Raw genomic sequence first — 277,500 nt, 5'->3', positions numbered from 1 at the left:
TTTTCGGAATTGTTGTGAGATTATATCATTGAATTAGTGTCAAATGTTCAGTTCGCCGTATGTACATTTTTATATCTTGAGGACTTTGGCAGAATACAAACTATTTTGAGTAGTGCACAGTGTTATCAATGGAAACTGGAACGTTCAGGTCAAACAACCTTTAAATAACAATTTTTTGAGATGGTAAGATATGTGTCCAAATCCAAAATCTTGTACACATATGCTCATATAACCAACCTCTTCTAATCAAGTACAATTATGTCAATTATCCAGGGTCCATATATGCACAAGTATAGTTAGTTTTGCATTGGAAAAAAAATTCGTATTTTTTTCATAGGCTCTCATATTGTGGATGAACATCTTCGGTGAATTCCAAAATATAATTTCTAGTACACATATGCACTTGTAACCACCCTCTGCTAATCCAGTATAATCATGTCAATTATCCAGGGTCTATATATGAAAAAATATAGCAAGTTTTGTACTATATGTATACAAGAAATTTGATTTTGGAATTTCACCGAAGATGTTCACCCACTATACATAGGAGTCTATGACAAAAATGCGAATAATATTTTTTGGATTTAAAACTTGCAATATTTTTATAGTGGATGAACACTATCGGTGAAAATCAAAATTCAATTTTTTTTGTAGACATATGCACTCGTTACCAACCTCTTCTCATCATGTAAAGTTACGTTAATTTTCCGGGGTCCTTATGCATGGATATTGCAAGTTTTATATTTGGAAAAAAATATTCACATTTTGTCATAGACTCCCTTGTAAAGTTGATGAACATCTTCCATGATATTCTAAAATCAAATTTTTTGTACACACATGCACTTTGAAACATCCCATGCTAATCAAGTACATTTTTATCAATTATCAAAGGTCCATAGACTAAAATATATTGATAGTTTTATATCGGAAAATAAGTGTTCACAGTTTTCTCATACACTACCGAGTATGAGTGAATCAACATTATCGACGAAATAAAAAAATCAAATTTTTGTACACACTTGCACATTTTACCTGCCACTTCAAGCAAAGTACATTCACATGAATTATCCAACACCTATGTAGAGGTGTAGTTTGTTTTTTTTTATGGAAATATGCTAATAGTTTGCCCAATAGACTATCATGTATTGTGATTTGATTCTTTTGGACGAAGCACTATAACGGTCGCATTTTGCCTTCCCTTGAGGGGGACCTGAGAGTTATGGCAAGTCATAAGGGGGGACTTGAACCCATTGTGAGTTTGTTAGGGTATTTGAAAAAATCTGAGAATTTTTTTTTTTAATCTCCCGCGGCCCCTTCCCTCCAGAGGTGTTTGTGAAAACAGCCTTACGGTGAACGTTTAGATATGCACGATAAACGTCATCAGTTTTGAAATGTACCCGAACTGCGTTTGCAATTACTTTGTATAGTAAACAAAATAAACAAACAACATGGCTGCCATTTTCCGCCTACGATGCAATGTTACCGACACAATTTGAACGCCTTTGAGGAACAAGGATATTTCGGGTAGCTAAATAAGGGAATAATGTTTTATCAAGTAATCCCGTGGTTATTCCGATAAGTTATCGTAATTTTTAGCACAAAGTCTACCTTTCGCACGACACGGTAAACCTCCGAGCAGGTAGAGCGCGCGGCGAGATAGTGATGTTGCGTGCGCGACACCTGTTGACATGCCAACTCACGTGTAACAGACAAAATGGCCGCCTCTGCTCCGTACGATGATTTGGCGCGATCGAAACCAGGAGAGATTCAAAACAGAGGAAGTTTTTGATCGGTTACGATGGTAATAATGCATTGCTTAAAAAGTTCTCGTACGACTATTTTTAAGTCCCGGTATCTTTTCTCTTGTGTTCGTTGAGATATTTAGGATTTGATCCGCGTAGTGTTCTCTTCGTATAGTTTAGGAATTACGTCTGTTTACACAAATATTTCCATATTTATGCGCAAGGCGAAATGAAATAATAGCAATTATACCAATCCATCACAATTTCAATATTTTCCAATCATTTGTAAAATTCTGCGCATGGGTAAATGATAAATCGATTATTACCTAATATCGCCTGTTTCTCGCATCGTATCAGCATTCGTGTCATTTGTGACGAGTGTGTGACGCAGTACAAATGACAAGAATGCTATATGACACAGGAACAGGCGATATTTGGTAATAACCTCCAAGTATAGTCCCAACCATAATATGCGTAAACGCCCATAGCATCGGACTATAGTATTTCGCGGTGGTCACTTTTCAAGCGGTCAGGAAAATGCGGATGCGAGTGCCACGTTGCATACTCAATTTAAACTCAACTCAATCTTCAACAATGCATTTTCTTTGATATGGCGAACTTCCATTTAGTGTGTGTGCATTATTCATAACAATTATGATACCTAAAATCCTGTATTCGGGGTTGAAAGTGCACCATTTGATAATTTTCAAAACAAAATTACTGGCTGATATTGTTAGAATGGTTACAGTCAAAATAAACTCGATTCCGATGTATGCCTATCCAAATATCTAAATCGATCACAGACTCAGAAAATAGTGTTCTCATGACGTCCCTAGCAGTTAGTTTCCCAGCGATTCACGGTCAAGGGTCCAGTGGAAGGCCATATCTTGAATGAACGTATAATGGCGAGCCACTGGGCCATTGACTGTGCATATCGCCGGCCAACTAACGATTTGGGACGTCAGGAGAGCATTTCTTTGCAGTCTGTGAGTGGTCCAATCGGGATCGCGGTCGACGTGTTTTCCTATGAGACTCACGAGGGCTGTACTTTGTGGTGGAAGGCCACATAACGCCTGGAAAACGCAGCATCGTACGCAGGGCTATGTTTTGAGACACACCTCAGTGAGCTGCTCAACTTTACTGTTACTTGGACACTCCACTTATAACGTGTAGAAGACAGCCGAAAGAGCGTCGTTTTTTGTACTTATAGCCACAGATTCGAACAAAAATCTGATATTTACATGGATAAAAACAAGGGAACCCGACATCATTATTGCATCGACAAACTCGACCTCGCGTAACGTACAATCTATTTGGCAGCTTCAGAGCGTGGGATTTGAATGCGACCTTCTATGGGAATTGGTCAGATGTAGTGAGAGCCGACAGCAAGAATACCTCGTAATGATAGACGTCGGCGTACTCTACATCCAATTTTAAGCAGGTTGTTAAATAATGTGGTCAATCACAATTTGTTTTGACAGTCCTAGAAATGGAGGCGCCCTAATTGCCAAACGACTTTATAAGTCAATGTCGCTGTGTTCGCTTTACTTACAGAAAACACGATGCTCTTAAAATTTGAAATTTTATGTGTACTCATTTTCTGTATCAGGGTCATCTGTCATCCCACGGTTTCAAGCGACCCGAGACTATGCTAATTGAAGAGTTGAATTTCTTCTCAAAGACAAGGGGTATCGGATACGGATCCTCTCGATCGGAACTTCAGCGGCGATATCGTCAGCCTCAGAACCGTAAGATTTAAATGTTGTTTCCATTATGACTATTGTGTCTCTATTTCTTGCATAGATGGTCGATAATTTTAGACTTTTTATTTGATTTTCCTTTTAATCTGTTGTTTAATTTGGAAAGTGTAAATTACCCTATTTAAGACCAACTAACATAATCAAACTGTGTCAGATATTTAAAGGGTCACGAAATGACAATTATATTCTAGGTTGCCCTCATCTCTGGAAGTACGTGCCCAAGGAAACATTCTGTAACTTCGATGTTGACTGTTTGGGAGTTTATTGTAATGTTGAAATGGATCTTTTCTACTTTCCCGTACATGTTCCCGTCTCGTTTCGTGTCCAGCATTGTCAGTTAATCACCCGAATTGCTGGAATCGAGGAAAGCTTCGATATAATGAGTTTGATGTCAGGTAAAAATCATTTTGATCATAGGTTTATCCTTTATATACTCATTTGTGAATTCCTGAACATTTGTAGATAAATAGGATTTTATGGTATTACATCACAGTATAAACCTGTTTTATAGTGCAAGTATTAAAACTCCGACTGCTCGAGTCCTACATTTTCAATTTGAAAATAACAACTGAATCGTTCAGACTACACTAATATGTTAACCTAACCTTTCATATCCCAACAGAAGGACCTGTTGTGCATGAAGATACAGCAATAAATGGCGTTGAGATCTTCACAGACGTTACACTTGAATACAGTTTAACAGTAACAATCAATGACCACTTCGCAAAGGTATAAACACGCGCAGTGAATGTATTTTTATTTGGAGGAGGAAATATATCCTCTTAAATGCAATAACCTTGACATGTGTTTCAATAGATATGTGGTACTGTTTTGGGTGGTGGAGCTGTTGTATTTGAAGAGTATTGTCATTCGGTGTTTTCACAAATATCATCATTTTAAGCGTGATATTTTGTTTAACCGTACGCAGATGATATTAAAAGCAAGAATGTGTTCCAAGATTGCAGACATTTGCCTCGACCAGGTATCCATTTTCGACGAAATAACATTAGACATAGACAAATGTTCTGAAATACGGAAACCTGTCGAAGATCCAGAAGGTATGTATAGATCGATAATGAACTCAGACAACACTCATTTCAAAAACTGATATAAAAGGATTGCTAATGCACTTCTTATGCAAATATCGGACTGTTGAAACTAATTAATCTTATGTTTTTATAAGTGAGGAAAACTAAAACTAAAACTGTCTTCACTACACATACCTTGGCTAGGGCAATGAATTGCAGATTACCTAATCGTCGCGATATCTCCGGGTAATTTGGAATACAGTCTAAGATCATACGCATGCATCGAGAAATAGCCATATGTAGTTAAAGTTATTTAAAGATGCGACTCAGGTTCCTTAACGCATATTTTCAATCCGCATTTTCACATAGAAGAAGAGGTCATACACCCGACATGTGGTACTTTTTTATCAGCTCGTCCACCGATGAGTTCAGAAAGTTTGTTGGTTTTTCAAAAACAGTGCGCATGCGGTTGTTGTACTAAAAAACGCGTGGTTTTAGTTCTTTTACTCAAAAAAGTGTAAGTACTACAATCGACCTTTGTGATCTGTTTACAAAAATCGGGAGCTGGGTATGCTGGGCTAAAAGATTGTCTTTGATTTTTGAAATTCGCTTTTGTTTTCGCACAACGAACCTTCAAAGTGTCAACTTGCACTATAGGAAAAAATTGCGAGACTGGAGCGAGAAAGTGACGTTTTCTCGCATTTGGTGAGAATCTCATGTTATTCTCACCACGGCTGTCGGTGAGAATTTTTTAATTTTCACGGGTGAGCTGCGAGAAATGCACTCATTGGTGGATATAAAGAATGATAATAGCAGATTCTCACCGGTGAGACTGTAAATTCTCACCAAGCACGGTGAGAATGGTAATTTTCACGGTGAGAATGTATCATACTCATCATTTACTGGTGAGAATCAAGCAGACTTGTTCTTCACTGGTGAGAATTAACCAGACTCGCCGGTCATCGGTGAGAATCAACCAGACTCACCATTTACTGGTGAAAATTATCAAGTAGACTCGCCTATCATAGGTGAGAACCAACCAGACTCGCTGGTCACTGGTGAACAGTGAACAGCGTGTCTGGCTGATTCTCACTTGTGAACAGAGAGTCTGCTTGATTCTCACCAGTGAATGGTGAGTCTGGTTGATTCTCACCGAGGGACGGCGAGCCTGGTTGATTCTCACCAGTGAATGATGATACATTCTCACCATGCTTGGTGAGAACTTCCAGCCTCACGGGTGAGAATCTGTTATCATACTTTATTCTCACTAAGGAGTGTATGTCTCGCAGCTCACCGGTCAGAATTAAAAAGTTCTCACCGACTGCGGTGAGAATAACAAGAGATTCTCACTAATTGCGAGAAAGCGTCATTTTCTGGCTCCAGTCTCGCAATTTCTTCCTATAGTGTTGACGATTTTGCGTAAGTTATCGTCCTTTGTTCACGTTTGTCAAGATATCTTCACTTCCAGGCCTTTTACCGGAAACTTGAGAGACTGTCTTTCAGATATATTCATTCACTATCCACGGGTGAAAAATTAGACAAATCAGTCCAGGCGCAGGCGCCGCCGACTTATAGTAATTTGAATAATGTACACTCTGCCAAAAACGGAACTGAGAAATCGACGATTTGTGTAAACGACCCATTCGTCACACATCGTAGCAAAGAAGTCCAACTCACACTGTTTTCTGCGAATTTCATAGCACCAGTACTAAGTTAAAATATTTAGCATCAGTTTTGTGACTTTGTTACATGTTTCGAATTGCAGATTGTGTGAAAATAGAAAGAAATTGCACAGTGAAACGGTTATTGCTTGGTGCCGGCAGTGGGTGGTATTTACATAACAAACAGATCAGAGAAATTCACGGTTTAATCCATTTGTCGAAAGCTAAACTAGCATATGGACTATATACTGTAATCTTAACGGTTACAACCTGATTACCAGAGTTCACGGTCAAGGTGAAAATGTCGAAACTTGTGTAAAATAGTCTAATTTAGTCTGGTAACTTCCCAATCGAGACCTGAGTGCTGCACATATTGTCGCGTCGGGCATTCACTTGTTCTCAACTTGACTCAAGTTATCAACTTCCTGTCTCACGATCGGCAATTTATGCATGTTCTTTGTTAGACCATAGACCCTCGAGAAAAACGGGACAGGCAACTGCTGAGGTTTCTTTGTGCGATCTATCTTTGAATAAATTAACTTTGTTTGCCTACGGTCCGCAATAGTTTACCTTCCGTACTTCGGTTTAATCCAATTGTCGATGACGCACCCCGGTAATTGCGTTCGAAATTTCGCATTACACGAGAAATTCTAGACGCGATTTCAGACGTGACTACGAGTTGTTTACGTTTAGCGCTAGTTCAAAATGGCGAACGCTTCTGATGCCCGCGATCTCAGTGACTACGAAGAGTTTTCTGGCGTCTTTTCTGATATTAGTGTCATTGATTGTTCAAATAGCGATGAAGAAGTTAGTTTGGTGCATATCAGGACTCCCAAAAAAATCAAGTGGTCGAAGAAATCTACAATACTTGGAAAAATACATCGACGCTAATGAATACGGTTGCACTTGCAGAGTCTGTGCTTACAACAAACAACTAACTGAGAGCATTACGATCCAGACTAGTTACTTGACCCTTAATTGCGATCTCAGTGACTACGAAGAGTTTTCTGGCGTCTTTTCTGATATTAGTGTCAGTGATTGTTCAAATAGCGATGAAGAAGTTAGTTTGGTGCATATCAGGACTCCCAAAAAATCAAGTGGTCGACGAAATCTACAATACTTGGAAAAATACATCGACGCTAATGAATACGGTTGCACTTGCAGAGTCTGTGCTTACAACAAACAACTAACTGAGAGCATTACGATCCAGACTAGTTACTTGACCCTTAATTGACTTGCCAGACGTACAACGGTAATTGAAGTCGCTGCACAAGTATACCATAGATGTTAAGAATTTTTTCAATATATATTTTATTTTAAACTACAATTTTTTTCAGCTATTACTCAAATATCTTTGCATCAATTTGAAGACATGTTTGACATAGTAGGTCTAGACGATTCTTTGGTTACCAAGTTGATGAATGATATGGTAGACTTAGTTGCCATGCAGGTAATTCAACAAATCTCTGGTAGTATTGTATTTTTCTCTTGTACATGTACATAGTTGAATCTCTCTCTACACACACGTAAAAAACCCACACCAACACATATATATTACATTATTATATAGGCCTTACCTTTTAATTTATATATATATATATATATATATATATATATATATATATATATATATATATATATATATATATATATATATATATATATATATTTATATATACATATATATATATATATAATATATATATATATATATATATATATATATATATATATATATATAATATTACATTTTAATTTATTTCCTTTGAGGAAATTCATATTTGAAATTCATATTCCAATTCATATACTTCCAATGTAAAGTATTGATCGGAGCAATATGTATATTATCATGCACAATCTATTTTTTATGAATTGCAAACGCTTATAGCTATTTTAAATCCGTAGTCACGAAAACGTAAGAAGTGATCGAGAAAAACAGCTGAACGTCAAAAATCTTTATTAATTCAAACCAGATACAGATACAAAGAACTGAAAGATTTCGCCGATCTGTTCTTGATTGTCGAATATTTATTGAACACGATTGGAACTAATTTGGGATAATTTGATGGTGAAGTAAGGTCGTTTTAATCAGCAAAAGTAAGCTCATTTGCTTTTCTTTTTAAGTGATACACTTGTTTTTATGAGTAATTTGACAATTTGTCATATTGCAACATTTAGCTATATGGCACTTAACACTTTGGAGAAATTTGAAAAATAAAAAGATCCAATTATCCCAAATTAGTTCCCATTGTGTTATTGGTTACAATTACAATGTATAATCTATGTAATTAATTACAGTTACCATGTTGAGTTACTGTCCTGTGAATTGAACTTCAAAATAAAGTAAATGTTTGGTTGCAGAAATTAGAACTGATAAACGTTCGTCTTCTAAATGACTACGAAGATGAATTTCGGCGGTTCGATATAATGCTGAGTGGATCGTTTTCGTTTAGCCGAGATGTTCAATTCTTCGACCTAACTTACCAATTTGTTTTGGGATCAGTTCCTGTCAGTTTTGGTGAGTTTACTCTTATGCGATCGACTAAAGAAAGCTATAAATGTAAAATTTATTTACTGTAAACAACATCTTATAATGTTTTAATGTGCAAAATACTTTTTGTCCAAAAAGTAAGTCGCCTGGCAGGTCCAGATGTTTGTTTTTCAAAATTACAGTTCGCCTATTCCATATGAAACACGATTGATTTGAGGCACATCTTATAGCAACTTTTATAATAGTTAAACTATATGCCATAAGCCATCCTAACAACATAAATAATTATTGCAATCAATTTGTACTATATTCTTCTCTTTCCAGGCTTTGGAGCTGGAGGAACATTTGGGTTTGACTTGTCGGCCGAAGTTGGTCTTTTATCGATGGCTCCTATCGTAAGATAAAAATAATGTATTTCTGAGACAAGATATGTGTTGCATAATTAAGTATACGCTCCATATAGGGCAATTAGTACAAATAAATACACATAGCGTAGAAGCAATTTCCTTATACAGAGGTATCAGTAGCCCCTGCTGTACAGGAGGCCAAGCATCTGCAAATTACAACATTAAAAAAGAAGGAAAGTTCTTATATTATACGATTGTGTATGCTTACCACAATTCTATCATTGTAGCATCAACCCTTAAACATATAATTTGCTAACCTGTTTATCACACTTTGGCAAGAAAGCCGTGTATGGTTTACAATGGGTACTGAGAAGGGTTTCGACGTGATTTCCATCATTATCTGCTTCAGTAATTTCCTGCTAGTTGAATGATGTTCATCAGTTCCGCGCCTCTCCACATTAAGAGAAGGGTCACGCGGGGATATTCGCTCATCCGAATACAAATTTGCATATTCTATGACATTTCCAATCTAAGCCACGTCTGAGTATAGTATGGAATCGATATTTTATATGTTCTCGTCAACATGGTGTCGTCTAAATGTGGTCTGTGTAAAATCTACCCTTTCGTGTGTACATGTCTTCGAACAGCATGCCAAGAGTCCCCTCTTCATCATTTTACTTCCAGAAAAGCATCGCTCTAAACAAAGTATCTTACCTTTTTAGTCTATAACTTTCACTTTACCTAATTAGGCCAATTGATTGACAACTTCCAGAATACCTACAGATTGTATGGTCTCCACCTGACCTGAAGAGGGCGTCGGAAAATACTTGAAAACGAGTGCAGAGTGGCGGGTTGGGTCCCAATGTCAACAGCCATATTTACTTGTTGGAACATTTCATCGATATTTACCTAAATTTCATAAATATTTTCATAAATTTTAGAGTTAGCATCGTCAGTGCAAGTAGTTTCAACTCTCCGCTGTGGCCCCGGCAACGCTGTTCGCAGCTTCACTTTACTTTATAGTTACTTCCGCGCATGAGTAGACGCTCCTGCTGCCGCGCGATTGATTCTTTCAATGTTAATTGGTGGGTAACTGCTTAAAAACGGGAAACTGCTAGCTGTTGTGAATCGTCAGTCAGTGTCATGCTTGATGCCTGGTAAGCGATGCTATCGGCACACCTTGCCGTGCTCATCTACTCCTCTCTGTACAAGGCCTTTTAAAATTGTGCAAATTCTTTTTCGTGTATTAAGTTTTAAAATAAATCCATTTAGACACAGTTTGTTGTTTATTTTATCTATCAAACATATAACATGAGTTGTTTTTTTAACCTCCACTTCATCTTTTACAAAACACCATACATTCCTTTGCTTACATGGAATAATCGGTAGGTAAGAGGTCAAACACATGTAATGCGTCACCAATATTTATACTCCTCATACTGCAACAGCGCTGTGCAACTATTAAAAGTTATTTAAAGTTAGAATCCCATACGGCAAAAATAGCATAATAACTCACTTGTATTCCATTTACATGTAGGTGAAGGCCACACCAAGCATAAGCGTAGCCATGTGGGGTTCCGTAGGACTGTGGATACCCTTATTCGCTGTAGAAGTGAGGCTTACAGGGTATCTTATGACCACCTCATTTCCGACCCAAGCTCAACTTCACTTTCTTAAATTTCCGATGGAACTCAAGTAAGTTAGGGGCAAGATGGAAGCAAGATGCTGTGCACTCTAAGGAGGATTTTTCACATATCGAAAAACTTAAGTCGTACTTTGCAGAAAATAAGTATAGTTCAAAGAAATGAACGGAGAACAGGGCTCTGCCGATAAGGCCAATTCTTTTTACCTAGCATATTCATTGAATACACCATAAATCAGGATTAAGAAATTGGTCACAAGATGAATAGGATGATATCGGAGAGAGCCAAAGGTATTTTTAAACCTAAAATAAGCATGATCAACAGCGGTTTTGACGGCTGATGTGTTTGCTAGCCAACAAGGTACCGCCTAGAATTTACGGTATTTTAAGGAAATAATTGGTTTTCGCTCTGCATTATCTAATTAAATTTACGTTACCTAGTACAAAGAAGTTTGTTCGAAAGGAATTGCTTTCGCGCCATTAGCGTGCTACATACAGACCGGACCAGACGCAACAATAGTAAGAAACGTGTTATGGTAGTCAAGGATTACATAATTTGGATTCTAAGCCAGCTAGCGTTAGGATGTCTTTCCCAACGATCACTACATAGCTTTGATTGTCAGTACATAAACAACTGTTTCGTAATGACAGCGGTCACAATAAAAACAAGAAGTATTGACAATCTCTTCTTATAGCGTTTACTCGTTGTAATAAGTTTTTTCAAAACTTTTGATGAGGTTATGACAGTCAATGTATCTGAGTAATGATGATTACCAAATATCTGTTAATAAAAACGAAATGAATAAATAAACGCAAATATAAGCATTGCACCATAGACCCTGAAGAGATGATTGCACATTTTTACTTGTATATGTACCGGTTTAATATTACCATTTCTACATTCTTTGAGTTATGTATGAAAAGTAGGGTGCTCTTTATTTCTGAAAGAATGAGCTCAGTTACAATCTATATAACAAACCTGAATAAAATTAGATGTATAGATGGCGACATACCCACCTTTCACTTGTTCTTTGGTACTTTCGTTGAACGTTGGTCACCTGGCTCACTACATATGACTAACTGCCATAGAAAGTATCCGTTGAAATCTTCCACAGGTTATACACAGTCGCCTTTGGGAATAAAAAAAAAACATTGAGCTACAATGATATACTGCTTACACATAATGCACTCAAGGGCATCCATGAACATTTATATTTGCTAACACAAAATAACTCTCAATCAAAATCACTTTCCACTAGAGGCTACTAGAATAACAAAACGAAAAACCTCTGACTACAACGCCACATGATATAATAAAGTTAAAGTTTAATAGTAATATGTGCAGTAGAAAGCCTATTTCTTTTGAACGCAATATATTCAATCTTCTTGCAGGACTAGAATGGACCTTAACCTGATTCCCTTGAAGCTGGAACTCCATGGCGCTGTCATGATACGTATCAAGATATTAAGCTTCGAAAAAACTATCACTATCGTCAACATTCTGATATGGAGTTATACGACACCGATGATCAGTATGAATATATTTAACAAGGGTGATTTGGATCCGGACAATACTCCACCACAATTCACAGCGGTTACTAAAGACCTGGTTAGGAAAATTTAATTAATAATAAAGTAATAATAAAGGATATTTATTGTGCGCCTAATCTCGCAGAGCTCTAGGCGCATGGCTACAAAAGAACTCTCATCAGGTGTGAGATTTAAAAAGGTGTGTTTTAAGAGTAGAACGAAATGATGCTAAAGATTGAGTATGACGGAGATTTGCAGGTAAACTATTCCAAGTCGTAGGACCAGTATAGGAAAATGATCTTTCGCCGAAGCGTTTCGTGACAGCACGAGGTACTTTGAGTACACGAGTATCAAAGGAAGAACGCAACTGTCTTGAGGGACAGTACTGTTGAAGAAGGTCTGTAAGGTATTGCGGCCCAGATCCAATAAATGAATTGAAACAGATTACTGAAAGTTTGTATTGTATGCGAGATGTAATTGGTAACCAATGTAGCGAACACAAAAGAGGTTGGACGGAGTCCGATTTCTTGACCTTATACACTAGTCGTGCAGCAGCATTTTGCACTCTCTGCAACTTTGGAGTAAATATTTGGGACAACCAGCTAAAAGAGAGTTACAATAGTCCAGGCGCGAAAGTACAAGTGCGCAGATTAAAGTTTTGGTGGCTTCCACAGTGAGTAAGTGACGAATTGAACTAATATGTCGGAGGTGGATGTAGGCGACTCTACAAATATTTTGAACATGAAGCGACATATTCAAGTGACAGTCAAGTGTGACACCAAGGTTGTTCACATTTCTAACAAATTGAATATCAGAATTCCCGACACGCATAGAGGTAGGGGTTAATTTTGGAGATGATCTTTGAGATATGACCACCATTGCTTCAGTTTTGTTGTCGTTCAACTGAAGTTTATTGTGGGTCATCCAAGTTTTGACGTCACTGATACAATTTTGCACAGTATTGATTGTCACTTGAATATTGTCAATTGTGCTGACTTTATAAAGTTGACGACAAAACTATATACAGCTGTCTATTATTATCATAATTGACTCCAATGAAATCCAAATGAAAATCAGTTTGAGTCAGTTTTAATATTCAGCTATGTTTGACTGTCAGTATGTTTTCACTATGCGAAACATTTACTAGTAAAAACGATGATTTTTAACAAAATAGTCCAACACATGTGGTGCACGTCACATGTAACTTGGTCTAAGCTTCAGCAAAACTGCGGACCACGTTAAAATACATATACTTTTCCGATAGTGTCAATTCGTCCCACTACATGTCGAAAATCTTATTTTAGAATTTCGCACACATTATTTTATTCACAGCATGCGAAACCTTTGTAGATATATAGTGCATGAATTTCACGGAAAACAACGATCGGTTAGTATTAGGTGACAAGTCTCTTTTATAGATCTAATACACGAATGCAAAAAAATCCACAAAAATTATGGGTGATATGGCTTACAATGTTGAAATGTTTTCTTCGCCTTTAAGCATGATTTTTCGCTGTCATGTCTGTTGAATATGCTTTTGTCACATCAATAGAAATGGAACGTAATCAAAGGATTTGAAACATCAGATGACACCCCAGATTGTGACGTTCGCCAAATTTCTGGCAGGGATTACCTTGATCCGGCATTCTCACTTGAAGTAGCTGTCGGCGACGAATACAGCGAGGTGGAATTGTCGTTTTGCGTCGGATCTTACAAAAGTGGTTGTAACATTTTAGGAGAACAGCCGATGGGAGGATCTGCCATTGTCGTCGCTCAAGTAAGGCAGATAGCTTGTCTGTTGCCATTTAAATGCTAGTAAAATGAGGGGTAAAATAAATTGTTATGCTGACTGAAAATACAAGCAAAATTAAAATAGATTGCAAAATAGGTTTAATTGTTGAAGAACGTGCAAGCAAGAGATCTAGATAACTAAAAACAATAAAATTAACCATGGAAGTTTTAAATAATACAAATAAAACTGAGTAAAAAGGTAAGTTTTCAGATTGCACTTAAAATTATCAACAGTTCTAGCTTCCCTGATTTCAAATGGCAAAACATTGCAAAGTGCGAGCGCACAAACTGAAAACGCTCTCTATGCCAGAGGTGTAAAACGGAAACTTCATTGGATCGCAGGTCTCTACCTGATACATATAATTACCCAATTCTCTCAAATAAACAGGAGCATTTCCTTGAATAATTTTGCTGGTCAACAATAGCATTTTAAATGTAATGCGGGCCATCACCGATAGCCAATTGAGATCTTTAAGTATTGGTATGACACGACCAAACTTACGCGTACAAGCAACTGATCTCGCTGCAGCATTCTGAAGAGACTCCAGTCGAATAGGTTGGCCCTAAGGAATACCAAAGACGTTACAGTAGTCTAGCTGGCATGTCACAAATGCACGGACTAGTTTTCAGTTGTAGATCATCAAGTCATTTACGGACCTTAGATGTTCTAGAAAAGAAACCATTTCTGCACAACATATTAACATGGTCAAACATGCAACCATCCCGAAAATCTGCATATAATGGCGATGATGTCTGTGGCAGTTTCCCTATTTTATTAATTTAGTAAAAAAACAATGGCGATAATTGTCGTCTGCTACTACTGTACAAGTGCCTGCTCGTCAACCGAGCCGCAAATCCCCTAGTCACCAGCCGAAATTGAGGAATTTATCACCGAACAGTGAGAATCGAATAAACTGCAATCCATAAATAATGCTGACAAGCAACTGAAGGAACGTTTAGCATCGGCAACAGAATTAACCGACGTTGAACTTCAGCAGGATACTATATCAAGGAGGTATAGGAAAGGAGTTTGCCCACGCTTCGACAGTAACGCCGGCGAGTCTGTCGCGTTGACTCCTCGACCCGAGCCGTAGTTCAGACGACGTGCATTCACATTAATGTATGACACAAGCGATAGCTAGCTCCTATAAACGTTAAATGAAATATATCATTTCTTGTTCTTCTTTGTTTTAATGTGACAGTTTCTTTATTTTGTTCCATTCATAATTACGACGAAGTTTAAGTAAAGGCATGAGAGGCGTTCCCCGCTATTTCAAACAGTGTTTTATGTGTTGTGAACACCATCCAGGGGATCTCCATAATGCATCGCTCTTCCACACCATTTGGTTGTCACTGGTACACAAACGTTGTATAAATAATCGACAAGAACAATATGATGTAGGCCCTACAGTTTAAATGTGGGTTTATTCATTTATTGTGAATGAAGTCAAGATATGACATGACTCTGAAACAGCAAATTGGCGTCTTAGTTTGACAGATTGGTGTTCGACCGTGCAATACAGTAAAACTATGGTAATGCCAGTGTGTACAACATGGCGACTATAAATTTCGAAGCATTATTTACTCTATCACTTTACCTTCACATAAAATACTGTATTCGACAACTGTTATTTTATTCCAAACGTCAATCTAATTCTCTTTGTCAGATGTTACCAGGGGGAGTCGTCACACACTTCACTGTGAAAGCAACGGACTCTGCCAACAACGTTGCCGTAGCAACTTGTACTTTGCCAACGTATGACGTCACTTTACCCGAAGGAAGAGTCACACCCGAATTCCACACAACCAGCAGGACTGATATACTCAGAGCAAGTGCTGTGGTGTACGACGATAGTGCGCTTGACACCCAAAAGGTAAAGAATTGAGGTGAAAGAAAGAAATGACGTGGAATGATACAAAATCCCTGTGTGAATTCATGAACCATTATGATTGCAAATGCAAATTCTCAGTCGTCCAGTTTCACAAGTAAGGTCGGAGACATATGTCCCGGTCACAGTGATTGGTGTTTGTGGACCCATAAGGTCCGCTTGCAACGCATTTATTGGCTGTATTCATTCTCTCAGATCTCATTACTATGTAATGTTCAGTTCACGGCACTGTGATTGCCTGCCTCATGCTCTGACATGTTCAAGTGTTAGTCTCGTTCTGTAAAGTTCACTGCCTCAAAATGTAGTGCCCCAGGTACTTCCTGGAAATCATTGTAGCAACCAATTTCATTTTGGACGTCTGTATTGGCCTACCAAACGGCCGCAACGTAAAGACAAAGAAAGAGACACAATGTTCACTTAGATACACCAAGTCAGTCGATTTGGTAGTTTCATTTAACACCGATCGCTTGGTGTTCGTCGATTCCACCTTTTAATAGTAATATTTTGATGACATGTGTACATAAGCATTTCCCGGTGTAAATTTGGAAACAACACACGTTTCGCCCAGTGCTGAGATCTTTGTACAATGTGAAGAGACGTCCGGTTTGAACCCATTGAATAATTTTTACAATGCCGCTGATATTTGTACTAAAGGAAATCGAAATATCAGTAAATCCACCACATCGACGCCTCTCCTTCAAGAATAATAATATTTATTGCATTGCCTTCGAACATCCTAAATTTATTGGCCATTTTCGATATTTCGCCAGTTTCTTCGCCGTAGGGGCAGTGATGTTTGTTACAGTCATGCCCTTGATGTGCCTCAAGACTGTGAGAACATTCAAAAGAAGGCATATCGGCAAATTAAACAGGACTGTTTTAAGTCATTTGGCGATTATGTCGTAGAAATACTTCAAAGCACACTACGGTTTCACGAATAAGATTGAAATATTGCGATGAGGATATGAATTATTCCTCTCCAGCAATAGGTTAAAGGCTAGCAAGCAGTGTACCAACTGTGATGTACCAACCGCGTGGTTCATCACGAATAATACGTGTAATAACTGTCTTTTCTTATCTTGACCAATCAGAGCGATGTATTCACTCGCGAAAGCTGCTATGAGGTAATTCCAGGTATGCTGATCGGCACGCACGGGAATTGATAAGTGTCATATTGCAAAGAAGTGTCACTTGGTTCACAAACCCTATGTTGATGAATTGATGTGTCTGCCTTTTTGACAAATGTTTGTGTTCAAAACAATTTTAAAATTATAGGAGAGACTTAGTTAACACCAGCGACCGTTAAAATGTCACCTGAAGACTGAATCGGTACTGGCAAGCATTTGGAGCAATATAAACACACAGAGTTTGAACTATTTAATGTTTCTCGGGTGAACTCGGTCTTCTGTCTCTGTCTTTTTATGTTACTTGTGATCAAACTAAGTACAATTAGCAAGCACTTTAAATGACTGGTTACCACAACGGTATCCAGGAAGTACTTAGGGCACTCTATCGCCAGACAGCGAAGACCGCAGAACGAGGATAACACACGGACACCAATCACAGGTAACAAATCACAATGCAAGATGTGGACTGACCATTACATGTTAATGAGACCTAAGAGAATGGATCTAGCCAATTAGTGTGCTGTAAGTGAACCTTATAGAACCACAAATACCAATCCTTGTGGCCGATGTATGTGCCTGGGACATAAATCGTAAATCATTCTTCAACAGGACTGATACTCATCCTGTGTATATTTTTACCATAGGAAGGAGTAGGCTTTGGGTATGGCATATTTTCAGATCAGATTGTACCCTGGACTGACTTGAATGTTGTCAGAAATCTCACCTTTCTTGCTGATCAAAATGATCCACTGACACAATTTACAAGAGAAAGGCTAGGCCGTCTCATATTGTCCCCTTACGAGTTGGCATCCTACTCCAGAGTATCAGACTGCGCTTCCCACTGTTTAAATGTGATATCCACGACGTGTCTCAGCTTCAACTATGATTTCGGAACCAGTGGTACTTGCGAGATACTCCTGGGTATAGAAGGGACTGCTGCAGAGCTACATGAGGTACGAAACACGTCACGGCCTTCCGCATTTCCTTTACCTGTTTCAGACAATTTAACTCTAACAGGACACTTGTCATAACGCGGACAAAACCCATTGGCCATTCATCTTACATTGCATATTGATGCATGAATACATACATTAATGCATGTGTGCTTGCTTGCGCATATAGTGCTACGTACGTGCACACATACATACGTACGTACATACATACATACATACATACATACATACATACATACATACATACATACATACATACATACATACATACAACCTAATATACTCCAATGACCTCAGCAGAGTGCACCGTATTTTCAGTAACGAGCATTCGCTCGGTTGCGGCTACTCTCCAGACTGAGGGAAGCAGACATGCAGTTTTAGAAAGGGTCACACATTTTACACTACAACATAGAACGAACACGGTGGAGCAACTCAAGGCCATTTGAATTAGAGCTTACTGAACGATACAATTTTGGAAAAACCTAAGAAAAGTATATTCTTGAATAATGTTTGCAATCATCACTAGTTGACCAAAATACGATCTTCTGCTTGAAATTCAGTCGGGACGGTTTCATTATTATGAAAAGCTCGGTGTTGGACATTCATTTGAGTTCAATCATGAAGACTTGTCTCTCCGGCATGGCGATGTCTACTACATGCAACTGCAGGTGGTGAATGAGCTAGGTTAGTAAATGTAGATAACTGTATTATTTTTTGACATGTCTTGAAATCAAAATCCTTGAAAATGTTCAACGTTTAAAGATATGCACGTGTATTGGACTTTAAATAAAACAAGATCGAATAAGGTCGTAACACTATTACGATGGTAATACTTCATTGTAAGTCTCCGCATCGTTAGATCCTTGCTCTGCATAACATTGCAATTGTGTGGAAGACAAAATCAAATTTTTTATTAGAAGACTCGTTTACAAGACAGCAGTACGAATTAACAACCGTATGCTTTCAGTATTTTCCCCATAATCCCCGCCATATTACACATGTAAAGGTGTACCAAAGTTTTTAATTTTCATTTTGTTTTTAGGCTATGAAAACATCATATCGTCAGAGCCAATAATTGCAGATTTCAGTCCACCCGGTCCGGGTATCATTGAAAATGCGTCGATCGACCAGGTTTCAAACGAGCCTTGCTCAAGTTTCGTACCAGATGAGTGGACATTTAGATGTGTTACACCAACTGAACTCGCCAATTACAGGTATTTGTAACAATAGGTCGGGAACAGAAAATTATACGTGAACAGGACCTATGGAGGTATTGCAAACGAAGTGGGTGCCGCAAACGTACGATAGTTTCTTCGACTGAGCCTTGTTTCGTACTACTTGAATGTTTGAAACGTTTAAACGTGTATATCGATTATTTTACAGAGTTATCGTCGACGGACCAGGCTCAGCTACAGTATTTAATGGACACACCCCGTATGTTGATCTGCTGTATACAAGGACAAATACGTTTGTATCTGGTAATTGTTGATACCTTCGCTATATCTCTTTCATGACCTTGTTTACTGACATTATATTAAATTTTACAAAATAATGGATGGAAAGAGAAAACACGAAAACCCATAATGTCATGTTCAGTTGTGTTCTGTCATGTAATGTCATGCCAAGTCACGTTATGTTACGCAATGCGAATATAGGATTTCGTATTTTTATGAAATAGTTCGTTTTATGAAGTGATATCTTGTACAGAAACTATCCCGATTACAGAATATGTTTTCAACTTTGTGTTCAATGTCGTAAATTATTAGTAATATGGTGTCTTATTGTAGCAAACTGGGACGGTTTCCACGACAACGAAACTGGTATCTATGGTTACACTTGGACTATCGGTACAAAGCCATGTCTAGACGATATTCATCCACACAAAGACCCACATTCCCATTTATTTGACGAAAGTGAGTGGACACATATGGGACTGGCGGATTCATTTGAAGAAGAACTAGTGGGTAAGTTGTTGCTGTCCATATACAAGACGCTACGTCTAACTTTTCATGAGCATTTCTTTGTATGCCGAGGAAAACATATTTTCGGACGAGACCGAGCCCTTAGGGAAAGCAAACGTATACTCTTTCCTGGAAAGGGCAGCCAATATGTGTACTGTGACGCACTTCGCACTTTCACAATGAAAACTTGTATATTTCTACTATCGCTCGTCTCGGTCGCACACGACACAAATGCTTTCGTGCGCGTTCTAAAATACACGCATGCGTAACGGTGCTTTCAAACTTACCTGGTTGACAGTTTTTGAACTTGAAACTGTAAACCGGTAATTGGTTCTTTGCATCATGCACATGCGCCAAAATAATGCACACTCCGTTTCCGTAAATTAACGAATCGCGACAGAGTGTATGGGCGAGGTTTGTAGTAAAAAATGTAGTCTCATTTTGGCTAAGAGAAATATTAACAAAATTCAGGCTCAGTAGCCATAAACTTTACATAGAAACTGGAAGAAAATCTAAAACCCCCATCCATGAAAGAATTTGCAAAAGATGTCCATATAATCACATTGAAGACGAGATTGGTTTCTTATTTAATTTTGAATACTATAAATCAGAACGAAATACATTATACAATACTATTCAGTCAGTACACCCAAAATTCCAATCATTATCACATAACAGTCAATTAGAATTCATGAGTAATAACAAGAAACTATACATTCCCATAGCAATGTACATTAACAAGTGCTTACAACTGAGAGATCAATAACAAACAACAACAATCACAAACAGATATTCTTTCCAGTTTGTCTTCTATTTATGTACGTACTTTTATTTTTGTTGGTTTTGTTTGTTTGTTTTTTTTTGCTACTCATGGTATAGCTTCTTTGAGGGCTCTATGTATGACGATGTTTACCCTTTCCTTATGGCAAAGAGTGTCAATAAAGTTTTTATTGATTTATTTATTTACTAAACCTATATTAGTCGCATGTTTGTAGCAATACCGTAAAGCGTATCAGTTTGCTTGTTCATCATTCCTCATCCTCTCTTTTACTTAACTAACAAATTATTTTGATTTTTACTTTCAAACATGCTTGTGTTCATCTTAGATGGCAAGTATCACGTGTCAGTCAGAGCGATAAATAAGGTTGATTTCGGTGGTCCCATGGCGACAAAGGTGTGTCACTCCGTTCCGTACACAATTGATCGATCTCCTCCAATCGTGCATGACATCACCGTTCTCGGATATGATGAAGATGACTGTATGATCACAGCCTCGTACAATGTAAAGTAAGAGAAACATAATTATCTCTTAAGAAATAGGTTATATGTTCACTTGTGACTTTCCTCTCTATTGTATTTCTGTCAAGTGATAGTAATCTGTTGTACATTATACGCGAATTTCAGTGATGTCGATTACCAAGTTAAAGCTACATGGTCGCTGCAAAGTTTTACTTATTCATACATAGGATCAAAATATGCCAACGCATTTTGGGCACCTTCTCTCAGAGGCAAATCAGTGTCTTACGTCGTCACATGTATGTGTGTATGTGTTCGTCCGTAGATACATGTATACTTGTTGCAGTAGTAACTTAAACCCTTGGACAAAATATTTGCAATTTGATACTTGGCATGTTATGGAAAGGCAAAGGTCTGATGAAATAATGATGGGCATGGTCTGCATAATTATTATATTTAGATAATAATAATTACTATATTTAGACTGTTTTACTTTTTGTAGTGTAAATAAATTATTTATACCAATAGTTATCAGTTTTTTATTCGTTCGCTGACGTAAATTCTGTCAAAAGTAACAACGTATCAAATCCCTCATCCCTTAGTTTTGAATATTGTTCGAGCATTATCGAAGCAGGTGTTCGATTTGCAATAAAAGTTATATCAATCACAAACATTGGCATTTTCAAGAAGAAAATAAGTGCTGCAATGCTTTTAATTATCTGATACATAATTCCATAAATATATGTTGATGGAGGGTCATGGTACAGTTGTAATAGGCCACGTGATATATTATTATACATAACTTGCCATATTAGATTCCCCGTGCCAAAATGGCTCCTGGGTGAGTTATCCGTAGCAACATTTCAGCTAACAACACAAAAAGTTTAGTTTTATACGCCATCAGGCGTTTGTTAATGTCCGTGATTACATACCTACGCAATGGCTGTTACCTACCAATGAGCAACATGTTAAACATTAAGTGTTTCGGTTGACTTTCAGTGACGATTTATCCCACATCCGGGAAATCAGTTTTGGTCTTGGGAAGAGTCCTAGGGATGTTTACATGTTGGACTGGCAGAGCGAAGGCAACATTAATCACATCTCATATTCGTTTTGCATTCCTGACGGTGTGCCAGCCTGGGTTAAAATAAGAGCAATGAATCACGGTAAGATAAATCTGGTCATTCTTCATTCCATTAGATGTTGGAACAGGTCCATTCAAGCATGACCATCTGAGGTACATCATTGATAAAATTCTGTCATAATCATTACGTAGTCATTATTTCATCGGACCAGATAAAAATAAATATTTTTTTACAAGTTTATTTAAAATTATTTTCAATGCAGTGGAACTAACCACCGTCGGGCACGCAGTCTTCCCGATTGTTGTCGACACAAGCCCTCCCATTCAAGGAGAAGTATTTGACGGAACAATACTTGATCACGACATTGACTTCCAGTCCTCACCGGACGAGTTATGCGTCAGCTGGAAGGGTTTCTATGATGAAGAAAGCGGTATAGGTATGATTCAATATCGATAGTAATTGCTCTGTTTGTTTTTTATCCTGCTGTGAAGATTTGACGACTACAATTTGCAATAGTCGCCTTATGATATGTATTGTATTAGGGGGAAATCTGATAACCATTGTCTGAACGTGAACCCGTCTATTGCTTATTATTTCCTTGTTTATCTTGCCTTGTTTGATTTCCTGCCAGAGAAATATGTATGGTACGCTGGCGCCTCTCCGGGAAGCAACGATACTGTTCCTAACACGGAACTGAGTCACTCCGACTTCAGAGCGTGTAAAAGTGACTTGCAGCTAACCCATAACGAAAGGTATTACTCGACTATTGTTGCGTTCAATGCAGGCCACAGGAAGTTAAGTACAGGTGTCACAACAAATGGTGGTACGTTATAACATGCACATGCTTCACCTCTACTTACTATGGTTATATTTTATCCTGACGTTACACTGTAGCTTCAATAGGATCATTTAGTGCATGTCAAAGAATTACACTCCAAATCTCGCATTTCAGTATATATTTACCTTGATTCTGCCGAAGAAATAAACCAAAGAGAACGTATGTTCATGAGAATGATAACGTACTGTAGTCCGCCTCGCATCATAATGATGCACAAACAGCGCCATAATTGCAGGGTACAGCACAGTCGCTTGTGGTCACTGGGATGGCGAAAGCCGCAGTAAACACTAGAAAGAGAGAAGTTCGGGAACAAAATGGCCGCAATACACACATCGCCGAGTTCGCAAAAACGCACACTGTTCACTGCACACTATTCAATAAATTAGCATCGACGTCCTTCACTACATCTCTAAATTCTTATCTACTCTCCTTTTTACGTCAAAATTGACCTTCTGTGCTTTTTGAGGTACGATTTTCGAGGGGGACTTTCTAATTCAAGTTTCCGTACATTCATTACCTCAATCAACATACCCAATTAATGTTTAAAGTGATTGCGGACTGATAGTAGATGGCCAATCACAGCACCGCCACTTTCAACTGTACTCACGCTTTAGTTGTAGGAAATTAAAATTCTGTTAATTCCGAACTTCCTCTCTTTCTGATGTTTATAGGCGGCAGCTCTTGCCATGTATGGAAACACGACTCTAGGCTGCACTAAACGAAGAAATGTTCAAAATACCTGACTCTCTCTTTCGGACGCAAAATGGTTGATGTGTTTTGTCTGTTAGCTTTGCGGCTTTTGCTTTGTGCTGTATTTATCTTTCTACTCGTCTTTTGATCCCTGACAGTGTTAATTGACACGACATCTCCAGTAGCCGGTTGGATCAAGGATGGTTTGGAAGAACACGACATGATGTATTCACCAGTCGCGACGACCGTATCTGCTTCTTGGAATAATTTTTCTGATCCGGAGTCCCTTATAGGCGAATACGTTATAGAAATATGGCGAGAAAATCGTGAGAATGGTAATAAGCATGTTTATTTTGTCGCATGTTTAATGTGCTGATGGTGATTTAATTCTTAGATTAACCACATACCATTTTCCCTTGATCTACTGAAATGCAAATGTTTCACGGACACGAGAGCCCTTGCAGACATAGGTAACTACAATTGTACGTTTCTTTAACATTACAGTTTCACTTGTCATGAGTTGCTGATCGATACGCCATTGCATTAAATTGATGGTATTGTTACGTCTCTTCCACATGATGAATATGTAATATATACAAATGTCCCACTGTACTCAGGAAATGACTGAACGTGGAGACTTTCCAAAATTGAAGTTTGCATAAATTTTGTTATATGTAAAAGGGAAGGCTTTCGGTAATAGAGCAATGACACTTATGCCTATTATGATATCTCCAGAAAATCCATCACAGGCTGAAAATATTTACACCAGAAGATCTTTGCCTGCCGAAACCGATGCTATAAATTGGCACCATTTTCATCTCAATCATGGTGACTATGTATACACCGAGATCGAAGCAAGAAATAACGCCCTCAAAGGAACGAAATTAGCTTCTAGCGGATTCATTGTAGATATGACTGAGCCAAGTTTCAACTTTCTTGGCGACGGTAACACACTGAAGGTTGATATAAGCTATACCGTGAGTGATACAATATTTATTTGACTCTCTAATGCTAAACTGGATGCCATTTTGATAGCAAACAACTTGCGAATGGATTTTTCAATAGTGAGGGTGAAAAGTCACCTGCTCAACCGTCAAACTTGACATATAATTCTAGACTGAAGTGGATTGCCTCAGATATGAATTTTTTCTTAAATTTATTGACGTATGAAAAATAATATAATGAAATGAAATAATAATGAATGAAAAATAATATATTGTTTTCATCCAGGAAAGTTTAACTCAACTATCTGCTAACTGGGACTGTAAGGATCATGAATCCGGAGTGGAACACTACAAAGTTACAATATACCACACTTATGGAGGATCGAGAAAACAATTTTATCCAAACAATGGGTAAATACAAACACATATAGTTTGAACAGATATTTTTCTGTTTTGTATGTGAACGAATACGTTTTCTCGTTTGAAGGAAATTCAAGCAATTCTTTGTAACGTGCACGATACAAATACGATTGGATGGTTTAGGGTCACACGTACCAATAATGGTTGTCTATACCATATAAATATGGATGATTATATTAAATCGGCAATCACCCAAACTACCTCCGTCAATATATATCTCGATCTCTTACATTGTTGGGTTTTTTTTGCAGTAAATCCCACGAAATAGTCGACAGTGACACAGTTGTATGGCACTCCCCGTCCACTCTGCAACTTATCAATGGAGGCTTCTATAGTATTCGTGTATCGGCGGTCAACGGAGCAGGTCTTGGAAGTGTTCGAGATACTAGTGGTGTAACTGTTGATTCAACCCCTCCTCAGGTTTGGATCCGACATTTCGGTTTTAGCCTTTCATGGCTTGGAAACGACATAAAGTTGCGCGAGTTGAGAGAGAGAGAGGAGAGAGAGAGAGAGAGAGAGAGAGAGAGAGAGAGAGAGAGAGAGAGAGAGAGAGGAGAGAGAGAGAGAGAGAGAGAGAGAGAGAGAGAGAGAGAGAGAGAGAGAGAGAGAGAGAGAGAGAGAGAGAGAGAGAGAGAGAGAGAGAGAGAGAGTATGTATGTATGTATGTATGTATGTATGTATGTATGTATGTATGTATGTATGTATGTATGTATGTATGTATGTATGTATGTATGTATGTATGTATGTATGTATGTATGTATGTATGTGTTTAACGACATACTATGTGGACAATGAAAGCGAACAGACGGAATTAAGATATGCTAGCATATGCTATGTTATTTCTTAAAATTTCTACATGTCTATAGATGTTGCAGATAAGCATAGGGATGTTGACAGCTGACGAAGAGGAGGAGCTCATTGATGGTTACGTCATGCAAACAGACACAGAAGGCATCAGGGCATACTGGGAAGCCGTAGACTTTGAAAGTGGCATATTTGCATATTGGATTGGTATCGGAACCACTGCTGGTAAGCAAAGTGCACATTTTGCAAATTAAACAGGCTGTGATTTTAATTTCAGATGAATGAAAAATAGTTAATAGATAAATTTCGGCCATTCCATTCAATTTTATGCCTGCTTTCGTTACTGAGCCGTGTGATTTCTAATGATTAATCTTTCAGGATCAACTGATGTACGAAACTTTACAAAGTATGACACAGCTAAAGGCGGTTACATTGACGGATTGACTTTGAAGAAGTTTAGTGACTCTAAGGAAGAAAATCCTGGAACTGTATACTTTTTAGCATGTAAGGCAGAAAATGGTGCTGGTGCGGAATCAGAAGTGATGGTTTCAAGGTAAGGGCAACAAAATTGCCCTAAAAAGAGGCTGAGTCTTATATATGCATACGGAACCTCGACATGTATGTTTCTGTGTGCAAAGTAGATACTTTACGAGTTTACCTAGTTTCTAAACAAACAATTTATCAGTTTTAAAGTATAATTCAAATCAGGCTTTGCTGTTACTCTTCAATATTGTTCTTCCAGTGGTATCAAGATTGTGGCAGCTGACAAGGTCGGTTTCGTAACTGATGGCCCTGAAGTCGAGACGAATGATGAAATGGAGCAAATGGCTGTAGACATAGACTACCAAAAAGAGATTGGCACAGTCACTGCGCAGTTTACTGGTTTTGAAAGTGAACAGCATGGGATTGTTCACTATGAGTGGGCCGTTGGAACAACTCCAAGATCTGACGACGTTCAGCCTTATATCAGTGATGGTATCGTCACAAATGACACCGGATATCATGCTGGCGAGGGTAAGTTTACTTTAATTCTACGGGTTCGAATAATGTTATTCTTCGACACATACTTTCGTAGACATTGTGCAAATCTTGCGTTATGTCAAGTACAGTACAGACATTAAGTTTTATCGCGTGTCTTTCACGATTGGTAATTCAGTATTTTAATAATGATTTGTAAGACCGATTCCGTGCATCGGAAACAGATGAACATCCCTTGTTCGGCAAAAGTGTAGTTTGGTATTTATCTGACCACACGCTAGTGCATGCTATTCATTTTTATGCATCTATGAAATATAGTACGAGTTGGTTATAGTTTGAAATCTAGCTGTCGCAATAGCACCACTCGTGAAGCTTGTCAGTATCTTATTAAATTCGTAACTTGAAGATTGATATGTTCCCGGAAAGTTGACACTACTCTTAAAAAGATGATCAGAATTTAATTTCGAGAACTGGTAAAATATGTGACAGTGAGCTTTTTTAAATTTAAGTTTCTTTGTTTGGAGAGATATTAAGCTTTAAGAACGCATTACTGGGATTATCATACACCTGTGTCTGTGACCTATGGAGTTTCGTCATACAGTCATCATATACGTTTCGGGTATTAGAGGACGCGGAGGTGTCTAATAAATTTGACGAGGAGTACAATAACTGTACATGTAGGTGTTATTGGACGCTATTTGACCTTTGACATTTTAACATGTTTATATCAATACGGAGAAAACAATATAAGATGTTACAATCTTTTCAAAAACATATACATTTAAACATTGAGTACTCCACGCAGCAAATAATTGTCAGTCAAAACCCGTTGAGTGAAATTGTGCTACAATTTCCATCACAGGCACACTATGCTGTGCGGGTTAAAATTTCGTTTTGCCGCGCATTTACTAGCGGACACTATGACGAGTTCCCAGTCTGCTCATAGGGGATCGCACAAAAATCCGTCCCCAGAGATAGGGATGGGAGTAGGGGTGTCTAAGCACAAGGTTCTTATTGCTATGGTTTATTTTATTTTGATACCTTTGACTATGATATGTATTGCTAATGAAGATTTATACTGCCAACCTTTCTTTGCAGTTTTGGTGTCTTTGTCGTACGTTAGCACTTGTTTTGTAACGATTTCTTTTCCTCCTTCGCCGTGCCACACGGGCACACCAGCAAGTTATAACTGAAGGTTATACCTTGCTGGTGCGTTGTTGTTGACTTTTCCAAAGTTAATCCGGTGATAATCTGGTGAAAGCGTCCACAGATTAGTAATTTACCTTGCTTACTTTGGCGAATTAGGCACTCAAACTCATCAGATAATACAGTAAATTACTACCCTTGCTTGCTTTGGCGAATTAGGCAATCAAACTAGTCAGATATAAATAGACGCAACACATTGACAAAATATCAAAGGCCAATACGAAAAAAGAATCAAATCGTTACAAAACCAGTGCTAACATAAGACAAAGACACCAAGGCTGCAAAGAAAGGTTGGTGGTATAAATCTTCATTGGCAATACATATCATACTCAAACATATTAAAGTAAAATATACCATAGCAAGAAGAACCTTGTCCTGAGACCAAGACACCCCTACCCCCACCCCTTTTCCTTGGGACGGACTATGACGGACAATCCCCTATGGTCTGCTCCCGATCGCGCGACACTGTGTGCGACATTAAGTGCGCCCTCAAAACACTTTAGTGTTGACTTTTCTGGTAAAATTGGTCTTAAAAGATGTCTAGTAATAACATTATGTACAAGGTCTCGGAATTAATATCCCTGTACATCGTAACATGACGCTTCAGTATTGTCCGGAACGCGTAGCGTCTCGGACAATACCTAAGCCGCACGACACAAATTCCGGTATTTTGTGAATAACCTTGTATCAATAATGAAACTTAAGAATTAAGTTATTGATACCTTCAGGCATAAGTAGTTCAGGAACTGCGCAGTCTCTGCTGCCTCTCGTTCCTGGCACACGTTACTTTGCAACAATAAGAGCAATCACTGGTGCTGGAAATGTACTGGATTCATCATCAGACGGATTCACTGTTGACATTACTGCTCCAGACATCAGCATCGATATTTTGGAGGGAAGAAATGAGAGTGACACGGCAACGGATGCTACTAAGTATCAGGTAATTATAATAACCCATTTTGGGTAACATTTACTTATAATAACCCATTTTGGGTAACATTTACTATCTATAAGTCAAATTGGGCAGGTACTGTGCAGATAAAGAGGGTCTACGTTAGACATCCATTACCCTTTAATTTTTTACCTTAATTTCTCTAAAAATAGTCCATTGCCAAGTTGCTGTTATGTTACTCCATCGACTGACATGTGAGGTCGAGTGCCAAATACTAACCAAGTGGGAGCCTTACAGTAGCTTTACATTACAGAATTTCCAGTTTTCAACCTTTTGACTTATCTATCCATGCCATATGATGGCTATCACGTCACTGGCTTGACAGCGAAAGCTTTATTGTTAATTTAGTATGTATTTCGACGGTTTAACGATTAAAGTGTTATGATTGGAGGAACAATCCGTCGCACTTGCGGCCAGTCGATATTCCAATTATTCATTAAAATAGAAAATCGAGATTGGGCTAAAAATCTTTTTTTTTTTCACTTTGATGAAGCGCTTTTTGGGCCTTTTCGACGTGAACAAGTTTCTAACACTTGTAAAATTATGAGAAATTGGTAAAAACCCTTTTGAGGATGGTGCTTTGCGGCCAGTCAGTGTTTCATTCACAAACGTCATCGTAAATTCTAGTTATCTTAGAAACGTGTGACCATTTTCACATATGTTAGATAACTCTGTGCAGTGTGGTGTTCACCTTTCAAAACTGCAAATGGGACTTGGCAACTGCAACCTAATTTCCAATTAGCAATTTACCCATTTTCTATTTAATTTTTGGCGTGGTCTATGCTAAGGAGAGGCGGAGCACGTGATGAGTTATCATGACATCTAGATTGGTACATGTCCGAGCATTCCCGTGAATATTACGATTAGGTTAATCTTAATTTCATGGGTGTTTGAATTGATCGTTACATTTCTGGCAGTTCGCAACCTCATAATGATTCAGCCTATTCCTATACTTTTTCTGGAAGTATTTCTGATAGAAATGAAAAGATTGACATGAATGAATTGTTCATTTTCTCCACCCGTTAGCATGCCCATCCAACTACTCTGGTGGCAAAATTGATATATAAAGTTGATCAACGCTCCGCGGTCTATCACTCCGGTACAATTCCAGCGCTCTTTGTGTACCTTGCTACCGTGACGAGGGAACCAATAAATGTTACTTATGTCAGAATATTAATGTAAACAGTTTTATTTGGTTAAAGGAAGGTATCCTATCTTGAAATATCAAGGTCAAGATATTCAACATCGGAACTGCTAAGTTTTACACCTTGAGTTCTTGCTGCTATACTTCTGGTTTACGTTGAACCGTTGGCTGTCTATATTGAGTTACCAACACTCAGCTATAATCATCTGTTGACCGGTAATACTAGCCGACCACAAAAAAATTCAACTCTACGAAAGTTGAAATATTGTCTGGTGGTAGGTCAGTAGACATCAAATAACACCACCGCCCATTTGCATTATTGATTACAAATAAGGTTGGCCGCAAAACATGTCATTCTTAATTCAGAAATAGAATGCTAACACAGCAAATTCAAGATCGAAATTTGGTCCAATTTTAATGTAAATGGTCAAGTGAACCGATGAAGTAATGAAATTTGCCCATATTTCGACTTTCATTTTCTGATTTCAGGGTGAAAAATGGTTGGCCGAATAATGTCATGGATTATCCTCACACTTGCTTTTTACCTGTCTCTCACACTTTAGCTTGAGGCAAAATCTAATATATATAGAAAAGGGCTAAAATGCGCTTCATCTGCTGGCCTAAAATATTTGAAATTTGATAACTAACCTTTATTCTATTTTCTAATTGAATACCTAAATTAGAAAATAGATTGGCTACAAAGTGCCACGGATTACTGGGAAACTATTAACTGATGCATTTTCAACATTGATTTACTTTTGGGGAGTCAGCTTCCGGGTTAAATACTTGCGCAGTAATTCAACGGCAGAGCATACCCTCGTCCTTGTCATCACCCGGTTACTAGGACATGTTTAAGCTCTAGGGTAGCAGGAATGCAACGCGATGTGATATATCTGACCAAATTTCACCATTGAATTATCACTGTTCAACTTGCACCGTCTAATCATTAGGCCAACGCTATTGTGTGATAGTAACGTCGCCAGATTGGTCCGTCGAAAGATGCAAACATCAATGTGATAAAGGGAAAAATAAAGTAAAAAACGCAAGTGATAGTTAAGATCTAAGTGAAAATAAAAATGAGGATAAACGTAATTTTGGAAACAAAAATAAAAATGATATCAGAACATAGATAAAAATGAAAATGTGAGTAACTATTGAAATCATTTCCAACTTGATTACTTTGATATTCAAAAATTACAAAATTTTATTTTATATGGGGAATCTGGTTTCTACATTTGGTCGTAAAATCGATGGATCACATGGCAGGATGCGCCTTTCAGTGATGTAATTTTTTCAATTTTGAAGGATTTTCTGTCACTGAAGCATATGGTTGTTATTTGCAAAACCAACCCAAACATTTGGAGTGAAAACTGTAAGAGAGGCATGCAATCAATACGTTACAGCCAAAACAAGAGACTATGTACCCTCGAGGACGGTGTACATTTGGCCTCCTGACGTCAGCCAAACGGCCACCTGCCCTCGGGCACACAGTCCCTTTTAATGCTACAATATATAATCTGGTCAAATTTTTAAATATCTGTTTAGAAATCAGAGCAGACGATTGAGTCATCGTGGACCATTTTCGAGGAAGAAAGCGAAATACTCCACACGCAGTTCTGTTACGGCAGTTTCCCTGGTTCATCTGACATTTTTAATTGCACTGATACTAGCGGCATTGATCAAACACTGAGTTCCATGGTGGAGCCAAATGTACAGGGTCTACCAAATATACTGACGCTTAGGACAATCAATCAGGTATAAATCCACCTTGTGTTAGAGTGATCACATTTCAACCATTGAACTATGTGAAGTTGACCTTCCCTCGATTATTGCATACAGAAATTTATCAGAGTTTCTTTTTATTTACCTAAAGAATATGCACATAGGATGTTGTTGTGTTCGTTTGTTGATTCGCGCACAAAGAAAAGTTAAATGCTGAATATATAAGTCATATGGCGTTGTAGATATTCCCTTTCAACTTGGCCATAAACAGCCAGTACATTTGGAATAAAGCATGTATATCATTGTCCTCGTCATCAATATGAACAGGTTGGACTAACAGCAGAAGCACACTCTGACGGCATTACTGTCGACACAACGCCACCAACGGCGGGCAGCATCAGCTGTCCTCAATCGTTAAAAACCAAAGATGATCTGATATGTTCGTGGGACAACTTCAACGACAAGGAGAGTGGAATAGCACACTACAAAATTGCAGTGGGTTTTGCCGAGGGTGACGACGCTGTCTACCCTTTCACAGTAGTTGATTCATCTCTTCACGAGTACAAAGTGAACGGTAGGTTGTTGGGATGTATCTTTACTGACAATTTCGGGACCGCTTAGTTTCTTCGACCCAGGGGGACGGGGGTCGATTCTTAGCTGAGCCCCAAAACAAAAACGCTGTGACTCCAGTTCCAACTTTTCAAGAACAGGGTAACCTCCCAATTGAGCTAAAAGCAACAAAAGGTTATATATATATATATATATATATATATATATATATATATATATATATATATATATATATATATATATATATATATATATATATATATATATATATATATATATATATATATATATTTAGGTAAATTGCAAAACTATTGAGGTAAACTGAAAATGACGGCCAATTGCCTGTAGTACTGAATAAAATATCATCTCGTATCTTATCATTGTAAAGTTTAAATAATGTACTTGAATGTGCTGTGAATATATATCATAATTGTTGTGCATGAACAGATGTCTATTACTTATACCGAAGACAGAGCAGCAGCAAATTAAAAACTTAGTGAGTAATTATACTGTTACCAGCCCTTCATGTCAGGTCTTACGAGCCCATGATTTGCTCTCTGAAAGTCGGTTACTTTTTACATTTGTCACTAAAGCTTAATATTCAAGGACAGTAGGTGCCCCTTTTGTGAATTTTCATGATTTTTATTACACAATTTAACGACAGAAATGCTTGATTTCAGTTTGTTAAGGTATTACGCATATATATGTATGTACAGTGTTGCGTTATTGCCACCTCATGAATTCTGGTCTTGTCTGAAAATTCACTTTTTGCCTACACATATGCGAGCTATTAAAACAAGCTTAACGCAGTGAATTGCAACATATCTTTAATCCTTTTACCGTCATAATGGACCTCTTCAAATGAAAATGAGTGGGAAATGTTCAGACAGTATAAGACACTGTGGTGGATGTTAAAGAACAAAACAAAACAAAAAGTTGCATTGTCATAAATTACACTAACTCCCCTCCCCCTTAAAGCAGAACTGAGACAAGACCAGTTTAACTCTTGTCTTTTTATATACATTATATATTATTATATATACATTTTCGGTGACTATGCTTTATTTCACTTCTGTGAAATCGCACTTTAAAACTTGCCCTAAATCTAGCTTCCAGGGTATTGAATATGAAGTTTTCTATCTTTGTTTTTCCTGTTACCTTTTTAATGACAGTTTCAGAAAATTTATAGAAGAAACTATCACTACCACTAGTATTAACAAAGTAGAATCAAGCCCTTACCAAACCCACGGACAGGAGCAAGGAAAATACATGCGGATTGCCCTTTCGCTTGGTTCCATTTACATCTCCTGGCCTGAGACGTCCTAAAACGCTTGTCTTATAAGTTGTATCGGATCTGTAGCGTTTCTGAGAGGACATGTTCTGATATAGTGAAAGCCACAAAAACAGTCTTTGACAAAAAGTTCCTTTGGTTAAGTATCATTTTATCCATGAAAAGAACACTCTTTATGCGAACAGAGTGAAACATGTTTTCCTCTCAGGTCCATTAATGAGAGTTGAAAGTCCTGGTATTTTTTTCTTTTTAAAATATATCACTGTATCAGTGCATTATGAAATATATTGTGCAAGATCATGTTGCATTCTCACTGTAAGAACAACTAGAAAAAAGTCAAGGATCACGTATTCGTCATGCTTTGTATATAAATTGCAGAACTCAGTATGATAAGTACATTTTCCAAACCAAGGGATGCGCTAAAAACTGCATTTAAATGATGCAATTCGTCGCTTATATGGTGTATTTTACGGAATAATGGGCCCATGGCTGACACCTCTCCCCCTGGATTCAACCCCAGGCCGAAGAAACTGATCGTCCCTTAATATGACAAAATTATCGAATCGGGTCAAAGTAACAGACTACACTGATTTCTAAACAAAATTGGTTTTCGTTTATTCTTTTTCGAAAATAATTTGTCCGTCAGCCTGTCAACGTCAGTTGTTTCTTCATTTGACCTCGAATGTATGATAATAGTGTTGAGTAATTTTAAAGATCTGCAAAAGAGTGCATCTCAATGACCGTTAGTTGGTTTGTTGGCTTCAAAGGTGCACTGAGCGATTATTTTCGTCATCACCAACGTTCTTGGTACATACATTGCAGGTCCGTTTCTCAGTGCTCAACATTACGTAACACTGGTAGTAACAAACAATGCTGGTGGTGAAACAATAAGTTACTCCGAGGCAGTTTACGTGGACGACACTCCACCTATTCCAGGCAAAGTTGTACACTTGGACGGCGTAGATGAAGTGGATTACAGTGGGAGCGCGTACCTAAATAGTTATACACCTGAAAGCAACGGTATGTCAAAAAGGCAAACTCGATCAACGTTTTGTTTTATACACAAGCTTGAAGTTCGTTCTACATAAGAAGTAACAGAAGAGTTATAATACCTTCAACATTCATCATAATGATTTGTAAACATTGATATGATGGAAATTTTGAAATTTGTAATTTTCAGACCTTTCTAAGAATGATGCAGTCTGCCAGAAGTCAGTAGACCGATTATTTGTTGCATGGGAAGAGTTCCACGATCCAGAGAGTCTTATTACGGGGTAAGTGTCCCCGTTCCATAAAATGCTAACTTATGACTGACCTGCTTACCTATTGCAATCCTCTGCCTTTTACGAAAACTGCATTACTTTCAAGTTCGTATTGTAAACTCGTTGCCCATATCAGGAACTTTGGGAATTATTATTCAACTGTACAGTAAATATGCCTCGAACCTAGCATTAAGCCACGTATTCCTACGAGATGAATTAAAATACTGGCTGTATTTTTTCTTATGGTAACTATAGTTTGTCAGTGTCCATTGTGTGTCCTTACTTTTAGAACTTCGTAAAGTAATAGGTAGCAAACTCAATAACTTTAAATTAATAATTTTTAAAATCTTCAGGTCAGTGGTGTAGTATTCGTAAACGTTTCTTGAAGCAACATGCTCATAACTGCACTTTATGTTAAATTGATTCTCTTACTGTTACAGATACCAAGTGGCAGTCGGTACAAACCCGGGAACAACGGACATTTTAGACTTCGTAGAGGTCGATTTATCTTCCAGTACAGCAATACATCTGATCGACCAGATTGATTTGTACGACGTCAGACAGGCGTTTGTATCTGTTCGCGGACACAATCTGGCCGGGATGCACACCACAGCGGTATCAAACGGCATTTATATCAGTAGCGTCAGCGCTGGCCTGCCTCCACTACATGGGACTTACGTCTGGGATGGAGGAAAGGACGGTGATGTGTAAGTAATGTCAGGATTTTGTGAAGGCTTTAATTTAGTGTGATTTATAGCATGATTGTCAAACAAACAAAGGCAATGCAACTGTTCATGAAGCGATTACTTTTCTACAAAATAACTTTCCACAGTAATACATATGACACGTGGCATCGATTACAAACCCTACCTGATATATACGAACGACGGGTAAGCTGAGGTTTCCAAATGAAAAGGTGTTTGCCGATGACCTTCATTGACGAATTTTCGATCGAATAATGAACAGAAATTAACCGGTGAACCGGTGATTTATTAGGATCGTCAATGCTAAGATGACATTGGAAATATTGTAATTATCTCAGAGATGTCTAAGTAGTTCATAAGTTATAAAGTTCCTAAATTCCGAATGATCCAAAACAACACAACAGGGACACTTCTTTTTATTGTTAATTTTTTAGGAAACTTTTCTAGCTATCAATTAAGACGCTCATGCTGTACTTTGATATTGGAGAGCATGTTGTACCATTCAAATGAACTAAGGGCAAAAATAGTAATAATGACTACCGACCCTTGTCACTTACCTTCATTATGATGCAATATCTGGAAAGAATCCTTCGGAACCATAATAGTTTCTCAAACGTTATCGTGACAAGACCCTCCACAATTTGCTAACCATCAACATACGAGTACTTGGTGCGATGCAGCCCTTTGTCTTCGATCTGTCGCTTCATGAGAAATTAAGATACATGTTTTCTGGTGAACAGGTGAACATTTTCTCCAAATTCCTGTATGACATGTCTTTTTAATTAAGAGCAGCAATATTTTATCCGTCTGTTGATTTTGAACAAAAGATGTATTTGAACTTTAAATCATGGGAGACAGTCAATCCGAGTGAGTCATAGGCCGAACAGTCGGCTGGGGTTTCATATCATTCATTTATAACTGAAGGATTTATATAAAAATTCATTCATTCCTTAATGTAAACTAATAATATATATATATTCTTAGTAAGCTGCATAAATTAGTCTATCAGGGACACATTATTTGGTTGAAAGGGCGATACATAACCGAATCTTTCCGATACTTGATCTCCTATTAAATCTACAGAGACTTCCAAGATAGCAACGAAGTGTTGGAAGGGCAGTGGAGTTTCCAAGGGGACCCCTGTCCAAAAATCAACTACGAATGGTCGGTATTGAGATTCGACGGTACACGCATGCAGAATTTCATTACAACAATGGATGGTAGGAGAATCGCTCAGTAAAACTTTATATATATATATATGTATCCATTAGTATATGCATCTATGTAGACTAGACAATCGAAAAGTGTGAAAGTTCGTAGAATTCGCGTGACATATTTCATAATAAGGTTTGGACAGTTTCACTCAAGAAAAGTTTTACGTAATTTTTTAAATTTAAATACGTATTAGTGTGTATTTCATGGTAACACATGATTCACAAGTAATCGTATACTGTTAATTTTAATTAATTGCGCTCTGACCCGACTACGACACATTGTGTCAACGTGCTACAGAATTTGGAATGAACGATGGCCTTGACATGAAAAATGGAGAGTCGTATTACTCAGTTGTGAAGGCTACCAACCTCCTTGGTTACACGGAAGTTATTCGATCGGACGGAATTACTATTCAACTGGAAACTCCGTTGCCTAGAGACGTAAGGGATGGTGACGTGTACGGCGTCGACTTGAACTTCCAAGACTCGATTACGTCACTGTCGGCCAATTGGGACCCTTTTGGTGACCACTGCGGTACGAAGTATGCACGGAAAGAGGGTAATGACCAACCACACAAATAATGTTTCTCTCTCTTTAAACAGCTAAGTCAATGAAACTATTATGAGTTTTAAATCTGCCACCGACAATTATAAGCTAATAGTTTCTCAGATATGATGCTACTTCTTTTAATTTGAACGATCAATACTCAAACGCAGATACCACCTCCGACAATCCGATAGCTGTGCTGTGTTATATCATGAACTTGATGAAATGGATAAACGTAGGACAATATTTCTTCGGTTGAGTAAGGCACAGTAAGCTCTAAATGCCACACAATCGTTAACATGTTATCCATATATGTTCTTATGGCAGAAACCTCACCAAACAAGATAATTGACCACTATGAATTGGCGGTGGGTACAGACAATCGATATCCTGACACAAGAGAAGACATCCAGCCATTCTTAGACATAGGATGTAACGTCTCGTACACCTTCGACAATCTGCAGCTTATTCCTCGAACACAGACCTACTACGCTACCTTGAGGGCGTATAGTGTGTCTTCGTCGATGACCGAGGTGACCTCCAACGGTATCAAGGTTGGCTACGGTGGTGAGGTAGTGTCGGAAGGGGAAATTACGCTACAGAGGTAAATTCAAAGCAATCATTTCCTTTAGGATCTATGAAACTATCACTCTTATAATCGTATACTTTGATTTACAATCATTATTTCAATTTTTTCTCCCCTTACTAGCCCACAGTACATACTTTGTTATGTAGTTCCTGCTTTGTTTTAGGACAGCAATTAATATACCTTTGGTACGTTTTCATGATAGATACACATCCTCTGCGGACACAGTATCTCTGTCGTGGGCAGGTTTTGAATTTGGAATGCCAGTGATGTTCTATACATATGGAATTACTAGTATCAAACATTTTCCTCTGAACATGTCTTGCTTTGATCTGGTAGGTATCAAATTTTTCCATGAGATGAGTTTTCCGTAAAATTATTTGTCTCGATTCTGCACAAACTAAAGTACGGGTTGTAAACACAAGTTATCGCTTAAATACATACATCTATGAGTAACAGAAATATGTCATCTCTAATGTCTGTTAATTAAAATTATATAATAGGGCTTAACCGATTAACAAAGAGAAGTAATATTAATGTTTCTTATTATAAATAACAGTTCTTTTTGTGCCATCCATAGCAAAATTTCCACAATACTGAAGAGGGAGGAACAGAAGGAGAGAATGGAGACCTATTTGACATCCTCTCTTTGACCAATGTGGGAAAGGACACTATGGTTGAAGCAACGGGGCTTCCATTGAACGACGGGGAGACATATCATGCAGTAGTTGTGGCGACAGACGAATCCGGATTTTGTTCCCTGGCATCAGCTTACTTGACGGTTGACTTAACGCCACCAATTCCTGGTCAAGTAAAAGTTGGACCTTTTACCGATGAGGTACAAGTTAATTTGTATTGCAAATGTTGATAGTATACGTACGTACTTACGAATGTATGTATGTTATGTTATGTTTCATACGTTATTGTTCATGTTATGCATACTAAGCATGCATGCGTTGATGTAGTTTTATAACTTTGTGGTTTTATAACTGGAGGGACTGATGCATGTCTGTCTGTCAATCCGTCTGTCTGTTTGTTTTTCTGTCTGTTTGTCTGTGAATGGACTGATGAAATGACGGTATGTCAGTATGTATGTCAGTATGTATGTCAGTATGTATGTCAGTATGTATGTCTGTATGTCAGTATGTATGTATGTATGTATGTATGTCAGTATGTCAGTATGTATGTATGTATGTATGTATGTATGTATGTATGTATGTATGTATGTATGTATGTATGTATGTATGTATGTATGTATGTATGTATCTATGTATGTAAATGTGTATACACATGTGCGTGTATCGACAGCTTAATAAAATTATTTTATTCGCTATTTGTGGTGATATCGCTTAAACGAATCACATTTTGTTTCTCATAGGCTGTGACATATATAACGCTAAGGGAAATGCTACCTGTTGCATGGACTAACTTCTACGATGATGAAAGTGGCTTAGAATTATATTCACTGTCTCTCTATGACGGATTAGCCTGTGACGGAAAAAGTGAACCAATTCGTTTGGTAGACTTCATCAATGTCCCTTCTAACGATAGTAGCTACACATTTGTCGATCTTGACTTGAAGGCAAGTGATTAAATAAACGTTATCTAGACACTCCAACTTACGATGCCTGATTTTTGTAATAGTCGAATTTCGGAGAGTAAAACCCTGTGTATGCTATTAAACATAAAATCATATATTGCATATATATATATATATATATATATATATATATATATATATATATATATTATATATATATACACACACATACATACATACATACATACATACATACATACATACATACATACATACATACATACATACATACATACATACATACATACATACATACATACATACATTGTATTTATTATTAGTTCCTATAATTAGTGCTTTTCCTCAGAGTTGGCCACCTGTTTTATTTCATTTTTTAGAAAAATCGGCCATATTATGTCCACATTAAGGTGACGAACAGAGCTGGCTTGTCGACGACTGTGGTGTCGCAACCCGTATTCGTAGACCTGGCAGACCCTCGTGCTGGAGTCGTAAAAGATACAAACGACTTCAGCATGGACAAAGACTACCAAAGTTCAAAAAGGTCTCTCGATGGTAGGAAACAGCTGTTTGCCATACTTTATATAAAATTTATATGCCTTAATGTTTTTCCACAATATCAGATATGTAGATAATATTGCATAAAAATAATGTAAAACAATGCCGACTTCGTGAAAATTCAGACTTTCTAAATCTGAAACCTGAAATTACAATGAAATCATTAAACGTGAACCCACCTTATGGCCATGTTTTTATGTTTCTAGGTTTCTTTCTACATTTACCTACATCAACGGGCGTTGCCTGTCCAGGCAGGGTTGTTAGTGATGATTTGTCTGCTAAAGGTGGATGGCATGCTGTCCACGGCCAAGGTATATGGGGAACGATGTACGAAAATTCAATAGCATTCGCACCGAGCAAGGTATATCTCATTTGCGAATTCTTTACATTCGATTACGCCGAACATTCTCGAATACAATATAATTCGCCCTTACGATTTTGATAGCGGTAAATTATGTCGGTCTGGAGGCAAAAATTCACTGAACGCCAGTTTTTGTTTTATGAATTTCCTCGGCGGTAAGAAAGCTGGTTCGAAAAGGCCAGGTGAAGTTGATGATAGGTGTTACATGTTTGCATAACACTATACTAATGAACCTTTCACAGCAAATTTTGTGCATATAGCAAAATCTAACTGTCAACCCAACCAACAGCCCCACACTTAGTTCACCATTCCGTAGACAGAGAGAATACCACTGGATTAGACAGTTAGGTACCGCAATGCCTTACGGTTGTAATGACAACATCAAAGATATAGGCAATCTCTCAAGTCCTGGTTGTTCAGAAGTGAATGTGATGGGCCTATTTGAGTCTTCTGTCCGTAGGAGACGTAGTCATGGACATAGGCGTTACCATCGGCCTAAATTGGATACATCTACCTCCAACTGCCATGACACATTTCGTGAACTGCTTCTTTTATTACAGAAGCCTTTAGGTCTCCATCACATTCGTACTTCATTATTTGCTCTTTCCATCAATGACTTGAGAAGGTTGCATGCCTATGCATTGGGATTGTCTTTGACAGATCCGAACAAATAACCGTACAGACTGGTCAGTATTATTGCTGATATTGCACTATACAGACTATACAAGCCTGTTCGTGCTGAACCTATGACTGATGATAATCGTCATTTCATACATCTTCCATTTAATAACAAAGGAATTGATGCCATTAATATCAGCAATATACTTCACAACAAAAAGGTTACATCAACTATACCTGTATACTTTAAGAACCAGTCTGTACCTATTCTGTCATATCAATACACCAAGACAATCTCCAATAAAATATTCAATTACAATAAGGCATTGCGGCACATAAAAAATTGATGAATTCCTTCAAACACCAGCATCCTGTGACTGCTCTACATCTCCCTTCAAATACACTCCAGTTGGCCATGCCATCACTGGTGATCTGAACTTGGTTGAACATCATCACCTTCGTAAGATATTATCTTGTGGACCCAAGTTCAGAGAACCTCGAAGGATCAACTGGAACCATAATTTTAAGATCGTTATGGACTCTGTTGAAGAATATGCCAGGGAATGGGCTAAAAGGGAGGATGTAGAGTTGGACACACTGTCAGAATTGGTCAAATCTGTGAGGAAAATAGTTCGTGGCGGTATTGGTCGACTAAGATCACATGTTTGCAGAAGACCTTATTCTGTATTTAAAGATCCTGATGCTGTTAAGTGTTTGAATGATATCCATGACAAATATGTTGTTGTTCCTGCTGGTAAAGCTGCCAATAACATTGTGTTTGTCTGTAAGAAGTATTATTTTGAATGTCTTATAGACGAACTTAGTGTAACTAAGACCTCCACCAACTCCACTTACAGACAATCAATGTTCAGCAAATCTGAAATTTTGGCAAACCATAAGTCATTCATGGATAATTTTAATGTTACAATAAAGAATGACCATAATAAGTTGCCTAGCTTATACTGGATACCAAAGCTCCACAAAACACCTTACAAAGCTAGGATCGCAGGATCTTCAAAATGTTCAACAACAGAATTATCAAAGATACTGACTTCTGTTCTTTGTACTGTTAAACGGGACTTCAAGCATACTGTGATGTTGTCTTTTCTCCGAGTGGTATTAATCAAATGTGGATATTAAAAAATTCGAAGGAACTCTTGGAAAATTTGAAATCAAGATCTGTTTCAAAAATAACATCTATTAAAACTTTCGATTTTTCCACATTGTATACCACAATACCACATAATAAATTGAAAGAACGCTTGAAAAACATCATCAACCAAGCATTTTTTTACAAAAACGGTTCACGCCGTTACAAATATGTAGTATTAGGGTATAATTCTACATATTTTGTTAAAAATACTACTAACGCTAAAGTGTTTTATACCGAGAAAGACATTATCAGTATGCTTGATTTCCTCATCGACAACATATTTGTAGAATTTGGAGGACACATTTTCCAATAGTGTATAGGAATTCCTATGGGCACTAACTGTGCTCCCTTGCTTGCAGACTTGTTTCTGCTCTCATATGAGGCAGAATTTATCCAGAACTTAATTAAACAGAAAAAGGTCTCTGTAGCTCGAACTTTCAATCTAACATATACAGTACGTGTCAAAAAAGGAAACGTATGTACGGTACGGTACGGTACGGTACGGTACTGATACTGTACAGTACGGTTTGGGTACGGTACGGTACGGATTTGATACGGTACAGTTCGGATTTGATACGGTACAGTTCGGATTTGGTACGGTACGGTACGGTACGGCACGTTACGGTCGGTACGGTACCGTTCAGTACGTGTGGTTTGATTGTGACATGTAAACTACTTTTACTCCTATATACGTACGGAACTGTGCGGAATTGTAAATTTACCAACATAACAAGAACCAAACGTACACTCTAAAGTATAGCTGTACATCGTATACTGCATACGTCTTCGTCTTTATTCAACATTGACAACTTATCAAACATACTTAATACCGACACTATTCAGACGTACATGTAGATGAACAATTATACATATTCAAATATATACACTACCATTATTTACAAAACAAGTAAAATGTTTATTTCCCAAATGCAATTAAATTAGAATAAAAATACATTTCATATCATTAATTGCGTTGATTACTAAAATGTTTATTTCATAAATGCGATATATTAAAATTAAATTAAAATACACTTCATGAATTAAGCAATTTATTTTTAAAATGTGAATAAATTCAAATCAAATACGTTTCATTTCACTAATTAAGTAATGGCTAGTAAACGGTTTATTTATAAATTGAAAATTCAAAATCAAAAATGCATATCATTTCATTAAGTAAGTGATAGCAAGCAATTTTTATATAGAAAGCAACTGAATTAAAATAAAAAATTAATACATTTCGTTTCATTACAACAAACGGTGGCGATCTTTCTGGCGTAACTGCTTGCAGCGCTGACCAAGTGCTTCTTTACATTTCTTCTCCCACACCTCTTCAAATTCTTCTGAACTAAGGTATCATAGTAATCGTTATTGCGTCGAACAGCATCTGAAACAGAAAAAAATGAAATTTACACCGGTGTTATTGAAATGTGACGCAAAAACAGTTGATTGCGTGATTGCCGCGATCGTTTTTGTGGGGTGAAACGTATATTTCTCATCTATATTTTGTCATTATTTTATCACGGATACAAACGGACGTAAACTCACCTTTGATTGTCTTCAAGCCACTCGGACTCAACGCTTGGTAAGGCCCCTTTCCAGTTACTGTACTTCTTTTCAGGATGTCGGCTCCAAACACACATTCTTCAGCTAAACGTATGGTGAGTTGTCTTGGCCCGATGGTCTTCCCAAGGCAATCCCACTTGACATCACGGAGGATTTCTTCAATGGGTTTCAGTCCTGTGTAACAAAAATCAGATTAAAGTACACACATTTCAATTATTTTTGTACTTTTCCTTTTGAACAATTACCGATCACAAGTGCCCTTCGAAAATTTGAAATTGGTTTGGTAGAAAACACTTTTTAGGCCTAATGAGAAAAGGAGCGGTGAGCGAAAATTTCCTTTTTTTTTCTAAAAGACAAATAAAAATTTTAGAATTTTCTTCCTGGCATAACATACGATTTTTTAATATTTGCTAACTTAATGTTTGCTTACCTGTTGTGTTTTCTGTACTTGACAAAGATTCAAAGGTGGGCGGAACTTCTGCAACCGATGAAGCGTCAGATGTCCTCGTCGACACACTAACCATGACGTCTGGTGGTGGTGCTGGTGGTGCTGTCATCATCTCTGGCCTAACATTCAACAAGGCTAAAATCTTGTCGACTTTAGCTTCTATGCGATCTAATTGAATTTGCTGACGCTGGAAACACTCGCGGAGTCGGGGCGTGGGACTGGAATCATCAGGTGGTACCTAGATAACAACATACAAAATTTAAAAATGTTTAATATAAAGGCTAAGCTATACGAATACGGACGCGCACGCACGCGGTTCGAAAAGTTACATGTATACACCGACATGCGAAAACACACAAAAAATACTAATTACCATGTTCGATGTAACTGTGGCCGATCCTTCTATAGTTGTTCTCATCGCCTCGTAGAGTGTGGATATCGTATTCGGACTGATGAGTGGGCTGATGTCTTCACTTGCTGGTGATGCTGAATACGTTGGTAGTGTGGTTGGAGTTGCAGGAGTACTGCCGACGACTGGTAAAGCGCTGGAGAGTGGAGTAGCGGTGACACTTTGTGGTGGCTGTGTAGAAATACTTGTTATTGGTGAATCTGTCTCCTCCGATGACGAACCAAGTATTAAAATCTGAAAAATATAACCAACATTTGATGACTTGTTAAGAACGTGTGTCTGAAAACAATTACCATCACCGCAAAGGAACCAGTAAACAGTGAAAAATTATCAAACGCAGACTTCACCATATATTTTTCTTACCTTTCCTCTACGTGGATTATCGTCTTTTTTACTCGTCTCTTTCGGTAGTCTCTTCCTTTTCTTCTGTTGCGATGTGGCCAGCGATGCCAAACTAACATTCTCTTCGTCACTCCAGTCACTAGAACTCATGATGATAGATGTAGTCTTGTTGATAACGTGTAATCGTTACGACTTTCAAGAACAGAGTGACTCTCATCGCTTTGGCTGTCCCTATATACATTTTCGTGATCTTAATTATTCAAGAATTTCAATGCGATAAAATGGCTCTTTTTCACTTCACTACTTTAAAACACCGGCCGACAAAATGTTGTACGAATCTGCAAAAGATTATATTCCTTTAAACATGCGACATTGTCCATAAACTTTCTTTAAACATGCGCCGTACTATTCACCCGCGACGTACTTCATTATTCAAAAAACAATACCAAATATGCCGCCTTTCTATTGTTTGCAGCTGAGGGGGCGCCGCCTTTCTATTGTTTACAATAATAATGAAAATCTCGTTTGCGTTGTGATTTTGATGTGTCAGTGAAAGTTTGAGTCGCAGGTTCGCTTTGGAGAAATGTGCCATAGCTATCATAGCACTCACAGTTGTCACATGCAAGATGGTTTTCTCCGACTATGTCAAACTTCGTATCCTCTACTGGCATCGAGAAAAACTAGGACCTAGTGCAATTCAGCGAATGCTGAAAATTGAAGGTATCCAAGTTAGTCGTTCTGCTGTATGGAAATTTCTCAAGCGATTCAAGGAGACAAGTTCAATTGCTCGACAACCTGGTTCAGGGCGACCTAGCAAGATTACATCCGAGGTGTTAGCAGTTGTAGAGTCGCAGATGAGGAAGGATGACGAGACAACGGCTTATCAGTTATGGGCGATGTTGAAGGAAAAGGGATTTTTTATATCGAGGCGAACCATTATACGAGCGAGGGACAAGTTGGGGTGGACATTCAGGTTCGTTGTTTTTACACTGAATTTTTTCATCAACGTTTTTTATATCTATTTGTTTTCTTCGTGCTTCTATTCACTATATTGAGTAAAAAAATAATATTCACTTATTCTTTTTTCTTGTCTTTTTTGTAACAGAGGTGCTGCATACTGTCAGATGATCAGAGATGTCAACAAAGTAAAAAGACTTCAGTGGGCGAAGGAGAACGAATCACTGGATTTTTACGATGTCATTTGGACCGATGAGTCTTCTGTGTGGCTTCAGACGCATCGAAGCAAGTGTTACCACAAGGAAGGTGAACAGCCGAAACCGAAGCCGCGAGCAAAGCATCCGTGTAAAGTTCACGTGTGGGCAGGTATATCATGGCGAGGGGCGACCCAGATTTGTATTTTTGATGGGATTATGGACGCCATACTGTACGTCGATATTCTCAATGACGCTCTGCTGCCTTTCATACAGAAGTCATTTTCATTAGGTCATCGCTTCATGCAGGACAACGACCCAAAACACACATCAAAGCGTGCTCGTAACTATTTTACCAGAAATGGCATCAACTGGTGGCCGACACCACAGAATCACCAGACGCTAACCCCATCGAGAATCTATGGCATGAACTGAAAGAACACATTCGGCGCAAAGTAAAACCACGTGTGAAGCAAGAGTTAATCGATGGGATCAGAGACTTCTGGAATACTGTTGACGTCACAAAATGTCGAAAGTACATCCGACATCTTCGCAAGGTCATCCCCAAAATGATTGAGGTAGAAGGCAGGGCAACGGGGTACTAGAAATTATTTGTGACTTTGTTGCACATAGTAACGTTCATCAGATGACAGTGGCCTCACATACAGATAATAGTAGTATATAGCATTATAATTACGATTTTCAGATAATGTTTGAGTATATTTTTCTTTCGTTTCATTTGACCGTCTTTAAATCCATTTTTGTAGATATTCACTAAACATATTCTATTATTGTATTTTTTAATGCAATTCCCTTTACAAATACTGTACCGCAGTACAGTAACTGGGCCTTTTGTAATAAATGTTGCATGAAGAAAAAATCTCCGTGGTTTTAATTATTCAAAGATCTGATTCGTTGAATAAGTCTTTTGTTTTCGACGCTTTAATATGCCGGCCGATAAAATGTTCTCTGAATCTATTATTATTTTTCTTTTAAACATGATACATTGTTCATAACCTCTATCTGCAGTGAGCACCGCTTTCGTCAAAAAACAATACCAAATGTGCCGCCTTTCTATTGTTTGGAATAGGTGTAAATAAAATCACTTGCAAACTTTGATCAATTTGGCTTGCCGTTGTTACCATGTCATTGGACTAAGCGTTTTATATGGTGAATAATACCACAGTTACCAGGATAGTTATTTTATGATTTGTAAGTTTTAGTTTGTTTTAATATCACGGGTAACGTCATTAAAAAACGGATATCAGAGAAAAACTCAATGCAGTTTATTTCATTATATCTGTGTGTGGATGTGTGTGTCTGTGTGTGTGTGTGCGCGCGCGATATATATACATGTATCGTTTGTTAAATTACCGTATTTGGCTTCTGATTAAAATGTGATACAACAAAGGTTTTCTATCTCTTATTGGTCTGTGAATAAAGTTTCGTTTATTTTATCAACATAGAAAATCTTAACGACTAAGTCCAAGCTGTCCAAACTTTATACCGAGCATACCAATGCATGGTTAAGCATGTACTCTTGCCGTGAACAGTTCGGGACCAGTTCTGTACACGTTCACCAGTTCTGTACAGTTCTATAGCGTACACTTGCCGTATCGTAGAGTACATGTACCGTGCCGTAGTACGGTAGCTGGATGGTGTGGTAAATTTGTGTCGAATCATAATATGTCCGGGATTTTAGTTATTCAAACTGCATGCATTCTCGCATACTTCTGGGAAAAACAAACGGGAACGTTTCAATTTATCGCAAAGTTGTCTACAGTGCGGCTAATAAAAATGTCTTTTTTCCTTTAAACATTGGTTATTGTTCATAACCTCTATCTACAGTGTACACCGCCTTCGTCCAAAACAATACCAAATGTGCCGCCTTTCTATTGTTTTGGAGAGGTGTTAATAAATTCACTTCTTAAGCTTGACTTTGTTCAATTTGACTTTTCACTTCATTATGACCCTGGAGTAATATGGTGATTAATACTACGATTAACAGATCTCAAATCATTGCGCGCCGTTCGCGGGAAAATCACATCCTTCAGACAAACATGACAAATCATTCAGGCCTGGGTACGCTGCTAACTACATTAAATTACATCGTTTTCCACGGACATTCACAACAATCGAATGTCGGATTACTGTAGAATTTGTCAAACTTGTCGACTTTACTGGAAACTTACGTTAATTACAACTGTTGAAAAAACAGCGTAAAGTTTCATTGCATGTGGCGAGCGTGAAATGTAGTCAACAAATGCAATAACTTGTAAAACTTGTATATCGTCCGAAAAGGGATTGAATATAGGAACTTTGGAGTAATTTCAAACATGTAAACTGTATTACACAAACGACACATATCTTTCAGGTCGTCTTCTGGTCAAGGGTCGGATAGGGTGTGAATGTTGGCCCATGGGGCTATGTCAAATATCACCAGAATTTCGACAACCGTACCGTATCGTACCGTACCGTGTTGTACCGTGCAATACGTTAACATGAACGTGCATGTACTGTACCAGATCAGTACCCAAACCGTACCGAACCGTACCCGTACCGTACAGTACAGTACCTGTACCGTACCGTACCGTACTGTATCAGTATCCGTACCGTACATACGTTTCCTTTTTTTGGCACGTACTGTAGATACATAGACGATGTTATTTCTATGAATAACTCTGAATTCAGTAAATATCTCGCTATGATTTATCCTCCAGAATTGGAGATTAAAGAAACTACAGAAACGGACTTTTCTGCTTCATATCTGGACATTTTACTTGAATTTGACTCTAATGGTCACCTTTCTACTAGGCTATATGACAAGAGAGATGATTTCAACTTTAGTATCACCAATTTTCCACACCTCATAAGTAATATTCCACTCTCACCAGCTTATGGGGTATACATTTCCAAGCTTATTCGATATGCTAGAGCATGCAGTTCATATGGTGATTTTGTAGAGAGACATGGCCATCTCTCTTACAAACTATTAAATCAAGGTTACACCAGAGCAAGACTTGTCTCTACATTCAAACGCTTTTTGGCAGGTATCGCAAGCTGGTAGATAAATACAATATCTCTCTTCGACAAATGATCACTGATGGTATCGGTGACATTGGGCCTTAGTTAGTGACCACTACCTATCTGACTTATAGATTGATATATGGCGGGTGCCACATGTGGGGCAGGATGCGCTTACTATTTTCGAAACACCTGACATCACTTCTTGGTCTTCTGGCCATCAGAGGTCCATGTATCTTTCTTTCAGAATTATGACTTTGTTTGTGTACCGTCTATTTACTGTCTGTTCTGTGCTGTTTTGTGTCTATGTTTACAACTATTGTCTTGCGAATTCTGACCTACTGTCATTGGATTATGGATTGGTATGATTACATATCTATGATTATCTTCATAGATATGTAATTTAGTATTTTAAATGTACGATCAACCCTTCCGTTTTCATTGATGTGTTTATGTCTCTCTCAATTTGTATCTATCTTAGATATCGAATGAAAATTCAAAAGATGAAATATTCATTAGCATGACCCGTGATGTCACCACAGAAAGAATGATCTCAGGTGCATATTATCAAAACGACACAGGTGTCTCCTTGGGAGGAAAATATTCGGTAAATTAAAAGTTTTACCTTATATAAATGAATTCGGCACTTCGCCCTAACATGAAGCCAATAATTAAATTCTCAACTTTGCATACTACTAGTATTAAACTTCAAATCAAAAACACATATCCCTACCTGGCTCATGCCCTTATTTTTACTAACGCACGATCGAGCAATACGACTTTCTTTATGGGTCATCAAAATACACACAGCCTGGTCTCAGTCGCACAAATATCCGCGACTTTTTTGAGTATAATTTATACAATGGGTTAAACACATTGGTGGTATGATTGAAGGAAAGGTACCCATCCTTGTAGACTTGAGGAGCCACTTTGAGAACGTCGTCCGATCGTACGGGTCCGTTACTTCGTACTCTGATTTCGGTGGGCATCGAGCTGCCCGAACAAGACTAGACCTTTGCAATCGAATATGCATTAAGAAATAAAAACAGATTGCATTGTGGACACCCATAAAGACTTTGGTGATGAAGTACATATTTCTATGTAAGTTAAAAACAAATTGCATATGATATAGAGTCACACGTGCGGAAACTTAATGCTTATCCCAATTCTAAATGACAAGATTCCTTCGGCAGGGAATTTAACATTGTATCCATTCTCATATCAAGGCACCTTTGAACTCACCTGTCTTACATTCGACAGATGGACATCAAAGCTGCGTCGGGGAATTTATCGAGTATCACCAGCATAGTGTTCTGGGATGGACCAGATGGTGTGGCTGGCGACTTTGAAGTTCCTTTCCTTGCGGAGGACTGGTTGGACGAAGAGCGCGAGTACGATGATTGTGGAATGTGTTGCAATAAAATGATAGAATTACCGGATGAAGGTAATAAAATTGCAAGTCATAATCTCTCTCTCTCTCTCTCTCTCTCTCTCTCTCTCTCTCTCTCTCTCTCTCTCTCCTCTCTCTCTCTCTCTCTCTCTCTCTCAGTTTGTTTTTATATAAAATTCACGATTATGTGACGATGCAAACGAAACCTAAATCACGAGGACTTTGTGAGGCGACATGTACAATAGAATGTTACTTAAATAATAACACAAGAGAGCGAGGGCAATATCACGATTTATTGCCTGCCCAAGGGATGGTGGTCATGATCGAAATACTGATGATGCCCGAGCCGTAGGCGTGTTATGCATGGAGCTATCGCCACAGGAGACTTTCTTTATTGTGCTGGTTTTCGTTTGAATTCTAATTGTCCACTATGTGACATGGAAGATTCCATTATGCATGCCCTTTTCGAATGTACAAAATACAGCTGTTATTGGAGCTTGTCTCAAGAATAACTTCTCTTCTAAGTTCTACCGATGAATTCGCTCCTATTTCCTGGTATTCCATCAATCCACCAATGAAAAACAATATCATTGTCAGTAAACGTGCCATCTCCCTTTTCATTTATGTGACGACCATTGCGAAGTTAGCCGTTCATCTTGCGAGAAGAAATAAAATGCATAATATCGATCCAGTTGATCCCCTGGAAATTTTTAAGACCCGCATACGAGTACGCTTACTTCTTGACTTTGAATATTGCAAACTGATTCAAACTACAGACTTGTTCATTTCGACATGGACCTTTAATGATGCAATTTGCAGAGTAAACAATGGTCAACTTTTTCTGAATTTCTGAGTTTCATCACTTGTTTTTTTTACCTTTTCTATTTTCCACTATTAGTTTACCGATTTGCATAATTCTTTCATGATTGTAAGTTTGTTGGTTTTCTCCTTTGTGATTTAATTGAGTACAATTGTTTGGAGTTGTACTTTTGCTATTCATATTGAGTTCCCTTGTACATGTTTTTAGTATTTAATGTGATCAGGGACCTAAGTATGAATAAATGTTCGTGTCGAAAACTACTACTACTACTACTACTACTACTACTACTACTACTACTACTACTACTACTACGTTTTCCGTTATTGTTCATCGCCGTTTTCTCTAAATTTTCCCAATTATTTATCATTTTTTTCTAAATCTTTTGAAAAAGGTCACCTATTTACAACAAACCCTGTCTCCCAATAAACAATTCATAGGACAGTGCACTTTGTGTGCCACCTTGTCGACTATAACTTAAACTCTAAGTACTTGAGGGGACTCAGTTTGAGGGTAAAAAATAGCCTAAGGTGTAATTCTCTGAGATTGTCCTTCGAGAAAGTGTAATTCTTCAGTATCAAATAATGGAATGGGTGACATTGAACCTTTCATAACGTTATAATGCAACCGGTTCAAGCATTGGCACTGCATGTGTAAAAGCTACTCTCGTATAACATCCTATCGTACACACAATGTAGTTTTATGTTGCTTATTGGACCCGCTTTGATGTAATATTACTCATCATTGATATGAGTATGTGCTTTTCAATTAGACAAACAATTTTGCCTATAGTCAAGGAATTTCTATGTTTGATTACCTTGCTCAGTATTACGCTGACCTCGGACGTGTTTACTTCAAATGTGCAGATGCACATGGAAGTTCTTTATCAGCTTCTTTAGATGATATTCTCATTATAAAATAGTGTGCATTGGAGTTACATTGACACATTGACCACTAGGTCACCAATTAGAACTGACCGTTATCACTTCACGTATTATGTATGTCACTTACACAAGTATAAAGCTTTGGTGTTCCAAAACAATTCAACCCTCCATTCCTGCAAAATGAAAATCATTAAACATAAGGGGATCTGTAAAACTATGATGACTTATAATTTCAGATATCAAGTGCCTATGTAACTGCACAGAATACTTTGAGAATCTTGAGCCGACTACATATACAGCAATGCCTAACACTACAACTAGCATGTCAACAACGGCAGTACACATCACATCTGTACCCTGGGATATAGTCGAGGACGACGATCAAGATGACACATTTGAAGGCGATCCTGAACTTAAATCTATTGTTTACCAGTCCATGGGATTCCAGATTTATCCAGGCAAAATGAGATTATAGGATTAACAGTCATCATATTATTACTTAACAGTTTGCTTAAATGGTTGTCTCAAGTATGGTCGTTTGAGTAGTCATGCATCGAAGACATCAGATGAGCTAAATGTTATAATAAAACGTCCTTGCGAGCCTCTCATTCAAGGACAACATGACGTTTATAGGCTTTTTTCATTGTGACTAAGTCGGAACGATAGATGCACACTTATGATACTTGATCGGTTATGCTTAATGCAATCCACTCAATAAAAATTGTGGGTACCCTTTTGTCGAAAGCTTTTCCGTATTTTACCTCATACATTTTGGATTTTCTTTTGATTTATAAATAACTTTAGACTGAATTTTTAAACGTCTTTGTGATTTAAACATTTGCCAACGTGTTTCCAATTTTCCATTGACTCAATAAGTTAGTTACGATATATTTGTTCACAGGTGTTGAGAAGAACGGCGAAGCAAGACATTTAGTAGCACTGTGGTTTCGTTATTACAACAACTCGGAACCAGAAAAGTATGACATCGCTGAGTTAGACTTTGATCCTTCAGTAGCGTGGCATTCATACGAATTGGAAGTTACAACTCACAAGGTAGAGACATTAACCTTATGTACTTGTCGTACCGCGTACTTTAAAATTTGACTTTAACGTTTTATCTACATATATATTTTTGTAACTTAAAGGTATGGCAATCGATCCCAGGGCCTAGGGGTGGCACATGTAAAACAGTGTGTATCTTTGCGTCAGAGGCGGAATAAACTATTGAGTGTATCTATTTACCCAGGAAATCTTAATCCTGACAGCTATAGGTGTACGCAACATAGAGCAAAGAGCCAGTCGACATTAGGGACACACAAAAAAAAAACACGAGGAGCAAACAGATAGAGGTTTTGAACACAATCAATGTACTGGGTACTTCACCAATGTCTGTAACTCCGCGCTTTGAACATAGGTCGTAACAAGGAACAGTGGAAAGCAAGAGGGACGTGTAGACCTATAACAGCCACTCATGTAGTTTGTGCACAGTGAAGATTTTGCAGATCAACAACTTTGACGGAAAATGGACCAACATTTCCTACCGTAATTTCCACCTCCGATTCAGCACAAAATTTTCGTATGGACTATTGATGCCGGATTACAGTCATTATGTGGTGGCAAATCCTAGTCGTATTGATGACTATACTGCGTAAACAGTCACTAAATAAACTTTGCACGCATTTACGAGCGATGAATATTTTTACCGTTTTTAATCTAAAGCCGTCCGTATACGCGTATGACGGCGGCAAAAACAACACAAGGAATCTGGCGTACATTATTACTGAATTACTTTGTCCAAAAAAATTGAGTTAAAACACCCAAATGCCGACCGATGATCACACAGAACTTTGCAGGTTTCTGGACTAAACGACCCCAAACCGACCGGATCTCAGTCGACTGTGCCGGGCCCGACAGTTACTCTATCAGCGTAAACTCAACCTTTTACTCTAGACAACTTTACCCCAAAAACTGGTAATATACTAATACCTTTAAAAATTCAACTGTGTATCGTATGGAAAAGATTTTACCGGGGCCACGGGGCAAATCATAAAACCAACAAACCCCAACAGAAACAGTGGAATGATCATTAGTGTGCAAGGTCGCTGTATTATATGTCAGGGTGAAAATTTCTAGCTTTGAAATTTCTAGACGGTACAAAAGACGGGGCAGAATAAGAATAGATTACGACCAATGTGTACCTGCCGATGCCGCGGCTGACTCTATAACTTTCAGGTGCATACATCGGTACATAACGTAATGTTGATAGCAAGGTAGTTCTGCGTCCAGTGATAAACACGATTCCCAATATACCACGGCTGTTGATTTGAGCTGCTGCCTTCGATCGAAAATTTTCAACACAAAGACATAATAGCAATAATTTTGCGAGATTATAAGAGCCCGCTGCCTTCTCGCCTATAATAGCTGCGATCAAGATTATTATGATAGAAGCAATTGACTGCCGAACACCTTGATCTTCTTGTACACGATACGTAAAAATGGGTTATTCCTGTTGAGAAATACGACAGCAAATATCGCAATGTGAATATCTTACTATCTTCCCCGCAATGATTTTTGCACCCGAGTCTATTTTATGACGGCCACTGGACAATTTCTGACAATTTTTACTAACAAAGAATCAGTTCACACTCATCGTGGGGACGTTCACACAATTTTCATCACAGGAAAGATTACCGTAATCCCCGTAGGAAATGTATAATGGATTGTTTATCTTGAAAAAACCCGAGCTGCAGCCGCTAAATACAAAATGCTTTTTCTTCTAACAACTTCCCGACAACTTTAGAAGCACACTCCGGTGACCACATGACGGTTGTAACCGTACATGTGCTGCCGCCAATGAAGAATCAAAAGACTTCAAATCAAAAATCAAAATATATAGAAAAAATATCGATATCCAAGCAGTGAAAAAAAAGAGTAATTTTGATAGGGTCAATTTATTGTATATTATAAAAAATGCCCAGGCCACTCGGAACAGCGTAAGATTATGATCTCAGTTGTTCGAATACTACACTCACACTGTAGGTAAAAATGGGAACTCAGATCGTTATATACTGCTTCCGCTAAGCAAACCCGCTTAGGCTAAAGACGGTAAAATTACCATACATGTAATTATTGTTGCTAGTTTCTGTAAATTTTGCCGACTATTCGTTAGTAGTTGTCAAATGTCTTGAGTTTGTCCGAAAACTATTTCAGGGAATGACGTAAGTTTCAAGACACGTGAGTACGAACGCAATATCGATATCGGGATAGTAAAGTCAGTTACAGACAATAGAGGAAGAACAGAAAAGTCTATTAATCAGCGAATTAAATGAATCCTAGGTTACTATGAAAGTAAAAAGGTTATAATGTTGTGCCCTGGTCCGGAAAGAAAGGTTGATAAAGATTTCAAATAAACGTCAGATAATATTAGAGCAATTCAAGCTCAGAAATACGTATAGAGAAGAAGGACATCACGGCGATCTTCAGGCCTTTCATCATGTTTCAGTCTGAACGGTCATTTGATGCTATAATCTATAGCAGGTGTCTCCTTTTTTGGACAACTCCGACAGAGATGAATCAGTCGCGATTTAGTTTCATTGCCCCGACCCGACCGCCGGGAAATAATGCAGCTCATGGGCACCTGTATAATCGTCGACAACGGTTTTGGACGTCACGAGAGATTTTTTTTCGCAGTCTGTGAGCGGTTGAGTGATTTCGGTAGGCCGGCCATGGAGCTACTACTTTGGTAGCTCCATGTGTAGGGCATAGATCGGAATGGAGTTGATTTCGGCTGAAAGAAGTTAGAAAAGTAGTTTTTCGTGGTCGATCCAAAATGAGTCCGCATGTCGCCGGTTTTGTCCATGTAACCATTGGTCAAGTATTTTGCTCAGTATATAGCAAGGATCGTTTATTCATTGTTGACATCGTAATCGATCCGATGTACACAACAAATGTTTGATCGTTTGCACCTTTGCGCGTCCCCTCGTGATTGGCAGCTGTTTGAACGCTTTCATCTATTGTCCTTGGACGCTTAGAACGCAGCATCGAAGCAGTTTTGGCATCAAAAAGCGACTTAAAATGGAAAAAATTAGAGAATTTCGCCGACAAGGTGATTCCACAAGTATTCACAAAACGTAATATGTTGGAACAGTGCTTTAATTTACACCATGGTTCTTGAAAGATCCAGATTTTCGGGAGCATTCGTTGTTGCTGCTGCCGTACGCCACTCATGTTGGATTATGAATGCCCAGGGAGATAGGGGGTATTTATAGGCTCCCCCTGCCTTTAAGCAATAAAAAAATTGCAATTTTTTTAGGTAAAAACAAGTAGAGGGACTAATCTGATCGTTTGATTCTTTTACCCATACAGGTATTATAAGCGCACGTACACCATATAAAATTTACCATTATTTTCTAAGCTTAACAGTTGAAGAAACGCTGCTCTACATTTGTCGGGGCCGGATTTGAGATTAGTAATCAGCGGCCCACTGTAAAAACGCATACAAAAACCTTGATACCAGACTAAACTCTCCAGATTTTACACATCGAACAGCGAGGCGATGGGAGATGACGGCCCTATAAAGTCGGACTTGTTGTTCCTAATTATCATCTTCACCTGTAAAAAATCTATCAATGACACTGTTGATAAAATGCTCTATTCACAGAGGGAGATGACACTTGAGCTGTTCATCGACAGCAAATCACTGTTGTACATGGTTGGACTTGCACGCTTCTCAGTGGATCCGAAATTTATTCTATCTGTCTGGAATGCTGAAGGCAAAGTCTCTCCCTTCGACGATGTATTCAATCTTCCAGAGTCTACAGCCAACTTTAAGAACATAAGGTACGTCACAGTAAAATTGGATTGGAGTACTTAAGCTTGACAGTTGACTGAATATGAACGCGTTTCGGAGTGTTTTAAATGGCGTTGGTCGTCTTTTGTGCAAGTCCAACGTTTCGTACGTTAGTCATCAGCTTTCTGTCATGAATCTGTTTGTCAACATTTGTTTACCTTAGTAAAGTCATCCAGATCTGTTTACTGGTATACTCAGGTATAGAGGTCGGCCGGACAATCCAGCACTTGCAACACCATTTGGAAAGTTTGTGGCTTGTTCAATCACATAACGTTAAGCACTTGATGTTGTTGGTCAAATCATGATTAGAGTGACCTTGTCAGAATTAAACAGTAAGATGGATTCGCATTGAGGTTGGATTTAAGCATAGTCCGTTGGATAAATTTTACCTACTGTGAAATGTGCACTGTAAAATATACTTAAAACTGTTTCCTTGGACTTAAATCTTGCAATTCTTACCTAACAATAAGTATATTAGATGTTTCCTTGGACTTAAATCTTGCAATTCTTACCTAACAATAAGTATATTAGATGTTCGGACATGGAGATCAAAAATTAAACAAAAAACTGTTTTGCAAACATTGTTAATACAATTTTAAACCTTGCTGCCCTGAAAAATTATCAATGTTACTGCAAACCGAACAGACTATAAATGTCATGCAATATCCGAAAAAAAAAAACCGTTTGTCAAATTTATGACGATGATAAAAATTGCATATGGGCAAATTAACTATCCCAAGATGCGATGACCAATAAAAACTTTGATGATTTCAAGATTAACATATTTTCAAGTGTGTTTTAAAACACAGATTTCCACCGTCAGCAAATGATCTGTGTAGATTCGGCGATCCATTCCGTAGTGGTGACTACCCGATCGTTGCGTACTTTGCCGGTGTTGGCTCCGAAAAACTTTTAGATGATGTCGTTACCTTTTATGAGGTAAGTTAGTTAACTTAAGCCGCTTAGTCATACTGAACTAGATTACATTTTATAATATTTGAGCAATATTGACAATGTCTAAAGTTGTCGCACATTGTTTGTTGCCACGTGAGTCACTCCTATGCGTTCTATTTCGGAGACTTACCCGCACATAAACACAAATAAGTGCAAAATAATTATAACTGTTACTTATGTGTAATGAATATAGCAATCCCTGAGGATTGCTATATTCATGAAACTAAGGTAACACTTAAGAAAACTTCATACTTGAAGTATTTGTGCTATTATTTGCGACTCTGTGCGTTTAGCATCGAGCACTGTAATCTGGCACAAGGAAATCTGGAATATATATATATATATATATATATATATATATATATATATATATATATATATATATATATATATATATATATATATATATATATATATATATATATATATATATATATATATGTATGTATGTATGTGTGTGTACGTCTGTACGTCTGTACGTCTGTACGTCTGTGTCTGTGTTGGAGTATAAAGAAATCATAGTGCTCGATGCTAAAGCAGAACGTTATAAATGATAACACAATTTACTTCAATGACAAAGTAATAATATCTGTTACTTAAGCTTTATGCATCCTGCAATCTTCAGACAGAAGTGAAAGGATTCTTAGCTCTTCACTCTCATTTATATGTTTTGGACGTATCCTCCTATTTGTGGGTGGTATTAAGTATATTATATATATATATATATATATATATATATATATATATATTATATATATATATATATATATATATATATATATATATATATATATTATATATAAAGTGCCATACTAATCCAGACCAATATATATATATATATATATATATATATATTGGTCTGGATTAGTATAGCACTTTTTGTTTTTCTTGCTGTTCTTCACAAATGTAGGTATACCGACCATGTATACCGTGCAGTAGCCAGTGTCTCGACGAGGCGTGTGATAGCGAGTGCTCGCAAAAAGACACGACTGGATACCATGTCAAAATGAATGACCTTTCTTTGAATACAACAAGAGTTCTCGAAGAAAATGGGGAAAGAGAATCTGTGCCTGCGGTGTATTACTTCACTGTGAAGGCAGTCACAGGTGAATTCATACACTTGTTGTATTTGATGCAGTCTGTTTTTACACTTTAAACCAAAACGTACCACGCAATGTGCAGCATATTACTCTACGAGGATTAAGAATGAATTTTTGACTTGCTGTTATTCATTTTCTTATAAGCATTTTCCATAATTCAGTGTTCAAAGAAGATACAGATTTCAAATCCCGTTAAACATTGATGCTAATGACGACATACATATTGATCAATCACAGTAACAAGTGGGAAGGAGGATGCAGTGATGTAATTTCTGATAGTAAAACTCAAGGATCGCACAAAGTTACCGTGCTAAATATCATGTCGAGATTACGTATGGCAAAATTGCAGTTGCAAAAATAAACTTAGCATATTCATTACCAGTCGCCTATGTTTACAATGTAACGTTAATTTCCTCAAAAAGAATGTTTGTGCACATTTAGTACGCATACTTTTTGTTTGAATGTATGGTGGGAAAACGATATTGCGTTCTAGTCATTGAAACAGAGTGAGCTATTGCATGTATTCAATATTGCTAATAACATATATTTAATCGAATAACAATTCAAAGTCCTACCACCACATTTGCAACATCTTCCTTTCAAGGTTCTGGAAGATATTCGCTGGCCTCTTCCGATGGTATATATATTGATGACACTTCTCCCGTGTTTGAATATTTGTACCACGTTGATATGCTATGGTCCGAAGACGAGCCAACCAATTATCAAGGCTCCAATTCCACTGTTGCAGTACGATGGGATGTTTATGATATTGGGAGTCAGGTAGACGAGATTTAAGATATCGCCATATGTATATATATATATATATATATAGAGAGAGAGAGAGAGAGAGAGAGAGAGAGAGAGAGAGAGAGAGAGAGAGAGAGAGAGAGAGAGAGAGAGAGAGAGAGAGAGAGAGAGAGAGAGAGAGAGAGAGAGAGAGAGAGAGAGAGACAGACAGAGAGAGAGAGAGAGAGAGAGAGAGAGAGAGAGAGAGAGAGAGACAGACAGACAGAGAGAGAGAGAGAGAGAGAGAGAGACCCATGGCGTCTTATGGTCTCAACTATATGTCAGTCGTGGAGAGAAAATAAAGACTCATCCTATACATCACGACTTGGTCGACTAACACATTGTTAGAAGTGGCAGACTTAGGCTACCAGTAGATCGCACTGAGCACTACGCAATTCCACAAGCTGTTAGTCTTTTCAACGCAATTTTCAATCGTGGAAATTGACAGCCATGTTCTTTTTGTCGTTGTCTTCACGTTTTTGCCTTGTGCTTTCTGCGGTTTTAACTTTTTAGAATCTTAGTTTGTATCGTTTGTCAAGCAGGCATTCAAATTGCCCTCTTAGGGATTTAATACATTTTTATCGTATCTTATCTTATTCTTTCCGTAGGTGCTAGAATGTAAATGGGCTATAGGAACTAAGCCAAATGCCTCAGATATCCAGGAGTTTGTGTCGGTTGGACTCGAGAACTTCGTTTCGAACGATAACCTTTTAGGTCTGCTGGAAGATGGGAAAACCTATTACGTGACTGTGTTGGCTATCAATAATGCTGGATTAGTTACTGTAAAGTCGACTCAGGGTACGTGATGGAGTAAATACAATAACACGATTGGAAATATTTTGGGTTGTTTATAGGATTTTGAAAAGTTTGTCAAAAATTATTGAAAAATAAGGCACCAGACCATAATTTGTTGCTACAGACTAAGGTAATTTTTTAATTTTGTTCAATCTACTTGGCAACAAAGTTAAGTTAACTGCTTTTTACTAAATCTAGTCAAATTTGCTTTTTTGCAAATGTAAATACAGTGAAATAAACAAAAAATTTGCAAACTGTACTTATCATATAATTCTGCAGAATGTTTTGAATCTTACAAATTTTGATCTTTACCTGTTTTTGATATATCACGGTTGTCAAATTGCGATTTTTCGAACAGTTATAACAACTACTTTGTTTGACTGCTGATAGTACATTGTAAACTCTCCTATTTTGCTAAACTGTCATTTTCATTGTGTGGTAGATGTTCAGAAACTAAGGTATTTCATACTTTTGAAGTTAGTACCTCAATAAGGCAAAGTAAAATAGTTAAAATTGTATTTTTTTATTCTATCTACTTAAAAAATACAAGGAGTTCAAGTAGCTGGTGAATATTTGTATTAAAAAGATATTTTGAAATTGAAAAGTTGAAAATGTCTAAAAATTGTACATGACAACACTACCTTACATTTTCAAGGCCACCTTGAACATGACCCTCTATTTTTCAAGGCCACCTTGGACATGACCCTCTATTTTTCAGGGCCACCTTGGACATGACCCTCTATTTTTCAAGGCCACCTTGAACATGACCCTCTATTTTTCAAGGTCACCTTGGACATGACCCTCTATTTTTCAGGGCTACCTTGGACATGACCCTCTATTTTTCAGGGCCACCTTGGACATGACTCTCTATTTGTTCAAGGCCACCTTGGACATGACCCTCTATTTTCTCAAATTACCAAAACTTGGGGATGGACAAAACAATAATGACAATTTCAAAGAAAACAATAGGATCTGTCATTTTGAAATGGTAGAAATCTATTTATTGTGCAAATTTATCGAAAGTGTCGGGTACCCTATAGCTGAAACTTACAATGTTACAGATTACCCTTAAAAACATGTGAATTGCAAAAACAAAAGAGTAGATGAGCTTAAATTTACTGAATAAACCAATATTACTACAATATCCTATTATCCCAAAAATATTTCCAATCGTGTTAAATATTATGCTGTAAGGTCTTCAACTTTTGAATAAAGGAACATTCCCCAGCGTTTTTGCTCCCTGGAGGCATAGGCTGACCTCCAATGCCGTTCAGTCGTTATACCGTGAATCACCTTACATTGTTAACCCATAACGACATCACTCAAATTCTCAGATTGCAGAAGAACGTTTTGCATCGTGTGAAAGATCAATGGTTGAACTCAATCGTCATAATTCGGAACATCAAAACAACAATAAGACCAATCCCGTGTAAAAATAGGGAAATGGTGGTTTAATGAGTGTGACATTTTTTCACAGGAGTTACGGTGATACTATCACCACCCGATGTCGCAGAGAGCAATGCCACCTCCCTATGTGGAGAAAGCGAAGTGCCATCGTCTGGCATATGTGGCAATCAATCTAGTACTGGCATGACATGGACAGCTCTTCAAGACAGCTCAGTCGAGGGCTATTGTAAGTAGTAATATTGCATTCATTAATGTCCACGAAGACATATTTCGAGCTTGCTCAGAATTACTGAACCATGTCCTCACATCGATATTATCTGATATTCTCAAATTTACCCATCTAGATTATTCAATCGGGAGTTCAGAAGATAAGGAAGATATTTTTCCAAAGACGCAAATCGCTTTTAACGAATCAGGTAGTGTGGTTATTAAAGACGGGGCCATCTATATCGGAGAGATATCTGTCGCAAATATTTCAGATGTGAGAGAGAGAGCTGAAAAAATTGAGGGCACTGAAAGTGAAGAAAATAGAGTTTACCAAGACAGATTTTATATGGAACCAGGAAGGTAAGTTTCCCCAAAACTAAGCGAATATTATGCCTCATTAAGTATTACCACTAAGACAGTCGGTAGGAACGGTAATGCTTACAACTTTATTGATTTTGTCATATTGCGGCCAGTTTAGATTCAAAACTGTGAACGTATCATTGTGTACGTTGACTAATTTTTGGGAAAATGTTATTTTGTAGGACTTTGGTATCAAGAATAACAGTGTGCAGCAAGGGCCACCTCTGTAAGAATACAAAGTCATCAAAAACGACCATAATAAGTAAGAGTTTACATGAGTGCATTTCTACAAGATAACTAAATAATTGCATTAGAATATCATTTCTTTTATCGGAAACGGAAATCAGTGACGATTAGGTCATTGAACTTTGCAGAAATTGAATACGTTTACCATGATTTGCGAACATTGATGTCATGTTGACCGATGCCTCATTAATTTATGGTACCATTATAAGATTGCATGAACCAAAAGATGGCGTTGTTAAAAATCATTTTATGCAGCTATCTATATATTATACAAACTTACCGAATTTCCAAATGCATTCAGATGTCATCTCGAGCTCCTTGAACACTTAATTTCTCGAACATTAATTATTGCAATTGATGAGTCCAGGGCGCTCTGAAATTTGCTAACTTGCAATATGGAGTTTGATAGGTTGTGTTGTTGGTGGTAGTGGTCATTAACAGCGGTAGTGTGTTGTTAATTGCTATTAATAGTCAGTCATTTCCAAAAATTGTGTTTCTCTGCACACATGTGTAAATTGTTGTTGAAAATTACCATGTCGATTTTTCTTAAAGGAGCGCAAGACTACCAGTTGAAAGCAGAAAGCGGTTTACAGATCGACAAGATTGGAGTAACAAATCATTATCCAGACGATGACTTTGTCAAGTCTAAAGGCTTAGGTGAAGATTTTGCTCAGCTTTTCCATTTCTAGAAATATTGCTTATTTAGTTTATCTATGTAATGTACACGTTAAGCGAGTTATGTCTGCTTTACTTTTATAGTGTTTTTCAATATATGTATGTATTTTTACCACTTTAACATATCAGACCCACTCGCTACCGCTACCGAGCAGCCATAATATGAAATGCATGTTTAGAAGTTAAGTGTTAGTTTTAACAAGCAAAGCTTCTCGTTAGATGCTAACAATCAACAAATTATAAATAGACGTTCTTAATTGGACTCACTGTTCCGTCAGTATCACAAACATAATAACATGTCAATCGTCTATGCCCACGTCAATGGGAATGTAATTCTCCAGCGCCAGCCCGGAACAACCAAATAATATCTAGGATGTAGCGAACGAGGCGAGAAAGCGAAAGCGCCGAAGTTATGCTTAGTCTTGCATTCGACATGATTGCTCTTATGTTTCATTGCGCATGATTTTAATAAGTGCACTTCCTTCCCATGGCTACCTGAGAAAAAACGTCGCACAATCACAAAAAATAATATATATATATCGTATTTCTCAGGCAAAACAGGAGAGATCATGAGTGTTGGCTTACTCACCCATGATGACGTTACGGAGGAATACGTATCCGACGCTTCAACGAATTTTAAACCGTTTATCGTTGACCCCGAAACAACGATGGATGAGACAGACAGGTATCTGCGCGCAAGGTATGCTAAATATCTCCAGGTTATGAAAAAAAGTCTGACATGTAGAATTCCCTTTTCACTATTTATCTACTTTAAGTTTTTCTTATGACTTAATATAGGACCGATATTATAAATTTAGAGATTATTATTCTGTCAGGATCATATTTTCCAAAGCAAATTTGTATCCATTTGAAAAAAAAGCAAAATATTGTTTGTGTAACGAATTAGCGTAACTACGAATGTAACACAGTCATTGATACCCAATCATACAGAATCAGCGATATCATTGGTCCAACATTTTACGTCACGACAATCGGTAGAACGCTGTTAAGGAAGCCTTTCAAGCTGTCTGTAGGATATAATTCGTCTTCATTGGGCAGTGTAATCGATAAAGGGGATATGGCAATTATATACTGGGATAGCGGTAAGTTATAATCGTGGTATTTGCTTTTTAAAGCACACAGTGAAACGCCATCATCAACAGAAATACCGGAAACTCACATAGACGGCTGTAGTTAATAATCTTTGGGTATCATATTTATCCTAATTTAAAGACACTATTAGAATGTCACGCTTTTCGGTTCTTTTTCCTCAAACTCATTGACTAGATTCTAGAAATGGTTCGTAAAAAAGTTCCATTCTCCTGTCTAGCATTTACATCTGTCTGACAGTGCGTACTTTTATTTCTTTGTTTTCTTTCATAGAGACGCGACAATGGAAAGATGCAAGCCACACATGCACAGAGAGTTTCGGAAAATATCAAAATGACCTGGAAAACGGTAGTCTTACGATACAGGTAATAACGTAATGTTAATTTTGGTTCGAAATAACTGCTTGTCTTCCTCATTTTGATATTATTGCAAATTGAAATTATCACAGTATTTCATGAATATTAGCAACCCGCAATAACATTTATCACATGTTTTGTTCAGGTGTGTTCGACAACAAGCAAAAATAGCACGTATATTGAGCGAAAGCGGAGGGCAGTCAACCAGGAATTCTTTTCTGGACCCAACGAATTTACACTTGCGGTCATAGGACTATTCAGCAATTCCCCGCCTATGTTTACCTCAGCCTCTGCTCTATGGATGTGGGAAGATGGAGGCACTCTAAGATATCAACTTACGGCCTTCGATGACGACGATGACGTCATATCATTTCATCTCGATCCATCATCACCGCATTCTGCTGAGATTGTGAAAGTTTCCGATGATGGTGAGTTCACGTACAGGCCATGTTTAGATTGTTATGGTGTCGACAACGTAACAGTTATCGCACGGGAAACCAGGAATGACGACTTTGAAGAACTGTGGACTGTTTCAACCATTCAAATTTATATAAGGGAAGTTAATGACAATCCTGCGATCTTATTTGCGGTCAAGCACAAAAGCGTTTTAAATAAGGAATACTACATGGTAATAACAAAAGAACAGCGTCATGCAAACGATGACTTCTACCTTGGACTTGAAGCTATTGTTGGAGCATTTGATCCAGACACATCTGACGTGCTTGCATTAACCTTTGACCCTCCAAAACACGGTGAATTTAAAATCGGATTGCAGCACATTCAAGTTACTTTCATAGACGACGACTGCAGTGGTCCAATGAATATAACTGACGAACACCTTTCAGCTCGAACTCCCGACGTACCAATAGTCATGTTTCCCTGCGGACTCGCGATTCCTCATCAGCGAGACAGACTGGCTTGGGTTTTTAGCGCCTTAGAGTACACACCTTTCGTTGACTTTACCGGGAAAGACTCGTTCAAAATCAACGCGGTCGATCAAGACGGTGCATATTCTCCGGTGGCTGTGATTGACGTGTTTGTCCTTGTTAACCCATGTATGAATGATGGAATATGCACCGGACCAGAGCACGATCCAGATTGCTCCAGCACAGAGAGATCAAGTGGATTTGACGGGTATTCGTGCATCTGCCTTCAAGGTTTTACTGGAGCAGTGTGTGAATCTAGAATCAGCTTGTGTTTTTCAAATCCATGCCCTTACAACTACACGTGTGTCGATCTGGTAAGACCCCGTATTCTTGTTTTTTTTTAATTTCACTCCAGTAGTTATCGATTTTCAAATTTAAAGTACACTGTCAGATGTAAGTACGAACATCATCCCTATGCGATGTTTGCAACGTTGGCCCTTTGCCTAACATTAGCATTTTGAATTTAAAGAGTAAAGATATTTTGCTTGGACTAATAGCACTTAAAGCAAGTAACACCAGAACATTTGCGTAAATCACCAAGAAACGTTACTCTATTTTTTGCAGGGAGATGCTTATTCCTGTCATTGTGAAAACGATAACTGGCCTTGTAGCGGGGATAAACCAACTTCGCACACTGCTGTGATTGGCGCAGTCGTCGGTACCATCATTCCGATCACAATAGCAATCATAGGCGGTTACCTTATTTACAGGAAAAAGAAAAAGATTACCTTTGTGGCGTAAGCAATTGCCACTCTCCCTTTTTCCTGTATAAATATATTTCCTCAATTATAAGATTATATTATTAAGCTAGTGTGTGTTCACGCAAATTTCTTATTATGTATTTGCATCTCTAATACCGCAGACCTGAACCAATTGCAACAACGTTAACATGCGGGACGGAAATGACGAACATCAGTGCTGCTGAAGATGAAAACCAAAATATCCATGAAGATGAAAGAGAAAATGAAACCAAGGATACAAACTTGTCTGATGCTCAATGGGAAAATGTTAACTTTGAGGAAGAAGAGGAGAAAATGCCTAAGATGACCGCCCTGGAAGCAAAGAATGTAACTGATGAGACAGAAGTTTATGGAAAATTTGAGGACTCGGAAACGTCTTTGACAGGAACAAATATGTAAAAAGCGTCAGGAATTACTGGCATAGACGACATCAGTATGGTAAGCGATTTTTCTAATATTAAGAGCTTGTCTTCGTATTTATGGTAGCTCATGTTTTCAACCTGAGTTCTCGATTATTGTTAATATGTCACATTTGATTTATATAAGTTCCTCCTCACAAATTGATATTTAGGGACATTTATTGATTTCTTAGTCGTCACATTAACACATAAAACAAGAAGCCGAAAGATAATTAACACACATATCAACCCTTCTTTGCACACGAACAAAAGTACTAAAGGTTTAAAAGATATCGATACTCCTGTTCTGGCAAGTTCTTGCTCGTCGATATGAAAGTGTAAAATGTCCGATGAATGCCACATTGCATACACAATTATAATACTCAAAATTGTCCTTTCATTTCTTTCAGTGAGATGCTTGAACTGTTGCCAACGATGATATTCGCAAAAAAAATAATTAGAGAATAACTAGAGAAAAAGGATTTCAGCGGCGCCAAGAAGATATCGTAACAGAAGTATAACTTTCGCTTTGCCGTTTCGCACTATATAATCAGACACTCTATACTTCAGATCAAAAAACTTCCTATTATACTGATATCCTAGCCGTAATATTGTTTCATAGCATATATCTCGCGTCATAACAGTCCCTACGTCATATTTAGATAGGTAGGTAGAATTCTTATAACAATTTATGTTAATTGATAGATGTATCACAGTTACTAGTAAAAAGTAAAAATGCCGCAAGGGATCGTTTCATCACTATCAGGGGTTATTGGAGGCCCATGGAAACGTGATTCATCATGATTTAAGAGTCATGAAATTGCCTTTATGATTTCATATGACGGAGTTTTTTGCACCAATATATACAACTCAGAATTTACGAAACATATTTTCAAAACAGAGACCTTGGATACACTCTGTTCTTGTGTGAAAAAAAACTAAAGCCCAATAAGTTCAAAAAACCTAACTATTTCTTCGACTCCACTAATCATTTCGTTTTACCGTCTATCTACACAACAGTTACTCCATGATTATATTGCATGTACAAATCTAGTCATTCAGTGTATTGTTCGATAATGTAACGCACGTAAATGATCATTTTACCTCTTTCTTATAGAATATCAGGAATTACAGTTTCTTTATCTTCTCGGAATTCGAACTTCAACGCGACCTTAAGGCTATTGAAATTACATTGGCAAGAGCAAATTATTAGTTCTAGTAAATTTTGACTGTAGATTTGATGATTCTAACATAATTTGGTGTCTACTGTCAATAACCTTTGCAATAATCTAGGCAATACTTTCGACCGCTTAACACCTGATCAACGCATTTAACCAAATGAAGTTCACATACAAAATAACTACATATTTTGTAAGTATTGAATTTATAGACGAATAAAAGACATTTTGCAGCCAGTGTTATTTTTATGCGTTTTTTGTTTAAATGTATTTGTCAGTAGTTATCCATTATCATCATCACCATTATCATCATCATCTGTTCATATGTTCATTCTATTTCAAACACAACACATCCATATGGATTTTCGTGCATTGAATAAATTGAATACAGGACAGTCAAAATTGAAAACAACAAACTTGGACTGAAATATGAAAACAAATCAGAGAATGAATAAACTATGTGAAATGGGAAATACACGAATTTCCCTTCTAACTCAACGAATATACCTGGAGGACATAGCTGCCTCCCAATTTACTAAAAGAAGAGGGCAAATATCCCAAAATAACATAGTTTTGCGACACAGGCGACGTTCATTTTCACATTCTTTGTTCGCTTACTAGTTCTCGATATTTTCTCGGAAAGTAACCAAGAGAATAAATGTACCTCTTATCAAAAGGTGTATCCTGCTAATAAACGCTGCCTGCACTTTTCAGCTAACAGCTCCTTCCATACATGTATAGTGATTTCAAGAAGTCAAGCATGTGCTTCAACATACGACGTTTACCAAAATTCAGATATTTTACTAACGGCAAACAGTGCATCTCATTTCGTAACAAATGTATACAGGTTGGAACCGTAAACTGCATCAGGTATGACCATGGGAACAACAAACGATGTTACACCACGCAAGATAAAGCATAGATCGATTTGTACCTAAACATATTGTTACAGTATTGAAATGTACATGGATTTCTAGTATATAATGCTCATGTTCTATTCATTTTGTTATGGTGAATCCATGGAGAATCACATGGCTAAGTCAAAGTATTTACTCAGACGAGACTTAATGATACATTTGATTGTTACATTTCTTTGCACTATTTCAATTTGTATGCTGGTGCTGAAATGACATGCATTTTGGCGCTATTGTAATTTTGCTATATTGATAAATGATCTATTTTGTTTACATGTACATTTAAGTGTAAATTTACCAATGGTACCAAGGTATGCATACTCTCTTCCCCCCGTCTCTCTCTCTCTCTCTCTCTCTCTCTCTCTCTCTCTCTCTCCTCTCTCTCTCTCTCTCTCTCTCTCTCTCTCTCTCTCTCTTATATATTTGTTTGCGAACCCAAAGTCAGACAGCAAACACGACTACAGCTTTGTATACTATCAGTCGGATTGACACAAACCTGGGCACGGGCAAGCGGACTGAAGATGAAGAAATCTAAGCATTTAAACATTTCCTCGGAGCTATTATAATCACATATCGAATGCAACGAATGAGAAAAGAAAGAGTGTATTTAATCCTGTGCATTCCTTACGTTTGCGCCTTTACCATTGCATTGATTGTCAAATCGATAAATTAAATAATAATTAGCGACATTACTAACAGAACTGTCTTGGCAGCTATAGCCTTCACTCGTGGATGGTTTCTGGATGCTAACTCACCTCATCCATGATAATGTTTTCCATCGAAAGTTAGGGATGAAATCATCTGTCGTACCAGATTACATTCACTCAAAATTGTTTGTGTCGTTCATCCTAAAAAAATTAAAACGTCGTTTTGTCGCAACTCACTCGAACCACGGTATTTTTGGCTTGTTGAGACATCCCCGTCTCAGTAAGCCGGACTGCACATGGGGGTTCTCATCTGACCACTTAACACAGTCTTGGAAAATCACATTCAAAATACTCCGAGGAAAGATAAAGTGATGCGTTCAAGAAAGATGTATCCCGGAAGCAACTGATCAATGATGTAAAATTATGTTTCAAAGACAAAGTTACTAAAAATAGCTTCAAGGATAAGTAGAAGTGGCACTTGATGTGCTGAAGCAGCGATTTTAACAAGTGTCTGTCAAAGAACACACCGAGCATTAAGACAAACTTGTCAGCCTGGCTTATCATCAAACTGTTTAACCCGTCTCCGTTCCTGGCACAGTCATAATCTTCTGCAGCTAAAAACAAATATGATAAAAGGACAACTCTGTCAAACGTTTTAACAATACGCACAACTACGTGCAATGCGCTGTCATGCCAGTTCTTTTTCCCATAGACCCTAGCGACTGTTCTTCCTTGTTAAAGGCCGGGGTCAAAATTAAACTAGTATCAGACTATCAGAGTATTATGGAGTTGTCGCAGCCTTTTGTTTTCTATTAAAATTGTAATCTATTGAGTAATTGATACATTTCCTGGCTAGACAATCGGACGCCTGACACAATCTTTTAAATTTACAAATCTAAGAGGATGAAATAATACAAAATTATTTTCCTGTGACTGCGGCTTCTTCATTAATATCCTCGCAAAACAAGACTTTGTTCCCTTTGGTACCGGTTTTGTCTTCTAATATATTACAAAAGTAAGCATTTTTCCAGCTCAACTTATTGCCCTCCCGAATTGCCACACCTTGTACTTATAATAGCCTTCTCGACAGTATTAGAACAACAGCCTTTCTCTTCCGTCTCCAGTATACTAATTGTCTTCTTTTCCTTGTTGGTCGTATAATTCGATTTCACTGTTTTGCTCTTGAGGTTTATGATAACGGATCTTCTGAAAGCAATATGTCGTTAGAAATTGGTTAGAAAGTGATACACTAATACAAAAGGACATCCTTGTACACAACAGTGCTAAACGAAAATCCAATGTCAAAATATTATAAACCTGCATGAACAGACATGACAACGATATTAATATGTGTGTATGTAAAACAGATAATTACTAATGGTCGAGACATGTACGGAGATGACAATAAAACTCACAAAATCCCAGTTTATAGTGGTAATATATGCAATTTAAAAGAAATACACTGACCTTAGTCAACAAAATATACGAAGTCATGTTACAGAACGAACTTTCAGTTATTCTAAAATGAAATCCAATTCTACTGTAAGTTATGTCGACAGTGTTCGTAGAGTCGAAATATTCTCTGCCTGTCCTACTGCTGTTATGAGAGTCTGACATTCATTGCAATCCAGGTTTATGATGGAACATAAGTGGGTGATACCATCTCCGATAGCATTTATCTATCGACTTGACTAAGTTGTTTTTTGACACCTATTCTCATGTAAGTTAAGAGGTGGGGTGTAAGATTTTAGAACTTGGAAAGTCGGGGATGGCTACATATGAATCATATTTTACTATATCGTGGCATGGGAAAAAACTTAAGGTCACCATCCATCCCCTGTAATTACTTAATGTACCCTCAATGCTGGTTTAATTACACTTTTTCAAAAATATGTACACGCACAGAGAAACTGACGTCAACGATCAATCAGTGCGATAATCGGAGATGAAGATAATCAGTGCAATTTGCAAGGGCACCACTGTCTCGTCTGATACTACTATCGTGTTCTGTTTTTGAAGTTAAGTTACATGAGGTAAAGAGTAGAACTCAAAATCGTGTGTAAAGACGTGAATACTAATTGAAAGTGCAAACAGAAATTCTTTACCTTCAACCGACCATAAAATTTCACACAACATAATACTATGATCCACAGCATGTTAGTGATGACAAAGACCATCAAAGACCAAAGAAGGCATTCTTCATCTAGGAATAAAACAAAGATGCATTATGTAAGGCCCGACGTATAACGACGCAAGACTCCCTTTTGGGTAAAATCCAAGTGAAATACTAAATGAGAAACTGTCGTTCAACCAGAAATGTTTATGAATAATCCAAGAAGATGGAATTGAATAAAAAGTGTTTCTTATCATCTGTCTTTATATAAAATATTATGAAATATACGAGTATTTAATGACGTAAATTATTTGCAAATTATACTAGCTATTCTCTCGCCTATGTTTTGCTATCTGGAATTATAGATGTTTTTGTTATCCTGAAGTTCGGTATGTATACTTGACAAGAAGTTTTATGATCATAAAAATCATCCGTACAAAGTTGGTCTTTCGTTGAGACGAACATTGGTCAAACATACGATAATCTTTGTTCACTAAATAGGTTCGATCGCGCTGAATATTATTATGTCATGTTTCTATAATTGTACTATGTTGGTATTAAACAATAACCCCCGCCGCAGGAGGGTATACACGAGATTTTGGTACAATGCGCGACATATAGCACGAGCCGATAGGCGAGTGCTATATGGAGCGAATTGTACCAAAATCGAGTGTATACCCGACTGCGAAGGGGGTTATTGCTATTATATTATATCAACTTGCGTGTATTTGTTGTCTTACTTGTGTATTTTCATCATTCTAAGCGCCAAATGTAGAAAACGGACGTCTGAGAGATCGAACGTCAGAAATTCTGCGCCCGAGACCGAGCATTTTTATAAGTTGGGATTCCGTACAGGCACACAGTATTCTACGATAAATACGCATTACGTCCATATCGACATTGCATTTTATTCGCATGCAACACGAAATACTTGTCAAAATACCTGCTGCACTCACACAGAAAATGGGTCACGAGTTCAAATCAAAAGAAAAAAGTAACTATTTTTTTCGTAAATTTACATAAGAACAATAGTCCTGGCTTTTTGGCATACTAAAAATAGATTTGTCTCATTCTGTACCGCATACCGTCGCGACATTCAGTGGTGACACTGTGAAGTTACAGGATCTATATTTGATGGATAATTTGAACGTTAATTGTACCAGAAAACAAGCAGTTTGAAAATAATCCAGACTTGCGATGACTGCAACTGTGATGAACAGTTGTGCAGATTCTGAGTGTGTTGCCCGATGCAGGGAGAGCTGGACGCTGACACTGCTCGTTGCATTTGATGTCAAATATCGTCGCAGTCGCCAGGAGTCACCCCATTGTTATTTTGAACTTCTTGGTCTACATCGTGAGGACATCCCGATCTGTTATAGCCCAAACTTTGGTTAATAATATCTGACATACCGTTACTGTGAGGAAGTGTCAATTTATTTGTGTATGAACGAATACTATCTTCATTTTAAAGAGCGGTACTAGGATATATCGCGTCTCGACTCCCGCAAAGTGCATGGTGCGCTGTCGCCCTAATATTTGTGTGCATCATACCCCAAACGTGCTGCTTCAGAGATGTCTTTCATCATCGATCCCAACTTATTTACACCAAGAGGTGAGTTACAGACCAGCACTTTATCTGTGTATCAAAATTCGGTCTTCAGTCTTTGAAACAAAGTGGACTGTTTGAAACAGTTTCGGTCTTTTCGAGGGTCTATGGTTTAGATAGGTACGTTCAAATGCACCGACCGGGCATTTCCGAAAATGCTAGTTTAGGGGCCCGTTTTAGCACTGCTATCAGTGCTAAAACAGTATTTTAGCATCGGTGGAACGAGCTCTCGTCCAATCAGAATGGCGCATGGTAGCATGATATACTATAATTTCTTTTCTAACATTTCAGAGTCATCCAAGCGATTAACGTTCTTTGACCTTATAAATCCCACGCATTTCCATTCGATAGGGACTATGACAAAATAGGCACCAGAAATATCAGCACTGGATCTACAATATGGCGGAACTAGTTCAAACAGTTAAACATCCACCTGGTGTGAAATTATTTACATAGAGAAAACCAGCGTGTTATTTCCCTCAATTTCGTATATGTCGTAACCACTCGTCATATTGAACTGTTGAATATCGTTTTAATTTATTTCTAGCGTGAGTCAACAACATATGTAGCTTGCCACGCGCGGCGAAATCAATATTTATACTTTTGTTTCTTTTGTAATGTCGGTAGACATCGAAGTATGGTATGTGTCATCCTTGTGATCTATAGCCACGATAGAGGAGAATTTTTAGTAAATATATGGTGTAAAGAGACTCTCAACCACGTACAGCCACGGTTAGACACGCGCTTTCTGAGATATATTCTGATGTATAAGCGCCTGGGCAGAGACCTAGCCATGGTTTTGTATTCGATAACATTATAACTCATTAGTTTAAGAGTTGCCTTCATATTTTAGTTAATTTATGATAAACTGAAGAATGCGGGCACCCATCAACTAAGTTCGTTGACATCTTTTATTTAATTTCACAGATCAGACAAGTTGATCAACATAAATTCGAAATACCTTTTTCGGATCGTATCGGAAAGTTTTCATATAAAGGAGGTTGGGGAATATATAAGTGAACTGGGGTCTGCAGTGTGGAAGAACTTAGGATTGACGTAAAGCATTTGGATGCCGCAGTAGTTAACCTCAAATTTTGCGCGATGCGGCGATGCAAAAACAACTTGATACAGTGCTTTTCAGAATTGAAACCCTTTAATCAGCATTGTAAACACTCGTTAGAACTTGTTCAAAGGCTAACAAGACTATGCAGTAAACTTCGATAATGGGTAGATTAAATAAAGATGTATCACTTACGTCCTGTATTTATGCAGAGTGTGGAATTTGTTGAATATATCTCTGTGTGGTCATAAGACGCTGAAACAAATATATGCATTTTAAACATAATGAATAGTTTTAGTGTTTTTCTTTGTTTTATATGGGAAATTAATTTCGTGACAAAGTCGCCAGAGAAACATGTTCAGTTACTTAATTACGCTTTGTAAAAACACTAATTGCACCGAGTCCGAGCACGAGACAGAAATTCAGCGCCGGAAACCCTGGTGTCTACACTAAAGCATATGGAGATTGCCCGGTACATAAATTTTACAATCACGAATCAATTTAACAACGCTCTGAAAAGGGAAAGTTCTATTGAAAATACAAACTGTTTAATTTTCTGAGTCAAGACTACCCTCTAAGAATATCTTTTGTCACGATTATGTTTACTCATGGAATATGATGTCTTCAAAGTTTACTCACCCGAATAATCGATCGTCTCTCTGGTGTTTAAACAAGCTGAAATTGATCAGGTAAAATTTAAAAATTCGTTCTTTTCTGTCATAGACATTTGTTTCTCAGTATTCTCAATATAATCTGCCTATCTGATACATGTGTTTGAGTTTTAGTAACTACTGAACATCATTGTGACAAGTAAAAGTACCTCATGGATAGAACAACGCCTGTCGCAAGCAGAGAAGGGGCCAACAATTCTCGCATAGAACGTCGCGAACGCATATTTTGCGTGTTTATCACTACATCTTTCACATTTATAAACATGTATAACAAGAGCACCTGAAACTCAAAAATTAAAGTGGCAGGTTTTTTATCACTTTATTTGCGAAAAAATTGATTAACCTAAAACATATTTTACATGTGAACAAAATATTGAACCTCATAAAGAGTGACTGTCATCAAGCACTGTGGCAAGAAACAGGTTTTGAGGACCGCCCTTCAAGATCACCTTTTTTATAATACTGCATATTTATCACATTATTAATAACCGCTGTTTAAATTTCAATACGGAAATGTGCCATCATATCACTTTTGCAATTACCTCTTCAGCTTTAACTTTTTATATAACGTTGATTTTCAGGGGTCGACTCACCTTCTGTCGGACACTCAATACTGCGATTGCAAGGAGGGCATACTGTGATATCTAAACACAAGGAATGGTATTTTGTTAGAGAACTGTGAAAATGTCAGATAAACCACCTTGATTACTTTCTTTAGTTGCTGGGATATTTGAGGATGCATGCCCTCTATTGAGATTAAAGCAAAGCGATCGATTTCGATATAGTTTCTTGTATACTACTTCAGATGGTCAGCTGATCTTTATGTGCATTTTGTACATAATTAATTTTATCATTTTGGTTATTTTGCGTTCATCAACATGAGAAACATAGTGTAAAACCCTTTTTAATAGTGATTGTTGTCCGATGTTTCTTTTCTGTCGCCTTCGTAAAAATTGCTCAGAAAAAATTTCCTTAGGTTTCTTGAACTCTGCCCATTGTTAATGTCTTCCTATTTGATAAGCAGACAAGCAATGATTTCGGTAAACTTACCTGAGATGTTAACGCTAATTGTTCTGTTTTTGCCTTCACTACAGTCCGTAGATACCCAACACATATATTCCATTGTACAATTAGGCTTCAGGTCTATGTATTCAATGGTTAGAATACTCGAGTTGTCAGTACGCTCTATACCATAACCGCCTTTCCCCCGCTGAATTATGTAGAAAACCAAAGTACTTTAAACGAAACGTTTTAAGCAATATTTTGTAAACAGTATGTAATTACATGTAATTCCCTTCCGGCAATTATCACTGACTTTAACACGACTTTTAGCGTCTGACAGTAAATATGAAACAAAATATTCATGAGCCAAATTTCGCTGCCTAAATCTTGATATATACATGAAGCGTTTGCAAAAGTTCGATATCCTACCAATTAGATAAGATTATGTGTAAAGTTGTCCATTAAGAAATCTTGCATTTTTCTGAGAGTAAAAACTAATTGAAAACTTCGAATATGTCAAAGACTGACTATACCTCTGGTATCGGTACACCATTTTCGAACCACAGTACTTTCATTTTCTTTTTGTTCGCAGAGCACATGACTTTCGTCTTGTCAAAGCTGAATGTCGGTGTTTTCAATACCTTGCCATCTACTTCTATATTTTCTGTAAAGTGACACATAATAGCATTAAACGTGATACTGTGGCAAGCGTAAATGAACACTAATGTAAAATTTTAAGGTAGATTTTACTCTTCGACCGAAGACATATTCACAAGGTTTATCATGCAGCTCAGGTGATATTATTTTGAAAAGCACAAATATAATCATTATACACAACATGGCGGAGCTCAAGGGTTGCTTAGAGTGACATTTAAGTTTAAAATATTATTAATAACTTTCATGATCGATTACAATACTCTGGTTTGCTGACTTCTTCATAAGTTTATATTATGTACATGTACACTGCGCAAGCGCGCTAATCCTTAAAGCAAGTCGCGACGGCTGCTTCAAGCATTGTCGTATTTTATCAACGGAGATGTTTTATGTATTTTACATGTTTATGTTGTCGCTCTGGTTTTTCTCTTCCAAACCCGATAGAAGAAATACAACGATGACTCATGGGCTATTATTGGCGCACAACATTATTGCAATATTTATCGAATAACTATTTGTCTTTTACTTGAAGTCAATGTAGATTTTGACGCATACGTATCACAAAACAAATTGCGATCACGTGATCTGTTGCCTAAGGCCAGTGATTAGATATTCTAATGTGTATTACGCCTAATTGTGTTGTCTTTTTTGCTTCAAGTAAGATCTAATTAGTTCAAATGTAGTTTACTATGTCTAGTTTCTGTTGTAAGTAACATCGTTTTCTGTATGTAACACATACCGTTTATGGATAAACTGACGAGTATATTGTGGTTTCTGTTAATGTCAGTTACAGAAAGTGTGTATTGCCCTCTCCTCCCGCAGTCGACATTCCAGAAATTTATTGATAGGTACTTGTGAGCATAAAATGGGGATATCAAGAAGTCAGTGAACTGCGTGCATCCCTTGGCGGAACCGCTTTCAATTTCAAGATCAAAGTAGTGTATACCAAATACACTGGGACCGTCAAAGCCAATATCCTTAATGTTCTCTTCGGTAAAGTACTTCACTATGGAGAAATTCACTTTTTCTCTCACTCGAACATTAGCATGCACCAGCTTTCGATCTACGGAGAAAATAGACAAAAAATCACGGGTCGTTTCGAGTCATTGTAAGAAACGTGTTTGCGGTACAATAACTTTATATGGAAAGTTTTGTATTTGAGCGATATTTTATTGCACGGTTAAGACGCTATGGCTAATCAAATTTATTGCACTTGTTAACCGCGCTCTATACCTTAAAATTGTTGGGAAATCCGACAAGTAGGTAATTTTCTTTAAAGGGAAAGTTAACATGAAAGTCAGAGCCATCAGTTTCTTACCTAGCATTGTTATAGTGATACTCCCGTATTCACTATTATGCCCTGATAACCACCAGTCAATTTTGCCAGGATTGGACATTATGTTCCAAAGTTTCAATGTCCATCTGTAACTTATGGTATTGTTTTTAATCACCTTGAAGGAATACCCAGAAGAATTGCTTGTCATCTCAGGATTGTAAGACGGGACACAGGCTATCTGCTGTCGAGAACCTATTTGCAAGACATGCGCAAAGCGCTAAAGTTTGACCCTTCATGAAATGTTCATGTTCAAAAACTATTCTACTATCAGAACAGTACACAGTACGAATTCTACATCATGAAATCATAAAATATGTCTCACTAGCGATTATACACATTTTATGTTACTTATGCATATACTGACAGGACCAACATGCGCAAACTTTGGTCATACATGTTCTACAAGTTTCGTTATAAAATATACATTTGATCGATTTGAAATATAGTCATTTGTATAAGCCAAACAAGTAATTATATAAATTTCCGAATGAAATCTTTGCTGCAATTAACATAGAATGTTTTAGTTATAAAATGTGAGCAGTCAATTAAATAAATGAAAATTACAAAAAAAAAAGTATATCGATAGCTCATACTCGCAGCCTACAACTGACAAATAACACCCGACAAGCGTAACCAACCGACCAAACAACCCTTCAACCAAATAAAAATGTATTTTGTCAATGCAATATGACATCAAATCAGTTCAACTAATCGTTATCATTCAAGGCAAGTAAAGAACCTGGCCACGCCCCTGTTCATTTACCATTCTTCATGCTTTCAGTAAAACATATCTGATCTTCAACTTCACTGCCAATGCCAGTGTCGATCATTAAAGTAGAACCCTCCTCAACACACACATCGAACCCTGGCGGCACGTAAATCTGGTTAATATCAATAGCTCTTACGCCTGAAATCAAAGAATTAACGTGACGAGAGTATAAAATACTACTTCATTTTTATTAACTACTTTGGAGTTTTATATGACTATGAGGCGATTTGTAAGATTATAGTTAATTAAATGGTATATGGAATTTGAATCACGCGGGAGAGATTGACCTCCCCGACAACCACTGGCTTTTAATATCTATAGCCAAAGGCATAGCCCTTAATATTAAGCATGAACGATTATGGGGAAATATAACATCTTATCATGTTTTCCTAGAAATGCAAGGCCAACAGTAGGATATTGCTGCTGAAAAATTGTAATATCTAGTATTAAATCAGCATTCCTTAAGCGTGCAGAGTATAAAGTGGCGTAATCTCGTCGCTGGCTTGCTCTCACACAAACAAATAAATGTAAGCCTATTTACTCACTACACTTGGCAATATTTTACCTACCTTCCCGTAAACACTCATTCGACTTGCTTGTCACCCGAATGACGCTTATAAATATAAATATGGACAGACCGCACTTAAACTTAATATTCGCCATTATCTGCAAAAACGAACAGGGGTTGACTATGACATGAGTAATAACAATATGACCTATATCTCCTTCGAGCATATCACAAGTGTGATTTCCTTGATGAATTACTATTACTCATTCGAGGCAGAAAAACGACTTTAAACAAAGGGTTGAATGCAACATTTCTGGCGAAGGAACCACGAATTGTAGCTCTTAAGAGACTACTGTGAGAATTGTAGTACCATTACCATGGTTTACCCGAGCTGATCTAAACATAGTACTAGCTTACTTTGATTTGTATCTAAGACTGGACCGTACCCTATTCAAAACATATAAATTTTCATGATTACTGAAGGTTGAACATGGGAGTATTTCTTAAATTTCAAAATTTGCTTTCGTTTAAAGGACTGAAAATCAATCGATCGATTTAGAAAGGTTTGTTGCTGTTAAGGTCCGATATTTTCTACAATAATTACTACATAACATTCGATAATTAATAATAAGATAATTTGTATCTGTGATACGGTAACCAAAAATTGCAAAGTTACCCCTGATACTTGTTATTGGTCTAATAAGAGAATGGTTGAAATTTCCTTCAGTAAAATTTGAGCAAAAGTTATAGTTTTTCAGTTACGAAGCGTACGCAACCTAAAATATCGGCTTGGACGGTGGAAGGCAAACAACACTGTTGTAGATCACTTAGAGGGGCAGGCTGTTTTCAGCTTTATGTAAAAGTAAATTGACCAACTTGATAAAATTTGGGTGGAAAACAAAGGACTGACATCTTACGAATACTGAATGTCTCAACAGGAACTAATGCAAGAACTAGGGATTAAGGACCACCCTTTTAGTTTCACCGACGATTGCACGATTCAAAAACATATGTCCATTACGTGCATGTGAATGACTCGTAAAATGCAAACTATTGCCAAATGTGAATGCAAATAAGAATGCATGACGTTCAAATACCCCCTCTCAAATGCAATACTGAAGTCATGTAGAAATATATGATGTAATGCATTTTTATCAGATGTCCCTGCTATCCATTATGGATGGTCAAGCACTATAAGGCTCGGTGAAATCAATCGACTTTGAGTTTGTCTCGAGAATTCGTTTTGAAAACAGAGACATATAGCAGAGATAAGTGCTAAGCTTATTCTTATTAGTCGCATGCACCAAGGCGATTCACTTGAATGAATGACAGTATATTACGATCACAACTTTGATCTCTGTTTCTATAATTTTGCATGGCACGGCAAACTTCGTTAGACAACAGGTTATAAGGTTGCTCACATGATGTATTTTCCGGTCAACAATAAAATAATGGTTCTGCGTGACTTGTTGACTGCCAAAGGTTATGTTTATCGTAGACACAGAGTAATTTCTGGCTAAGTCCCAGATTCGACGTTCTGTTAAAGTACTTTGGCCGCTGTTAGTTATATTTAATTAATAACTTTACTATCCTTTACACATATAGATAATATGTCTTGAAATAAAATTGTGAAATTCCTACTAATGTTGGCTATGCTTTTTAAACATGATACAATTTCCATAATCATCGCCATACGCAATGCGACAACAGCATGTCACTGTCGGTACTGAAGTCTCTCCGACTTTGCGTTGCTTTAATTTTTGACCGAAAAATGGGATGCTTAAGCGATTCCTCCCAAAAACTCATATAAAATTGTTCTGCGCTGTAGGCAAAGTTTTCATTTAATGAAAACCAGATGGTATCTCATTAAAACAAAACTTGGGGCCAAGGCGTATTCAGAGATACAATCTGGCACCCTGAGTGCCACAACGAACATGTACTCTGTGCTGATTATTTTCATTACTTTTCAGTGTCATTAGTTGATCATGAACCAAGATTGCATTTTGTTACTAACGATGCGCATACTTCATATATTCATAAGCTGCGTCTGGAGGGATTCCACAGCTTTATGGAGAGGTAGTTAACTGAGCTGTGATGCCGGAAGAGCGACAAGAATTACAGCTGCTGCTTTGTTCGCCCCAGCTGCCGACTTTGACACAATGCTTTATTGTATTTTTCAAATGCCGGAATCGCTAACTGTCAGTCCTCAATATATTTTCTCTCAGACATGTCGGCATGTCGAGGCATGTCGAGGGCTGTATATTTCTTACTCATTTGCTTGAAAACGTCCGAATTGGTATAATTTCAACTCTATGTACCGTAGTTCGATCAAAGGTTGGATCGGACAGTTGAAATACACTGGCAGGATTTTCAGATGCAAAACCAGAGTTGAAGTATTGTTTCGGTTTCGAAACAGACCTTCATTTTAAGTCATCTGTAAAGTTCGTTTCTGAAGAAGCAATTTGCATTGTATTAGAAGCTTAAACCGAATAAACTTTAGGCGCAAGACTTCAAATAGAAAAACGCAGACTAATTTACTCTTACAGTACACTATAATTTGACTTTTACATGACTGTTTCCAAAACATGGTACTACACTGCAGTATGCACTAATGAATTTCATCGTTTTTAAATTTAATATTCTATTCATAACTTAATTTTTATTGAAACTCCGAACATGTTTTTCTCCCTGAAAAGTAATTTATCGCTTTGACAAACGCAACTCTTATATATAGCTGCGTTAAAATTCACAACGAAGGTATTGTCCGACTGGCGTTTGGGTGGTTAATAATTGACATTGTATAGGACAGGTCGCCATGTCAGAACTGTTAACTACATGTATCGGCAGAATATATTCTCAATGATTGAGTTCACGACAACTTACCCTCGTGAAAGTTGCAGACTAGTAAATAACATTTAAATGGTAATAATACAATTCCTGAGTCGAAGACAGTCGAAATCTGAACAGACGACAACATTACCGTGACAGCTAACTTACCTCTCATAGTAAGATACGTGCACTGCAGAAATCACGGGACACCCTGATGCACGACAGCTCCCTCCCTTCGGCTAAAGATTCGCCGCTGAGTTTAGCGTGATTCCGAATGGAAATGTATTATCAATGTGGATCATGTTCAGTTCCATGATTAAGGTACTATGTAAACAATGTCATTGAAAATATGTGTATTGTTTGGCTGTCAACTAGACGCAGGTGAATGACTTGGAGGGTGATGTGTAGCGGATCGTACTCTACGTAGAGAACTTTGGAACTTGTGTGGGTGGTTCTATTCATTCAAATAATGGAAAGGTCATCAAGACCAAAAATACAATGACAAGTTATTGCTATTATCTCGACATTAAGCTTACACCCCGTTATCTTTACTTAGCAAGAAATGTCACGTACTTTGTCATTCTTTTTTCCTGAACAGGCGTAAATGTGAAATCGCTTATCCTACAACATCTTTGAAACCTGCCCTCAAACACTCTGTAGCTGTATATTCTGAACAAACACTCACTTCACAATGAAGAAATAGGGGTATGACTGGGTGCAAAGTTCTTACTAGCCTGCCCTTAGTTGTCACTGTATGATAAAGTTTTCATGTTTCGTCAACAGCTGTAGTCGTGGCTTATAGCAACCAAGGCACTCGCTATCGGAACCGTTGTTGGCAGTGGATAAAGGGCTATGACGCCATGAATAATTAAAAGACGCGCTAGACGTGAGCAAAATTGGCTGTCGATGTCTTATATTGTCATTAGCATGAACTAATGTCTTCGTCTGGTTTGAGCAGTGTCACACATTCGTGGCGACGGTCTACTGAGTAGTAAAGTTTGGCGTGTCGTTAGTTGCTAGACCGTCCCAAAACGATGGTAAAACATGCTCTTATGTGCAGTGTTTGGTCTATGAAGGGCGTTGTTAACTCAATGGATAAAGAACTGAAATATGTTGAACAAGTTGAACAATCACTGAAAACAGATTCGGGATCACTTGGTCAACACCGAGGAAATTAAGTAAGTTTACATTTAATTGTGTCCATGATATGAGACCATTGTGAATGTGGTTTGTCAAATAGCACAGTGTCATTGTGTATGTTTCTGTTAATGACAGGTGATGGGGTGCAACAGTGTGGCAGTAAAAAAGAAAGTTTTTGTCCATACAAAACGATATGTTAACTTCAAGAATTTATTTGTCCTATGGGAACTGACACAAAAATATAATGACCGCCGTGTTCTTCTTACTGCGTTCTCTACGGTCATGCTTAAAATTTCCTGCATTAACCATAACGAACACTTTTTCTGTCATTTTAGAGAAGATTCATTGCTCTTTCTTTTTTAAATTAGTTTTGAACGAATAAGGTGGTAGTTTCTCCTTTGTTTATGTTTAAGATTGGAATGACTCAAGCTAAAACGAGCAATGCATTGGTGAGAAATACATTTACTTTCACACTGTAACAATATAAGCTAAAAGTGGAGCTAATATTGGACTCATGAACTCTGACCTGATCATTTGCATTTTGAGTTGTATTTGCACATGCGTACATGTCGGGCTGCTATGGCCGACCACATGCTGAGTGGTGGAGTTTATTAAACGTCTTGTTCAAAGTTAGAACTGACTTTGTCATGTTATATGTGACCAAGAACATAGATAAAACACGTAACACACACCATTCAATGTTTGATTTTGAAGTAATTGTCGACGCATAGTTATATTGAAACTAGTTTATAACACGGCTTAAGCTGAAGTTTAATAATAGAGTGCGTTTATTGCCGTACAAGTTCAAAAATATGCTATATAATTGCCTAGAAATGGATTAGTTTCCTGTCTATTATGGCGCTTCACAAAATCGAGAATGGTCAAAAATACTTTGCTCTTGATTTTGTTTTAATCCATTGGATTTTGATGGAAATACCAAAATCGAGTACCAGTTATTGTGTGAAGATCACATAGTGCATCGATTGCCCCAAAGACGGTGTAGCGCAGTGTTGAAAGTTATAACCTACCCAGGGAGTCTGACCAATTGCCACACTAATCTCTACTACAGGCGATGCTTTGATTGTTACGTGTTTTCAAAAATATACATATTTTCCGTCCTTTGTTCTCTGTGTAGACATTGATAGTACATATTACGCTCAACACTTTTACTAAAAAGGCGATCAAAAGAATTGCAGTTTCAATGAAAATATCATTCGTTTTAACGTATTTTTGGTTTTGCCTGTGTACATAACGTTGGTGTGCATTTCCGTTCTCATTTAAAATTAAAGGAAATTTATGCGGCGTGAGATTTCTACGAGTAATACGGTACATGTGCTGTCTATAGTTGAGAAATGTATGGGTTAGGAAAAATCAACATGCAACTTGAGTAAATTGCTCTTTAGTTGGGCAAATATATTCATACATTGACAAGGCAAGCATGGATAAATTACTTAATGTTCAATTATATTTTTAAAACATTCATAAAGCTGAGTATTGTATAACAGGGCAGATTGTGCCATTCTGCTGGTGTCAGCCTGATGAGCTTTCAATTCATTGAAGCTTGGGTTTCCGATCCAAGATCTGCTGGTCTTTCACATTCCTCAACGTCGCCAGCTAGTGCCCCTTCAGCTTCCTGAAAGGTAACAAATGACATATATTATTTGAAGAGTGTTCACGGTGATACCGACGAGAGAGAAGTGACCACTGTGTTGGAATAACTTGTAAAACTTGTAATAACGGCTTTAAAGGGGCAGAAGAGTAACTTTGGGTCTGTCCCCTCTGACTGCAATTGAATTTGCTGCTAATTAGAAATTTGAACAGTTCGATTTTAAAAGGGCACTTTACACACTCGCAGCTCTCTCACAAGTATCCATTTCGTTGCTGCTAATTATTATATGCTATCAGATGAAGACAGCGTTATGATTCAGTCTTCTTTATTTCTGCAGAAAAGGCTCTTTAAACATAGCTGCATTTCACTGTCAAGTATGGTGACTGTCAACTTGTTTCTGTCATTCTTCTACTTTCGCAACGGTCGACAAGATTTTTTTTTATTTTAGTATTGCAATAGCCAATATTGAAGGTCCATTATAGGCGCATACTAATCGCATGTTTTGTAGAAATGACCCTGAAGACACAACAGTAAACACAATTAATATATCGGAGCGAAGGCTCTGTTTATACATCAAAATCTTTCAAGAGTAATGGGAGCTACTTGCAGTTTTTCTCATGGGCTTATACTATCATAACCATAAGGACGAGTGTTTGTCATCAGCTAAACTTGAGGTTCATAAAGTATAAGTAACGCAAATAAATCGTTATTTAACACAATAATTCCCGGGAAGTTAAATCGGGTTATGCAGTGAAAAACATACAGTGTAACATAAAGACAAAAATACGGCAGGAAAATCAAAATGTAAAAAGGACAAAAGAAAGAGGTGTTAGGAGAATGTTGTAGTTGCTGTCTTATCTGTACTCTATTTTTCAGACATCGTGCAACTTGCGATTTTTGTACTGTCATTTAAATTAGTGCATGCAATACTTTTAAAGATAACCATTTTAATTGTCCATTTTGAACTTATTAAACAACTGTTGTTAATCATTCGCAAAAAGAGGGCATTTCATCGCCAAATCTTCTTCATTTTCCAGATCTGTAGTTTCGCACATTACTCAACTTCTGTCTTCCAAGGGAATATTTCAGTGTCTACCTGATACAATTCACAGTTTCAGTACACCTACTCGAAAGCGACTCATTGTACTGTGCAAATCAGCATCTTGTAAGGTTTTAAAATGTAAAATGTTTAAAATCTCCTATAAGTTCTAGGTTTATTTCGACTCTTTGGATAAAGTCTTGCGTCATTGTGTAATTCATCGTACCAGTGCTTTGCAACTGAATTCCCTATTTTCATTGTGAATTATATTCACTCATTGCAATGGTAAATTAAGTTTGATATCACATAACACTTTTTCACAAGACAACTTTACAGGCGATTCAATGGCACAAAGTGTGCTTCTTCTAAAATATGTTTACGAAATCTGAACGTATTTTAATGTAAAAGAGGGATTCCATACCATGCTGTAATTGACTATGCCAGTAACTTCTGAGTCTTGAGTCAGGCTTGTTTCTGTCTCGACAGTAGTCTCAGCTGTAGTATCATTCTCGTCAACTTGTGTCTCCTCAACAAGATTTATCGTATCCAAGACGATCATCCCAGCCATCTCCTCCTCTTCTTCCTCAAAGTCAACATTCGCATCTTGAACATTTAACAAGGTAACGCTCTTAGGGTCAGTTTCATACCGATCTTCACTGACATTCTGATTTGCATCTTGAGTGGGAGACGGAAATCTGTCAGTCATATTCGTTATATCCGTTTCGCCAAGAACTACTTCGCCTGTTGTCGCGCTTGGTTCAAGTCTACAGTTACAAAATTAATAAATAAAATGAAAACATATATGAGAAACATTATTACTGAGTATATAAGACATAATTATCGTAGTTATAAACAGGAAAACGTGCAGAAAAGACACAGTGTGCCGAGTACTTACGTAACCATCATCATCCCTTTCTTCTTTTGCTGATGTCTGCGACATCCAATGACTGTAACTACGATGACGATGGTAAGAACACACAGTACCGTAATCAAAGCAATGTACCAAGTTGATGTTGCCCCACCGCCACATGGCCAGTCGACATTTTCACAATGACAAGAATGGGCGTCTCCCTGCAAAAGACAGTGAAAAGTGCTATGTTGTTCGGTGTTATTTACGCTACTTTCTGAAGAATCAATCTGTAACAGAATGGTTTTTATATGAATTATAGCTTTGTTGAAACCTTCATTGTCTTGAAAATTTTGCGTTGTTCGCTTTTTTTACGGTTTAACGTAATTATATTATCTTTACGTTCCTTTTTGAGTCGAAAAATAACAATTTGATTAACAAGTGATTAAATACTTTGGCAAAACAGCAAAAAGAGTATAACTTTATGTATCTTACCATATCGACGCACGTAAAATTGTACGGACAAGGATTTGGCAAACACATGCTGACTCGAGATTCACACACTGCTCCGGTAAAACCTTGAGGGCAGATGCACGAATACCCGTCAAATCCACTCGATCTCTCTGTGCTGGAGCAATCTGGGTCATGCTCTGGTCCGGTGCATATTCCACCATTCACACATGGGTTGACAAGGACAAAAACGTCAATCACAGCAACCTGAGAATATGCACCGTCTTGATCGATCGCGTTGATTTTGAACGAGTCTTTCCCGGTGAAGTCAACGAAAGGTGTGTACATTAAGGCGCTGAAAACCCAAGCCAGTCTGTCTCGCTGATGAGGAATTAAGAGTCCGCAAGGAAACACGACTATTGGTACGTCGGGAGTTTTGGCTGAGAGGTGTTCGTCGGTTATATTCATTGGACCACTGCAGTTACCGTCAATGAAGGTAACTTGGGTGTGCTGCGATCCGATTTTAAGTTCACCGTGTTTTGGAGGTTCAAATGTTAATGTAAGCACGTCAGATGTGTCGGGATCAAATGCTCCAACAACAGCTTCAAGTCCAAGGTAGAAGTCATCGTTAGCATGACGCTGTTCTACTGTCGTTGTTGTTGGCGCGTTGAGCTCGCTGTTGAGAACACTTTTGTGATTGACAGCAAATAACATTTCAGGATTGTCATTAACTCCCCTTATATGTATCTGAATTGTGGAAACCGTCGACAGTTCTTTAAAGCCATCATCCCTGTTTTCTCTAGCGACAACTGTGATATTGTCGACGCCGTAACAATCTAGACATGGCCTGTACGTGAACTCACCATCATCGGAAACTTTCACAATCTCAGCAGAATGCCGTGATGATGGATCGAGATGAAATGTTATGACGTCATCGTCGTCATCGAAGGCCGTGAGTTGATATCTTAGAGTGCCTCCATCTTCCCACATCCACAGACTAGAGGCTGAAGTAAACACAGGTGGAGAATTGCTGAACGGTCCTATGGCTGCCAATGTAAATTCAGTGGGACCAGAAAAGAATCCTTGGTTGACGTCTTTCCGTCGTCGCCCCGTGTATGACTGATCATGACTTGGGTTTTTCGTTGAACACACCTGGTCAAACACGGAATTAGTAATGCAAAAGTGTATAATTAGTATCTAGATTTCATCTTGTCATATGATAAGTATAAAACAATTTTATCTTAGCTAAAATTATGAGACGAGTCATTTACCTGCACCGTCAAAAGACTGTTTTCTTTGTCGTGTTTATATTCTCCGAAACTTTCCGAGCAAGTATGGCTTACATCTTTCCATTGATGCATCTCTATACAAGGAAAAAAGACAGATAAGTGTCGAAAATATTACTGAGACTTTAATAGATAAGTTGTATAAAATATTATAAGTAAACGTATATAAAATGAACAGCGGATCCAAATGTATTTAAATTTGGATACAATTGCCATGTGAACATTTTTTCATGTTTCCCCAATTCCTCAAGTTGGTACGTGATGCTGATTCGGGCACCTTTATGTCGTTTTGATAAGACGGTTACGGCAAATGCTACAATATCAAACCTACCACTATCCCAGTACAATATCGCTGGCTCCCTATCGCTGATAATGTTGTCAAATGAAGACGAATCATATCCAACAGATAGCTCAAAGGGTTCTGTCAATGGCTTACCACCAATTGCCGAGACGTAAAAGGTTGGGCCAATGATATCGCCAATTCTGTGTGATAAAACGTGATGGTCGTGACACATTGATACTTGTGATAAAAAAATTCGTAACATAAGTAATGCCATATTGACTTTCAATCTAGTATGCTCCTCGAAAGTGAAATACTTTAACTTTGGTTCAAACTTACTTCAACCAATCTCTTTCAAAGTCAAGAATAACAATCGGGGATCACCATGCAAATTTTGGTACTAGAAAAACAAATTACCCAAGATTTACTGATATTTGAAATTCACAATGGCCGCCATCCCTGTATTAACTCTATGGAGCAAACAATAAAATTTTCGATTTTCAATAAATTTAGACGGTGAAGTTTTCTTTCTCAAAGAGCTTTAAAATGGACACCACTAAGTGGTAGTCTAAGATCAGAAGGTAATTTTAAACGTTTGAGAGTCTGAATGTGTGTCATTCTAATGTGCATTCTAATGTGCGCATTCTAATGTGCCTCGCTGACAGATATTTGGACGCTCAAACATTGGCAAATCTGTTCTGATCTACCACTTGACGGGGCTCATTTTGAAGCCTCTGTTGTAAGAAAGATTTTCTTTGTCTTAGATTTTTGAAAATCGAAAATTGTATTTTCTCCATAGAGTTAACACAGGGGTGGTGACCATTTGAATTTGAAATATCAGTAAATTATTCGGTAATATGCACGGTGACCCCCCCCCCCCCCCGATTTTTATCGTTGATTTTGGAAGAGAATGGTTGAAGGATTACGATACTTTAAGCAAAATTTTACATCTGTAACTTTCGAGGTGCATACTCTGTTAAGGGGACAAACATTTATTTCTGCACTATGATTATATAGTCAGTTATCCAGAAATTGCCTATGCATGAAAGACAGTGGGATATTTACGACGGTGAAGTGTTATAGTGGTGTTTAGCGTGCCAACTACTATGTACACATTATCTAATGAATAAAATACCATACCTTCTACGCAGATACCTGTCCGTCTCATCCATCGTTGTTTCTGGGTCAACGATGAACGGTTTAAAATTTGTTGACGCATCAGAGACATACTCATCTTTGACATCATCATGATTCAGCAAGCCGACAATCACGTTCCCTCCCGTTTCCCCTGATGATTTAAATATTCGTTATGCTATTGTTATTAGTCTTCTGTTGTCTAGCTTCCTTATGTTGAAAGTGCACACGTTAGACGCTGTGGTATTAAGCAGTGTATATATTAGTTTCACCTCATAGGCAGAAAGCAAGACTGTAGCTTCAATGTTTTTTGTTAAGCTATTGTCAGTCACATGGTTGGCATCATTTTGAAGCTGATATATGCAAAGAATTTGTAATTTCAATAACTGTTGACCAGTAAACAACCGGGAACTACTGTTAACTGGGTAACATTGAAAGTGTAGTCTACGGATTCACATATTGTAGAACGCGTATGGAGGATGGCAATGTCAACTGCGGTGCAGACGAGTGATAGCAGGGGAACTCGAGAATGATTCTCTTAGCCAGAAAATTGGAGGTATTGTGCTAAAATGTACCAGCTTATTTTTATTTTCCTTCATTACTAATAGCCACAAAAAAACAGTGTTTTCCTCAGCCTGTTTTGGGGCGACTCTCAAACTTCCAGGCATTAATATGCTGGTATTTTATTGTTTTGCGTTGCGCTTCAATTAGCTGTTACTAGAAATAGAAATACACAGCATTTACCGTTGTCATGAGAGTCTTTAGACCTGACAGAATTAATGTGTTGATGTCGGGTTTTAACACCGTTCTTGTCGATTTGTAAACCATCTTCTGCTTTCAACAGGTCATCTTGAGTTCCTTAAAGAAAAGTCAAAATAAAAACCAATGATGAAACCATCAGAGTGGTAAATTTTCATAAACTTGTCATAGCGGTAAATTTATATCCCACATGTACATGTATACTGTTCTGCTAAAAGGTAGGACTCCCATATGTATCCGGCTTAAAATGTCATATGGCATAAGACTACTAATTAATTTCCAATAGGTGTTGAGCTCAATTTTCCTATTTTAAAACATTCAGCAGCACTAATCCTCTTGATAGGAATTAGGTCAATTTCAGCTTGACTAATGGTGAATTTTTCGTGTGGGCAAGTCAACAGAAATTTTAGCGATGAAAAGAGCGCCCTCAGAGTTGTTTTGCCAAATCAGGCTCATTGTTATAATTTCAACGCATGGGTCTTATAACTCCTTACATGATCCCACAGAATGCTACAGTCATCATTCATAACAGTCTGCATTTTGATTCAAGGAGAACAATATTTTTACAAAAATATTTCAAAGTAAATTTCAAACACAACAACCATCAAAACTCAAAGGTCCGCACTAGTTTTTCCCCGAACTATTTTGTCTAGTGCATTTTACATACGTTCGGGTTGTAATTACACATGCGCTAAACATGGCAGTGAAGCTGGCAAATAATCCCGAGTATGTTGAATGGCAGATTGAACATTTTAAATTGTTATTATTCACGTTCAGAGAATAATCTGAAGCTAAAGATCAGTTTCATATTTGAAAAATGTACTCAAGAACAGTCTTACTCTTTATTGTCATCTTCGAGGATTGCATATCTTCACAGAGGTGACCTTTCGTGCACACTGTTATTCTTGATACCAAAGTCCTGCAGAGTAAATAATACGTCAGGGATCATGAAAACGACGACGATTTGAAAACAACATTATCTTTATCAACTCTCAGTAAGCATCAAAGCGTTTACTTTGTTCTAAACGGAAATTTTACCTTCCAGGTTCCATATGGAATCTGTCTCCATAAACTGTATCGTCTTCAAGGTCTGTGCCCTTTCTTTTTTCTTCAGTTTCTCTGACATCCGAAATGTTTGTGATAGGTTCGTCTCCGACGTAAACGGCTCCGTCTTTCACAGTAACTGTACCCGACTCGTTAAAGCCGACCTGAGTCTTCGGAAAGATATCCTCCATGCCCTCTGAACTCCCGATTGAGTAATCTGGAGACAGAATTTTGTAACAGAATTTGCAACTTTCAGTTATGTCAGCGAATGAAGAGATTTGGCTGAGTATAATATCATTTACGATATTTTTTGTCTACCATACTAAGCCGCTGTGTTATACTTACAGTAGGCATCGACAGCGACATCGTCAACAGCTGTCCACGTCAATCCAGTACTTGACTGATCACCACACAGACCAGAAGGTGGGGCGTTGCTATCTCCACACACAGAGGTAGTATTGCTTTCTGTGACATCGGGTGGTGACAGTACCATGATAACTCCTGAGATCAGGCAAAATACCCATTAAACAAGGTACAACGTACATAAACAAATTGAAATTCATAACATGAGTCATCCATTATACATCAGTCACCAGTTTTACAGATAAACAGAGCGTCTATTCATATCTTTATATACAGTGCAACAATAACATGTAAGAATTCCCATTATGACTAACTAGAAGGATCGAACAAACGGAGAAATACCAATGGAGGGTTATGAAATTATTCGATTACGTACCTGATGTAGATTGGACGTGACTAGCCCAGCACTATTAATAGCCCACACCGTCACATAGTACGTTTTCTCATCTTCCAATAGCCCTAGAAGTTCATCGTTCCACACGAAGTTATCAAGGCCAACCGATACGAACTCCTGGATATCTGTAGCATTCGGCCAGGTTCCTATGGCCCATTTGCATTCTTCTACCTGAAAGAAATATGCAGATTACATATGTAGAAGTGGGGGTTTCATTACAAAATATCGGCACAATAGATTCAAATAAAGCCATAGCCAATAGATAATGCAAATTCTTAAAAATACAGAACGTAATTTATATCTATAGGGGATACGCCACAATCCGCACCTTGAAGTACTTACTTCATCGTTAATTTATGTTGTCACTCTTTAGTAACCTTAGCCAAAACCGATATTAGACTACGTGCAAAGTCATGTAAATAATAATTTATCATTAAGAACCAAAAAATGAACTGCATTATTGATGCATTTACAATATATCTCACCTGTAAAATATGGTGAAAACGTGGACTAAAACCCTATTCATTGTTTTTAGTCTTAAAAACACTCGTGGCGTTTCCACAATGCCTCCTACCTGACTACCAATATCGTACACATCCCATCGTACAGCAATAGTTGAGTTACAGCCTTGATAAGTCACTGGTTCGTCTTCCGACCATGACAGATCAACGTGGTACAGATAGTCAAACACGGGAGGAGTGTCATCGATGTATATACCATCGGACGAGGCCAATGCATATCTTCCGGAACCTAACAGTGCAAAATATGATGGTTGATTGTAAGCATTGTAATGAATTAATATGGTATTGAAGAGAAACCATCAAAACTTTATTTGCTTGAGCTACAGAATAAAACATCCTTGTTTTCCATGGCATGTTGACAATAATGTACATGTATGTACCCATAGCCCTTCGCGTAGCTCAGGTAGTAGAGAACAACAACGGTGAACATTTACTATAGGCAATTAGTTCGAAGATATGAACACCAAGCTTCAAATTCTTGTGGCACTCATGTTCTTTATAGACAGCAGGTTACTTGATGTGTTTGCCTATATGCAATAAGCCATGATTATGTAAAACTCACTCACCCTTCAATGATTTGATCGTCGTTTCGTGGAGTTGATATTTCGAACATAGCGTGATGTTTGTTTATAAGACATTGACTGATTGTGCTGGTCCAACATATGGCAAAGACGCACTAATGTTTATACAATCATTATCATCAAATTTTGCCTCCATTGGAATTCAGTATTATCTGTTTAAATCAAATTATGGACAGGGGTCCCGATCAATTGATACCAAACCCAGTTCAAAATTCTTATCTCTCTGAAAAAAAGTATAATAAGCGGTGAACTGTTGGCATTTTTAGGTTTTGCACAAAACTTTATCTTCTAATATTTTGCTTAGATTTTCACCTGCGACAGCTTTCACCGTAAAGTGATACACTGCAGGTACATATTCTGTTTCCCCATCTTCTTCGATAGCTCTTGTTGTATTCAAAGCAAGGTCAGTCATTTTGACTTGGTAACCTGTCGTGTCTCTTAGTGAGCACTCGTTGTCACACGCCTCGTCGAGACACTGGCTACTGCACGGTATGCATGGCCGGTATACCTACATTTGTGAAGAACAGCAAGAGAAATTACTTTCCTTCGAAAACGGCTGTACTACCTCAGACGATGAAGCTATAAGTGTACATGGAATAAGCGTGGTTTTCGGAATATCAACAAGAAGGGATTAGTCTTGATAAGTGATCACTAGCAGGGAAGTGCCCCTGTTTCTTAAGTACGAATCGAGACACATGTGCCAGCCACAGCTACTTGTGTTATGGTCCTATATGGTCTGCCTACAGCCAACATCCTTCCTAGACCTTTTCTGCTAGGCCTCATTTGTATGCAATGTTCTCTTCGCGGCACTGTGATTGACTGCCTTATGTCTCTGTGTTAGCATCGCTCTGTAATGTTATTGCCTGGTAGTGTCCCATGTACGTCCTGGAAACTGTTGTAATAAGTATGATGTCTGCACTTCGGTCGACCACAGCGTGAAAAACGACAAACTAAATTTCCACTGAAAATGTCTACCGCCCGGAGGTTTCCAATTTGTAAGTCTATTTTTATACTGGATGCTAGATGTTCAGCAATTTTACCTTCGGGAATATTTTGATGTGGTCGGCAGCGTAAAAAAAACATAATTTTATTTCCCTGTGAAACTTTTGAAACAACACACAGTGACGGCACCTTGTACAACGTGAAGAGACGTCTGGTTTGAATTGCATGACACTTGCAGTTTCGTATCTTGGCCATTCAGCAAGCTGGATTTGCACGCGTTGAAGAAGAACTGTTATATGTTCACGAACCCTATTGATAAAAATTCGATATGCCCTATATTGTTCAGAATGTCCTTTCATGACCATTATTATGATAGTAGAGAGTTAGTTCACACAACCGACCGTCAACCTGAAAATATCACCCTATGACTGAATTGTGACTAGCACGCATTCTGACCTTAATAAAGACGCAGAGTTTGAACTTGTGAGTCTACATGTATCTCAGGCTAACTTGGACTCATATCTGTCTTTGTTTTTGTGCGTTGCGATCGAACTGGGAACCAGGTGCAAACACTTTAAATGCCTGGTTACCATATCGGAACTTATAGGAACTACACGGAAAACTATTAAAAGGCAGTGGGTATTATAGGAAGGTTAACAAAGGGACACAAAGTAACCAATTACAGTGCCGTGAACTAAAGATCACATACTGTCAGATCGTCCTGTTTCACAAGTGAGGTTCGAGACATTATATATTTGTCACAGTGGTCTGGGTTATTGGTCTTATGATAAGGTCCGCTTACTGTACAGCCCACCCATTGGGGGGCCTTTTCTCTTTGGTCTCATTACTATGTAATATTGAGTTAAAAACGATGTGATTGGCTGCCTCAAGGCCCTATTAGCCTCGTGCAGCACCATTTAACCCTGCACGCATGGTCTTCAACGATTCAACGTTTTACTGGCAATAATTTGATCTGGTTGGTAGCACACAAATAAAGCATTTACATGTGTAAATTTGGAAACGTTTGGCCCAAGGACGACGTTGTGTGCATTGCAGAAAGAAGTCTGGTAGTAAATGATTCCATTGTAAATTTTTTCTGAACAATATTGAACATATTGACTGTTCGCCAATAGAGTTTGTGGGCCATGTATCACTTGAGCAATGCCAAGAGCATACACCGTATCATTGTATACAAGCCTTCACTTGCAAGCCCAGCGCTCTGATTGGTTCGGATACAAAAAAGAACCGTTGTATTATTCATGACATAATACACCAAGGTTGGAAACATAGTTGGTACGCTGCAATCTAGCCCTGGACCAAATGCCGGAGTATTGGTTGGCCGGAGAGCCTTTTACATTCGTCCACCGTTGGGAGAGCAACAATCAGTGTTAATTAGGCAAAGAGTATACAATTTATATAATGCATATTTTTATTGCAATATTTCAATCCATTTTTGTGAAAACGTACTGCATACAGAACAGTTTCTACGACACCATCGCTGTCTCAAAAGAGTATGCCTGTTTAATTTACCCTGTTTTCCTTGTTTGAATTATTCCACCTCATCGACACTCTCCGTCCAAAGTACCGATATTTACAGCATTGCTACTGAACGTCCATTTTTTATGGTTAACAGGTGACGATATTCGTAAGGGGCGGTATTCAAAAGCTCGCTAGTTTCTTTGCTATACGGCAGTGATAATGGTTAGAATCATACGCTTCAATTGTCTGAACAGTACAAGTGTAAGCATTTTTAGTGTCATGCTAGTGGTTTTTGTCAGACTTCTTTCTTCGAGGTTATCGTTCGCCCAGTTAAAGCGATGAAATTCGTTTCTTCGCTTCGATAAAGTGTGTATGTGCGATGTATGATAGTGAGCATGCGTGCGTGAGTGCTTCACGAACTCTACAACGTGTTGAGCGGTCTCAGTCAGAAAAATGTAACAACTTAGCCGGCTATTGAACCACTCTTTTTTGGGAGTGGAGATTTAGCCGAGTGGTTCTGTCTCTGGTCTCTCAGCTAGGAGACTGATGCCGTATGTTGTGGGTTCGAATCCGATTGAAAACTATCCGTATATTCCATATTGCACAAGACGTACTTCACCACTGGCCCAAACGTTTCCAAATTTACACAAGAATAGGTTTATGTTGCGCTACCGACCATATCGAAAGATTACCATTAAAAGCTTGCCTGTAGTGTAAAATACAACCACCAAATTAAATGACTTCATGTGTTTCAGTGAACATTGGGTTTCTTTGACTTTCAAGTCGAGGTCGAACAAGCTAGATGCAAACATCCTAAATGACTGGTTAATATAATGGTTTAGGTACGTTAGACACTGACTACGTAACGAGGCAGTAACGATTACAAAACGAAGTTAACACAGGAACATGAGGCAGCCGATGACAGTGCCGTGAACTGAACATAACATGGTAATGAAACCTAAGAGAAAGGGTCCTGCTAATGAGTAGGACGTCAGCGGATCTTATGGGACCACTAACATAAATCACTGTGGCAGGTACATAGATCTCGGACCAAATGAGACATAAGAGAAAGGGTCCAGCGAACGAGTGCGCTGTGAGTGGACCTTCGCTAGATCCACAAACGCCAGTCACTTTTGCCGCTACATGTGTTGGTGTCTGGGACATGAATCGTAGCCAGGTCATTTTGAAACAGGACTAGTGTGACTCAGTCACACGGCAGGCACAGATCAACATGAATAAAGTTTAAGTAAAGTAACTTCAAATGGTTAGTGTTGCCAATCATGAAATAACTGAGCAGCGAACAATTAACAAAATTTACCTCATAAAAAGGAACAACATCATCTAAAAGTTCTTCAGAGCCAACTCCAGCAAAGTACGCAACGATCGGGTTTTCACCACTACGAAACGGGTCACCGAATCTACACAGTGCATCGGCTGACGGTGGGAATCTGTTGAAAGACACGCATGATTATTTGTCAGTCTTGAAATTTAACTGAAAGTGGATATATCGAAAGGGCATGGCTATTCACCACATCCAATTATATGCAAAGTCATTGTCAAGAATACTGCTCTGTTAAGGTGTATGGTGGACGTCAAGAAAAAATGTATCGAAACTTGATGTAATTTCTTGTAATACTACAACATCAAATTAAGAACAAGATCACAAAGACATTCGTCCAGGTTGAAATAAGATCCCTTACGATTACAGGTGATGGGTTGTCAAGGTGACATTCTCACCTAAAAGTAAAGTGATGAATTCACATCGCTAGGCTCAAAACTTTCCTTCACGTGGACCCGTAAATACAAATCTCTACATAGTAAGCGCATGTGTTCATTACTGGCTTGTATTGTACAGAAAGAAAGGGTTTTAGCTAGTGTTGAGCAAGTCAGACTTAATTTGTTATCACTGACAGTCAACTTCAGGTAACTACTCACACGTTTAGGTGTCTCAGCTAATAATCACGGTCATGTGCATTCAAATACAATAGGGCCAAGAGTGTACCTTATATTCTTAAAGCTGGCTTTAGATTCTGGAAGATTGAATACATCGTCGAAGGGAGAAACTTTGCCTTCAGCGTTCCATACAGACAGAATAAATTTCGGATCCGTGGAGAAGAGTCCAAGTCCAACCATATATAACAGCGATCTGCCGTCAATAAACAGTTCGAGTGTCATCTCATTCTGCGAAGAGATCGTGTCATCAACTGTTATCAGTGCTTAGTTTACGGCTTAAGATGCCGATTTGCAGCGACACGTTTGAATTTCAAAGGTTAGCCCCTTCATATCGCAGGCATATCCAAAGTTTTATGACCCTGACGTACGCATTAAAACTGTGCAATTATTGTCTATCGCAATTAAGGGTATAAAGCAGTCTGCATGAAATTGCTCATATAAGGCAATCGGTCCTCAAAGGGACAGGATCATCAACTTAATCAACTGTTGTTTTCGGCCGAGACTGTAATTGACTTTAAAAGGGGAAATATATATATATATATATATATATATATATATATATATATATATTATATATATATATATATATATATATATATATATATATATATATATATATATATATATATATATATATATATATATATATATATATTCAAACTATATTCAAACTATGGATTGAAGACCGCCGCTTTGGTGCAAAGTATATTGAAATTTTGAGTGTTAATTAACTTGACGAACTATAGTCAACGTTTCCCAATGCGTCCGCTCTAGAAAGCTTAGGATTTTCCATGTCCTGCATCTGCGCATATAAATGACAAAAATCGAGCACTGCGGCAATCAATATACACCTATAATTGCCTGTAAATTTCTGTTGTGTGAAAATTGATTATTGAAGTTACAAGATTGTATGAACAAACAGTTAATTCAGGTTGAGCACACGATAAAAAACTGAACAACATATTCTGTAATGTACATTACCTGGTTTGTTGTAACTTCCAGTACATACGAATGCCATGCTTCGGAAGGATCAAAGTCCAACTCAGCGATGTCGTACTTCTCCGGTTCAGAATTGTTATAATAACGGAACCACAGTGCTACAAATTGTTTTACTTCGCCGTTCTTCTCTGCGCCTGTGAAAAATTACGTTGTTTGTCACTTCTCGAGAAAATCGGTAATTTAAGGTACACTTTGACATATGTTTACATCTCGGTAAAACGTTGCCAATGACTATGATCCAGGTACAAGGAAATTTGAGGCGAACATCCAAGGAAAATCATATTTTGTAGCTATGCATGACGGCAAACCTAGTACTATTTAGACAAACCGGTTTATGCAAAAGAAAACAACTGTTGTCCTTTTAATCTTCTTCTCACCACTCAAGTGCAGTTTTAGGATATCTTTTGGTATTATTACTTCAATTTCGGCATCGGAGGTACAATAGACGAAAGCAACGAGCACACGCCCTCAACGTTCCCATTATCGCTAAACAGTAAACATATTGAATGCTGAGTGGATTTATTAGAATGTCTAGAATTATTTACACACTCAAAGATGTTAAAAATAACACGTGATGCCTTTATAAGAGTGACATTAACATTTTTCACATTGCTAGTGCGCTGCATAGAACAAAATCACTTATTAACAGTTAGTACGCATTCTGTTGATTTGTCCTAAGAGTAGACCATTCAGCAGCATAATTCCATTCAATTGACATTAAATTTTCCGTAAATGAGAGATTAGTAAAACAAACCTTCTGTAAATCATATTCCAGTGTTGATAATCGACAATCAATGAGCAGATTTTCAGCCATGTTATGCCTATATAAGCCTATGATTACATTTTACAAGAAACACTCGCCTTGGTAAATCTGCAACCCCATGGACTGGTAGACAACAGATTTCAGTTCAGGATCCCCTCCGAAGGTGTCATCTGGATCTTCGTCGTCGACTATCTCCCAGGGTACAGTTGTGGTGTGTACTTCCGTTGTTGACATGCTGGTTGTAGTGTTAGGCAGTGGTGTGGTAGGCTCAAAATATATTGTGCAGTTACACTGGCAATTATCTGTAATCCAAAAATTTCCTTTCTTAAAAAAATATGTACTTTTATCAATTTGTATTATATTTTTCATAACTCTTCAAAGTTGTAATGGTGACACGTTACTGTATAGACGTTTATGAAACTATTGAAGAGTTATGAAAAATATAATACAAATTGATGCGAAAAGCGCCACCTGTATGCATTTTGCGGCGAAGTGTAAATGAAGTTAGTTTGCTCACAGTATTAGTTAATGAAGGGATTATTGACGATGAATTTTCTGGCCAGCATTATGGCAATGCGGACCTTGATATGCTCACCCTCAAGTCCTCAACATGATACGGACTATAGCTGACCCTTACCTCCATTGGTTGACCCATGGAGCTAGGAAAGGACGTCTCTTGCTTGGAGGAGGTACTGTCACGCGTTGATAAATCGATACCGGTTTTGGCCGTGCAATGCAAGAATACATTTGCACCTGATTATATGTAACTAGACGCGTATAAATCATCAGTGGTTTATACAGCGGTACAACGTATCGGTGTAATCATGGAGCCAGATCCGTTTCTAGCTCCATGGTGTAAGACTATGACTTCATTTTTGGCTGACTGCACCAGCGATGGTCCGCATCAAACAGTACTATAGTACAGAAGAAATTTTACACCGCAAATTTCCATGGACTTTTTCCCATTTTTTTGAAATCACATTATACCTGAACTTATCGTGAAGGCTCACTTCTCAGCCGTAAAACATTGGTTAAAGTTAGGTTTTCATACCAGTGACGTGTGCATGTGCGCAATTTTACTGTTGCTAAAGAGTGTCGATCGATCTTCTGTGAATGCTAAAACACTTCTCCGAGCCATAGACCCTCGAGGGTCTAGGTCCGAGCCACGGTCCCTCCACAAACCGTGTCCGAGCATAGCATCAATAACTTTCAATGTAGTAAAGTAACATCCCCGGAAGATTTCATTTTCTGACATTTTGATCCTACATACCCTCTGCTTGTTGACAAGCAATGAAGCTAACAAGCGTCCTACTGTTCACCATATCGTTGCCCCGAAAAAGACTACGAGGCAGATTATTTCAATTTTTTCAAATTCCCATGGGAGAGAGTGGATGTAATCAGATAATTTTCTGGAACTACCAGGCTATGATCACCTGATCCAATCATTACCCGTTTTCCGAACGATCTCCTGATATTAATTTAGTATGTCATGATCAAAGTTTCACTTTATTACAATGCTGAACTTCTTTCGAGAAACTTGGAAATAAAGATCGATTATTTTTACCATGTGTACACGCCAACAAGATGATATTGTTTAGCAGGAGCGGAGATTAAACCCTGTGGGTCATGAATGCTTTCTGATCTGAATAAAACGTTTGAAATTCGTGTGGTTTACTAGGTTTAATAGAAATAACGGGCGATGCGCTGACCATTAACGTTATTTGTGGGCAAGGGTGAGAGGAAAGCCAAAAATTAACGAGCGAGGCTTGCCGAGCCCGTTTATTTGGCTTACCTCGAGCCCGCGCCCATAAATAAACGTTAATGGTCAGAGCGGAGTCTGTTGTTTCCATTATATTATCAGCGAACCCAAGAAAACCGTCAAAATTTGCGAAAATTTTTGGAGCGAACGACAACTGGGCCTCAGAAACTGAACAATACGCGACGCACTGTCACGCGCGCTGTAAATATTCGTAAATCCGGAGATATTTTCAGAAAAAGTATCTCAACTAGGCCCACAAGTGCTCCATTTTATTTTGTGATTGATTATGATTTACGTTTTAGCTGTAAAGTTAGGATACTTTGAGTTGTTAATCTTATTATTCATATTCACGGGCATTTAAACAAACCATAACTGTGTATTTGTGGTCAGTCACGTGGTTCAGCTCGACCAATCAAAATGCGACGGGCAGGGCATGGTAATATAATAACTTATATTCAAATGATCATTAAAATTATTTTACAAACTATGAACGAGAGAGAGATATAGGGAGGGGCAGGCAGAGAGACACAGACAGAGACATAGAGATACAGAGATACAGACAGACAGACATATATATACTTAATGACTTGATACCTTCTTCTGCAGATTCTCTTGTTTGGTTGCAACATAGTTCGCAATCATCGAACTCGCGCTCTTCGTCCCACCAGTGCTCAGCAAGGAACGGAACTTCAAAGTCGCCGGCCACACCATCTGGTCCATCCCAGAACACTATGCTGGTGATACTTGATAAATTCCCCGGCGCCGCTTTGATGTCCAGCTGTCGGGGTTGAGGATAAACGAGTTTGAATCCTATTTCACATTTCATTCTAGAATTATCACACCTTTACTTTAAATGCAAATGCGTCACGTTTTCACAGCGTTATCTATTAACTTTCAGTATCGTCAGTGTTCTTAAAACTTGCCAGGGAAACAAACCCTGGTATAAAATGTTGGTGTTTAGATCTGCTCATATACCCGCCGCCTTATGCTTATAATTTGAAATAAGCTTTAACAATACAGCCATGTTGACGATTTGATGCAAAGTCATTTGTATTCAAAATACCGAGTGTGTGAAAAAGATGCAATTCATTAATGCTTTCTATTGGTTTGCCATTGCAAAATCTTGTCAACTAAAATATAGATTTGAGCATTTAATTTACGATATTAAGATATGCCAATCTTCATATATAAAATATAATTAATTTTACCGAATATCTTCCTCCCGAAGATACATCAGTATTGTTTTGGTAATATGCCCCTGAGAACATTCTATCTCTGGTGATGTCACGCGTCATGGTTATTGTTATCCCATCGTTAGCATTGTCAGTTGATACCTTGTAACAATAGAGACAGAAGTACAAGAAAAACTAAGTGTCATTTTAACACACATTTAACACAAGTTGATATAGTAGACATTTGAGAACTTGCAAAGATATTTGCTTCGATTATGACGTCTTGCTTTTGTTGATTCTAGGACAGTGCTGTTTTTCAGTACCTGGTTCGGTGTGAACAACACTGCATCCTCATACTTTGTTCCCCATACCCCTTGGCTGTTGACAGCAAACCAACCATCGTTACCAGAGAAGTCATCACTGACGATTCGACTCGGACATGCAGATCCTTCCGATGTTGGTAAATGAAGAAAGAAACCTAGAAATGATAGTACGATACGAATTTACATTTTCTGTTTTCTTTTTTATTGAAAAAACGTTGTTTGAAAACAAATATGCATTTCACTAAAGATTGTGTATATTTTTCAATGTCACATTTATACTTGTGCAACGAGTACGAACAATTTACAAAAGTGCATATAACAATTAGAAGTAGTATTATAAAACTGTTTATTACCATCGAGAGACGTTTTTGAACTTTGATAGTCTTTGTCTGTGCGGAAGTCGTCCGAATCTTTTACGACACCAGCAGTTGGGTCTGTCAGATCTACAAATACAGGTTGAGACACCACTGTGGTCGACAGGCCAGCTTTGTTAGTCACCCGTAGGTGAACGTAGTATGGCCGATTGGTCTGCGAAAGGAAACAAAACAGTTTAGCTAAAATAAGACGACAATATATATGACTCAGATGCTGTATAGGATCCACATGCATTACAACATGCCTGTGTTAACGACAGGGACACAATGGCCATTCAAAAACATAGCATCACAATGATGTATACAGTCTAGACCTTATCACGAAAGTCTAACTGTGACCATCTTCTTCGACAAAACTGGAAAGATTAGCACTTGCAAATTGCCGCGAATTACAACTTTATGGGAATACTTGCCTCCAAGTCAAGATCAACAAAGGTGTAGCTTGTATCATTGGCAGGGACATCGATGAAGTCTATCAAACGTACTGGATCAGTTTTGCCATCACAGGATAACCCGTCATAAAGAGATAATGAATATGCTTCCAAGCCACTTTCATCATCGTAGAATTCAGCCCACGAGACGGGTAGCATATCTCCACGAGTTATATACGTCACACCCTTTAGAAAATACAGTGAAAGCATGAATAACCAACAACAGAATAAGAAGCAGTGTTTTTCTCTTAACGCCTTTAGTATGCATACTATATTTCAGTTCATCCATATATAGAAAGATAGATAGATAGATGGGTAGAAAGATAGATAGAATAGATAGATAGGTAGGTAGTTAGGTAGGTACGTACGTACATACATACATACATACATACATACATACATACATACATACATACATACATACATACATACGTACGCGTACGTACATACAAACAGACAGGCGGCTTGGCAGATCAACGGACGGACAGCGTGTCAGAAAATCGCAAAGCGTTTGTATATTATATAATTTAAAAATGATGACCGTGCTTTACCTCGTTTTTAAAGGGTCCAACTTTGATATAACCTGGAACAGGCGGGGTCAAATCGACAGTGAAGTCAGCTACGGTTAGAGAACAAAAACCGGATTCGTCTGTCGCCATAACGACTGCATGATACGTCTCCTTGTCAACCAATGAAAGCCCTGTAGCTTCTACCATAGTGTCTTTTCCTACTTTGGTCCAAGGGTGAATGTCAAATATGTCTTCATTTTCTCCGTGTGTTCTTGTCTCCCCAGTCTCGTGAAAATCTTGCTGTGACATAGAAGCGATGGTATTTTTGAACATAAGTCGAATCACTCGAAATCAGCAATACCGATAAAACGACTCATTTCATACACCTGCCACGTTAAGTAATTGCAGGAACAGATTTAATATTTCTGTCAGTCTTTTCATACTGCCTACGAATAAAAAACTTGTTCCTATGTTATTCCACAGATTTTTCAATTGGTTTGTGAAGATTTGAAGCTAACAATTATATATGGACAATTTTGTCTTATCGACTTTCACTATGAGATCGATAAAACCTACCAGTTCAAAACAAGAGATGTTGAAAAGAGACTCTTTGATACCAGTAATTCCCAATGTGTAGAACATCACTGGCATTCCAAATTCGAAACTTGTCCACGACAGAGATACTTTGTCCGCTGTTGATATGTATCTAAAATTAAAAATACATATGAGAGATTGTTGCATGGAAACAATTTCTGAAAATTCTTTAGTCTTAGCCTTAAAATACAGAGGGGTTACTTTGATGATCAAGAAATACTCCTAAAATATTATAGGGTTACCACGAAACCGTTTTGAGATATACCTGTGCAACGTAATTTCCCCTTCCGACACTACCTCACCACCGTAGCCAACCTTGATACCGTTGGAGGTCACCTCGGTCATCGACGAAGACACACTATACGCCCTCACGGTGGCGTAGTAAGTTTGTGTTCGAGGGACAAGCTGTAGATTGTCGAAGGTGTGCGAGACGTTGCATCCTATGTCTACGAATGGCTGGATGTCTTCTCTTGTGTCAGGATATCGATTGTCTGTACCCATCGCCAATTCATAGTGATCAATTATCTGACTTGATGAGGTTTCTGGAATGAGAAGGTAAAATGATTTGAACAAAAGATGAGCTACATACAAACAATTAAACAAACGGTCAACTGTTGCTCTCGTTTCTTTTAACCACACAGTGAGAGCCAGCATCACATTGTTCATAAGCAAAAACTCTATATAATCATCAGTTGTTCTTAGCAGCCGCGAAGACCCGGGAGAGGGTATGCCCCTTCAGGCCGAAGGCAGAAGGCAAAAACTTCATAGAGTGGCGTAAATCTTGTCACGTAGTCACGACATACCCAGCACGCGTAAACGTACCTAGTGTTGGTTGCAACTGTGCCACCAAATAGCACTGAAACTTAAATGCTGAAGTAAAATTGGCCCTGAGATCGCACCTTTCGCCTTGAGTAGTGATGCCTATCATTATCAAAACAAATACTAAAGTTGCGCAAAACATGAAATTTTACTGCAAGAGCAACTGCGCAACCAGCGCGGAAATAAGCCTTAGCACTACTTTGAAAGTAGTGCTTGTTTTTTTTTTTCTTGAAGCATAGGCCTACATCTACAGGGCAAATGTATCTCATCCTATAAAATTACAAAATATTTACCATCTTCATATGCATCGCTCCTACCACACTGGTCACCAAAATGGTCCCAATTGGCCGATAATGACGTAATCGAGTCTTGGAAGTTCAAGTCAATGCCGTACACATCACCATCCCTTACGTCTTTGGGCGACGGAGGTTCAAGTTGTATAGTTACTCCATCGGATCTTATAACCGACTTGTGTCCCAGTAGGTTGGTAGCCTTCACAACCGAGTAATATGTCTCTCCGTTTTTCATGTCGAGACCATCGTTCATACCAAAGTCTGTAACAGGTAGACATAATGTTCCGTTGTTTCGAGTGAAAAGACAATTCAATCAAGTTTCTTGTGGTCTTTAAAGTCCACTTACAATGCACTCGTTTTCTTGACCTTCTCTCCCAGGTCTCATTACTATGTAACGTTCATTTTATGGCAATGTGATTGGCTACTTGATGTGTCTGTGTTAGCCTCGTTCTGTAATTGCCTCATAGTGTCCAATGTACTTCCCAAAACCGTTGGGGCAGCCGCATTTGGTTCGACCGAAAGGTAAAAATAAAGACAATCATGCTCAATTTCCACTGAGAAATATCTCAATCCTTTCAATTTGGTAATTTTTTGTATTTTATACTTGACGCTTGCAGCGATTCTGGTTTTAGATATATTTTGACGTGGTCGGTATTGTAAAATAAACATGCCATTTTAGTGTAAATTTGGAAACAATACACAGCGATGACACCTTGTAAAACATGAAAATACGATGTCTTGTTTGAATTGCATGACACTTAGAGTGATCAGACAATACCAGGTCAAGTAAATTACACATGTATACTGTTTCAGTCAGTTGGAGATGACGTCATAGAAATAATTTAAGAATGCTTTGGTTTCACGAAATGTCGATTGACATGCATATTGAAATGAGAAATAAATTCAATGTTAATCATGGAAACTTGTAACCTCTTCGCTTATATATACCATCAATGTTGCCATCCAATCCATGAACGAACGATTTCAAAGTAAAAACAGCTCTAGCGCCCCTGGCGCTGTAGCGATGGAAGAAAGGCTTGTTGGCAGCGTGCCAACAGTTTTATATGAGTGCAATTTAGTAAGAACCGTGGTACGTAGATCACGAATATAAAACACATCCTTCTCGTATCAGGACCACTAAGAACGCAACATTCGCGAGCGTAAACTTGTACGATAATATTCAAAATATGATGCTGTTGGTGGAGAAATTGAACGTTTTTGAAAATAAAAAAACGATCTGTCGCATTGCATGAGACGTGTTACATAATATGGTTCACAAACTCTATTGATGAACAGTCGATATGTCCGATATTGAAAGTTTGTGTTCAGAACAAGTTTACCGTAGAAGAGACTTAATTCACCCAAGGGATAATAAAAATATCATTGAAAGATCAAATCGTTACTGGCAGCCATGCAGAGCCACATAAAGGTGCACGATTTGAACGGGTGAATGTTTCTCAGGCGAACTCGGCTTTCTGTGATCGAACCAGGGGCCCAGGTGCAGACATCCTGGATGATTGGTACATGCAGGAAGTATATGGAACACTCTTTTACGAAGCTCTATACGACAAGGTTAACATAAGAGCACAAGTCAACCAATCACGGTGCTGTAACGTGACTTTGCATACTAATGAGATCTAAGAAGACCGGATCGTGCCAATGAGTGCGCTGCAAGTGAACATCATAGAATTGTAAACACATGTCAGTGTGACCTGGACATAAATCGTCGGTGAGTTTGAAACAGGACAACCGAGACACAAAATGTGGAATGTTCGAATTCTTTGCCTCCCTGAACACGGGTAACGATTTTCATATTTACCAATCTATTACATTATAAACAGTAGGCCATATCGACGCTAACGGATCATGAGATCATATAATTGGCTGATATGTTGAACGTCATGTACTGTTAAAGTAGTACGACTGCATGTTGTCGTTCAAAGATAAGCAACAAAAGTGATTGACCTACCATCCGTGGTTGTTGTGAAATTCTGCATTTGCAAACCATCAAATCTGAATATCGACCATTCGTAGTGTATTTTCGGACAGGGGTCTCCATGGAAACTCCACTGTACCTCTAACACCTCGTTGCTGTCCTGAAAGTCTCTGTGAATTTAATACCAAACAAGATACTGTGTAATTTACTGGATTTCTCTCAGCCCCTCTTTTATCTAGGTGGTTGAATATACCCAAGTGAAATATACGACTGATAAAAATGCGACGCTGATATATTACAATGATCGCACAGCTAAGATAGATCGGGAGCCCCTGAGAGTCTGGAGGGAATTGGCTGAAATATGGCGTGAGAACCGGTCTTCGTAGCTACATTTGTGTTCTGCAGAAGCGACGAAAGAAATTAAGACTCATCTTAAACAACTGCCGTTTCAACACAATCCTTGAACTGAAATGAATGCGTTTAAACTGGCTAACATTAATTGGATTCTTTTCAGTGGCCTTGTAGGCTTGTAACATTGTTAAACTAGATAGCAGAGTGATGGTTATAACGTGATTGTGTGTCCGCGATAAGTACCTATACTTCTGTACTGCGAACATTTTCTCATGAAAATGACTAAAGCATGTAAAGTCTATTGCCTTGCTTATTTGCTTTGTTAGACTCAGATGTCTTTGTAACTTTTGAATGAAATGAACTTGCCTAGTATTAGTATACTTACACATCAGTGTCCTGTCTTCCATCCCAGATATAAGTTCCTTCGAGTAGGGGCAGGCCAGCGCCGACTCTACTGATATAAACACCATTTGAAACCGCCGTGGAGTGCATCCCAGCCAGATTGTATCCTCGAACAGATACGAAAGCCCGTCTGACGTCATACAAATCAACTCCGTCGATAAAAGCACAAAGCCCTAAAGACACATCCACGTCTGCAAAATCTAGTATGTCAGTTGTGCCCGGATTTTTACCGACTGCCACTTGGTACCTACATCAATACAGAATTAAACAATATAAAGCGCTATGAGGCTGGAACATTCGTTCAAAATTTTTTTCTTTCCCAACGGTAAACGTCTAATCATTCATCAACAGTGACGTGAAACAAACTTTCCCTTCAAATGAATCAAGTCACTCGATTCATCGCTCCTCAAGGTCTCCTATGTTAAAAACCTTATCGGTATCAAGAAATTATCAATATCAATAAGAAATAACGCCGAGGAAATTGTTTATATGAATGTCTTACGGAAACGGTCGGCTACATTGTCTAAACCTTGGCATTGCTTTACATTATCTCTTCATCTAATTCCGAATTACTACTCTATTGTAATTTCTGCGATCAACTTTTAAAAATTATTAGAACAATATTATAGCCAGACTACTTAAAGAGTAATACTGTTTCCTTGAGTAAAGCACCCTTGTGCTGAGGGACTCACCTCTCGACAAGACTCTCCGGATCTTTAAAGCCTTCCCAGGCAACAAATAATCGGTCCACTGATTTTTGACAGATTGCATCGTTCGTAGCACTACCTAGAGATTTCACGTGTAGGATAATTTACTGTGATACATATTGTAAACACACTGAGTGGTTATAAAGAAACATGTAGATACGACTGTTTGTATAGTGAGGTAAAACGTAGAGTTTGGCTCTCGAGAGGGTACTTTATCAAGGGAGTATGATGTGTCGGATTAAGAAGCCTGAATTTCCTCTAAGTTTGTGGCCAGAGTATACACTCGTGTGCCGCGTTTGAATACAAATGAATGTCATGCTTTGTCAGATATGGTAGCTATGTTATTGGTGATATCCATTTAAAATGAGTGAAATAAATGATGAAGAGTTATGTAACTGAGAGTTGTGTATCTACAGCATTGGGAGATTTATGCAAGGTCGACTCTTGTTGCTACTTAAGTCTCATCTTCAAGTTCATTTCTGTACCTACCCTTACCTTCGACAGCGTTGCATTTCACAAATACGCTTCCACTTTCATTATAATCGACTTCATCGACGCCGTCTAGATGTACAACGTTGCCTGGAATAGGCGGGGTGTCGTCCACGTAAACTGGGTTAGAGAAACTCATTATTTCACCACCAGCTTTGTTTGTAACTATCAATGTGAAGTAGTGCTGCACACCAAGGAACGGACCTACGGTGGATTATGAGGAAAGCCTTGATAAGTTCAGCTCAGGAGCATAATGGACAAAATCTTCCAAAATTTAAAAAACTACTAGCTTTAACTTTGACCAGTCCTTTTGTTCCGTTATATACAATTTTTGTCCTACTACAAAAAACGTCTAAAAATTCAAAGTATTCAATTTGTGAACACAGCCTTGTATGTATGTTCGATTTACTGTTAAAATCTGACTTTCAGTATTGACTAAATTTATATGTCAACAATTGTATTTTAAATTGTACACAAGACGTTGTTTTGGAATCGCTATCAGTAACACTTTAGTATTTCAATATACTTTAGACAGAAGAATAAGAAAACGTACCATTAAGGAACAAAAATAATGAAGTTAATTTATCTAAAGTTACATCAATCTTTCCTTTTTCATCATTCTCTTTCATGGTGCAAGCATTTACATCAGAAGCCTCGACAAACCTTGGTCAGGTAAGGCGATACATGTGAATTGGCAAAAATCCGCACTGCATATTCTCAAAATATACTCCGCCATACTGAGCCGTAACTTCTTTACTTTGACTACAGTAACTTTAGTTTGCAATCGAAAAACAAAATAAGGTTTACAATACGACCTACCATTCATTTTGTACTCGTGAAGAGATGAATCAACCACTGTGAAAGGGTAGACAGCGTCTTCACCCTCAGCAAAACCAACTGCAACTTGGTAGTTCGCTATTCCACTCTCCTTGTCGTTGAAGTTGTCCCACGAACAAATCAGATTATCTGTGGTTCTTATCGATCGTGGACAGCTGATGTTGCCCGCCGTTGGTGGCGTTGTATCGACAGTAATGCCATCAGAGTGTGCTTCTGCTGTCAGTCCAACCTATATGAGTAATGTCAATGACGGGGATAGATGAACAGATGTTGAAAACTTAGTAGCTGTATATGAAGACATGTCGATGGAATGTCACCATTTGTATTTAAGTAATTATTTATTATATATACAGCATGCAAATTTGACAAATACAACAAATCGATAAGGTTTGTCATGAAATAGAGTCTTAAAAACTACAAAAGCGAGGGAAGGTGGCCATCATGACAGTATGTTTTACACTTCAAATGTTCAAATGCCATCAAACTAAGACAAAGTAGATTTATACCTGATTGGTTGTCCGAAGTGTCAGTATATTAGGAAGACCCTGTACATTTGGCTCCACCATGGAACTCGATGTTTCATCAATACCGGTAGTATCAGTGCAATTGAAAATGTCAGACGAACCAGGGAAACTGCCGTAACAGAACTCCGTGTGGAGTATTTCGCTTTCTTCTTCAGAAATGGTCCACGATGACTCAATCGTCTCTGATTTCTGCATATAAACCATACATTTTTGATGAGTCAACTAGAATATTTTGCAGTAGACTACACATGTCGAAGAAATAAATATTCGAAGAGAAATAAAAATAGAAGCACCAAGACCAGTGACACAAACAATGCAGCGCAAATAGAGAAGTATTCCATAAATGTAAAGTTGAAAACACATTTTAACATACTTTCTTTAGTTCTGTCGAATACAGATAACGAATTCTGACTTTTTACTATTTTATAATCATTTCTACTAACTTCACCGTTCGTCTCTGAACTTGCGCAACTTTATTTGTCGCTATATATACTTATACAATTTACGGTCCCCTAAACAAACCTGCTGAGTTGTAAATTATGTTATGCAGGCCATTAAATGTACAAAAATAACAGGGGAGAGCTTAGTATCAGCCCTCTGTCGTGTTTCTGTGAGAGATATTTGAGATTTCTTTTAATTTGAGAACAACCTGATATTTTGCAGAGTCCATGGTGATTTCACTCTCATTACGTCCTTCCAAAATGTCTATGCTGATCTGTGGAGCAGTGACGTCAACCGTGAATCCGTCTGATGATGAATCCAGTACATTCCCAGCACCAGTGATCGCTCTTATTGTGGCGAAGTAACGTCGGCCCGAAGCAAGTGAAAGCAGAGACTGCGCTGCTCCTGAGCTACTTATACCTGGAGACGAAATAACGTCACCCTTCAGTGTTATTAATGAAGTTTGCCATGAAATGCAGTCAACATGTTGATCTTTTCTCAAATTTTCGAAGTTTCACATTGAAAATTTGTTGTGCCGATAATCACACTTTTCACTTAAAGACTGATAGTGTTGCAATTATGCTAATATGCTATGATATAATGCTATTCAGGTTTTTAACAATAATGTCAATCTAAAAGGATATTAAAAAATATGATTCAGTTTTAAGAATGATAATTTATGGGCTATGTGTCTTGAGGAGCATTTCCTAGAACACATCGTCTCCAATTGTTAGGCAAGACTTTTAACAACATTAACAGTTCACTACATATTTAATTTTAGCCGTTTAAAGATCGCCAAGTACGAATTGCAAAATGATGTGCGAGAGAAATGCAGCGTCTGGCTAAAGTATTTTAATCATAGCAAGATTATTGCTGGTAATAATACGATTTACAAAAAAAGAGAGAAATGGACCTGTCGCAGTTCCTACAAACACTTTTTGCAATGAGCCTCATATTTGAATAAGGTAGATAAAGTAATCGTCGGTAAACTTACCTTCGCCAATATGGTATCCCTCGTCATCTGTGACGATACCATCACTGATATACGGCTGAACGTCGTCAGATCTTGGAGTTGTTCCAACGGCCCACTCATAGTGAACAATGCCATGCTGTTCACTTTCAAAACCAGTAAACTGCGCAGTGACTGTGCCAATCTCTTTCTGGTAGTCAATGTCTACAGCCATTTGCTCCATTTCATCATTCGTCTCGACTTCAGGGCCATCAGTTACGAAACCAACCTTGTCAGCAGATACAACCTTAATGGCACTGGAATCAAATTCGAAAAATTGGCAATTATGTGGAAGGTGACAAACAATGTCGCGAGAATGATACGTTCTAGCATTTACTATTCAGAGCAATTACAGTGCATTTAGATTAGTGCCACAACTCAGTGTGTAGGACAGACAGGGTGACTTGAAGAAACGATTACTTTACACGTTTTGTGGTACCCATGCCAATAGTTTCCACTGTACATGCAAAATGTTTGTCTCATACACGCAGTTATCGTACTATTTTGAAATATGTTGTAGAAACAGATCTTCACTACACAAAAAATTACAAGTTAGTTTCATATGGGTAAAGAACTGAGAGTCTTCTGGTGAGAAAACCTCTGTGTCAAAAACTCTAACATTCTGCACTAACCTTGACACCATCGCTTCGGATGTCGTTCCAGCACCGTTTTCAGCTTTACACGTCACATAGTATACCGTTCCTGGATTTTCTTCGTCGCTAAATTTCTTCAGAGTCAATCCGTCGATGTACCCACCGTTACTCGGCTCAAACATTGTGAAGTTTTGTACATCAGTAGCTCCTATGAGATTGTCAGACGCATAAACATATTTGACGCTACCCGGCGTAATTGTTTTATGAGATGGCCTCAACATTGAATATTTATTTGTAAGATTATCATAATGATACCGTAAGACCTTCCTTGTACTTGATCATCATTGACATTTTAAGATATTTAAAACTTAGTCAAAATTATAATAGTAAGTTAGCATAAAAGAGATTAATACTAAATTTGTCTATGTAAATGGATATAAAACATGTTTTTACTGACCACTGCTCGTCCCGACTGCAATCCAATAAGCAAATATGCCACTTTCAAAGTCTACGGCTTCCCAGTATGCCCTGATGCCTTCTGTGTCTGTTTGCATGACGTAGCCATCAATCAGCTCCTCCTCTTTGTCAGCTGTCATCGCTCCTATGCTTATTAGCAACATCTATGGATGTAGTAAACATAAAGTGATCAGAATTCAATGTAAAAAGTAAAAAACGCTTTTGTCGTCCGGGAAAGCAGTGTCTAGCGCAATGTCTGAATAGGTTTAAAACAAATAATAAGCTGTTTGAGTTGAATGTCCGGTGCGCTAGCATTTTCAATACGCCTATTCGCCTTCACGGTGACGTGCATTTAACTAACTAACTAACTAACTAACTAACTAACTAACTAACTCTCTCTCTCTCTCTCTCTCTCTCTCTCTCTCTCTCTCTCTCTCTCTCTCTCTCTCTCTCTCTCTCTCTCTCTCTCTCTCTCGTTGAATGCTCACTCTGCACGCGCACAACTTTTAGGTGAGAAATTACAAAGGGCAGAACTGATGTCCGAACCTGAGGAGGGGTTGAATCAACAGTTACACCACTAGTATCTCGAACACTTCCAAGACCTGCTCCATTGACCGCCGATACTCGAATGCTATAGAAGCCTCCATTGATAAGGTTCAGTGTGGACGGGGAGTGCCATACAAATGTGTCACCGTCGACTATTTCATGTGATTTTCTTGGAAGGACAAAAAACCAGACGAGAAGGGAGATAGATTAAAAAGTCCATTCATAAAGACGGGGACAATTTTTGTGGTACTTTTTTAATTTGACAGTCAAACATAATGTGGCAAGTAATCATAGTTGACATTTGTTAATCACATTCTGCGCGTTTTACTGTACCAAATACCTTGCTTTATCGTTGGCTTTACAGTTTAGGTGCTTTATTTTTTAATGGTCACGAATACATTTTTTCAAATTTCTTTGACATTTACAGATCAGATGAAATATATGACTTTGTGTTCATATTTACCCATCGTTTGGATAAACTTGTCTCCTCGAGCCTCCATAGGTTTGGTAAACTGTGACTTTATAGTGATCCACACCGGATTCAAAATCACGACAATCCCAGTTAGCAGCTAGTTGAGATAATGTTCCCTAGATGAATGAAATGAATTGTATCATTTGTATCAGAGGTACTTTACAGAAGACATACAATCTTTCCATCACGATAATATCTGACAATTAAATTAACACGACTCTATTTTATCTCCAAGATCCTCGCACAGAATTATATCCTTAAGTATTTCGAATTAGGTTGAACACTTCCTTTGTATTATATTTATCGAGCGAGCCAAATGCAGTGTTTTGCTCTAACATAGTTACATGACGCATGAAATTATAGTGATAGATTACTTACGCTGTAGCGTCTGTCTACACCTATCGTGTCCCCGTCGCCTAGGAAGATGAAAAGAGGCTCAGTCAAATCGATGGTGAATCCCCTAGAAGCTACCTTGGTTCCTGCGAGGGCGTTGTTTATTGCTTCGATCTCGGTGTACACATAATCACCATGATTGAGGTGAAAATGGTGCCAATTTATAGCACTGGATTCGGCAGGCAAAGATCCCCTGGTGTAAATATTTTCTGGTTGTGATGGATTTCCTGGGAAAGGAATACCGGTACACGAATTTACTTTTTTATGTGATGCCTCATTATAGTTGTTATCATTGTAGTTAATCGGAAAGGCATGCATAATGCCAGATGTGTCTGAATATTACAGATCAGGACTAAAAGTTCCTCATTTACTTCATTACCATTATACCGAAAATCCAAATCAAGAATTATAGAGTTCACCAATCAGCTACATTGAGAAAACGGCGAACTATTTAATTATAATAAAATACTGAATTTCCAAAATGAACATACTCGTTAAAGAGAATCGTTACAACAAAGCGTGAAAATAAAAATGATAATATATAAAAACGATAATTATTAGCAATGGAAAATATTCATTGGTCATAATGAGGCCAATATTCATGTAATGTATTCGGCGAATTAAGATAGATGTTTTGGACAGAGAGTGTGTTTACGTATAGAGACAAAAGAATGTGAAGTACACATGAGAATTTTTCGGTTTCTTTTAATATAGCTCACAGGTGTACAATGTGGGCAACGGAAGTTTATAGAGAAGAAAATACAGATTACAAGTTCGCGATGGAGGCAATATCTGTTCAATCAGAGCAATATACATTTTGTTTTCTATACATAGAACAATATACATTTTGTTTTCTATACATATAATTATTATGTACCTTTTCCATGCTTTTCCCTCCATATTCTTGCCAAATACTCCTTTATAAAAGATTCCAGATCAGAAAAATCGTCCCAAGAAGCAGACACAGTCGTTGCGACGGGTGAATACATCATATCGTGCTCTCGTTGTAAACCATCCTTGATCCAACCCTCTACTGGAGGAGTCATGTCAATTAACACTGTAAGCAGAACACATCATATCAGTAGTAAGGATTGAAATGGAAGATGATTGTGCATAGTGATGAGCAAATGTTATACGGCAAAACAACTAAAACCTTTCGTTTTCATTGAATAATCGTCTACCACATTTATGTTCTGTTTTCAAGTTTGTTGTACACTTGTGGGCTCTTATCGTGCGCGATGCAATGGTGCGCTACTTATGACGCGACGATGTAACACTGAGTTCATTTTGATTTCGATGATAATGCCTTAACCCTACAAAAAATGTGGAATAAATGCTTATACTCAAAGTTGCTCATATGACTATGACCAGCCTGAACGCCATGCGTAGTCGGTGAGCTTATAAGTACAAAAGTAATTTAAACTTATTTTCGTCAATACTTGATGAAAGTGATAATTTACCAAGCAGAAGTTTTAATTTTGGGTGTTTGGATATGTAACATATAACATACCGCCGTTTGTTGTGACAGCTGTACTCAACTTCTTATGGCCTGCATTGAACGCGACGATCGTTGAGTAGTAACTTTCGTTGTGTTTCAGCTCTACGCCACTTTTGCACGCTCTGAAGTCGGAGTGTCTTAGTTCAGTGTCATAAACCGTATCGTTACTTCCCGGGAAGCTTCCGGCGTACCATACATACTTCTCTGTTCATAAATTAAACATAGTTTAGAAGTAAGGAGACAATGTGTACAGCTGAATCATATGCCGTGGTATTGCTGATCTCTCCTAATGAAGAACACACTTCAGAACGATTATTTGCGAAATATTGCATCTTTAAAGTAAACACTTTAAGACAGGTTTCCTATCAGCAGGAGAGATAAACGGAAATAAGTAAGTCTGGCGATGATGAGCTATACCTATGCCACTTTCTTCATCGTAGAATCCTCTCCAGCTGACGCATAACTCGTCCGATGAAGACTGGTAGTCAATATCGTGACCAAGTACTGTTCCATCAAATACTTCTCCTGGAATCGGAGGGCTTGTGTCGACGATGATCGGGGAAACTGCGTGACCGACTGTGGTTAGTTCAACTAAACCGAAGAAGATTAAATATAAAACAAAGCAGGTTAGGGACTGTCATCCTTTAACTTAGGACATAATTGTATTTCCTTACATTTGGCATGAGCAAAATGTTAGTGCGCTCCTCTTTGAAGTTGTTTGAAATTCCTGTGGTAATGTGCCGAAATTCATTGAGAAGATTTCTAGAGACATGACTTTAAATTTAAATACTCTAAGTCAATCCATCAGTATGGATTATCACGCATTGAATAAATACAAAATATACATGCTCATAACAGAATAACAACGGTAAGCAAAGCAGTTGTAAAATTATAACAGTATCACAAAATACAACAGACAAAATAAACATGCTGGAAGTTCAGAGAATAAAATAAATGCAAAAGTAAAGTAATCTATTTAATGCATTGGCGGAAATTAATCAGCGGTATTTGTGCGTGAGCGACCCCGTGTTTTCGGAATATGATATTTTCTTCTAGTACTATACTGAATCAATGTGTTCTTAAGTTTAATAGTCAGCTACGGTTTTGCTTACTGCACTGGTGAAAAACCTGTTAAGTTTTGATCTTGCCTTTCCTTGATAGCTGGTCATTTAAGAGAATGTTTGAGATGTTACATGGTATAACTTTTACAGGTTACATTGAACGTGTAATGCACAATGTATGATGTTCTGAAGTTCTTACGACCCCTTTTCGCGATACATCGCCTTACACAGGCTAGTGTAGTCAGCCAAAAAGCACTGTCACATACACATGACATTGCCATTGAGTCACTGCAACTGTACGTTTCATAAGGTCAAATGTTAGAGAAAGGTTTTGTAATATGAAAAACCTAATCTATGCAAATACTAGTAGGAACATTCACGAATGAAATTTACACATATACCCGCTGCAGGTCATGCAGGTACATTTCGTTTGTCATCAAGTCAGGGCACGCTTTTAAAGTTTCCGCTAATATTTTCCCCAACATTGACACAAAATGGTGGACAAGTAGTTCAAGCAAAAAGCAAAATACGATAATTCGTGATATAAAAAGGGGTGACAAATCTTACCATGATTCATAGCTCTTATTTTAACCCAGGCCGGCACACCGTCAGGAATGCAAAACGGGTATGAGATGTGAGTAATGTTGTTTTCCATCTTCCAATCCAACAAAAACACGTCTCTTGGACTTTTTCCAAGACCAAAACTGATTTCCCGGATGAGTGATAAATCGTCGCTGAAATTCAAACGGAATACTATTTACTCTGGTACACAGGCATTTCATATCCCACTTGACGATGAAATTTCAGTTTTTCGACACTAAAGAATGGTTAAGAAAACCAAACTTTTTAGTGAAAACATTTATAAAATGTCATGACTAAGATCCGGAAATGTGGTTATGGTCATGTACGTATACAGAACATCCCCTGGTCCTTGTGCCAAATTTGAGTGGACTTTGTTGTGACACATGATGGGGAAAATGCCAAAAGAGAGTTGTGTGGGAGTGTTCTTGGGCTCAGCACGTGTGTAAAGTATAACAATGTGAGCGGAGGACATATTGTAATTCTAGGTACCGTAAATACTACTCTGCTACCTATGTGACTTATCAAATTGTCAGGCGCTCAACCGCATTTTCAATATGGCAGATTTCCACAGGTAAAATACGTAAAATTACAGTAGAAGTAAATAAAAGTTTCAAGTTTTAAATTAAAGTAATTCCAAAAACGCCTAAAAGATGAAAATATAAAAGAGAGTTGACATCGTTTCATGAACAAACAGACTGTTTTCCCGTGACAGTGATTGCATTTTTGTTAGTACATTAGTTTTTCAAACTCTTGCTGTAGTGAGAAGTCGACGTGTGTATTGTATTTAATTACCAAAAAAGTAACAGTTTTCCCCTTCCCTAGCACAACACAAATGCTATTTAAGGCAGCGAGAATTGATCTATCACAGTACTAAACTAATCGACATGTATATGCACCTAAAAGAAAGTTATCCTGAATGCAATTCATCGGCATATTTCAGGGTAATAGCTCTTGTCATAAACATTCTGACACAATATATTTGCAGGTGACATATTGAATCGAATCATAAACCAAATATATATGATTATATACTTTATATCATATCGTCCTTGAGCCACATAAAATGATATCGTTTTAGGTGAAAAGTGGTGACGAGCGGACGGAAAGACTTGTGCAAGTCCGTTGGGCGTCGTCTTATCGGGACTAATGAATATTGCACTTATCTACTGAAGTGCTTCACAATGTTTTCAAACCTTAGATTGTATGTTACTGTTATCATGCAGTCATCTTCATGGTATCCCAGAACAGTGACTTCATGCACGATTGGAGGAGATCGATCGATTGTGTATGCAATGGAGTGGCACACTGTTGTAGCCATCGGACCACCAAAATCAACCTTATTTATCGCTCGAACAGACACGTGATACTTGCCATCTATGAAAAATGCAAGGATATTTTGAAAGAGAAAGTATTGAGAAACTTCAGGGAGGAAAGATGGAATATAAACACTGCACACATCGACAAAATATTTTCTATCACTAACCCATCCGGTCTGTGTAATATTCATTTAGCATGACATGTTTGTTTGTTTGTTTGTTTGTTTGTTTGCTTTTTTTTTTTTTTTGGGGGGGGGGGTTGCGGCCAAAACTGAATGGTGCATTAATGAAGATGAAATTGTGTATAGCATTGTCTGAAGAGAGTACCTGACTGAAAGATATATAGCTAGAGTGCACCGTAGAATAGTTTTTATAAGGCAAAATGTTGCGTATCTTTTATATTGCAAACTAAAGTAGATCCCACCAGTATCGTAGTCCTAGCGTTTACAGTAGACGTAGCGGTGATCGTGACACTTACCTGCTAGTTCTCCTTCGAAGGAATCTGCCAGTCCGATGTGTGTCCACTCACTTTCATCGAATAAATGGGCATGTGGGTCTTTGTGTGGGTGGATATCGTCAAGACATGCTTCTGTACCGATGGTCCATGTGTAACCATAGATACCAGTCTCATCGTCGTGGAAACCATCCCAGTTTGCTGCATTAAGACATAATAAAAATTAAACTTTGGAGATCACAATATTATAGGTATATGTTTGTTGACAGCACATTTACAACCGCAATATAACATATTGTAGCATGGAGCTACATAATATTCGATTTTATTGTATGCAGGTTGTCTACATCTTGTATACATCTTTTTCGTCCTTTAGTATGAATGTGAAAGCCATTGTTTGCGAAAATAGGATAAAGAAAAATGTGACAAGACGTATGCAACTACCAGATACAAATGTATTTGCTCTTGTGTACAGCAGATCAACGTATGGGGTGTGTCCATTAAAAACACATGCTGAACCTTTTCCGTCGATTATAATTCTGTAAAATAAATGAAAAGGCAATGTTTACTTTATTCGAAGAAAATACATTTCCTTGTTATCGGAGAAACGTTATCAGCTTAATGTTACATGTAGATTAACATGGAGTGTATTTTTCGCCAACCAAAAAGAGTTAGACATGCATATTTATTTAACACGTACTGCACTTATTATGCAATACCGCCAGAGTAGCGATGTATTCATCACTTTGATTGAGTATGTGTCCTATGTGTGATGGCGATTATGTGTGTGCCAGTGATTCAACAGCTTGTAGGCGAATCGAGAGCAGAAAATTGTAACAACTTAGCTCGGACATTCAGCCAGGCGCTTTTGACTGCAATGTCTTCCGAAGGTAGCTTGGTGCCGTACGTCGTGAGGTTTAATCCGTATCCTTACCTGAAGTTGGCTAACTTTGTAGTTTCAATACACTTAAATTGCCACTCATCTGGTAGAAAGTTTAAGCAGGGCTCGTGTGAAACCTGGTCGATTGACTCGTTCTCGATGATACCAGGATTGGGTGGACTGAAATCCGCAATCATTGGCTCGGACGATATGATGTTCTCGTAACCTAGAAGGACAATAAAAATCTACTTAACATTTTTATGTAAATTATCAAAACCATAATCATGGTAATTGTTAAATACAAGAATGCTTAGTTGTCATTACAAGGAATATCGCAGGTATAACCAAATCTCGCTGATATATGTGAAGTCTTATTGACTCCTTAGCTTTCTAAAAAATCGTCGGGCAGTTCTTGTTTTACTTAAGGAAGTTTAGATTATGCCAATATTAAAAGGTAGCATGCGCCTCGAAACGTGTGCTCAAACTTTCATCAACGAAACGTTTAACCGTTGTCTCACCAAATCAAGTAAGTCGGGCTAGGGATGATCGGGCAAAATTTGGTACTTTAGAGACACATTACCTAAGAATTACAGGTATTTTAAACTCAATATGACCGCCATCCCTGTGTTATCTCTGTGGGTAAATATATCTTTTTTTCGAAAGCTAAGATGGTGGAAATATTTCCTACGTCATGGGCTTTTAAATGAACCCTTTCAAATGGTAGATCAGAGAAGTCTTGATAAAGTTTGAGAGCCCAAATATCTGTAGCCGAGGTGCATTTTATCTTTGAATGTGTCCGTCAATTATCGAGACACTACTCACGGGGATGGATACACAAACTTTGGTCTATTAAGTCTCAAGATGGAAGGGCCGAGCTGGGGATGGCCCTTTGATGTACGAGAGAGGGCTATAGGGCCGTATGAATAACTTATTGACGGTAACATTCCTACATCACTGAAATCAACACACTTTGGTATGTGACAGAGGCACAGCGTTTCCATTTGTCGTTTGGAAAGGCAGCTGAAACAGCTCCTCTTACGGATGATATTTTGATGATACCTTTTGTTTTACGTCTACATGTAGCATCTAAATTAAATTAAAATTTCATGTAAGCCCACAGCACCTAAACGCCACTATCGTCCTCTTTTTTAACGGTCTTTACTTGCTGTGAAACTCACCTCTAACGGAAAAATCATTAGTATACGTACCTATTATCATCCCTACCTTAAGCGCCAAGAGGCTACTTTTGAACTATGCGTATTGTTAATATACAACTTATTCGCAAAGCAGGTTGAATGTGAAATGGGACGTGCGAATCCAAACATGGGCGACGGATAGAGGCACGAACGGGAATAATGCAAAAAAAAAGATGTCGAGTTGCTTACTTTCACGGCATACAAACGTAAATCGAGGTACGTGATATAGTTGCAAAATTAAGACGCAATGATATATTTACTAACCGAGATCATTCACTACTAGAAGTTGCATGTAGTATACATCACCATGGCGCAGGGTCAAGTCACTATGCTGCAACTCCCATGAATGTCCAACACCAATTCTTTCATAATAATGAAACCTCCCGAACTGTGATAGCAAGAGTGTAAAGATCTTACTTGATTAATTAGATTGTCATATATGAAATAACATCTCAATGTCTTAATATATTCGGTGATACCGAGATGTTTTTCACTCGTATTTATTATCATGTAAGCAACGGCACTATCTAATAACATTTTCAACACGCCGTGTGTACGGTCACCCGTGTCTTGAGGCAGCCTATATATGTGTTTGTGAAATTGGATGAATGAATGATTTACGTAAAAGAAAATGAGTGGAAAATGTTCTCTCCTGCCGTATACCGTATATTTATTGGATCTCCCTTCCTCTCTCTCTCTCTCTCTCTCTCTGTCTCTGTCTCTGTCTCTGTCTCTCTGTCTCTCTCTCTCTCTCTCTCTCTCTCTCTCTCTCTCTCTCTCATATTTTTCTGCAAAGTTCAATTGACAAAGAAATAATTCGCACCTCGTGTAGCTCTGCAGCAGTCCCTTCTATACCTAAGAGTATCTCGCAAGTACCACTGGTTCCGAAATCATAGTTGAAGCTGAGACACGTCGTGGATATTACATTTAAACAGTGGGAAGCGCAGTCTGATACTCTGGAGTAGGATGCCACCTCGTAAGGGGACAATATGAGACGGCCTAGCCTTTCTCTTGTATATTGTGTCAGTGGGTCATTTTGATCAGCAAGAAAGGTGAGATTTCTGTCAACATTCAAGTCAGTCCAGGGTACAATCTGATCTGAAAATATGCCATACCCAAAGCCTACTCCTTCCTATGGTAACAACATAAACAGGGGGAAGCTTCAATTAAGCAGTGACTTCACTTGCGAAAGACGTACGAAAAATTATAATTTATAGATCACTCTTGTGCATATTATGTGTAGTCTCTTATTAATTCATGACTCAGTGTGGAAGCGATTAACCTCAGTCTGTATTCAAAAGTTTTTGTTTCTCCCCTAAACGTTTTTTTTTTTGCTATAATTTTTTTACCTTCTGGCTTACAAGACCACTATCGTCGTACACCACACCACTCGCTCTCAGTATATCACGTCTGCTAGTGGCTCGGAATTCGGGCGTGACTCTTCCTTCGGGTAAAGAGACGTCATACGTCGGCAAATAACATGTTGCTATGGCAGCATTGTTGGCAGAGTCAGTTGCTGTCACAGTGAAGTGTGTAATGACTCCTCCTGGTAACATCTGGTTCAGAAAATTGGACGGAGATGAATAATTGATTAATTTGAATAAATCTTAAATAGTATTGGCATCAATCAAATAAAAAACAACCATTTCATGAAAACTAACATGAACTACTTTGTATGATTATCATAGGCGTTTCTTTTGGTGAGCTACTAAAAGAACCCGGTCGTCGGTTTTTCCTTCAGCAGTGAGATGCATATCGCATCTGGATATCGTTGTCATATACAAGAAAAGCTTCATTCTTATGTACAACGACAAACTTTTTTTCTTTATTTTTAGTAAAAGAGAAACACTTTTGTTATCATGCCGCTATACTGTGGTACTTTTACCAAACTAAATAATGTACATTTTCTCCTGTGTCCGCTGAATTTAGTGTGACTGTTCTGACTTCTTTTATTGACTCTACATTCTTACTTCAGCGATGGTAACAGCAGATCCTCCCATTGGAACGTCCTTTAACAAGTCACAACCACTCTTGTAAGACCCAACGCAAAACGTCAACTTCACATCGCTGTATTCGTCGCCGACAGCTACTTCAAGTGAGAACGCCGGATCAATGTGATCCCGCCCAGGAAGTTGGTAAACGTCACAGTCTGTGACGTCATCCGATGTTTCAACTTTTTCAAGTATGTTCCATTCCTATTGATAAGAAAAAAAACGTAGTCACGCGACATGACGTGAGCTCTACTTCACTAAATGTGTTGCTTTTTTGTACTTATATTTGTACTAGCCACCGTAAGTGATTCTTTTCAAATTTTTGATATTTGGATAATGAAGTAATCTTTGTTTAATCTGCAAATGTAAGCTCATCTGCTTTTCTCTTTTTGCTATACACTTGGTTTTATGATTATTTTGTGTACATTCAGCTATGGGGCACTTAACACTTTTAAGAAATTTGAATTATTTAAGGATCCAGTTCTCCAAATTTACTTCAAATCTCGTTGTTTATAATTGAGGATTCCAATTCTAATATACGAAGCAGAAAATGTGCTTCATAACATATCCTCATACTCTTTTTCTTTAGGATGGTCTTTATTCATTGTGAGCTTCAGTGTAAAATAGCATGAGTACAATAACAGCGCTTTTTGTCGCTCGGTCGGCAGTTGCATATGTAAATATTAATCATCAATTGATTAATTGACCTGGATATTATTGATTATTTTGATACTGATCCATTAGAGTTTGTGATTAACCTACACATTTTCAAAATACTCTTAAAACATTTAATAATAAATAAATAGTTTGTTCTCGCATTTTCATTGCATTTAAATACAGTAAATTGTATGTGTTCTGCAAACAAATTACATATCTTTTTTCAGCCATGGGGTATCCAATGTTTCTCACCTTATCCTTGGCAACCTTTGTAAATGCTGGTGGAGTATTGTCTGGTTCTAAGTCGCCCTTGTTTAATATATTTCCTCTGAGCGTTGGTGCCGTATAACTCCATATCAGGATGTTTACAATAACCTTTTTGATTTCCTTCCTGATAAACGGTATCCTAATCCGAATGGAAGCAGTACCTCGGAGTTCTAACTTAATAGGAACCAATTCAATGTCCACTCTTGCTCTGCAAGAAATATGTTAAATATTTGTAATATGAAGGAGAGCTCACTGATGTATTTATATGGAAGATAAAATTAAAAAGATAAATCACTGACTTGTTTTTATATTATTTATCACATGAAATGGCCCGAATCGCCACTTATGGGGCGTAGAACAGGATTAGAAATCTGAATTACCCCGTTCTACGTCATCAACCAGAACATTTTTCCCGCCATTCTCCTTGATGCTTTCGTGCACAGACTAATCTGTCGCGATCGATGCCGTGCTCATGACATTTTTACGGCTAGTCGTAAGGTGCAGACAGCTCAATTTGGACGTTGAATCTGGCGATAAACGCGAAAGCTACACCTAGCACCTCATCGTACGAAAAGTTCCAACTGAATAAATAAGTACCATATGATTTTCTGAAAATGACATTGAAGGCAAAAAACATAAAATCATTCGCCGAACAACGGTAAATTTCCTTCATCACATAAACTCCCGTAAATTCTCGATCGGAATCGAACTTGCAGTGTTGTGATAACGAAGACATCAGCTATCAGCTATAACTGTAGCCTGAACTTTGCAATGCAGCGCTATCGAAAGTTGACTCGGACAAAAGAACAGAGTTTACGTCAATCGGCAAAATTTGGAGGTATCTACGGGCGACATATGTGTCACTGCGGTTAACATCAAAGTTCGTAAGACATAAACGTTGGTGGTGGCATAGTCTGGGCCACAGTGGGTGACATCGAACTGTACTTTTTGGGCTCGCCAAGATCGTAAGCTTGTGATATTTTGAAAGCTACGACACCTCCAAGAATACCGACTACCGTTTCGATCTTGTTGTTGCCTTCTCCTCATAAATATATTTGAAAATACTCTGGTAATATGTACTACTATGGCTGTCAGGCGCTTGCTCGGTGAAAACCCATTGCTAGCCGATGACATGGCAGACTTCCTTTGGCGTCGGGACAGCGCGAGACAATGATTGACAAGTTCACGTGACCGAATCCGTATGTCTGATGGTTAAGATGGCATTCGGTGTATCAAAATTTCAACTTGATCGGATTTATGAATGAAATTACCCAGTAAACAGTTGCATATCTCCAGGGATATGGGCCGTTTTACTCAGTAAATGAAAGTAATCCCGGGAAATACAACTCAGATCCCGACAACATTTCTGCAATGCTCGACTATAATATTGATCCATCCAAATCAAGCGAAAAGTAAGAAGATTGTTCATGTGATAAATATATAATCCCATGAAATTTTTCTCTGTTCGATGTCATCGTTTACTCGTGTTTTTCGTGGAGCCGCACAACTTCTCGCCGCTTCACGAAAAAGGAAAGAACACTCGTGTACGATGACGTCAAAAAGAGGAAAATTTCATGGGTTTATATTATAATAATTACCTAATGTGCGAATGAATTATTCAATTCTCGTACTGAGATCTTCCGGAAAAAATGGGTTAGAACGGCACATGTGAGCATGAACTAATCTCGTAATAATGGTGCTCAAATATACTAAGTTCGGCAACATTGTATGTATGATACAGGTGAGAAGTATACATACAGCGTTAAGTCGTACAAATACAGTTAATACACGAATTTCTCGTGAAACAAAAAGAAAATAAATTGATAGTACTGAAAAAGAAAATCTTACTGAATACAAAACCATGAAATTTCAGTATTTTTTGAAACTGATTCTTACAGTGGTATGCTAAGATGTGATGACGTCAAAGTGTGTGTGCGTACACGTCCTTAATGGAAATGGGTCTAAGGCTACGTTCTAAAAGGGACAATACAATTATTTTTTGGTAAGACTGAGGAACGGGGGGTTAATAAATTAGGGAGGGAATCATTGAATCATGGTTCACGAATTTCACTTCATTTCTTATTGTCTCAAGCGAACCATAGCAACGTCTTCTGCAGCTATAGCTGTGTGGAAGGAACAGTTCATAAAACTTAAAAGGAGGGAAGGTGTTCTGACAATGTTTTTTCATACCTATAACTTACATCCCTGGCGGGATTCGAACGAGAAACTTTAGAAACTTGAGTAAAGAACTACCTTTTACCTATACTCCACCATGCTCGACTATAGTGTTACTATAAATTTCATTAAGGGAGGAAAAAACTAGGCTGCCTGTTACTTTCTCTAGACGAGTGATTGATATTATCTTATAAACAGGTTGCTTCACAAATGTCTGCGTCAAACAAATATTCCATTTCATTCGTAATGTCTCTGTAAACATGAATAAATATTAAATCAACCGAGGACAGCTCTGTGTTTCATGCTAGGAGGGTGCACTTACTTAAGTTGCAGCGGGAATCTGAAAAACAGAAGTTGAGCTTGTACCGGAAATGATGTTGTCAGTAGATACCCAGTAATCTTCATTTCAACTGCGACAAAAGGTATACCCATTCCAAGCGATCCCCACATGGCGGCGCTTATATGTGGTGTCACCGTTACCTAAAGGGATTATAATTATAACAATAAGTTCATAAACTCCGATCCCTTCACAAAGAACAAATGTTGAAGAATGGCGATCCCTCGATTTATATTGGAACATCGATGAACATTTCCCAAAGTGCCATTATATGCACCTTCAAACGTACTTGCGTGCAAGCTGACCTAAATGATTAGAATTGCAAAACACCGTGTCGTCTCGCCCTTTAGCCAACGTGACCTGTTCCGCTGAAAAGGTTTCCGATTCCTTTATACAATACATTATTTGTATGTAATTAGCAAAGAAAAAAGTAACTCGATTTCATATGTTTTTCGCCTGAAAATACATTCTCTTTAATCTTACAATCGGGGCCATCGATAGCAACCCAATTTCGGCAGACATCCTGACTCCATAAGTTCCTCCAGCTCCAAATCCTGCAAGACATGGATATAAAGATTGACGACACAAATATTAAGGAAGAGCTGTATAGGTGTATAAACTACGTTTAATGAATAGTGACGTGCCTTTGCAAGATAATCGCAATCATACCTATCCATAATCCAATGACAGTAGGTCAGAATTCGTAAGACAATAGTTGTAAACATAGACACAAAACAGCACAGAACAGACAGTAAATAGACGGTACACAAACAAAGTCATATTCATGAAAGAAAGATATATGGACCTCTGGCCAGAAGACCAAGAAGTGATGTCAGGTGTTGTGCCACATAATTCAATAGGATAAGAAGACAAACATTCAGAACATTTTGAACGATGACACGTAAACTAAAGTACTGCAAAGTAAAATGTTCTTTCATAGTTAATTAAAATAAAAGTGCTTTCATAAGTTAATATGTCCAGTGTGTTAAATGCATTTCAGATCTGCATTGCGCTACTCACCGAAATAGACAGAAAATGGTCCCAAAGGAAATCTAAAATTTAGACTGAAGAATGTAACCTCTTGACGAAACTGAAATGATCCCCTCAGTTTGATATCAAACCTTTTAAATTCGTCTATATAGTCATCTAGGAGCTTAACATTTATCGAAGTTAATTTCTGCAATAAAAATGTAATTATCGAAATTAATTTCTGCAATATAAATGCGGTTCTGTAGCTTTCGTTAAACACAGTTTCGATCAAAAGTTTAAAGACCTGAATACAGAGCTAGAAGATTTGATTATATTAAGTATATGTTACAACGTTTTCTTTCTTAGTTTGCAAAATTAATGCATATTTCCCTTACTTTCTTGTCAAATGGAGTCTCCATGCATTTATAGTTTAAGTTCAATTGAGGCATAGGATTCAGACCGAACTTTTCGTCTCCTAGCATCCTGATATCTTTTATATATCAAATTCAATTACCCCTGGCATAAAATAATTTTCCCAATGAGAAAATTCATACGTCTGCTTTTAATAAGTTCAAGCACGTAGAATATATGAACATAAATATGATACACATCGATCTTTACCAAGGAAAAACTATTCGATCTGTCATACTCATTTTCCTTAGCAAAGGTCCAGCAATAAGGCAGAAAAGCGGACTTTAGGTTATCAGGTCGGCAATCAAAACTGAGGGCCAAGTAATGATGACACCCATTACCTTAAGAGCGACAGTGTCTACCATGTCATTTATCAGCTTGGTAACCAAGGTATCGTTTAGACCCACTATGTCAAACAGGTCTTCTAATTGTCGCAGAGACAAGTGATTAATATCTGCAAAAACATCGAAGTTTAAAGGGACGTAAGCTGTAACTTGAGGCAAGTTTTTCAGTATTCTGCTTCTGTATATGAACTTCCGTGTCTCACCCTAATTCGTTTGTCATGCTGAAATTTCGAGTATTCTTTTTGTCAACACAGCTTGTATGTGTGTAGTGATCATTGTTTATTGTTTACAAATGAATTCTAGTCCGGACTTGAATACAATTTTCAACAATAACAATGGAAATTATACTCATATAGGTTGTGTTGGCATGCTAAATACTTGGCATTAAATTACAGTTAAGGGATTCAATGCAGAAAGTGTGGGGAAACCTCGAAACAAAGGTCCTGAAAAAATAGCTAAGAGATACAGCTTATGGAGCTTTAAAGAAAAATAAATAGATGTAACCAGCTACACTAATAATACTAATGTGCTATTGCCTGTGCTGCGAAATTAACATTACCTTTGTCATACAACTGCCAAACGCATGCATATTTACAATAGTCATCTATTTAAAGTTCTAGAAAGTTACGCTTGTGCATAATCGGCGTTGCTTAGCCCATCAAATCTCAATTTCTATAGTTGCAACTCACCAAATATCTATGTATTTAGAATATTTGGAAATTATGGGAATGCGTCCTTATGCACACAAAGTATCCATACAGTCCAATGCTTTGTTTGTTCTCAAAATTAAGAACGCCGGTCTGGTAGACTCAGTGTTGACTCTCTTGTCGTTCTTTTAAATCGAAACTAAAGCTTTTATTAAATTATCGGCAGGTAGAACGGATCCCATTTTGATAACCTTTCTTTCAATATTCTGCGCTGGGCCGTTATCCAAAATGTTTATTATGTCCATCTATCATCCCTCTCTGTTGTTATGGATTAAACAATATTGATTGAACAAGGGAATGGTTTAGCGTTTCTGCAGTAGATCATTTGTGACACTGTCAGTCAATCTGACATGGACATGATTTTAGTGTTTCAATTAATAACCAAAACAACACGTACCAACTGGATCTTCAACTGGTTTGGAAATTGCAGAACATCCGCCAACGACTAAGGTAATTTCTTCGAATATTGATACCTGGCTGAGGCAGTAGCCTGTGATCTTGGAACAAATTCTTGCTTTCAACATCACCTGCGTAATGTTTAAGATATGGTCATGATGATCTGACGACAATTATAAAAAATAGAGTCTCTCTCTTAATACTAGACTGCAACTACTCTGTCGCCTTAAACAATATCATGTACAAATCATACTACAAATACTGGAATATGAGGAGAATGTCCTTCTCGAAAGAGAGATACTTCATGGCAAATCCATTGTGCATTTTTTGATAAAAGCACCAAATTTGGCTCAGATGTGTCTTATTATGTGTTGAACAAATTCAGATACCGAGCCACTGAAAATCTGTTGAAGCGTTGCCATGGCAGCCATTTTTCAAAATGGCCGCCAGACAAGGTATTTCTCACCTAGTAAATGTCAAATGCACAACGTGTTGAGTAATTTTGGGTTGAATATTTTCAATTAGAAAATATGGGAAGAGTAATTTACAATTTTTTTTCAACTTTTCTTAATCGTCTGACTTGTTAAACGGGTAAATACAGACAAAAACACAATTCTTATGCATAAAATGTACAATATCCTATCAAAGGACGACACTATGTAAGCAGTCAAGCGATATTAGGCCATGGGCTAGAGGGGTGCATGCACCTCTAGGATATCAAACTGTATTTATAGAAGCCTTGGGATCTGTAGAATACGAAATAAAATTTTAACAGATAAAAGGGATGCAATAACTTTTATGGTTGTGTTTTGAAGAGTACCGCACAATCAATATTTGCGCATACCCACGTGCATTTGTCTTGTTATACTACTACATGTCAGTCATCTACTAAGCTTTTTTTAACATAACCCGACTTTTTGGGTATCATTAGAATGGAAATTTATTCGTCTTTAAAATGACATATGTAATATGCAATATGTTCCATAGATTTTTTTTATGAAATAGAACCAAAGCTTACCCGATACCCCGAAGTTTGCCATGCAAATTATAGCTAATGTCAAATTATACCAATGTTTTACCTCAGCATAATACAAAAACGCAATGCTTTGTATGATATCTGTTTTATTTGCTACAGGGACATGTTTATCATGTGAAATAGACTTTTGACAGAAAAAAAGATTGGGATGTTATAGCTCTACTGGTCATATTTTGAAGAGTACCGCAAAATCATAGTATTGCCAACTCTTATGCGTTTTCGTTAAACCTGTCTTCTTGTGGGTCATCTGCTGAGCTCGATTTGTAACATAACATGGCTTATAGGGTAACATTGGAAAGTAATTGTATTCTTCTTTCAGATGACATATTGTAATTTGCAATATCTTCCACAGTTTTTATAAAATATGTCTAAAACTTACCCCATACCCAAACTTTACATTGCAAATTACTGGCACTGCTTATCTCAAATTCTACCAATTTGTACCTAGACATATTACAAAGGGCAATGCTTTGCATGAAATATGTTTTATTTGCTACAGGCATACGTCAAAATATGAAAGACTTTTAACAGCAAAACTATTGGGATGCAATAGCTGTTACAGTCATGTTTAAAGGGTACCTTAAAGTCAAAGTATTGCGAATATTTGTTAAGCGTGTCTCCTTGTAAGTCATCTGCTTAGCTTATATTTTAACATAACATGGTTTATGGGGTAACATTGGAAAGTAATTTTATTCTTCGTAAGATGACAAATTGTAATATGCAATATCTTCCACTGTTTTTATAAATATGACCAAAACTTAGCCATACTCTAAACTTTATTGAAAATTAATGTCACTGCTTATCTCAAATTCTACAACCCTTTTACCTAGACATATAATAATAGGCACTGCCTTGTATGAAATCTCTTTTATTAACTACCGGGACGCGTCATAAATATGAAATAGACTTTTAACAGAAAACATATTAGAATGCAATAGCTGTTAGAGTCATGTTTTGAAGGGTATTGTAAAATCATGATTTTGAGACTCTTGTTAAACCAGTCTTCTGCTGAGCCAAATCTCTTGAGGTTTATGTTTCAATCTTGACTATAGTGTCACTATTTGTATAAGAAGGAATACATCACATTTGATCAGATAATTGGCCACCCAACACTACCTTTCTTTAGGTCTTGGGTGTACGTGTCAAGTGGATAACCAAAATATGATTGGCAATTGTCTAGGATTGTCGTTTAAACTTGTTGTCTCAGCCTATGTAAACACCATGGAGAGGAATAAAATATTCGCCGGTTGACTAGCCATGCAAAAGCAAGCACAGATCCGGGGAGTGCCAAGCACGGACATCACTGACAAAAGTGCAGGATTGTGTTTTTGAGCTTTGCTTTCCCTATCTTTCATGTTTGTTAAAATGAAAGAAAATTGAGTAATACAATTTAATGACTATGGTACAATGTTTTTGCACGTGAATAAAAAATTGTGTACTATCAAGATTAGGACCAGAATACACGATGTTCGAAATATGATCATTCCAGCACAGCGCCCACACAAAAATTGACCAGTTTGGGATTATGGCCCATGGACTAGTTTTATTGTTCCCAATGTTTTTCCTCAAATATTGGGTTAGTCCGATGTACTTGGCACTTTTCGGGAAACTTGTACCCGGTTGGTCTAAAGGGCTCTTCCAATAATTTTGTATGGCCCTTGTACTTTTGAGGTGTTAAACTTCCTTTTGCCAGTAACAAAGTCTCAGCCACAAACAGCATGAAATTCATCAAGAACCTATCATCGCTCAAACCATGGAGGTAGTACTAACAAACACCGAAATAATAGCAGTAGGCAAAGGCATAAAATTCATTCCGACACCAACAAAACCAAACATAATAAAACTACTTCAGGATTTCAGTAAATATAGTCGTAAAATGAGACTACGCTACATCATGAGACACAGACAATCGCAACAACACCCATTCAAAGAAAAATAAAACTAGACTCCCTGAATAACAGAGAACACAAAACTTGAAGGTTTACCTTAAGCTACTTAACTTGCACTTCTAGAGATATCCTTTCAAATAAGGAAACAAAACATTTCTCGTACCCAAAGAATCGATAAACAAGCTTGCAAGCAATAGACACATCACCATAAAACCCAGACACTTTAAGGTCGGGGCATCGTCATTAAAATATTACAAAAGATTACGTACGCGAATACGAAAGGCCATTACGCAACACTCAGTTTTATACACAACTATGTAGACAGTGACGACACAGAACAAATAGCAAACTAAGAAAAGAATCTACACTGCGACTGTTGAGAAACCATACGGGTTTCGAAACGCAAGCATCAAAGGGCCACTCAATCAACTTTGAAACACCAGAGGTCCGGCTGTGGCTCGCCATAATCTTTCTGTACACAAACCACGGTCCCCTTTTGTGGAGGGACCGTGCACAAACAAAACATTACCGTACACACTTATCCAAACTTCCCAACATATATCCGAAGCGAAACAAACATTTTATTAACACAAAAAATCGGATAAGAATGTAGGAACACATATCCGAAACGAATCAAAGACAAACTCGACACAAATTAAACATTTTGGAAAGTAAGGTGGGGAGCCTCTTTCACATTTTTTAACATACGACAGTGGCGCTGTTGGTAAATTCTAGTCGGGTGGAAACCGCATAATTGGAACAGCCGTTCGTTTGCGAAGACGACCAAAAGGTGCCAAGCGTACCTTCCATTAAAGTAGAAAGGTAAACTAAGCATAACTAATAGACGGGGTGCAGAACGTCGTTTCAGGCGAGATCGACGGTTTCCACCCCGTCAAGTTCTGTGTGGGCGCAGGGCTGTCATGATGGGCATGAATCTATATTCGTGCAATAGACCATTGACGTGACGTTGAAATAACTCTTAAACTAATTTGTAAATCATGAAATTTATATTAAATTACACAAACGTAATATTATATAGCCAAAAATAATATAAAATATGATCGTGTTCTCCACGTGGTCAAATTCTAAATGGCACCACTAATTGTAGTTTACATGATAAATCTCTAAGAGGACAATTATGGGGACATATAAGAGATTTTTCCCCAAAATGTTATTGCTTTCAGCGTTCAAACTTAAAAAAAAAATGTTATACAGTAAATATTATTATGTTTTTTGTATGTAGACCTATGTATGAATGTAGATGAACAAGAGTGAAGGATCGGGTTAAATTCCCCGCACAATATTCCATGTTAGGCCTTTTGAACAAGAACGCCCTGCAAAACTCGTCAATGGCTAATTATGAAGTTTAGAAACGATAATTAGAATGTCAAAATATTGCTCATATTCAACGTTTCTACTCAAGAACCCCCATCCATTGGCAGAACATGGGACACGCTGTTCTTACACTCAAACTCTTCATACCCGTGGGCCGATCTAGGCCAATAGTTTGCAAAATCTGGTGAGTGTGCCGTACGTGTGATGCACACACACCAGCTACAACCCTAAAAAATGGTTGAAACATGTGCATCAACGATTACAAATAAAAATAAAATAAAAAACTCCGAACGGTACCTTCTGAAAGTCTACTTACACAGGACAGCTAACAGCTGCTCATCGTAAAAAGCATTATAATTTGGCAATTTTGAATCTTCCACTTTGGCCTTGTGGCAGCCATATTGTCAATAATTTTATTAAGAGAACTCGCTTTTCATAGAAAATGAAATAATCAAACATTAAACAATGCAAATAGTCATCTTAATATGCATTTATTACGACAATACGTCCACTATTCACCACAGAATCATCCGTAGAACAGCACCTATGGGATTTTACAGTAATTGAAGATTGCTATGTTTCAAAATGGCCGCCACACCAGAACGAGGCTCTATGCTTATAAAATATGCAAATAGTAATCTTAATGGGCACTTATGATGGAAATACATCCACTATTCCCCACAGAATCATCCGTAGAGCAGCAAGTAGGGGATTTTATAGTGACTGATGGTCGCCATATTTAAAAATAGCCGCCACCCCAGAACGAGGCTTAATCTGTGGTGGCACGGTATCCAAATTGATTGATATTATGATAATCTACATTCATACCAAATTTCATGCTTTTATCATAAAATGCACAATTGTTATGAAAATTTTGCTTATGCCGCGCCACTAAAAGAGAGATACTTCACAGTTGCAATTAGAATACATTGTCTCTGCCTATAGTGATGCCGTGGTCTTACCTTTGCTAAATCTATGTCATTGGAAATTGACACAGATAAACTGTATTTGAGTTGAACATCTTCGAAGGCATTGAAGCCGTCCATGGCCACATCTTCATACTCGACAGGTCCCTCTGATTGCAAATAGAATATTGCGGTTACCATATCAGTATTGCCTGGTCTGGGAAGTTATATTCAGACTAAAAACCAAAAGACTCAAAACATTTTAAAACCATTTAAGGACCCACGTTTTCACCTCACAACAGATTTGGAAGTCTACAAAAATATACTTAAAGCTTCCATAATATCTTTTGCCAAATGTTTTAATCACCAGTAGTATCTTCAATCGTAATCCAAGTGAGTTGCCGAGCACGTAATGGTGGCTGACAAATATACAGTGTATCTGTAAAATTAACAATATTCTTTATTCATACTTTATACCACCTGCAATTCGTGATATAAGTCAAGGAAGTATACATATGGTCATAGGGACAGTGGCAGAGGCATTTATACAGCTCAAACGTCTTTGATCCTTTTCGAGTCTTTAAGGCATAACGCATTAGCGTTTTCGAGTGGGTTTAGTTCTTTCCTTTCGCCCGAGATGTTCCCAATACTTATAGCTTACATTTATTTGTATGTGATACTTAATGTAACCCCTTTGTATATGGGCCGGTGGCCTTGGAACGCAAATAAAACCATACTAAGATGTTCCCAATATATGTATGTGGTATTTACTTTCTCTTTTCATAAGTGGTTCAAGGTTACCTTGATGTGATAGTATTTTTCTATTCGTTCCTTGGTAAATTAGTTATTTATGTTTAGTGACACTGATTATTTGACCTGTTTTAATGTCTATTTACTTTGGCTTACCATGGTAGCTATATGACTTTTCTGACTTTCTGTTTTATTAATTTTTTCACTTTTAATTATTCTAAATGTAAAATCTTAGGACTATCTTTTTATGCCACCACTTAGATAAGAAAAATGGGACTTAGCCAATAAGGTCGCCGAACAACACAATTTCAATAAAATGAAAGTTCTTTGCTCACAGCAGACGTGCGTTTTGATATACAATATTTTAGGATACATTCGCCACAAGCATAGGGCTTGCTGGCTACGCATAGGGTAATTCGATGAGCCCGATTGCTCAGCACGCCGCAGGTACTTTATGCCAGGCCCTTGACCCTTGGACACAAGGTATGATGCCTGCCCGTATGTGTGGCGGATGCTATCCAACCGAGTATTGTTTCATCCCAAATGAAAATAAAAATATATATTTATGGGTTTTAACCTATCCTTTGAACCTATATTCAAATGATGAGTTTACCTTCGTGATTTTATAAACTTCATCGATTGCAAACTTGATCAAAGAAAAAAATAATTGCAGCTGGGCCCCTGACGTACAATGACATACTCATAAGCATTCTGACTTCGTAATGGCCACGGCTACGCTGTCAAGATTGCTACCCTTATATAACGCATACGTATCAGTCAACCACTTTAGCGAGCTATTATGAATTGCTTCCGATACCTAATTATATTTTTATCTCGTAAAAATGTGATTATTAGACTTGGTTATGTATTATTAATAGCAAAGCCCGTTGCCATAATACCAGAGCTTTACGTGTGTTTGCAGAAAGCTGACCCTCTCATCGTTCAAGTAGGATTTCTTTCACACTTACCTGATGCCAGATCAACCATATCAACGATTTCCGTCCCGTTTCCCAGACCAGCGATTAACTGACAATGCTGAATGCGAAGTGAGACAGGGAAATGTACGGGAAAGTAAAAGAAATCCATTTCCACGTCACAATAAATTCCTAAACAATCGATATCAAAGTTACAGAATGTCTCCTCGGGTAGGTACTTCCAGAGATGTGGACACCCTGAAACGAAGTATAAATATTAACACGTAATTGTAACCGTTAAATGTTCTTGGAAAGGTCGCAGTCTGTTTTTGTTCCATTAGATGTATTCCTGATGGAGAATTCACATCATATCGAAGGAAAATATCATTTTGTGTTTTCGAATAAAAGCTCATAAAGCGAATAAAAGCTGTATTCATAATTACCAAATATAAATATCTTAGAAAATTCACTGTGCAAACATTAAAACTTACGATTTGCAGGCCGACGATATAGCCGCTCTAGTACCGATCGGAACGAAGATGTAGATTCAAGCCCTCTTGCTTTTGAGAATATATTTAGTTCTTCAAGTATCATCGTTTCAGGCCGTTTGAAGACATGGGATAACAGTCGACTCTGATGAAGTGAGAGAAGACATACATGTCAGCTGCAGGCTGTGAAAGAATCACGTTTTGTAATGCCTTAGACACCATGCATATGATCAAAAATTGACTGTCCCCATAACCGCACATCTGTACCTCTAATCAAACGTATAATGTCACCCTATTATCTGATCAAGTGAAATAATAATTTATTTCCCGCTACCTGCAATTGCGAAATAAACTCCTCGAGCTGTTCTTTCATGTGACGATATTCTACATCATCGAGAAGTTGTAACGCGTCCTCCAAGGACATCGTTGAGATCTGTTCCACATCCAATTCAAAACCTGGATCGAAGTCTGTCTCCTCAGTTTGTTCAGTTAAGGACTCGGGTATCTCTGAAACGAACATGGAAAGTTTTATACTGTCAGTCACTTACGTGATATGTAATCGCAATCATACCAATCCATACTCCAAAGACATTAGGTCAGAATTCGTAAGACAATGGTTGTAGACATAGACACAAAACAGCGCAGAACAGACAGTAAATAGACAGTAAATATTTATACAGGATATATATATATATATATATATATATATATATATATATATATATATATATATATATATATATATATATATATATATATATCTGTGCTGACAATTGAAATAGTACCTTAAAAATTGAACTGAATGCATGGCTATTTTGAAATATTTTGTAATTGGTTTAACGTTTCTCACTGGCTTATGTCCAGTTTTCCGATTGGCTGATGTACTTATATTCTGATGAGATTCAAGCTTTGTTTTGAGTTGTACCATTTTGTTGAAGGTATATCAGTAAAGGAAAGTTGTATTTAATCAGTAGGGAGATACTTAATTTTGTTAGTGATAAACATTAGTTTGTAGGTGGAAAGAGAGGCACGTACAAATACTGTAAGCTTTGATAATCTAGGGGTGAATTTAAAATGTCATTTAAAAAAGGCCCAATACAGTGAGGACTTTGACACCTGTACCAGAATTTGGAATGTGCCAGAGCAAATATGGCGTCCAGTGATTGCATTTGAGCAGCGATACTAACTACTTATTCTTACTGCCTCATGCAATTAATTTTCTAAGTATCTTTCTCCGTGATTCATATTTGAAAGACATTCTGTGTGTGTCTCTAGATTAGTTGAGCAAATATTAATGTCATTGAGAGTGGGAGAAAGTTTTACTGGCAAGATCAATTGCTACGGCCATGGAAGTATTATACTTCCATGCTACCGTATACAGCTGTACTGCGAGAGGGGCGCCCGTAAGGAATCCATCAAATTTTGAAATGCAAAGTTTTACTTGTTGGTGTACAAGTCTAATTAGTACGTATAACACCAAAATACAAATATCAAAAACTATAGAAGCTGATAAAAATAATTTTCAGGCTGATTAAATAACGGTAGACAGAAGATTTGACAAACTTTACAAATATAATAAGGGAGCCTTCAGTAATTACAGGGGGTGGGCCGGGGGAATTGGGGGAAGGGTCACTTTTTAGAAAACAATTCAAGGGAGGTCACTTTTTATCAACCTATCGTGGGGTGGAGGGTCACTTTTGTCAGAAGCTGATTATATGGCCAAAACTTTGATTGTCCATGTGATATTTCCTGAATAGCAAATCACCAACAAAATACATGCACATTATAGACCACTGAAAAAAAATCATTCATAGTTTCATCATAGACCACAATGCATAGTGAATCGACATTTCAGTTAAATTCCAAAATCAAATTTCTTACACAACCATAGACTTGTAACCACTCTAGTCTAATCAAGAACAATAATATTAATAATTAAGCATACATATATGCAGAGATTAATCTAATTTTGTACTGAAAAAAAAATCATTCATAGCTTCATCATAGACCGCAATGCACAGTGAATCGACATTTCAGTGAAATTCCAAAATCAAACATCTTGTAAAACCATTGACTTGTAACCACTCTAGTCTATTCAAGAAAATTAATATTAATAATCAAGAGTACACAAATGCAAAGATTTACTTATTTTTGTATTGGAAAAAAGTATTCATAATTTCATCATAGACACCATGGATAGTGGTGTGCGCGAAATTCCCCCAGCCCAACCCCAATGTAATTACTGAAAGCTCCCTAAGTTATAAAAGTTGTTACTTTTTCAATATTACAACAGATATATGTATATATATTTATGTCTATATATATATATATATATATATATATATTATATATATATATATATATATATATATATATATATATATATATATATATATATATATTTATCACATGACCTGGCCCGAATTCCCACCTGTGCGACGTAGAACAGGACGGATAAGAAATCCGAATTACCCCTGTTGTACGTCATCAACCGGAACTTTTTTCTTGCATGGTACCGTTCACCTCAACGGAAGTTCAACTGAATAAATGAGTACAGTATAATCTTCGGGAAAGCGACATTCAGGCACAAGCATAAAGTTATTCGACTAACAACTATCAATTTCCTTCATCACACAAAAAATTCCGTAAATTCTTGCTCGGAATCAAACCTGTACCGCGGCGTAAGGCTGTAGCGCTAGCGAAGACATCAACTGTTGAGCTGCAGCGCTGTGGAATCCGATGTACTTCGAATGTTGACTCAGACAACACTCAAAATAGAGTTTCCGTCAAGTAAAATTAGGATGTATCTACGGGTGAGATATATGTCACTGCAAACATCAAAGTCCTTAAGACGAAAAAATTGACGACCGAGATCGGGATTAACGAGTTGGCACCGGCATGGCAGAGACTGGTGACAGCAGCGTTGTGGGCATAAACAAGCAATGCGATACACTCTGTGTGTAATCGAACAGAATCTTTCGCGCTCGCCACGGTCGTAAACTTGTGTGATATTTTGAAAAGCCACGGAATCTCTGAGAATGAGAATTACTGTTTCGATCGTGTCGTTGCATTTACTTTATAAATCTATTTGTAAATATTCTGAATAACTCTGAATACTATGGCTATCCGTCGCTAGCACGATTATGTCCACCGTACCGATGGCCGACTTGCCTTGGCATCGGTACAGCGCGAGACAATGATTGACAGGTTCACGTGACAGAATCCGTATGTCTGGTTGGTGGAGATACCATTTGATGTAGCGAATTTCACCTTGATGGGATTTATGAATGAAAGTATCTCCTTGGTGACGGGCCGCTTTACTCTTTAAATGAAAGTAAACTGCGTAAGTAAAACACAAATCGCGACGAAATTCATGCAATTTGTTACGATAATTTTGATCCATTCACGTCAAAAGAAAAATAAGAAGACTGTTCATGTGATAAATATATAATCCCATGGTATTTTTCTCTGTTTGACGTCATCGTATACGAGTGTTTTTCGCGGAGCCGCACAACTTCTCGCCTTCTGCTCGAAGTTGTACGGCTCCGCGAAAAACACTCGTATACGATGACGTCAAACAGAGAAAAATACCATGGGATTATATATAAATATATATATATATATATATATATTATATATATATATATATATATATATATATATATATTATACATCTACCATCGAGAACAATAGAATTTAGCGTGCGCTAATATATATATATATATATATATATATATATATATATATATATATATATATATATATATATATATATATATATTATACATCTACCATCGAGAACAATAGAATTTAGCGTGCGCTAAAAAAGCCGTACGGAACTCGCGCCCGTTCCGTACGGCACGGTTTCAAGGCGCCCCATTCCCTGCGGCTGTATCTGCGCGTTCACTGTAGAACGGTTTCAAGGGACCCCTTGGACGAGTGCCAGAACAAGTCTCGCGCGCGCTCTGTACGTACGTATGTGTGTAGTCTGGCAGAGACCCTGCGATTCGCGTTCTTCCCTGTTGGAACACGCGCGCGCCCTTCAGAGACGCGACGCGAATCCCAGGGTCTGGACGTTCTTGCAAGCGACCGGTCGGATTTCTGCCTGATCCGGGTACTTTATAGAACTCCACACATCCGTTAATCAAAACAAAAATGACAAGTACCATAGCCAAATAAAATGAAAAATGAAAAATAAAAACATACAGCGTATATAGGTCTACCAGCTACTAGTATATATTCTCTCCGCCCAGTTAGATAGGTGTTTCTTTTGACGTCACTACCCTTATGAATATTCATACCCTTGCAAGAACGGACAGTCGCTGTGTCTGGCAGCGCGTGCTCACAGCTGCACAGCCTAGCCTTCGAATGCAGACCCATCGCGGCGCGCACAAAACAAGGCACAGCGACTGTGGAGAGTCTAGCATGTGTGTAGTGCACACACTCCAAAACTTGCAGAAGCGCGTCCGAGGTAGCGTTCCACACTGGCGCGATAAAATCGGAAGAAAAATTGTTGACCTTGCACTAAAACGGTCACTACTCCGACATTTTGATGCCCCGATCAGGAATGTAAGATGTAATATGTAACAGGTCTGACCTGAGAGCGAGCGCAGCGCAGGGTTATTGATGTCATTGGTGTTTTCAGGCGATAGCATGCTAATTTCTGTGTTTGATGCATGATGCATATTTTGGACATTGAGGTTGAATTGCTGTCAATTGTTTTCTAGAATAACATTTATAGCTTATTACAGCAATTTAACTCGGAAATGACAAGTTCACAAACGAAAATTATTTAAAACTGGTAAATTACATGATTCCGATCAGTTTATTGTAACAGGGGTGGGAACAGAGGCATTCTAATGTAAAACACGTACATGATATTCCCGTCGGTAGCTCTCAAGCACACGATTTTTAATTTTCGCGTGAGTTGACCGTTCGTTCTCGCGAGAGTTGGCTTGTTTCAAAATGGCGGCGCCTAGTGATGACCGATTCGGGCCTTCAAAAGTGATCGAAAAAAATCATTTTGAAACAAATTTCACACTTTCTTTGAAACAGAGAGATTCTTTTGTCGGCAATACACATTGTCGAGTAGTTTTTGTGATAGATGATATCTTTAATTACACGCAATCCGTGTAAAAGTATTCAAAATGGCCGCCTCCATGGAACTGTGCTCTCTTTTCAAACTCGTAGGTATATAGAGATTCCATTCTAAATTTCTTGTACACGCGTTAGTCTTAATGCTCGCTTCGCGAGCGGCCTTCGGCCGCTCTCGCTGCGCTCGCTAATATGTAACAGGTCTGACCTGAGAGCGAGCGCAGCGTAGATATCGTCATTGATGTTTTCAAGCAATAACATGCTAATTTCTGTGTTTGATGCATGATTCATAACTTAGCCATTGACTCGTTGAGGTTGAATTGTTGTCAATTGTTTTCTAGAATAACATTTATAGCAATTTAACTCGGAAATGCCAAGTTCACTAACGAAAATTATTTAAAACTGGTAAATTATATGATTCCGATCAGTTTATTATATTAAACAGGGGCGGGAACAGAGGCAGTCTAATGTAAAACACGTACTTGATATTCCCGTCGGTATCTAGCTCTCAGCACACTATTTTTAATTCTCGCGTGAGTTGACCGTTCGTTCTCGCGAGAGTAGGCTTGTTTCAAAATGGCGGCGCCTAGTGATGACCGATCCGGGCCTTCAAAAGTGATCGAAAATAGTCATTTTGAAACAAATTTCACACTTTCTTTGGAACAGAGAGATTCTTTTGTCGGCAATACACATTGTCGAGTAGTTTTTGTGGTAGATGATATCTTTAATTTCACGCAATCCGTGTAAAAGTATTCAAAATGGCCGCCTCCATGGAATAGTGCTCTCTTTTCAAACTCGTAGGTATATAGAGATTCCATTCTAAATTTCTTGTACACGCGTTAGTCTTAATGCTCGCTTCGCGAGCGGCCTTCGCGTCGGGCGTTACGCTGCGCCAATGTCCTCGTGCATCCTTTGCGGTATTTTCGTAATAACCTCATAATATGTAACAGGTCTGACCTGAGAGCGAGTGCAGCGTAGGGTTATTGATGTCATTGATGTTTTCAGGCGATAGCATGCTAATTTCTGTGTTTGAGGCATGATGCATATTTTGGACATTGAGGTTGAATTGCTGTCAATTGTTTTGTAGAATAACATTTACAGATTATTATAGCAATTTAACTCGGAAATGCCAAGTCCACAAACGAAAATTATTTAAAACTGGTTAATTACATGATTCCGATCAGTTTATTGTAACAGGGGTGGGAACAGGGGCAGTCTAATGTAAAACACGTACTTGATATTCCCGTCGATAGCTCTCAAGCACACGATTTTTAATTCTCGCGTGAGTTGACCGTTCGTTCTCGCGAGAGTTAGTTTGTTTCAAAATGGCGGCGCCTAGTGATGACCGAACCAGGCTTTCAAAAGTGATCGAAAATAATCATTTTGAACCAAATTTCACTCTTTCTTTGGAATACAGAGATTCTTTTGTCGGAAATACACATTGTCGAGTAGGATTTGTGATAGATGACATCTTTAATTTCACGCAATCCGTGTAAAAGTATTCAAAATGGCCGCCTCCATGGATTAGTGCTCTCTTTTCAAACTCGTAGATATATAGAGATTCCATTCTAATTTTCTTGTACACGCGTTAGTCTTAATGCTCGCTTCGCGAGCGGCCTTCGGCGGCTCTCGCTGCGCTCGCTATTATATATATATATATATATATATATATATATATATATATATATATATATATATATATATATATATATATATATATATATATATATATATATATATATATATATATATATATATATATATATATATATATATATATATATATATATATATATGCGAACATGCACGCACCCATGTATGCACGTACACACGCTCTTACAGGTCTTTCAGGTTGACCATTTACACTTGCATGTTCATCACACACATTTCACATTTTCTTCAAAAGAACACACAGAATATGTTGATAAGCCAGACATTAAAGTTGCTGACTCATTTAACTGCTGGTTAGTAAAACATAAAAGTCTCTGGGGGTCATATTACGAAAGAGGTATCTCAAAATTGCGAGAAAAAAACACACCAGGGGTTATACGGTCTTGGCAGAGACCGATCACTTTCACGTGAACAGAAAGGTGATTGAAAGCGCACACACATATAAATTTACTACTCACACAAAATGAGCAAATGAGTCGGCACCGTTAATGTCTGGCTTATCAACAAATCGTGTTTATACTTTAGAAGAAATCATGTTTGATGAACATACAAGTGTAAACGGTCAACCTGAAAGACATGTATGTATGTAAGTATGTAAGTAAGTATGTATGTATGTATGTATGTATGTATGTATGTATGTATGTATGTATGTATGTATGTATGTATGTATGTATGTATGTATGTATGTATGTATGTATGTATGTGTGTATGTATGTATGTATGTATGTATGTATGTATGTATGTATGTATGTATGTATGTATGTATGTATGTATGTATGTATGTATGTATGTATGTATGTATGTATGTATGTATGTATGTATGTATGTATGTATGTATGTATGTATGTAGGTAGGTAGGTAGGTAGGTAGGTAGGTAGGTAGGTAGGTAGGTAGGTAGGCATGCAGGCATGCAGGCATTTATCCTTGTTTAACTCTACCTTTTATTGTTGAATTACCCATGATGCGACCTTGGTGTTTATAATCCATAACTCCAAATCCACTGATGTGATCGAGGTCGCCCAACTCTGGTTCTTCAGGACGAGCTGGATTCTCATCCGTCTCTTCACTTCTACCCACTAATGGTTTAGGACCTGCTATCACGTTGTTCTGAAAATGTTACACAAATCTTTAGTATTCCTTTATGAGTTCGGCAAAGATGATTACCATAACATCCACTTCAAAATCGTATTGTATTGTGTTGTATTGCATTATCTTGTGTTGTATTGCATTTCTGCTTTTTAGCTGTCATTTAATAAAATGCTAAGGTACAAAACTATGTAGCCAGGATAGAGTAGTCTAATAATCAATCGTAAATATAACCCTGTTATTTTTTGTATTATAATTACAAATTATAAAAGAATTACGAAATTGTTGTTTTTTCAATAAATATGATTGTCATAGATAACATATAAAATTGATAATAATACGGCTAGTTTTCAATCGGATTCGAACCCACAACATACGGCGTCATTCGCCTAGCGGAGAGGCCACAGAGAGAACCGCTCGGCTAAATCTCCAATTTTAATAAATAATATCAACTGTACCATTATTGGAGAATCTAACACACAATTGAACCCGCAAAATGATGTTGAATTTGCCAGGCTTTAGAGATTGTATTTCTCTGAAGTCATCACAAAGCAGTGACCGAACGTGATAATAATTGATTTGATGACTCTATAACCACCTCCAAAAAGTAGCGACGAGACATGCAAATGTACTAACGCTAACGCGATGTAGACCAAAATTTGCAAGATATCCTGTAAGTATATATTACAGCCCAAAGAAGGAACTGTGCCGAGTGCAGGTGGCCAATCGCACGACGTAAGGGTGGTGACCGGATATCCTGTCTCGAGGGTACATCTCTTGTTTTGGTTACATTGTCTTTATTACATGCCTCTTTTACAAAGTTTCCACTTCCATATTTTTGGTTAATTTGTAAATAACCGCGATATGCTTGGCCAAAATGCTTGATATACACATATACTGATTCTTTAAATTCTCAAATACGTTAAGTATACACGTAAGTATACTAATCAAATGCAAAACTGCAGTGTGTACGCTTGGTGTGCAAAGATCTGCATTACTTATACTCATGATCTGCATATATATACGCTACGCATATCAACGTATTGGAATGTTCCATATATAACGATATACGTTACGTATGCAATTAATATTGTGTTTCATATACGTCAAAATACGTAAACATACTGAATGTATATCAAGCATTTTGTCCAGTGATTTCGGTTATAGGCGAAAATTGGTCAAAAATGTGATTATTTCATCATATGGCTCAATAATGTATATAAATCAGTGCCATGCTGTTTATCTATTACGCATACTTGAAAAACCTAATTCGATCATTTCTTTCATTCCAAAAGTTATGAACTTGACTGAAAGTCAAATAACAGTATGCAGCCCTCTACGTCACCAACAATTAACCATTGAATCCTATGGGACGCACGTTGGTCGACATATTCGGCACGTAATTATGTATCGATTGTGATATCATTTGCTTTGACGCCCCTCTCTTGCCTCACAATCAATAGTTCATGGGTTACGGAGCTGTAAATGTGAATATGACTCAAAGATTAAATTATTGAGTTCTCGACAGGTTTAATTTCAGGTTCTCGACAGGTTTAGGTTCAGCTTCTCGAAATTCTCCTAAAATATTTTGTGATGACAAAAACAAACATAAAGCTGATATATATACCCTTAGAATAAGTAGGTATTCGTCACAACCTCTATTCAAAAAGACGGTACTGCCGTTCACAGCCGGCTTCTCAATGTAGTCTGTTGGGTCAATATATTCCTCGGTACCAATTCTTCTCATTGCCAGATGTATAGCATTTGGGTGGCAGCCAGAGTCAGTGACTGTGCCTAATTCAAGACCCTTGGAAACCTGAGGCAATAAAATATATTAATAATTGCTCGTCATTAACTACGATGTAATATACTTAAATCTTAACAATTTGACCTAAAACCTCACGGTTCATTTTGTCCTCAGGAAGAAATACGTGGTCAATGGCTTCATGGCAAATTCAATACGGCAAGATTCGATAAGGCAAAGTGGTAAAACATGGTACATGTCTTTTCATGAGGACAAAATGATGTGGAAGGTACTTGGTTACTGGGTCATTATAAATCAAGAACATGTACCAGCTCAAAATGGAGGATGCCATATTGCGCAATGAACCCAAAGTGCAAAATTTTATGCGACCACACAAATACATGTAAACATGGACCAATATAATCCATACGCATTAAGTACACATTACATTTGCGATAGTAAATCTCTTACCATCCCAGATTCAAGAACATCGTTTAATAAATCGACGTGATCAATAACTATTTCAGTGTGTGGCATTTCTTCAGACAGTTCAATAGTCACTTGAGTTTGTCCACTATTCTTGACCGTGCCAGTGAATGGTGCTACGAGCTGCGAGAGTAAGAAAGAACCATTATAATGAATAAATGAAAGTTTAACGTTATATATGGTGCTATCAGGAGCAAAAAATGTCACTGGTGTATTGCAGTAGTGTCAAAATTTCGAAAATTACGTTGATACCTGCATCTTATGTTATAGCCAGTCTTAAATTACCTCACGACTGTCGATACTACTACTACTACTACTACTACTACTACTACTACTACTACTACTACTACTACTACTACTACTACTACTACTACTACTACTATGAAACCCTTCAGTTGAAAAGACACGCTGTCGATACCTTGTCTCCAACGTTTATTTCTAAATCAATACCAGGGGGAGTGTTTCCAATATTACTTGGATAATAGCCATCGCCGCAGGAACCTTCAGCAATCTTCCGGGGAAAGGATTTTGTTCCTTTGATCCCAAAGATTTCGTTAAGAAGCGACTTGGCGGAATCATATCTTTGAACATGAAAAGAAAAACAGAAATAGCGTTTTTGCTACATGATCTTTTCCTTAAAGTTCTCTATGACATCAAACTCCGTAAGCGTTATACAGATATAAAACTGGGGAGCAAAAATGTAAATATGAGAACATTGGGTTAATGGTATTTTATAAATCATATAACGGATATCTCGGTATTTCATTACTTTTATTCGGTACATGGGGCTCCGTTAGAACCAATAATTGAACATTTTTATTATGCCAATAGCTACGCTAATTTATAGACTTTTATGTCACTCCTAAATACTTTCTACTCCGCAAAAAATTTGCGGTTTCTCATATTTATCATATATTAATAGCATTCCTGCACTGCAACAAAAGTACGTCGAGGCAGCAAGCGTATCACACGCTCTTTGTTAATGTCCCTGAAAATGCCTATTACGGCCTTAAAGGAAAAATAAAGTTGTTTCAGCGATGTTTCAGTCAGCGAACAAGAACGAACGACATTTCTCGTGTTTCTATACATGCCTCTGGACAGCTTTCGTCATATGTATGCATTTTAGTCGCTATCTCCGTTAAGTGATCGGATTAAGTTAATCACAATGAGACTGGAAAAATCAACGATCTTAGAGTTACAAACAAGCAATCATGACAAGCTGTATGGAATTATTTATTATTCCATACAGCTGATACGTTTCCTCACATATAAACTAGAAGTTTTGTTTTATTTTGTTCTTATCTCTTCGAAGTATTTTGAAGAATAATCGTATAATACATACGTTTTACGCAAATTCTCATACTCTTCTTTCAAGGTTGTAACGAGACGGTATACTGCATCGTAGGCTTTTTCAAATGGATCGGAAATACTCTTTAGTCTGTCAATCGGTTCAGCAAGAATTTCAACCAGCCCAAGAACTTCGGCGACAATTTGTTCCCTAATGGTATCCTGTAATTAAAAAAATATTAATGTCCGGTCGCCAAGTCCAGTTTCTGAAACTTCAGGAGACTACCACCTGTGATAATCGTCTGAGCTAGAGTTAAATTCGGAGAGTACTCCATACCATATTTTGATCATGTGGGTGTATCTAGTCATGACAGTAACTTCCCGTCACGATATTATGACGAGCGCCACCATGTTTATCCTGTCGATGCACCTAAGAAAACAAACAGGCTATACTAAGCCTTTAATTTGATCAATAAGGGAGCACTTCACTCGCATTACACAGGCAACAACTTTAGTGCAAGTCCTCCAATCAACCTCCATGGACCTTAGCATGTTTTACTTCAAGTTAACATTTCCTTCAACAGTTGTGGCTGACTCGGAATGTCTACGAATTGCTTACCATCGTCATCGCCGTCGAGTTGAACAGACATTCTGAACAGTCTTCAGGGAACCTGAACGTATTTCAAAATTATCACTGTACAGTATGCAGCTATAGATAACCATGGATTTTGAGACAACTATCAAGCTGTGTATCATTCTGAATAATGTCGTGCCCTTACAGACAACAATGGAGGATTTTATACGCATCGGTAAGCCCAAGACTATCATTTGTGATTTCCAATGCTGATTATAGGTTTACCCGCGTCAATTTAGCATTTGGCAAAAAAATATCTTGCGGCAATCGGCGTTATCTAAAACGTGGTATTGTAATTATATTTTGTACTATTTTTAAAACTGTATTTTTAAATCACTTATATACACTGATTTAAGAAGTGCGAAACAGGCGGTTTGAAATGGCACGGTTTAACATGTGTGATTGAGGTAAATATCTCAGCTGGACATACTGGTCCTATATTAACTTATCTTGGCGCGCAAAGTTGATGAATTATCACTTTTTTTCAATAGGCTTTACAAACACGTCGGTAATATAACCATTCAAAATCTTCAACTTTTGGTATATTAAGTACCTGTCAGATATGTGTTTGCAGAGAAACATTCTATACGATAAAAGGTTAATGATTAAATTATTATGAATAATCTGTTGAATCTTTTATACCTCGTAAAGATAGTTGTCAAAGCGACATATTTTTATTTCCAATCTGTGACATGCCGGTCAAAGGTCACCGGTAGTATGACTTCTTCGTGTTTGCTCACGTGACGTTTTAATTTAACATGGGCGCGACATATTGGATTTTTACTATTAGGTTAAAATCCTAGAGAGTTGATTGAATTTTTAGTTAAACACACGATGAAACAAGTTGTAAAAAATTCATGTTCAATTTCACTGACAATATACGCAAGCAACCCCGTTAGTCAACGATTGGACTCTAGTGAAAAACAAGCTCTTCTTGATTTATTGGCACAGGAAAGGCGTTGCGTGAAATAGGCGATCATATCTATGGCGACACCAATTACAGTGCAGGAAATTTTAAAGAGTAAAGTCCTAACAGGGAGCAATATAAGCGATAATCCAAACGGCAAGCTGGTGTACAGGGGAGTTGATACATACTAGATAAAGCCATAAGGCGAGTGCGAAGTTGTACTATTATTCCTATGTTTGCAATTTAAAGTTATTGCGTAAATTATATCGTCACCTTTGTTTTTTGCAGTGTCAAACTGGTTTTTCTGTACTTAAAAGAAACGTGAGAATAGAACGGTAGTAGTATGACAGAAACTCAGCGCCAATGACTGACCACAGCGATATACTGATGCGCACTCTAGAGGTGAAGGGGACAACAAAATGACACCATGACACCTCTGACATGGGGCAGTACACATCAGTTGTTTCAGTAGGGAAGCGTAAAAACGAAAATTTCAATAGCAATGCGTGTGGGAATCACTTAATTTATTACCTATACGTCTGTTGTTTAAGCAACAAGCTAACCGAAGGCGAGTATATACGACCTTGAGCGTTGTACATGACATTAGGCTGGTGCTATCTATAGTGAACAATTGTAATCCAATCAAGTGCGCTCAAATAATGCTACTCATTTAATGGGATTTTCAAATCTGGGATTTAAGTTAAACCTACTCTAAGGAATGAGACAAGAATTATAGTTCGGTCTGATCCCATTCTCAGAGAGATCTGACTTCTTACACGACGATGGGAAATGGTAGGATTGGTCTTAAAGAAGTTGTGGAATAAAAAAACAGATATTACGTACTTCAGATATCCCCGTGAAATGCTTTATGAAATCGTTGTCCTTAGATTTCCAGTTTTGTTCATTAATCATCACGACATACTTGGCAACTTCAAGATCATTCAAAATAGTATTTATCTGTTCGCTAAGGTCGAACCAGGACGGTTTGTTGTCGTCGCCGAAAGCGGCTTCAATTTCTTCCAGTACATCTTTCACGAGGGCTGAAATGGCATCTTTTGTCCTATATAAAATTCATACGAACAGTGAATGTATGAAAAAGCTTACTCTTGTTCTATAAACTGAAAGTGAGAGTTTATCTAAGGACATTTCATACCCAACTGCATCATGTCTCTCACAACTATGAGGTTCCATATATTTCACATTACGTAATTCTCACTTTATTATTGTCAGGCTAAATCAAAAACAGAGTCAATGAGGAATGTGCTTATGTGTATGTCAAACCCTACAAACACTACATGTCATCGAGGTCTCACTTTTGCATTACGCGATTGATTTTTGTTGGGCCCTATTGAGGAATAAACGGGGCAGAGGGACCGACAAATTGCGGAATGGCAGACTGACAAACAAAGAGAGACAAACCTACAAGACAGGGCAAGACAGTTATAAAGTAGGTAAATCGGGTAAAAAGTGAAAGGAATAGCAACGGGCACTGAAAATGGGTTGTTTGTACATTGTTTCAGCCAAGAGTTATAAAATAATGTTTGATCTGTTCAATATCATTTCACACAAATCTGTGACCCTCTTCTACACTTATTCGTACACGAAACGAAATTTCCTTCCGATGAAAATTGGTGATCTTCCCTAACTCGCACCATTCCCCTCCTCGTTAAATTCTATCCAGGCCCTTAGATAGATACATACGCGCAGACAACACACAACTCTTGGAAGCTGTTTTTTGAGATATTTGTCAGTGTGCTACTTTCTGTCATAGGGATGAGTTGCCTCGATTATTCGTGCTGTAGATATAATAGCTGAACTGATAATTAATATTCAACGTATCTCGATCGAAATACCATAATTACTGCATTTTAGGATCCCTTCACAAACTACTATTTATATTTTGTAACAAGCTTCCTTTATATTGTCGTTTAAACGTGACACAATTGCCTGAATGACATAACGTACACACCTCCCACCGAAAGCATATACACAGTAAGTGAGGCTACCCACAATTCCCCTTGATTTGTTCAATCAGACATTTTTTGCTAAAGGCTTTTTCGATTTTATCAGTTTCTTAACAATTTTTAAATTACAATTTAAGTTCAGTATTATTTGTTACAACTATGTTCCTAAATTATTGATTATGTTTAAAATTCAGGAGTAAATTGAATGAGAAGTCGATGTTTGGAGGTGCTAAAAATTGCACACTTGTCAAGATAAAGTTATCAGCAACTAAGATGGTCTCATCATACCACCTGTCAGACATGCAAATTTTCTTTGTTACAAACATTAAAAAAAATCAATACCCTCTCTTTTGCCAACACAGATGCAACTTATTCCCTTAGTTTCCTTGAAAATATTGTGTATGGCTGTCAAAAATCTATGTCGACAAAATTACAAAATTGCTATCTCCTCCGCGGAAAAGGGGTTGATCTTCTCACTATTCACAGTGAGAAATCAGAAAATTATGATTATCAGAACTATGTTGCCAGAATTTTGAAATATGGACCGAGTTGTTCTGTGTACAGAAGAAATTTGCTTCAGTTCAGTGAGTGATCTCCGTGTGCACAGATCATGGAGAATTGTTGGTAGCCTCACTTACTGTGATATAGTCACCTTAAAGTACACTATCACTTGGGCACCGTGGTAAAATGAGGAATAAGCAAAGATGCAACACAGGTTTTCGCTAACAACGTAATTTAATTTGTGCTGAAGCTGTAGCAAAAACACTTACTGTTTTAAAAATCTCGATATATCCCTGATAGAAGACACAGGAGACTTGAACATGTTTTTTATCACGTCTAAAGACGATTTCACAGTCTGCTGCATCTGTTCAGCAGCCCACGGCAAAACGACAGTAACGGCCTGGTTGACAGCCTGCGAAATATCAGTGAAGATTCGATTATTGACAGCAACTACCATGGGCATTTAAAAGAGCGGTATTTCTTGACATGGTACATGTACAAATAATAATGCACACATTGCAAATTTTGCCTTCCGTTAAGTAGAAATGTTTTGCTTTCAATATGATCTCATTTGGAATAAACCTCTTCGCCCGTGGGAAGTGTTTTGTCCTGCAGCAACAGTTAGTACTGATCACATCACCTTGTGCTAAACAAATGTAAAGAGAATTAACATTTCTTGTACAAAGTGACTTTATTAACGGCAATTAAAACATCAAGACGGCATCAGAGTTTGCTCTTAAATCTGTTTATTCTCGTGTAATCAGCTAAGAATCAAAAGTAAAGCGTACGTGATAAAAGTCCATCGCATCTGTCTTTACAGCGCTGAACAGACTTGACACGCGCAGAATCACTTCTTGAAGCTCATAAAAATAGGAAGGAAGGGCCCGGTATTTTCCAATCACTGAAACAGTATGTCTTGATAAATTTCTAAACTTTGCGACTTCATCTAGGAGGTCGTTTACTGCATCTGTAAAGTCCTGAAATATCTTGGTGATCGGTACCGAGTCTGGAGCCTTAATCGACCGATGTAATGGCAAAATGACGTCGGATACAACTTCATCAAATAGCTTAGCTTGTTCTGCTATCTCTTCGTATCCATAGTCCTGTAAGGAACAGGACAACATTGTTCACAAAGATGATATGTTTTATGCAATTGATGTCTAAAAAGCTTCCAACCGTGTTACATTTTACGATGTATATAAAGTGTCCTGTATCCTGGAAATCACATGCAATTCGCAACACATGTAACTAAAGGAAGAGCTAAGTCGCATGTTTTAGTAAGAATGCACGCTGTCATTAATTCATAGGTGGTCGTCACCATATTAAAACCAGATACAGTACTTGTAATTAAACAAAACGCACTTTTAAAAGCCGGTATCAATTTATTATAACGATACCACGATTCAGTATTGTATCAAAAAAGACATAACTACGCAATGGCCAAGGCGATTATCTAGAATTAAGTAAATATAAAGCGAAGCAATTTATCATGAATCTTATCTGGTGTAAGACAGGAAGAGGAATATTTGTGAAGACCTGCCACGGATGTCCTACTCCATTCAAATGACTTACAGGAAGAAGATGATTACTACATGTAGTTGGTAAAACAAACAACATGTTCCTTCAACAGTAATATTATAAACACTGAACCTAGTTTTGACAAAGTCCCCTACTGCCATAACTGCAAATAGGCATCGATGTTGGTATTCATAATTAGATATTATGTTCATCCTGAAAAATATATTGGTTGCAAGTTTATGTTAAAGAGCATGGGAAGAGGCACATGTAACCAGTTATAATAAATCGAATTTTGAATTTACACTCCCGCTCAATTTAAAATAAAAAGACAGTACCCATTTACGCAAAAATTGATTTATGCTTCTTATGTCTATCAATTCAGTCTTGTTAATTCTGCTAAATGAAATACCCGGTAGACTTGAATTGCCTAGTCGTATGGCAGAAGATAATTGAAGAACAGATGTGATACGGGGCATCAGAAAGTCAATCAGGCCTTAATTGTTTTACCTGCAAAATATTTATCTTGTAGCCGGCCTCGCTAAAAAAACAAAGTTTGGCTTCTACAAGGGTGTATTCCCAGTCGAATAAACCAATGTGTGCTCTCGCATATGCGTGGTTGTTAATGTCAATCTTTGCGTAACCTTCCGATGGTTCTGTAGGTAAAGGTTAGTTAATGATTAAATATCAGTGACATCAAAAAATAAGTTCAACGGTCATCTATATACTACGAATTCCTGAACAATGAAGTCAAAACAACTGCTTTTGCAAACTATTTGATTTCTCCCTTCATGTATAATTTGATTGAAATGACCAACTGATACTGAAATGGTTGAATTCATTAAAACAGTATAGAAGACGAACTTTGTGTATTTACATAAATTAGGTCCTTTTCATTGTATATATGTAATCGGCAAGGGAAGATACACTTGCCTTCTGAAAATTGATAAATAAAATATACCCATTGTGTATAAGGAATTAATGAAAAATCCCTATAATAAAGGATTTAGCCGTTTCAAATCGAGGAATTTATCATTTCGGTAATGAATGTAAGCAGGATATTTACTCTGGTTACTTTTTGTTTCAATGTCAACTGCAATTGAACAACTTGAATGTCTCAACAGCTTTATCTTAACTTTCCCGTTTCGTATGTAAGAGGACTGTGATAGAAAGAAAGTAAGCGTTCACAATTTATCAAACAGCTGCGCAAAGTTGATACATGCCAACGTCTATTGGAAAAGGATATGCTCTCAATGATCAGGCCGGGTATCTTAGTTTTAAGGGGCTGGTGGGAGCCAAAGACGTGTTATTGCACGGCACCTGGTTTGCTTCCACAGTATTGTTGACATGATATTTAAATCAGGGTAAATCAGAGAATGAGGTGCATAGCGTACGAATGGAAAGATCTAGGAAACTATTAAAACGTACTCACTTATCATAAGCTCAAACTTGTTCCTGATAATTAAGCCTATCTCTGCACCAATGTCTTTGCCTCCGACGGATTTCGCCCAATTAATTCCAGGAATACCCAATTTAAATTCAAACGACAGTCTCTTCAAAAGGCTGCGGCGAATTCGGTCAAGTCTTGGTACGGTTGATACCCTTGAAACGTTGCTGTGTAATTTGTCAAAATGGTGGACAGATTGTATTGTACATTGAAATGGCGTCATCACGGAGCTCATACGTAAAAAAACCACTCAGCTTCGAATTTCAAGATGTTCTGAAATAGTTACCAGGCTAAACGTGGAACTCGTTTTTCAAATAACACTGAGCCTAAATCTCACGATAATTCTTAACCTAAGTTAACCCGTAACCAAAGTCCTCCAAAGGCAAGATTTAACGCCATTCATCTAAGCGAAGTCCCCAGTCAATTGATTCAAGAATTCTCAAATTATTTTACAGACATCCATGTAACCAACCTGTTGAACATTCCTGCGTTGTCGTCATCTTTGACGACAAATGGATGGCGGAAATATTCAATACGTGCAAGGTGGCGAACAGTCTCATCATCGTCGTACAGAGCTGACATCATCAGCGTTTCGACAGCCTTGGAATAGCAAAATGACAAGTTGAATTCTTGATTTATAATGTCAACATTGTTCTCTTGTGATCGTACAAAGCTACAGGTCCACAAAGTGTATTATATTTCTGAAGAACAAACGCCGCGAATTTAACGTGTCGTGGTCAATTATTGACAACGTATCGAGTAAATCTGACACAAGCAGACCATGCAATCTGTGCCAATCAGGAAAGATGCACATTGTAACCAAAGCAACATGCAAGTGTCAATGAAGATTGCATGAGCATAAAACTCCAGTGATTATTTGATACGTGTGTAATTTATATATATATATATATATATATATATATATATATATATATATATATATATATATATATATATATATATATATATATATATATATATATATATATATATATATATATATATATATATATATGTTACCTCGTGCAGCTTAAACCTTGAGATAGCATGTATGGCACTTCTTCGCAGCATCGGGTGACTTTCAGAGTTGTTTAAGTAAGAAAACAAGTGTTCAAATGACGATAAGTACACGGCGTTGCCTAGTGAGTATATCAGGGCGGCCTTCTTTTCTATATAGTCTTTGAACTCCTCCACCGTGAGCGTTGCTCGCTTCTGACGATGGTGCCACGGATCTGTGAGAAAAATTACGTATGGATCTTGACACGGTGAAGATAGCTTTGTTAGGGGTCTCACCAGTGAGTTGTATAATGATAATCTTCAAATGCCATTAGACAAGATGAAGGCTAAACCCATGTAAAACACAATGTCAACCTGATAGGTTACAAATAAGGCGAGAACAGAGATTGGGGACGGTTTCTTAAACAACAAATAGACATTACATATTTCGAGGGGCAGCCATGTAAATGTGATGTTTTCTGCGATAAGCAGTTTGAAGGCAACATGAACATGCAAAGTTGATAAGATTACCGTGAACGCCTACGAGATCTTCTATTTCTCTCACAATCTCATCACCCTTCCGTCTGTCATCATCCTGTTCAGCCGACTGGAGACATTTGGCAACAGATCCAAGCACTAAGACGGCACGGTTGTGCACGGTGTCTTCTTCTGTAGGATCTGACACGTAGAATTTGTGTGTCCATTACGTTCCAGGATATGAATAACGATGCATACAATCAGATTGTATTTTTGACATTTCTTCGAAATACTACCTTAATGTTCATACTGAGATTAGTTGAAACATAATACACGTAACTTTTTTCAAGCCAACAGTGATAGTAAACTCACTGATACATAAAAACTAAGAAAAAGTGCCGGGAAAAACAATCATAAAGGAGTAACTTGATGCCACAACTTGACAGTTTCAATACGAATTTTGAGATATTTGTAAATATATCAAAATACTATTGCTATGCCGTGGAATACTTACCAGGAAAAGGTTGGGTTTTTTTAAATGCCAATTTATATATTGCCTGAATCGATTTCCTTGAAGGAGGTACGTCTAACCCGACAAAATGGGTCAATGCTCGGGTGACAAGAGTAGCATTGCGTGTCGGTGACAACAGCACCAGGTCGACGAGAATATCCTGCGCCGTACGCGTTGCGCAAGCTCCCAAAGCGTCGATGGCTATCTCCCTCTGTGAGGTTAAATTGACTGACAGGAAGCCTGGCACGATATAGCGTTTTGCAAAGACTATCATATCATCATCTGAAAGTCTGTGTACCATCGCCATTATATTCCGAAAGCAACCGGCCCGCTTTTCTGGCTCTATTTGAAAGATAATGAAATTTATTTTTCAGCGAACAAATCGTATTGATAATCATACATACATACATACATACATACATACATACATACATACATACATACATACATGCATGCATGCATGCATGCATGCATGCATGCATGCATGCATGCATGCATACATACATACATACATACATACATACATACATACATACATACATACATACATACATACATACATACATACATACATACATACATACATACATACATACATACATACATACATACATACATACATACATACATACATACATACATACATACATACATACATACATACATACATACATGCATGCATGCAAGCATTCATGCATGCATGCATGCATGCATGCTTGCATACGTACGTAAATACATACATACATACATACATACATACATACATACATACATACATACATACATACATACATACATACATACATACATACAGACAGACAGACAGACAGACAGACAGACAGAAAGACAGATAGACAGACAGACAGACAATAGACAGACAGAAAGACAGAAAGAATGATACTTTTTCCTTAAACTGCATTTTTTGTTTTGAATTCTTTACTTACGGGAGTGTTCGTACTGCTTCATACAGGTCATATTGCTCTCGATGTCCATTTCATTTTCTGACAACGGTATTGTTGGCATTGGAATCTAAAAAAAGTTATGTAGCATAGAGGATTATTAAAATTCGGTATACTCGACATACATGTGGTAACAACATGAAATATCAAAATGAAATATGGAATAAATACAAGCCTTGATAACGTCATGGAAGCATAACTTTCGATTAAAATTTACCTCAGCACCAATCACCACATTATAAATAATCTTTAACTTTCGTATGCTACAAGGCACAGTGATAGTTGGCATTTTTACACAGTAATGTTTTTCTGTATCAGGATTTGTTGCGCTGAACAAACTAAACAAAATGTAGGAAAGCCCAAAGTAGAAAACAAAGCTAGTTAAAGTGTTATGGTGACGAATGCGAACAATCCACCTAGCGTGAAAGGTTCGAAATGTCACCTTAATTCACTTACTGTGCCGACTTCTAACGTATCCTCTGTCATATTTTGCGTAGTTTTCACATGATCAATGACTGAAATAGTTTGTCCTATGTACTTCAACGTGCTCTCAGAGTTGGCATGTAAATCGGGTCTACGAGATTCTGCGTCTACAAAGTGTTTTAAGACAATATGTTAACGATAAACTAATTCATTAGTATATCGCCTTATCAATTTAGGAACATGGATAATACAAGGAATGTAGTTGTTCTATCTAAAAAGTCTCTTTGCAGTAATAATTGCGTCTGTTATGTTAACTTATTACATGACGTCTCAGAAGCGCACATAGGGGTAGTTTAAATAAACCGTATGGAGTAAATTTTAGAATACTTATCAACGAACCGTCAACAGTCGTGACAATTAATTTTTATATCTAAAATACCATTCTTACCGTTAGTTTTTTCGGTACTCTGATCTGCGCCATGGCCTGATCCTTGTGATTTTTTCCGTGGTCTAAGTAGAAAGAGAATCAAACAAATTGAATGAATCTAGTGTATGAAAACAAGTCTAGGACATACACACCAAAACAGTTCCTTAACATAAAACACAGGGATCTATTCGTTGATCAAGAAATCCATGTTTTTTAATGATGTATGTGATTTTTCTGATAAAGAAATTGTGTCTTCAATAGAGGTCTCGTCTTCCAGCACTTCAGTAATAGCTTTAGGGATTGCAACCTCTTTTCACTTGCTCACACACTGCTGTTAGTCGATCAGCAGTGCCTAATGTCTTTGAGCTATCATATTGACCTTATCCGGGAAATTAAGTCATTCAATATCTGTCCACGTAATTAAAAGTGATAAGATGCCAGAGATAGAAAATGCAATTCTGGTTTGGAGATATCGAATGGATATATGATTTATTTCTTATACCCTAATATGCAAGTGCATCAGCAACCCTAAATCGTGCATACTCAAAATATTACGAGAGCGACCAAACCACTTTGCATAAATGGACGTTGGCATTTAAAGCAGCCCATTACAATAAATCTTGTAAGCGCATTACCAGAATACAAGAAAGGACATTCACGCAAAGGGACGCAGTGCGAGTATAAAACATGAACAAGGAGTTCCACAGGTTATCGCGTCTTATATACTTTATTAATGACAAATTATGACATGACTATGCTCTGCAGGAGGGTAATTACCCCATCAATGTGTAATGACTTTATATTTATCAAACCTGTAAGTTTTCGAGACAATTTTAGTAAGTTTACTAATTGTGCATAGCCAGTAAAGAATCGGCCCAGGGCCCGTATGGTGATTACAATATCACTCTCAATCAAATCTGATTAAGAGTAAGGCACGAGTCAGCTTAATGTGTGATCAGACCACATTCAAGTGGATCAGAAGGTCTACTTCTGACATAGTAAGTCGAACATTTGCTTCCTAAACAGCTGGTAGGCGATGGATTATCGATTGCTAATGAATGTTGAAATATGTTCAACTCACGCGAGAATAGACGAATCTCTATTGTAATAGAGAGGAAGATTTTCAAATTTTAAACAGAGTGGTTTTTGATAACCTATGATCTTAGCATCATATGCACAGTATATCTGCTTGTAATTGTAAGCAAACAACAGGACTAGAGGTTTGGCATTTGTTGGATATTAACCACAGTGTAACGAACGCTTATATTGACTTAGTTGTGGCACAAAAAATATTAAATATCAAATTAAGGATATTAAACAGCATGGGACCAAACATTTCCCTAACAGTTGGGTTGACCTTTGATGACCACTTCCCTACTCTAACGGATCTTATCAAATGCAATAGATTCAGCTCCAATTTTGGTCACATATGGCATTCCCCATGGAAGCATTCACTAATCACCTTCCCTATATTAAATATGTAGCTCTGGGCAAACCATCAGGGATAGAGTTTGCATGATATTGCATACTGACCGTTATGGAACAAGCAACAGGGCTGGTTTGTTTTTTCTTGCATTGTGGTCAGGAACAAAAATCAACTTCCACGTTTTTGTGGCATCGGCTGACCTTTGACCAACATATAAACACTCCCCTGTCATCACTAAGTGTCAACGTATGATGTTGGATGGAGCCCGAGCCTTTACAGTGTATCACTATTGGTTCGACTATTTAATTAGTGGCTTTAACTTTCTACTGTTCTACAATTTGCTAAGCAATTAATGCGCTTCCATGTTGAATAAAATTGGCCAATTTTTGAGTACTTTTACTTATTAACATGAACAAAAGGCTTCCACAATTACCGACAACAGCCAGCGCGGGAAATTTGATATATAGTACTTAACATTATCCATCAAATAGCGACACAAGAGTGACGCAAACATAAAAGTAGACTATGAAATATACTTGATCACCTGGGCAGAGGCAACGATTACAATTTCTTTCTAAAAATACAATAAAGGACCAGTGACTGCAGTTGTTTTGGCAATTCTCACTATTTTTGATCTGTTTGTCAACTGAAGCTCATTAATTAACTCGGCTTTACGGTTTTCACATTGGTATAGTTGACCAGTGAATTCCAGTCCTGACTACAAATAAGGAGATTGTAACTAATTTGGGATAATTGGATGGTCAAGTAACGTTGATTGAATGTACAAATGTTATCTCTTCTGCTTTTCTTCTTAATATTACACACTTGTTTATGAGTAATTTGCGATATTGCAACATTCAGCTGTATGGCACCTAACATTTTTGAGAAATTTGCAAAATATGAAAATCCAATTATCCCAAATTAGTTCCAATCGTGTTAATTCAAATGCCAAAAAGAACAGTGCATTATCTACATACACACATCGCGTATATAAGCTTAAAAACGGGGCTTTCAACATGCCTTTTGTAGTAGGACGCCTGAAAGCCTGGTTATGACAAAGAAAAACAAAAAGAGTTAAGTAAAAAAGGGAGGACTACTGACATATTTATTATGGTGTTTTTAAAATACACAAAAAGAGTCAGAAAAAAGATTCTTAACGCTATCGTACCTTGACCCATCATCGCCTCTTGGTGCAGTGAAATGTTCCCTTATATTGATAGTATGAGGTAGTTGCAGTGAATTTTCATAAAAGATATCCTGTAATTTGAAAACAGTATCGTCAAGATGAGTAGATTTGCAAACAGAAAAATAAGAAATGCATAAGTTGGGCCATAGGTAGACGCAGTGGCAGGTCAGCGAGCTCTGCTCATTGTAATATCGGAACATCATTGTAAAATAAATACATCACCATAAAACTGTATTGTACACTTTGTGTTTACATGAAGTTTGCAACCATAAATATGATCGTTCGAATTTCAAGGCCATTTCGTTGGCATGCGTGATACACACCTTTTCGAGAGAGGCGTTTGCACGCGGGACGACGTGACCGTATTTGGTCTTTCGAAACAGCAGACCTCGGTCGAGTTGGTTGACCACATATGTCGCCTCATGTCCACCTGCATTGGAAATATTTGTATTAACAAAATATGAATATTGCAATGTAACAAAGTGCTAGGAGATGGTCACTGTGTCTGTAGGATAGCAGTATTACTTGAATACATGGTTATGTGGGCTCGAGTGCAGGTAGTGATTTCTTTCTGCCAGGTGAACGATTTTTTTCTCCTGCCGCGAGCGCTTTTGAAACAGAGGCAGCAAACCAGCCGATTTTTTTCAGAAATTCTGACCGTAATTGTCTATGTTACATTTTTTGTACGTATTATGAATACAATTAACATTTGCGGTGTGGAATACTATCAGTACCTGTTCGTGTTACTTAGAGAATAATTAACTGTCTATATTTGTACACTAGCATTAGCTATTTTAAAACATTTTGCCCGCCGCATATCGTGTCTTCCATACGTTTATTACAATCGACGACAGCTTTCGGATTGACACAGGAAATTTGATGGTCACAAGTTGAGATAACAGTAGTTTTGTCACCTTTGTCGTGACCAGCTGACATGAAGGAACTGCCTATTTCGGCGCTCTGAGGACCAAAATTCCTGATTCCACGTTGGAGTAATAATCGGCCGGACAACGTATGCATTAATCGGTCTCTTGGCAGTCTGCATATTTGTGACATTTGTGAATACTTTGAAACTAACAAAGTCCAATGTTGCACTTCTGAGTGTCCTCTGTTATACATTGTGCATGGCGAATTGCCAAAACTTTCATTTGTGGGACCCGTACCGTTTAAATTGCATGTACCATTTCCGCATGTTTTGATGCAAAATATCGACCTATGCAAAGAGTATTGCACGAAAAAGAATCATTTTTAATCGAAACATTACGTTTTTTGTTTTTGTTTTTCAAAACGTCACGAACATTAAACCTGATAAACTGATTCCACGATCACTTGGTGAGATTTTCAGCGCTGCAGTATACGTAAAAGACACAGATTTGTGAACGCTGCTTATAACAACCCAACACAGCCTCAACTAAAAAACACAGAATAATCATATCATCTGATTTCATGCAATCACATGACTTCTAAAAGGCGGTATTTGTAATGGATCCGAAAACTGTTTCAGTGAGTAAAAAGAGAGCCTAGCAATCCTAACCAAACTTGTGGCACGACACTTATGATTGGATGTCGTTTATTGTAATAATTAATACAAAAGAAAATTTGCTTGAATGACAACCTCTAGTCAGTACATTGCACCAAAAAATATATTTCCCTTCCTTGTACTTTTTAATTTTTATGTAGTATCTGGCGCTGCTGTAAAATTGGAGCCAACTATTGGAATCATCAATACGAATCCGAAATATCCCGTATTTTGTTTCCCTACGTAACGTCGACCCTCTAGTATTTCATATGAAATAAAAGTATTTTTTACCCTCTCGGTTTAAATAGTTCTGACTGGCATTTTATTAGCTAACGGAAAGATTGACAAAGGGCCTCACAGAGATTGTGAGATTGTGATTCTGAACAGCAGTTTTTTGTTGACAAATTTTATACCACCTTCGTGGCCAGTTTCGTTGACTCGATAAGACCATGATGCTCCCTTGGATAGCACGCCCTCTGTCGAATGAAGTCTAGCAGAAAAGGACCCAATAAGCAACTTCTTCACGACAATCACCCAGGCTTGGTCATTCTCCGGATAGAAGACGGTCTTGATCTCGCCGTGCTCGGAAATTTTAAAGGAAAACCTGTCAAAGCGATTATTTAACATTTTAAAAGCCATTCAAATAAATTATGTCTCGGAAGTGCAATTATGAATGCTAAACCTATAAAGATTTAACCAAAATCACTTTCTGAGTACCATAATCTCTTTGATTCATTTTACTGCATAAGAAGGTCCCCGACTGAGAAGTTTTCATGTCTTCGTCTCCACACGAGTGGTGTAGTATGATATAAATATGGAAAATGAAGATGTAAAGAAAATAATTATTCCAATCACGGTAAATGATGAATACAAGTCACAGGTAAATTGTTGTGTCACGAAAAAAATAATTATATAGTCTTGCTTGTTACAGGCGTCATTAAAATTGCAACTTGAATTGAAGTCTGATAATTGTCCACTCACCATTCAGAGAATTCTGTTATGTTGTTATATCTTCCAAGAATACCTGAATGTATTACACCAGAGAGAATACAATTATAAAGTTATATTGAAATTATTTGAGTAAGAGGTTTTAAAGATTGTTCTCATTAAACTACTGTAACTGCAATGCATGAGAGCTCAAAATATTCAAGTTGGGATTGAAAGCCTGAAAGAAATTAAAAGAATGTTTTTTACATATTATTTCGTTGAGTCAGATTAAATATGTACCTTCGTCCGCATTGGGTGAATGTAGGTTATACATGATACTTCTGATGATTAATTGACAATGCTGTCCACGGTTTGTATCTTCTAAAAGTTTTATACCAATCTAAACAAACAAGCAAAGAAAATCACAGTATAAATAACAAAAAATCTGAAAACAACCGGTCAATATAGTGTTCCCAAAGGTTGATAAGTTTATATTAATTGCTGTCCTAGAAGGTACTTTTATAAATCTTTATATGTTTTGCAATAAGCATGAAAAAAGAAGACTTGTCTGTACAATATTTATGCCATAAGGGTAATGTATAAAACTGAAAGACACTAAATAATTTAAAGACTTCTTTGAACAACTTTCCATTCAATTTGCAACTACCTAACTTCCAATGTCGATCAATAAACTGTAAACGTTTGTAATTTCAACTTTTGCCGTGCTACCTAAAGTATGTAATATGTAACTGAATAACCTCGTTTTGAAATTTGATAAATAAGATTGTTTTGGTTTCGATATTCTGAAACCAACTCAGAAATTTTGTTCAATAGCGTAGATTTGTCAACATTTGTAGCTTTTCTGATATACAAAGATTTCACTGCTTGTTTACGTTACAGTAACTCGATACCTCGTCAATAATTAACCATGAGACGTTAAATATCTTGTCATTGGTCTTTTAAAGACCAAATAAACTAAGAAACTCTGTGCTGCACCAATATTTCTCGGTGCGCAACGATTGCATGTGATGAGCGAAGTGCGTCTTTAAGGTTATCAGTGAGGCCGATGTAAACCTGTCTTTCTTGTCTCCTTATAATACCTCGGCCTTGTAAACGACACCTCTGAGTGACAGTCACGAGGCATGTAGATTTGTCCAAGCAATTACAATCAGCCAGTAGATCTACGCTAGCCTCCGGTGATTACCCTTTTATCATGCGATTTGATTATGCTAGCCATATTCTTCAAAAGTACAGCTGTAACTCACTTTATTTGTGTTACTATTGAAGATCTGGTGAAGTTTGGACCCCTTTGGAAACGTTTATCAATAAGTTGAAGGAATTTCTTGCTGATATTAGTTTCCAAGTTTTTACTGAAAGGGGAGGGGAGTTTGAGCCACGAGATATTGCATTTCCTATCATTACCTCTCCTCGCTGATTGCTTGGTCTTGATAAATTGAATTTGATCGGCGTATCCCATTGTCTTCAACGCTGTATTATCGTGACCTTTGTATTTATCAAAGATGCCTTTATCACTGTACAACAAGGAGAAGGTTTACTAAATCATATTTGTTTCGGCGGCGACATTTTGAAGCCCACTCTGAGTGTTTGTTTAACAGCGTAGATTTATCAGTATTGATTATGTGTACCTTTCCTGATATGGGAAGCTTAAGGTTTATCAGTTAGACCGATGTAAGCCTTGTGCTCATTGACCCCTGTTGAGACTTTGGTTAAACAGCTGGTCAATCTTTAAACTGGTTTCGGGTGATTACCCTCTTGCAGGCGGATCGCTTGATATTAACCCTGGGATATTCTTTTGTCCCCTCTCTGCTTCACCTGGCATCAGTTGTTTCAGCTGAGTGAATTGGGCATCGTTTTTTTTCCCTTTTTCACCTCCCGCTTAACAATTACCAATATTGCCATTCTTTTAGAATGATGCTTTTCTTCATATGATATGACAAAAGTGAATAAGGAAATAAATGTAACGCTGCATTCACAAACACATCTGGAAGGGGCGGGAGATTCGAAGGAGGACGGATTTGAAAATATCAAGGTTATGTTGAGGGGTACTTGATAAGATTCGGGAACTTAAAGGAGGACTCGAAACAAAAATGTCTCTGATTGACAATATGTGTTGGCGTGTGGATTATCCTTTCTTGGATAATTTTTGGGCGATTTTTTGTCTTGGAAAATATCTAATACCTCTACATGTAGACTCTATGATAAGTGAGAGAATAATTTGGGGTGAATATAAGGCTAGTTTGCAGTCGAGTTCGAACTCACAACATACCGTATCCAGTCACCAGTCACCTGGCTGAGAGGCAACAGACAGATTAACAGACAACAGGCAACAGACAAGGATTTTTACCGAAAAATGTTGATTCAATATACATGTCAGTCTATTAGAGAACTACGAACAATTTTTTTTTCAAATATAACATTAACAATATATGTGCATTTACCGCGTTAAGTAATTGATATACACGTACTTTATTAGACTGCGGTGGTTACCATTGGATGTGAGCGCAAGAAATTTGATTTTGGAATTTCGCCTGAATGTTGATTCACTATACATAAAAGTCTATATGAGGAAACTATGAATATTTTCTTCCAATATAAATCTAGGGAAATCTGTATATTTACAGACGTTTGATTATTTATTTTAAAGTACGTGATGAGACTAGGGTGGTTACAAAAGGATGTGTGTGCAAGAACATTGACTTTGGAATTACACCGAAATGTTGATTTACTATACACTGGAGTCTATGAGAAAACTATACATATTTTTTTACAATATTAAACTAAATAAATATGTGCTTTTATAGGTGTTTGACAATTGATAGAAATGTACTTGATTCAAATAGGGTGTTTGAGATTTCAAATGTGGACAACAATTATGGCATTAAAAATTTCACCCAAAAGTATTATTTCACTTTTCATGGTAGCCTAAAGGCAATTATTAAATAGTTTCCCTGACAAAACTTGCTATATCTGTAATATGCAAGTAATAGGAATTGTTCATTGCCCTAAGTAAGCTCGATTCACAAGAAGACAAGCCTCAGATTTTCCAAGGCAAGATGTTCATTTGACAGATAATTAAACTTTTTATAGTTGAACGATTTCAGAAAAAAAATCATGCAGCGAATCATTTTATATTTCCCAGAATATTTTTTAACACTGAAAGGGTTCTTTTTGACCGGACGGATACTTATGAACATTAAGTGACCCCCCCTGTGCTGTTTGAAAAACGCATGAAACCCCCGACCCTTTGCAGTTTACAAATTTAAGGCGACACCCCCTGGATTTTGCCGCCCCACCCTCGGTCATAATAACTGAAAGTTCACTAGGAAGATACATTTTTCTTACTGCGACCCCCGCCCCTCCACACGTTGTAGGGTTCATGAAGCACTTATGCTTGTACACAAAGTATCACACATCGCACAAAAACTTTATGGAAGCAATACATCGCTTAAACTGAGCGAAGGAAAGCCTCAGGGACAATTCTGTCCACTGCAGCAGTGTGTTAATGTACAGAATTTCAAAAAATCAATTTTGGTGAAATTCCAATATCATATTTGTTGTCCATATATGAACTTTCAAACAATTTATTTGAATACACTAGTATCAATTGTCAAACACTTATAAAATCACTTATTTGTTTAGTTTAAATTTTTTTAAAAAGGTCATAGTTTTCTCAAAGACTCCATTGTACAGTGAAATATCAGTTTAGGCCAAATTCAAACATCAAATTTCTTCTACACATATGCACTTGTAACCACCCTACTCTAAGCATGTACATTTAAATCAAGTATCAGAAGTCTATAAATTCACAGGTATTGCTAGCTGTATAATGAAAAAAATTCAGTTTTGTCGTCGACTACAAATATTGAATCAATATTTTCCGTGAAATTCTAAAATTTAATTTTTTGTACAAATGTATACTAGTAACGAGTATGCTAATCAGATACATTTATATAAATTATGAGAGGTCAATAAATGCACAGATATAATTTGTTTTATATTGGAAATAAATGCATGCGCATTATAGATGAAATCAAAAAAAAACCAACTAAATTGTACACACATGCACTTTTCACCTGCACCGTGACTTCAAGCAACTTAAATTACATGAGTTATCAAAGACATATAAATGTAGAGATATAAGTTGTTTATCATGAGAAAACTGTAAATAGTTTGCTCAATAGACTCCCATGTATTATGATTTGATTATTTTTGACGAAGCGCTATACAAGCCACATTCTGCCTTCTTTTGTGAGGGGGCCTTTAAAATTCTCGCAATTCTTGGGGGTAAAAAAATCTGCGAACTCTATTTGTGAAGTCAGTCTAAAGCAGCTCAAAGTTTACGTGGAACTGTAGGCAAACAGCATCTGCTTCAAATTGCTTAAGAGTTGGAAAGAGAAATAGAAGCATCCATTACCATAAAAATTACTGATGCAGTGATGCTAATTTACACAATTTATTATCGTCTGATATTCCGCCCAAAATAGAACATTGTATCATAAATTTAGCAAATTTGACGTTTAGAGGTTTTGATAATTTAACACCAGGGAAAATGGTCAGAACTGTTCAGTTTTTTTAAAAAGCAGGGTACAATTCACCATCATTTAAATATTGCACCTTTTGACAAAAAAATTAAAATGAATCAGAGCCTTACAAAACTTGCATCTGCAGGGTTAAATTCTACTAACATACGAAAGCCTTAAAGAAATAGAACCCTAAATGATTCAATTACATAAGCAAAACACCATTATTTTGTCATCGCATGCATGTCAATTGGCTTCCAGTCTTAAATTCTCTTATTCTCGTATCATCTTTTGCATAGAAGATGGAAGCTAACAGCTGCAAAAAACAATGTGGGTCTTTTATCACACCAGTGTCATTAATGAAGCGTTGACGAATCCTGTCGTCATTCCAGCTTTTGGCCATACAAGTTTTGACGTGGACACTATACGGTCAAGGACCCGAGAACCGTATAGTGCCCACGTCTATGAATATTCAGCGTGAACGAGGGCGATAAAACTACAAAGACTGCTTCGGATAAGGCTGGCAGGAACGCAAACAAATTATCTCCACTGAGTCCCAAATTCTACACTTGGCTCTTCTAAGTATTTCTCTGCATTCCCACCTCGCCAGTCCACAACGACTGGATTTTCGGTAGTTGAGAACGGCGACACCAAACGATGTGAGTTGAAACCGATACTAGCAAACTATTAAAAGTGCATTTTATGTTGTAAAGTACCAAAGTCACCATTTTTGGTCGAAAATGAGAAGAAATGCGCTGCGACACACGATAATTTTGAGTATTTAAGCCCCACAGTCCCTCAAACCACGGCCATACATGAACGCGCTCGCTTATGTCCGTAAGCTCCGAGTGCTACGCTTGCGATCGTGTCGATTGGTACGACGGTATGACATGTATCAATGGTCCAGTTCAAGTGAATTGAATGACAACAAAACTGATGTTTTCTCCGTTGTTATGGACAAGGGTCCGGCATTCACAGACACAGAACATTTCGGCTAATGGGACATAACAATAAAACAAAAACTGACCAACTTCGCCTGTTTGTAAGCGCTAGCGTCCACGGGGACAAGGATTCACTCAGCCCGTACCCGGGCCCGTACCTCGAGCCCTGCTTTGTACTTAGCTGGCGGTTAACTGTTTTTATCTTTTAAGCCTTATCTAATGTAAGCCTAGTATATCCACGTGAGATATATATGTGGTCCAATTTTGATATACTGTAGTCTAATTTTGATATGCTGACTTATTCACAGACAAACTGAAAAAATGCTCACATGCCGGCTAGCCCGTGTAACGCCGGGGACACATGGAGGCTGTACGCAACTTACGGCTAACATCGGTGATTGCATGGGAAAGTACGACTAGCTTGAAAATACCATTCGTTTTGCCCTTTGCAATTGCAACAGAGTTACCACAAAATATATGAATATATATACATACGATGACGACTGTATGTCTGAACCAGAGATTTTATCGTCCGTTTGTTGTTGCGATATATCTAATCATCTGATAGAGCATTTTTAAACGAAAAGAAAGGTGTCTCATACGTCACGTCGTCATGTTAATATAGCGTATATGACCAATTCAAATCATTGTATATTCGACAATGCATTTAAGGGAACACAACCACTGGGCTACATCGCCATCTCTGAAATAAAATTATTAAATAACCGAGTTTATGTGTCGCAATCTTGACCCGGATCCCTCCTCATAGCTGGAATTCAATGAATTGCAGATCTGTGGATACAGGATGCCATAAAATCTAGGCAATGAATGTATCGCTTAATTTGGCTTCAAAAAGTTTCGGTCTAGTCGGGGACAATCTGACAATGCGCGGAACTACCAATCTGCGTATAGCTGATTAGGACTCACACAAAGCGTTTGTGAGAATCTACTTCCCATAGTTTGCACAAATACGTGTAAATGAAGCGAACAAAAGAACTGATGAAATTTCAAATGAGAACATACATATCCTGACATGAATGTAGATAACAGGTGCCAATCTTATCGTTAGCGTCCGACAAACCCAGATTCCAGGATCATAAAAATCAACAAAATATTATGAAATATGGCCATTTTAATTGCTGTCATAATCTACTGGCCGTACTAAATTTCAGTATCGATTAGTTATGTTTGCTTTCGAACAAAGGACATATAAAGCTACCTAGACGAAAAAGATATGCTGGTGGTAAAATAAGATATGTTTGATTTTTTAAAACAAACCTCCGTTTGTTTAAAATTGTCATAACTATAAAAACTAACTTGACAAAGTAGAGATTAAAAGATATGCTAGTGCTCAAATAAGATATATTTGTTTTTTAGAACAGACCTCCGCTGCTTTAAAATTGACATAAGTATTAACAATAACTTGACGAAGTAGAGATTGAAGGCATTTTTTGATTGCGTTAAACAAATAATCAAATCCTCAAAAATATCACACGGAAGATTGTCTGACAGAGGTGGTGAGGAGCTTTATTTTTGCCTTTGTCGTAAGCCGAATGCTGCGTTTGCATGCAAATAAGAAGACGCATAGGCACAAGTATTCTGGCTTGAAAACCTTACATTTTTTTAATACCGGTTCATCTCCAACTCCGAATTACTATTTTAAGTACTCGAGAGCGGCGGAAATCCAAGTCCATCGGGCAATATAAGTCCTTAAAATGAAAACTCGACATTTTGTTCATCAATTAGCATTACTTTTAATTTACTTTTTTCTAACGTTATATATATTTGAATACTTTAAAGTGTCTCAGGTTTTCGGTAATAATGAAAAATTGTGAAAACCACCTTGAGGCAGGTACAGAAATGACGTCTTTTATACAATATGCACCACACTTCACTGTTTTCGCCAGAATTTCAGCTGATCTACAATGGATGCCTCAACTGCTTCTTGCCTAAAATGTAACAGAAACGAGGGCAAGCGAAATGCGTGTGAAGATACATGCATGATCATTTTCTCTGATAAATTCAAACGTTTTAAAGTAAAAATGGGAAGGTACAAATGGAAATTGTGTAATAGAAGCTATGACATCATTCTAAAAATTGCGTGTCTGATATCGAAGTCTTCCTCTTTACAAATTAGAGAAATAAGCCAAGCATGCATGTTAATTGTTATTGCCATTCGGTTTGTGGAAGAAAAATAAGGATGCACACATTTCTGCTTCGGAAGATTTTAATCATATGTTAGTTTTTATTTCGACAACGTTAGACTGTTTCTTGCTGAAGCTGCCGAACCAAACACCCTAACGTTCTTCTTTCTTTCCAACTCTGCTATCGATAGATATATCAAAGCATTTTTTACATTAAGAGTAGGATGTACCTTCGGGTCAGCAATTTGTTCTTTAAAATGATTGCAATTTTGTCTGTTTTATCACTAATAAGGGTTTATTTTCAATCATATTGTAGAAGGAAAAATTTCACCGCGTTACCAAAAGATGAATTTTCCCCACGGATGTATCACACTGAATATGGCCACTCTCAAGTGTTTCTAAATGTAATGTAAATATGGGGACTTCTTTCATTTTAGATTTTGTACGATTACCTCTACTTGTATGTTTTTGTTGGAAAAATAAACCTTTTAAGTTTCCCAATGGAAAGTTTCAGTAAAAGCTTAAGCCGCCAAATTTCAGACGCGGCCTACTGTAATATAATACGTCATATCATCAAGCTATCATTGTTCAAATTAGGTTCCCACCTGTAGGAATGTGACCTATGCGAAGTAAGTTCTCGTTTGAAATAATATATCAGTTAGCTTGTCAGTTTGATTATAGGGAAGTGTGAAACCACGAGTGTCATAAAGCTTGGTGAGCATTGTTCGGATGTCTATCCCACATTTAACAGTTTTGATATTTGAATTCAATTGCTGCCGTCAGCATAATGATCTTTGTGGTGCATGTAGTCTCATAAATGCATGCATGAAGTGTGTGATCTTCACCACTTGTCCTGCAGAATCCCAACAGTTTTTCTGAACATAAAAAGTACCATATTGCAATAGCCTTTCTAGGATGACATTTCTCACCACTGAATAGTGAGATCGATCTACCAGGGTTTTTCTGTAACCTTGTGATGTTTCATCTCTTCAAGACGTCAAAAAAGCAAAAGGTTTTTGAAATCTACTTGCCATTGCAAGCATAAAGTCTTAAAGGTTTTAAAATCGGACGGAACTTATCAAACTAGCAACAAGTAATAGAGCTGCAAATTTGGATTTATGGGATATCTTGGTAGTACGCAAGCGCAAACTGGAATGCACTACATACTGATACTATTTTGTCGTATGATGAGGTCAGATGAATACTATGAGGCGAAGTTATGTACCTTAATAACCGTGACTTTTTTTTTCTTTTGGCGGCTTCGTATCGAGTTTCTTATGGGGATACTAAATTGGGCTCGAGTCAACTGATGAATTCAAATGTTGGCTCATTCGGGTATCGCAAATACAAAAGTATGCTCGAATCGGACGTGTTTGTTTTTCATACAAGAGCAGCTCTCTCCCTAATCAAAAATGTCATAAATATTGGAAACAGTTTGACAAAGGATAGATTAGATGCAATATCGCTATGGCGCACAACAAATAAAAAACACCATTTAAAAGCGTGAAAAGGAGATTGTCTGTCGGTCTGATCGCTAATTCTATTTTCGGCCATAACTCAAACCGAACATTGCGATCAAATTAAAGGTACTGAGATGAGGCAAACGTTCCAAATTGAAATTCCTACATACGCTGAAATGCTTACCAAATATAGGTAAACCTTTTAAGTACTCAAAAATGCTGAAACTTTATGTCCACTGATCAATATAAGTCCTTCATATAAAAAAATTGCTACTAGCTTTCTCAATCAACACTGAACTTTTCAATCACTTTTTCTGTGATCTCATAATTTAGTAAATTAAGGTGCATCAATTTCAAATACTAAATAAGACTGTGGATGGAAATGTTGCGGACATTATTTCTCGACGCTTGTAGCGTGTTCAGTCAATAAACCTCACCAAATCTTAATACTTTATTACAACTGGTAATTTTCAGACATTACAATTATTACAAAATAAGCAGCATACATTATTGCAATAAGCATTTACACTGTCTGTCATTAATTAGAACATTCTGAAGGCATTCATTTTAATTTCTTCTCAACATAAGTGAAACACATAATTTTTTTTTTCATATGGTTTTACTAATTCGAATGTTGTCGCCGAAAGTAGGTGTGAATGAACGAGTTAATGGCCTAATAGAAAAAATGCAACAATAGAAACAATTGCATGCTATCTGTATACAAAACCTGACTTAGTCTTCCTCTTTATAAATTAGGGAAATAGCCAAAGCATGTATCTGAACTGATAAGCATACACAAACTTCTGCGTTGGAAGATTTCAACTATCTGTTAGTTTTTGTATTCAACCTTTGTACAGACTGGAAAATCAAAGTCTTTACAAATTATTATGATGACGACAGCACTGGTTATATATGAACACACTGCGTTAAGCGTTAACTGCAATACATCATCATAATGGTGTTGTCACATGAAACGGCAATGTCCTGGAATGCTTTTGTGATTGATAGAATCAATAATCACTTTATCTGCATCGATATGATCCCATTGTACACATCAAAATCCACTATTGTTCAGTAAATAGGGGCAAGCGTTTTATTAGACTAAGTTTTGTTTGTTGCCGTACTATGAACCTTAATTTTCGCTCATGCCATCAGGTGAGCCAAAATTGAAGTTATGACTGACTGTCAGTACAACACCTGCAACATGATTATTTACAAGGCCTTGAACTATAATCAAAGCTACATACTTCATCAGACATAAAAAGAAGTACAGTCAACCTGAGTATCAGCTGGCATGATCATATGACTTTACTCAACAGTTGATAATTCACTCAATTATCGTTGTCCTGGATTCAACACCAAGTTCGCTTTATCGTTTTGAAACATTTTAAACATCTTACTAAAATGCCAACTATGACATTACGAGAAAGTGTGCAAAATTAAGGGAAAAGTACAGTTATAAGACGCGACGCCATGAATCGGATGTCTTACAATCATAACTGGCTAGAACTGTTACGCGCTGCGGAGACTACAAACCTAATGATTAGAACTATACTAGTTATTCTACGAGAACAGAGTCGTGCTGCACTATACAGTACATTCTTTCTGTTAAAACATTCTCCACTCTCTCTAACTCAGAATATATTTGCGCGACTGGCGAACATGCCATCTTCATGGGCTACTCAACCTCCTCCGTACATGTTTCATGATATCGCGAGAACCGCCCATATGACTAATAGTATAGACCGTAAGTATTAAGATGAATATGTCAAAAATGGTTTTATGAACAAAAATGGAAAAAGTAATTCGACAAATCAAAAAATTGAAGTATGTTCATTGTCGTTGACGTATAAAATGGAAACTTGTTATATAAGTGGAAATTCCTCATTAAACGCATTCACGAATCCCCTGAGTGACGAGCGGAAGCATTGACGGGGAACTTGAAAGGATTTTGGGACTTGGGACCCGAACAAAACTGTCTCTGATTGATTTGAACTATGTGCTGGATAAGCTTTAGCGTTTGGTTAATTTTCGGGTGGTTTTGTTCACTGCAGGTTTTTGTTTTACTCCCTGAATCATGATGAAAAGTACAGCGCAGCCGTAAGCCGGCATTTTTATTGTTTAAGATCGAATTCAAGTAACGACTAGACTTTATTTGTTATCAATATGATTAGGGTCTTTACACATTTTACAGCTAACGATCTTTGCCAGGGAAAATATTTTATAGTTTACATGTAGACTACCATGAGAAGCGAAATAATATTTTGGGTAAAATTCCAATATCAGATTTCTGTCTACACCTGAACTTTCAAACACCCTGTTTGAATCATGTTTATTTGTATCAATTGCAAAAAACTTATAAACGCAAAGATTTATTTAATTAGTATGTAAAATTTTTTATAGTTTTCTCATAGGCTCCGATGTACTGTGAATCAACATTTTTGGTGAAATTCAAAACTAAAATTACTTGTTCACATATGCACTTAAAACCTCCCTATTCTAATAAAGTACAATTAATATTCTGTCTATATATGCACAAATATTGCAAATTGTACATTGGAAAAAATACTTATGTATAGTGGATCAACAATTTCAGTGAAATTCCAAAATCAATTTTTTCTATGCTCATGAAACCATGCTATACTAATCAAGTACAATTATGCGGATTATCAAACGTCTATATGCACAAATATTGCAATTTTTACATTGGAAACAAATTATTCAGTTTTGTCATGGACTCTAAATTCCAAAATCAACTTTTGTACACATGTACATGTAACCACCTACGCTAATCTAGTTCATTTACATCAATTATCAAATATCTTTAAGGTGGAGCTGCATGTTATCAACAGAGTTTTTTTTTCAAAGCAATATTCCTCACCAAAGATGACAAGGAAATCCCCTCATACTATTTATTTTCAAAAAGCCGAGACTCTCAAGTTTAATATGATACGAATAGTTTACTTGAAGGATAAAATGGTGTATATTAGGGGTAAAAACCTCAATTTTGGCATTAATGATACAAATTAATCTAAGTCAAAAACATGATTCTATTTTCTGTGATGTAATACTTCACTTAAAAGGAGAGTATATTTACAAAAAAACGAATATTTTATTTTTCGTTTTCAATCCTTATTCTAAAATGGCATGGATTGATAGACTGACACTCAAAAAAAGTTATTAAAATCATGATTGGCAAAATTGAAATGCCTCTGTTTAAAAATGGAAGAAATGTATTGCCAAACAATATGGCAGTTTTGTGAAAGAGCATTTAAAGAACATAATGTGAAAATTTCAGAAATTTGACCCAGCCAGATTGGAGTTAAATTCTTAGGAAATCTTGAAATTTGGAGATAAAAGAAGCCAGGAAATCGGGTACTCTGCATACATTTGCATAAATTGACACTACTTTATCAAGCAACTATTGACTGATTGACAAGCTAAAAGGTGAACGCAACCAATATTTTAATCTTGGGTTAATAAGTTAATTAAAATTAAATGATTATTTGCACAAAGGTGATTTTAAAGCAAATTATGCTGCGTTGGGTGCAGCGCGCCCTTAATTTATATATCGTTTTCAAATATCTCACCTGTTTCCATTCGAGTAAATTGCAAATGTGTTAATATGTAAAGCTTTCTGAAACATTCGCAAGTTTTATTACGGACGAAATTATTCTCAAGAACGCTATAAAAACGCTGTGTTTACCAGCATATGTCATTTTAAGAGTACAAGGCTTTCTTATCATTTTTTATTTGTCGACTCTGTCTAAAACCACTCGGCCAAAAATTAATCAGATTAAAAATCCGACCCGGCAAAATGCTATCTTGGCAAAACATCTGCCCACCTGAAAATCATCTTAGCTATACGCCAACCTCAGCGTGTGCTCATTTTCGACGCTACTGAAACCATCTAACACTGACCCGTTCTCCCTATGACCAATAGCAATATCTGTTGTGCAGATAGCCAAGCGCTCTAAACACATTTTTCGGTGCATACTTTCCATTTAAGAATAATTTGGTTCTTTAATTGGTAACAATGATTGATTGATATGAAATGAAATGTTTGATACATTTGAAATTTTGGAAAAAAGAAAGCAATTTATTGAAATAAACGACCGTATTTTCTTCCCTTTTCTACCCAATCTTTTTTGAGTTTTGGGATTTAGCCAAGCGTTTTTGTCTGTGGCTTCTCCACTAGATGACTGGGTGCCGTACGTTGTGAGTTCGAACCCGATTGAAACCACCGGATACAGCGGTATTTTCTTAAAGCACTTTTTCAATTATAGCAAAATTATGGGCCTGCCAAGACCCAGCACAACAATAATGCATCCGTCCACACAAATTTTGAGAATGTTGCGAGCTACTCTACACAGCGATATCTTATCAATATGAATATTATTCCTATGAATAGAGTTGGACACTGGTGGCATGAATTTAATATAAACTTAGTAATTAGTTGTATTTCAACTTTTTGAGAATGCACTACCTGCTTTTTCCCTCCAAATGATGTTCCAAGTCTAGCTTAAAATAAAAACAGAACCAAGCTTAATAGAAGCCTAGGTCTTTTAAGTTTCGGTCGGGTTATGTCTTTGTTGGGCCGTGTCAAGAAGGTAGACAGGGTTGGTTTCGGCTAAGATGGTTTTAGGTCGAGATAGTTACGGCCAAGTTGATAGACTAGGCCGAGTTGGTTTCTACAGAGTTTGTACCATACATATGAGTGGCCTCCTAGTAACAATGACGATCAGTAATACATTATTTTAGGTCAAATTTTGCTCTAATCTTACGGCTTTTTGAGGCCATTTTAATTACAAAAAATAAAGACTTGTGCTAGTGCTGAAAAGTAAATATTACATTACCTCAGCCTTCGTAACGATTACTCCAGCTTTGTCGACGACTGTTCTAGCTTGGTATTCATACTTATACACGACGCCTGGCTGAAAACGTATCAAACTGGAATCTGCATATGGCGTAGCGGATATGGCCATCAAAAGGAAAAGCAATAGTTTTTTGGTCTTCGCCATGATTCTGCAAGTCTTGACGAAGGCCATCCGCGTCCTGAGGGGCCACAATTTACCTTGTTTATATAGACTTCCAATAATAGTTGTGTGCTGACAGTTTAACCAAAGGGCGGGGCCTCGCTGGAATAGACCATTCGTTTTGGGTGAATCTGTGGGCAGCAAATTTAATGTGTAGACTGAGGGTTTGAGACGGGTATAAAGGAGGATTATTAAAAGTGGTTCAGAGGTGAATAACCATCAACCGAGAATTATATCAACAGAAAATGTAATTCACTCGTCTCTTCAAAAGACCTGGGAAATCAAACACTCTGACAGATAAAATGGTCACAACCATGATCGACAGGTTGTGTGACTGACTGACGTAATGACCGACCAATCGTAAGCCCACCGAAATCGTATATTATGAGACTCCAAAACCGCTTGTCTCAGTTTCACGAATAAGTATCTGGTACATAGGAGGATACACGGTAAGTTGAGAACTTGCAATCACATTTTCCAAGACATAGGTTCGTTGTTTGTTGTGTGAAAGAAAAAAATGCATCAGTCTAATTGCTACTATACGCTATAAGATGTATAGCTTCACGTCTTTCAATCAGGCACTCAGTCTGTCCATGGCTTATAAATGTAACGTTCGTAGAAATGAAGCAAAACAATCAAACAAGTGGTGAAAATAGGTGTCCAGAGGCGTGGACATATGGACTTGTCAATTCAGTGAGATTGGTTTTGACCATCTCCCCAATTATGCACATATTATAAGAAATTTGGAAGTGAGCAGGTGCTAAAAGGTGTTTTGTAAATTACATTTGAGTTCACGTTTCACTAATTTAGATCAAGCGGATAATTTAATGATAATAATGATAAAAGTTAGTTGTCATGATGTGAGTTAAAATTTACTGTTATTTTGTTGATAGTTTGTAGCAATAGCTGCACTGAGTAGTGTCATATTTTTGTTGTTTTATTTCATTCATATTTTATTCGTGGATTGTGAAAGTTTGAAATGATAATGATTCCTAGCTTTGGCAGAGGCACTAGAAGAATTTTCGACCAATCATGGCTAAATATCTTAATGCTACACTTAATAGTTTACAACAGCACAATCTCTAACAGGTATTTAAAATGATTTTTTTCGTCAAGATACGTTTCCAAGCTTATGGAAACGTGCAAAGATTACCATATTACAGAAAGGTATAGTCTAAGTGTCCCGGTGATTGTCGACCTATGAATGTTTTACCAGTTCTATTCAAGGTGTCAGAGCCATATGCCCACCAACATTTAATTGTTTTTTTTGCAATATAATAATCTACATCATAGGAAATAATCCGGATTTAGAGCGTGTTACTCATGTCAGTCTGCTTGCACTTCACGTTTAATTTCCTGGGTTGTATTATTGATAAAAAACAATTAATAGTTGTTATATGTTCGGACTTTGTAAGAAAAGCGTTTGATCATGTAATCCATACAACTGTCATTAAAAAACTAAACATTTATGGCGTTATGGCCGTTGTTTTCGACGGATTTAAATCCGATGTGTCTCATTAAGCTTATCAGTTTACGTACCATAGGGGTCAATTCTGGGTCCTCTGCTGTTTCTGTTGTATGCCTAGATACATCTGAATGTGACGAGATGTTTGCTTATGACACTACAACACACACTCGGCTAGGACCACAGTCGCATTGGAATGTTAACAGAACAGTGACCAGGAACATGTTCAAAGGCGGTGTTTCAACATTAAAATATCCCCTAATACGGAGAAAACCAAAGGCATGTTGGTCACTTTAGGGCAAAAAAGTCGCACTTGAACAGTTTAGTGCTGAATCTTCACATCGGTGACAATGACACTAAAATGTAGAATGTGAAAACTTAGTGTTACTATTAAGAGTGATTCATCATGGACATCGCATGTTGATAGTACTTGTCGCGCCATCTACTAACTGTCTACGCGTGCGCAGGTTCATGTATATAATCGGAAGTGTACCCGACTAAATTCATGGGCACCGCCATTTTTTTTGCGTGCTCATGTAAAGAAATATAAAATGTGCAAAGTATGACTTTTATACTATCCATTAATAAAATATATCGCTGCCATTAGCCATTCACTATCATTTTTAACTTCCTGATCAATATGAAATATGAGATCCATTACTTTAAGCCATAAAAATAGAAAAAACAACAAGGTCGTTCATATGGCACACGACCACTAGTTCATTTCCAACGGGCTACCACAGTAGCGTTGAGCTCAATTTTCCCATTTTAAAACATTCAGCGGCACGAATCCTCTTGACAGGTTTCAGATCAATGTCAGTTTGACTAATGGTGAATCTTTTCGTGTTGGAAAGTGCACGAAAATTTTGAGAAAGCGATGACAATAGCGCCCTCAGTATCGTTTCTGACAAAATTCAGGCTCATTGTTATGATTCCCAACGGCAGCCATCATTCACAACACTCTGCATTTTGATGGAATCAGAAGAATATTTTTACAAAAAAACTTCAAATTAAAGTTCAAACCAAAATAAGCATCGATGCTGGCATCAAAACTGAAAGTTCCGCACAATTCACCCGAACCATCTTCGTTAACCCGGAAGTGAATTGGAGGTCTTATGCCATATTAAAGGAGAAGTTCACCAAGGATGATTTTTACATATGTGGTTGCTCTGTGGTCATTTACCCAGGAAAAACTATTTTCACCATTAATAACTCGCTCGAATTTTCACAAAAACTGATAAAAATAGTACAGGAAGTTGCCCATGTAATTTGAATCATGGGAAAAAATCTCCAAGCCGGGAGCTTGCATCATGTGATATGGAAGGGACCATTTTCGGACAGGTATGGCCTCCACATTGTCCACTCAAAGTAGCACAGTAGTAAACAGCAACACAAAATCTGACAGAGGACAGTTTATTGTAAGTGATTCATCGTTTATACTCAGTATAAACAAAAGCTATGTAAATACGCACAGCCTGGTTTAAGCATGGGTGAGTGGACAATGCCATACCCATGGGAAAATGGTCCCTTCCATATTACATTATGCAAGCTCCAAGCTTGGCGCTTTTCCGAAGATTCAAATTATATGGGCAACTTCCTGTACTATTTCTATCGTTTTTTGTAAAATATCGCGCGAGTTATAAATGGCGAAAATAGCTTTTCTGGAGTAAGTGACCTCAAAGCTAGCACATATGTAAAAATCATCCTTGGTGAACTTCCCCTTTAACAAGGATACTCGCCAAGAATACATGCTGGGATTAAATTTAAAGCGCGCCTTCTGTGTCAATAACTAGATGTGAAAGTTGCCTGTTTCTAAACTGAACGCTGGTTGTCAACATGTTGTTAATATCCCTGTATGTCTATTTTGCTTGTACGTTTTCTTTTTGGTCGACCCTTGTTAAAAGAGGCGTATACCTATCTATGCTATCGAGTTGATATAATGATGATGATGATGATTATGATGATGATGACTATTATTATAATTATCATCATCATCATCAAACGAGACGACAATAATATATCTGAGACATCATTTATCGTACACGCAATCGGTTGGCAGATTAGAAAGGACACAAAATTTTTCATTTCACACTTGCAAAGCACAAACAGTAAAATATTTTCAAGTAGGTAGTAAGTTACAGGAGACTATTCCTATGGAAGGCCTGATATACAGTTTCATATTTGCAGATTGTGGAACGACGGAACCACCACATGTCGATGAATACACGTATCATGAAGGCCACGGTGCCGTCGCTTGCAGCTCTTGGTACTTTGTTGTGCTTTACCTGTTTCTTCACTTTACCTACAGCAAATGCTCAAGAGTAAGTAATTACGTAACTTGACTTGAAGAGCAATGCCAATGCCATTTAATTCACTTTCATGTGACAATCGCCTTTGATTGATGTTAAACGTAGTTTTGGAAGTCTGTACTACCTGGAGAATACGTTCATCTTTACAAGTATCAGAAAATAAAGTCTCAAGGAAAATTTTAAATGAAATAATGTCAAACAGTCATGTCACGTACGAATAAATAAACGTAAAGTTAAAATGGAAATTTATTAGAGTTCTTCATAAATTTTAATTTCATGAGTGTTACTCTTTTTTCTCCACAACTTAAATTCTAAATCTCGAGATGTACAGGCGGAGTAAACAAGTATGTTGCCACAAAGATATATTAGCAAAAGTCTACATGTCTACATCTACTATTTTCTATTTTCACAAAGGCAATTCATTTAATTAATGTTGCTGTATCAAAGAAACAGGCAGCCGTTTTCACACAGATGAGCTTTTGTTGCACCGATCTGTATCTGTTTATTTGTGTGTATTTCTGTTTGAATGTCTGTCTGTCTGTCTGTCTGTCTGTCTGTCTGTCTGTCTGTCTGTCTGTCTGTCTGTCTGTTGGCGCAATATCTCAACACAGGCTGATGGGATTGCAATGTGGCACACAGATTCTGGCCTGCATATATTTACTTATTTCCATGATCAATATCTTTTTGAAAAAAAAAAACCAAAAAAAAACAAATTTGAAATACGTTGAGAACCGCTGCACACTATTTGACGAGATTCGTTAAAAATGTTGATTACACTAGAAAACATCTGTCTTGAAAGATATTAAGTGATGGCATACAGGTTGATTTCAGCTTTGCATACTTGATGCACACTGTGATATGACATTAATGAAATTTGTTTAGCATTTTGAGATAAATACTAATTAACATTTTTTACCATTGACCAGATCACAATTGATGAAACTTTCTACTTACATTGGAAATACCATGATGAAATATTATTGAAGGTAGCATTATTGAAAGTTATAATTTTAGATCAACCGAATACTAATTTGCATAGTTAACATGTAGATGTGCATGTAGATGTATTCGATCAAATTTGACGAAAATTGCTAAGTACACTTAAGGTACTGTGATAAAGAATTATTAATTAGTCAATTAGAATTTTCATTTCAGCTAAATACTAATTTGCATATTTTCAGAACTTTCCTTGCTAGAAATGTATGTCTGAATAGACTTGATTAAAGCTGACAAAACTGTGACTTGCAATATACATTGAAGATACTACGGTAAAATATTAATGTCACTCGTTCAGAATTTTATGTTAGCCAGTCACTTTGAATATATAATGATTTCCCTATTAGGGACACAGAACTTGAAGGCTGTTACCTAAGTTTATAAAGATTTCTAAGGGTATTGATGTGGCAATGATATTATTATATATACGTGAAAGACAGTTTGCATATTGACGTCAGTTAATCGATATTTGCATACTAATGAATGTTCCATAGTGATCTGATGAAAGTTTCTATGTTAGTTAATTGATAATTTATATATTTAATGAACTCTTCGAAATCAGTAATAACAGGAAGGACTAGACCAACATTTTGTAACATGCTATGTCTATTGATGATAAAGTGATAGAATAGTAGTGAAATACGTTATGCATGTTAGCGTATTTGTAACATGCATATATAACAGACTTTCACAGTTTAGATTATTAAGATTGAAAGAGTTATCCAAAGGCAATAACACTTGCTATGGAAATTGGTGGTACAGTGTCAGTATCCAAAGAATAATATTTTCATTTCAGCTAATTACATACTTGTATACTGAATGGTTTGGGGTATTAATCTATGGTGAATATTGTTCTTGATGTTTATCATAACTTTTCAACGAAGTTACAAACTTGTGGCAAAAGTTTTACTTCAAAGACCATCGCAATATATACTGAAATACGGGGACTTTTTTCAATTCATATTAGGTAATATTAGTTGGGATGTAAATTTTACATTATCATACTAATTCTTCACAAATATGGTTGATATATTTTGACAGTTTTTTCGTGTTTTTAGGTTTTTGGTGTAGTGAGAGCAAGTAGACAAAGCGAAATGTAAATCCATCCTCTTTCGTATCTCATAATTCGATGAAATACAAATACAATGAATAATTGTTATAAGATCATCATACAGTTAATAAATAAATCGATCTGACAGTGCTTTGTGAAACAAACATGTGCTGTGTCCCGGCCAGTGTGCTAATAACTGTCAAACTGTCATATTCTTTGTGAAGCTACGATTGCCTACTTTTAACACAATGTGAAAATAGGAAGGTGATCACATTTCTGTTAAAACATTTCATTTACTGTCTCATACAGACCAGATTTATGCCCTCTTAGACGTAATACGTACGTCTCTTATCGCGATTACTACTCAGCAACGACTAGGCAGAAATATTATAGAGACTGTGGATTTTGGTCATGGAGAGCCTGCACGGCTTACAGGTAAGCAGAATCATGGTAGACTGTCACTATTAGTAGCATCGATTACGGTTTCACCAATACAATACCTTATATTGTTTTCATCCGTTGATTAACGTAAATGTGCTGACGTCGATTGCAGCCCTGTAGCCTTTAGAAGCCCACTGGGTGCAATCGTTGAACATCCAAAGTTTGGACAATAATGATGCCGTAATAATTTACTGCGCCGTTGAATGAGCTATCGCTATTTCAAAGAAGTGCAAAATTATGAAAACATGCTTGTCATGGGCAGTTTGTCACTTTTGCGCAAGTCTGTTCATAATTTGTTGTAGTTTTTGTGTTAATGCCACATAAAGTTTATGTAAAGTTAGCTCCATATCTGATTTCTCCATGCCTACATTAGGGTACTTATTAAAGTTCTCCATCACGAGCATTTTAGATCGATAAAAAGACATTTGAAAAGTATCATTTCGATTTACTAATATTACTTGTGCATTCAAAGTTGAAGAGAGATATTGCTTTTGGCTTTTGAACATTGCTAGTATGTACATAGCCGATTATCAAATGATGCCCCTCACACGATAAAGGGAAGCATAAAGCATACGCTGAAGTTAAATGCGTGATAGTTTGGTTTAGTAGTCAGTAATGAAAGTAGCATTATAACAACTATCGTATTTGTTTACCACTATAATCCTAAACAAATTGCATCTAGCCATGCATGCAGATGACTTGATGCTTTATTAACCATATGTTTATATAGCATAGTTATCGCTCACAGTTCTTGTTTTTGCCCACTAAATATATTTATGACCCTCTTAAAATAATACAGTGGTGACCTTACCAGGTCAAGCAGTTAGGGATGGACCATTACATCTTGGTAGGGAGGTCATAAAGGATGGCAAAGCTCAGGCAGGAAGGTCGTTGTATACATTGCCTGCTTATGCACAATATTCACATAGCCACAACTAAAATGTTCGGATTCTTCGATAAGTGAATTTTAATAAGCTAAATATTCGGACAGAACGATAAGTCAGTGGAATATTTGAAGGCAAAAATATCCTGTTTTTACGCTGACAACCACTTTCTTAGATAAAGTTGTCATCTCATGACGTTATCCAAAACATCACATTAATAGCCATCCAGGAGCATCCAGGAGGCAATTCAGTTTCAAATGCAAACCTAAAAGTGGCGTTGAACTTAAGGGTGTACTGTCACCTGTTCCAATGTTTCCACAGTTACCATGAAAAGAGAAAATCTGACCAATCACAGATTTTAAGCGGGTGGCCGCTCCTTTAAACAGCGCCCTCATATGGGTATTTTGAATACCAAGGAACGCTCCTTTGACCATATATGGGCATATTTAGATTACAGATGACTGTATACCTTTAATCAACGATTAAACACGGGAGAAGAGAGAAATTGGGTTATTTGCATAAACTTGCATAGGTTTCAATTTCCTACTCACCCAAGTTACTACTGTTATGCTTAGAGGTGAATCCAATTAATACTGTAATCTGGGGTTAATAAATAGATAAATAAATGACAATTGAATAATTATTGTTGTTGTTTGCTAAAAGGGTGATTTTGAGCAAAATTCAATGTGTTATGTGCAACGCCACCTTAAAGGGCTGTAAGAAGTCTTTTCGTTTCAACTCAAGTGTTCTCACGCGTGAGCTATTTGTTGTACATACTACATCAATGTCTTTGTGACACTCTCTTGTCACTATCTCCGGAACGGCTCATCGGATCAGAATCAAATTTGGTAAATAGGCTTTGTCTGGTACTGCAAGAACAGATTAGCCTTTTTGATAGTAGCATGCATAATTAATGGTAATTTGGATAATCATTTCTTCTGAAATCACATATTTTTAGAATGATGAAGTCACAGCATTCACTCGCAGACATCATGCTTACACATAGTATCTTTCGTATTTTTCTGTTGGCAGAACAAGATACAAATCTGCGTCAAGATGGCGGTACCGTCTCGTTCAGACTTACTATTTAGGCACATGTGAAGTTTTCTGTGACAGCGGAGGACCTGAATGTGGTAAGTTATCAGATTTTGATGTAGATCGCAATATAATTGCAGAAAATATGTGTACAAATTGCTCGTGTAGATACGTTTCTGATCAAGAACATAACTGTTCATAACTGTGTAATACCTAAGGTTACAACATTGTATTGTTGGTTTGTACAATAATCCAGTCGAATTTTTTTTTTCTGGCTTGAAGAATGCAGCGAGCTTCCAAACTGTGACACAGGTCAACGACGCTGCACATCAAAAGATGATCAGCGTTGTCTTAAATGTGAACACGACTACGGTGGCGATTTGAAGGCATACGCTCTGCTACCGCGAAACCAGTCGGTTGATCCGTACATCGTTGAAGACGGTCTGTGTCAACGTAGGTGTTTTCCTTATAATGTTAAATTAATGTGAGAATATAAATATGAGCATTGCCATGGTGTCAAGAATGTCCTTTTATACTATTCCCAATACATCTGCCATTTGCTAACTCTCTGATATGTGACAGTTTTGTCAAGAAAGGTAATAGTAACATAGCACCGAGCTGAAAAGACTACTATCACATTACTTTCTTATTCACGGAATAAGCAACATTCTGAAAAACGTTTGATATATTTGATTATCGTTTATAGCAGTAGACAGTTATCTTTAACCTAACTTCAGTAAACATGATCCGTGTCAATTGGGTCATGAGATAACCCGAGTAAAAGAGGCAGTTATCTTTGATGTGACTTCAATGGGTTCACGAGATAACTCGAATAAAACATTGCTGTAAGGTGACATTTAGTGAAATCTTTCCGAGGATAATGTTCGATAACAATGTTTAAAAAGTTAATGCATGTTTCCTCCAATCGTGTCGAAGCGAGTAAAAAATAACAAAAAGTTGAAATCCCGTGGACATAGCAGTGAAGATACTCGACGATAGTCAGTTATGGTCTTTTATATAGTATGCTGCATGATGGAACACCCCTCTGTACGCCCACTTATGATAAAACCAAGTGAACACACACACACACACACACACACACACACACACACACACACACACACATATATATATATATATATATATATATATATATATATATATATATGTAAAACACCCCTCTGTACACCAACTTATGATAAAACCAGGTGAAAACGATATATATATATTATATATATATATATATATATATATATATATATATATATATATATATATATATATATATATATATATATATATATATATATATATATATATATATTATTTAATGTCACATTATAAGTTTCTGAAATTTATTCTCAGCTCGATGCTCATGGATTTCAAGGGATTTATACTGTTATCCCGGAGAGTGTCATCCAGATGGTCCTCCAAGCACTTGTAACTGTACTGCGGGATTTTCAGGAAAAGACTGCTTGACAAGTACGTTAAATCGACAAAGTTATCACCAATGATTCATGTACTTTCAGACTTGAATGATAGCCAACCCCACTCTTCAATGACTGCACCCATACATCTGACGAACAACGTTGTACAATATACCTCGACGCATCTCTTACAGACTATTGACTTTTACATTGCCCGATGCACATAAGACAGATAGCTTGATAGAGACGCAAAGACTTGCAGTCAGAAGATATAGATAATAAATGCAGTGTTTTTCCCAGAGGAATTCTAGAGCAGTGGCTGCCACTCTTTAATTTTTGGCAAACAATAGAAACTCATCACCATAACAATTGCATTATTTTGTTGTTATGCAAATCGGCCACCATTCTCCTAGAGAATCCAGGGGAGAACACTGATATTTGCGTTTGTACCGATCTGTTTATTATATCTCTTCCCATCATTATGGTTATTGGTATTATTAATTATACTTAGATTATGTGATGACTAATTGATTATGATTATCTATTTCCTAGTCAGCAACTACTCAATTCCTCTCCAATGCTTTGCACAAGTCATGCGAGTGGATGGAGAAAACGTAATCGACAAAGTAGAAGCCGAATGTATGAAATTACACAAGGAAACACAGTATGTGAACGACCAGGGCATGAATCGCATAGAAATTAAGTGGACTACATTCTTTCGCGGCGCGGAGCGTTATCCAACGATGCCTGTGTATGTACAAGATTTTAAGGTCGGGGTTATCAACTCGGTTGCAACTTTTCACCTGGTTTCTTCGTGTGAGTAGTCGTTTTCCTCAATCACTTTTGAATCTTTACGCAATATTTCGGTAGTACAACATTTCAATAAAGGTGTTCCATATAAGTATACAAGATATCTACCGAACTTGATTATGGAGACAAACTTGATTTTAAGTTACCGCATTTTCTGTTCATTGGTACCATAGCTGTACACGAGAACACCACACACTCCAATACCAGTTTCTCAGTAACGAGAGAATGCAGTCCGCTAATAAACAATTCTGCTGACAACCCATCGGTTGCAATCCCTGTCGATTGTCTGTTTTCTGAAGACACTGGATATCCATTTCAGAATGGAGATGTGTAAGTACTGTTATTTATTGAATTTCTTAGATGTTCAAATGACTAATATATATTTCATAGAAAGCTCAGTGAACTGTTAATTCCTTTCAATGTGTGTGCCAATTGTTTCAAAAATTAATATTTCCGAAGATACACGCATGGTCGATACAGTTAGTAAACTTATCAATTGCATGCTTTTCTTTTTATTCACTTTGAAAAGATTTGTGTTCAATTTCTACAGTGTCTTATTTGCCTACTGATTTATCACTATCAGTATACGTATAAGTATCGAAACTCATTCACCGAGGTCGTCCAATATTCAACGTTTACGTCTGTGCAGTACGAGGAGAAGCATTTTCAGCCTTCTGGTTAAGTTAAATGGTGCATAATTGTGAGAAACAAAAGAAGACACAAGGGGAAATTAAGCAGTGGAATTTAATGGATAATGATATGATGATGATAAACGTCAAGTGACTTGATTGGCCCTGTGCATTAACATACACTTATCAATCAAATACCTATTCTTGTTCCAGACTGTTGGTCACAACTTCAATCACAAATGGTGGGTATTTAGATACGGTAGGATACCCGAACGTCAACCAGACTGATCGCACATACTACGAGGGACTGATATTCAACACCAGTGCTTCGTTCACTTTCGATTTTGAGGAACCGTATCATTGTTTCCTAAACACTTCTTGCGATCCTTCCAGTCTCCTTGAACGAGGCCCACCATATACAAAAGAGGTAAAGATATTCTCGAAAACCATCAACATGATGGTATTTCTAAACTCAGTATGATTTCACTTCGAATGTGTCTTTTATTAAAGCATGCTATAAAAATCAAATCTTTCAAAACCGTTTAGTGTTATGAAGTTACTATGCTCAATACTGTATACATATGACTTTGTGTCTTTTACCTGAGCTTTGCAGAATATTTTGATCAATGTTATTGTTGACACGTGATTTCTTTCGTAACATTATTAGCGTTTTGGGGAAAACACCAGTTTGATATAAAAGTATCCTTTTTTAGTCAACTATAGACATTTCTTGGTCTGGCTGGTTGGATGACATATCACAAGTACACCATTACGAAATACATGTCCTACCGACTCAGTCCAACAATGGGCTATTAACCTGCTCTGAGGATAGATCTGTCGCAGAAAAATGGGACGGCTTTGCGCCTGCGTCGAATTGTTCCGTGAATGTCTCCGACCCTGGTGAGTGCACTTAATCTGAATTTCAACGTTTCAAAGTTTGATGTCGACGGACTCTAACTGTAAAGTCGGAAAATATATTCATAATATTTATTTTGATGGCAATACATAAAGTTGTAGGAGAGACTTGGCTTTGTGTTGTATTTCAGAAGACCTTTTGACGAATATCTTTATCTAATTAAAATTTCCTTAAAACGTTCAACCTTGTTTCACTTGTTACCACGTTTAAAGAATCGTTTAAGAATCGAATAATATGCGCGATTTCAATATTAGCTAGAAACACTATTAAACTGAGAAAGTTCCTGATTGGTGGAGAGGTTTTGTTAATGCTTGTTACACTCAATTATCAGGTGTGTACTGCGTTCTCCTGACGGTGACTGACAAGGCAGGAAACAATGATAATGCGATGAGATACCTTATGTTTGACAACGTGAACACACCACACATTGACAACACTGGTCACTATCCTATGAGAGTTGAATCGGCAGCTGAGAACACCAGCTACACATGGATTACTAGCTCTGAGTCAAAGGTATGTGATAACAGAAATCGTTATTAATTCGTGTTTGTGCCGTAGAGGTAATAAGTTTGTAAAGATATGTATAAATTCAAACATTAAATCGTCACATAGTACCACAAGGGTAATCCGAGTTGAGAAACTACTTTCGGAGAATTTATTCTCAAATTCTTACTTATCGTTGCGTAAAATATGTTTTCGTGCATGTCACTAGATACGAAACATTCATTCATTCATTTATTCACAGATTCAAATTACGTTCCTGGGGTTTAATTTTGTCCCTATGATCTGCAAAAATACATAATCATCCAACATAAATGTATTGCCGAAGTTTACCACAATAGGCGAAAGTCAAGTAACTTTAACGTTCTGTACATGCATGACATCCCAGTCCTCAATTATCACGTATGTCAATAAGTGCTTACTATGATTGATATTTGTTAATTTATGGTGGATTTGAAGGAAAATATTTTCCCGTGTGGAATGAAAAAAAAAGATGGCCATTGTTCCCGCTATTGGTATCTTGCTACGGCATACAGCATTACCGAAATTTCTATATGGTATAAAGAGGCGTGAGCGAAATAGCCGTACTGCTAATGAGTTGAAAGGCAGTGTCTCATACATTTCTCACTCACTAGAGCTAAATTTTTGCTTCCCGAATATTTTCTTTTTAATATTCGATGAATTAAAGAAAAAGAAAGCAAAAACTTGACAACATAGACTATACTGTGGCGTGTTTCTTTTATATACACAAAGATAAGTCGGCGACCTTTACAATTTAATTGATAATGGCATATCTGTGTTTGATGTGGACTCTAACGGAAAGTGTTTCTATTTGAGAGCAACTCGGTATTACAATGATCCGTGTTCCTGTTTACAGCGTTGTCATCCATTTATTTTGTTTGTCTTTTTTCACTCTGTTTGTAGGTTCAAGTCCAATGGTATCACCACTTTCAAAATGAGGTCCATAAAAATACCGGCCAACTTGATGCAATTGATGATTATTCTCTCGACATATTGCTGGCATATGACGAGCTGACGGGTCAGCCACCAGATACAAGATCACGTGAAGCTATACCAAACGCCCATGGAATCTTCAAATTTGAGGTTGCGTTTGGAGTTGACCAACAGGGAGGGGAATCACTTACAGGTGCTACGTCATGGTCAGACGTGGACGATGTTGAGGTAGGCAATTGTGTCAAGACATGAGATCTTTTAAAAACTGCATGAAAACACAATAATTCCGATATATTCACATGAATGAGTTGCTTGTATAATAGTATAATACACGTGAATTCACATGAATCCACATGAATACAGGCTTTCTGAATACAAAAAAAAATGTATTCTTGACTGTATTCATCTGTTTATGCACTCTTCAGCTAAAATACAGGCAATAATCCATGTTAATACAGTAAGTATTATAGGGTTTTTATGCAGTGAAAGTAATAAAGCTTAAATTTAAAACACAACAACATAGACCAATCAAATCTAAATATTATCATTGACAATCTGTTGGTTTCACTACGTCTTCTGTACAGGAAGAAAAGGTCGACCTGGACATTTCTCATCAAGATGGTGATACTATAAGAATCTGGATAAAAGGCTATGATGTAATGGGAAACGCCGTTATAGATAATGTCACCGTACACTCAGATTCCACCCCACCTGAAATTGGTGAGATGTACCTGACTCGAGATGGAGTTGACTATCTCGCAGTTCACAACTCAGAAGATTTGTATGAGATGACGTAAGTATTGCTCATACACTGTAACAATGGAGTTGAATTTTGCCATAGTTTCCATGCAGAAACTGCCAAAACTTCAACGAGTCGTAGTCGATCGTTTTCTTCAGGGTCGACTAATTACTGCAGATTCTTCCGCTACGTAGATGTTCAAGTAAATGTTCGACCATTCAATACTTGCATTTTAATGAATATCCATGTTACTTATATTGAATTTGTTTGGCTAGCGAAGTTCAAGTGTTCAATTGAGCTGCACTTCGAAGATGAATTTATCACTTTTGATTAACGCATCATTTGATTTTGGCCACAGAGTGGTGTTCGATGCCTTTGATGATCACAGTGGTCTCTCGCTGGTCCACTGGGAGTTATTCGACATGGTTAATCACAGCTTGATACATGGTGAAGGTCATTTACCTGTTGTCAAACCAGTAAGTATATTAACACACGGATGTAATCATAATCCTTGTGTAGACATATGTTAGCATTTAATAACGCTGGGTAAAGTGAGTCAATAAACTCACCTCGATTCCTCCACCCCACAAGAACCCTCATCTCTTTTCAACTAATAATCCAAGAAATTTTTATAGCTTTTCCAAATGACGAAATATGTCGACAGCCTTAGGAGCTCATTGTTGTAATTTTTGTAAACATCGTGCTGGACACGAGACTCACTGTAACTTCGTCCGATTCTGCAATTATCATTTTGCATACAAATTTTATCGTTAAATTGTTAATAATCTTTGAAGGAACCAAACAATTGCAACCCTCCTGAGTGTACATGCATTCCACTGGGTGAATGTTACAACAGGAATTTCAGCATCGAAATGAACAAAGAACTGATGCCAATACCAATCGGAAGCCATGACTACGATTATGTATTTTCTGTGACTGTGACCAATAATGCGATGTTGCAAAGAAATCGTCAGTTTCAGGTATGTCATAGACTACTAGCACAGATACATCAACAATTTATGAAAATACAAGATATTATCTTCGATTGTTATCTTTTTTTTCCTTTCATTCTGAATCCGACTATAATTTCGCTCACGTGTACATTTCTCCCAGACAAACCTCGTATCGATACAAACCAATAGCCAAATACTAAGACTTGCTCTCTTCTCGGTCAAAGACTTTCCAAAGACAAGAGAGAAATTATAGAAATGGCCTTACATATGGTCACAGCAAAGATAATACTAAAACCTTAAAACTCAATACTGCCACCCTCTAAATGCTTGGTTACCTTTATCAGCATGAACACGTTGCATCGTAACATGTTGTTTCAGATTACAGTTGACAACAGCCCGCCTCATGAGGGCAGTGTTCATGACAGCTTACCAAATTATCCGGACATTGACTTTCAACAAAGTTTGAATATATTTGCATCATGGGACGGCTTCTTTGACAGAGAAAGTGGCATTATGTTATACGTCTACTACTTCGGAACTGACTGTTACCACGACAACGAAACAATGTTTCCGGTGCAAGAACCAGTGAGTAGCTAGGCTCGTATAATTTATTTTTCATTGCACTGTATTACAGCTCACAGACTCCCTTCGGGAATAGCGAGCGAGAGGTCGTCGGTATTCAGAAACAGAGGAGTGGCTCAACAGTCTTAAATTTATTTCTCAAACATGGATGTTCAATGTTGCAAGGTGCTGTACCTTCTCTGCTCGTGTTCGTAAAGGCATGTACAATATGTATAGTGCAAATGGTCATTTACATGTACGTATGATTGAAATACAAACTCGTCATATAATCCACTTTACAAGTAAAGATCAGGCGTGATCAAAACCCTCTCACGTTGCTACGCAAATAGCATCACCATTATATTGCCTTGTTTACGAGTTCTTAACTTATTGGTCACTAGGCGAAAGGTGACAATAGCACAGTTGACGTCAAAGTAAATGACCTCTTTAATCACACTGTCCTACCCTCTTACCCTATGCATGTGATTTGCAAAGTACTCAAGACGAACCTTATCAATACATGTATTAACCACTTGATGCCTCAAGTTTAGAAAGATCCATGTTTACAGAAGATTTACCCTCGACAATTGCTATGTTATATATTTATATGTATGTTTATAAAAGACTTTATTCTTGACAGTTAGTGTTATATATTTATGGGCATGTTTACAGAAAATTTTATATATCCTCAACAGATGCCGGCGCCATGTGATATTAATGGGGTAGGGGTGAAATCCATATCAAAGGTCACTGGAGATTCAAAGCGTCAATAATCTTTGCCTATTTCTTACCTTAATTAATATTTATAACAGGAATTGCCATCGCAGTATTATTCATTTCATCTTATCCTAAATGTTTATTTATTTATTTATTTATTTATTTATTTATTTATTTATTTATTTATTTATTTATTTATTTATTTATTTATTTATTTATTTATTTATTTTTATTTATTGATTTTTTATTGATTTATTTATCTATGTACTTGCTTGTTTGTTATTTTATGTATCTTTTTATTATATAATTACATAAGAAGGGATCGTTATGCACTGATTGCAACATCGACAAAACGCCAGGCCATGGATTTGGGACGATCAAATGAGGTTTCCATTGTCAATACTCAAATTGTCATTTTGTGTGGCTTCTTTGTCTCGAATATTTAATGGGAACATGCCCACAAATTGATGCGTTTTATTACGACAGCCGCGTCAGTGAATATATGATTTAAATGGCTGAAATTTCGCCTATAAAATCCGGATGAAGAAGTAATAATCTTAACTTTGTTCCCAGTTGTTCACAACCACATCAACCCAAGCCGCTTGGACAGCGCCCTCGCCGGGTCGGTATCACTGCACTGTTATCGCCTACAACCGAGCGATGGCGCCCTCCAAGCCCGTATGTTCAAACGGAGTGACCGTTGATGTCAGCGAACCATTCGTCACTGACGTTGTTATTGATGATGTACACGTTCGGCCTGGGTTAGTGAATGACGGTGATGGCACAGTCTGGTTTATCGATGAAAACAGGTACAGACACAAAGTTCAGAATGCGTCACAGGAGTGCATGTAAGTTAAACTATACCGCCATTTATTCACATATTCATATATATATATATATTATATAATATATATATATATATATAATATATATATATATATATATATATATATATATATTTAAGCAAACGATAGGCATAACAAAAACACATTCATACTCATCACAATAAATGCTTTTCAGTCTCTTTATCCATTTTCAAAATATTCACTTTCTTGCTCAAGGAATGTGTCGCGGTTTGCAGCTGACTTTGAGTTGTATCCACGTTCAGAAGAAAATCCTTCCACAACTCTTGATGATTCTGAATGTTTATCAATTGGACCTTTATCTACACATGCGTTCTTGAGAAAAGAAAATCACGTGAGTGATGAAGCTTCTACAGTAAATGGCACTATGAACATTAACCATTGTATAACTTATCCAATTCTCCTGGTAAAGTATGATCACCTGAATAAATTTTGTGGTCTACGCCATGACTAACTGCTGCTACGTGACTCCATTGAGTCTTTTTGATCACCGTGATACATCCGTCATAGTTGGAGCTGAATGGGTTGCCTCCTATTTGATGTTAAGAAATTGTAACAATTGGTACTTACTTGCAAAGAGGTTGTACTAAATTTTTGAACAAACTGAAAACCTGAAAGGGAAAAATAGTTGTTTGTAACTGCCTAGACTGGAAGATCTTTGCATGGGGTTGGTCTTTACCCAAGTTATACCTTGGGCGACGGATTTTCCTGTCTACATGATTGTAGTAAATGCCCTCCCGCATTTTACCTTCCACCCATTTTCAATTCTCCATTTTCCACCAAGAAATCTCCCCACTTCCCTTTTCCCTAAGAGAAAAGCTCCCCTCTCCCCATTGTTCAAGTTTCATCTAAAATTCCTCAGCAACAAACTTTGTGTTATGGATTACGGATGGGAATGATTGCAATTATTTTATTCACCTGCCGATAGGCACTGGCAAACATCCAGAGCCCCAACCGGTATCACACTTCTCAAACGCATCGGCCTTTTTCAAGTAGTGAGCACTAGAATATTTCAACGCTGGCTAGACTAGGAATAGTACCTGCCCTCGCGCCCACCAATTCCCAGCCCACTGATGCGTCAGAAAAGACTGCTTACCCGGTCACGCTCCAATAAATCGCTTATGAAGAGATTTCTTTTAAAATTGACAGCCTTGTTTCTTGCCCCTCGATCTTCGTTGTCGACATTATCTCCGGCCAGCAAAGTTGCTATCGACCAAGCAAACTGACTATATATGTACTCTAAAAGCATTTCTTATCGACGAATGAGGCACATACTATCTACTCATTAATCCTTTTCCAAGTTCACCTGGACTACAAATGAAACTAACTTACTCTTTCAGTTAACTTTAAACTGGCACGGCGAGGACGCAGAAAGCGGCATCTTCGATTATGAAGTCGGGCTGAGTAGTGCGCCCTCAGGGTTGATTCCTGATATCCTGCCATTTACATCAACCAAGTCCCACCCTACTTTTCTGACCTATCATCCTAATCTCGGAGAGGGAGTTGAATTCTATGTCGTCATCAAAGCAATCAACAGAGCAGAATTAGTCGCAAACGAGGTAAAGTACAAGGTTGAAAACCTGCTTTGGTAAAAGGTTAATAATAATTGAATAATAATTGTAGGCCTGGGGGAATGCATTTATCTTAGCACCTTTTCGCCGGTCGTTTTACAGTTATTTTTTACAATTTGCAATTGCCACCGATCACCAGGTTGGAAAAACTGCGACTTCTATGAGAAAGTGGTGGCACCTTTGATCAACTGCTAAAAATCTCAATTATACCAAGAAAAATATTACTAACAATATATTCCGAAAAAATTTGAGTGTGGTATATTTAAGCAATAAAGCACACCCAGCGACAGTATACCACGAGATTTTGACCAGTTCACGACATATATGCACGAGCGATAGCGAGTGCATATATGAAGTGAACTGGTCAAAATTGAGTGGTATACCGTCGCTGGGTGTGATTTATTGCTATTATATCATACCAGTATATTAAAATTTTGGCGTGGAACGTCAATAACGGAATTTTGTTTAAGCTCAAAGCCCGCGCGTATGCCAGCCGTGGTATATCGGCAATATATCACGGTTCTTTTCGCGTCTCGACCAATCAGATCGCTGTATTTGCGCCGTCAATATACTGGTATGATATAATACATGATTTACCAAGTGCATTTTGTGCCATTGTCGAAGGGAACAGTGAAAAATACGTATACAGCAAGCACAACTAGGTGTTTTCAATAAACCGCTTAAGTATCATAAGTTTATTATCGATGAAACAACAAGTAAAGTCAGGAAATATGAAAAAATTGATAAACGGCTAAGGCCAATGGAGTTCTTTAATGATATAATTTAAACTAGTTCGTAGGACCTTTGGTTGTCGAAGTTACGCCACCTGAGTTCGATGGTGAAATCACGGTAACATTAGAAGAAGAGTATCAGGGAAACAGTTACCTAGTTGCTCGTTGGAGCCAAGACGCGTTCTATGATGACGATCATCTAGATCCATTGCAGGATTATCAAGTTGCCGTCGGTAGGTTGCCATACTGCTTCCATGCAAATTTTATGTCCAGTACGTCTTCCTGATAAAAACACAACTTATGTGTTCAATAGCGGAACTTCCTGTTCTACGAAATGGTCTCCGACCATTGAAAGGCAATATAAGAATACCTCTTACAGTTTGGCCGAGGGACCGTAGGCCAGACAAGACTTGTAATACTCAAATTTGCATATTTCCCAAGGTGCAAGGTGCAGTTACCTGAAATGTCAATGATCATCACTCTGTAAGGGACTGGGTAGCTTGTGCCATTATAACAGCAACGTATCCTTTTCGAATCTAGAAAAATAATATTTGTGGGAACATCATTTATTCAAACATGGTTCTGATAGTATTAGCAATCATCATACACTCGTAATTTTAATATTATGATCCTGCAGCCATCGGTCTTTCTAAAACATTGGTCAGTGGGTACAGGGGTACAGGGAGATCGGCACATTGCTAGATTTAAAGCGTTGAATATTAATTAGGGTTACTACAAGGGTGAGCGAGGATTGCATCGTTAGCTTTCTCACCTTTGTCAGAAATTGCATTGCGAAACCTGTCTGACTAGTACTGTGTTTTATCAATGCAATTTTTTGTGATGATGATTTTAATGCATGTTGACTGGTCTTGGAAAAAAAATAGCGAATTTATTTTCCAAATTCAGGAGAAGCCCCCGGTGATACATCAGTCGTTTCATATGTACCTCTGTCAACGCTGGTAAGTGACATTTGTGAAGTAACAGTCCCTCCAAGCTGCGTGGCCGTACCGACGAATATGTTAGATTGGCATCTGCACGGAGAAGAAACCTATTACATTTCAATCAAAGTCACCAATGTAGCTGGCCTTAGCGTGGTTGCATCATCCCTTCCATACAGACACGTTGTTCTGTTACCGAGAAAAGGGATTGTATATGATATCGCCTCACCTGATGTACGTGGTGTTTCATTTAAGGTTCGTATACGATCATATCTGGGCTTAGCAACTGTTTTCAATTCTAGAAACACCGGCGTTTATTTGTACCTACTAGCTATAAAAATGTGATACATTTTGATTACTCAAGTGATTTGAATTTAGCTGAACTGAGATTATTGTTACAGACGGTAAATAAGCTTCTGACTTTCCCAGTTTATATATTGCTGCAGTGTTGATAGCTATATACAGCATGCTGGCTTACATGTATGCAACCAGAAATAATATGAATATCCATTATCTTAAAGAGGCAATGCAGTGTAATCGTCTTGAAACTGGTCGAATTCGAACATTCTATCTTATATTTTGTAGAATGTAGAAGACATCGACTTCCAAACAAGCGTGACTGATTTCCACTGTTGGTGGACGGGATTCTCCCATCCTGACCAGGATATTGAATACCGAGTGGCGCTCGGAATTCTGCCAGGCTTGGACAACGTTGTCAATTTTACTGATGTAGATTCATCAGTATCATCGTATTCCTTCGAAAGACTATCACTGAATATTTATCAAGTAAGCTACTATAGTTAGAGTGACATAGTCTTAAAGATAGAGACATAGATACATAGATCCATACATGGATGCATAGATAAATACATAGATAGATAGATAGATAGATAGATAGATAGATAGATAGATAGATAGATAGATAGATAGATAGACAGATAGATAGATAGATAGAAACATACATAGATAGATACATAGATAGATACATAGATAGATAGATACATAGATACATACACAGATACATAGATAGATAGATTTCCATCTTGACAGTCAACAATTTTTAACCCTGATGAAGTGGGATTAAGCCCACGAAACGTCGGACAATAAAATTTAGTTTGTAGTGAAGAACACTGTGTCCTAGAGTTGGTGCTGCTTGACCTATCCTGTTAATATAGATAGATAGATAGATAGATAGATAGATAGATAGATAGATAGATACATACATACATACATACATACATACATACATACATACATACATACATACATACATACATACATACATACATACATACATACATACATACATACATACATACATACATACATACATACATAATTGTGTTAATTCTTCCTTAAAAATTGGCAAATATGAAAACAATAGATAGATAGATAGATAGATAGATAGATAGATAGATAGATAGATAGATAGATAGATACATAAATACATACATACATACATACATACATACATACATACATACATACATACATACATACATACATACATACATACATACATACATACATACATACATACATACATACATACATACATACATACATACATACATACTGGTTAAATTAATAACTTTGTATGTTCTCAAACTTTCTTATCTCTGCCCTCACATGTTTTCTGATGGCAGTACCTTCATTTTTATGACAGAGATATTTTGTGACTGTAGAAGCAGAAAGTGAGCTTGGATCAGTGTCTGTAAGTTCGGACGGGGTAATGGTCATCTCTGACGGAGATTCACTTACAGATACTCACGTATATGACGGTGTTTCCTGTGATAAACTAACAGGTGAGTATAAATATATACAAGTGAAACCCTTTTCTCATATTCTAGCTAGACTGAAAGATTCGTCGCTCGAGTGCGCTCTCTACGCTCTCCAAAGAGGAGGGGAGCATAGAGAACGTCCTCGAGCGACGAATCTTTCAGCCTAATTCCTAGCCGCTGGGAGTTTGGGATCGATGATGTGGGAAAAATCGATCCAACACGGTCAGGAATCGTCCCACACTGTGTGTAAATGGGCATGTACGGAAGCGATATATTGTTACACGAGCTCTGATTGATTAATAAACGGCCTTACTTTCTGCGTGCAAAATATTATTCAAATAGCGCGATGAGTAGCACACGCACCCGAACTACTAAGTAAACATGTTACAGTACAATGTCAGACGACAGCGTTGTCAACTTGAGATTTTGGATAATGCTGTACGTCGTTGATGACAGACTCACAAAGACGGTCGAAATTCCCAAATAACAAGTCGATATCGACCACTTTGATCATATCGCAGACTTTTTCCTGATCGACATCTCGTACGCAGCAGAAGTTGAAAATCGGCTGTGAAAATCGGCACGGAGGTCGTGTTAGTGACGTGGAATAACACAGGGCCAAGGAGTAAGATAGTCACTGATACAGTTGAAATAACCATTCAATGTTTCTAGTGTGAATATAACGCACTTTATGGTCATGGGAGAAAAAGAATCACACATACCAAGGACCTTGGATCAGATTGGGGTTATTCTGTCTCACCCGAGCCGAATATCCCCAACACGAGTGAAAAATTAGATTATATTATTCTCCATGCAATAACCGTTCGGTTGGATCTTTATAATGATGTCTGACAACAGGTAAAGGCGTTGAGGGAACTACATCATTTGTCAAATGTACATTTATGGCGTTTTCACCATATTTTTGTAATTGCAGAAACGCAGTCAACGAGTCGAAAGTGGTGGAAATATAGAAACATTTTGTCCAGGAAAAGACGATCGGGCATCGCTACTTGATAGTAATTGCAAGAACATTAATCTTACATATATCTTAATTTTTTGCCGAAAGTCATTATCTTTATTTTGCGTTTCTGTTTTCATAGGTTCAAATGACACTGCTGTTGGTGACAGTATTCATCATGACTACGATAGAAGGAAAGCATGTTTAAATGACATAAATTTCCAAGCCTCAGTCAGCACAGTCAACGCTCATTGGACCGTCCCAGAGAACATGACTGAATACGTCACTGAATTGAAATGGGCGTTACAAAGTGAGCTTATTCAAAACAGGTGAGAAATAGCAGTAGATTGCTTAAACACACAGTACCTAGTTTGAGGCAAATCATGCGTAGATGGAATGTCATTATTTCAACAATGTGAGTATTTTAAATTAACTTGTCAATATTATAAGCGTTCCTTTTGTATTTTGGGCTTTCAGAAGTGTTGAAGTGTGGGAGTATGTCGTCGAATACAAGCCTGTACATAGAGAGAGTGACATCCAGGTAACGGATATTACGTTGAGACCTGGTGGCCGTTACCGTTCAATCATAAAGTTTTGTCATCCAGCCGGATGTTTCCAACCAATTGCAAGCAGTGGATTTTGGGTAACTCCGTACCCGCCAGTACCGTTTGGAATACATGAAGTCATCTTTGAAAGGTATAGTGACGTTGTAGTCTTTGTATCAGATATATTTGTCCACTTACGATATTTTACGGAGTTTAGATTCCGTGATTTTTCATTTTATGTAAAAATTGTTTCGTCAAGACTACATCATTGTCTCAATTGTTTACTGTAGTGCCGAGCGAGAACTGAGCTTTACTTGGACACCTTTCAAACAAGAAGAGTTAGACGAAGGGATTACGGAAGATGCAATCGATTACTATGAATGGAGCATTAATGTCCTAACATCTGATGAAGAAACAGAGCACGGACATCTGATATTGCCATGGCAACGGATTAATGCAACACACACATCAGATCAGGTACGTTTTAAGTTTTTTGTGTAATAAACTGAGTCGTACGGGTCTATGCTTTTGACAGTTAAACTGTTGGAGATTGCGCGATAATGGTATATTTAAAATTAACGGCGACAATAAGAACCTCCTAGGCTGTATTTCCGGAGTACGCTTTGCAAACATCGCATGGTTAGGTGCTTGGAATATGAGTTCTCTAGGTTTGATTATGCAATAGAACATCGCAAACAGGAGAAAGAAGAAAGCTTGTAACTGTGTGTATATCCATTTAGCTAGAGTACATCCATCATTTCGAAAAAGAGATTTTACTTTCTTTAGCATTATTTAAAGACTAGTTCAATTCCTTGGACATTTTATGTATTTTTTTGTAAAAGTTTAGATAGACGACAGTAACTGTCTAGTTTTCTCCATACAACTTACCGAGGAAGTTCTAGTATTTTTGTATTTCACACTTTTGTTTGTCATTATATCTTAACAAACAGTTACACTACACCACAATACTCGCAGTAGAGCTCGACTTCAGCGATTGTCTGCGACTTGGATTGCGTGGATACAACAAAGCTGGACTCAGCTCTACAGTTTACAAAGATATAAGAGATTGCAATATGGTTGGTCATATCATAAAGAATGTTGTTATTGATGCTGTTGGAGAGTATGACGATGAAATCGACGATGTGAGGTATTGTATGGTCATAAACGTTTCCAACAATTAAAATTAGTAATTGTACAGTCCAGGGTGATCGCTGTAGTGTTCTTTACAATCAGTGAAAGTTACCGCCACTACATGCCCTGTCTGCCCCTGTTGCTCTATAGGGATTGTTCCGTTCTTCACCATCTTCTTTCCCAATCGGCAATCATTACTTATGGTCATCAAAATTCTAGAAAAGTAAAATGCAATAAACCCTTCAATGTTTCAACCCGTACGATTTTGCTGTTCTTTGTTAAATAGGGATGTGGAACTCTCAGAAGATTCAGAATGGAAAAGTTCAGATGCGGAGTACACTCGTTCGAAGCAAAAGCTTTCTGCAGTGTGGCCAAGCCTTGGACATGGGAATTTCAGCTGGAAAGTCATCTCTGATCAAACTTTGGACCTTTACGCATATCAGAGGCCGGAGCAACACATCGATTACGATTCTTACGAATGCTCTTCGCCAGATGTGGAGGCCTGTGGTGAAACAAATGTGAGTGAACGATTTTGTTTTGACTCGGTACCAATATTTGTCATAAATTTATTCCCAAGGAAAAATATTGTTATCAAATGGTAATGGACTGTTTTTTCCTATTCATACAGTCGCAGTATGTAAATGTTGATGACCTTCAACTGCAACATGGCTGGCGTTACTACATCTGTCTGCATGCTAATGAAACAGTGACGTATCGTGGCAACATCAAAGTTATTCTGCCGGAAGTGTCAGCCTGTTCGGATGGAATCGTTGCTGACCATACGCCACCCACTGTTGGTACAGTGAGAATTGGCAGAGAGGGTCAGAAATATCAGGTATTTTTACATGTAAATTTGTCTAAGATCGATACAGAGAAAGTCTGAAAGTCGTGTAAATAATGTCTGGAAACTCTCTACATATAAAACGTATTTTAAACTTTCCTGATGAAATGCAATTACATATGAACTCAATTATGATTATGAATTGAAAGTGCAACTTGACTCTTCTATTTTTGTGCAATGTGATGTCATCTGTTCTTACTAAATATTTTTCACTTTGCATTTGTAGACGTCTAGTTCCTCACTCATCGTTCACTGGGAAGGATTCTACGATGTTGAGGAACACGGAAGGACATCTCACGGCACCGGAATAAAGAAATACGAAATCGCAATAGGTACGATATTGCCTTGATGTAGTTGAATAGAAAACTTCGCCAACTTGGAAAATAGCGACAGTATGTCAGAATGTTTCTATTTGACATAGTAAATAAAAAAGCAGGTCCTGATTATTACATTGATAGCCAAGCGTTTGTACTTACATGGCATAATTTTCTATGATAGGTTCATTTCCCGGTGGTGTAGACGTGCAAGATTACCAATCCGTTGGAATACTGAACTGGATTGTTGTTACTGGTATTAATCTTCAAGGAGGTCTCACATACTATGCCACTGTCAGAGGTTTGTATGATGCAATTGTAATTGTCGATTAGCAAACATATGACCCAAATTCCATACTTGTCCGTAAAAAGTCTGATCGGTAACATTAAAAACGTTTATTCAAAACATTATCAAAGGAGTTAAGGATGTGTGAGCACAAAATTGATGTGAGGACGTAATATCACGATGACTTTATTTACTTGTGAAATCATGCAGTAACCACACGTATCATTTGGCGTCACAACCAGGGTTCAGTTTACAGTTGATAGAGTGGCTAAAGCTGTATAGGGCGCTCCCAGTAACACAGATGACTCTTAATGATCTTTGATGTCTGCTATTTGGGTTTCTACATCTTCCCTAAATAGAAAGTTAGCTGATTTGTGAATAATTCACCCGATTCCTGATCACCAACATAAAAAATTACTCAGTAACCATTGGGAAGTGAACAGGAATTTAGCAATCCTTGTGGAAAAGCACGCAAATTCTCAAACATATTTTTCTGTACAGCTATGGACTACGTTGGCTTGATATCTGAAGCTGTTTCCGTCGGCATTACGGTTGACGTCACTCCACCAGTGACGTCAGACAGATCAATAGACCTGGGAGGTCACTTCCTTACCTCCACGTCATCCATATCGGCAACATGGATTGGTTTGTTTACTGATGACGAAAGCGGTATGTCTTGCTACCATATTTAAACTAGACATTTTCTTACTTACGATTGATAAGTTAGAAAAAGTAATCAAAGGGTTACATTAACAGTCATACAATAATCTCAAGTAAGAAATACCATGGACATGTGTAGATATAATTGTTGAATGTGGTTTTGTTTAATTGTTTGACAGTAAATTTGTAGTGAAATAAGTAATAAGAAAAAATATGTAAAGGGATTAAAGTAAGACATTTACGCTCTGCTACTAGATTATACCAACGACGAAACACTTAATCGCAAATGTTATTGAGTGTAATTGTTGCGTTTCCATTATATGAAGGGATCTTCGAGTACGAATGGTGTGTTGGTTCAAAACCTTACCACTCGGACGTGTATCCATGTACAAGTACTGAACAACAGCCAAGCGTCCAATCAGATGACGAGGATCTTGAACTAATTGAAGGTCACGTTTACTATGTAATGGTCAAGGTATGTTGACAAAAGAGTGCTTTCCCGGAGATGTATATTGGTATTTCATTCATCACTAGTTTCAGAGTTTACAGATACATCTCTGAGGGTGACGTGATTTCTTCGGTGAACTTTCGTAACGGGAAGTCGTTTTAACAAAACACCATAATCCAGTTTCAAAAGGCATAGAAACAAAATAATGCATGTTCCATACTATTATATTAAAGTCGTCTTTTACATAATCGTTGTAGAGTCCATATCGTAAGACAGTGGTTGAATTATTCCTTTCACTTATCAACCAGTTTTTGAATGTTTACGAATTCGTTTAATACTTAGTCTGTGAACAGTGATAAGATATGTATATGCTGTTCTTAAAGACGGTAGACAAAAAAATCCGGTGATGAAGACGAAAACAATTTTAAATCATTGTACCGTTACTTACCAAGTTCGACAGTATTGTGGCCTCCCTCATAATGAATCTGAGTTACACTTATCTGAGACATTATCATGTATATAAAAGTGCAAAAGAATGTTGAATATTTGATATAAAGGCCTACAATGGAGCAGGGCTTTCGACCGCTGCTGTATCATGGGGTGTGTTGGTCGATGCATCGCCACCTTACGATGGTTTCGTGTATGACGGGGATGATAACACCACAGATAAGGATTATCAGGTACGTCCTTTCAAGTAGACAATAATAAAATGTTATCGCCGAGACGGTGATATATTGCGTTTTGACTCACAAGCTATCTAATGATGATTGAATAGTACATCTCTTACTTGTAAGTTCAACTGTAGCATGGTGAGTAGTAGCAAACATTTCATACATAAGTCGCTATGCAAGAAATAAAAAAAGTCTCTGAGAAATTTATTACATGCCTCGATGTGAGTGCAAATCTTCAACAAGTGTTAGGTCATTCAAGTCTATATTATTAAAACATTACAGGGGTCTGTTAAAGAATACATTTTATCCTGATAACACTTGTATTTACTTGGGTGGGAAAGTGCCGCTGTAAAAGTTGCCGTCTCTGTTAATTTCTCTGGCTTTTTTGTTTTGTTTTTTTTTAATTTTTCGTATGTAGTTTTGTTATTGTTATATTTTTGAATTTATCTTAAATCATTTGTCTTTTCTGTTTTTAATTTGTATGTGTAACTTGTAAAAATGGTCTTTTGTGTAGGGGTGCTTCTTTATAGGTGTCAGTCATCTGCTGTGCGACTCATCCTGACTTCATGTCAAAGCTGAATAAATAAAATAAATAAATAAATAAATATAAAATCCGTGCATTGATAAGAATAGCGGGTCCCGTGAACGATGTACTGACCGGTTTCCATAATTACGTACCCTGTCCGTGGTGAAGCACGGGCATTCTGTTGTTCTTAAATGATGGTGTATAAGCGTGTAAACATGATTTCGTATCTTGGTTTCCGTTTGCCGCTGGAGAACTTACATCGTGATTTTAAAAAAATAAAAGCCTCAACAAAAATGAGGTATTATTAATAGTCGCGCCAGCGGCTTACTGACTACGCATGCGCTTATTCATAATATACTATGCGAGTAACCGGAAGTGTACCCTTCTTTCATGGGCGCCGCCATGTTTTTTTTTGAGTACTCGTAAATAAATAAAAACGAAACAAATTACTATTATATAACATTCATTTTATAAAATATACCTCTTTTATTAGACAGTAAATGTTATTATGCACCTTGTCGCTGTTACAAAATATCGTTAATATAGATAAAGGGAGAAAACTGTCGTGCATATGAACGGGGCATACGCAAAGAATGCTGGGATCGAATTATAGAAGAGCGCCCCCTGTGTAAATAATTAGATTCAGAAATTGCCAGTTTTTAGACGGAACGCTATAGTTTTTAGCTTGCAAGTGGAAGTTGGGCAGTGCGGTCACCATTGCAATGATAATGATTGCATAATACGTCCCTTGTTTAACGCAATAGGCTGTTATCATTGTAAAAATTGCCAATTTTTGTCCAAAATTTTTACACGCTACAGAAAATCTATACCTGCCCTGCCTGCTGCAGGGTTTGACGTCGTGTACGTACGTGAACTGCTTTCATCAGAGGGAAACTGGGCATAGTTGGCATATAAACGTTTATGAAGTAACAATTACAGTTTATCATGAATCAATACAAATAACATTGCCAATCTTAACCCCTGGCGCGACACCAAGGGCTGAGCCCTATATAATATTACAAAAGAAACAGTCGCATTCTGCTGGTTCACCCAGCTGATTATTCTTTCCCTCACACCCGGTCATTCTGCACCGCGGCATGCACGGCAGAGTTCTAATACCAGCGCGTATTTACCGCAATCATGAAGCGCGTATTCGAAGTGCGGCGGAGAATGACGATGGTACGTTGCTATGACTGCCGCGTACATGAGCGCGGTGGCTGGAATGGAACGTGCACGCGACAACAGCTATGCACGCGAGCGCCTCTGAACTGTCGTCTGCTGTCCCGGCCTCAGAAATGTATATATATATATATATATATATATATATATATATATATATATATATATATATATATATATATCATTTAGAGGTTATAAACGGCAAGCGAGGGTATTTGGTTGCGGATATAAGACCTCTGGGCTGAAAATTAGCATATTTGGCGGGAAATAATCACCGAGCGAAGCGAGGTGATTATTTCACCCAAATATGCTAATTTTCAGCCCAGAGGTCTTATATCCGCAACCAAATACCCGAGCGCACCGTTTATAACCTCATTATAATGCTAAAGTTAAAAACAAGTGGACTATTGTCGTTCTTTAAGGCCGAAGTTGGAACGAGAGTTCACGAGCGCCCAGTAGTCCAGTCAATCTATGAGATTTTGGCACCTAACCCACCACAAATTGCAACAGAATTTTTTTCTTCAGAATGCATTTCAGAGAGGTACCCAGAACAACATATTAAAGGTTACTCGAATCCACCTTGGGGAAATATGTCTAATTTGCATAAATCAAATATGGCGGCCAACCATCCAACCAAATCACATAATTTGCTATATATCACATGTTAAACAAGCTATTTCAGTAATTTCAAAGTCTGACACTAGTTATTTGGCTCAGGGAATCATTTTTGAGGTATAATGTTTCATATAGGCACCTTGTTAATTTGCATAATTCCAATATGGCGGCCAACATTCCTACAAAAGACATTTTTGGTCATATACCACGTACTAAACAAGCTATTTCAGTGATTTTAAAGTTAAAAGTATATTTCTTAGGCACGGACAAACGATTTTCGAGATACTATGATTTGCATAGGTAATTTGTTAATTTGCATAATTCCAATATGATGGCCAACATACCTACAAAAGAAATTTTGTTTCATATACCACGTATTAACCCTTTTGGCGCCAAAGTCTATTTTTGTCAACTTTATAAAATGTACCATAGTCAATTTTTCTGCTTTTTGCCAAAATTTTGATAAAAATAAGTAGCTGCTGAAAAATGATATCCATTTGGTCCAAAATTATGAAAAAAACGTACAGGAAAGTTCACAGAAATTGGCAAAATATTGCATTAAAATTTTGGTGCAAAAAATTACAGCAGTCAAAGGGTAAAAAAGCCATTTTTAAGTTTTCGAAGTTAAAAGTGTATATCTTTGGCATGGACAAACAATTTTCGAGATGCAATGATTTGCTTAGGTACTTCGTTAATTTGCATAACTCCAATAGGGTTGCCAACATTCCTACAAAAGACAATTTTTGTCATATACCATGGATTAACCCTTTGGGCGCCAAAGTCTATTTTTGTCAACTTTATAAAATATACCACAGTCAATTTTTCTGCTTTTTGCCCAAATTTTGATTAAAATCTGTAGCTGCTGAGAAATGATATCCATTTGGTCCAAAAACGTACAGAAATGTTCATAGAAATAGGTAAAATATCGCATTAAAATTTTGGTGTAAAAAATTACAGCAGTCAAAGGTTAAACAAGCTATTTCTGTGATTTCAAAGTTAAAAGTATCTTTCTTTGGCATGGTCAGATGATGTTTGAGGTGCAATGATTTGCGTTGGCACTTCGTTAATTTGCATAAATCCAATACAAAAGAAATTTTCTGTCATAAAATGTATTGAACAATCTATTTCAGCCATTTTGAAGTTTAATTATATTTCTTGAGCATGAAGAAACACCTTTTGTGGTTCAATGTTTTTAAAAGACACTTTGATGATTTTCAGAAATTAAATATGGCTGCCAAATTAATGCCCAAATAGCTTCAAATATAAATAAGGTTATGGTAGAGTTTTTAGGAATAGGAATATCAAGAAAAAACTGTCAAGAGGGCACTGCACCCAACGCACTGTATTTTGCAAATATTCTTCCAATTTTTATTAATTTGTTAACCCAAGATTACAAATTGGTTAGGTTCACCTTTTAGCTTGGCAAGCAGTCGTAAGTTGCATGATATAGAAGGGTTAATGTATGCAAATGTATGCAAATCACCCGAATTCCTGCTTCCCTTTTATCCGAATTTCAAGATTTCCAAAGAATATAACTCTGTTCTGGCTGGGTCATATTTCTGAAATTTTCACATTATGTTTTTAAATGCTATATAACAAAACAACTATTTTGTTTTGCAATAAAATTCTTACATTTTGAATTAGAGGCATTTTTATTTTGCTAACCATGATTTTAAGCACTTTTTTGAGTGTCAGTCGTTCAGCCCATGCCATTTTAGAATGAGGATATACTCTTGTTTCAAGTGAAATATTACATTTCACAAAATAGTTTGTAAGGGTTTCCTTGTCATCTTATATGAGAAATATTCCTTCGAAAAAAACTGTGTTGGCAACGTGCAGCTCCATATTAAGTCCTTGAATATTTATTTTTAAAAATGTAGAAAATATACAATAAATTTACATACAATAACGATCCATTTACAAATAAAAGTTTATTTTAATAGGTGTCTGTGATACCTGAATTCGTTAAAATACCCCATAAATATATTGTATTTTGAAAAGTATGTTAAAGCAAATTTGGTAGACTTACATATATGACTTCCGAAAGGATTAAAATACGTATAATATGTTGATGTGCGTTTACTATTGAGTTGTAAGAAAGTCATACAATTTTAATTATTTGTGATTTTTCTAAATATGACAACCGTTAATGATTGTTAGTCATCTAATAATCTCTTTCTGAATATAACATTGGATTCATCTGTGTACGGCATTATTTGTGATTTTTATATGTGCTTTATACTCTACAGTGTTAAAACATGTAATCTTTAATGTTTACTGTTTTAAAAAAGTCGTGGACAAAATCTTTAGTTTCTAATTTAGACTGAACCCCTTCCTTATGGACGAGTGCATCTTTGGTACATCCCCCTAGATGATAGGCAAGAAGTCATCACATATAACAGCAAAAATACAATAAACACAACAAAGATAATAACAACGCAAAAAATAAAATAATGTGACCAAAAATAACACATGCCACAATACAGACAAATTAAAACTTAGCGCTGATGCAAACAATGTCAGACTCTTAAAAACTTGATCAACACACAAACTCACAAAAATTGAAAATTGCATGCTTAGCAAAGACTTAAAATTAATTCAAACAACTCATTAGCCCAACAGAATCCAACTGTTACACGATGCAAACATGTACATCTGGAAAAACGACACTTGGAAAAATGACTCAAGCTATACTTCTTTGTATAGTGTAATAGTTGGATTCTTTGTTTGAATTGATTGTAGGTCTTTGCGAAAGCATGCAGTTTTCAGATTTTTTGAGTTTGTGTGTCCAGAAAGTTTTTATGAGTCTGACCTTGTTTGCAATAGTGCTAAGTTTCAATTTGTGTGTATTACAACCCTTTTTATTTCGGTCATATCATTTTTGTTGTATTTTTAGCTTTGTTGTGTTTAATGTATTTTGCTGGTATGTGTGATGACTTCTTGCCTATCATCTAAGGGATCTTATAAAGACGCACCCATCCATAAGAAGGGGGTTCAGTCTGAATTAAAAACTAAAGATTTTGAACACCCCTTTTTTTAACAGTAAACATTACAGATAACATGCTTTGACACTGTAGAGTGTTAAACACCCTTACAAATTACGAAAATGCCACACACAGATGAATTCAATGTTATATTTAAAAAGAGAAAAATATCATTCAGAAGACTAACATTCATTAACATTAACGGCCGTCATATAAGAAGATCAAAAAATTTTAAAAATGAATGTCCGAGGATTAACACTTTCTTCTTGATAGTTTCCTAGTGCTAAAAACTGTACCAAAACCGTTAATTATATTAGAAGCTATTAAGCCATGGGGCATTAATATGGCAGCCATATTTAATTTATGCAAATTATCAAAGGGCCTTTGTAAAAATTGAGCCACTAAAAGTGTTTCTTCATACCCAAGAAAAATATTAAAACTTTAAAATCAAAGATATAGCTTGTTTAATGCGTGGTGTATGACCGACAATGTCCTTTGTAGGAATGTTGGCCACCATATTGGATTTATGCAAATTAACAATTACCTATGCAAATCATAGCATCTCGAAAATCGTTTGTCCATGCCAAAGAAATATACTTTTAACTTTAAAATCACTGAAATAGTTTGTTTAATACGTGGTATATGACCGAAAATGTCTTTTGTAGGAATGTTGGCCGCCATATTGGAATTATGCAAATTAATAAAGTACCTATAAGGAACATTATACCTCCAAAATAATTTCCTGGGCCAAATTACTAGTGTCAGACTTTGAAATTACTGAAATAGCTTGTTTAACATGTGATATATAGCAAATTATGTTATTTGGTTGGATGGTTGGCCGCCATATTTGATTTATGCAAATTAGACATATTTCCCCAAGGTGGATTCGAGTAAACTTTTAATATGTTGTTCTGGGTACCTCTCTGAAATGCATTCCGAAGAAAAAAATTCTGTTGCAATTTGTGGTGGGTCTAACCCTATTTTGACTGGACTACAGCCTCACACAAACTCTTGAAAGAACGTTTCAGAACGCGCGCGTGCACAGTTGATTCAATAAAATACGGTAAGGTAACGCATCGATATTGCGACAACGAATTTGAAGAAATTTACTTGAAAAAAACGCTCAACAAACTTTAAAAAATTATGTTGTTGTCACATAGCCGTCGCTGCTTACAGAAATTCTTCATTTGTGTCTCATCGAGCTGCACTAGACTAAAATTTAACAATCAAAATCAATCTCAAGCCGTAGACTTGTTCGATATTATGGCGCGTTGACGCGTTGAACTCTCAAACTGGCGTTCGAAATTTGCGCGAGCTCAAAAATGTTACGCGACGCGCAGGTCTTCTTGTTGAGGATATAAACCCCGGCTCCAGCCAATCAGATTGCCGGATTCCAGCTAAGCATATTATAATACATGTAATATGTGAAACGACACAGTGCAGGTCGCGCACGTACCTATAGTACGCGTATATGCGTGCGTCGTTCCGCCGCGACGTTTAGCATCGAAAGAATACGGTCGATGTGGTCGCTTGTGACGTTCCCGTAGACACGTCCGACCTTGATCTGGTTTTGTAGCTAAATAGGCATTTCAATCTGAACGGCATTCTGTTATAAATTTCTCACACAGTTATCATCAAAGTTCGTATTTACATATAATTAGCTTAGTCTATTCAGACTATCAATTCAGAACAACAGAGTGCCTGTGGGTGAAGCCCTTCGACGTTTTCGACCCCACATTGGACGCTTAACTCTAGATGTAAAATATCCATGCGCGCACTGCTATTTTGACTTTCGTTAAAATATGTTTGATGCTGGTCAATAATTGTTAAACTGTTTGAGAATGCCCTGCATGTAACTAAATATTACATAGCGTAAACTGTGAAGAACAATGGAATAAAATATTATTGCCTGAATACATGGGTTTATGTGCCCTCGCAGTAGGCGACAATTTACCCTCCTGAGGTCGAGCAAATTGTCACCTGCTCTTGGGCACACAAAACCCATGTATTCAGGCAATAATATATAATACATACTTTTCATAGCGCAATGCATCTGAATCAATACTAAAGTGTGAAAAACATCAATTGTTATCACACAGTTAATATGAATTCTTAGCTTGTCGACAGTACTGGATCACTCATTAACAACCGACTATACAAATACTACTGATGTTTGTCAAGTTTTCCGCTTGATTGTACAATCTTGCCGTCAGTTCAGTGCTTAGCACTTGAAGGTCAAATTCTAATTGACGTCGATGCGCTTTCACCAGGAAAAAAAACTGTGCTATCTTGGCATCGTTCATTTGTTTATACACGTTGATAATTTGTTTGACTCTTCGCCAGACTCACTTGGACTACCTTGCAGTACACTGGGGTGGTTTCTACGATCCACATTCGTCCATCACTGGATATTCATTGAAAATCGGAACTTGTTTGAATTGTGACGATGTCATGAAAGAAGAAGACGTTGGATATTATTTCGGTAAAAGTGACAATTGAACAAACATAAATAAGTTTAAAACGCCATCGCTAAAATTGATTTTAAATGTGGCAAAATAATATTTGGCTTATTATAAAATAAACAGTATCTGATACAGGGGAAAGGCTGTTAAAGCTGTATGAATGATGTCGAACATAATGAAAGGTCTAGATACTGTACATCAGAATATCTGTAACAATGGGAATTATTTTTCCTATCATTTTACCTAAATTGATGCGCCTACGTCTTGAAAACACACCCCTTTAATTACACTTTTAGAAATGAGAATCTCAAACCTCAACTTGGAACCTGGTTTGAGGTACTATGCATCTGTCACTGCATGTAACGCTGCTGGTCTGTGTACGACTGTAACGTCTGATGGTATCATACCAGATAACTCTCCACCCATTGCTGGCAAAGTGTACGACGGAGTAAGTCACGGAGACCAGGATTTCCAGTTTTCAAGGTAATTAAGCAAAGACGCTTCACAAGTATGGTCAAATTTAAGGAAACGATGAAGGGTCAGTTCCACAAGTTTATAATATCATGGAAATTTGTGTATGAATTTTTAAGCACAGGGTGTTATTGCCATGATTATATTTGATGTATGGTGTCTATGATAGTATTGTCTTTCCTTTGTAGTGCACGTGTGCCACTAGATGTATATATAGCTTCAATAACACGAAATTCAGGAACAATGTGTCAACATGAACACACAACGTGGTTTTCCAATATATATAAAAAACATAATTAATAACATGAATGTGAATGCATCTTTTTATAATTTTAGTTTTGTTCCTCAAAGAAATATCCAATCAACTTTGCTTGATTTCTAGGACATCACTGTCGGCTCACTGGTATAATTTTCACGATCCTCATTCTCAACTTTCACACTACGAGCTTCGTGCAGGAACGACACCCGGCGGTAACGATACTTTACCAAGGACTAGACTACACCTGACAGAGAAGGCATTTACATCGAAGTTACCCAACCAGCTAAATATTGCCATCCCGATTTATGTGACCATTACAGCATACAATAAAGCAGGTATATTGGCCGTTGGCTTCTTTAATGTTGGTATTTTGATTCCATTAAAATGGGAGGTATAATGTTGCTCTGACTCACAAGACAGAAACAACAAGATATAATACATATACTTCGATAATTTTCAATTATCAGGCAGCTATTCAGTCATTTTTACTATTTTATTTTCTAGGCTATTTTAATTTAAATACTAAGTAATCGTATTTGCTCAAATGGTTGGAAAAAAGTATAGTTCACCAATTAATCAATTCATCATTATTTAATCTTTTGCTGTGACTGTTTAAAGTTTCTCTCCTTTGGATCTGCCATATTAGTGTATTTTATGTGTAACGCATTTGCCTTAAGCTTGTTTTGGCTGTAAGTTTCTTCTCCGGTGTACTTTCTAATTTATTGTGCAACATTTCAAACACTAACATCGTTTGGCTTCGCCTGATGGGTGCAGGGTGAATATAAATAGAATAAAATCGCTTATTATGAAAGTTCAGATTTCATACATAGATGAACGTAGTTGGTGTTAGCTATGAAGAACCACCGATAGCTATAAACAATAAATTTGTCGTTTGATTCCAGGCTTGTATACTGAACAGTCGTCAAATGGGATAGTAGTCGACGTCACTCCGCCTTCTGTTATTAAGAAGCCTACAGTTGATAACACAATGGGATCAATATTCAATGGGACTCAGGTACAGCATGAATTGTAACCATATTTTATTATTCAAGAAACGCTGTATAGTTACGAGAAGATAATATCGGTCAGTTTATTATGCAACGCTGAAGGCTCATCAACTTCACTTTCATAATTTTCATATCCTGATTTAGCTTTCAAGGTCATATAATTCCTCTCTTTGTACAGAGTGGATGAAGTCTATATAAGTGTAACCATTAAAGACTTGAATTGCGTGTTCAAGTTTGAAATCATAGATATAAATAAGCAGACGGTCTACTATACTCATATGTGGACTACTAAATGTAAATATGCGAAAACTAACGGTGTACGAACTGCATCTAGGTACATGAATCATTTCAGAAACAAAATTTTTTATCCTTTAGAACACTAGGACTACATGTATTACTCGCCACTGCAATGTTATATTCGCTGTTTCGTATGTTATAAACAGCGGTGACTTTAAAACGACAGTTGAATTGCTAAATTTATTTTCAATTCTGTCACAAATGAACGTTGGTGCAATGCAGCAAATTTCGCTGAATAGGTAAAAGCATGTCTGAGAAAGTTGTGAGATATGTTGAACTGACTTATAAGTATTAGATTCAGCCCATTGGACATTATCACTATTTCTCTACTACCCGCTCTGTACATATACACAGGTATGGGTTTCACTACTCACGGTATCATGGGAGTTTTATGATCCTGACAGTCCAATTGAAACTCAGCTGTTGTCTGTCTCCACTCATCGCCAGTCTGATATGACTATTCCGTCAGTTGAGGTAACACTGCATTTCGAGGTTTACATGTTCCATCCAACATGTTTGCGGTGATAAGTTTGAATTTGTCCACCTAAAGATAGAGCAGACAAAAGGCCATCATAATCTTCTCCGCATGTAAAGGAGAAAAACTGCCAGTAGATTTTGACCGGTTTATGCTGTAAAAAATTAACATTACGAGACTTGATGTGCACAGTCCCACTGTAGTAATTTTCCCATGGGGCAGCGCAGATTGTTGGAGAAGACCCCAATCACATTTTAATAGTTTGTGTAACATTTACACAATGAAAGTACTAAGTAATCGTCCCACAAGCAGATTTTGCGTTATGGCAAGACAAAATGTACCTTCCCCTCTTGGTCTGTGTAAGTACACCCAGTAACACGATTGGAACTAATTTGGGAAAATTGGATGAGAGTAATTATTAGGAAAATGTAACGAAATCGAAATTTTTACAGCTGAAATTTTACAAAATGATAGAATAGTGTAAAATTTGAAATATTGTTCTCATCGGACAAAACAACGAAAACACAACGATTATTGCATACCTCTTTCATCGGATTCATTTTCATAAAAATAAGTTCATTTTTGTGTAAATGTACTGAAGAAACGAGACAAAATGCTTAAAATTTCTCTAATTGACGAATTTTGAGTCAGGGCACTTTTGAAATGCCCCTGACTTTTTCATGAATTTAAGGCTTCATAAACATAAAATTGAGTCAGGGCACATTTTAAAAGACCCTGACTGACTTAACTGTAAATCAATCGAAAAGCTTCATTTTGGTCGAGGAAAAATGACAAACTGACATTATTACTAGTGTTTCAGTAATGAAGAAACTACAGACAAACTCTCATATTTTCATCCAAATGTGAATATTGTTCATATGTTTTGAACAATATTGCATTAGATACTATCATGCACTGATTCTTACTCATAAGATTTCAACAGCATCGTAAATTGTGTATAAAATTTTAAAGATGGTAAGCAAATATGGTGTAAAATTAAAGAAATTGCTAAAATTCTTGAGAAATTCTGCCGATCCAATTATCCCAATTTAGTTCCAATCGTGTTTCCTAAATACATGTACGTTCTAATTATCTATAGGTTCAAGGCAATCTTCATCAGTACACATTCACCAACCTATCACTACACGATGGTAACACCTACTATGTCCACGTGATAGCATGCAATGCAGCTAAACTGTGTACATCCAGCGACACAGACGATATCTTGGTAAGACAATTTTTAATGTTTCCAAGCAAAATTGTCACAATTTTCTGATACAATCTGTGCATCTAGCGACACTGAGGACATCTAAGTAAGACTTTTTACCCTTTTAATTAACCTTTTTATAAAACGTAAAAAATATGTACTGTTTTAGGTAACAATATGACGTCAAAGCAAGTTCAATAACCCAAATCGTAAATTAACAGGTCCTTTAATATAAAATACCAATTTAAATAAAATATTTACAAGGTAATAAAGGACCATCTTGAACCACGAATACAATCATAAGTGGTGGTGCCAGGTGTCCGGAATGGGTAGGCGTACCTGGTAGTATGCTACACCCGTCAATCATTTCCCTGAAGTGTCAAAATCAATGGCAACTCAGTGAAACTGCCGAATAAGGTCAAGGTTGGGAATACTGTCACGCATCATTTGTGCAACAGTTGTGTCATATTTAGAAACCATGTCCCCATATCTATCATAGAACTTCTTAAAAGATCTTGCAAGTCTACTTTCCGAGAAGCCCTGTCTCACTTACTAAATGCCAATGAGGCATGTCGTTCTCGAGAATCATCATATGACTCACAAGCTCTACAATATCTAAGGAGTTGTGAAACATATACACTATAGGCTGGAGCCGATGAAATAATGCTCGACAAGTAGGGAAAGTTGATGATTTCAAAATTAAAATCATCCCTCTTGCGGGAGAATCATCAGGGTAAATCAGCGTTTACTTTACTATAATAATCAGAAACATAAATCTATGCTTAATGCCATTAATTTTCCAGGTTGATTCAAGCCCTCCAACTGTTGGCACATTCGCCGTGGAGACCGACCACGCGGCTGGTTTAACACGTCATCGGGAAGGTTGGATGACGTATCATCAAGGCCAGGGGCAAAACTCAGCAAATGTTAAACTAGCTTGGTTAGGATTTGCAGATATTCACACAGGAATAAGACATTACTATGTTGGTATAGGCAGTAGATATGCTTCATGGGATATGACTGGGGTAAGTAAGACATTGGTATATTAATTTTTCATAAACAATGCTGCTTCTTGCTGTAAAAATCAACGCAAAAGTGTTTCTTTCACATTTTAAAATCACTCTTTCATGGTATGCAACTATATTTGACAATATATTAAAATTTTCACCATATACAGCATGATCCATAATGATAAAATCTCCAATTTGAGCGCAGGCGTTCCTATATAGTCGTGATGTTTTATGCCTTTTTCAAGTCTGTCGAATTCACCTCTACAAATGAAGTCTTTCACATCTTTGTACGTCTTCCAAATGTCTTCTATCTACCAAGTCGACTAATTCTGATATATTTAATTCTGACATTCCTCCTTGCGTCCTATAGACCTGGGTCAACTCGAAGTAGCCTCGTGAAAAGTCTAAGGCAATGACTTAGGATATGAAAATTGTTAATGTTGACATCCGGGTGTTATTTGACTAATATCTAAAGCCGTAGCAAACAAAACTTAAGTGTTCCTAGAATTTACGGGATGCTTCTGGTGAGGAAGCAATATGTACACAAGGCATATTCCATATATATAGCATTGACATACTTCTCAATCTTGTCTGTGCCACGCAGAATATCACAGTACAAGTCCCTCACTCTAACGGGACTTCCCATTTCGATGAAGGTAGCATACAAACGGCGATTATTGATATCAACAGAGACCTTGTTACTGGAGAACACATTTATTGTACACTTTGGGCTGTCAATGAGGTAATTGAAGTACTTACTCCAAAACGATTAAAAAGACTTTTATACTCTCTTTCTGTCTCTCTGTATGCCTATCTGTCTGTCTCTCTCTGTCTCTGTTCTCTCATTGCTACTATCAAACTGAGTGCAGACAGGTGCAGCCAACGAACTATGCACTTTTAAAGGGTCTTTACTATGACAAGATATATTGTGCATGACAAGTAATGTGAACTGACTAATTTTAAGTCATGAGGGTAATTAATTAGCTGTTCATAATTTGCCCTCCCACTGAAAATTTTTCGACTTACCCTCCCGCACTTAAACTTCATTTTTACCCACTCCCCACTTATTTTTGCCTATTTCCCCTCCCCACTGTCTTTTTTGAAGCTCCCCTGCCTGTGGCGAAAAAACTTGCCGATTTCCCGTGCCTTCGAAAAAAATTTCCTTCAAGATTTGTCATTCCATTTCCCCTGCAGACATGAAGCTACCCTACCTTGAGATGAAAAAACCTGTCGATTTTCCACTGCCCTGTGAAAAAATTTTCCCTGAAAATTAACATTCCCATGCAGACACATACTGCAGTGGCCTTCTACCGGAAACACCATGGCTCAACTTCCCCTAAAGCTTCCCCTCTCTGCTCGTTTTTCGCCAAGCCCTGTCCCGGGACAATCAACAGATATCTGCCCTGCCCGACAAAAAATTATGCCCCCTGCCCAAGCAAAATTAAAATCTACCCTGCCCTCAAAAATTGCTCCCGGAATAGCTTTTTCAAGAGTAGCTCCGTTGGCTGCACCTGTGCAGAATCCTTTGTCAAACAAGGGAATTTGTACTCAGAGACTTTCTCACTGAATCGTGTACTTCGTTCAACAATTAATATCAATGCATGTCACACTGTGTATCGACGAAGCAAGAAACTGATTAGATTCATTGGCAATAATCAAATTACTTCAGTCGACTACCATTTGTGAATAATGTGTCAAGATGTCCCTGTTATAATGATAATCTTTGGAATCTTTGAGAATCTTTGGAAAATATCTCAAAAATGTCTGTAGATCTTTTAAAACAGCATTTTCGATGTCCACTTTCTCCATTGACATACACAGGTTGGGTTACGGAGCTACGAGGCCCATGAAACATTTGTGGTGACAAAGTCTAATGACCATAGCGGGATTCTGTCATTACTGAGGCGATGTGAGATACAGACATGTCAAGGCGACTGCACATGCGCACCACAAAACCAACCATGTGTCTATACTCCCGACGAATGCTTTAACGTGAAAGGTGGGATTTTTGTCTTCCCTTATATACATTTGTGATTTTAATTAGCGTGATGGAGTATGGATGCCATGTTTAATAATTAAATCTCACAGTATGGTCGCTATTTCAATTCTGTCCATGTTTGCGTAACTTCTATTGACAGGAAATGGTCAGTACCAACAGGTTGAAATCTTCGATGTGATTGACTATAGAGACGTAGATTTGATAGGCGATGTCTACCAAGACGTCAACTTCACAGCTTCAAGATGTGCTTTAGCTGCCAGATGGAGAACATTGAATGACGGTAGGAAATCAGCTGATGATGATGATGATGATGATGATGATGATGATGATGATGATGATGATGATGATGATGGTGGTGGTGATGATGGTGATGATTGCTTACATTATTATGTCTTTTGTGAAGTAATCATATGAATCAAAGGTCACCGTGCAGATACACGTAGGTAAACAGAGCGACAGATAAACAGACGAACCATGAGTGTGTGATGTTAGTGTTTATGGATAAAACTTACCTCGTTCATTACAGAGAACATCGATTTCTTCGATAAAATGTTAGATAGCTCATTATACATAACTTCATGATTCGCTATAAAAATACTTAATAACGTATTTGCCCTTCATAGGTATACCAATTCAACGTTATGAGTGGAGTGTTGGAAGCAAAGGCACGGCGCCAGGAACAGGGTTGTTAGATCCCGCGTTTGACAGAGTATGGCACAACGCTGGTCTGAACACCTTTGATGTATTTACCGTTAAAGACAGTAAGTTAGCTATGATTTTCCCTCCTAAAACATGCTGTAATAAATCTTAATCTCTTTATAATGAACGAATGAGCTGGCACAGATATTAGGCCAAAATCTAAAAAAAATTTCTCTGTTTTTCAGTATCTCTGAATTCGAACTTAGAGTACGTTTTCTACGTCAAAGCATGGTATGACGACATGCGGTATGCCGTATTTACATCAGAGGGAATAAAACCGGACAACACTCCGCCAGCGATATCAACGTCACGTAAGGTAGGCGTTGGATGATTCTGCAGAATCATTGTGTTTTGATCGTTGATCAGTTGTTTTAATCTCCAGCATATCTGTATTTACTACCTGTATCTTTCTTGATTTCCTTAACGTGAATAGGTAAAGGATGTTCTCGACCTCGAAAAACTGGTTGATATCGACTTTTCGACGTCACAAACATATATCGGAATATCATGGAGAAACGTCTTCTCAGATAGGGATTCTGATATCAGAGAATTCTCGGTGTCAATCGGAACACATGTTGGAGGTACGTGACTATCAGACCATATGACTTAGTTTGTTTTGGATATTGACGTTCGAATTTACTATGAGATTGAGAAACAACACGCCCTTTTCACTTTTCATGAAAAACGTTCATGTTAGAACTATCTGCTATTGCATTACAGGTGAAGATGTCATATCTTACAGTACAAATACGCAGCCACCAGATGAATACAAAGTGATGTTGACTGGGTTAAATCTTCAGCCAGGATTCAAATACTTCTCCAACGTCAAGGCTGTAAATAATGCTGGACTTACATCGATTGCATCGTCTGATGGTTTCATGGTGAGAATATCATAGCTTTATTATTGAGGTATTGAGGGTATTTTCTAACTTGTTTACGTAGTTCCGATCCGTGATTTCAGACCAGGAATATTTTGCTACATCATGAGTGTAGGTGCAATAATGTGTAAGTACAATTATATGAAAAGAATTTTGTTGATTGTGTGAAAATCTGTTACCTCTCTAGATTGATACAGCTCCGCCAGTGGTCGGCGTGGTGCATGACGGTCTCGGGATTCACGATTCAGGGTACCAAAACTCCAGCAATATTGTAGCTGCGTCGTGGCATGGTTTCTCTGACTTGCAGTCGTCAATTCATCATTACATGTGGTGTGTTGGTACCACGCCTGGAGCAGAGGACATTCTGTCGTGTGAAGATGTTGGACTCCGTCTGTCAATGGTGACATCGACTGAGTACAGTTTTGACTCAGGTGATGAAATGTCATGATACAGTTCACTGCAGTGTAGTAGTTAAACATTTGCTGTGATTGATAAAAAAGAAATCATCTTTATGGCTGCCTTCACCTTGATGTTTTTTCAAAGTTTATTTTTGGTTTACTTTTGCGTGTATGTTTCAATATTTTGAAAACCGAGGTTGGAAAACAACATCAACACGACCGAAATGATGTGAGAGAACACGTGCAAACGTTAAATATTGCATTGAAACCACGCGAAAACTGGTATGTAATGTCCCTAAAAACCATATCGAACATTCCCATTGCCGTGCGGAAAGACATTTTGTTTTGTAAAACGTTTCGTTGCTCAACGGTAAAATAAATATCTAGTTATTTTTCTGACTTACAGGTCAAAGTTATTATTCAAAGGTCACTGCTGTCGATGCTGCCGGCCTCCAGTCCGAACCATCCTTTTCAAATGGTATCACCGTGGACACGACAGTACCAGAGGCAGTGGAAACAGTCCTCGATGGGACGAACTTAATCAGTAATCCTTCCTTCGAAGAATTTGAAACAGGCGATGGTCAAATTGGTAACGACACAGATTGCAATGATCCAGAAATACTCGTCTGTCTGCCGACAGTGTGGCAGGTGCAAGGAACGGGACATGTTGTCACTGGTTCTGATGCGAATGCCAACTCTGGTAATGCCTTTATGAACATCTATGGCAGCGTGTCACAGACAGTCATAACTACACTTGGCGAAAAGTACAGAATTTCATTCTACGCGAGTCATTTGCCCGGGTCGACCACTTCACTTCTGTCACAAGAGGGATACATCCGCATTCCTGGCGTTGATCGAGTCTTCAAATTATTTCAAAAAAGTGCTAGGACTCCGAGTCAGTTAGACTGGTATGAACATGTTTATTACTTCACTGCTACGTCAGAGATTTCAAGTGTAACCATTGGATCTTTTGGAGAAAAAAGTGGTAAGTTAAACTTATTTTCAATTTATTATCTCTTGAAGAGAGCCACCTGCACAAAAAGTTTTTAAGTACATTAAAACTGAGATGGTTGTAAAATCTTCTGATTTTTTGTATATGTATTATGTTTTCAATACTAGATACGCAGGTACACATATGGGTACTAATTGCCTCAAGCCATTTGAGCTTCTGTTTGTTTGCGTTTGGAAAACCAGTGTACTGCACCTCGACCAATCATAAAACATGATTTTTTTCTTTATTTTTCCCTTCAGGTATTTCACTAGATGACGTTCATGTTTATCTCTTGCACTCAACCTCTAAACAAGAGAGTAGCGATTCACCGGATCTCGTCCATGTGCATCTGCGTACAGATGGCAAGGAATTTTCCATGCATGCAAGCTGGGATATCACAGATCCAGAGAGCCCTGTAGTAGACTATATGGTTGCTATAGGTACTCTTAAAGGTAATATAACAAAAAGGGAAGTGTGCTACTGATCGTGAGCATTATTAAAGCTCAACGATTTAACTATAATACCATCGCAAGCCAGGTCTGCCCACGTTGAGCAAATGCCAGTACGGTAGTGTAACAAAAGCTATGTGCATCTTATAATTGTGACATTTTAATGATTCTGTTCCGAAGTACCATCTTCTTTCAAATTTTTGAAACTTTTTAGCAAACAAATTATCTTTATCTGATATAAATAAAGTTAATCCTAGTTTCATGCATCTATCCTTGTTTTTCCGCTTGCTTTATAGGAGGGACACAATTGCAAGAATTTCGATCTGTAGGTCGGTCGTGCCAAGTATCAGTCAATGACCTTTCATTGACACATGGTCTACCACTTTACGTCACCGTAGTGGCAAAGAATGCCGCTGATCTGACTGCAGTGTTCTACTCTGAACCAATCATGGTTGACATCACACCTCCAGACATTTGCTGTATCGGGGTGAGTAGGTTCAATTTCATGATACAATCAGCGCAAGGTCATTACCGCTATCGATAACAACAAACAGAGAATAATAAGATTATTTGAGATTAAAAGTATATGTAGACAACATGACATATAAATATATAAAAATATGGAGCATCAAGAAAAAATGAAATATAAGTTTGGTGAACTTTACGAAATTAAAGAATAGAGATCCAATTGATTGAAGTTAAAACTGTGTGTATTTGTCATATGATGTGTGTACTTCAGGATGTACTGAGTATTAAAGTGTTTTATGGAAGTGAGTTAATATGTCCGAGTCGGGCATAGCTCTTACATGTACGTTTAACACTTAATAAGTGTGTACCACTAAATAGGATGGTCCAAACGAGGATGAAGATCTCACTCATCAGACATCGTCTGTGATCTCAGTGCATTGGAGGGTTAGTGACCCAGAGAGTGGAATTGAGTATTGTGAATGGGCTGTAGGTGAGTACTATAGGCAAAGCTCAACGCGGCTTATTCTTCGCTGATTACTATAGCAAACTGGATGATGGTGGAAAGTGGTAATGACGATGAAAAAATGAAGTCAGCAGGACTAGTTTGTTGACCCTCATTTAGTTAACAAAGAAAGAAGATCACCAAGCATAAATAGTTCATCTGTTACTTACCAAGGCGACTGCTTTGGTGATTTAATTAAAAACAGTTTCGTATCTTGCGTCCCTTGACAGTAATTATCGGATACCATCATCTCAAGTTATTTGGAGTAGGGTGTTACGTATGATCTATTTTGTGTTGCACTGAATTCAAACTTTACAGGATGCACTGCCACCTTCTGACTACATCTTGTTGTACAGGCAATGATCTTCAAGAAAAAGTCTTATCGTTGATATTTTCCACAAGTAATTCAGAGATATTGAGACAAAAAACCCTGTAAAAACCCTGATGTATGAATGCCATCAAGAAATTTGACGCACACTAAGACAGACATTTTAAGTTCACATTTCAACTCCGGCAATACGGGATACATGTGCTCGAACAATAATCCGATCCACAAATTCTAAAATTTCCGGAACTTTTGAGCATGAGCGATAGTATGAATCAGAGAGATGATATAAAATTTGTATTACTAGTCTGTGTTTATACAAGTTCGGCCTGAAATGATCTGAGTCAACACCCATATCATGGAAATGTCCATAGTGTGAATAGAAGGGCCCTTGTCTATCTGGAAAATACCATTCTACAAAGCGATGTTCATATGGCAGATGGGGAATGATCGATGGAAGCATGAGCTGGTGCGTATGAATGTGTCTTTCTATCTTAAATATGTATCTATCCGTATATTTGTCTGACAGACTGGCAGTCAGTCAATCCGTCAGTCAGTCAGTCAGTCAGTCAGCTGTATGTCTGTGAGTTTTGTGAGTGTGTGCATATTGTGTCCCCTTTCAGTTCATATTTTGATGGGTATCTGTACCATGTTTTACAGGAAGAGCGCCATCATCTTCCACCCTGTCTCCCTTCACAAGAACAGAAACTTTGCATTCTGCTTCAGTAGATCTTGAAAATCTCATGCATCATGCGGAGACTGTGTACTGCACCGTGCGATGTAAAAACTTTGTAGGGCTGTTCAGTGAGATCGTATCCAGCGGAGTCACCATCGTAAAGGAGGCTCCTCACTCCCATGATGCAACGCTTCGTGTCGTTATTTCCTCCCCAACCATGTACGATGCACGGGAAAGCCATCAAACGGACGTAAATAGTATTGGTATTGCATGGGATGGATTTTCTGATTTGTCCGGTATATCCCATTTCGAGGTAAGAACTAATAAACATGGTAAGTTCTTTTAACTACATTACAAATTATGGAGTACGGAATGAGAGTCCTGCAAACTTTCTATTTACAAAATGCTCTGTATGAAATTGTCCCCTAGGAGGTCATCATGAGTCAACAAATGTAAACCTATTTTTCACTCAGTGCATTTCTTTCTTTCCAGAGTAATTTGGTGACGGATAAAGGAAGCACGTCACTGGGTTCCAGGATCGTCGGGGACAGAGGTGAAAACACTGCAGTGTTGACGGGTCTGGCTTTAAAATCCTACAAATCCTATCAAATACAATTACGGGCTGTTAACTATGGTGGATTTAAGAGTGAACCGGTCATATCAGATGTCACCATAGAAACGTGTCCACCGTATCTTACAGGTATTAACGAGTACAATGCATTCATGTAGAGAACTGAAACGCTATGACGGAAGGGACGAATTTCGCACACAGATTGTGTGTAGATCATACTGATTACAGTGACTTTGCTAATGAGATCGGTAAGATTTGCATTAACCCTGTGACAGAATCATAATATATGGACTGGATTAATAAATATTTCCTTTTTGTTAGCTCAGTGTTAAACTTCACTTTGACAACTTACATTATATGCATCCTACAGATAAATCTTCGCTAAAGTAATTGTGTCTGGTTTTTACTTTCCTCATTCGTCAGGTCACGACGTACACTATTCCTGGTCGGGCGAGGGTGCTGTACGTGTAGACTGGACCGAAATGTTCATCAGCAACTCGTCTCTCACCTATGAGCTGTCAATCAGTTCGGTACCTGGAGGAAGTAACATTCTGAAGTGGTTTGAAACTCGCATTCCGACTTATCAATTGACTGGTGTGGATCGGTCGTTAAGATACTACCTCACCATCGTTGCTGCGAACGAGGCTGGGCTGTTTGAAATCTACAACACTGACTTTTCGTACTCATGAAGTTCCCCTCTAACTTAACAAATATGCCTGAAGGGCATAGTTGCCTCCCTATTCACCTAAAGATGCGGACATCCAACCTAGAGTTTTGCGACACAGGCGACGTTCATTTTCACATTCTCTGTTCGCCTACTACTTCTGGATATTTTCTCGGAAAGTAACGAAGGGAAAAAACGTACCTCTTATCCAAAGCTGTCTCTTGCTAGCAAACGCTCTCTACGCTTTTGAAATAACAACTTCTTCCATACTTCATATACATATACGTTGATATTAAAAAGTTTGGCATTTGCTTCAACATTATCAATGTGGGTTTACCAGAATTTAGATACCTTACTAAATGAAAACAGTACATTTCATTTTGCATCAAACGTATTTACACAAGTTGAAACAGTAAAATCCATGCACATTATATGACTATTGCAACAAAAACAAAAACAAAAAACTACGTTATATAGAATCACATCATGTAAGATAAAGCAAAGATTGAACTGTATTGAAATACGTTTGAATTTCAGTTCGATTAAGCATAGGTTGGTGTGTATTGAAATGTACATGTACATGGAAGTTTAGTAATTTACTCCTCTATTTATTTAGTCATGATTCATCAATGGAGAATCAGGATTCTGATATAACTAAGTAAGCGGTTTTACTCAAACGAGACTAAATGATCAACTTGACTTGTCACATTTCGTTGCAATACTTTTATATGTACATTTATAGCACGAGCCGCTACCATACACAGTCTGTGTATCGCCAGGACTGTTATATGCCGCGATGTATTTCAAAAGCTGGTCAAGACAGGTTTCACTTCCAAGGATCTAAAGTGTGGAATGCTTTACTTACAGATATCAAATAAATTTCAAGACTAAAAAACTTTCAAATGTAACTTGAAAGATTATATCAAAAGGGGTAATTTTCTCTTGTTGTACGTATCTCTGTGATCTGTAGTAATTCAGATTGTTTTTCTGAATGAGCCCCGACGAAAATTACTCTAAAGTAACTCGGCCGCTCAATAATTAGTGTTTGGACAAATTGTGCAAATCTACATTGGGCATCGCTGTAAACTGGACACTGGCGGGTGACCTCGGGTCATAATTAAGCACTGTACAAACTTTTGGAACTTGCGTGGGCAGGTAAAGAATGGAAAGGTTATCAAAGCAAAACAACACAGTGATTCATTTTTAGTTAATGTATCGATATTAAAGTCAAGATATTTACGTTACTAATGTATCAAGTCAATATTGTCCTTTATATGTGTGTCAATGAACCCGTTCACCCGCCGCAAAGTACGTAGGCCTACTGCGATTGCCATTAAGGTAGTATGCACGTCGAAAGTGAAAGACATGAACGTTTGCTCAAACTTTCCCAAAGGAAACTTTCAACCATTCTCTTTCAAAATCAATAATAAAAGCGAGGGTCACCGTGCAAATTTTGCTACTAGAAAAACAAATTACCCAAGATTTACGAATATTATAAATTCAAAATGGTCGCCATTCCTTTGTTAACTCTTTTCGAAAACTAAGACGGTAATAATAATAATAATAATAATAACAAGGCAGTATTGCTGAAGGCAATGAGTACTTGGGCCGTGATAGAGTAATTTGAGGACAATATATACTACTATTCAAATATGGTCTTGAATTTCCTCCTGTCAATGAGGCATTTGATTAACTGGTTATTAAACAAAGCAATGGCATGACAACGGCAAAATATGTCTAGCAACTTTTGTGGAGTTTGAGGTAGGGGTTCTTTATTTATAGCGGGAATTGCTTAAACTCCTTAAATATTCAAATTACAGCAAATTTCTTTGTTCTCGATGGTAGATGTCTAATATTTAGATGGGCATATTTAGATTTCTACCCTATAGTTATCCCTATATACCAAAAATCGGACATCCAGCTCTATTGGCTTGCTCAGAATTAGATATGCGCATAATTAATGAGGTACAATATGTGGTGTCATAAGGTGTCCCATCATACCATTTATGAAGGGTGTAGCACTTGTGGTTACTGAGTTGTGGACAAATATATATATTTGAGGTCAAAGGTCATCGAGGTCACGTGACATTTTGTCAAAATAATTGTATTGCTAAGTTATTCCTATATACCAAAATCAGACCTCCAGCTCTATTGGCGCGCTCAAAATTATATATGCGCATAATTAATGAGGTACAATATGTGGTGTCATAAGGTGTCTTATCATACCAAATATGAAGGATGTAGCACTTGTGGTTACTGAGTTGTGGACAAATATATATATTTGAGGTCAAAGGTCATTGAGGTCACGTCACATTTTGTCATAATAATTGTATTGCTAAGTTATTCCTATATACCAAAAATCAGACCTCTAGCTCTATTGGCTCGCTCAAAATAAGATATGCACATAATTAATGAGGTACAATATATGGTGTCATAAGGTGTCCTTTCATACCAAATATGAAGGGTGTAGCACTTGTGGTTACTGAGTTGTGGACAAATATGTATATTTGAGGTCAAAGGTCATTGAGGTCACGTGAAGTTTTGTCAAACAAATTATATTGTTAACCTTTCCCTATATACCAGAAATCAGACCTCTCGCTCTATTGGCTCGCTCATAATAGATATGCACATAATTAATGGCGTACAATATGTGGCATCATAAGGTGTCCGGTCATACCAAATATGAAAGGTTTAGCACTTGTGGTTACTGAGTCATGGACAATAATGTATATTTGAGGTCAAAGGTCACCAAGGTCACATGATATTTTGTCAAAATGTCTGAGATATCTGCGTGAACCGATGGACTCACTGATGCACTCACTGACGGATATGAGCCAATCTATAAGCCCCCTGGACTTTATCCGTGGGGACAAAAAAACTGTGTCACTGCATCCTTTAGGCAATATGAATACGATGAGAAACTAAATTTTTATTTTTCTTGGCATCATACATGCGAGTCTATGGAGAACTGCCTTATACATGGGAGTCTATGGAGGTGTAAACTAAAAAGTCCTCTAACACGGCCAAATTTGATAGCATTGTGAAACAAATCGACGTGCATCTGTATGGGGTTGGGTACTGTAGGCGTGAACGGACGGACGGACGCACGGACATGACCAAACCTATAAGTCCCCTCGGACTTCGTCCGTGGTGATTAAAAACAACGCAACAGTTATTACAGCTACACCGGCGGTAGGTTCATATCCAGAGCCCCGTACGGTCTGCCGCCGTCGCTTGAAAACAATCTCATGCACCCGGCCATATGGGCAGCTGGCCGGATCACAGTCGCTCGAGAGCTATTCAGCTCTGGGACTATTCGCCCCATAGACGAGTATACAGAAGCGAGGTATTTCTCGCTTCTGTATACTCGTCTATGGGGCGAATAGTCCCAGAGCTGAATAGCTCTCGAGCGACTGTGGCCGGATGCATGACTTCCCGGAGAAGGCGAGCTGTCACGTTCACGCTCAGGATTATTTGTCGATCAAATTTCAGTAAATTTACCTTACCTAGATGAAATTTTGTCTATAGGCTGAAATTTCGCGAAGTTTGACAAAATTACATCGATTTTTCAGGTTCATATGCGACATTTTTGAGTTTTGAGTGCAGACAGAAATAAGTTTTGAGCTAATTGAGGCAACATGGCTGCGACCCCATGTTGACCCCTGGCCCTGCGTACGATGCTATGTGCTACAGCTAACACACAGCATCGTACGCAGGGCCAGCGAGAGAGTTGCCGACATCGACGGTTATTTACGAGAAGTGAATAAAAGACTGTCATTTTTGGAAGCGATCGAGTAGCTGAGGTAGGCTGGGATACGACTTGGGCCCAAGAACGCTGAATTTCGGCAGTAATTTGTGCTTTTTACGTCAAGTCCCAAAATGGATTTGAAGTCACCGACCCAACGTACGGGTCTTTGCAGGGCTGTGGCGAGCGGGGCGATTAGCTGTAGCGGAACACACAGCATCGTACGCAGGGCTAGTTGACCCCCAAGTGAAAATGTGTTCGCGATCAAATCTTCCTATATTTTTTTCAGAATTTTCAACAAAATCATTGCTTCTTACATCTTTTGTAAAATATAAAATACTAAAATAAAACTGCGATGTGCCATGTCTCCAGATTTCTAAAATATCGTTCGTTGACCGCTCGACGCAAACTTGTGACGCAGTTGAAATTCAATACTGACCGCCAAATAAATGTGACGAGATCAGTCTAGACATCCTCCAAATTATCCAACCATTCGCATTGGAGTTCAGCTCGCTTAGAGTATCATAACATTTTTCGGCCTTTTAGATCGACCCTAATATCTCCCATTTAGGAAATAAATACACAAGCTACCTCGACAAAACTTCGTGCACCATCCAAGACCAAACGCACTACAAATCTGTCTTGACGTCATCATCTCCTTACATGGTAATCGGCATACCGTATTTTTTAGCAAAGGGGACACAGAATACGTCGGAGTATTCAGTTTCAAAACGTATTACATTGTGTGATGTTGTCAAAAAAAGTCATGTTACTGCAGTGGTATAAATTACAAAACACAAAAGTTCAAATCAGTTTATTTTGGACTGGCTTTACCCAACATTTCATATTGTTTCTTATGCCAGATTTGACCACGTGCTTACTGGCGACCCCTTTTCATGCAAATTTTGTGTCAAATGATGTCTTCCCCTGGAAAAACAAACGTACGATTTCTAAATGAAGGAGGCGAAATTTGCCCTCAAGACTCGAAACCACCCCTTACGGGGTGTACCTAGCTATTTTTAACGAGCTTCTCGAATCTGCATCTCTATTTCGAATGATGGTCTGGTTTCTCAGCTCAAGGATAAGTGTTCTCCATCGCTGTGGGCGTTACTATTCTCAACGGGGGTGCAGTTTCCAGTCGTAATGTTTTTCATTGTGTCCGGGATATAAAACCTTTCCTTTTCAAACTTTCTCTTTGATTAACACTAATCCACATCTTGTCAGTGATTAAACATGTTTCAAGTTTAAATGTTAAATTCTGGTCTCGAGCCCTCCTGTTCGACCAAACCGAAATTACCCCTCCCACTTTGGCTCGTCCAGTGGGTGTAGCAAGGGTCGTGCCATCGCCTAGTAAACGGAGGGTGCATTAATTGTTGCATTTCGATGCACATTTGATTATATTCAGAAGATTTTGTGGCAAAAACTCAGATAGAGAAGCATTATATTCACATCTCACTTATTCAAGACTGGCTGAGAGCAGCACTTCCATTCAGTTAACATCATTACGCCATTTATTTGCCAAGAAAGATGAAGCCAATACATTTTGCCCTCCTGGTCTCAGCCAGAAATGGTTATACCTTACAGTTTTTTCCACGGAATGAAAACAAATGTACTGGGCTGAGGCCCAAGTACAATAATAATATTTATTTCTTAAAGAGCGCATTACATTTTAAAAATCTCAATGCGCTTTACACAACACTAAAAAAAGAGGTAAATTATAAATAAAAATTACGAGAAAACACCAATAAAATGCGGTAAAACATTTTCTTACCCTAAGCGCTTTAAAATGAACCACCACAAGTGGTAGATCAGAACAAACGAATTGTAAAAGTTTGAGAGTCGAAACATCTGTCCCCGAAACCTATCCTACCTTAAACACCGCACAGATTTGTATTTATTCTTCACAAAACACCCAGTTTACAACGTAGAAACGGGGGCATTGTTGCTCTCAAAGTTATCGCTAGGCCGAACCTTAATTGTGCAATAAAGTTGTCATTATCCTTACAATAAAAGTGGCACCCCGCTTGACATTGGTTACTTGCGTTATGTAAGCTACTTGCTCTTCTTCGTAAGTTGTGTCAAGTTAATTTACACATTGACAAAATATATCGTTTAATCATTGAATACTCACCGAGGTCCAGGAAGGTCGACAGTCGGTCGTTATGGCTACGAGCTCATTTTTAAACTACAATGCACTCGCTATCGAAACTAGAATATCTCCCGTTTATCGTTTTCTGGCAGTCATCATATTATTTCCTACACCTCTGGTCTGAAATTTGCGTTAAACAGACCATGCCGAGAAGGTACGACAGGACAGGAAGGTATGATAGCCCTGCATGAAAAACTGGAAAGTATGAGGCACTGAGAATTTCGCATTACTGAAAACCACACGTGAGATTACTTGCCTGCAAAAATACCTGAACAATGCGGAATACATTGAGGTTCACACCGTTTCTTCGCTTGAATACACGGAACACACACACTTTGCAATTCAGTCTAATACATTCACTAGTTGCCTGATATGGTCAAAAAGACACAAAATGCTAGTTTCATTTTACGCTGCCTTGTTTAATGTCATTCGCAAACGTACGAAAGCTACACTAAGCGGCTAAGCAAAAGCAACTCTGAGTATAAATCAGGTCTACATGGTATAAAAATATTGTATGTTCAACGGTTGAGAGCGACAAACAAATCATGATAAAAAAGTTAAAGGAAAAAATAAATTCTTGAAATTATGTGAGTAATAGTAAAGGGAATTCAAAGCAGAGATTTTTTTCTGGATTATACGGTAATTGTAAACTACAGAGAGAAAATATGAACTCAACGACGAGAACAGATTCAGAAACGAGAAGCTGCGTGGCAAAGGTAACTGCATTCAACATTATAACGTATTGTCTTTACTAAGAAAATAAAGGAATTGTTTATGCTGTTTTCATCGTCTGTGAGTGTTATATGAATATGCTCAAATATACGAATTTGCAGTTCTTCCTAGTTTATGTATACGTAGCTATCGCACTTCGCATATCCGATAATGATTGAAAATTTTCTCCACTTTCAGTATTCTACAGCATGAAACTTCTACAAAAGTCACCTTACAATCAAAATTTTACTAAGAAACCATTACTAGTAGAGTTAATTTCGGGGGACGTGTAATTTCCTTAAAACATTGTGATCAATCCAGGACGAATCAGGTAGCGCATACATACATCCTTGATTTGGAGATTGATAAGCGGACGTTTCGAAGGTGGTATTTTCTTCGTAGAATCATTCTTAAAACATCTCAATGCAAAATGCCAGCGCATTGACGAACACAAGGTAGTGAATTCGAGGGGTAGCGGAAGCCGCAACTAATAATAATCTGGGGTGGCGGACGTAACTTTTTCTTTAATATTTTACTGCAAAATGGTACTGCAATGAAAACAAAGTACAGAAGGACAGAAAGTAGCTGATAACTGTTTAATTATTTTAGAAAAAAATGACTGGAAAATGATAACGCATAAAAAGCATAGATATAGCATAGATATGACTTTGATTGCGCTAAAATCTAGAACACCACAGTCATTTTCAAGACGCGTAAAGTGATCACTAGATAGATGAAGTATCACAAAGATTCGCAGTTGTTTAATGGATCGCATGTCGCTCGTTGGTTTTATCGAACACAAAATTCAAACACTCCCTAAGAAATATTTCTATTCACAGCTCAGCAGCCCTTAAAACTCACTTAATATTCTCGCGCAAGGAAATTTCAAATTTTGTTGGACTATTTGTGAAGTCCTGAAGTGCCACTAAATATGGGCTTAACATAAAGTTTGTTGACAATTTGATTTGGTGAACCAACGAATCAGTTTGGTATTCTACAAAATTAACATGATATGCAATCGATAGCATAGCTCGCTATCTATACGCTTTAAAATTGCATGATGCAGTAAAGTAACTCTAACTTTGAGATAAAATTTTCGGTTCATACCAAGTCACTCGCATCAAATTCAGTGAATTAAGTTTTTATATGTTGCTTGATTGTAGAGACTTATTAAATATGCAATGCATATAAGCTAATAATCATGACATGACATTTACACTATTGCCAGAATAATATAACTTAAGTACAATCTATTTATCTCAAAATAGTGCATTCTGCTTTTTTTATATGGCTTAATTACATGTACGCGTGTATATACATGAAAAAAGTAATGCAAGACACGCGCACACACACTAAGAATCACTCTAAAGATGGGCTAGCATCATTAAATACTGTTTAAAAATGTTAGAACGTATGAAGTGGTGATATCAAACTTTTACGGGAGTCTTTTTATTGTACACTGTCTATCATGGTTCCTTGGTAAAATGATGTTTTGTTGCAGGGCATATCCATTGGCTGGTGCAGATCCTCTGTACACGCCTGTAGTAAATTTTCTCACACGTTTTAATACAGGGTTAGGTGTTTTTTCTGGTACTGAGAAGAGTGATAATAGTTGTCGAACTTCCATACTGTTGAATACCTGTGTCTTAGGTAAACGATAAAAATTGACGAAGACGACGAATCGTTCACATTGCGTGATGTTCAAATTGTCAATATTTATTTTCTTTTTTAACACAAACAACATCGCTTGAAAATTGGCGAAATGGAACATGCAAATAAATGAAAACGACCGTTTTCTCAGAAATGAGCGACTGTACTTGAACAGTTAAAAGTAAGAGAAAATAACGTACAACTGAGGAAACTTAATGTGTGTTTCTGATTCGATAATATCCGACATACAGAAAACAAAAAAGCAAAAACAATACAATATTACTTCTGATAGATAAATGTATATCATCTATATAGACACTGAATTTTACGTTTTAATTTAGATATCTCCCCAAACATAAAATGTCAGTTATTAAAAAAAAGCTAAGTAGACTTTATTAATGTAGGATATATCAATAGAATTTAAACGTATATGCCGATTATTAAATTTTATTCTTTCGTTTTAAATTGAATATTTTCTCACATAAAATTGCCAAAATGGAAAGCATATGTGCTTTATTTTGTAGTTGCAATATACACGTAAAAGAAGTTAAAACTTGTAGTTATGCTTAGGAAAAAAATCTGTGTTGTAGATTTCAAATAGGCCAGCCTCGTTCACGGCGACGATGCTGACGAAATATCTGATCGACAAATCTACTTCGTTTAATTGGAAAGACGGGATGCGAGTTTCGTACCACTTCAGAATATTACCGCCTCCAAGTGTCGAACCAACAGACAGCTCATAGGTGAGAGACGAGTTGCTGATGAATAGTTTTGACCAGTCTAGATGCACTACGCCCTCACTCAACCAGGAATAGAGAAGGTCGTGCCCTTGTGAAAGGAAAAAATGAATCTCATGTAATGAAATTATCTCAAGTACAAATAAATAAACTATTATTTTATAATGATATAATTTGTAGCAGTGACCATGATAATCGCACTTCAGGCATGTTTACGTATTATCATAAACAATATGGAATTTAGTGAGGAAAGCATGATTTGACGTTATAACTGTGTCATCACACAATTGGTACGTCACGAACATTTTTTTCTGTCTAGGTATAGGATGCATGCCTCCAGTAAAGTTTAAACGGTAGAATTTACAGCTGCAGAGCAAACAACATCGGGTGGATCAAGCAATTTTTCAAGAACTTTTAAGTTGACTGATTCTGTATGGAGAGGACACTGTCATGTCGTTCCAACCGGCTGTAGCTGATATTTGCAGTTTAAAGGCGACTGGCGAATGCCTCATGTTACAGTGAATATACACATCTTTTCCGTACAATATTCGTGTGATTACTTTGACGTTCACAGGTGCACAACACCATATTTTCTTGTCGTATTATGAATAGTTATGACTTACAAAGTATACATCTATACATTAGATTTACGAGCCATAGCGGAAGAAATACTGATTGCCATGCTATTAAATTTGTTGCCGTTGACAAGGTAAAGCAAACTTGACGACGTAGCACTATACGAGTATAAATTGCCTTTACGTCGGCGAGTGGTTACAAAACTTGTACACTGAGAAGCACTTTATTAAAAAGCATTATGAAACTGGTATTTGATAAACTTGTGGCCATATGTCATTTTCCCAACCGTTCAAAACATTACCATAGACAATAAAGTAGAAATGTATCTCTTATTGCCGTATATCGCTCAAAAGTGGTCAGACTGTGGTCAATTAAGTGTATTTTACCTGTGCGATATGGTGGACATGTCTCTATGGTAACATCCGATGTGACTGGTTCACTCTTCAACCCACCATAGTTAACGGCACGAAGCTGTACTTGATATGTTTTGTAAGACTTTAAGGAGAGACCGGTCATTACTGCAGTGGTTTCACCTTCAACTCCAACAGACCTCCAAGCCTGCGTCGCCTCTTTGGTGTCACCCAGCAATTTGCACTGAAAACAACAAAGACAGATATCGTTAATTGAAATTAAACACTGGTTAGAATGGTAACCACATTACTTTTGCGACCATAAAAAGGTTTCAAACATAGCTTTTGGTGAAATAATCTTTTGTATGGGCCCCTGCATCGCAGAGCAACCTTTGTTACTCAGTATGTGATTCTCACCTCAAAGTGGGATATACCGGACAAATCAGAAAATCCATCCCATGCAATACTGATACTATTTACTTCCGTTTGGTGGTTCTCTCGTGCATCGTAGACAGTTTGGGAGGAAGTGACGACACGAAGTATTGCTTCATGGGAGTGGGGTGCTTCTTTTACGAGAGTGACTCCACTGGACACACCATAACTGAAAAGACCAACGGAGTTCTTGCAACGTATGCTGCAATATACGGTGTCTGCATGGTGTACATGGTTTTCCAGATCAACTGAAGCCGAGTGTTGTGTTGAGGTTCTTGTGTACGGTAAAAGTGTTGATGATGATGGCGCTCTTCCTGTGAAAAATTATTTTTAAAAAATACCATTGAATTGGAATATGAGCTTTGTTACTCTAAATCAACGCATAAATTCATCGATAGTGACCAAAGTCTTCGAAATAGTTGTGAAATGGTTTTGTATCACATAACACACAAGAAAACAGATTAAAAATAAACTTGTCAAGCCTATATAAATCAAATACACCAATTATTTTAAAGTACCTGCAGAGAAGGATAAGCAGTCACCACAACGAGGGATGTGTTTGCTTCGGGATCTTTGCTGCTAGTTTATCCTGATGCAGTGCCGTGTTGGTGACAATTCAGACAAATAAACCAGATAGTTGGCCAGCTAAAAGGGTGTCTGGCAGACGTTCATGATCAAGTCGCACTACATGCGCACTGCAAACTGAAATTTATGATATATAGTAGTGTGGACATAAACAATGAGCTAGATATGCAGGGGCTTATGTTTCACAAAAAATTATAAACATTTGCAATCAACCTTACCTACAGCCCATTCACAATATTCAATTCCACTCTCAGGGTCACTAACCGTCCAATGCACTGAGATCACAGACGATCTTTGATGAGTGAGATCTTCATTCTCGTTGGGACCATCCTAATATGGAATACAGGTAAATGTTTTTTAAATTGCTGACTTTAATACACATTTATTTTAAAACCTAAAACACCGATCGTGTATAAAGGTATAAAGTTTGTAGAATAGTCTACCGTATTATGTCTAAGTACCTCCAGTCAACCGTATTTGACCTTGCTTATATCCATATTTGTGTGCGATAAATATGAGACAAAAGAGACAAAGAGTGGATAGGGATACGAATGACTTGTATGAGTCTTAGCAGAATATGTAAGAGAAGTATTACCAGTGATGGTATCTGCCGACACAGAAGTAGTGACTCTGTGTTCAGGGGATGTTGAATGACCATTTACTGTGAGAAAGGTGAAAATTCATAGTCTTCTAAATATTGAATATTCAAGTAAATTTAATAAGCTTCTATTGATTTTCTTTACAGTACATTGACACAGAGGAACATGAACGTCTCGACCTGCCCTCTTGGCGATAAAGACTATACTCACCCCGATACAGCACAGCTGTGGAGGTGTGATGTCAACCATGATTGGTTCAGAGTAGAACACTGCAGTCAGATCAGCGGCATTCTTTGCCACCACGGTGACGTAAATGGGCAAACCACTGGTTAGTAACAGGTCGTCAATGAAGACTTGGGACGATCGACCCACAGATTGAAAATCCTGCAACTGTGTTCCTCCTAATGAAAATAGAAGTTTAATTTTAACCCTTTTTCAATCAAATTTGCCTTAACGATAACACATTTAATGACATGTTTATACCTTCGTCCCGAGTAGTCGAGAAATTGAAGAATTGTGATTGATAAGTTAGTTTACCTTTAACGGTACCGATAGCGACCATGTAGTCTACTATCGGACTTTCAGGATCTGTGATATCCCAGCTTGCATGCAGGGAAAATTCTTTGCCATCTGTACGCAGATTTGTGTGTATAGAATCAGTAGGCTGTGTATTCTCTTGCTCAGAGGTTAGGAAAAGTTGAACATCATTGATAGCAATGCCTGGAATCAAATTTGCAAAGTAGAGAGAGGAGACATATTTGTCATTTGGTAATGAAAAAACCTATATTATTTGCCTCGAATTCTTTGGGCAAAGCAGTAATAACGGTGATAGAATTTCTTGCGAAGCATACGAAACTGTTTGATGTGGAATAGAGAGTAAATATGTCATTGGCGAGAAACAAACAAACTAGAGGAATGGAGTAAAAGGTTGAGCATTTGGAAATTATCTAAATACAGCCTGTGACATTGATGACCATTTGAATATAATACCTTTGGTTTTGTCACCTTACAACATCTTACAACAGCCATGACTTGTATATCAACTAAACAGTGTACCAATTTGTACTAATTTCTGACCTTCTCAATCAAATGTTTCAACGATGAAGTTCATGTTAAATCCGTTGCAGATATGCACTTTGACAGAAATAGAATAGTGTTATTGTTTCATCAAAAACATTTTGAGGTTTCCAATAATGATTCCCATTCTATAAGACTTCAAAACATCTTCAAAACAGCTTTTTAGTGTTTTAAGTCTTGTCAGTTTTGCTGTAGTAATCTCGAATAAGTGTTTTCCACACACTCCTGTCCTCATAAATCGATAATGTGCAAATTACAGGAACTGGATATTAAAGGAGCTGCACACGGACAAGACAACGCAAAGATGATCTAGTCTTAGATCTCTGACGGTGATTCATTCTCCGTAGAACTACACTCAGATCAAGCCTAATGTTAGCGTCACTGAATTGTCAGCTCCTGCTGCAGAATTTTGAATTTGTTCATCTCAGAAAAAGACAAGGGATGCCGTAGTGCAAGAGTTAGAACATTGATTGGCGAGTGCGTTTCTTTAACAATGTATATTGTTTCGGTGTCCTTCACAAGATGCCGTTGACTATGACGTCATCCTTGTATGGATATTTTTAGCGATTCCAACAGCCTGTGTAATGCTACGTTCAGATGAGAGCCTCCAAATGCAGTCTGGCTTACAGAGACTATATTTCAATGATACTTTCAAGTACAAACGATGACAATCACCTACCGCTTTTATCTCCAAACGATCCAATAGTAACATTTGACAACTCTGATGCTGCAGTAAAGTAGTACACATGCTCATACCAGTCCAGCTGCGCGGCTCTTGTTCTTCTTTTGAATAATTTAAAGACTCGGTGCAAGCCGGGAAGGTGGATGTATCCCTGTTGTGAAACAAGTGAAGTGGCCGACACGGGCAAGTGACTTGCATAGAAAGAAACTCTGTACTTTCCGCCAACTTCGGTTTCCGCCGTCTGTGACACGCTGCCATAAATATTCATGAAGGCATTGCCCACATTAGAACTCATGTTTGAATCTCTTGTCACGTGACCTGTTCCCTGTACCTGCCACGCCGCTGGGAGGCAGATGAATATTTCGGGATTGGTGCAATCCGTCTCACCATCTTCTGCTTCAACTTCTTCAAAGGACGGGTTAACGATCAGGTTTGTGTTGTCGTCGATTTTCTTTACGGCCTCTGGAACAGTGGTGTCCACCGTGATTCCATTCGAAATCGCTGCTTCGGATTGGAGACCTGCAGCGTCGACAGCCATGACCTTTGAAAAGTAACTCTGGCCTGTATACAAGGTGAAATGGGGACCAAACGGTGAAACATAGTGCGAATAAAGAAATGTGATGATATTTTTGTGAACTGAGGTAAGTAAACTCATTCAAATGGGGACGATTATTAGCACGTTGAATTGTAATATCACGCGGTTTGTTTTACCTCAATCGACTGAGGTTATATAAACATATATATGATGATTATACATGCATTGCCTGTGACAAGAATGAGGTCATTTTGCTAGGAAAACTCGAGCAATTTGCATAAAGGAATTTTCATTATGAGCCAAAATGAAAAAAACAAGTCCCTCCTGTGAACAAAATAAAAATCGCCTATACCCTTTCCGTAAATAATCTATTTAAGTTAGTATAAATTTAGGTTATTTCTGGCATTCTTGGTTTAATGCCACACATCAGCATCATTGCATTTCTCTTGCAATCAATATAAATTCTGTCATTTAAAACTTGATCATGGTATTACAAAGGTAGGTCGTGTACATATCATGCAAAACGGACAGAAATAGCTCGTTTTTGCAGTTGACATCGCCTACATAATTAGAACAATGTTTTGAACTTGTAAACAATCGGGGTTTAATGTTTGTATATGACCGTACTGATACGAATTACATGAAATGACAAGAGTGTGCATTTGAACAAACCGAATAAATGACAACCCTGCACAAAAGGACAAGTGATTGTCACTTGTATAGCATCAAACCTGTGACGTCAACACATTAAAACAAATGGTGAATGCTAAAGACACATAGCATTACCTGAGCTAAGACCGTGTTCACTTGTTGTCGCCATCGACAGATGAAGCCCGACGTCCCTACAAGGAAGGACGTCTTCTGCTCCAGGCGTGGTACCAACACACCATATGTAATGATGAACTGATGATTGCAAGTCAGAAAAACCATGCCACGACGCAGCTGCAATGTTGCTGGAGTTTTGATACCCTGAATCGTGAATTCCGAGACCGTCATGCACCACGCCGACTTCAGGTGGCGCTGTATCAACCTAGAACACGCAATGTTTTTTTTCTAAGTGTAGGTCGGTGAAATTCAAAGTTGATGAAAAGAAAAATATATTTCTAATATAGTATGTCGTTCGCGCTGAAAACGTTGAGAGACACCCCACTAACATGTACTTGAAAAACTGATGCTATAAACTGAGTTGAAAATCAGTGGCAAAACCCTCCACGATCTGGATCTCGAATGCATAAAAATTCGGTTCTAATCTCACCATAAATCCGTCAGATGATGCAATCGACACAAGTCCAGCACTGTTGACAGCTTTGACATTACAATAGTATTTCTTTCCAGGCTGGAGAGTCAACCCATCCAACTTAACTTTGAATTCGTTAGATGCAAGTATATTTTCACCGAATGACTGGATGTCCTCGCCTGAGAATCAAAATTACAGCAGACATTTCATTATATTATCACAATGTATCAATATGAAAGTGAGCATTCGTCCTCAGTGTAAAGGACCTGGTTTACATTTGATAAGGAATCTGAAGTTATAATGCATCCTTTTGATTTCAGAATAAAGAAAGTTTAAATCTTACCTCCAACATAAGTCCCGATAGACACCGAAAAATATCTGATTTCAGAATCAGCCTCAGTGAATATACTTTTCCAAGAAACACCAATCGATGATGTTGAAGACGAATAGTCAGTGTCAACCAGTTTATCGAGGTCAAGTACATCTTTAACCTGTATACGTAGTCGTAAAAGAAGTATTTGACCACAAAATTCACAAAATAAGATCAACTGAAACTTTGAAGGCAAAATGCACCCCGAGCAGGATATTCAGACTCTAAACTGTTTATACTTTGCTTGTACGTTTTTCATGTGCACACATTTCGAATCCTGTGGACCAGATGGGTTTCGATCACCGTTTTGATTTTGTAAACTGAAAATTCATTGTTACATAAGAAATTGCAGTCACTTTGAATTTGACCTGTCGGTAAATTTGGGTTTTTTACTATTTTCCCTAAGACTGATACCATATTTGCACAGCGATTATTTATTGTTATTCTTAATTTTGAGAGAAACTGACTTTAAGTCCCGTGAGATACAAATGACCAAAAGTTTCCGTTTTGAGGCTTATGATGACAAGTATCGAGTTCAGTCTAGTAGGTTAGTGTGCTAAAGTCAAATACGTGTCAAATTTGTTTCAAAGAGTGCTCGACTGTTACATTACAGTTAAAATGTCCCATGTCAATGAAACTATAATGAAATTACTTTTTCGCAGAAGTAAGCTTATTTGAATACATTAAATACGATACAAACACTGAAAATATCGGTCGGCCCAACGATATATTCAACCGTTTCAAATTGAATTAACTCTAGATCTGAACATTTTCACGGATCTGGCATTTTCACGGATCGCGGATCAGGCAAGTTTTGTCTACTAGACAATTTCAAAATTAGGCTCCATACCTTACGCGATTTCGATACTCCTGGCGGGCTTCCGTCTGATCTTATTCCATCCGACGCAAAAACGGCGTACGCCGTTGCATCATACCAAGCCCTTACGTAGAATACATAATCCAGGTTTGTATTCAGATGAACTGAAAAAGTGGGCAAGAGATTTTAGTCAGGATTACAATCTATACTTTTTGCTGTTATTTTTGGTCACTTTCACCGCCATATTGTACAGAAAGGAAGAACAGGAAAATAAAAGACAAAATGTCAACGTACTGTCCCTAGCGGTAAAAACTGCAAAAGTGTTCAGACCAGCGTCGTGCCATATTCTGTCAAAGGCGGGATTTAATAATCCAGTTCCAGGTGCGTCACCTTTACTTCCTACACTCCATTCATAGCGTTGAATTGATATTCCTAATGCACAGGGTAAAAAACGTTGGACGAAAAGTTCAAAACAGCAGCCATGTGACTTTAAACATACAAGAAACCTTAAAGCCAAAAACGAAATATTACAATTATGTTTTCATGTTACATGTACTCGAAAAGCCGAATTACCCACAATGCTTTCCTGGATTCAATATAATCAAACATTTGGTTATTTTCCTCAAACGATGACATATTACGTCAATAGGATAAGCGTTGCCTCAAGATGATATACGCCAGATTTCGGCTAAACTGAGTAAAATATTGCCCGAACCACTAGACGAGTGATATATAGAGCGAATGGTACCGAAATACCGGCATGCGAAGTGGATTGTTGCCTATTATGCCGATTATAATAGTGTATCGGAATTCAGGATGTTTATGGATTTAAAGGTTATGTGTCCTCCGAAGTTTGAGCAACCACAAAGGTTAAAGTAGATTTTTCTTTGAGCTCACGAGCAAGAACTTGTATAATAAGCAGTTATTGGGTAATGAGTATTGAGTAACGTGCGCACACACAGGTTTTCTTTTCCTACCGTTATTTGAAACTCTCCACCTTCCAGCCAAAGCACATCTTGAAGCCGTGAAGTTGACGTCTTGGAAGGCATCGCCGATCAATTCTACATCTCTGTAGTCAATGATATCGAACACTTGAACTTGCTTGTACTGATTGTTTCCTGTTCGTGCAAGTTTATGGGAATACTATTAAGTTAATCTGCAGTCAAATCATTTATTTCAATTACAACAAAGTCATTCAGCTTGACAATTTCATTTCCTCCTATTGCGAAGGTAATGAACAGGGGAAATCTTGACTGTACACAACGTAACAATTGTCTCACCTGTGACGTCATTGCAGTTTTCTGGACTGAAGTCACACGGTGTGTTTTGTGGTGCGCATGTGCAGTCTCCCTGACATGTCTGTGTGTCGCATCGCCTCAGCAGAGACAAAATCCCACTGTGATCATTAGATTTAGTCACCACAAATGTTTCATGGGCTTCATAACTTCGCAAACCAACCTGCAAGTTACAGATATTATTATTTACGTTTTCAGTAATATCATGCTTTTCGTTCCAGGCAATCCCTCAAAGGGCAGTTCCACATCATAACTTTGACTGTCAAAACGCTTTGTTAAGCTCGATCGAAAGTCACGAAAATGCAAGTAAAAATTGCTTGTTTTATTTTCAATAACAAAACTTAAATAATTACTGCTTAAATAAGGTTTAAAATACACATAAAAATATACCATGCGTTTACTTGACGTCATCGGAAGCTAAGCTCACGGCAATATTCATCGTTTTGATTAGTTGTAATGCTAGGAACTTAGCGTGTACTTAAGTGTGTGCTTTCTCGTACTTCAGCTGTGTGATTTGGTCAAAGTAAAAATTGCAACAAATTGACCCGGGTATTTAACAACATTTTGCAGATGTATAGGTGCAGCCCATAGGAGTGATTTTGGGCGCTAAAATCTTTGCCTAGTAAATGTTACCTCGGGTTGCAAATTTGAATGCGATAGAAAAATCATTAAACCAGCATAATGATTAATTATCGGTTATCAATGACCAGGAAACACTTTCAACGAGCAAGCCGTAATTTTCGGTACATTTCGTAAAGTGAAGGGGAAATACACTGACCTATGCACAGTAAATTGCATGGATTAGTTATCTTACCTTATTTACTGCCCAAAGTGTGCAATATATATATTCCCCTGGAATCAGGCCCCTGTTGATATCAACAGTTGCAGTTTGTATGCTACCTTCATCGAAATGAGACGACCCATTGGAATGTTGGACTTGAACTGTCGTATTCTGTTTAGAAATACATTATACATTGTTATAACAAAAAACCAAACAAATTAAACCAAAAAACCCCGAATATTGACCAATGAGCATATACGATACTTCGAATCGACATTCAAATTCATATAACGCCCAGGCATGTTCCATGCTTTCCCCAAAAAAGTGATCAACTTTTTACATGTCTCACTTACCTTAGTCATATCCCACGAAGCATATCTACTGCCTATTCCAACATGGTAATGTCTTATTCCTGTGTGAATATCTGCAAATCCTAACCAAGCTAGTTTAACATTTGCTGAGTTTTGCCCCTGGCTTTGGTGATATATCATCCATCCTTCTCTGTGCCGTGTCAATCCCGCCGCATGGTCGGTGTGAACGGCGAATGTGCCAACAGTTGGAGGACTCGAATCAACCTGGAAATGAATTAAGTTTGATTGAATGAAATTTCGAAATCACTATATGATCAAATTCAACTGTCAAAAATTACATAGTGCACGGTGGACAAACCCGTTTCTGAGTTTTGAAATACCTTTCTTTGTTCTCATTTTAACACAAGTATCCAAATTTCAAGTGAAAGAAATTCTTGATAACTTACCTCTACTTTTCTGGGTATTCAAACAACAAATTCTACCCTTATCAAATGTTACCTTTCGCTTTGGGGACATTTTCTACTTTTTGTTTGACGTTAGTAAACAAGACACTTCTTGACATATTCGAACACATTTAAACACTTGTCTTACCAAGATATCGTCTGTGTCGCTTGATGTACACAGTTTAGCTGCATTGCATGCTATCACGTGGACATAGTAGGTGTTACCATCGTGCAGTGATAGGTTGGTGAATGTATACTGATGAAGATTGCCTTGTACCTGTAATGTCAAAATCGTGGGAAAAAACCCAAAATAAACGGCGTACCATCATTGTTTTGAAATACAGTGCCGAGTTTTGGTAAATTTAACAATTTAACATCGTATTTCACGCCAACAGAAAATGTTTAGGTAAAAATATACCAGCATATATGAGAGAGAGAGAGAGAGAGAGAGAGAGAGAGAGAGAGAGAGAGAGAGAGAGAGAGAGAGAGAGAGAGAGAGAGAGAGAGAGAGAGAATTCGGGAAAACAAACGAAACAGTTACCTTTACAGGAGACACGTTCAAGTCGCTTTGACGATGGGTAGACACAGAAAGCAGCTGACTCACTATAGGGCTTTCTGAGTCGTGAAACTCCCAAGATACGCTGAGAAGCCCGCTCCATACCTTAGAAACGTATAAAAATTGTATTTAGAATAATTGTAATCTTTGTTGGAAACTTTATACCATGACCATCTCTTGGGAAACATATAGATATATGAGACAATTAAATATCCATGGCATACCATCTACTACGTTGTATTGACTTTTTAGAATGATTAGAAAAAAAATATTAAAAGTACATATTAATGGAAAAGGGCTTTGTTTTATCTAAATTCTGTCACGTGCTTTCTGATTACATCAGTAAATAATGTGGTCTACCTGTCAGTCGTTATTCATTCAAAACGATAAATATTCCATTAGAAAGACAAGTGACACCATCTAAGAACTGCAGTGCTTGATCAGACTCTTTCTATATTACAAAAATAATCTATACTATACCTGAGTTCCGTTGTACACTGATCCCACGAAAATGTCATGCGTTGGTTTCTTTTTGACAGTAGGCGGGGTATCATCTACTATCATACCATTCGATGATTTTTCTATCAGTAAGCCTGCAATGTTAACAACAGAGTTTTATGAATACGCATTATATTACTAGACCAGAAACTTGGAAATCTGGCTCGTTCATCAGTGTGATAAGAGTAGAGAGGGTTTCAGCGGATAATTCATTGCCTTAAACAATTTGTACTGTGTTCAATAAAAACTCAAAGGACCACAAACGTTTCATGTCAATTGTTGTGAGAAAAATGGTAGTTTGCGGAAATACAGAATATCAAACATCATTCACGAAGTGAAACAATATTTTTACGCCAAATGTCTTTTTCCTCCTAAAAATTTTGAAAACAATTTTGATATTGGGTGATTGTAACTTTTGAACTCAAGTGCCGACCATTTGCTACCCCTTCCTGGAACAATTACACCCATAGCCACTTTACTGTTGATTAAGCCTACCTTGATACAGTCAGAAATTCCGCTTGTATAAAAATAAAACAGACCCTTCCAAGGATTCCAAATGAGAGCTAATGATTGGCACCCTATGGTAAAAATTGAAACACAATACATCACTTCCATTCATTGATGCCTCTTGATGATAATTAGTTTATTGAGGCAACACACTTTCATGAGATCACTGCTATAGCATCACACAAACTTGTGTGCCCTAGGCAGACACTGTGTGTCTCGGGAAATTGAAATAAACAAGACTTGTACATGGACCAGTGCATAATGTTACATTGCATCTCAATCTTGAACACACTGTGCCAATCTTAATCTTTCATTTACAACCCCAGATAGAGCTGGTTTTGCCTTTGTACAAACATAAATTCTGACTGCATCAAGTGGGCTTAATCAACAGTAAAGTGGCCATTGGTGTACCGTCTGTGTAAAACGTTGTTGCCCAAAGTGCACTATGTTGGAAAGAATCAACTGTTTGTCTCTTGAATATACCTGCTTTGTTAAAGGCTGTTACCGTCAAATAAATCGGGGTGGCAATTTGTAGTTGGTTTGGTATCTGTGATATATATGCCTTCTCGGTCAGATGTAATCTCGACTTCGGTAAAATGTCGTTACCACCGGGTGACGTTCCTGCACGAAGCTCGTAGTGTGAAAGTTGAGAATGAGGATCGTGAAAATTATACCAGTGAGCCGACAGTGATGTCCTGTAGGACGAAGTAGTTTACATTACTTAGCTCATCATTTCAAACATTATCAAACATTAAAACAATTACAGCAGCTTTCTATCATACTTCATTGGACGTTGTCTTTCTCATTGCTGAGCTTGTGTACAGCAGTAATTCATGTTCCATTTTACTGTACACAACAAATTATAGCGTTGATCATTATTTTCAATATAAATATTTGTCTACACGTATATAATATCTTTAGTTTCTAACGTGCATACAATCTACGAAATCTTCAATTTTTTATTGCTCCCAGTAATATGACACAATTTTAGCAAACCGGAATGATCAATATTTCCTAAGCTGACACGCTGTAACTTTGCCAGTAAAAGGTGACTATTGTGGCAGTGATTCTACCTCAAGAGAGGCTGTATTACACCTACCTAACAAAGACGTTAAGGTTGGACGATTGGCAAGTTTAGCAGAAGACCAATAAGGTGTCATTTCCTTGTACTCATTTCATGCTATTTCAGTTCAGTGTGCGTGGTTTGTATTGTTGAGATGAGAATTTCGTGATTCAATATTTAAAAAATTATCGTTGTCTGTTATTAGAAGAAAAGCCGAAAAGGTCACTCTACCTTGATGATTGAAAAGCGATGTCTCCGTGACTCACGCCGTCGTATACTTTGCCTGCAATGGGTGGAGAGTTATCTGGTATGATACCATCAGACGTTACAGTTGTACACAGTCCTGCGGCGTTACATGCAGTGACGGTTGTGTAGTATCTTACCCCGGGTTCCAAGTTGAGATTTGATGCCTTCATTTCTGGAATAGCATTGAAGGATATACCTTTTTACTTCTAGCGTACATTATTCAAAACAGACTGTTATATATATATATATATATATATATATATATATATATATATATATATATATATATATATATATATATATAATATATATATATATAATTATAATAAGCATGTACGTGCTTACGTACATAGGTACCTAAAGACCTGCACTACCGATCTACCTAGCAACATGCATGCATGAATACACGAATACACGAATACATACATACATACATACATACATACATACATACATACATACATACATACATACATACATACATACATACATACATACATACATACATACATACATACATACATACATACATACATACATACATACATACATACATACATACATACATCCATACATACATACAAACATACATACATACATACATACATACATACATACATACATACATACATAACATACATACATACATACATACATACATACATACATACATACATACATACATACATACATACATACATACATACATACATACATACATACATACATACATACATACATACATACATACATACATACATACATACATACATACATACATACATACATAGATACATTGAATATGTAAACATTTTTAAACTATTTGCTAAGTAATGACTTTTGGTACCGAGTGACAATCCAACATCCTCTTCTGACAGGACATCGTCACATTCTGAACAAGATCCAATTTTCCATAAATAGCCAGTGACAGGAGAATGGGGATCATAGAATCCATACCAGTGAGCTGCCAGATAGTCTAAGTGTGTCTATGAAATAAACATTTAGTGTAAGTTTGTTTTTGTAGTGTTCATGGAACAACAATATGCTTGTTCAATTGTTGGGCGCGAAGAGAGAAAGAATGTTTTCAAACCTTGCCCAGGCATTGTTTCTTGCCGGTAATATAAGTCATCGCTTGTACAGTTGTTATCCTTGCTGTGAAAATGTTCAGACGTAATATCTGTGTACACGAAGCTCAAGTGGTTTTGCCTGAAATACAAATACCTACATTGTCGGCTATTCTAATAATTTAGAAGTGTTTTTATATGCAGACTTTGCAAGTTACATCTGAGGATTTTAAAGTCGCTCAATGTATTAGAGGAATACTATATACCATATCGACAGACTTAAGATTTTGGGCTTTGTCAACGTGTGTACTTTCCTAAGAAATACAGAAATGCTGAGTTAGACTCTCTTAAAACAATGTTTTGCAACGGTAACCGTGCCCGAAGAAGAATTTGGTTGCAGCTATACAGCGACATCAAAAGTAGCAAATACAGTTTGAAATATCAGACGGCTCAATGGTATATTTGCGTTTTCGGTGTAATTATTGGTAATGAAACGTGTATGTCATACCTGATGGTCCTTATCTGTGTTTTTATCATCTCCGTCATAAATGAATCCGCAAACAGGTGCTGACGCATCAACCAACATACCCGAAGATGCAATGGCACTTGAAAGTCCTGCATTATTATATGCCTGAAGATAACACGGCATATTTTTAGTTGTCATTTGCCGTGTGGGACATGTCATGATGAAGTAACACGAAATTCGATAATAAGCAGTGTTAACGACCATTAAAGAAATGTAACAGGAACGGCGAACGACAAATAAGAATGAAAACGTTGCTACATCTACATCTGGTTTCAATAAGACTAAAGAAAAATGTAGGGACCAACTTTTTGTCGACAAAATGGAAATTCCTTGATCATCGCCTTTAAGATTTGGAAGAATAAGTTGCAAATTTCCTTAGAATTACTGATAATTGAAATTTAAAATGGTAATTTGGGTTAACTGCAGACATTGTAAATATCAAAATTGAAAACGTCCATAAAACACAATAGAAACTATACTGGCTATGCAACTGATAGCATCAGCATGGGTCAATGGATATCGAATATGAAGATAAATTATGAGAGCCTGAATGCACTCACGCCCGTTCAAACTACACATTCTGTTTTGTTATTTTAAAATTTGTAGGTCGACATTAAAAACATACCTATACCCTAAGAATGTGCCAGGTTGCATCTAACATCATAGTAAGATACGTAAACACGAATTAAAGTATAAGTCAAGAATGAAAAGCTAGTACGCAAACTTTGGATTAACTTGGTAATGCAACAGTACAAATAATAAATAAATATATTGTTGATTTGAACAATAACCAACAGGCGGATAGTCTTTATGATCTGCATACCTTGACCATCACATAGTATACATGACCTTCAAGTAATTCGATGTCATCGTCATCAGATACGACGCTCTCCTCTTGATCAGTAACAGTACATGCGTAAACGTCTGAATGCCAAGACTTTGAACCAACACACCATTCGTACTCGACAATGCCTAATATAAAATGACGGATCAATATTTTGCTTTTGCAATAGAAATTTCAGACATAAGGGTTAAATGAAATAACCTATTACTGATTTTTCATTTATTTTGGCAAGGATTCAGTTTAATAAATTTCGCTTAGATTGTGTTCTTTAAAGGACAGTGTTTTTTAATTTTCCTGTCCATTAAATTTAAACTTTAAGTCGACATACCGCTTTCTGCGTCAGTAAACAGTCCAGTCCATGATGCCGTTATTGAAGAGATGGAAGTGAGGAAATGACCTCCTAATTCTAATGACTCTTCTGACGTAATTGGTGGCGTGACATCAACTGTAATACCATTTGAAACAGCTTCAGACATTAGGCCAACGTAGTCCGTAGCTGCAAGAGACGTAAAAAATCAATGGATCAATAAGAGATATGGTCGATCAAAATAGTATAGGTCATTGGTAGATAACATAATTTTTCACTTCAAAAGACAATCGTTTATATGTCCAAAACCATTAATTAATCTTGTTTGATAGCTAATATTAGATTTGCATGTACCTCTAATAGTAGCAAAGTAGGTGAGTCCCCCTTGAAGATACAGATCAGTAAGTACTATCCTGTCGAGCATTCCAACGGATTGGTAATCTCTTGCATCTAAACCACCTGGTGATGAACCTACGAAAACATAACGTGACCACATAAAATGATAGAAACCCTGTTTTACTTGTTTTTATTGAATTTTTACAGCAATGTTGATATCGTGTAAATCCCCTCGTATCCATTGAATCTTCTTTTAACTCAAACATCCTACTTAATTTGCCGACTTTAAGATATGCTTAACTTTTAATTTTACTGATATACTTCAAACCTCGAATCACTGCAGGTGAATCAATGCAGTTGTAAACTTCTTTTGCTAGTCTAGTTTTATCGAATGCCATGTGTTTTTCAAACTACCATAAGGCAGTGATGATTGTCAGTAGTCAGCGCATAAGTCAATACATATCGTTATATGGCATTATCACAGCATTATATGATAAGTCCGTTAAATGGTTTATAGCAACATCAAAACCGTAGCACATATTAAGCCACCGACTTCCCTGATGGTGCAAAATACTTTGAAATGTCTTTATTGCAGAAAAGCAGACGAGGGTATGTCAATTTAAATAGGTGCCCATAAGTATAACAATCACTTGGCATGTACGACTGAAAGTAGGTATAGAGTAACCGAAGCCCACAATCTTTAGTAATAAAATAGAAAAGCTGGTAAAATAATCTATGGGAGGTAATTGAGAAAATTTATGCAGAATTTAATGACATAATTGAGTTTATGTATACGTACGTGCAAGTGTCATTTGCGATTATGCCGCATTACAGTAAATATATCAAGTGACTGTTGTTTATTCACAAACAAGTAAAACCTATAATTTATTCAGTAAATATATTTACATAACAACATCTCAATGACAGGAGCGATATGATTGGTAGATCGCTAATACGTATTAAAGTTGTAAGTTATTTGTATTGATATCATGAAAATCAAATACAGAAACGAATATGTTCATAACACAAAATTAAATTTGACTGACACTTAAACAGTATTTCCTACCTATGGCAATCTCATAGGTCTTTATCCCAGAGCTATGGGTGTTGCGTCCGTGTTCATCAACATCGTAGAATCCACTCCAGTGAACGATTAGTTCAGAAGTCGATGTCTACAGAACATGAAATAATCTTAAATCCATCAATCTGTTCACACAACAACATCTTGATGCCACGAGTTATTATTTACTGATTGGTGCAGATATCGTTTCATGTCATTCGCTTGTTAGAGTGGAAGATATTATGAGTTCGTATAACTTGTATAAACTGTTGCTTTGATGTCACGTAATATTAATTTCTCTATCCCGGTTAGGCATCTCAATATGAATTACCTGATATTGTTGGCCCTCTCGGCCGATTTTCACTATGCCAGTAGCTGGTGGGGTATGATCAGCAACGATTCCATCAGAACAGGCTGACACTTCCGGTAGAATAACCTTGATGTTACCACGATATGTGACAGTTTCATTAGCATGTATACATATGTAGTAGCGCCAGCCGTGTTGTAGATTAAGGCCACCAACATTAATGTACTGTGACTGTGGAAATAATTGAAAGTAATTAGCTTGTTTACCTAAGAATGACAAATATTCTTTTGGGAACATTTTAAAATAAATATTATGACCAATACTGTCACTCAGTACAACTTGAATATAATGTGTTGTCTTACTTGACTTTTGCCATATGCGATAATATCTGGTGAAGAACTTGGGTACGAATTATAATCAATGTGTTGGACTGGCTTCTTATATGCGTAACGGTCCAAAGTTTGATCGGAGATGACTTTCCAACTGAAATTTCCATGTCCAAGGCTTGGCCAAACTGAAGAAAGCTTTGTTTTTGAACGCGTATATTCAGCGTCAGAAGCTGGCCACACCAAATCAGCAGACAGTTGCACATCCCTGTAAAGAAGGAAAAAAAGTGTTAATAAAGCTATTTATACAGGGTTTAATGATGCTGCTCTTGCTGCTGATGCTGTTGCTGCTTTAGGTGATGATGATAACGTCAACGATGGTGGTGGTTATATAAAGAGAAAATAACGACGACAACAACTGTACTATTTTAGGAATATGAAGGCGGAAACGCCTGATATCTCGGAATACCTCACATCATCGATTTCATCGTCATACTCTCCTACAGTGTCGATAACAACGTTCCCTGTGATGTGACCAACCACACTGCAATCTTTTATCTCCTTGTGAATTGTAGAGCTGAGTCCAGCTTTGTTGTATCCACGCAATCCAAGTCGAAGACAATCACTGAAGTCAAGTTCGGTCAAAAGTGTCGTGGTATACTGTAACTTGAAGGATATTAAGGAAAACAAAAATGACTAGTCGATTTCAAGTATTTATTATTTTATTCAGATGCCTTTAAAACATTACAATTTGGAGATTAAATTATATACGTGTAATTCGATAACTAAGTCTCCTCTCTCTCTCTCTCTCTCTCTCTCTCTCTCTCTCTCTCTCTGCGCTTAATTAACATGAAATGCTCTCTCTCTCTCTCTCTCTCTCTCTCTCTCTCTCTCTCTCTCTCTCTCTCTCTCTCTCTCTCTCTCTCTCTCTCTCTCTCTCTCTCTCTCTGCTTAAGTAACTTGAAGTATTAGATACCACAGAAAGAATCATGACGAAAAACATGGTGCTGTACCGTACGCTTACGATAATAATATTGAACCTTACTGTGTAAACTTAACATTACCTCCCCCGAAACCATAGTAGCATTAATTCTTTGCCACGGCAGCAAAATGTTCCCGTGCTGTGTGTCTCCATCTGCTGTCATGACATTTATACTCCATTCATAGTAGTCCATCGGATCTTCCTGGCTTTCTCCCGTTAACTCTTCTTGCTCGAAAGGGTACCACTTGAAAACAAATGACCTTGAGTCACTATGGAAATAAATCGAAATTATCCTTCCATGATGACGCCGTTTAGGTACTATGTAAAGTGAAGAAGCAAACATCAAAGCATATTAATCATGAAATTCCTCAACGTTTAGAGATTCTTGAATCGACAAAGCTTAATGAACATACCTTTCGTAATTGACTTCAGTGATTCCAATTGCTATAGGAGGGTATGGTGTTACCCAGAATCCATTGCTCGCGACGGGTTGGAAACAGCCAGCTGGATGACAAAACTGTACAATGGACCGATAATGGTTACCAGGCCTCAACGTGACATCTGTTATTTGACAGCCACTGATTGTATGTACAGGCCTGTATTGAACGATGAAGTCCCAAACTCTCCCGGAACTACAAGGGTTTAGAGATAAGCTCAAGTTTAGTATGAGTATGGTGAATGAATACTGACAATTTCATTAAGAGAAGGAAGTCTTTGGAATATTTTGTTAGACTTCACCTGGTAATTGAATCTCTCATTCACTTCAAAAGCCGAGCCGAGATCGGATCAGATCGCCTTTTTAATGATTAGGTATACTTAATCTTGCATTTTGTGGACAAAAACAGCGGTGCACGAGAGTCGAAGTTAGTTCAGAGAGTCTCATCCATATATACAAAGGTAGATTGTTACAAACATTGAGTATCAAAGTACCCGTTTATGAATAGTTCACTTTGTAGAGCCCATTTCACTTCGGTAATATATCCTCGAATATCGTCGGGCAGAATCCAGTTGGCATTCACACCAGTTACTGACGCCTGGAAATCCAGATCATCTGAACATGTCTGCCGTCGACTGAAGTCATTGAGAATTCCTCCTGGCTTTACCGTTTTCCAAAAACCTACATAATCACATGTCATCATTAATATTAATGAGTTTTAGATTCTACTTCTAAAAATGTATCGTGCGAGATTTACACATCTTAAGTATCTTGTCAAATTTTAAGAACATTAAAGATTAGACTAATGCTGTTTGCCTTTTAGGACAAGCCTTTGACATTCCCTCGTACCTCTATCGAACAATATAATTATTCCATAAATCAAATAGCAATCAAAGGTCTGAAGATGTTGCAGCCACAGATATGAATATAAAAACGCAGGCACATAAATGTGTTTCCATAGATACTGGCAGAAAAGTGAAAAAATATGTTCTTAAGATAGTCATTTAGAGCCTTGAGAGATTTACAGTTTACTGTGCACATGTAGTCTTGACTAATGACGATAATATTCTTACTGTGGCCGTCACAAGGCAATCCGTCATAAATATAAATATCCTGTAGGGTATCCCCGGCAGACAGTACCATAACACCATCAGAGCTGACAGATATCGACCCCATCTCGGTCTTCGCTTTTACAGTCACAAAATACATCTGTTTCGGGTTACGAAACAAATAGAATGAGCTGCAGTCGAACATAACGCAATCGTCAGATAGGTAGATCTACCTATCTGACGATCGCTTTATGCGTGAAACTCGAGTAATAGGTACCAAATGTACTTCATGTGTTCTCGTTTTTATTATAATATTGCTCTGCATCCTTGCATCCGAACACCTTACCCCTCTGAGATGATGTATGCGCCCTACTCTTCATTACTACATTTTCTCATTCAAATTTCTACTGGGTCAAATGATATAAATTCCGTTATGGTCTTAAGATCATGCCTGTGTCATGATATGTGCGCACTGTTATTTAGAAGCATAGTATTATTTGCAACAACACCTAATTTTATACACTGATTTACCAAAACAGTGACCACTGATTTGTCAAATGCAGAATCATTTCATCACAATGGGCAAACCTCCATCTGTGAAAAGATTGAAAGGCCAACTTTCGACGTACATAAATTAAGTAATCCTCTAGGCGTCCTAACTCTACAGCCCGCAACTAAGACAGAGAGTGATCGTACCATCATTGATGACCCTTTACTTCAAAAATTCTCGCCAGCGTCTAGATTCGAATAACCAGCAGAGAGTGCATTTCCTTTCGACACACACCCTGTAATATTGCTTTGAAAATTATTATGGGAAACGGTTTCTTTGTCATTTTTTAGTGAATACTTTCATGGAAAGACTGATCTGACATTGCGCTTGGTACCATGTTTGATCACTGAAAAACTGCGATCTGATATTACGCTTGGTACTATGTTTGAGGCAATGTAACCAAGCATCAGAGATTAACCCAAGCACTTACACAGTGACACGGGAAAAACAAACAAAACTTGACACCCAAAATAGGAGACAAAGGAACGGATTACATAGGTTACACAGAAGTGACTTTGTTTCAGTAATAACGTTGAAATGGAAGTACAAGAAAGACACCAGTGGTACAAACAACGTACTGTGGCTAACCAAGAAGTACATACATCGACAAATATTGGCACTAGTATTAAGACCGAGCGTGTCTGTGCAAGCATTTAAAAGTTGATTCAGTAGATTTGTTGAGTTGAAGGATGAGTGTAATTAAGTCAACTGTCCACCTTTCTCTTTTATGCAAAGTAGTGAACTTCAAAGCAGTCCTGCATCCAATACATTCGGAGGAAATGTGTAATTGCCTTTCATATGTGGGCCCTCATACCAGTACAAAAGGTAGGCAAGAGAAGAATGGAACGCTTTTGTAAAATGCGCGTGCGTGGAATTATGTCTCGTATCTATTTTGTAAGCCAATGGTACATCTTTATAATTACTTACCTGATAGATGTCCAGTGTTAAATCGTCAAATGTATATCTTGAATTTGATGAACCGATATGGATGAAGGGGACGGTGTCATCCAAACCTGGTGCAGTACCAAGTGCCACGCTGTAGTCGACGTTCTGGTATGGGTGTGAAAACCCAGTCCAACGGCAGTGGAGATGTGTCACACTGGTTTGGAAATCAATGTCTTCAGATTCCTAAAATGAAAAGAGGACGCAGAAATGTCATTTCGATACCTCAAATGTTATAACAAACACAACACAACCAATAACACTGTACAATGAGATGCAAACTTGCCTCGAAGAGAAAACCAGCTTCATCCGGTGAAGTGATGTCATATACAACCCCTTCTCTCGGTAACAGAACAACGTGTCTGTAAGGAAGGGATGATGCAACCACGCTAAGACCTGCTACATTGGTAACTTTGATTGAAATGTAATAGGTTTTTTCTCCGTGCAGATGCCAATCTAATATATCCGTCGGTACGGCCACGCAACTTGGAGGAACTGTTACTTCACAAATGCCGCTCTCTGGTGTCAACAGAGGAATGTATGACATGATAGAAGAGTCATCCCCGGCTTCTCCTGCAGTAAAATTCCAAGAGAAAAAAAAAAGTTATGTCATGATACATAATGAGTTAACAAATCAGCCTTTTAAAATCAACAAATATGATAACAGTTAATTGTTAATATGCAATGTACACAACTTCAATATCGTTTAACATATTTCAGCGAAGGCCCCGCTATAGTATAGATACTCATTAAACTGATCTGTGACCAAGATGAAACTTGGATAGTTATGGCTCTTAAGGGTAGAGCATTAACAGTGATGAGTTATTTTTCCACTTTTGGGTGGTTGATTTACCCGACGGTTGTTATGGCATTTGTTGCTAAATGACTGCCAATACAAAGTGATTGGCTGCGTATATGCATAAGATGTATTAATTTTTAACATATTTATTCAATCCTCGTATCAAAAAGAAAAGAGTAATGCAGCTATGAGTAAAGGACCAGTTCTGATTATATTCCAATAAAAGGAAATTATTAGAAACTTAGTGTTTATATATATAATGGTACTGATAATTCTAGGTATCACATTTTAATTCTACCTATTATTATTATTATTTTAAATAACATAATAATGCAAAAATTATGGAAAATATACATTTCTAAAGTAGTTAGTATAACTTCATGTAATTCAAATGAAACTCTGAAATGAAAGGCATTTGTATGGCAAGTTTTATTATTTACAACAAAATGGCGCTCCTGAACTCTGATAATTTTAAGTCAAGGAGCTTCATTACGGTCGGGACATAAAACTTACAGTGCACAAAATGTGTAACACTTACGTTTCCGATGTACATGTTTGGCTTTTCGATAGTTTTATCTTGAAAGGTAGACAATTCCTAGGAGTTCTTGAAAAAATGACGGATATTTGGATCCGCAGGATTTACTACTTTCTCTGACTAGATTAAGCTTTTCTTAACAACATACCAACTGCAACTTGATAATCCTCCAATGGATCTAACTCATCATCGTCATAGAATGCGTCTTGGTCCCAACGAGCAACTAGGTAACTGCTTTCGAGGTCATCCCTTTTTAATGTTACTGATATTTCACCATCAAATTCAGGGGGTGTCACCTCAACGATCACTGGTCCTACAAGCTACTGAAATAATTGAACTGTTAGCTGGTCTGGCTAAAAACAACCATAGTCACGTCGAGCCGTTGTGTTTGTGTATGCCTGAGCGATTATTTCCAAGTAAGTTTTGGCGAAAAGAATGTTCATCTATTTATGATTAACAATTGCCGGCTATCTTCCATGATCAAATATTGCTGGAACTATTGGCGTTACCCTAACATAACTCATATCACCTTCATGGCTCTAATAATGAAAACATGTTGCAAAACGAGCGTGATTATTGAATAGACCTCCTCTAGGCCCCTATAGACCTGAAATAGCTTTACTGTTTTTTCGTTATTGAGACCATATCCAATCTCGAAAGGGTTTAGAACTGAGATTAAAATAGTTTTCAGATTAGGATATGTCAAAAGAGAGTACATCGTATGTTACGATCTTTCAAAAATCAAGAGTATGACATTTTGTATCTTTTAGATATCTACACATTGTCTATATCTCTATGCACTGCATTTTACACAATAATGTTTGAGTTTAACAGAAACTTAGAGACATGTTGTATGTTGTTTGTCCTGTATTTGCGTGATATGCTTTACCTCGGTGATAAGGTTTGCTCTGTTTATTGCCTTTATCACAATGTAGAACTCAACACCTTCGCCAAGATTAGGATGGTAGGTCAGAAAGGTAGGGTGTGACTTGGTAGAAATGAATGGCAGAATATCAGGCATTAACCCTGAGGGCACACTACTTAGGCCAACTTCATAGTCGAAGATACCACTCTCTGCGTCCATGCCTTTCCATGCCAGAGACAACTGTAACAATAGACATATATTTCAAACTGTTCATGACAAGTAATGGACACTGTATAAAAACCCTATGATACTTACTGTATTAACATGGATTATTGCCTGTATTTTAGCTGAAGAGTGCATATACAGATGAATACAGTCAAGAATCCATTTTTTGTATTCAGCAAGCCTTATTCATGTGGATTCATGTGAATTCACGTGTATTATACTATAATACAGGCAACTCATTAATGTGAATTTATCTGAATTACTGAATTTTCCTGCAGTGGGAGTCATAACATTGTTTATCTAGTCTTTCGACCAGTTAAGCTATGTATTAATTGTTTGATAAGGGTTGTGGGTTATGTGTGGTAGAGTGTGTGTGTTCGGATGCTTCATGAACTCAACAGCACAGGGAGAGGTTGCAGCCAGAGAACTGCGACAACTGTAGCTCGGTTATTCAACCACTCATTTTAAAGGTGGGGATTTAGCGAGCGGTTTTGACTGTTATGCATGTGCTCGCTGGCTGGTTAAAGCACGTTGTGGGTTGAAATCGTATCAAGAATTTACTGAACAGTTAAAAAGAGATTGACGCTCATGCTAAATACGTTAACTTATATGGCAATACCATATTTCGCCGTAAACTTACTGATCAGTTTCACCTTTGCTGTAAAAAACCTCATTTAACGTCTGTGTGAAAGATAACAACAGTACAATTTAAAATGCTTCCTTAGGTACATCATTGGAAGAATAACAAGCAATACTGCCTGCATTCTGCATTAAGCAAAGCACATGTTATATTCATATGAGCACTTTTTATATACCATCACATTATATTATTGCAATTTTACCATGGTGTGATATTAAAGAGGAAACAAGTTCATTTTTTAAGTTCCTCTTAACAAACTTACATGTTTTCTTTCTTCATATATATGTGGCTCGGTAACCCCCAAGTTCTTTAACATTCTTCATCAGTTAGTGTTGTAAATTGTTTTGCTTCAGAGACAGGAAACAGGGCCACATCTGTATATTGCCGAGATGAATTCCTTCGAGAAAATCAAATGTAAAGGTTAAATTATTCATTTATTGATAACAAATTGTATAATACACGTGAATTCACATGAATCCACATGAATAAGGCTTGCTGAATACAAAAAATGGATTCTTGACTGTATTCATCTGTATATGCACAAATTCACTTGTTATTGGCGTGGATGTCAAATCAACTTACGTGCAAGCCTCTGAAGCATTCAGAACTCTTTGTCTTTCCCTGTTTTCGTCAATGAACCAGACTGTACCATTTCCATCGTGCACCAAACCAGCCTTGGTGTAAATGTTATCTACTACAACGTCGGTTATGATTGGTTTGCTGACATCAACAGTGACACCGTCAGAACACACAGGATTGGACGGTTCCATTGCACGGTTGTAGGCGATGACCGTGCAGTGATACCGATCTGGTAAGGGCGCTGTCCATTCAGCTTGAGTGGACGTGGTAGTCAGTAGCTGCATAAAGATTAGTTTCATGACAAATCATACAACTTCGTTTACTAGGCCAGGTAGGCACAAATTTGAAGGGGATCTACGATTTTTATTGCGGTATATCTCTGTAGATATCACTATCAGTCACTAAATGCACATGACGACTGTATCAATGTGGCTGCAAATTGAAACATTCAAGTCTACATATTAAGAAAATATGCACTCAGTATATCACTGTATGGTTCAAACGAGAGCTTATTCATTTAAAACCAGAAATAATATTATAGAAGATAGTAGGCAATCAATTATTAAAATGAAGACATATTTACAAGACCCGCTGCATAAATATTATGCAAGGGTATCACGCTACATAGATTGCTTTAATAAAGTCAGGAAATGATGAAACAAATCACTAAAGATCTGGCGTACAAACAAACAACTACACTATTGGGCCATTAGGAACAAACTGCCATATTGAACGGCACATTATCATGCTAGAGTCTTGAACTCAGTGTGCAATGATAATAAGTATGCTACGTTTGCGTCACGCAGGGCACAAATCACTCTCGATATATCTGTCACTGAGTTTTGACGATTCGTGTTCCAATCGATATCCCAAACTGAACAAGAGCAGTATAACCACCCGAGAAGTTGAAGATTGTACTAACCATATGAACTTACCGGAGCTTCAATTGGGAAAGTTATATCGGTGTCATCTAAGCAGTCAGTTCCAAAGTAGTACACATACAGCATTATTCCACTTTCTCTGTCAAAGAATCCGTCCCATGATGCAAATATCTGCTTACTCTGTTGGAAGTCTACATCCGGGTAGTCAGGCAAGCTGTCATGCACACTGCCTTCATGTGGCGGACTGTTGTCAACTGTTATCTGAAAGTTCAGAATTTAATGAGACAGTTCATTCAACATCTGATATAGTTTCAGTGTTTTGGCAAGTTGTGACTGAGGGATCGGGAAATAAATTTAACTTGCGAACGGGGGGTGGGGGCTAGACACGTATGACATTTTGCTAACTGAACGGAGAGTGAAAATTGACTTCAGTTCGAGAGAAGTGCTTAGCTTATTCATTAAGCTGGAAAGCAGACCATTCTAATTTTTGTACATGAATGAACAAAGATTATATCAGTACAACAGTGTGCGCTGCTATACTATCAGATGGCTTACATCGACCTATCCATACATCTCGAACTGTCTTGATTGAGAACTAGTTAATAAGCGCGGACAATTTATAAATACCTGAAACGGACGAATTCTTTGCAACATCGCGTTATTGGTCACAGTCACCGAAAACACGTAATCGTAGTCGTGAATTCCGATCGGTATTGACATCAGTTCTTTGTTCATTTCGATGGTGAAATTCCTGTAGTAACACTCACCCAGTGGAATGCATGTACATTCAGGAGGGTTGCATTCATTTAGTTCCTAAGAAGAAATAACAAAATTTTAAACATAGAAAATATGGATGAAGTGATTGTGTTTTCATCTGTGATATATGTAGGAAGCTTGATGCTGCTAATTTTGATACATTGTGGATCATATACATAATATCCCTCTGGTCAAAACAGAAGCCTTGTCTGCACATTATACTCACAGGCGCCCTGACAACAGGTAAGCTGCCTTCACCATGTATCAAGCTGTTGTTGTTCATGTCGAATAACTCCCAGTGGACAACAGAGAGACCACTGTGATCATCAAAGGCATCAAATATCACTCTACAGAGAAATAGTAATGAATACTATTAATATTATACTCATATAGGGTATATTTATTAACTAAATATTAGGAATTTCTCCATGGTTCAGGGATTCAAACCAGAAATTGCAGATGATACACAGATACAAACAAAATAAAAAAATGACCAAAGTTACAGCTAATGGATCTTTAAATTAATGTAAATACAACCTTTAGAAAACATATTGGCACGAAACTTACGAATACTTTTGCAAATTAGGAAGTTTAGCAACAGAATATATACCTCATTTCATGCAGATCTTCTGAATTGTGAACTGCAAGGTAGTCAACTCCATTTCGAGTTAGATACATCTCACCAATTTCAGGCGGGGTAGAATCTGAGTGCACTGTGACGTTATCCTCGATGACGTTTTCCAGGGCATCTTGACCTTTTATCCAGATTCTGATAGTGTCACCATCTTGATGAGAAATAGCAATTTCTACTTCTTCTGCCTAAAGGAAAAAAATGGTTTACATTTTCGTTTGGTGAACCAACGATTACCTAATTGTATCATAACTTAAACTTAATTATTAGAATTTAGAGCCTTTTCAAGTCTTTTAAAGCACTAATGATGAAATAAAATATAGAACTCTATTTGCCCGATGCTAATAAAAACCTACTGAAGACATTGTTATGTAAATATATTTTGTTGCAAGTGCCACTTACTTTTACATTGTTAACATCAAACCATTCCGTTGCTCCCGTCAAAGATTCTCCTCCCTGTTGGTCGACTCCGTGAGCAACCTCAAACTTAATGATTCCGTGACCATTCGGTATTGCTTCACGTGACCTGGTGTATGGCGGCTGAACCCGTCAACCCATCGTATGCTGGCAAAATATTGAGGGAATGATCGTCGATTGCATTCAACAGGCCAACATTCTTGTGAAACTCGTTGGCAAAATGACGAAACCATTTAACTTGAATCTACAATGATAAAGAGTGTACAGGCATTGTCATTATGATAAATAAAGATAGCAAGTAACCCGATTGAAAACTAGCCGTATAGCAAGTAAAATTACCTCTGCAAGAGCACGTTTTTAGCTCACGTGTGTAAACACGTGGGCTCATGTCATAGCGATGTCTGTCTGTCTGTCCGTGTGTGTGTGTGTATGTTATAGTGTGTGTATGTGTCTGCCTGTCTGTTTACACGATAACTCAAAAACGCTTGAACAGATTCATATCAGATTTAGTACACAGGTAACATAGACTACTTGCAAGAACTGATAAGATTCTGGTTAGTGTGGCTTGCATATTAATGAAGTTATGCAATATCGTTTTTTTTTCCGTACAATGGTTCCCTATGGAGACGGTAATGACAGTGTTGACATATATCAAGAAATACTGCACAAAATTTCATGAAACTTTTCACAGATGACAATCTCAGAACATTATGATGATACTGTAAGTGTCATGTCAATGATCTTCTCATTTGCATATTTAATGATTTTTTTTATTAGTGAGATAACTCTGAAATTCCTGCACCAAACTTGATGATACTTGCAAAAATATTGATCTGATATATATCTTATTACACTTAGAAGCATTGGCAGTGTCAAGTTAATAAATAGCTCATTTGCATATTTTATGATTTTTTGTAATTAGTCATATAACTCCGATATAACCTGCTGCAGATACTGATCCGACAGATATCTAACTGTAGTGTAAAGCATTAAGTTGTGTGAAATTAATTAAGGGTTCATTTGCATATTTAATGAACTTTGTAATTAGGTATATAACTCTGAAATTACGGCACCCAAGTCAGTGAAATTGGGTAGAGATATTGTTTTGATAAATATCTAATTGTACTGAGAAGCATTTGGCAGTGTCAAGTTAACAAATAGGTCATTTGCATATTTTATGAAGTTTTGTAATTAGTCATATAACTCCAAAATAACTGCACCAAATGTGATGAAATCTGCTGCAAATACTGATCCGACAGATATCTAATGATGGTGTAGAACATTTAGTTTTGTGAAGTTAATTAAGAGTTCATTGCATATTTAATGAACTTTGTAATTAGTGATATTACTCCAAAATTACAGCGTTAAATTTGATGAAACTTGCCACAGATGATGATCTGATAAATATCTAATTGTACTGAGAAGCATTGAACAGTGTCAAGTTAATAATTAGCTCATTTGCATATTTCATGAAGTTTTATAATATAACTCCGAAATAACTGCATCAAATGTGATGAAAACTGCTGCATATACTGATCCGACAGATATCTAACTGTGTTATATTATATGTTATCACTATCTGTAGCAGGTTTTTTCAACATCGCACAGTACTCTCAGAGTTTAATCACTAATTACTAAACTTTATTTAATATGCAAATGAGCTGTTAATTAACTTGACACCGCTCAATGCTTCATGGGACAATTAGATATCCATCAGATCAACATTTGTAGCACGTTTTATTTAATTTAATTTTGTAATTTTAGAGTAATGTCACTAATTAACCCTAAATTAACTTGACACTTTTCAATGATTCATAGCATAATTAAATATATTTATCAGATCAATATCTGTAGCACGTTTCACAAAATGTGGTGCCATAATTTCAGAGTTATATACCTAATTACAAAGTTTATTAAATATGCAAATGAAACCTTAATTAACTTTACATTACTAAATGCTATTTTATTGTCCTATGAAGTGTACTAATATTAATGAACCTGTTGTAAAACACGTGAGCATATTCAGTTCATATCTGGTTGGAAATATACATTTACAAACTAAATGAATAGAATATTATTGAATTAAGTTTGAATTTGAGCTTTGAAAATTGTTACCTATTGAAATAATGTTATCACTTAATTTACCGTTGGACTAGCGTTGGTAATCCATTTGTAGCTGGTGTTCTGAGCTGCCGATTCCACTCTCATAGGATAGTGACCAGTGTTGTCAATGTGAGGTGTGTTCACGTTGTCAAACATAAGGTATCTTATCGCATTATCGTGGTTTCCTGCCTTGTCTGTCACCGTCAGAAGAACGCAGTATACACCTGTAAAGTTAGGAAATTGATTTTAATCTCATGTTGCAAAACTGCATGAAGCTTAATATTTGTAGCGTTAATTCTAGCAAAATGTCCCTCATATAATTTAAACATATTACGAGGATAATACATGTAAAGTATACACATGTGATATTCTTACCTGGATTTTGAAGCCTAACTGAACAATATGACATCGGTGCATACACGTCACATTTCTCTGCTGTTGCTCTGTCCTCGGAGCATTTCAAATAGCCATTGTTTGACTGAGATGGTAACACATTGATTTCGTAATGGTGGACATACGACACCTCATCTTCCCAGCCAGACCAAGATATACTAAAATTTTCCTAAAACAAACAAATCTAAGTGTTTTTAACGGTCGCTCAATACATCAATTAAACAGCAGAATATTCTTCATATTAGAATTTTTTGTGGCAGAAATATTAAATTAGATTTTCACACTGTATTGACATTATATGTTTTCCAAGTTATAAGTTACATCTAAATGTTCACAGATATTTTAATAAATTGCGTGTTGGTTTACCCCCTCGTTTACTCAGTATATAAATGTTGCAATGCAACATCACATATCACTATGCCTATTGATTGACAGTTAGAACTTGTATTGTGACGTATCACTCAGAAAATATGACTCTGGTTTTGCTTATTTGAATGTTTGTATCAACATATATTTAGTTTTTAGTTTTAGTTTTTATTATATTTTCTGGGGTTAGCCTTAGTAATAGTACCTGTTTTGTAAATGGCAGACTTCTGTCCAATAGATTCTCATGGCAAGAAGTTTGCAATGAGCAGTGATATGGAGCATTGAAATCAAATGTGAAAGACACAGTAGTTGTCAATGTATTTCCCTTGTAAGAGTGGCGTTGTAGCTCGTCTATTTCCGGGTATCCTGATGTTTCTACATAACCACCATTTACGATAGATGTGTCAATCTCCAGACTGTAAAACAGGCATATACTAATCAGAGATATAAAGGAAAATGTATTGAACAAATAAATCCATCTCACAATGTAGTTTGCCGCCCAAAGAATTTCAATTAAAATTACAAATCTGATATTGCTCTGCAGATGGGTTGTCTAGAAACGTAGTTTCAATGGTACGATTGTTTCTTGTTTCAATACAATGTTTGTATGCATGCAATACTGGGACATTTGATAAAAGCAGTTCTGCCGAAGACGTGTTGTAAAGTACTCACACATCAGAATCCTTGAACTCATAATGCGTTTTCTCCGTAGCCAGGCAGTCTATTGGAGTGCCTACTGACGGGTTTGCCTCTGAAGTGTTCATAAGTGAGTGGCAATGTCTAGTATTGATTTGTACCGTTAGTGGCTACGAGGCAAAACAGAAACCGGGTAATTGTTACTGTGACATCGAAACATGTGTACATTAAGAAACGCAATTTGACGTGTATGAGGGGTTAATTTTTCTTTAGTGGAAGCACGGCTATCGTACACCGATCGAGAACCAAGTACTTTAACAGAATCGACAAACGTTCTGGGAGGATCTGATTTAGGCGCCTTGGTAACTGACTGCTGAATAGCAACTTCCCTTTTTCCAAGTTTCAAGTCATAGAAGGAAATATATTTCGTATTCCCGTGTTTACACAAGCCTCCGACCCCTTCAGATATCTCGTACTGTGTATTATCCTGCGTTTCAAAATAAAGAAACACGAAATTCAATACAGCCTATCCTACTTATTCAACCTACAATATTTCAACCTGTGGATCAATTCAAAGTTGATTGAACACTTCATACTAATTCTTAACATATTAAATAAGACGGAAAAATATTTTAAATATTGTGCTAGGATGAATAATCTAATAACGCCCACTTACAATTTGAATTTATACTGTCGGAATAAATACGGAACACCGACCAAGAACCAAGAACTCCAACTTTAAAGTCCTTGACATAAACAGGTCTTGAAGGATAGCTTTCTGCACCCCGGAAGAATGTTGTCCAAGCTACTTCTATGTGATTTATTCCTTCGTCATTTACATAGACAGTCTCGTTTGTGAAGTCACGCACTCTGCTTCTTTCCAATCGATTTTATTTCCATCAACCACTCTAATTACCTTTGCCCAACACTCAAGGGGTTCTGGGTCATTATCAACTGTAAAGTCAATAATGTATCATTAGAAAGAATAATTGTAAGCGTCCCTGAGAAGTACACGAGTATACGTAGCAAACGAAATATGTACTGCTGTGATTTTACATATTGACAATGGTATAATAAAAAAGGTACTATATCCGTACTAAATACATAAAATTCACGGTAGCTGTACTTTTTCGTATTCCCTATTTCCTTTGTAATGGAACTATGACTCCTTCATACGAAATCTTATGGCAAGTTGAAACATGATAAAACACAGCTAATCGGATAGTTTTACCCCGGTGAGAAAGTTATTTACTCACATACTTGTTTTAATTACAGATATGTATAATCAGACGGACTAGGATATGGTGTGTAATTTTATGAGTTTACTGTCATTTACATTTTTAACGATTGAAATGTTTCTAAAATCTTTCATTTAGACAAAATGTAGATGCATTTGCAAGGTAAAAAGCATGATCCTTAAGGATTACGCCAGCTCAGCGCATCGTTCTTCATTAGAGGAAAATAGTTACAATTCTGCACAAAAATGACAGTAAAATACAAAATGGTAGAATGCATTCTATATGAACTTACTTTCTAAACATCCTACGCCAGAGAAACCTGTCGTACAGTTACATGTACTTGGAGGACCTTCCGGGTGACACTCTCCCGGGTAACAGAGTGTACTGTTTGAAATCCATGAACATCGTGCTAAAATAACAAATATTGGAATAGAAAGTACCTTCAACATTGAATGTTGGATAGGCAAAGCATTGAATTGACATACAATTCGAGTGAAATTTATGCAGGTAAGAGCCGCCAGCAAAACCGCTTGTGAGTGGATATACTCCCGTGTTTTATTCGTCTGACTGTATGTACTCTTGTGAAATATTTGTATACAAGCTAAACTACACTGTGAAGAAAAAGACCCCAAATGCATCCATTACAATCGAGATGGTAACGTTTTAAGTGCATAAGCGAGGGATGTGAGAATCATCATGTTTAAGAAAATATAATTGACAACAAAACATTAAAAAACACAAGCAGTGAGATTATACCTTGTGGCGTTGATTATCTTTGCCAGTGATGGCAATATTGACAGAATTGTGTACTTTACAATAAATATATGCTTTAAAATTTCAAGATAAGGTAACATGTTTTTCACTTCAACCATATCTTCATTGAAAATATATCTAAACAAAATTTAAAAGTTCGGTCCGGTTGGATGTACACCCTTACTTCCTACGAATTTACATTGCAAGTTTACGGTTTCCATACACAGATAGACATAGACAGACAAAGACATACATGTACACAGAGACCTACACAGACAGACAGACAGACAGAGATAGACAGACAGATACAGACATATTCACAATATATGTGTGTAAAGATATATAATTATATATATATATATATATATATATATATATATATATATATATATATATATATATATATATATATATATATATATACACATACATGGGGCAGTTGTAATTTATGAAGATGTCTCACAGTCACACAGAAAGTTGAACAAACTGTGGCAGTCCGTATTCTTCGTTCAACACTTTTTGTTGAATTTGCACATCACTATAAAATTTCTAATGTCATAATATGATGTGGTTTCTTTTCAAAGCAAAAGCATATCTCGTATAACCGTGAATGGCGCTCTACACTCATATACACACGCCTCAATAACCATTTCAACGCCTTTCTTGTTACGGATATAGCGTCCTCTGATATAAAACCAGAATCGATGGCGACCATCTGAATTTGCGCTTAAAGTTCACTATTATAGGCTTTAAAGTGGACTGTGTCTGATGACGTACGAGTGGACTTTTGGTCGACAAGCGACTGGGGAAAAGCACAGATATTCCACATTCGGGCTGAATGTGTTTGACAAGGAATTAGCTTTGAAAATTTGATTTTACGGTAGCCGGTTGGTTGAAATGTGTCAGCTGACTATAGAACCAATCATATTTGATTGAGAAGTATAATGTAGTCGGGGTTTTGCCTGTTACGTCATTCTCACAAATGTATTAGTATTCAAAGAAAATAAATTTTGGTTTGTAGCATCCATTAGATGTTTTATAGTACAATACTGTATGCATGTATTGCGTATAGCGGATTGTTTTTGTCTCTTTTGTACCTCCATGTAGACTTTTACTTGCCCATGGATTGTGGGCATAGAAATATCAAAAGGGAGTAAAATGAAGGAAGAAACTTCAGTACACTGTCACGTTAGTATTGAGGTGATCGCCAGATTGAAACAATATTCTTTGGGGACTGACGCGTACATTGTGGGTACCGCATGCTGTGTATACCCGGTCCTCTGGTCATGTCTGCGTGAATACGCCGTATGATACTGTTTCAATCCGGCGAGACATACTTCTACTTTTTTTCGTATCACGTCGAAAAGAAACAATGGCGAGGCTAAGAACTTCATCGCCAGAAATCTGATTCACTCCCAGGTTGTTTCAACCCGGACTTCGTCCATACAAAATGTTCTGTAGTAGTTATACTATTTAAAGCTCTGCATAGCAGAGCTGTGTTACCGGCAATAGACCTCCAGTATCTCGTTGGGTGCATGTGTAGGGAAACCAGTCTTGTGGTTTCAGCTGTACCGGCGAAAACAAAATTTAAAGATAAAGGTAGACTTGCTCCAAGTCTGTGGGCATATAGGTATCAAAACTGAAGGACTCAGGACTGAGGACTAAACATCAGCAGACCGACGCGCTAATTGCAGGCTGTTGCGTAGTCATGGGGTGAACGCCTTGCTTGACCAGCTAGTAACTCAGCTGCCGAGGAAAGCCAGGCGACTGGGGGCCAGTCTAAGATAAAGGTTCAAATGATGTGTTCCTGTTCGTGGCATGAATTTTACGGTATTCACAGCAATTATTGATCAAGGGGATTTCCTATAAGCGGCTATTTGTGTTTGTTTAGCGGTCTTTGACTTCGTGAAACCACTATCAGTCAGCGCAGCAAACCCTGCAAAGACTGCCATGCGATGCGAGTGACAGGAAGAGAAGGGCGACTGCTGCTGTCATTGCTGCAGTCACTGCCATTCATGCACTAACTTGTAGTTCGTAATACCGTTCAACTGTATCAAATAGTTACATGTGGCACAGAGAAATACCCCGTTCAATAACATTCGAACAAAGTTTTTTTGTCAAGAGTTAACCAACGATCGGTAGTACTCGGTGGTGCCACGATGTCACCGATGTTCAGTTGCACCTCTTGGTGCGATATATGTTTCAAAGTTCATATGACATGTTTGAAAAAAAAACCACGGAATGGCAGAAAGATGCCCAAACTAAAAAGTCTACGAAGATGCAGGTTTATGATCAAGATTTGTTTACCATGAAATGCAAAGAAAATGTAGTACTCTGTAACTTTTTGACTCTCAGTATCACGGTAGCAATCTTATATGGTTTTAGTTTTATCACAGAACATTTGGATCTGGGGCATTATTTCTGTTTCACAGTGCGCGTCATTCGTCAGTTAAACTAACGAGAACTATTTTACAGAAGTTAGTTTTGGCCTAGGCTTCTCGTTATCCATTGTATTGAAGGTTGTACGAAGGTTACAGGCCGCTCACGCACTCTTCCAAACGATGATCTGAAGTAGTGTGCGCATTAATTCATTATGTGATGAGGTTCAACTATGGCGGTTAATTCAAATCGCCAGGACGCCCAGGCAAACATTGAACATTGCTGTAAAGAGTAACAAGGCGCTTTTATATATCCATGAAGCCATCTATGGTCACTATTTGGGTTGAATATTGATTTGATTGGGGAATTTTGCTCTCGAAAAATGTGTAGAAAATGGCCGACTTTGTCCCTTTAAAGCAATTACATTGTATGAACATTCTATTTTTTAAGTACAATGTAATCAACCTCGTTAAGCGGGCGAAAAGGATACCGAACTTTGTTGACCAGTATTATACAGGAACAATGTTAATGACAGTTCTTTCTGGAGATGGAAAAACTTGTTAGTTTTATTATATATAATACCTTGCAATACTTACGTTGACACACCCGTCTTGAATTGTGGGATTCCATAAACGCGCACGCGGTAATAGGGCGTAAGCCTGCATGTCTTCACCAAAATCATCCTTACATTTTAAACACCATTGGTCGGAATTAGTATTGCATCTTCTTTGCCCGATGTCACAGTTTGGTAGGCTAGAACACTCTGTCGGAAGAACAAAGAAAGAATGGTATTACTAAATCAGAGAACAAGGTAAACAGGTTTTCTTATGCACGGTTTTGTCGTGTGTAGTTGCAGTTTATGTACGGATGACAAATTAGAGCGCAAGGGTATAAAACATTAGTTGTTTCATTGCTCGAAGAGACATTTTGAAGTGTCTGAAACGATGCGACAAAAATATCTCAAGTCAGTTCAGTGAATTTCACCTTAAGGATGTACGATCGGTAAAATTAAAAGTAATGTCATTTTTCTAAATTGTCGATTTTTGGATTCTCCTTTGTAATTATTATCAAATTGTGTGATAAAATATAGGGGTCACCGCGCTCGTTTTTGAGATACATGACCATGAATTTTGCCATTTATGAGAAAAAATGCTGAGTCAGCATTTTTTCACCAATGCATTTTCTATGGACGAAATAATTCAATGCTGTTTATCTCAAAAGTTAGCGCGGTGACCATATCATTTTATTTGATCACTATTATTTATTTCTCTAGACTGAGCTTTGTGCAAATTTTCATGAAAATGACAATAGTAGAAATTGATTTTCCAGCAAATTTCAATGTAATCCTATGGGAAGTGACAAATTCCATGCGCGCGTACCGCACGTACATCCTTAACGAAACTTTGACCGCTGGACATGGTTCACGGCGTTAACAGGGGAAAACATCGCTGAAGGAAGGCCATGATTGCTTTGACAAAATTGATCAATAAAGGTTCCCTCATTTTTCTCATTTTTTTTTCAATTTTGCCAATTTAGACATCGAATTCTTGAAAGTTCGAAGTTTCCCTGTTATTCAAATAGTTTTTCGCTGATTGGAAAAAGTCGACGCCGTACGTAACAAGTATAATATAATGGCGGATAACCCTACCTAAAGCCAGTCGTCCATATTAAATAATCGAACAAACCTCATTATATATCTATAGATCGTTACTTTCAAGGCCACCCTGGGAATAGGCGATTCTGGTATAGTTCATATTTTAACTTGTGTCTTGCGTCATAGAACGGTATTCTGATGTCAGAGTTCTGAAGCACGCCACCATGCGGATGGTCAGGAAAACTGGGATAAACTACAATTGAAACTAAAACAATATCTTGCGCCGGATATACGTGCTATTGTTTATGTGAAACATTAATATTAAGTCAACTAGCTGTCCATGTTTTCAGATTCTTAAAATAAGAGTATGTAAGATAACATACCGCATTCTGGTCCTCCAGAGGGACACCAAACTTCGCATGTCCCTGTCACGTAATATGAATAGGATGAATATTGTCGATAACCAACACTTCGATACCTGGTCCTAAATCAAATAAAGGAGATCAGTCATGCATTGGAAAAAGCTAAGGAAATACACTTCTTGGAGAATGTCCTCATCTTGAAAGTGCGGGGGAGGGAAGAACTTCGTCGGTTTAAGGTTTAGCGTGGTAAGATAATTCTGAATCATTGCTTAGAACAGTAACATACATGTAACATGACAGAACAGTTTTTTTGCAAAAGATTAACAGAAAGCAAGAATTCTGTAATATACAGTTGTGTTAATTCTGATTTTTACTTTAATTCAACTTTCTGGCAGCATTGTAGGAATGTATTGTATTAGTATTTTCAGTAGTTTTTTTTAATTCTTTTATAAAATTTATTTCTCGCTGTAATGCCTACATTTTAATGTTTTTCTTGGTATGGGCCGATGGCCTGAAATAAAGGTAATAAAAATTAAAAAAAAGAACCACAACGTGGAATGTGAAGTAGCGGCGATGCTCGTATTTACATATTATACTTAACAAACTAAATCAATCATTATTTCAAAGGCCTTAGTAGTGAGGTGCATAATTAGTAATTAATATAAGGTTATGGACAGGCTTGAAGATTGAAATTGTTTTGGCTGTTGAAGAGTGATTGTATCTCAGTATCAGCACTTTCCCAATGCATGTGTTTATGGTTTGGTCTGACCAACTGTCCCTAAAGAAAGTAACTTTCAGCTAACACTAGTTTTGGTTAACGTTTGATGATATATTTGCATCCGTGACTGAATGTGACAATGGGAATGTGACTGCCATAGGCTATTCACTGTCTGTCTTAGACGTTGCCATGTGATTGCAGCACTGATTCAAGGAAGCTCCAACATCCGTTTACCACTTATGAAAAAGGTCCTCTTTACAGCGTGTGTTTACGTTTGGCTTCTATGTCTGTAAAATGCGGACGCTCACCTGTAAGCGGTACATGCTGCCCACCATAGGAACCCACAACCGGTTTCGTACCGAGCACTTGTAATACCAATGTAATAACGCCATTGAGAAGTATATCCTATACGTCGAAAAGTACACTGTTCTATCCTATGTGTACAAGCACAAGATCAAAATTAATTATTGCTGAAATGTTCTGAGTATGACTATAAATCATGAACAAAGCATGATCATCGAAGGTGGTAAAACCGTAGGCGCACGGCGAATTTTAAAATGACTTGTCTGTATTTTAAATGTTGAAACATACATTTTAATTAATAATCTTGCAAACGGAAATCGTGCGGACAGCTTTTGATATATCCAGTGAACAGCGCCAATCAATGTAGTGCACGGCTGTGGCCGCTAAGCTCTGCTGTTACTTATACACTCGACGAATTTAAAACCACTCTTCTGTAATTTAATGGTGAAACATGCACTTTATTACGAACAGAAATCATGCTGGCAACTTTTGAGACATACAGCGAACAGCGACCGGAGCACGGCTGTGGCCGCTCGGCTCTCTTCACACATATTAAAGATGAGAAAGTATTCGGAAAATAAATTAAATAAAATCCGTAAAATAAAACGTTGTTGGCAACCCTGAAGATTCAAACTTCTCTTTGTTGTCGCATGTGTGGTACTCAATCGATCTGCTGTTGAAACACAAAAACTACACCGGGCCATGTTATTTATTGCTGGTAAGTCGCTAAATCTTACCTCCGGACAAGTCCTGTTCCACCGCTATTTTGAAGGCTATTCATCAGTACGATTCACAACGACGTAAAATGTTTTAAAAGGAAAACATGCGCATGCGTCAACTTTCAAGCTGCACACTTAAAAAATAGCGCTTGACTTGTCCGTATAAAAAACATTTCGCTAATTATTAGCCGTAGATAGGGCCGATGTTGACTTTCCAATTTA

At 37.4% G+C, this 277,500-nt stretch overlaps 11 protein-coding genes and 3 long non-coding RNA genes across 15 annotated transcripts; 6 read left to right on the top strand and 8 right to left on the bottom strand.

Annotated features, from left to right (window-relative positions):
• Positions 1–68,671: 68,671 nt before the first annotated feature.
• LOC139146164 (uncharacterized) lies at positions 68,672–83,029 on the bottom strand. Of its 2 annotated transcripts, none has more exons than XM_070717575.1 (12): positions 82,756–83,029; positions 79,820–79,916; positions 79,245–79,388; positions 78,464–78,673; positions 77,885–78,208; positions 77,025–77,155; positions 76,540–76,699; positions 76,083–76,133; positions 75,458–75,493; positions 75,014–75,073; positions 72,145–72,242; positions 68,672–71,245 (listed from the first exon to the last, which is right to left on the bottom strand). In XM_070717575.1, exons 2-12 carry the CDS (start codon positions 79,911–79,913, stop codon positions 71,168–71,170), a joined length of 1,386 nt encoding a protein of 461 aa, XP_070573676.1. In that variant the 5' UTR covers positions 79,914–79,916; positions 82,756–83,029; the 3' UTR covers positions 68,672–71,167. The 2 variants fall into 2 exon arrangements, with proteins under 2 accessions (XP_070573676.1, XP_070573677.1); XM_070717576.1 differs by having other exon boundaries at positions 69,981–71,242; positions 82,756–83,003.
• Positions 83,030–84,492: 1,463 nt separating this feature from the next.
• On the bottom strand, positions 84,493–87,130 carry LOC139145570 (uncharacterized). Its single transcript, XM_070716802.1, has 2 exons — positions 86,797–87,130; positions 84,493–85,360 (listed from the first exon to the last, which is right to left on the bottom strand). Exons 1-2 carry the CDS (start codon positions 87,079–87,081, stop codon positions 85,274–85,276), a joined length of 372 nt encoding a protein of 123 aa, XP_070572903.1. The 5' UTR covers positions 87,082–87,130; the 3' UTR covers positions 84,493–85,273.
• Positions 87,131–87,266: 136 nt separating this feature from the next.
• On the bottom strand, positions 87,267–98,588 carry LOC139146263 (uncharacterized). Its single transcript, XM_070717669.1, has 14 exons — positions 98,458–98,588; positions 97,774–97,903; positions 94,347–94,542; positions 93,507–93,682; positions 92,911–93,103; positions 92,521–92,676; positions 92,170–92,392; positions 91,971–92,050; positions 91,117–91,230; positions 90,379–90,526; positions 89,290–89,441; positions 88,944–89,035; positions 87,718–88,824; positions 87,267–87,446 (listed from the first exon to the last, which is right to left on the bottom strand). Exons 1-14 carry the CDS (start codon positions 98,586–98,588, stop codon positions 87,267–87,269), a joined length of 3,078 nt encoding a protein of 1,025 aa, XP_070573770.1.
• Positions 98,589–103,319: 4,731 nt separating this feature from the next.
• On the bottom strand, positions 103,320–115,918 carry LOC139146261 (uncharacterized). Its single transcript, XM_070717668.1, has 20 exons — positions 115,586–115,918; positions 115,199–115,323; positions 114,736–114,904; positions 114,191–114,353; positions 113,773–113,941; positions 113,126–113,397; positions 112,340–112,551; positions 111,673–111,879; positions 111,149–111,395; positions 110,336–110,533; positions 109,826–109,919; positions 109,117–109,380; positions 108,414–108,550; positions 106,445–106,705; positions 105,598–105,874; positions 105,315–105,444; positions 104,781–105,038; positions 104,212–104,415; positions 103,778–103,952; positions 103,320–103,579 (listed from the first exon to the last, which is right to left on the bottom strand). The coding sequence occupies exons 1-20, from the start codon at positions 115,916–115,918 to the stop codon at positions 103,320–103,322; spliced, it is 4,155 nt and encodes a 1,384-aa protein (XP_070573769.1).
• Positions 115,919–145,841: 29,923 nt separating this feature from the next.
• LOC139146260 (uncharacterized) lies at positions 145,842–149,937 on the bottom strand. The gene is made up of 6 exons (XM_070717667.1): positions 149,926–149,937; positions 149,582–149,748; positions 148,658–148,820; positions 148,225–148,362; positions 147,637–147,825; positions 145,842–146,030 (listed from the first exon to the last, which is right to left on the bottom strand). The coding sequence occupies exons 1-6, from the start codon at positions 149,935–149,937 to the stop codon at positions 145,842–145,844; spliced, it is 858 nt and encodes a 285-aa protein (XP_070573768.1).
• Positions 149,938–150,015: 78 nt separating this feature from the next.
• LOC139145568 (uncharacterized) lies at positions 150,016–187,738 on the top strand. The gene is made up of 4 exons (XR_011554957.1): positions 150,016–150,335; positions 183,120–183,253; positions 185,598–185,723; positions 187,646–187,738. It is a non-coding gene; the product is annotated as an uncharacterized lncRNA (long non-coding RNA).
• On the bottom strand, positions 155,564–157,069 carry LOC139145569 (uncharacterized). Its single transcript, XR_011554958.1, has 3 exons — positions 156,967–157,069; positions 156,480–156,661; positions 155,564–155,703 (listed from the first exon to the last, which is right to left on the bottom strand). It is a non-coding gene; the product is annotated as an uncharacterized lncRNA (long non-coding RNA).
• Positions 187,739–187,943: 205 nt separating the features above from the next.
• On the top strand, positions 187,944–191,428 carry LOC139146259 (uncharacterized). The gene is made up of 6 exons (XM_070717666.1): positions 187,944–188,101; positions 189,014–189,130; positions 189,628–189,891; positions 190,059–190,215; positions 190,728–190,941; positions 191,228–191,428. The coding sequence occupies exons 3-6, from the start codon at positions 189,669–189,671 to the stop codon at positions 191,426–191,428; spliced, it is 795 nt and encodes a 264-aa protein (XP_070573767.1). The 5' UTR covers positions 187,944–188,101; positions 189,014–189,130; positions 189,628–189,668.
• Positions 191,429–193,544: 2,116 nt separating this feature from the next.
• LOC139146258 (uncharacterized) lies at positions 193,545–207,690 on the top strand. Its single transcript, XM_070717665.1, has 22 exons — positions 193,545–193,678; positions 193,983–194,100; positions 194,419–194,604; positions 194,956–195,162; positions 196,429–196,703; positions 196,917–197,052; positions 198,059–198,277; positions 199,082–199,253; positions 199,927–200,213; positions 200,544–200,744; positions 201,625–201,763; positions 202,840–203,026; positions 203,175–203,393; positions 203,533–203,719; positions 204,193–204,389; positions 204,660–204,891; positions 205,002–205,208; positions 205,441–205,546; positions 205,713–205,829; positions 206,316–206,483; positions 206,801–206,949; positions 207,480–207,690. Exons 1-22 carry the CDS (start codon positions 193,545–193,547, stop codon positions 207,618–207,620), a joined length of 3,984 nt encoding a protein of 1,327 aa, XP_070573766.1. The 3' UTR covers positions 207,621–207,690.
• A 7,124-nt stretch (positions 207,691–214,814) lies between these two features.
• On the top strand, positions 214,815–217,122 carry LOC139146257 (uncharacterized). The gene is made up of 5 exons (XM_070717664.1): positions 214,815–214,835; positions 215,241–215,379; positions 215,656–215,842; positions 216,213–216,424; positions 216,992–217,122. The coding sequence occupies exons 1-5, from the start codon at positions 214,815–214,817 to the stop codon at positions 217,120–217,122; spliced, it is 690 nt and encodes a 229-aa protein (XP_070573765.1).
• Positions 217,123–218,967: 1,845 nt separating this feature from the next.
• LOC139145565 (uncharacterized) lies at positions 218,968–220,827 on the top strand. Its single transcript, XR_011554954.1, has 3 exons — positions 218,968–219,096; positions 219,879–220,100; positions 220,690–220,827. It is a non-coding gene; the product is annotated as an uncharacterized lncRNA (long non-coding RNA).
• A 2,147-nt stretch (positions 220,828–222,974) lies between these two features.
• On the top strand, positions 222,975–229,608 carry LOC139146256 (uncharacterized). Its single transcript, XM_070717663.1, has 11 exons — positions 222,975–223,099; positions 223,217–223,364; positions 223,504–223,664; positions 223,849–224,092; positions 224,466–225,044; positions 225,311–225,502; positions 225,796–225,986; positions 226,346–226,457; positions 227,455–227,783; positions 227,963–228,170; positions 228,465–229,608. Exons 1-11 carry the CDS (start codon positions 223,025–223,027, stop codon positions 228,728–228,730), a joined length of 2,505 nt encoding a protein of 834 aa, XP_070573764.1. The 5' UTR covers positions 222,975–223,024; the 3' UTR covers positions 228,731–229,608.
• Positions 229,609–236,985: 7,377 nt separating this feature from the next.
• On the bottom strand, positions 236,986–259,568 carry LOC139145564 (uncharacterized). The gene is made up of 35 exons (XM_070716801.1): positions 259,372–259,568; positions 257,919–258,054; positions 257,340–257,526; positions 256,823–257,041; positions 256,492–256,678; positions 255,897–256,093; positions 255,464–255,695; positions 255,126–255,332; positions 254,801–254,906; positions 253,753–253,869; positions 253,420–253,587; positions 253,071–253,219; positions 252,230–252,352; positions 251,505–251,643; positions 250,643–250,829; positions 249,832–250,043; positions 248,824–248,936; positions 248,329–248,448; positions 247,936–248,064; positions 247,387–247,608; positions 247,067–247,204; positions 246,238–246,415; positions 245,935–246,075; positions 245,252–245,389; positions 244,991–245,121; positions 244,114–244,261; positions 243,789–243,949; positions 243,320–243,563; positions 241,996–242,559; positions 240,777–240,959; positions 240,450–240,640; positions 239,859–239,970; positions 239,041–239,369; positions 238,660–238,867; positions 236,986–237,788 (listed from the first exon to the last, which is right to left on the bottom strand). The coding sequence occupies exons 2-35, from the start codon at positions 258,052–258,054 to the stop codon at positions 237,508–237,510; spliced, it is 6,297 nt and encodes a 2,098-aa protein (XP_070572902.1). The 5' UTR covers positions 259,372–259,568; the 3' UTR covers positions 236,986–237,507.
• Positions 259,569–263,452: 3,884 nt separating this feature from the next.
• On the bottom strand, positions 263,453–265,662 carry LOC139146255 (uncharacterized). The gene is made up of 6 exons (XM_070717662.1): positions 265,654–265,662; positions 265,277–265,485; positions 264,893–265,013; positions 264,538–264,723; positions 263,965–264,171; positions 263,453–263,461 (listed from the first exon to the last, which is right to left on the bottom strand). Exons 1-6 carry the CDS (start codon positions 265,660–265,662, stop codon positions 263,453–263,455), a joined length of 741 nt encoding a protein of 246 aa, XP_070573763.1.
• Positions 265,663–277,500: the final 11,838 nt, after the last annotated feature.

The sequence above is a fragment of the Ptychodera flava genome, chromosome 12 (assembly GCF_041260155.1).
Source record: "Ptychodera flava strain L36383 chromosome 12, AS_Pfla_20210202, whole genome shotgun sequence".
Classification (NCBI taxonomy): domain Eukaryota; kingdom Metazoa; phylum Hemichordata; class Enteropneusta; family Ptychoderidae; genus Ptychodera; species Ptychodera flava.
The sequence above is the reverse complement of the archived record's forward strand: the minus strand, read 5'-3'. Positions and strand labels throughout refer to the sequence as shown.

Coding starts and splice junctions, on each gene's coding strand:
- LOC139146164 (XM_070717575.1), bottom strand. CDS start 79,913: ATGGCGAATATTAAGTTTAAGTGCGGTCTGTCCATATTTATATTTATA. Junction 75,494..76,082: donor TATTGAGTGTCCGACAGAAG/GTGAGTCGACCC, acceptor GATCAATTTCAG/CTTGTTTAAACACCAGAGAG. Junction 75,074..75,457: donor AGAGACGATCGATTATTCGG/GTGAGTAAACTT, acceptor TATTTGTTTCAG/CGTCTTATGACCACACAGAG.
- LOC139145570 (XM_070716802.1), bottom strand. CDS start 87,081: ATGACTGACAGATTTCCGTCTCCCACTCAAGATGCAAATCAGAATGTC. Junction 85,361..86,796: donor GCATAGTCAATTACAGCATG/GTATGGAATCCC, acceptor GTTACCTTTCAG/GAAGCTGAAGGGGCACTAGC.
- LOC139146263 (XM_070717669.1), bottom strand. CDS start 98,588: ATGGTTGGACTTGGACTCTTCTCCACGGATCCGAAATTTATTCTGTCT. Junction 92,393..92,520: donor TGTCGCTGTCGATGCCTACT/GTAAGTATAACA, acceptor TTCTGTCTCCAG/ATTACTCAATCGGGAGTTCA. Junction 89,442..90,378: donor GACAGGTATCTGCGTAGAAG/GTATGGTATTTT, acceptor TTTATCACACAG/AATTGGCGATATCATTGGCC.
- LOC139146261 (XM_070717668.1), bottom strand. CDS start 115,918: ATGCATGCCTTTCCGATTAACTACAATGATAACAACTATAATGAGGCA. Junction 114,905..115,198: donor CAAGTTTATCCAAACGATGG/GTAAATATGAAC, acceptor TGTCCTTCCAAG/AAAATCACATGAAATAGTCG. Junction 111,396..111,672: donor CACTTCGGACAACCAATCAG/GTATAAATCTAC, acceptor TTACTCATATAG/GTTGGACTGACAGCAGAAGC.
- LOC139146260 (XM_070717667.1), bottom strand. Junction 147,826..148,224: donor ATGTTCTTGAATCTGGGATG/GTAAGAGATTTA, acceptor TTATTGCCTCAG/GTTTCCAAGGGTCTTGAATT. Junction 146,031..147,636: donor AATACCTACTTATTCTAAGG/GTATATATATCA, acceptor TAACATTTTCAG/AACAACGTGATAGCAGGTCC.
- LOC139146259 (XM_070717666.1), top strand. CDS start 189,669: ATGCGAGTGGATGGAGAAAACGTAATCGACAAAGTAGAAGCCGAATGT. Junction 189,892..190,058: donor TTTTCACCTGGTTTCTTCGT/GTGAGTAGTCGT, acceptor TTGGTACCATAG/CTGTACACGAGAACACCACA. Junction 190,942..191,227: donor GCCCACCATATACAAAAGAG/GTAAAGATATTC, acceptor ATCCTTTTTTAG/TCAACTATAGACATTTCTTG.
- LOC139146258 (XM_070717665.1), top strand. CDS start 193,545: ATGGGAAACGCCGTTATAGATAATGTCACCGTACACTCAGATTCCACC. Junction 197,053..198,058: donor TCTTGAGAAAAGAAAATCAC/GTGAGTGATGAA, acceptor TTACTCTTTCAG/TTAACTTTAAACTGGCACGG. Junction 203,027..203,174: donor AGTGAGCTTATTCAAAACAG/GTGAGAAATAGC, acceptor TTGGGCTTTCAG/AAGTGTTGAAGTGTGGGAGT.
- LOC139146257 (XM_070717664.1), top strand. CDS start 214,815: ATGGGTTTATGTGCCCTCGCA. Junction 214,836..215,240: donor TGGGTTTATGTGCCCTCGCA/GTAGGCGACAAT, acceptor ACTCTTCGCCAG/ACTCACTTGGACTACCTTGC. Junction 215,843..216,212: donor CAGGATTTCCAGTTTTCAAG/GTAATTAAGCAA, acceptor CTTGATTTCTAG/GACATCACTGTCGGCTCACT.
- LOC139146256 (XM_070717663.1), top strand. CDS start 223,025: ATGCGGTATGCCGTATTTACATCAGAGGGAATAAAACCGGACAACACT. Junction 223,665..223,848: donor CATCGTCTGATGGTTTCATG/GTGAGAATATCA, acceptor TTACCTCTCTAG/ATTGATACAGCTCCGCCAGT. Junction 224,093..224,465: donor TGAGTACAGTTTTGACTCAG/GTGATGAAATGT, acceptor TCTGACTTACAG/GTCAAAGTTATTATTCAAAG.
- LOC139145564 (XM_070716801.1), bottom strand. CDS start 258,054: ATGTATTTTGTGACTGTAAAAGCGAAGACCGAGATGGGGTCGATATCT. Junction 245,390..245,934: donor GTGGAGAGTTTCAAATAACG/GTAGGAAAAGAA, acceptor CCTGTGCATTAG/GAATATCAATTCAACGCTAT. Junction 245,122..245,251: donor AGTTTTTACCGCTAGGGACA/GTACGTTGACAT, acceptor CCACTTTTTCAG/TTCATCTGAATACAAACCTG.
- LOC139146255 (XM_070717662.1), bottom strand. Junction 265,014..265,276: donor GAAGATCTGCATGAAATGAG/GTATATATTCTG, acceptor ATTTCTCTGTAG/AGTGATATTTGATGCCTTTG. Junction 264,724..264,892: donor TACCTGTTGTCAGGGCGCCT/GTGAGTATAATG, acceptor ATTTCTTCTTAG/GAACTAAATGAATGCAACCC.